At 39.5% G+C, this 288,358-nt stretch overlaps 7 protein-coding genes across 13 annotated transcripts in view; 4 read left to right on the forward strand and 3 right to left on the reverse strand.

The window, feature by feature from the left end:
- Positions 1 to 10,035: 10,035 nt before the first annotated feature.
- LOC124259024 (meiotic recombination protein REC114-like) lies at positions 10,036 to 16,186 on the reverse strand. Of its 3 annotated transcripts, none has more exons than XM_046693100.1 (7): positions 16,081 to 16,186; positions 14,474 to 14,560; positions 14,184 to 14,267; positions 13,967 to 14,050; positions 13,406 to 13,558; positions 12,919 to 13,002; positions 10,036 to 10,274 (listed from the first exon to the last, which is right to left on the reverse strand). In XM_046693100.1, exons 2-7 carry the CDS (start codon positions 14,549 to 14,551, stop codon positions 10,092 to 10,094), a joined length of 666 nt encoding a protein of 221 aa, XP_046549056.1. In that variant the 5' UTR covers positions 14,552 to 14,560; positions 16,081 to 16,186; the 3' UTR covers positions 10,036 to 10,091. The 3 variants fall into 3 exon arrangements, with proteins under 3 accessions (XP_046549056.1, XP_046549053.1, XP_046549055.1); XM_046693097.1 differs by having other exon boundaries at positions 14,474 to 14,650; XM_046693099.1 differs by lacking the exon at positions 16,081 to 16,186 and adding an exon at positions 15,884 to 16,070 and having other exon boundaries at positions 14,474 to 14,650.
- A 229-nt stretch (positions 16,187 to 16,415) lies between these two features.
- Positions 16,416 to 22,785, forward strand: LOC124259023 (mitochondrial fission factor-like). Of its 2 annotated transcripts, none has more exons than XM_046693095.1 (4): positions 16,416 to 16,577; positions 17,235 to 17,442; positions 17,861 to 18,059; positions 18,667 to 22,785. In XM_046693095.1, the coding sequence occupies exons 1-4, from the start codon at positions 16,431 to 16,433 to the stop codon at positions 18,893 to 18,895; spliced, it is 783 nt and encodes a 260-aa protein (XP_046549051.1). In that variant the 5' UTR covers positions 16,416 to 16,430; the 3' UTR covers positions 18,896 to 22,785. The 2 variants fall into 2 exon arrangements, with proteins under 2 accessions (XP_046549051.1, XP_046549052.1); XM_046693096.1 differs by lacking the exon at positions 16,416 to 16,577 and adding an exon at positions 16,715 to 16,735.
- A 6,715-nt stretch (positions 22,786 to 29,500) lies between these two features.
- Positions 29,501 to 126,498, forward strand: LOC124259025 (arf-GAP with SH3 domain, ANK repeat and PH domain-containing protein 2-like). The gene is given in 33 exon segments (XM_046693101.1): positions 29,501 to 29,726; positions 46,769 to 46,841; positions 58,762 to 58,848; positions 72,971 to 73,032; positions 81,221 to 81,345; positions 90,975 to 91,050; positions 92,466 to 92,519; positions 99,760 to 99,845; positions 104,204 to 104,363; positions 104,983 to 105,015; positions 106,417 to 106,596; positions 107,119 to 107,166; positions 107,696 to 107,747; positions 108,125 to 108,173; positions 108,555 to 108,690; positions 108,692 to 108,725; positions 109,406 to 109,539; positions 110,270 to 110,358; positions 110,673 to 110,853; positions 112,250 to 112,341; positions 113,035 to 113,221; positions 113,397 to 113,465; positions 113,870 to 113,917; positions 114,834 to 114,869; positions 117,598 to 117,763; positions 118,789 to 118,842; positions 121,620 to 121,747; positions 121,750 to 121,939; positions 122,518 to 122,560; positions 122,721 to 122,764; positions 123,101 to 123,195; positions 124,360 to 124,491; positions 125,515 to 126,498. Coding segments are annotated over 33 exon segments (3,141 nt in total). The 5' UTR covers positions 29,501 to 29,606; the 3' UTR covers positions 125,593 to 126,498.
- Positions 126,499 to 139,539: 13,041 nt separating this feature from the next.
- LOC124259029 (cAMP-dependent protein kinase inhibitor gamma-like) lies at positions 139,540 to 207,349 on the reverse strand. Its single transcript, XM_046693107.1, has 4 exons — positions 207,227 to 207,349; positions 204,960 to 205,116; positions 143,315 to 143,492; positions 139,540 to 141,917 (listed from the first exon to the last, which is right to left on the reverse strand). Exons 2-4 carry the CDS (start codon positions 204,966 to 204,968, stop codon positions 141,832 to 141,834), a joined length of 273 nt encoding a protein of 90 aa, XP_046549063.1. The 5' UTR covers positions 204,969 to 205,116; positions 207,227 to 207,349; the 3' UTR covers positions 139,540 to 141,831.
- Positions 207,350 to 217,436: 10,087 nt separating this feature from the next.
- On the forward strand, positions 217,437 to 237,088 carry LOC124259018 (serine incorporator 3-like). The gene is made up of 12 exons (XM_046693091.1): positions 217,437 to 217,587; positions 221,583 to 221,747; positions 222,573 to 222,757; positions 225,195 to 225,274; positions 226,419 to 226,556; positions 226,964 to 227,040; positions 227,833 to 227,929; positions 233,549 to 233,635; positions 233,900 to 234,053; positions 234,441 to 234,514; positions 234,738 to 234,885; positions 235,255 to 237,088. The coding sequence occupies exons 1-12, from the start codon at positions 217,567 to 217,569 to the stop codon at positions 235,391 to 235,393; spliced, it is 1,365 nt and encodes a 454-aa protein (XP_046549047.1). The 5' UTR covers positions 217,437 to 217,566; the 3' UTR covers positions 235,394 to 237,088.
- A 10,217-nt stretch (positions 237,089 to 247,305) lies between these two features.
- On the forward strand, positions 247,306 to 280,940 carry LOC124259016 (neural cell adhesion molecule L1-like). 4 transcript variants are annotated; one of them, XM_046693088.1, is made up of 15 exons: positions 255,298 to 255,452; positions 258,941 to 259,046; positions 265,224 to 265,329; positions 265,538 to 265,731; positions 267,332 to 267,523; positions 270,130 to 270,264; positions 271,087 to 271,183; positions 272,273 to 272,460; positions 273,082 to 273,240; positions 273,665 to 273,808; positions 274,031 to 274,345; positions 276,446 to 276,583; positions 277,600 to 277,684; positions 278,179 to 278,270; positions 279,706 to 280,940. In XM_046693088.1, the coding sequence occupies exons 2-15, from the start codon at positions 258,986 to 258,988 to the stop codon at positions 279,729 to 279,731; spliced, it is 1,932 nt and encodes a 643-aa protein (XP_046549044.1). In that variant the 5' UTR covers positions 255,298 to 255,452; positions 258,941 to 258,985; the 3' UTR covers positions 279,732 to 280,940. The 4 variants fall into 4 exon arrangements, with proteins under 4 accessions (XP_046549043.1, XP_046549042.1, XP_046549044.1 ...); XM_046693087.1 differs by lacking the exon at positions 255,298 to 255,452 and adding an exon at positions 247,306 to 247,396 and having other exon boundaries at positions 278,179 to 280,940; XM_046693086.1 differs by lacking the exon at positions 255,298 to 255,452 and adding an exon at positions 254,744 to 254,990 and having other exon boundaries at positions 278,179 to 280,940.
- A 6,629-nt stretch (positions 280,941 to 287,569) lies between these two features.
- LOC124259019 (neural cell adhesion molecule L1-like protein) overlaps positions 287,570 to 288,358 on the reverse strand; it is a 26,316-nt gene continuing 25,527 nt past the window's right edge. The window contains exon 14 of the mRNA XM_046693092.1: positions 287,570 to 288,358. This exon is cut by the window's right edge and continues 825 nt beyond it. The gene's annotated coding sequence lies outside the window, so the exon portion shown is untranslated.

Here is a 288,358-nt window from a genome sequence, read left to right on the forward strand (position 1 = left end):
TTTCTTTTAAAAAGATGGTTTGTGTGAACACAAGTGATATCCCCATACGCTCATGCCACCTCAAACATGTTTCATGAATTTCGTCGCACTTTCAATCAACGTTATTGAAACATGTTTGGTTGTGAATCTTGATATCAACGCGATCAAAAGGAAATGAAAGAAACTCAAGGAACCTACGTGGCCAACTTTTTACACTAAAACTACGAGATATTAATTAAATAATAAATTTCATGAAAACAGATACTGTAAAATGTGTTCTGATACATGTAGTAAAATGTCCATTGTCCATTGGAATACATTAACATAACACACCATATAGCATACACAATAGTCTGTCGTACAGACCCTGAAGCAAATATATCCAAGAAAGCCCACGCAAGTCTAGAAAATGTGGCAAATCTAGATTTCCTCAGCTTCAGATGAAAATGAAGAAAGTCTCAGGGCTCCTTTTCATTATATATATTTTTTAACTATGAACTATTTTTCAGTAAAATATGTTCATTTCAGAGACTAGTTGTTAGTCTACATACCCAACTACTAGTATATAAACTATTAGTGGACGACATACAGAGACGGACATGCACCTATACAATCGCCTTGCCGCACCGCAGCATGTACATGTTGGCTCATACTATTAATATGAACAGCTGACTCCTATAGCGATCGCTGGCTTAAAAAAGAACGCGAAATTGCTTCGTATGGATCGTTTTTATACAGCATGTTGTGACTGACTTGTCTGATCTTGACTGGACTACTGGGTGTTCGTTGTGATGCAGCAAGTGTATGACTGACGTAAATGTAAAGGCACATGGTTCGGTTCCTTTGAGTTACAGCATAAAAGGAAGTTAGGTACACAGAATAGCATGTTTTCTTTATAGCAAGAACCTCCCACAACACGACTTTTGTCGATGAAGTTTGAGGCCCCAGTTACTGTACTGACTATTCATGACATGAATGGTTACTGTTTGTTGGTGTTGTTTTCGAGTTTTTAAATCATTGGTGGGGTTTAAAATCATCAAACGTTCGGTAGACTTCACGGCGGCCACAGTAAACCTTACCGTGCTATATCAACTGTTTTTCTCTTCTTCTTTTTTTCAAATTTGACAGTTGACCCAAATCATGCGCTATGTGTGAACAGAAGCGTGGAGCTGGAAAGTCATTGCATAGTTTCGAGTCAGCCTTGCGTCTCAAAAACCGTGTGCTATTTTGAGGGCGGTGGTTGAAGTTACTTTCCGTAACTCTCCGGAAGACGATATCCATTGACAGTCTCTCGAACGATGTCTCCCGTAACGTCATAACTATACAGTAAATACATAATCGCGATTTGTAACACGTCATATGCTTGTTTTATCTTTGTTGTTTGTTTGTGTGCGTCCGTTGGGTGCGATGCGTGTGTGTGATTTTGCTTAAAGCCGCATACCACAATCATATGGCGTCGCCTTGTAAATAAACCATTAAGTATGGGGTTGAGTGAGTGAGTTTAGTTTTACGCCGCACTCAGCAATATTCCAGCCATATGGCTGCGGTCTGTAAATAATCGAGTCTGGACCAGACAATCCAGTCATCAACAGCATGAGCATCGATCTGCGCAATTGGGAACCGATGACACGTGTCAACCAAGCCAGCGAGCCTGACCACCCGACACCGTTAGTCGCCTCTTAAGACAAGCATGGATTACTGAAGATTCATTCTAACCCGAACCTTCACGGGTCACTATTAAGCATGGTCCATTTAAGGTCCAAATGGATCAAAATCTCCAGTGGTTGTTGTCATGAGCAATGAACCAAGCCGACGGGGCACGTTGACATCGACCAAATCATCGAGCCCGTCCACCCATTGTTCGCCTCTTACCACCAGCACACGTTGATGGGAACTAATTCTGACCCGACATCCCCATTCATGGAGGATGTCATTGTCAATCATAACCGTCATCCAATGTCAGGGTGTTAGTTACAGGAGTCGGCCATCGTACTGCTGTCATGTATACAACCACTCTTCCTACCCCTTGACAGACTGCCCAAGGGCCTCTCTGTCTCTATATAGAGCGCCCCTCATTGTATCTATTGACATAGTCTAGCATGCATAATAAAGACATTTATACACTGGCTGAGGTACTGAAGGCTGTCTTTACATATACCTTATAGGCACGTATTTCAAACATGACACATCGCCGATGTGTACATGTTGTAAAGCAAGAAACAAGGCAGCATGTGTAGAGATGGTTCAAAACATGTGTTTAATGTTTGCGCGCATATGTACATACATGTAATGTTCATGTATTCATATTTATATAAGTATAACGTAGTCATACACACTCAGCGTTGCAAACCCATACATCAATATCTGTCACCGCCAAGAGAAATACAACAAGAAGAAATATCGTAAACAGAACCACGGGAACCAGTCTTCCCAGTTTTTAAAAAATGAAGCATACAGCTCTATGGGTGAAGACCGACGTTACCACGTAAATTCTTACACCGTTAAATACATCGAAACGTCGCTCGAAGCCTTAAACTTTTGTTGTTTTTTTTTATTGTTGCTCGTTTTTTTAATTCTTTTTTATGGGGTGGTTTGGTGTAGGTCTCGAAATGTAAAGAATGGAAATATGTATCTGAAATACAACTTCTCCCTTATGTATACGGTGTTTAGCACCAGTCCCACGGTTCTTGCATAAACGTACCACGGATACATGAGACAAGAAATACCATCATGTGGCAGCAACACTGATATGAAAATACGATCATCAATATACATAAAGTTCACAAAACATGCACTTCATCGTACTCTCAACAAATTTGGTAATGGTAAACAGAGCAGTATCATGCGAAGTGGTTTTTGACGTTGGATGACCACGCCAACCCAGATCGAAATACAAGACTAGTGGTAAGGAAACTACTGTCACCATAGCGCATGCCCCACAGTTCAGGTAAATAACGTCCACTCTCGCGTATGTGCAACAGGTGTAGGACAGAAAGTGTTTGCGCGATTATGTATTACTACCTAATAATGAACAATTCAGCGGATGTCAGCCAATAACATAACGCACACGACTTTGTATAACAAGCTGAACTAGACACTTAGTTGTACGCGGCTTATGTGACCCGTAGTTCGCATGCATGATTAGAGGACGGGAGATGCGACTTGTTTGGAAACACATACGACTGACATCACAAACTGCTTTTTAACTCCAGGGCCTCGTTCTTCAAAAAAATCTTAGCATTACGACTTATAGACGAATCTGATGGATATACGTTTGTGTGTGTCTATGTTGAAAACCTGCTTTGGTATGAAAAACCTGGGCCTCAGTTAACTCGCCTGTACTGAATCTCCAAGGATCTTAGCATTACTGTAAAGATGACTTATAGACGCGAAGCTCTGACACGGACTGGACATACATGTGTGTGTCTATGTTGAAACACCTGGTTACTGGTATGAAGAAACCTGTTTTACAACTTACGGGAACCTAACCCAGATATTTACTCAGATATTTACTCATGAAATAACCTTCAGACTTACACGCCTGTACTGAATCTCCAGATATTTGATGATAAAATAACCTTCAGACTTACACGCCTGTACTGAATCTCCGGATATTTACTGATGAAATAACCTTCAGACTAACACGTCTGTACTGAATCTCCAGATATTTACTGATGAAATAACCTTCAAACACGTCTGTACTGAATCTCCAGATATTTACTGATGAAATAACCTTATACACGTCTGTACTGAATCTTGAATCACACCATACCTATCTGAGTTGAAAAAGCAGTTTATGTTGTTGACTTTATGCGGAGTACAGCTGACTAAAATTAAAAATATTAACGGGTTCAGATTGATCGACAAATTGTTACTGTAACAGTTATATCTGGGCAAATATACTCAGTATCTCTAAATATACATGTAAGTAAGAATTTAAGCGAGGGCATCATCGAGTCTGGTAAAGTTCCTTTATTGTCGATGTTAACTGATAATATTCATATGTATTAATGTGTTCATAAACTGTTGATTATGGGAGCTAATTTTACGATGTGGCAGCTAACTTGATGTTATACACGGTGTTACATTGACATGCTGGTGCAATATGTAATTTGAGTACTTGTTAACGATTACATTTCACAAATATTACACGCCACCTGCTTGTTCAGAACAAGCGTAACTGTACAGCTTCAACAGCTCTGCTACCCCCTGCCGTGATAGTGCTGGAATATTGCTAAAAGCGGCGTTAAGTCATTCATACTCACTCGCCCATCCCACACTCAACATCTCTGCTCCTAGTTATTTGTACAAAGTTAAAATGTCCCAATAGTCTCCACCTTCACATATATTCAATCAACTGACTACCTGATATACATGTATTGAGCAAGTCTTTAATCGATCGCCGCTGCTCTATCTGGCCTTGTCTATGGTCAATTATCAGTAACCGATGAGGAGGTAAACGGGGTATAGATTCGGGTTAGAAGTGGTCTCCAGCAACATTATACTGGTCGTATAAGAAGCGACTCGGTTGTTAAATATCCATCGTAGCCCAAAGAGGAGAACAGTTGTTCGCAAGATCAGTCACTGCATTGTCATTGTCTGTCCAGACTCCATTCTATAAGGGCTACTGTAACGTGACTGGAATATTGACAAGAGTGGCATTAACACGCACTCGCGCACATATATGTTGATGACGCAGGTTTACTTCTAAAATCATGGGATAAAACGTTTTGCTGATTAAAGATTTTGCTTTTTTCTTTGTCAAAGTATGACGATATACAATCAACCACATGCTGTTATATCAACTATTACATCCATGGTTTCTGTTTCAGGACTCTTGACCTTTTCCGGAGATTTAACAGGTTTTGGGTCACAGTATTTTGAAGCCATTATTAGATCAGGTGGAGAAGGAAGATGTATAGTAATCTGTTCCTGGTCAGATGATCAAAATACAAAGTGTGTTATTGTAGGTCTAATTTTTCAAATATGAAGCTGCCAAATATGACTGATATATCACGCGAGATAATAGGTCTCGAGACATTTAAATATGCTAATATGTTTAAGGTTACGACAACTGACGTGTGACAAAAGGAAGAGTGATGTATTAATTCTGATATCCTTTTATAAGACACAAATATGCATGTACGTGTTTGACAAATCGAACCTTAATTTCATCTATCAAACACTTTGGACACGTCACAAGTGGTCCTAAACGCTCTAAGGGTAATATCTCATTCTAATGTGAGAAGACTCCCAGCGACAATCTCAAAGCTTCCAAAATATACATCAGAGACCACATACCGGGATGTGTTCACTGTTTAAAGATATGTATCATATACATTGCAACTTGATCCGTGGTCAAAGCTGTTCGTAACGATTTAGGCTGTACCTTCTTCAATCAGCCTCTCATATCCATTGCTGATGCTCAGACATCGATACCTGTCGTTGTACATCTCCGTCCGAATCAACCCGTTTACCCAGCCACAAAATAACCTGTACATTCAACTCTCTGCTGACGCTGAAAACGTATTATGGTATTGGCAACCGGTTGACTATAACACCGTTCCGGTCGAGCTGCTAAAGGTAGATTTTGTATCACGGGTGTTTACCCTTGAATTTCCCTGTACGGGTGAAGCCACTACGGAACATTAGATCCTATTAGTTGTGAGCAAGGCTCTGTATACAATACTATGTGAAACAGCAATATGTATATGTGTTCATTCACGCGTATAAATCACTCTCAATATCACCGGCGCTAATTCAGCAATGCTCTTTCCGTATTTGGGTCAACACAATCTGCAAAGAGCCTGGATTCAGTGTCAAATCTTAAGCTGTAGATAAAACATAATGGTAACATTTAATAACAAGCGCTTTACCAGCTTATATGCACGAGGCGGATGCACATGGTGTATTATGGTATCATCAAAGTGGTGGAAGTCAGCGTGCGAGAATACAAATACAAAAAAAGGTTTCACAGCTTGATGGCTGGACATTCACTATCTAAAAATAGTACATTTTGTATTTAAAATGCAAGGGAGCGAACGAAAGATATTTCACGCTTCTGTCATCATATATCCCAACTACATTCAAAGCGGCCTGTAAATAATGGAATGTGGGCTGCACAAGCCAGTGATGAAGTACATGGACAATTGTGCACAATGTCAGGGAATGATGGTGTAACTTGTAACCATATCGTACACTTCAACCATCGGCCTGATTCTTATTTTAATAGTGTTCAACGAAATGATTACTCGGCTCCAGGGGATCCCCCTATTTAGAAACTATTTTTCTGTACGTTATATAAATAGTCATGAAGTGATTTGTTCACATTTGTTTTTGATGTGAAAACGATAAACAGACATATAAAAGTATGTTCTCAAATAATGGTTTGTGCAAATGTTTTAAGTGACTGAGGGTTTTGAGAAATACTGTTTCACAAAATTACAGTTTGGGTTTAACATTTAAGCACCGATCAGTCCAGTGGGGATATAATAACAGCAATCAGCCATGAACACACAATCATCCTAGTCACAAACTGTAACCACCCAATCCTTATACTAACATTTTTTATGTTTTTCACATATAGTATGCCCAGAAATTATTGAGAATTTTAGGAATATGTTTAATTGGATTTCTAGTATAAGCAACCTTGACCAGCTATCAAGACTTAGTGCTTGGTTTCATTCAAGAGAGACAACTCCGTTAATCCTTTTTCATTAGTTTGCGAAGAGTTATTCCCATTTGTTTACTTGCTAGCAGACGACATTTTCGGTGATCCTCAGTATGGATAGATTTAGAGAAGAGGAAGTTGATTTTAGAGTATTATAACAAGGCCATCAGATCAGCTAAAGTGATTTCAAGTAGAGCAGGCACCCCTTTGTCCACTGTTTATCGTGTGTTAAAAAAATATTGCAAATGGATATGGCATTGAGCACCAGGGAGGCGCACGTAGGCCCAGAAAATTGACTGTCGGTGACAGGAGTCGGCTTGGTATTCTTGTTTCTAAAAACAAACGAAGGAGTTTAGAAAACTTAAGGCTGGATATGATTGATAGAGGAACTTTGGCTGTCTGTAAGGAGACAATTAGAACTGAGCTGCATGCAATGGGTTGGCAGAAAAATCGAGGAATTCCATCACCGATCATGAAACCTGAACAAAAGGAGCGAAGGTTGAACTGGTGCTTACAGCATAGAAATTTTAACTGGGACAATGTGATTTTCTCAGGTGAAAGTTCTGTGTGGCTGTTTCCTAATACACTGAAATTCTGGACCAAACAAACTGAAAAACCTTTGTATCAGCACCCAAAGTACAGTCCGGAATTTAACGTGTGGGGTGACATATCTGTTAGGGGCAACGCCCCTCTGTGTATTTGAAGGGAATATGAACAGTGAGCGGTACACAGATATTCTCGAGGGACATTTACTTCCATCTGCTCACGTGTTCTATGGAATTTGTTTTGATTTTCCAGCAGGACAACGACCCAAAACATCGTTCAAAGCATTCACAGGCCAGGTTTTGGACCCAAAATATGACATTATTAGATTGGCCAAGATATAGCCCTGACCAAAATTCAATAGAAAATGTTTGGGGACTTATGAAGGAAAGTGTCAATAAGAAAAATCTGACAAATATTGCTGAAATGAAAGAAGAGGTGGTCCGATATTGGGACACCATGGACCACGACTTTCTAACTTCTTTGATCAGTAGTATGCCCCGCCGCATTGAAGCCTGCATTGCTGCCCATGGTGACTTGACACAATACTAACTGTTCACCTGTCTTTGAATCTGGAGTTATGGTTTGCAAATGTTCACATTTTATACGTGAGTAATGAGTGAAAAAAAAAAAAATTTACAATCTTTAAATTCTCAATAATTTCTGGTTGTACTGTACATCACATTGGCATGTGTTGTTCTTGGTTAATAATGCGTGTGTGCGTGCGTGCAGGCATGCGTGTGGTGATGTGAGGAGAAAGGGATTTTAGATAGACTTCGATGTCATTTCATATTATTTTGTGACAGTTTAACAGGGATACCCCACTGAGACACACTATGCCCTCTTAAAGCCGACCAGGTTAGAATTGATCTTCAGCAACCCGTAGTTGAGGTGACTAACGGGATTGGGTAGTCAGGCTCTCTGACTTGGTTGACACATGGCATCGTATCCCAATTGAATAGATCGATGCTCATGATTTTGATCACTGGATTGTCTGGTCTTGACTTGATTATTTACAGACTGCCATTGCTATTATGATTAAAATATAATTGTAAAGCCTCGGGACTATTTTTATGCGGCAAACAGAGCCAGAGAAGGAAGGCCATTCTTTGTAATGTTCTGGTTCCAATATGCCATATGTAACTGTCAGAGAGGGTCTTTAAGGAAATGTAGTTCCACCAGTTTTGTACAATGCAATGTTTCTTTACTGCAGGAGCTCATACGTCAGGAGACTGACTTTAAGTACATACTTGTCACTACACCATACAGTTCTACACATAACGTTTGTATTGAACTTTTCCCATAAGCATTCGACATTTTCAACTATGAGAGCATTGCCGGTCTTTTCACTTCCACTGGGACATTTTCCTTTTTCTATATCATCTCAACATATTATACAAAAAGATACTTTGAATTTGAAGACAAATTGAAATTCCTAAATAATTGTATTGGTGTTCCAGATACATTTTGAATTTTTGCCATCTAATTTCAAAAGGGCATGGTAAATTTAAGTTTCAAAGTAAGTGAGTGAGTTTAGATTTACGCCGCACTCAGCAATATTCCAGCTATATGGCGGCGGTCTGTAAATAATCGAGTCTGAACAAGACTGTTAGTCGCCTCTTACCATAAGCATGGGTTACTGAAGGTTCATTCTAACCCTGAACTTCACGGGTCTTCAAAGTAAGTCATAAGAAAGTTATTGTCTATCTCACAACCCGAACCACATTATTCTCCCTTCTGGCCTTCCCTCAGTACAATGCCTAAAATGAAGCAAGTATTTCTCCGAGTCTCTCTGTCAACTGCGTCTCCTTTTCAATATGAGACCGCCTCCGTGGTGTAGTGGTTAGAGCGTCCGCCCGGAGAGCGGAAGGTCGCGGGTTCGATCCCCGGCCACGTCATACCAAAAGACGTTAAAATATGGTACTTGTTGGTCCCTGCCTGGCGCTCGGCATAAAAGGGGAAAAACAAGGACTGGTCGGCTCGGAGTCAGTATAATGTGTGCGAGTGGGATATTCATGCTTAACTGCTGCATGGTATCTCAGTGAGCTAGCACTATAAAACCAGCTTAAGTCTGGGCTAGTACAAGCAGCCACACATACACACGCATGCACGTCTTCATATGAGCCAAATATTCTCAAGTACGACGTTAAAACCAATTTCACCTCACCTTTCAGTATGAATTTCGAGTTATTTCCTTATATGTGCAGAGCGTAAGGGTTAGCCTAGCCTGTATAGATACGTGTATACGTTTCTAGTTTAATTCCGAGATGACTGATTTACTTTCACTAAATCAGGGATAATCTACAACGCTATATAGTCTCCCTGACTAAATACACAAGCTCAACAAAGACGAAATGTCGCATCATTACATAATAATGGGGTAATGAGGCTATGATGATTCGAAGTTTTTGTCCAGAAGGAAATATTTGATGTATAGACTATGTCGGAAGGGATAGTGTCGCCATAGCTTGCAGCTATTATAGGGCAGGCTACTCTACTCCCGCATACACACACGTCACAGCATGAGCATCGATCTGCGCAATTGGGAACCGATGACATGTGTCAACAATGCCACACCCACACCTACGCCCACGCCTACACACACGTTTGTTGTAGGCGCGATAAAAATCAGGGCGGGTGTTCACATGTTGTGTGTGACCTGGAATTACATGTACAGATGCGGCAGGTACACCAACAACTCATAACATTGCTTTACCTATAGTCTATAGATAAAGGCCTGTTGATAAACCCTTGTTATAGCGTTTACGCAAGATATTTCGACACTTAATCATCTCGACTTCTGCAAAGGTAAATTCCACCATTCATTCACAATATGCTAAATATCAGCCAAACTCGTAATTTATTTAATGACAAGTTTTACCAACAACTGCTCTTATATTCAGGTGACATTTGAGATGTCGTCGGCGATGAGTTTCTGCAATTGTGTGTCGACCTGCTGTACGAATGCCGGAAAGCTAGGGTCTGTGAGACACAGTCGGATCATGGTCTTCATCTCCTCTGGAGGGAAGTCACAATGCTGGTATGCTACAGGCAGTCTCGCCCTCAGATGTCCTGACACCACCTGGAACATGATAAGCACAACCATTTTTTCTTAGATTGTAGTGCTTCGTAACAACCTTTAATATGTTAAAGCTGTTGGGGGTTTTCAAGCCATAATAGAATATATATATACACCTGGAACTTAATTAAGCACCCCCTGATATATTTCATGATAGTAGAGCAACTGTTAACCATCGTTAAACATGAATGATATCTCTGTATTACAACACATCTCTAGTAGTCTAAAAAGGTGTTTCAGTTCCTTTGCACTCACAACGCATCCCTTGTGCACGTGAAGCAGACAACCCACACTTTTCCCAAAATTCAGTTTCTCTGACATGCAATTGATGGGTATAAAAGCAGACAAATTTGTAACTGTCTCCATTAATGAATACTGAAATGGCGAGATGACTTTCTGAAGCACTAAGGTGGCAAATTGTAGGCATGCATGCAACAGGCATGTCCTTCAAAGCTATTGGACGACAACTGGGCTACAGTCACTCGGTCATCAGCCGACTTGTCCTAAACATCAGATGACAGGAGATGTGAGAGATCGTTCAAGGCCTGGACAACCCAGGAAGACAACGGCCCGTGATGATCGCAGCCTGGCACGTCTGGTAAGGCGAGAACCCTTTGCTACAAGTTCGGGTTTGAAGCGCCTGTGGTTACCCTACAGACAATTATCCACCAGAACCGTCAGAAATCGCCTTAGGGCACTTGGTATGAGGTTCAGAAGAGTCATCAAACGTCCTGCTCTGTCTGATCTCCTTAAGAGACGACGTCTGGAGTGGTGTATGGCCCGTCGGCAGTGGAACCTGAGGACATGGAGGAGGGTCCACTGGTCAGATGAGAGCAGGTTCCTCCTCCACGTTACAGATGGTCGAATGAGAGTGTGGGGCATAAAAACACTGCTTACGTGCCCAGGAATATCCACCCTACTGTTCCTTATGGTGGAGGATCGCTTACGATCTGGGTTTGTCTTTCACACGACTGTAAACTTCAAATGGTGACTGTCCGAGGACATCTTAATGGTCAGCAGTACATTCGGGATATTCTCCATCCAGTTGTCGTGCCTCACTTTGACAACCATCCGTTGGCTACTCACCCGATATTCATGGACGACAACGCCAGGCCGCATCGTTCACGTGCTGTGACCGCACATCTCCAGAATGAGGCTATCATGGCATTACCTTGGCCAGCAATGAGCCCCGATTTGAATCCTTTGGAGCACATCTGGGACTTTCTTGGACGCCGTGTGAGGTTGAGAGAACCCCCTCTCCAGAATCTTGCACAGCTGGAAGCTGCTTTGCATGAAGAATGGCGGCAATTGCCACTTGATCGTATCAGAAGGTTTACCAGTAGCATGAGGAGAAGGATTCAAGCTGTCATCCAAGCACGTGGGGGATACACCCGGTACTGATGCCAGACCCATCAGATGTTAGCATGTGACATTCCTTGTGCATCATTTCTTGTAATAGTCAGCCATTGACAATGCTACGACCATACTTGTTCGGTGACTATTTTCATCAAAAATCAATAGTGACCAAATCACATTGGTTACGCTATTAAAACAACACGAATTGGAATCATTGTCTTGTTTTTCATTTGCCAATAGATCGTATGTTTCACAATAGCTAAGGTTCCACTATCTTTGGAATAGTGAGAAAGTTACAGCAAGTTTTGTTTCTCATCATCCAGAAAATAGGGGGGTGCTTAATTAAGTTCCAGGTGTATATATATACTGTACTATTTAAGTAGAATTACTTTATTTTATAAGCTTTTTTTGGAGGGGGGAGAGAGAGGTTTGAAACATTAGGGTTTTCGATATATTTCAAGTCTAATAGTTAAACATTTGGTTATTTTCAGTTGACGAACCTTCGGAAAATTGGCATTCACACTAAGCTTGATGTAAGGTCTTCACATACTACTTTACTTGTATTCTCGAATATTCTTAGGTTTATGATTGTGATTATCCGTTGGACACTAATTAAAATTCTTAGACTAAGATTTGGAATGGGCCCCTCTTCAAGACCCTTGATATCATTTATCAATAATAGCTAATACTGCACAGCTAAGAACAATGCGCCAATGAAACTACTTGCCAAACGATGATGGATAGTGACATGGGAAATATGCACTGTTCGTGTTTAATGGCTGTCTGGGTTGTGGAGTTGTGCTCGTCTTGTGGATATATTTAACCAACATGCAGTGTTATTTGTACAGATAGGCCATGTACCAATGTTGGAGACACAAATTATTGGACATTCGTCAGTCTACGTTTCATTGTAATCTTGACAGGTCCGATTTAAAATTGATCTTCTGCCTCCCATACTTGTAAGAGGCGACCTAAGGGATTGGGTGGTCCGTTACATATATTGCTGCCCTTCTGTCCCTCATAACACGTCTTCTCGGGAATAACTATCTGACGACTTTGGCCGAGAGTAACTTCCAACTTGTAGAATGCACGTCCGGTACCGGTTGCTGTTATTTGTGTTAGTTATTGGCATTTTTTACCAAATCATTTGCCAAGAGTAAATTGAATCTTAAATGTCATCCTTGCCTCATCTTGATACGTCTCCCCGTGTCCGTAACCTCGTAACTCAAATGCATATCACGCGTACTGGTCGTTACAGTCGTTTTTGTGCCCCTGTCTTAGGTTTTCTCACCTGAGCCATTTTACCGAGAGTGACCTCCCCTTGAAGGAGCTCAACCTGTGACACCTGTGGATTGACAGCGTCCTTCGGTTTCTCCTACAGTATACAAAAAGAACATAAAGACGTGTTATCTATGGTCTTCAGTCACATCACAAATATATTAAACCAGAGACCATATAATGATAATAATCTATTATATGGTCTCTGATTAAACATACATAAGATATTCATAATGTATTGTTTTGATGTTTATATTAAAACATGGACTGAGGTCGCATAATATATATTCATATAAGACAAACAGTAACTTGTACACAGTTATCTCAAGCATCCTTTCCAGTGTGAGACATCATGGCAGAACGAAATGAGTGCCTTAGGGACCTTGACCGTCGGTGTCAGTACTAAGCAGAAGCTGGCCTTGATCATTGGCAAATGGCAATCGAAGTATAACTCACGGATGTTTAAAGGATGTGAAGAAGACTGAAAATCTCCTACTCACGTTTGTGCTTGTGACATCCATACTTTTGGTTGTTGGACTATCCATCTTAACAGGGAAGAATTTGGACAGTCTCTCTGCACAAGCAGCACATTGATTTTCGGCTGTTATCCCATCACTTGCATAAAACTTCATTCGAAATCGTCTGGTTTCATTCTATCAGCAGAATAGATTAAATGGATGGTATCAAGATTACGGAGACCTGTATGAAATATATGGTAAAGTGAAATAAAATAGTACTAGAAATATACAGTATCCGCTGTGAGATGTTAAAGATACAAACGTATTCTTTCTTCAACACCAAAGATTCTGTTCGATCTCTTCACAGAGCGCGGTTCAACATTTTACGACGCTTCAGACAACCATGTCGTCTTAGTAGGCAAATGTCAGTGTGTACATTTTTGTCATAAAGTCTATTATAATGTTCAATTGTTCTCTGACGTTTTCATTCCGTCCCATATATTCATAGTTTATCTTAATCGTAATTTTATTGGAATATCATCTATTTACATTTGATTGCTCTGATTAAAAAAGAGACAGGAATTGGAACCAAAAAGGGCTTACTGCCACTTTATACATGAGCAACATGCTGTCCCTCTTCGTCATTCCCCGCATCCAGGCCCGGGCTGTCACCAAACTGTGGCTCTCCTGAATTGCAAGATATCAAGAATTCAAGAATACGGGCGTATGAACAACTAGAATAAAGACAAAAGAAACGATTTATCTGTTTCCAGACTTGTAGATCGACAAAGGATCGCTAAAACTTGGCGTTTGGTCTTACCATAACAGTTGAGCTCCGACACAGGACGAGGTGGCTGGAATCTGTGAGAGTCAATACAAGATCACCGTCGTTGTCATCGTATTGCTGAAAAACGACATAAACATATGTCTCACAGTATGCCATTGAAAGACACATGCAAAGACAATATTACAATCGGATTAATAATAACCACACATTAATAATTTAATATGTCGCTGGACTAATCGCATGTTCTTGACCAAAGATGGCGAGGTGAGTCTCGGGTTATTCTGTATTATTTAGACTGATCCCCTCCTTTGTGAATAGCTCACCTGCCAGTGTCCTTTTCCCACTACACTTGGAGTTGTCAGGTACCTGGCATATTTCTCGATTTTCCACACTTCAGGCATGTCTTTGAGCTTGGTGTAATAATACCAAGATAATACCAGATGCTTTAATTGTTTCTATGATCGTGTCAAGCCACTGAAGATCGGCTATGAGGCCAGTGCCTACATATAAATGGGTTGAAAACAACATCGATATGATACTGATTTGATACATGTGGAATAGACATCATAAATACATAACTCAACCAAACATATTAATTGTTATGCAAGACCTAGCTCTTCAATATACAAAAATATTATAGATGGAACAAACACATACATGTCATTAGCATCAATTGGTAGAACAGTATTGAATTATTGACACTTTTGTTTCTCTTCAGGGCTGTACATAATACTTCGTTTTGGGGGCATCGCGAAATCTGCGTCAGTTGATAGATGAAAAATAAAATATCAATGGAGCGTGTATTACCTTTTTTCATATAGGGAAAGGTAAATCATTTTGGGCAACACACATTCGAAGCAGTTTGTCATATCGGACACTCGACTTCGAGTACTTCTTGGTACCCTACATACGAGAGTATCTCGACTACATGTCAAAACTAGCTTTGTCTGCTGTGTCACACATTAACTTTGAATGCATATTTCTTTGTCCCTGCGTGTGTATTATTAATATTATATTTCAAGACATATCGCCATTAAGTAAGCTAAACTTCTTTTCTGGTAATATAATACTCCTAATCTACACAGTCTGGGATGAATTTCTGCCATCACTAATTCGTTTTAATGATATCATGAAATGAATTAGTCGTATAACTATCGAATCATATGATATCCTAAAATCGAATTTGCGATACCATCAAATGATCTAATTAATGGTCTGTAACAGAACACTGGAAATAAATATTAAAGCGGCGCCTCGTGATTTCTTTTGTTCGTTCTTTTGTTTTCATTTATTCATCGACAATTACACCTGAAATATCAATTAACTGAGGTCACAGGCAAATAATAACGTTGAACGAATTTTTTTTCGGAAAAACAACTGTAAGTTAATATATTCTCTGAGTAATAGAATGAAGAGCTTCGACGAACTTATGATTCTAGGTACAGAGCGGTGAATCTGTATATTATTCCAATGTTTAATGGTCGTGTTTTTATTGATGGATTATTACTGACTTTTTTATCTCTGCTGTGAGCTAAATGTGTATAGGTGTTCATCGAAAGCCGATCGACTTGGCGCTGAGTACAACTGGAATCGACATTTCTTCTAAACAGAATGAAAACACAGTAGCTGTGTACGGCAGTGTGAGGATTTAGGTTTTGACAAAATCTCTCTGATCTTATTACTTTTCCCCATGTGACAAACTATTTACGTTTACAATCAAAATGGGTCATTACATAGATATATTAGATGGACCTATTAGTTGCATCTGCATGTGTGGCCACAATAATGACGGTCTCCCTGGGATCACAGACGAGTCTAGCAGACGATATTCGACTGCACCAAGTGAACTGTCCGTGTAAGCTCACAGCGTGCTACCAACTACACCGACTGACAATGCTGCCTTTGTTACACGGGCGCAATTATGACCTACTGTTCGTGTTCGTATAGGGTATAACGGTAGCTGACTATGACATGCAATGGGAAAAACACAGCAGTTATTCCTGATCTCTAGTTGATGATCTTGACATTGCGTCAGTGAAGTCAATATTTTGTCACATATTCGTAAACACTAATTGTAACTTACAACAACATGCCAAGAAATAGTCACTTAAGATTCAATCATTCAGTACAAATAAGTGTTTTATTAATAATAGCATATTTTTAAAGTCAAGATGTAATATTAAAATATTTGGTGTGGGAATAATATGTACACAATAAGTGAAAAAACCTCGTACATATTCACCAGTTTGTAAGAATGTACATTTTTGACGTCATCATTTTATGTGGTCTTACTTTCAAAATGGCAGCTCCCTGTCCTGTCAAAATGACATAGATTCGAGGCTAGTACTTGTAATCTCTAAAAATATCAACTTCTTGTTGCAAATTAGACCAAATAAAATGGAGCGGGGTGCAGAATCGTCTCCCCGAGTAAGTGTTGTGCACGAAAGATCAAAGTACATTTATATTTTTGTGGAACGATATATCCTCACGCTATCTCATTCTCATGAAGATTCTGTTGCAACCTTTGATCAACATTTGTTCATGTTCAGCACATACTGGTTTTGCGTTCTTCATATTCCATGAATGTGATATAATACCAATACTTGTATTGTATAATAATTGTGATAGTCTTTCCTTGTTTACCAGTTTTATAAACGCGGAACGTAATTTCCTTATTTCGTTTCCTATCTTTTTGTGCGACTTTCAACAACACACTGTTTCATTGAAGTGTGATTATTGTTAAAATGTTCTGAGAATTTGATATCAGGGAAAAACAAATTATTCCTTGAGAAATGGATAGCTAAACTTATCCTTAAGTAACCATTTGGCAGTTATTAGGTAATATACCACATCCTGATACATACAAGGTCTTGTTTCACAAAAACTCATCCTGCTTCTTCTACCTGCACGTATACCAGATTTCAAATCATACAGTGATATAATGTTTAAGGATGTGTTTGGTTGTTGGTTAAAGATCATATATGAAAGCTACAATTTGTCATAAACCTCTTATGATGATCATGATGATAAACACTAAAATTTATTGAGAAATTGTTTTTAAAAGTTGCATTTTTTTTTTTTAAGATGGACAGACCCCATGTTCACAGTCTGCCATCAGACTACAGTGATGTCCAGTCAAACAGCTATGATCCAGAGTTCATCTCAGATATCAGCAACAAGATGCAAGTTCCAGACAGGATAGCTGTAGGAGGAGCGTATAATGGCCACGTGGAACACACTGGGAACACTGGCTCGGAACACATGATGGTGCCAGAAAGGATTGTTCTAGCAGGTAAGACAAAAAAGAAAGAGCTTGTATATATTGTCACATATGTAATATACTATAGCCTCAACTACTCACATTGGCATCAATAGTCTTTGAAATTGATTTAAGATTTCATCATTGAGTATGAGTAGACTGGATCCAGGTAAGAATTGTTCTTGAGGCAAATAACAGGATCAGCTGGTCAGACTCATTGACTTTTGTTATGTTACTTTAATGCAATTACTTACTGGTAGATCAATGCTCATGATGTCCAGATTCATGAATTCACAGACCACCTCATATATGTGGAATAATGTGGTTAAACAACAAAGAAACCATTTTTTCGGTCTTGGTAATGATATGACTGCCAGTGATGTCAGCATATTACACGCTATATTTGTTATTGCTGTCTATCAATAAATTGCTTTTCATATTTGAATGGCAGGAGGAGATACACACATCGGCATGAAGGAGGCACTACGCCCTCTTGTCTTTGATCGTCCTCCTGACAGTGAGAACATGTCATATGTAGGACTGATCACCCCACCCAGAACACTGACACTAGAGGAAAGATTCCCGACAGTAGAGGAAGTGGAAACACGCAGGGTTCATACAGATATGGTAGCCAAGCCAGAAGCCAATGGGTGAGGAGGACTGGGCCATTCATTGATGATAACATTTTCCAATCTTTGTCAGGTGTTGTTAAACCTAATGTCTAAGAATGTATTCTATCAAACACCTCTAGTGATCTCAAAAGATTTGTATTACTTTTCCTATTAGGGAGAAGGTAACTTTGCGATGTTGATGGAATATTGCTAAAAGCGGCGTAAAACTAAACTTACTACTACATGTTGATTTATCGCCAAGAAATTCAGTCAAATTCATCTTATTTTTGTTCAGGGACTATTGTATAGTTCAAGCAGGAACATGTGTTTGACATTATTTGTGATATAGCCCCCTGATACCAAGGGTAATGTTGCCATTATCCTGCAGTATGTATTGCACTCTTCCCTTACATACTACCTTTCCTTTTTCTAGTGAAAACATGCAAAACATGGAAATGCTATCCCATTAGAAAGAGCCAATTCCTGAACAATGTTGAAACTGCTCGCTCTTTCTAAGGGACGGATGTTTCCAATCATGTTTTCACACAAAACAGAAGAGGTGTAACAGAATGTCATGGTGGTCATTATTGCATCAGAACTTGTTTGTATACAGAAACTAACAAAGTCAAATCTGTTTCTATTACAGGATGGGCCCAGTGCCATACACTCCAGGAGTGTCACCCTACGAGTCACTGCTCCTCAATGAAGAAGATGAAGCCACTCTATTACGAACCCAAGTTTCTAAACTGACCCGTCGACTGGCCGTCATGGAGCAGGACAACCAGCGGCGATCTCAGCGTGAACTTTTCCTCTACCCTGCAGTGTTCGGTTATCTCCTGTTTCGAGTATTCTTCTGGTTCATGAGAAATAGATGAAACCAGATACCTCCTCCCAGACAGACTCTAAGATATACTACAGGATGTTAACTTTTTCTCAATTACTTCTTACTGTTTACCTGTGGGAAACATTCTAGTTACTATTCTAGGAGGACCCATATATTAAGGGCCAGATATATTACTCTAGTAATCTTCAGAAAGACTATTTGTGGCATGTGTACACCACTACACACCATATCACTACATGTGTTTGTGAACATGGCAGGTATTCATTTTATCCAGGATATTGCTGTTCATTATCATGCTGTTTTCTGTAGTTTTTCTTTCACATGGACTTTGTGTGTATTTAACCCATGACACTGCTGGTACACTACTGGAACATCAAGCTATGGTTCAGTGGAACCCTGCTAATACAGACTCCTCCAGATACAATAATTTCGCTAAATATCTTGATATCTGGTTCTGACTTGAGTTACCTTTACCATGTTTATGTCTTGTAGAGTCGGACCACTGCATCTGAAACAAACATGGGATGCTGTGCTGTAACTGTGGTCGTCAATCAGCATGGTTGTAGTCATCAGTTAGTGGTTAGCAGCTATAGCATGAATGTATGAAAGTTTGTGATCAGATGTGATCATTATGATGTAAGCATCACATGCAGATTGGAGAGTATGTTGGTTGTGTGGACTAGTTAGCCAGTGATATCTAGATATGACGCCAGTTTGGTCACAAATATAACTGTCCAGATCCAGAAGCAAGATTTTCGGATATGCGAGCAAGTTTATGATGCACACTTTTTGTTTACAATGAGTATTGTTCTGGAGGCTTGGTTTCAAATATCTTATATCCACCTAAGTGGGACTCACTTTTTAAGAATACTGGTCCCTCTTTGAAAATTCAAATCCTAAAACATGTCTTCTTTTTTTAAACATGTTACTGCATTTACTTGGTAATTTTGGCATTGGGGAATATTCTTTACCTGTGAAATTTTCTTCACTAACAGGCTTCTAGACAGCCAGAAATCTACATGATATAGGGAGAGAACTTAAAGTGGAAGGACTAACCTTTTTAGATCCTCAACATGCCACAGACCTTGCTGTGCCGGGTTGTTTCTGTGAATGATTGTATTGTACTTCAGGAATATGGCTCCTCAGACATTGTCAATTCAACATATTGAGTGTATACTTTTGAATAAACAGCTAAGTATTATCTTCCTTGGTTTCACAATGTTTTGGTAAGAACATATACCTGATTGACATGTAGCTAAAGCATGGGTTTGTGATGTCAGATTGTTGAGATTTGTTGTAATTCATCATAGTTTATCATAGTGCTTCTGGATAACACTTCTTTATCTTACAAGTAGCTAAAGATATGTCAACTTGGTTGACCTGTCAATATGCAGTTTTCTTTGGATCATCAGTGAATGATATTGTTGCAGTAGGGATTGCTGGGTACTCAGAGGTAATTTACCTTGAGCAATGATAAACATATTGATTAATTTACTCTTTTACAACCTGTAAGGTTTCATTTTCATGAATTGTGAAATTGAAAATCCTGATAAGCATAACATTATATAGCCTTATCAAATTTATCTTCCATAATGTTTGATTATGTATTACCTACTGATACTGATGTATCTGGGTCTATCATCAGCTGAACCAACGATAACAGATGACTAGCATATTTTTCTAGACATCAGGGGACTACGCACTACCTCACCAACGTCAAAGATTTTGTTACATTATTTATTATCATACACAGACAGAAACACACAAAAAACCCACAGACACCCAAACACAAAAGCCATTAGCCATGGTGAGTGTATATACTGGATGGATAGCATCTTCCCAAGGCAAGGGAGTTAACTGACTGCCTAAACATGCTAAATTTGGATTTCAGGATTTGTGAAACATGTGTCTGCCATATAGCTGGAATTTGCTGAGTGCGACGTAAAACTAAACTCACTCACTGTGAGGCATGTGAAAATATATTTTCCTCACAGTTATTATTATAACCAACACACTCGAGCAATTAGATGCTTTTACGATTATCTCAGAATTATCACATTTTGTGTGAAGCAAATGCAGGTGATATTAAAGATAGAATTTGATTGCTCATTGGGAGAGATGACAAAAGGGAAATAACTTGCAGTAGCTACCGCTGTGTAATTCCAGCTTAGCTTGGCATGACTGGAAACTGCACTTGTACAATCTGTTAACACCCTTGCCTCTGGTAGATAGGTGGATATTGACAAACATTATTTTCTCTGCATGAAGATTACAAGAACAAGTTAGATTCATGTTCATAACAGTTGCTTATTTTGTTTTTTTACTTTGTCAAAATATATTAGAAGAGTTGTAACAGTATTTATTTTTCTACAATTGTTTTGCATTACCTACCTAAACATTGCACTTTGCCTTTAAGAGCTTAACAGTGAGTTTGCTTGTTGCTTGCCACAAAAAAACCCAACTCTCCAACAGCTACGGTTGCATTGATTGAAACAGATGCATGTGTTGCATTAGTAGCATCTCTCAGCTGTTCCTGGGTTCAGATCCATCAGTTATTATCCTCGGTCTGTCAACACTATACACATGGTGGTTACTCTATTTGAAGTGGTAATTCTATGACCTGTATAACTGTTGGCTTTCCAACATTGAAATGACACGCCATAAACAGAAATTACTCAAAAGGTTGACCCAAGTCTTCAAAATCTCTTATTTTACTGATGAGTAACTGTTATAGTGCTAGAACCGACACATCTTGCCAATATTACATAAATGAGATTGTGTTTTCTTCAGAACTGGTCAGGCCAAAGTTCTATTTAAATTGGTTTCAGCCCACTGTTCAATATGTCAACATTGGACAGCATCTGATACCAAACAGCATCATAACTGTGAGACTCCATGCTAATAATCCTGCCTCGGCTAATGTCTTGAAAAATGTGCCACAGCTTCATCATGGATTTTGGATGTAAGTTCTGTGTATTTCTGTTTTGAGTGAGTGGATGGTTTATATGCCTTTTAAACACTTCCTATTATTTCCATTTTGTGACAGTGAACTATTTTGCAAATTTGATACTAGTCATTAGAATGTGTTGAGACGTGTTGATGATTCATCATTCCATAGGTAGTCTTGTCATGTACAGTGAAGCCCCTCTGCTGTAGAAGTATTTTGTTTCAGCATTGCTGTGTTAAGTGCCATGTCCTCAACCACCTGTACATATGAAGACTCAGTATGCATGCTTAATCATATATAGTGTAAAAATCATCTCTGCCATGCTAATTTTACATTTTTGCATTTGTATATCCATTGTAACTCAGTGATATATATATTTGTGTATGATAATTATTTTTTTTAGATGACCATATTTGTAAATGTAATTACAGCATATGTTTCTGCTGATTTGTGCTCCACAGGTAAGACATACATTCATGTTACTGTAGTTGTCTCCCCTTGAGGTAGAGGCAACAGCAACAGATGCACTGATGGCTGTTGCAAATATTTGCTAGAGTTCAACATGGACCAGAAATTCTCTTTGTGCTATAATCATGATAATTGTGGCAATAGTCATTGGGACAGATTATAAATGAACTGCTGCACCATTGCTTGGTGTCTTGGTGTCATGGTTTTGTCCTCAGCATCTTTGTGATATGTCAAAAACATTAAGAGGAGGATAAGTGAAATATTGTGTCATTGTAACATGAAATCCTGAAAACAGATCATACATAATTATTATCAGTTTAGTTACTTAACCATATTGTTTTTAGGACAATAATAGTGAAAGTGTGGCCCTCACTGGATATATTGTACATAGAACATGTACAAGACATAGGAAAACTTACACATTTTCAACACCTGTAGCAGCATTGGTTGATGTGACTGTCTTGTATCTGTTGTTGCCTTCAATAAACCTAACTGGTCTCTGCCTTGCTGCTGGTGTGTCTAGTATTATGCAGGTCAACCCTGTGTCTGGGATACTGCAGGTCAACCATGTTGTGTCTGGGATACTGCAGGTCAACCATGTTGTGTCTGGGATACTGCAGGTCAACCATGTTGTGTCTGGGATACTGCAGGTCAACCATGTTGTGTCTGGAATACTGCAGGTCAACCATGTGTGTGGGATACTGCAGGTCAACCATGTTGTGTCTGGGATACTGCAGGTCAACCATGTTGTGTCCGGAATACTGCAGGTCAACCATGTTGTGTCTGTGATACTGCATGTCAACCATGTTGTGTCTGGGATACTGCAGGTCAACCCTGTTGTGTCTGGGATACTGCAGGTCAACCATGTTGTGTCTGGGATACTGCAGGTCAACCCTGTTGTGTCTGGGATACTGCAGGTCAACCATGTTGTGTCTGGGATACTGCAGGTCAACCATGTTGTGTCTGGAATACTGCAGGTCAACCCTGCTGTGTCTGACAATTGTTTCCTATCATTATCTTACGTGGCCATTGAAGATCCGGGTCTTCAGCAATCCATGCTTGTTGAAAGAGGCGACTGATGGTCGGCCAGGCTCCTTAACTTGGTTCATTGTACCCCACAAATGCATAGATCGATGCCCATGACACCAGTCACTGGTTTGTCTGGCCCTAACTCGAAACATTACCTTACTCCGTGGAGCCATACAAATACCGCTTATATGTATACCTAAAATAACCATAGAAGGAACAGTAAGCCTGAAACATAGAGTAACTTAGCAAAACACTAAGCACACGCCTGTGATACTGGACTCTGTTAATAGGATTAAAGGGGCGGTGGGGTAGTCTAGTGGTTAAAGCGTTGGCTCGTCACGCCTAAGACCCGGGTTCGAATCCCCACATGGGTAGAATGAGTGAAGCCCATTTCTGGTGTCCCCCGCCGTGATATTGCTGGAATATTGCTAAAAGCGGCGTAAAACCAAACTCAGTCAGTCAGTAATAGGATTAAACTGATAATGACAATTGTTTTGCTGTTTCCATCGGTTATTTTAACGAATCTGAAAACATTTACTTTAAGTCAGGAAATAGTTTCCGTTTCCATATTCCGTTAAAATACACAGGAAGGCCTGAAATATGTCATTATGAAAATAGGTCAATTATCGGCTACATGAAACATATCAGGCCCACGGACAATCCCAGCATATTGTAACCGCTCACCTTCCTTACCGCTATAGTAGTTATATTTTATAACATTTCATACAAGTTTTTGTCGCGTCATACATGTATTAAATGTGTGTACAACATGTGTTCTCAAACTAAAAACCCTAGTAATCAAGCACAGCCGGACAAACCCATCCGTCATGCAGTCTTTCTGCCCAACTGGAAACCTGCTCATGTCCCTAAAAGATACGCGTTTTATGCACTGGTATGCACAACAGTTAGGGCAACAAAATGCATAGCCAATGTCCTCATCTCAATTTGTCTCCGCAGATTTAGTTTGTTGATAGCCATTTTCATTCTACATACAGATCAGTTCATGGTTTCGTATTCTTTTCTTCCTTGCGTTAATTTTGATAACAGTCGTGCACGGGGTTTACCCAAACGTCTTTGACGTGTTCAAGTGTATGGTAAAGGACCAGAAACAACTAATTCCTACTTGGGAATTCTAGGCATTCGGAAAGTCCAACCACAGTCTAAGTAAACTTAGGCTCAGTATTATTCGTTACTAGTGTAACGAGTGAGTGAGTGAGTGAGTTGGGTTTTACGCCGCTTTTAGCAATATTCCAGCAATATCACGGCGGGGGACACCAGAAAAATGGGCTTCACACATTGTACCCATGTGGGGAATCGAACTCGGGTCTTCGGCGTGACGAGCGAACGCTTTAACCAACAGGCTGCCCCACTGCCCCAGGGGGAGACAGAAATGGACTAGTGTAACGAATAATACTGAGCCTATAAGTTTACTTAGACTGGTCCAAATATCACTTGAAGTTCTCATGACCATGGTCTAATGTTTTGGGTATAAACAAGAACAGGCCATGTTAAAATGTAATACTATTGACATTGTTGATAATATTAATATCCCAACTGAGTTAGTAGATTGGGCTAGTTGACAGTTCATTCAGCGAGTTTCATTCAAGCCGTTCAAACATCACTCAGTCTGGTAACTCCATACAATAATAAAGGCAGTTCATACCAGTAGTGAGCGAGTTTAGTTTTACGCCACTTTTTGCAATATTCCAGCAATATCACGACGGGGAACACCAAAAATGGGCCTCACACGTTGTACACTATAGGGAATCGAACCTGGGTCTTCGGCATGACGAACGAAGGCTTTATCAACAAGGCTACCCCACCGCCCTTTTTTACCATGATTCGATTCCCCAAATGGGTACAATTCTGGTGTCCCCTGCCGTAATATTGCTGAAAGCGGCATAAAACTGAACTGACTTGAACTCATACCATGCACCCGTGAAGGTCCCGGGTTAGAATGAACCTTCAGTAACCCATGCTTGTCGCAAGAGGCGACTAACGGGATCAGATGGTCAGGTTCGCTGGCTTGGTTGACACATGGCATCGGTTCCCAATTGCGTAGATCGATGCTCATGCTGTTGATGACTGGATTCTCTGGTCCAGATTCGATTATTTACAGACCGCCGCCATAAAACTGCAATATTGCTGAATGCGGCGTAAAACGAAACTCACTCACTCACTCATACCATGAATATACTGAGACATTGTAGGTTATGTATACGTTAGTAATTGGTGCGCACGTGTATAAGGGGCGGGGCGGGAGCACGAGGTGCTCATCGCGGGGGTCTGGAGGATTGGCATGTTTACAAGATATATATTTAGACAGAAGTAGAAATCATTCCACGAACATTGTAAACATCATATGTAACAAAAACCTCTCGTGTCTATGGTGACTTTATTTATCTATAACATAAAATGTTTCATGAAAGCGAGCAAAGAGTAAAGGGGAATTAGTTGGCAAACTGGAACCATGTTCCTCGCTAACACACCAAAACATCGATCTCGATCACACACACGCACACGCACGCACGCACACAGTGAGTGAATGAGTTTAGTTTTACGCCGCACTAGCAATATTCCAGCTATAATTATGGCGGCGGACCACACAATCCAGTGATCAACAGCATGAGCATCGATGAAATGTGTCAACCAAGTCAGCGAGCCTGACCACCCGATCCCGTTAAAAACTAGCCGCCTCTTACCACAAGCATGGGTTACTGTCAAAGGCACATTCTAACCCAGACCTTCACGGGTCACACACACACAGCGCGCTGTGCATTATTAGTTATTTAGCCTTCTTTCCCCATTTGGTAATCCGCCCTAGGTAAATTATGTCTATATTCAAATCTGATCATTTTATTTATCATAACTGAATAGATTGATGCTCATGATATCAGTCACTGGAATGGTAGTGCAGATTCGATGATTTACTGACAGCCTTGATATAGCTCTAACACGGCTGGAACACTGCCAAATGAATGCGGCGTTTAAATAACAAAGAAACAAACACACAAACATGCAAACATTTATTTATGTTCCGTATTGGCCGTGATCCAATTAGATTCCGAGTCTATTCGGAATAATGTATTTTCACGACCTGACCTTATTAAAACGCTCATTTGTAATATTTGGAGAAAAATGGCCATACAGACTGCAAACTAAAACATGATTCGTCTGAAACTAGAGTTACATAATGGATTTATACTTGTTCTGAATGTCCAAATATGCTCTAACACAAACTTACGATTGAGAAACTGTTTATGAATAGATTAGTTGCCAACACCTGCCTCATTTGTCAAGATAAATGTTAATGAATATCACGCACGTACGCACAATTTCCACATATTTACTGTTAATTTTGCTTCGAGGATACGTCTTATACAACTGACACGGCTGGGAGTATGCAGAAATCAAATTGGCAGCTCAAATATCCCTCGTGTCGTTTGACATCTGTTGAGAATGGGAGACAAATTTATTAAACTATTTGCCACACGACTGATGCAACTACTGAATAACGCATCAGGTCTTCTGTTGAGCTGTGGTCGAAGTCAGCAGAGCAGTCTCCAAGAGGTGACACAGACTGCGCCAGTTATGAGAGTCATATGAGTTCAATATATGTTAACACACAAAGTAAGATGGTACTTGGACGTTGCATACGCTTTAATATTGAAACATGACAAAAATATGCACAGTTATATCATGAACACAAGAAAGTTTATTGCATAGTGAAGCTTATTTTACATATCTTTATTGCTTTTTCACGAGAATTGATATCAAGTTAAAAGGGTGATTGACTGAACTCCAGCTTTTATCAAATTTACGAACGCTTCAGGTTGATTCGATTTCGCACTCTGGCTAGTTGGAAGTGGAACAGTTAGTTGGTGCTGCCATGAGAGAGTAATTAGGGACCGTTCATAATTTATGGCTGGGGTGGGGTGGGGTGGGGTGGGGTCATGATGATTCTTATGGAGAAGCATGTACAATGTGAATGACCACACACACACACACACACCCCACCCGACCCGCTAAAATTTCTGTACAAAATAAGTGACCCCCCTTGCATGTCATGTACAAAATTGTATGTAACACCTTTGAGTATATGTAATTTCTGGTCATGACAGAGAGTGGTTGAGTGAGTGAGCGTGTCAGCATAATGTGGGTGTGTGGACCCCATGTACACGACGTTACTGTCGAAGACGGACATGGTGATCCCAAACCAATATTCATATTCAGGGCGAATCGAACCCACGTTCGTTGGGACACTTGCGCGCCTAAGGGGACGTTACAATTCACAACGAATTGTGACAACTTCTACGGCGAGTTGAAGGAGTCTTAAGGTTTTCCGAAGTTGCTGATTGTATGTCAGACCGTATAACAGGTGTTTTGTGTTCTCTGGTTCTGTAGCAAAATGATGTTCAAGCATATCCACAGGAGCAATTCTCATAAACAACAATCTCCTTCGTGATACATTGGAGCTTTTAAATGTTAAAGGGGCCTTAGGCTGGTAACAATAGACTGTCCTAGCAATTATTTTCAAGCCATCCATCGTCCGACTTTTTTGTCTGCAAACTCAAATCACATTATGTGAACTTATGTAGAAGTTTACCGTTAACCAAACTACACATAGATACTGTATCAATGTTACACTACACCCGTCAAGATTCGGGTTACAGATGGTCATCGGGGACCCATGCTTGTCTGAGGCGCCGAACGGGATCGGGTGGGCAGGCTCGCTGTCTTGTCTGAATTCCACACTTTATAGATGCCATTCACCGGAATGGCTGATCCAGACTCCATCATTTACAGACATGGTCATATAGATGAATTGTTTTCATTGGCTTCTCATGCAAATATATATCTGTAGATCTTGTAGGGAGTGACAATAAGCATGGCCATACTGTAAACATTCTATTACAAGTCAAGTGGGCATAACAACTCAAGGGACATGTCTTCAGTCTTGTCAAGGCCATGTTTTCTTACTGTCTTACTGACGAAACGAAAAGAGAGAGGTATGGGTGGAACAGCGAAGAAAAAATTAATGTATATATATATTTCATTATTTTGAAAATTTCAACATATTATTTTCCAACATTGAAAAATAGACTGAGGGGCACCTCTTAAATGAATTTATAATAACTGAAAATATAATAATAGTAATGTGTCCATTCATATAGCGCCAAACTCCACATCAGGTATGCCCATAGTGCTAATAATGTATATCTCATGTTAGCGATACTGTATAAAAAAGGAGAACAGTGCTCGAGCTGTCAGCACTCCAAGAATCCTTCTACGTGGTTTGTGTTAGAAATACGGTTTAATTTAAAAATATTAATATTTTAAAAAAGATCGCATAATACACAACTAATGAAGATTATAAGACATCTTATGTTTGAAACTGACTTGGGTGAATGACACTCTATGTATGTTATAGTTAAAATATTTCAGCTGTTTCATTGTGGACTGTGGAAATGAACTGACGGCAGCGAGCCAAGGGATCAGAGAGCGACAATACACAGTGACTCAACTAATTCTGAGACTGATCACTCGTTTCAACCTGCTCTTACAACAAACGTGTGAATTCCAATCATGTAATGATACGATGTTTTCTTCTGTCTTTCTTTTTTAGAATATGTTTTGGGTCTAAAACTGACGGCAATCTCACAACACACACGCCTCCTTTCGAGTTGTACTTAAGGCAAAATAGCATAAGTAATTTATGTATTTCATTTGCAGTGGCCATCTAATCATGGTACTGACGTCTTGGCAGGAAACGACGGAGTCCACAAACGACGTACTCTAGTTGACGTCATGGTATTGTTCATTGACGTAATAATGACGTTTTCAAACAATCGAAAATATGACATTGTTATAACATTTATATATTTTAATGCCTAAACACCATTGTATATTCGAATGATTGATATGATGTACATAACTAATATCACAGAGCTTCATTATGAACATGAAAAATATTGGCCACTGAACCGGCATTCTTTGTTGGGTGCAACGGGGTTCATTAGAGCGAAGGTAATTATTTCCCAATGAGCTTTCAGTACCTATAAACGTGCTTTGATGCGAATATTAGGTTTTAGTGAATCATCGTTAGCATTACTTATTACAGTTCCTACCGAAGTCCGGTGCAGACAATATTAAACGTTTATTAGCTATCGGGGAAACAGTATGTGTCACACAGCGAGCTATCGCTGAGCGAACTTCCTGTGGTTGATATTTCAGTCAACTGGTAGAAAGGCGATGTAGATCCCAATGATGACTTAAGATTGGATTTTAATTCACGACAATGCAAATAAACGTCGGTGACTTCGTGAAGGAGTCATGGGAGGACTACAAGTCACCCACGACATCCACCTTCACATCGAAAATGGGTCACTGTCGACATACGGTTTCAACATTGGAAGAGGTAAGCTTATTGATGGTGTCACATCTAAACCTGGCCACTGATGTCCTCGTTTTAGGAATCTTTTATGTGACGTTCATTTTGCGGATTATTTGCGTGATGTCATATAATTTTCACAACTGTTTGGAACTCATTGCATATATTTTCTGTTTTGTTTTCGGACCTGTGGCTTTTCCGATTCATCTTCATATTTTGCACCATGAAGAAACACGAGTTACCGCCCCTTAAGGAATACGATATCTGCACTGATGCCTCCCATTGTTTAAGATGCTCGTTTGCATTTCTGTAGCTTAGTGACTTACATTTGTAACGTCTTATTTAATATTATATAAGCAGTCTATTGCCATCCTGGGTTTGACTTTTAACATTTTTTATTATTATAAGAAAAACAGATTCTGATGCCCCACCCCAATCAATCACTGTCAAAAGAGTGAAAATATTTTGTCACATGCTTCTGGAAATAGGTACTACTACTATCACTGGAAATAAGAAGAATGGAAATTTGGAAATGTGAATTATAATAAAACGTTATAAATAAACATGACAAGTGTAGCATTTAATATTTTCTCTGTGTTTCTCAGAAACTGTCTCAACACAAGTTGACTTGCTAAGCATCCTGAATGATATAATCGAGCCATTGTCATAACATAATTACTGGTAGAGCAGTCTTTAAGCATGGTAACTGAGTGATGGAGGCCCATCATTAAATGTGTGGTTGGAAGATCAGAGGGATTTTTGTTGATGTTGACTTCAAAAGTTGAATTACATTTGCCAGACAGAGAGGAATATCTTGACCTGTGTGACAAAGCTGCATTTAAGAGTGTAATACTTACTAACAAGTTATCAAATGGGGCACATAATATAATAAGGCCCCTTATACATGTATATCACCACACTCCATGCCGAGTGGGAATGCTCTAAGCACATACAACATAATGGACATTATAACCCAGGATAATCCAAACTGCCTGTGAGGAGCTAGAAGGTTAATAGTCATATGACTTATTCCACCGGGTACCCATTTTCTGCTGGGTCAACAAAGGCAATTTTTTAACAAACTCACTTGCCTATTGTGAGACCACATGTGTTGCATGTGCTTCATTGTGGGAAGGACAGAAGTCCATCCAAGGACTCTCCTTGATCAACATTGTTTAACTTCAACTAATTTGTGACTGCACTCTATGCACAGGACCACACGCCACCACATACTCAGATGACTGAATTGATTTTTCCATATTGTCAATAAAAGTTTTTTTGGACATAAATGAGAGGAATTCAAACATAATTATAAGGAGAATAAGAGGTACTGTGACCTCAGCTGAAGGTATCTGTTCTAAATTCTAATGCTTCTCTATATTATCTTTATCATTATTCTTATGAGTGTTGAAACAAACAAGTTGTATCCTGTTTTTGGCATGAAATCTTGGCTTACCACTTGATAGAAGAAATTTGTAGTTGACTCACTGATAAAAGAAAAAAAAACAATCCCTGACATGCCTTGGATGTTTGTAACGTCAGCTTGTCTTAATGCATTTGATTTTGGGTGAGTTTCTATTCACATCCTGTTCATGTGACAGTGTTCAAATGAAACTGCTGTATATAAATCCTGTCAGGAGTGAGGAATATGAACTGCAACCTAGAACATGATATGTGGCGTAACACCCTAGTGTTGGGCCTATCAGGTTTCATTGTACACTCATAGCGTGACTTCCAGCCCAGGCCATGTGTCATCACTGTGAGGCTCGTCTATTACCCAAGGTGGCCATTAAGTATCTGTAGATATGTCTTATCAAATAATATATCTTAGTTAGGTGATAATTACTTGATAATTCTATTGAAATATGATAAGATTATTTGCAGTAGGCATTTATTGGTCATAAGATTTGGGGCACATGAGTAAAATGTTACATGTTAAAGAATTTGCATATTTAAGAATTTAGGGGATGTGAGGATGTTAATATATGTATATTTTTACCAAAATTTATACATGTAAAATCTTCATTTTTCTAGGAATTTAGTTTTGGCTGATTTATATGAGAATGGTGAGCAATGGAATTGACAATGAACATTTGAGGGTAAAAGTTTGTCAAAGTATTAATGTGAAAATGTGAAACAAATCTATGTAGGTCCTGTGTGGTCTGTTCACCTCAGTTTGTTTCTAACATTATATCTGGATTTATAACCAATAATTCAAGTTCAAACATCAGTTATGTGTTACATCTTGAGTAAGTATTTACAGTCATTGATTATGGTTTGGACAGACATTTTCAATCATTGATTATGTTCTTGAAAGGCATTTAACATGTTTAAGAGCATTGATTAATTCTCAAATGATGCTAATACACAAATAGACAATTAAGTAATTGATTAATTCTTGAACAGAAATAGAATAATCTATGTCTATTTATTTTTTATCATTTTTCTCTTGAATAGTCTGCCAAAAGGTTCTATTAAAAGTAAAATATGTTAGCATATTTAGCAGGATTTGGGTATGTGTGAAATTACCTAGAAACTGCAGTGGCAGTATCTTGTAACCATGGTAACAAGCATCTATATTCAGCATGATGCAGTATAAAAATGTGATCAGGGACTGTGTGCGTCTACTAACAAAGCTGACAAATGCGTGACTTAAGGGTTACTATGAGCAACTTCCTCCATAGAGTCAGTTTCCTCTCTGAGAGACTGAGTATGCAGCCAGCAGTGACACACATAGCCCTGCTTATGTCCAGCCATGATTAGTCAGTGTATTAGCTGTCAATTTCTCAGCTATGCAAATAATGTGACTGGTATAATTGAGGTGACCTTACACACATGGGGAAGTAGGAACATTGAACATGTTGAACCTCTGACAGTGTGTGCATGGAGTTAATAGGGTCACATATGCACTAGTGAGGTGTCATTACAGGTCCTGACAAATGCAAACTTCTCATAGTTAGTTTGGTTGTGAAAGGTCAACCAGCTGTCTGTCTTGATTACATTTCAAGGAAATACTTCACAAGCATGTTTTGGCATTTGATTTGATCGTGACAGTTAATATGATCATGTGTACAGTAAGGCTGTTAAGCTTCACTCACATAGTCTTTAAATCAAACCGTATCCCTTCATGATTCAATTCCTTATTCGTTATCACTAGAATTGAATATTCATGGATTTTTTAAAAAGGAGTCTTTTTACTTGGGTTTTGATGTTATTAATTAAAAGGAGATATGCAATGTGGAATATATCAAAGTGTTTATGACTGCCTACAGTTTCCTCGAGGGATGTTGGGTAGCCGAGTAGTGTTGGGAATTGGTTAAAATCTCATAATTGATGATTGGTTCATTACAACCGATCAATCATCAAAAATAATTGGTTAGCGTCATTAATGAAATTTGTCAATGCACATAGAAATAAGTGATCTGTTGGTAATATTGCAGGCTTGTGGAAAGACACTCACTCACTCACTCACTCATGCACTAACGCATGCAGGCACTCACTTACTCACTCACTTAGTGTTTCAACATCTTGAAAGAAGATTGCTGATAAACAACTTATATTCAGAGGATTCCTGTTCCTTAGGCTGCTAATACTTGTAGCATTTATTATTCAATGGATTTGTGTTTACTCTCTGATTCAAAACATAAACATTTGAACACACTTAAAGATTGGCTCAGCTTGGGCAAAATGCTATCTCACAAGTGGTGAATCAGGTTAGTCAAACAAGCTTGGATACCAGGGCCAACTGTGGGTTTATGATCTAGTTTGAGTAATGAATTGTCATCCTGCTTGAGTGGTACAGTGGGTCTTCTGTCAGCCATTCGCAGATCCGTCTCAGTGTTCTGCCATTAGTCAATTCATGGACTACGGAAGGCCGTGGTAGATAGCATAAGCAACTGTCCATGTTGTTAGGGTACAGTTAATTAACATCCATAGTTGCAGTACTTGCACTTTGCTGTAAACACCAGTTGTTTTTTAACTATATACATTTGAATTTCACATTGAGCAATTAACACAGTGACCATATTGACTAAACACCAGGATCACTCACTCATGCAATCAGTCTTACTTAACCTGTTCCCACAAGGATACAGCGTGTGAAGCCCATTTCTGGTGTCCTCCTGATATTGCTGGAATATTGCTGAAAGCAGCATCACACCTTATTCACTCACTCACTGACTGACTGACTCACCCAAACCCACTCACTCACTCAATCAGCCATTTGTTCACTCACTCATTCAGTCACTTGTTCACTCACTCGTTCACTCACTCACTCACCCAAACCTACTCTCTCATTCAGTCACTCGTTCACTCACTCTTTAAATATGAATGATATATGTCCACTACAGCCCATGTGAGTCTATACCTGTTGGCAAGTTTACATTACTGCAGTTTCTTAAAAACGATACTTTCTCAGCTCCTTTGTGTTATATTTTATAAGGATACTCTAACAACTATTTTTACTGTATTTTTTTTCTGTAAATTATTTTCATTTCAGAGATGTTAGTCTAAGTCTCACTCTGACATGATAGCTGTCTCACTCTGACATGATAGCTGTCTCACTCTCACATGATAGCTGTCTCATGATCTGACATGTCTCATTCTGACATGATAACTCTGACATGATAGCTGTCTCACTCTGACATGAGCTGTCTCATGACATGACAGCTGTGTCCTCACTGACATGACACATGATGGCGCTGCTCTGACATGATGCTTCTGTCTCACTCTGACATGATAGCTGATAACTCTGACATGATAGCTGTCTCACTCTGACATGATAACTCTGACATGATAGCTGTCTCTCACTCCTGACATGATAGACTGTCTCTGACCGCTCTGACATGATAGCTGTCTCACTCTGACATGACATGATGGCTGTCTCACTGACATGATGGCATGTCTCTCTCATGACATGACAGCTGTCTCCACTCTGACATGACAGCTGACATGACAGCTGTCTCACTCTGACATGATAGCTGTCTCACTCTGACATGATAGCTGTCTCACTCTGACATGATAGCTGTCTCACTCTGACATGATAGCTGTCTCACTCTGACATGACAGCTGACTCTGACATGACGGCTGTCTCCATCTGACGGTAGGCTGTCTCGTGAACTCTACATGATAACTCTGACATGATAGCTGTCTCACTCTGACATGATAACTCTGACATGATAGCTGTCTCACTCTGACATGATAGCTGTCTCACTCTGACATGATAGCTGACAGCTGTCTCACTCTGACATGATAGCTGCTGACATGATAGCTGTCTCACTCTGACATGATAGCTGTCTCACTCATGACATGATAGCTGTCTCACTCTGACATGATAACTCTGACATGATAACTCTGACATGATAGCTGTCATGATAGCTGTCTCTGACATGATAACTCTGACATGATAGCTGTCTCACTCTGACATGATAACTCTGACATGATAACTCTGACATGATAGCTGTCTCACTCTGACATGATAACTCTGACATGATAGCTGTCTCACTCTGACATGACAGCTGTCTCACTCTGACATGATAACTCTGACATGATAGCTGTCTCACTCTGACATGATAGCTGTCTCACTCTGACATGATAGCTGTCTCACTCTGACATGATAGCTGTCTCACTCTGACATGATAGCTGTCTCACTCTGACATGATAGCTGTCTCACTCTGACATGATAGCTGTCTCACTCTGACATGACAGCTGTCTCACTCTGACATGATAACTCTGACATGATAGCTGTCTCACTCTGACATGATAGCTGTCTCACTCTGACATGATAGCTGTCTCACTCTGACATGATAGCTGTCTCTCTGACACTCTGACATGATAGCTGTCTCACTCTGACATGATAGCTGTCTCACTGACATGATAGCTGTCTCACTCTGACATGTCAGCTGTCTCACTCTGACATGATAGCTGTCTCACTCTGACATGATAACTCTGACATGATAGCTGTCTCATTCTGACATGATAACTCTGACATGATAACTCTGACATGATAGCTGTCTCACTCTGACATGATAGCTGTCTCACTCTGACATGATAGCTGTCTCACTCTGACATGATAGCTGTCTCACTCTGACATGATAACTCTGACATGATAGCTGTCTCACTCTGACATGATAGCTGTCTCACTCTGACATGATAGCTGTCTCACTCTGACATGATAGCTGTCTCACTCTGACATGTCTCACTCTGACATGACATGATAGCTGTCTCACTCTGACATGATAACTCTGACATGATAGCTGTCTACTCTCATGACATGATAGCTGTCTCACTCTGACATGATAGCTGTCTCACTCTGACATGATAGCTGTCTCACTCTGACATATAGCTGTCTCACTCTGACATGATAGCTGTCTCACTCTGACATGATAGCTGTCTCACTCTGACATGATAAGCTGTCTCCTCTGATAGCTGTCTCACTCTGACATGCTCAGCTGTCTCACTCTGACATGATAGCTGTCTAACTCTGACATGATAGCTGTCTCTGACATGATAGCTGTCTCATTCTGACATGATAACTCTGACATGATAACTCTGACATGATAGCTGTCTCACTCTGACATGATAGCTGTCTCACTCTGACATGATAACTCTGACATGATAGCTGTCTCACTCTGACATGATAGCTGTCTCACTCTGACATGATAGCTGTCTCACTCTGACATGATAGCTGTCTCATTCTGACATGATAGCTGTCTCACTCTGACATGACAGCTGTCTCACTCTGACATGATAACTCTGACATGATAGCTGTCTCACTCTGACATGATAACTCTGACATGATAGCTGTCTCACTCTGACATGATAGCTGTCTCACTCTGACATGATAGCTGTCTCACTCTGACATGATAGCTGTCTCACTCTGACATGATCAGCTGTCTCACTCTGACATGATAACTCTGACATGATAGCTGTCTCATTCTGACATGATAACTCTGACATGATAGCTGTCTCACTCTGACATGATAGCTGTCTCACTCTGACATGATAGCTGTCTCTCTCTGACATGATAGCTGTCTCACTCTGACATGACAGCTGTCTCACTCTGACATGATAGCTGTCTCACTCTGACATGATAGCTGTCTCACTCTGACATGATAACTCTGACATGATAGCTGTCTCACTCTGACATGATAGCTGTCTCACTCTGACATGATAGCTGTCTCACTCTGACATGACAGCTGTCTCACTCTGACATGATAACTCTGACATGATAGCTGTCTCACTCTGACATGACAGCTGTCTCACTCTGACATGATAACTCTGACATGATAGCTGTCTCACTCTGACATGATAGCTGTCTCACTCTGACATGATAACTCTGACATGATAGCTGTCTCACTCTGACATGATAGCTGTCTCACTCTGACATGATAACTCTGACATGATAGCTGTCTCACTCTGACATGATAGCTGTCTCACTCTGACATGATAGCTGTCTCATTCTGACATGACAGCTGTCTCACTCTGACATGATAACTCTGACATGATAGCTGTCTCACTCTGACATGACAGCTGTCTCACTCTGACATGATAGCTGTCTCACTCTGACATGATAGCTGTCTCACTCTGACATGATAACTCTGACATGATAGCTGTCTCACTCTGACATGATAGCTGTCTCACTCTGACATGATAACTGTCTCACTCTGACATGATAACTCTGACATGATAGCTGATAGCTGTCTCACTCTGACATGATAACTGTCTCCTCTGACATGATAACTCTGACTGACATGATAGCTGTCTCACTCTGACATGATAGCTGTCTCACTCTGACATGATAACTGTCTCACTCTGACATGATAGCTGTCTCACTCTGACATGATAACTGTCTCTGACTCTGACATGATAGCTGTCTCACTCTGACATGATAGCTGTCTCACTCTGACATGCTAACTCTGACATGATAGCTGTCTCACTCTGACATGATAGCTGTCTCACTCTGACATGATAGCTGTCTCACTCTGACATGATAGCTGTCTCACTCTGACATGATAGCTGTCTCACTCTGACATGATAGCTGTCTCACTCTGACATGACAGCTGTGACTGAAGGATCACTTCATATTTAACATGATACTCCTGTTGAAGATTGCTTGGATGGCTGACTATTGTGTCTGATTATTGCTGTGAGACTCTGGGATTTAGGGTATCAGGCAATTTTGACAGTGACACAACCTTAGAGACTATATTTTACACCCTGCTGGGTAAATTCGAGCTGCAAATCGATGACTTTGTCAATCATACCAGCTCCTGGGTCTTCTAAAATGTTTAAAATTTCAAGTGTCTGTCAGTTTGGGGTTGCATGCATCTTCTTCTGACTTAAATTGTTTTGTTGAATGAAAAATTGAAAAGTAAATGAAAGTTGATTGCAAAATGTTTCTTTCTATAGGGAACTGCTTTATGAAAACCATCTTAACACCAATCACATTGTTGTGTAAAATAATGAGTGGATGGTGTGCAGTACTTGAATTAGGCAGGATTCCTTGCCCAAACCATTGTGTTAAATGTCACATGTGTTATATTTGGGATTACACAAATTCTAGTACATTTTTGGGTTGAATCCTGGATGGTACTCAACCCAAAAAGTATTAGAATTTGTATTTTACTAAGAAAGTGTAATCTCAAAAATAACATATGTTACATTTGACCGCTTTCTAAAATGGCATTGTGTAATCATTGTGTTAAAAGTTGAAGTATTTTGATTCAAATGCCACAATAGCAAGTACAAGGACCCAAGGACCCTCTCTAGTTTGAACACTGGGTGTGATGTGGGGGTTGTGAGGTTTGATGTGGAAGGTAAGATAGTCCATGTAGAGACCTTCCTGATTGACAGATAAAGCCTTTCTCATTTCATAAACAGGACTTAGTTTCAGGAAACATGGGCAAGGGCAGTAATTGAGATGTCTGAACATGGGCTGGTGTTGTTTTAGCTGTGACTGGGGAATATTGGATGCCAGTTTGGGAAGGGATTTAAGGTTGGAGGTGGGGGGGAGGGGCTCTCATGTGGCCACCAGAAGGCTTTCAATGAGGGACCTTGTCAAAACACTGATGGAGGTGGAAAAAAATGTGTTAGTTCAATCTTTAGGTTGGTGTGCTCAAAGACAATTAAGATAATCTATTTCATCGATTTAAATTTTTCTTCGTTTTCTTTAAAAAATAGTATATGACAATGAATGTGGCGGTGAACAATGGTGATATTCTTCTAAATATGCTATTAATTGCAGTGTTCACGAATAGCGTCTGACCCTCTGACAAATCCGGCAGATTCGTCAACGGTATGATAGAAGTCTACAACCCGCCGGCCCCAGTGTCTGACTGTATATTTTAGTGACTTTGACTGAAGTTGTTATATGTGACACTTGTTTGCTGTTTGTAAATCTTATGTTTGTTAATAATTTCAGTGCCAATTATAGGAAATGTTAAATGTGAAATGTGTGTTTAATTTTATTCTATGGGTCCTGTGAATGTTCAATTGGTCAGACAGACATCTGAAACTTACAGGACCCAATGTCATGTTACTTTGAAACACCATTCGTGAACACTGTAATTGTACTGCAATTATGAATTATGATTGCTCAATGCCATTTTAGTAAATGGTCAAATGTAACATATGTTATATTTGGGATGACACTTTCTTAGTAAAGTACAAATTCTTGTACTATTTTTGGGTTGAGTCCTATCCGGGATTCGAACCCACACCCTCAGACTCAGGCACCTAATTGCCAGTACACAAATCAGCCGCCTAACATATTAGAATTTGCACTTTACTAAGAAAGTGTAATCCCAAATATAACATATGTTGCATTTGTCAATTGTTCAGTAAACCAATGCTTTTACTTGTTTTCTGGTATTCCAGCTGAGCACAGGTAATACACACAATGACATTTAGAATTTGGTCAAATGTGACATACCTTATATGACTGCAGATAAGCTGAATTTTGAGGATAAAAAAACTCATTCTGTTGAAAGGGGTCGGCTTATCTTAAGGTTACACTTTCGCCAAACTTTTTTCTGGCGGTAAGAAAATGGCAACGTATCGCTTTGAGAGGAACAAACAAGAGAAAACGACTTTGTCAGTGAAGACGTCAAATTTGCAATTAAATATCACTAGACAAGATTATTTACCTTTTCAGTTCTAATTTGTTTTGCTAGGCATTGTATTATATGCAGGGATTAAGATTACCACATTTATTTGTCTTGTAAACAGAGCCGGAAATAGCAATCAGCTGTTGCACATTTCCCCGCTCTCTACTGGATATTTCGTGTAAACATACCCAATTATATCACGGAAATAACTTTTTATGCACTGATTGGAAAAAATAATATCTGTTGCTTTATTTGATATTACACTTTTCAAGGAATGTTCTCGTACTTTTTGGGGTTGAGGCCCATTTGGGATTTGAACCCACTCTCTCAGAGTTGGGCCTGATGTAGTCAGTGATAAACCCACTCAGCACCAGCAACTTACTTCACTGAGAAAGTGTAGTACCAAATATAACATAGGTTACATGATCACAGAGAGGGAGAACAGGAGATATTCTATACCTGTAAACTGGGTTCATTAAACATCAACAATCAGAAATGTTGTTGATAGGGAAAATTATTAACAATTATGAAAATAAACATTGTCATCGATTATATTTTACATTTTCTGTTGTGTTGAAATACAGGTTTAATTTACACACACAATACACAAGTCTGACAAGGTTACATCATTATTCATGGGCGGCTAAATAATGCATATATCACTATTTGTGTTTGTAACCTGTGCACAAATGTGTCACCATTGACCAGTTATGTGAAATATGTTGATTCATTTCTGTTATTTTTTGTTATTTTTGCTTAACTTGCTAAAAGTTACTCTTCCGATATTTATCAATAACCAATCAATGTTTAGTTGATTATTGATCTCTATGATCTATGTTGATAGTCAGCCCTACCTGTAAATCTAAACCATGTAGGATATATGCTATATATACAACATGTATCAATAACCAATCAATGTTTAGTTGATTATTGATCTCTATGATCTATGTTGATAGTCAGCCCTACCTGTAAATCTAAACCATGTAGGATATATGCTATATATACAACATGTATCAATAACCAATCAATGTTTAGTTGATTATTGATCTCTATGATCTATGTTGATAGTCAGCCCTACCTGTAAATCTAAACCATGTAGGATATATGCTATATATACAACATGTATCAATAACCAATCAATGTTTAGTTGATTATTGATCTCTATGATCTATGTTGATAGTCAGCCCTACCTGTAAATCTAAACCATGTAGGATATATGCTATATATACAACATGTATCAATAACCAATCAATGTTTAGTTGATTATTGATCTCTATGATCTATGTTGATAGTCAGCCCTACCTGTAAATCTAAACCATGTAGGATATATGCTATATATACAACATGTATCAATAACCAATCAATGTTTAGTTGATTATTGATCTCTATGATCTATGTTGATAGTCAGCCCTACCTGTAAATCTAAACCATGTAGGATATATGCTATATATACAACATGTATCAATAACCAATCAATGTTTAGTTGATTATTGATCTCTATGATCTATGTTGATAGTCAGCCCTACCTGTAAATCTAAACCATGTAGGATATATGCTATATATACAACATGTATCAATAACCAATCAATGTTTAGTTGATTATTGATCTCTATGATCTATGTTGATAGTCAGCCCTACCTGTAAATCTAAACCATATGATATATGCTATATATACAACATGTATCAATAACCAATCAATGTTTAGTTGATTATTGATCTCTATGATCTATGTTGATAGTCAGCCCTACCTGTAAATCTAAACCATATGATATATGCTATATATACAACATGTATCAATAACCAATCAATGTTTAGTTGATTATTGATCTCTATGATCTATGTTGATAGTCAGCCCTACCTGTAAATCTAAACCATGTAGGATATATGCTATATATACAACATGTATCAATAACCAATCAATGTTTAGTTGATTATTGATCTCTATGATCTATGTTGATAGTCAGCCCTACCTGTAAATCTAAACCATGTAGGATATATGCTATATATACAACATGTATCAATAACCAATCAATGTTTAGTTGATTATTGATCTCTATGATCTATGTTGATAGTCAGCCCTACCTGTAAATCTAAACCATGTAGGATATATGCTTTATATACAACATGTATCAATAACCAATCAATGTTTAGTTGATTATTGATCTCTATGATCTATGTTGATAGTCAGCCCTACCTGTAAATCTAAACCATGTAGGATATATGCTTTATATACAACATCTGAAACAACAATGTCACATCATTACAGCATATAACATCTTAGAGTAACATGTCAACAATGTATAAATTGTATGTACAACAGCTGAGACTAATGTGTCAAGTAGATACAAGCGATATACAATAAATTAGCCCAAGATGTCAGTAATGGATGTATGCAATGTACAAGTACTACAACAGTTGCAACTAACATGTCAAGAAGTGAATACAGGCAATATACAGTGGACTCTGTCAATACCGGCCTCTCTTAACACCGGCACTCTGTCTACATCGGCACAAAGTTTCAGTCCCGCAGAAATGCACGTTATTATCATTTAGAAACTTCTGTAAACATCGGCATCTGTCTATTCAGGATATCGGCATTGTTTTTCAGTCCCAACGAACAAGTTGTTATGAAAACAAATCTGTAAAAACCAGCACATGAAAGAGTGCGTAACCCTTTGATGCAATTAGGTCCAAATGATGTAACAACACAATTCGCTGTGACTTCGAGATTATTCAGAAACGGAAACTGTTAATCAGTATCTTGTTAATCAGTGAGTGGTAATGCAACACTTACCCAGAGTAATTAATACATGTAGTGGGCAGCTTGACTGTATAAACAAGCAAGTGTTTACATTTTGTTGATTCGCTGGGTATTGACTCGAGATTATTCAGAAACGGAAGTGTCAATCAGTTTCTTGTTAATTAGTGAGTGGCACGTGTCACTTACATAGAGGCTAATCGCTTGATGCGTGTATCGTTGAACGCTCTGAACATCAACAATATCACTGTACTCTTGCCGAGTATTTTCACATTTGTAAGAAGCGATTTTATTGATAAAGATTGGTTTCTAACGACGCTTTTCACTACACTCTGCTTATAAGGGTCGCGGATTGGTCAAAATCAGACACTTGACCTAAGCAGCCAATCATATTATGGAAATGGATACCGTTCTCAAAACGAAAAACTTTTAGATTAAGGCGAAAGTTTTGGGGTAAAATAATGCTATTCTGAACATATTAAGAAAGACATCGCTACCATATCGTAAATTATGGAACTTATTGGACATAGCGTGCTAGGTTATGGCCTATGACAAAAATGCTTCATGCATATATTTTCACATTAAGCATCGTGTGAAAGCCGAGATGTAACTTGTCAGTGACTTGACTTACATTGCATGATCGCACAAAAGTATGGAAATAGTAATTTTATATGTACGTTTGACAACTTTATGAATGTTATTGTTGATTTCAATTTATTTAATGATTTCCTCGATGTTTGAAACATCGTTACTTTGCTCTTTGACAATGCTATTGTAGACCCGCCGCGAAGCATAAACAAGAATCGCTGTTTGCAATAACATTGCGAAAAATAGTTTATAATTTTAATTCTGCCGATAATATATGATCAGTTGAAATTCAATTAGAGATTTCAGACATTTTATTTGATTTAAACAACATGAATGTGCATTCAGTCACTGCCTTGTTTCTTATTCAAACATTTTGTTAATGCTAAAGTGACAGTACGACAGCGAACTTCCGTGTGCGCGAGGTCATCGCTTAACCTAGCTAAACCGGCACTCTGTCAAAAACCGCATTTTTACTTGGTCCCGACTGATGCGGTATTGACAGAGTACACTGTACATCTCAGACAAATTTGTAAAAGGGTGGATATTAATTATATACAATATCAAAGACTGTCATGGTTGAACATATACTCATAATACTGTATGTGATATCTGTGATAAACACTACAAAGGTCAGATATAAGGGCTAGACAACATCTGAGGCTGACAAGGGTTGGTGTACATTCACATGCTCTTCACACCACATGTACATCAGTGGTCGTGTCATTGTGAATCTGGGGTTTGGATCTGTGACTGGTGGATCCAGGAACACCTAGGGGAAGATATTGTTGAACTTTTTATCCATTCTTTGTTTTATCCAAAAGGAAAAATGAAAGCAGTGTATCCAACATCAAGTGGTGAAATGTGAGCCTACTTGAAGAATATTTTGGTCTGATTATCTGAATCTTCTAAGATTTTTTCTTTGCGCCCAATAATGTTTACTGTGGCACTTGAAATAGACACAGCCTTAGCACACTTGACCTACATTTCACTGACTTTAATCTTTGATTACTCAGGTTTCAACTTCATCTTCAGAAAAGACTTTTTTATAAGGTGATACATCAAAGCCTGTGGTAAAAAATAACATGACTTTCCTAACCAACAACCCTACATTTCCAAAAAATTTCCCCCCTACAAGCCGACTCTTCTGCCCACTTTAACACTGATGATGAATATGAGACGTGTACATGGACACAGTGCTATGTAAAAGGTTCCCTATCTAATATGATTCATAGTTCACAGTATGGAAAATTTGATCAGTCTGGGATTCTATCATGTCATCTTGTGGCTGAGTTACTGGAGATAGTTGTGTGGCAGATACAATTACTGCTTGACAGTTGACACAATAAGTTGAAACACTTGCTCACAGAGTTGCCACCAAGTCTCATCATCTCTTCTGTGTGATGCTGAACTAGGGCTACAGTAATAACAAGACAAGATTCAATTTCCAGCTGGCTAACTGTAGACAAGCAGACACTGGTTCCACCTTGCCCACATGTCTGAAGGATTGCCAGGAACTTATTTCCTTGTGAATTACATGCTGATAGTAGCTGCATGTCCAGGGGGTAGTGTCAAAAGTAAATAGAGGATTTTCAGATTGTTATGAGACTCATGTTTTGTTATGATAGCACACTCTTTTAGATAAACATTGTTGAGATGTTTACTGGCGGTAATGTGCAATAAGTGACTTAGCTCATTTTCAGAACAAGAAAGTGACATGGTTGGCACTTTACTAGTTTACTCTGGTATGGTACCTTATACATGATATAAGGTGTATAAATCATGGTATAATATGTGATGTATATATTATTGTACAACACGGTGTTACTCAGTCATGTATGGATGAGGAAAAGATATATATTGCATCCTGTGCTATGCACAAGAATGTGCACTGTACCAAATTCTTCACAAGAAGTATAAGGATTCTGTGATTAAAATAAACAGTACATCTTACGGTTCAGTACATGACACATTCATTACTTTTACAGGATCCTAGTTTTGTGGGTCAAAGTGAAATCCTAATACAATACAAAGGGTATACATATTCACAGCTTTTAGGACAAGAAGTCTGATGGTGTGATATACTCTGAGTCGTGTTCTTTGAAATAGTTTGCATGGACCCAAGTCTAGCAGTGGTAGGCAGTGTGTCATCGTATTGCTGATTCATAGTATTGTATGGTCCAGACTTGATTATTACTGTTGTATTTAGGGATGCAAAAATGTTGATCTTTTCATGGACAATTATAAAATATGAAATAATAATGTTCAAAATGTAACTTAATTTACACAATAATGCCACGAAAATAGGTATTGTGATGCGTATCGAATCGTGACATGGGTATTGTGATACCTATCGATTCATGAAACTTATGTATCGTGACATCCCTAGTTGTATTATTGTATAAAGTAGCACGCAGTAATTTTTCAAAGTGGCTGAACAAACTAGTGGTTCACATGTATCCAATCCTCGCCATGATATGTCACTTGCTCAGCTCCAATCTCAATGCATGTGGTTGCATCGACCAAGTACACACGTCAGTATCTTCTTGTGTAGTTCCAATTAATTTGTTTCTTCAGTTAATTGATTAGCTTTGCTATCTATACAATGGTTGATCATGTAATCTCTATTTGATTATATTCCAGTTGAGTTCTTTCATTTTAATTAACTTGTTTGTGTTAATATCATGTCAGGCATAAACAACAGGAGTATGATAACAGAATTCAAGGCTTCTTGAACATAGAGATTTTTTCTGGCTTACATCTTCTTTTTATTCTTGAATATAACGTTTCAGGGCTTGTTCTGGCCCCATCATCAGGTAAAACTGAACAGTGATGATGATGTGTGATGATGATGATGATGATTATGATGATGGGGCCAGAACAAGCCCTGAAACATTGTACTCAAGAATAAAAAGAAGATGTAACCCAGGAAATATCTCTATGTTCATCAAATAGCATCTTCTAAAATGCCAATCAAGCATTCAAGGCTTCTTGATGTTGGAATGCATCCCGATTGGGGATGACTTATGTTGCAGAGCACAGTAAAATGTTGTTTGAGTTTTGCTATCTTTTTTTTTCTTATATTTACATGAAGGATACTGAGAACAGATGTGCTAAATTGATGGTATTCCTCTTCTCAATCAGAACTGTTTGTTAGTCAGACAGTCATCGATTGTCCCCAATAGGTTTAATGGCCAGACTTGTTTCCAATCAAGTGAAGCAACATATGCTTGTCATACAAAGTGAGTTAATCAATAATGGTCCCCCTCTGTGTGTTCAATATGTGATTGTACCCTGACAGAATGGGACATTGATCCTGGTATCTATCACCGGTTTGTCTGGTCTAGACCCAGTTATTTACCAGGGCCCAGTTCCACAAAGCTCTCGTAAGCCTAAGATCTCGTAACTTTCCTCGTAGCATTCCTACCTCCTGTAACTGTGACTAACGATAGTCATAGTGCTAAGAGAGCTTTGTGAACACAGGCCTTACTGGTGTTATTGAGCTGGAACATTGCTGAATACAGTACGAGCAACAATCAGACAAACAAATGATGATTATGTGCGTGAAGTTTAACCGATTCCCAGACTTTATATGTGACTCTGACAATGTATTGTTGTAGACCCTAGATGTGGACCGCAGCGGCTTGACCAAGATGAAGAAGTCTGTGAAGGCCCTGTACAACACAGGATCCAGTAAGTACCACAATATGCTGCCATCATGTAGTGAAGACCTGGCTTGGGTCTGCAGGCTTGCTTCCTATGGGTATTATAATTGGAATGGGATGTGCCAATGAATAATCATCCGTATTACCAGTTTCTTACAAGAACTGTACAATTGTCAGGATATGATAGAATGTGACACTAAGCATATAAGTATTGATGGTCCAATGGTCAATTAGTACTGATCATTTAATCATGATATCCAGTACCGATTAATAATGAATTGTAAGTTTCTATCAGTTTGGAAGCAGTGTTGGCAGAGGGGGTTAGAACTTAGATCTTTTAAGTGCTGCCATCTGGTGCCTGACTCGGAGAGTGTGGGTTCGATTCTAGATGGGATCTAGTACTTAAAAAGCTCAAGAATCTGTTCTTTGTTGAGAAAGATTAAAACATATGTTAAATTTGGATTTATAAGTGATGTTTGTATCAAAGGCAGGTTTGAAAGAGCTTGTTTAATAGCACCTTGCACACATACAGTTTTAGTGATGAAAGGATTTTGTTGAATTGGTCATCTATTTTCTCAGAAGCATGTAAGTGCCTTGAGGCCCTCTCCCCCACTTCTCTCAACCACATCCAGACCACATAGGATCAGACTGGATTGTGCATTTTCAGAATTCACAAGACTGAAAATGTTAACTGTGCATTGTGGTAATGTTGTGCTATTCACAAAAATATGTATTATCAAAACAGTATTTCAAAAGTGGTGTTTATACTATTCATGTTTCTTGGGATAAAACATGCTTTTAGAAAGGAATTTCATTTGTTTTTAGTTGAGCAAATTGAAAACATTTCTTAGCAACTCTCTGTAAGCACTGCATTGTCTCGACCTTGACAGCACAGTGGTGAGAACTTGCAGCTGAGTGCAGTTTAATGGGCTGGCATTCTGTAACTCAATAGGCTAGTTCGAAAATTGTGCGAAGAAAAACAGAATTATGGGAGACTGTGACATCACCAGACGCCATTGTTAGAATGCTGGAGTAGCCCCCTGCGACATATTTGAATTTAGGGGTAGATATCAGAGTTGACAGTTATTGCTCCCTTTAATCGCCTTTTATAGAATACTTGACTGATTTGTGTGTTATACAGGAAATAAACACTGGGAGGTGATATGAACTTGTCATATACGCGAGTGTGATATATCATGGGAAATACACACCAGGGTGATATCTACGTGATAGTTACACTGAACATGCCGAGTGGTGTAACAGATAGAACTTGTTCAGTGACATCTGCGCTCAGCCTGAATGAAAGGCTATCTGGGTTCAATCCCTTTGCCCAAGAAAGTGCATTGTCGAGTAACAAAGTTCAGTATATTGCTATCTGCCCCGTATGTTGGTGCATGCAGAAATTAATTCCAACCAGCAGTGTTGTAAATATGCTGAACACTGGTGATTCTAAAAGTCTCTTTTTTGAGCACATGTGTCGACTATGTAGGTACATGTTACAAAACTAAACACATTCTCCCTCAGATCATCTTTATGGTTAAATGTGCTCTGTGTATCAGAATTCAGTTTCGTTAAACTTAGATCTGAATGCTGGCTACCACCAGACAAAGATTTGAGGACATCCCATTACAGGGCTTGTCAGAAGAATTTCACCAGATCAACTGACCAATGAAATGATGAACAGAAAGTCAACATAATCCAATTAGAAAGCATCTTTGTCATGCCCTAAGGTACTAGTTTCAAAATGGCAAATTATTTTCCAGACTGCAGTGTGGACATTTTTTTCCCGATTCAAAATTTGAAAACAGAACAAAACAAAATTCTGGAATGTTATCCAATGTTGTATGGCAGTATTCCTGTTTCTGCCATTTGAAACTTATCCCATTGAAGCGAGATAACCAATAATTTTCGTTTTAGAACGTCATGTGTTATTTGCGGTTTCATGATAGAAAATACATTTGGACATTCATTTTCATGATGTGATAAGCGATGCTCTCATTGGTCACATGAAAGGGTCTTCTGATGTGGCTTGTAATAGGAAGTCTTCAGATCTTTGTGTAACTCTAGTTGGCACCAACATCTGATTTTAATGAGATTGTGTTAGAATCACCAAACTCCATACTTTAAAAGCATGGTAGGGGGACCTTTTCAGATTAATGTAAGTTCCAATGAGAGAATATTTTGTTGGAACATTCTCATCAATTGGAACAAAAGAGATTTGCTTGTAATTAATAAAGTCTCACTCAAGTGAACACTCTTAGAAAAAGTCAAGTTCATAAACTTCAGATGCCCACGGTTGTAATTCTGTAATAAAGTCTCACTCAAGTGAACACTCTTAGAAAAAGTCAAGTTCATAAACTTCAGATGCCCACGGTTGTCTCAGTTCTGTAACACAGTCTAACCGGTATCAAGCCACACTCTTTTTTCATTACCACACTTTTGTCCACAACAAATAATGTAATGTAATTTGAAAATGACACATTACTGAATCAACACTGGAGCTCCTACACTGGAAGAACAGTGCCTGTGGACAAATGTTGGGCCCACTTGGAACAGATATTATCACTGCACCTGTTTTACCCCAAGTAAGTGATCGTTCACAACCACTGTGACAGTATTGTGTGAGAAGGTAAATGAGGAATAATTATTTCTAAGTAACTTCTCATGCAAACAGCGACATAGTTGCAGGATTGAAGGACTGGTAGGGGAACCATGGGGTTAAGGTAATGATGTATCATGAATTAATGTTTCACAGTTCAGGAAATAATGTCATAATTGTACAACTGTATGAATGTCAGGTTGAGCTGTTGATCAGGTGTGTGCTTCACAGATCCCTAGGGGATTAGTGTGAATTCATGTCAGCCATCAGAGTGGGGTATAACATGCCAGATGAAATGTTATACTCAAGTCAAGGTAGTCATACAAGATCTTGTCTGAAATTCTATCTCCTTATCTCAGATTTGTGGCATCCAGGGAGGGTCATCGCTTTATGGCATAAATTGTCCACTCAGTCTTGCATTTATCACGTCCTTGTCGTAAGACCAGAGTGAATTTTATGGCTAAAGTAGCTGCTGAATATGTCTTCAAGTTCTCACAACTGGCCTCTGGATGACTGGGCCAGACTCTGGTGTTTTACAGGCAGTAGTGACAATAAGATGACTGACCACCATGTCACTACGTGACCTTACAATGTTTAGTTTGATAAATACATGATTCTGATTGGTTAAATTGTGGTATCAATTAAACAGATACTACGCTTGCTATATATGATTAGTGAATCAACGCTGTAAGCAAAAGCAGTCTGTCCTGAGTTTAGGTTATCAGTCTTGGTATTTGAAGGTTCCTATTCCAGTAGAACTACAGTTGGATATAGAATGGTCCACTACTGAGAGAAATGAATTGTTTTCCTTGCAGCATTTGAATTGACTACATTATGTCTGATAATGCCTTCATGGCGGGATGAAAGTTTTTTTACCACACGACTTCAGTTCAGCCCCATCAATATCGTATCTCCCTTAAAGCGGAACAGTGAAATAAGAAGGGCAAGGATTATGTTGAAACCATCTGGTATGTTATACTTTTGAGTCCCGGATTTCTAGGATGGCCTTGTTTGCGTTGCCTAATTGTGTCACAGTTGCTTGTGCTCCATCCTAGATCTGGGTCACAGTGCTGTAAAACTGAAGAAATTCTAAAGTTGTGAAGTTTCCAACACTTAGCAATGGAGATAATCAGAGATTGAAATAAACTGACATTTATCTGGTGTTATTGTATGATGGATAATGTCATTAATGCAATTCATATGCAAATGAGGTTGCTTACAGGAACGAAGCTCTGACCATCACGGCTATGCCTTTTTTCTCACTAAGCTGTTGGTGAATGTTTCTAATATGCTTAAATAGTGGTTTCTCAATGTGTCCCTGAAACTTAGGGACAAACCGGATGATGAGGCATGTGGTGTTACATAACATATAAGGAAGTTTACTAAACAATTATATTCATACATGGCTTTTGAAAATACTTTGAGTGAAATTATACCTTTCAAACTATAACTTGAATGACATATGATAATGAGATCATTACCCTCGTGTATTTTAAATATCATGTTAGGATTCCTTGTGTAAAACAATATTTATATCTAACCAACATGATTAACAAGTTCTATTTATATTACATTGTACACCATCTCCTCAAAAACCACTGAGTGTGTTCAGCTGATAATGATGTGAAATTGTATCCATACAATTCCAGGAATGGTTGCTTTGAGAAGTGTTTTCATATTTCAGACCGAGATTGCATACATCAAGCCCACTGAGAGGGACACTTTGGCTTGTTAGTTAGACATTGTCCATGCATTGTTCTTCGTGATTACATTAAAGGATATGTAGTAGGTTAAATATGTCATTCAGAAGCAGATGACATTTTTTGTGCATGTTTTGATGTCTGCCCATGTCATGACTGATTTGAACGAAATGTACTTTAAAGTATTTAGGTTAAAACCAAGCATGTTTCACTTCACCGCAGTCTGTGATGAATACATGTAAGTTACAAGCTGTAACATGCCTCTTGGGATTACTTTCAGCAGACTATAGTGTCAAAATATGGATTATTATCATCAGTCAACACTTTATGATCACATTTCAACCAGCTAACACATCCAGGTTGAGCTCATTCAATCTCAGTCGTGCTCAGGATTTTAGATTCTCATGACACATTTCCTGTTATGTTCCAAATATTGTATACACCCATCATCATGAGTAAATGTGTAATGGTGTACATGCGGTAAACATGAAAGGCAGTGCAGGAACTTAGGGCTGTAACCAGGCACTTCATTGTGGTATGATACATTAAAATGAATTTGCTATCCTCTAAGGAAACCTTTTAATCATGAAACCCCATTGATGCAGGGGTGGAAATAACTTTAAAATTGCTAGTGTACTCCGGAACAGTGGCACATGTAAAATCACTTGCCCTGATAATTGTCCCACTATAACGGCCGTTTTCTTGTTGATTTTTTAAATAAACAACGTAATTAACATTGGAAAGTCAACTGAACACCGGTACAGTGTGATATACAAATTTGCTTGCCCGACAGAAAAAAACACTGGACTCGGACGTCGGGCAATGGGTTATTTCCACCCCTGTGATATGGGGTGGTGGGGTAGCCTAGTGGTTAAAGTGCTCGCTAGTCACGCTGAAGGCCTGGGTTCGATTCCCCACATAGGTATAATGTGTAAAACCCATTTCTGGTGTCCCCGCCATGATATTGCTGGAATATTGCTAAAAGCAGCATAAAGCCATACTCTAACTCACCATTGATGATACAGGTTTGAATTGAAGAAGGCAGCTAATCGGATTGGGTAGTCAGACTTTCTGACTTGGTTGGTGCATTCCATGGTGTCCCATCTGCTTAGATTGATGCTCATCATGCTCCTGATGTCAATCACTTCACCTGGTCCAGACGCAATGTTTGGGGACTTTTAGAGATTTGTTGTTATGCTCATCTCCAATAAAAACAGTTACTGTTAAATTTGACATGTCATCCTTTTGCTGTAGCTATAATAGTGCACAAGAATACTTGTAAGTTACCATAAACGACTATTAAACGTGATCCAGAATGAACGGAATAAATGATGATGTCCATGACATTAGTTTGTCAGATTTTTATGTTGGAAAAGCAATTATTACCTTAATGAAGAGACTTTTCCAGACTCACCGATGACATAAACCATAATTAGGAGATGTAAAGATAATCATTGTCTGGTCCTGAAATAATGTCATATGAAACCTTCACATATGACGTCAAAGTTACGTTACGAATTGACAATTTGCCAAGCTTGTCAGGTTAATATCGTTAGTTTTGGGCGTTGGTCTGCTGCAATTCAATGTCCCTGGCTCCCTGAAGTGAGTGTTCAACTGTTTGACATGACATGAAAAGACAAACTCCTGACACAGGGTCATCAGCCATGGTGCTGTACCCCGGGAATCAATGGCCATGCTCATCGTGCTAAAATAGGATCCATCTTAATCAACTTCTAGACTTGACCAACTTCTTTCTCTATTGATTTTCTATCTGACTTTATTTTTAGCCACGTCTTACTCCCTGAGAACAGTGACCTGCATTAAAGGGTTTATCCTCCTTGCTTCCCTGTTGACTACCCATTACTACTTCCTGACAGGTTGTCTGCCAAATTTCTACTATCCCTACCAGTTGACAACCCACTTTCTGCTATCCCTACCAGGTGACAACCCACTTTCTGCCATCCCTATAGTTAACAACCCACTTTCTGCCATCCCTATCAGTTGACAACCCACTTTCTGCCATCCCTATCAGTTGACAACCCACTTTCTGCCATCCCTATCAGTTGACAACCCACTTTCTGCCATCCCTATCAGTTGACAACCCTCTTTCTGCCATCCCTATCAGTTGACAATCCACTTTCTGCCATCCATACCAGTTGACTACCCACTTTCTGCCATCCCTACCAGTTGACTACCCACTTTCTGCCATCCCTACTAGTTGACAACCCACTTTCTGCCATCTCTACCAGTTGACTTCCAACTCTCTGCCATCTCTACCAGTTTGCATCCAACTGTCTGCCATCCATACCAGTTGACTACCCACTTTCTGCCATCTCTACCAGTTGACAACCCACTTTCTGCCATTTCTACCAGTTGGCATCCAACTGTCTGCCATCCCTACCAGTTGACTACCCGCTTTCTGCCATCCATACCAGTTGACTACCCGCTTTCTGCCATCCCTACCAGTTGACTACCCACTTTCTGCCATCCCTACCAGTTGACAACCCACTTTCTGCCATTTCTACCAGTTGGCATCCAACTGTCTGTAATCCATACCAGTTGACAACCCGCTTTCTGCCATCCCTACCAGTTGACTACCTGCTTTCTGCCATCTCTACCAGTTGGCTTCCAACTGTCTGCCATCCCTACCAGTTGACAACCCGCTTTCTGCCATCCCGACCAGTTGACAACCCACTTTCTGCCATTTCTACCAGTTGGCATCCAACTGTCTGTAATCCATACCAGTTGACAACCCGCTTTCTGCCATCCCTACCAGTTGACTACCCGCTGTCTGCCATCTCTACCTGTTGGCTTCCAACTGTCTGCCATCCCTACCGGTTGACAACCCGCTTTCTGCCATCCCGACCAGTTGACAACCCACTTTCTGCCATCCTGACCAGTTGATGACCCACTTTCTGCCATCCTTATCAGTTGACAACCCTCTTTCTGCCATCCCTATCAGTTGACAATCCACTTTCTGCCATCCCTATCAGTTGACTACCCACTTTCTGCCATCCATACCAGTTGACTACCCACTTTCTGCCATCCCTAACAGTTGACAACCCACTTTCTGCCTTGTCTTTGTGCTTGAATCCTGGGGGAAGGATTGATGCATGTGCAGAGGAATCCTGGAGGAAGTATAGATGTATGTGGAGATGAATTCTGGGGCAAGGGCAGGTGTATGTGCAGAGGAATGTTGGTGGCAAGGATAGATGTATGTGCAGAGGGATCTTGATAGAGTAGTTTTATGTACAGGCCGATGTACATGGTTCCAAATGGCAGAGATAGGTGTGTAACTGTTAGACACTGGTTAGACACTTGGCTGCATGGCATGTCTTTTCTTCACTCAGGTGTAGGACAGTGTTCACACAATATGAGGTTTGGATTTCTAGATCTGATTACTGGCATTTCAGTCAGCCATTATGTAGATTCACGTTCAATGAGTGTTGAGTTCTGTGATTCATTTGGATGTGATATTCGACAGCTATCCAACTCTGCAACTGCTACTTGTGAGAAAATCCACTTGGGGTTTATTAATCAATTGTTGGTTACAATAGTTTTTCCCCAAGCTATCAATCATTGCATCTAAATGGTCTTCCTGAGTGCCCATTTCTACCAAGATTTCAAGTTAATAAAAACATGAAGCTACTTGTGTTGCATGTTGTCTGGTATTGACAACTGATCCTGAAGATCGAGGTCAGTCCCAGCCTTTCTATCATGGCTACAGGGTAACAAGTCACATTTCCATTACAAGAGAACACAGTATCCAGAGCCATAAAACAGAAACAAAAAGACGTTTGGCATCCAGTGTGTTGGAGGATTATCCTGTAACCACCGGTTGTCTGAGATAGTTTGTTAGGACATAAAGGCAACAGTCAGAACAACCAATAAACCCCACTCCAGACAGAGACTTGACAGACGCAAACAAACTGAAGCCATCTTACCTTAGATTCTCAGAGACGTAGTAGGAAATTAAGATTTGAGGTTTTGCTCAATGTAGTGAATGGGTGTCCTGTGTGAAAAGTTAGGTGTTTCGGTGACATCGATCGAGAGGGATTTCAGCAGATTCTAGCAGAAGGTTAACTCAATAATTCTGACACTCATGTTACAATCTAGACCAGCTGTCCAGCCAAAGCCAACAGATCAATTGGGATTGTCTGGAAAGACATATTTCCTCTTCAGTGGATAGCCTAAAAAAGGTTTTTAGCCACCAAATTTTGAAATTGTTGAAAGTTTTGATAAGTAATTTTTGAAGTGCATTTTGTTAAGTAAGAAACAGAAATGTGTGCTTTAACAACTTCAAAAGTCATAACCATTGGAGTGAAGATACTCCAAATATCAAGACACAATCCTATTGCAATAAAATCAACTAATATTAAAATACACAATTTTTACTTTAATACACCTTTGTGCTTTAAGTCCACTTTTTAAGTGAACATCTATCACCTAAGTTGCTTTTTTACAACGTTTCAATTCTAACTTCCTGCATTGGGATGAAACATTATTAGATGTTGCTCTCTGGTTAAACAACACACAACTAAACTCAAAAACATACACGAAATCACATTTACCGTCCATTGTGCACGTGAAAATAAATGTTTTCATGTCCATGGCTGTATGTCTTCGGGTGCGTTTTGGCGCACTGTTTTCTTTGCTGCATTTATCACACAGTTCTCCTGTCCAACCATTGAAACCAATTGCTTGGTTATTCATCGCTGCAAATTGTTCATTTGATGTGGATGTGTGAGTGAGTGAGTTGGGTTTTATGCCGCTTTTAACAATATTCCAGCAATTCCACGACGGGGACACCAGAAATGGGCTTCACACATTATACCCATGTGAGGAATCGAACCCGGGTCTTCGGCTTGACGAGCATGCGCTTTAACTGCTGGGATAGGCTACCGCCCCATCATTTTATTTGTCTGTATTCATTAGCTTGTAGAGTATTGTTTCTACACTGGAACAATGGGGGTAGCCTGGTTGTTGAAGTGTTTGCTTGAAAAGCAAACTAGCTGGGTTGGATTGAGTGTGTGAAGCCCAGTTCTTCTGGGTCACGCTGTAATATTGCTGAAATGTGATAGACAACCATACTCAACTGCACTGAAAATATTGAAATTATGTCAATAATCATCCTGTCTCCAACTAATAATAAGTGAGTTCATTATCCACTTCCCAGCACTGTGATTCCTATCAACAGACTACATGAACTCTTGTTATTCAATACTCATACCTGACCAGACCAGACAGACCTCTATATATCGCTAGTTGTCCATACTGTTGGGTTACACTTACAGACAGTCATGTCACGATAAACATTATCATAAACACAATCATACATAATGACAGCAACATTAGGGGTCAGGCATTACACAAACTAGTTTTCAGTGACGATTTTCAAACCTTGCTTCTTTCATTAATTATTCCTGCTGTGATGTTGCTGGAATATTGCTAAAAGCGGCGTAAAACCAAACTCAGGCAGTCATAAATTATTAGTGAGTGAGTGAGTGTGTTTTTTAGCTTTTAGCAATATTCCAGCAACATCATGGTGGGGGACACCAGAAATGGGCTTTACACATCATACCTATGTGGGCAATCGAACCTGGGCTTTCGGCATGATGAGCGAACACTTTAACCACTAGGCTACGCCACTGCCCTCATAAGTTCTGTATGATCCATGTAACACAGATACTTGGACCTGCTATAAAATGTTAAGAATTGTTGAAGCTGGTCAGACAGCATTGATGATAAACAGGAAGTTGTCTGCTGTGGCAGACATATTGGTGTCAGCCCTTATACACTGCTTGAGGTCACATGATCAATATTTTACAATTCAAAATAATTCATGAGAGCCCTTGACCTATGCTGGCTGGACAATAAATGTTTCTCTGTGAGTGTCATTATGGTAAGGATTATTGGACGGTAATAGGATAGACCGCTGAGGCTCCATGAAGTATTGATAAGCACTGAGGTAATCGGAGTGTTTGTACGGTATTTCAAAAGCGTCCAGGACTTCAAGTCTGTGCTATGTAATCATTTTGAAAGCATGATATATACTTGTAGTTTGTCATGTTTATGTAAAGCAAAATTGAATAAGGAGGTAATAGGTGAAAAAATGGCCAAATTCTGGAAGTATGAAATCTTTTATTATATGTTTGCCTGTGCAGGGTACTGAGTTCCATAGCATGCAGTCTTGTGCTCATATCATGGGGGGACAGTGGTGTAGTAGTTCAAGTGTTTGCTCGTCACGCCGAAGGCCCAGATTCGATTCTCCACATGGTTACAATATGTGAAGCCCATTTCTGGTGTTCCCCGTCGGGATATTTCTGGAATATTGCTAAAAGCGACCTAAAACCATATTCACTCACTCACATCATGGACAGCTTGTTTGGATCTTGTTGACACTTTGTCAGTGTGTCCCTGACGGTTAGGTTCAAAACATGTAGAGGGCATTGATGCTTTTGTGTGTCACTAGTCTGGTCAAAATATATTTGACTTGATAGAATCTGCATTCTTCTGAAGAGCCTTACACATTAATTTATTGACACACCATGACTATTACCAGTTGCTAATGACTGGTCTCTCTGACATTTGATTCAGATCTATTCCAGTTCAACCAAGGCCAGACAGCAGCTTCTTGTGTCTCTCAGACATTTTCTCATTGACATGTATCCATGGCGATACCACTGTGACATGTGGTGTAACAGAAAAACTGACCTATTTTGTTGCCTCATTAAAAATGGATGTGTACGACATGTTGCATGTTGCTTGGCATGATGGGATATTGATTCTGGTCAACAGAAAGCTGCGGCAGCTTCAATAATTCAACATTCCACCTCTATAACTTCTCACCTTTGTGCATAACACTTTGAACCGTTAGTCTGGCTATAATTACTAATTGTGAATCTCTAAATAGAAGGGCTTAAGACCTACCGGTATTATTTTACGGATAACATTTTCTACAGATGTTTTTTTTTCAGATGTGCAATTTAGTCAAAAGAAAATGAAGAAGTTGGACATATTGGATTAATTTATTAATGTTTTAGGAGACTGAAATATTCCTGTCTGGAGCAACAATGTGCCATGTTACGCTAATCTATGTTATAAGTCCCATACTATTTCAAGAGGCCTTTAGTATACATGACATCAAGACCATTTTGTGGCAAATACCCAGTCTTGGTCAGAGTGTGTCAGTGAGTGTTGAGATTCAGTAACTGCTTTTCTTATCCTATGCATCAGGTCTGCATGAATATGTTACTTGGATTCATCAAACGTTGTTTCTAGACTTCATTCAGCATACTTTCACTTGCCAAGATGGCCACTCGTTAATGTTGTCCCCTTTCTGTCATGTGTTGAATGCTGGCGGTGGTTCTCAGCATGAATTTACACTAAAAAAAAATTTTGAATCTGAAATGCTTCCATTCTGCCACACATTTGTTTTTGTAATGCCCCCATCCCCCACCAATCTTTATCAGTTGTCTGATTCCTGTTTCCCCTGTCAATTGTCTATCTGTCAATGTGGGATGGATGTTTTGGTCAATAATACATCCATGACACTATGGTCGTTTTGTGAAACAGGGCCTGTATTTTCAGACTCTTTGTTTTGAAATGGGTAGTGATCACATTTTTTAACACGATGTTTTATTTTACAGTGCATGTGCAGAATGAAGCATACATGGCAGAGAACCTTGAGAGGCTGGGCAACAATGCCAAAGTGCGGGAAAATGAAGCTGAAATCAGTGAGTAATCTCCCCTTTCCTCCAGCTCCTTTATTGATTGTGTACTTGAGATACAGGCATTACAGTTGTGGGCCATATAATGAACGTTGCTCTTACAGAGCTGAAGATTCTTGTCAGTGCTAATTGCTCAACTGATCAGAACATGTGAAAATGATTTTGGCCTTTGCATCTGATACAATGAATTCTTATTGTTCACGAAGAAATAATAAGAAATTTGTTTTTTCAGTGCTCATTTGCTTGGCAGTTATTCAGACTAGATACATACCATATGTAATCATGCTTTTGAAAAAAAAAACCCCAACCCAATGATATACTAAACAATGCTTTCTCACAGCTCCAGGACATGAACAATAGGGCTATAATTCTTTTTATCTTTTTCTGTTTCTTGAAAAAATGTGTATCTGTACAAAGCATGACTTTCAACTTCCTCTATTCAGTTTATATGAAGGGCCAATGTGTTTCGGTAGTAAATGAAGATGCATAATTCCAGCATCAGTAATATTGATATGTGAGACTGCTGGCTGGTGTCCAAAACAGCAGGCTTCATGTCAAACCATCCATTGCAGCAGCATGAGATCCTGAATGCCAGTGGTGATAGCCAGCCATGTAGTGCCGGGGATCATACTGGGATCATACTGGGGGATCATACTGGGGGATCATACTGGGGGATCATACTGGAGTCGGATGTGGAGTTTGGGGGGTCCAGATCTCGGGGATACTATGCTGACTTTATTTTATCTATAAAACATCTTATGTTTCATCTTGGGTTGGGAAGAAATGGAGAATATTAGGCTAATCTTGTCAAATAACATGCATATCTCATCTGGTGACCTGATAAAGTTAATATTTGCCAGTTTATAGATAAATGTATTTGATCAAATCAGCCAAATGTCTTTTTGTTATGTGTTCGTTCTGCTGACTTGAGTTTGATAACTGTTGTGTCCCTGAGGCAGTAATTCTAACATCAACAAGATAAAGTTCCATTTCAACCAGTGAACTATCAGTTTTATGTTTTAGATAAGTATATTATTTCCACAAAAAAATAAATCTCTGTGTCGCTTTATATCACTGTATGATCTTTAACATTGGTAACACAAATCCTGCGATTAATCTAAATTTGATAACATGCTTAACTCTGACATTTAAAGGAGAATCTTAATCATTTGCTAAACAGATTAATAAATACTAGTTTTTCTCGATTTCTAGCTCACATCAGTTGGATTAGAGAAGAACTTGACACCTGTTGCCTACGGGCTAGTTAAATGTTAAATGGGTAAATAGGTAATGGTTCTTTCAGATGCTCAGACAGGGAAGAAATACACAGATGAATTAAATGCTGTTATGGTTTCTAGGGTAGAATTAGTCCACATTGTCTCAAACTTGTCACTAAAGAGGATTAGGTGGTCAGGCTTTGTGAACCTGCCTGGAACTTCATGACCCACTGGTGTGAATCATGGTCAGGTTCTGGGATTTGCCTGCACTGGGATTTGCCTGCACGTGTCCCAGTGGCCGATGGTGTTAAATTTGTGAACAGGTTGCACATCACATTGGCCTGCTAATGGTGTTGCTTCCAGTCACTGGTTTGGCTGTCCCAGACTTGAGGGTTTCAAGGCCCCAGTAATGTATTTTGCTATGGTTGAGTGTGATGTTAACCAAAATTAACTCACTCACTCCATGATTCACCACTCTTTTCATAATGTAAATGTTTTTCATAACTCTTCACACTTCATACCTGTAATTGCTTCATGGCTGTGTTTATCAACATATTTCATCTGTAGTCAGTCACCTGTGAAGTCCCATAAGAACTATTTAGGTGATAAGTGCTATTTGTAAAGAATATATGTAGTCAATATATAGAAGTTATTATAGATCCAGAGAGCATACAGTGACATTAGTGTTTGACCCCTTTACGAATTAAGGGGTGGGGTTCATATTGAGAATCCTCTAACTTTACCGTGATAGTATTATCATGGAATAATAAATGGAATAATAATTCATACAAAAATTCATGATTAATTATTGTTCCATGATAGTATGCAGGATTATATCTTGGTGGGCTTCATAGGGAGAATCCTCTAACTTTTCTGGGGCAGTTGGGTAGCCTAGTGGTTAAAGCGTTGGCTCGTCACGCCGAAGACCCGGGTTCGAATCCCCACACGGGTACAATGTGTGAAGCCCATTTCTGGTGTCCCCCGCCGTGATGTTGCTGGAATATTGCTAAAAGCGGCGTAAAACCAAACTCAGTCAGTCAGTCTAACTTTTCTGTGATAGTATGCAGGATTATATCTAGGTAAGTGCCATTGGAAATTTATTTTGCTTTAACATCTAACCCATAATAAAATTACATTTTCCTAAAACCCATTTTAATGCCACATACAGTGCAAAAATGTAATACAGAGCATCATACAATGAGGGTACTTTAATAACATGAGTTTTTTTAAATTCCAGTTAGGGAATGTTTACTGACATTTACTGCACATTTAGGGGCAAATACCGGCCTCCGAGCAGGTCGGGTACTTTCTGGCATTCCTTACTTGTAGTATTTCAATCTTGGCAAGGTCTCTTTTACCTTCTCATCTAATTTCAATACACTGATGTGTGTGGGCTTGTTCACAATTTTAGCAATTATGTACCAAATTATCTAACATACGCATTTATATTATAACTTGTGTTTCACTCCTTTCATAAATATGCTGGAAATATTACCTTTATGTTTGTGTAAATTGATCGTATTCGTGTCTACAAAATTGCCTCTGTTCTGTAATGCAATGCTTTTTTCATATGTTCATTCATATCTAACCACAAGCAGGGTTTTACCAGTGTTAATTGAGTGTCAATTGTCACCATCTCCCTGACTGCATGGGTGGCCCAGATGTGTGATGTATTGCAGTGTGGTGTGCAGAGTCGCGTCAGTGTGACGTGACTTGTGATCGTGGATGTGAATCCCTCGTCATCCAGACTATGTGGCTTGGTTTCCCAGCACAATACCTGAGCTTGTGTTTCTTTCCACACTAGGAAATCAGCATCACTTCTGGGTTAAACCCCCCATCGTACCTCACCCCCCAACCCCACCCCTTTTCACTTCATCCTGAGATGCTGTGACTCATGAAATGCTGTTAACCTAAAAAATAATCATGATGAGCTCATTCACTTTCCACATAAAGCATGTTCTACTTAAAAACACAAATATGTTTCAAGAGACCATTCCATGTCTTATTGCTGATATGACTTTCATGGTGACAAAGCATGATTAACTGCTGACAGTATACATACGACCCGTGATGGTCGGGGTTAGAATATTGATCTCAGTAACCCATGCTGCTTGTCGTAAGAGGCGACTAACAGGATCGGGTGATCAGGCTCACTGATTTTGTTGACACATGTCATCATTTCCCGATTGGGCAGATCGATTCTCATGCTGTTGATCACTGGATTGTCTGGTCCAGACTTGATTTTTTACAGACCGCCGCCATATAGCTGGAATATTGCTGACTGCGGCGTAAAACTAAACTAACAGTGTTCACGAATGGTGTTTCAAAGAAACAGGACATTTGGTCCTGGAAGTTTTAGATGTCTGTCTGACACATTGAAAATTCACAGGACCCATAGAATAAAATTAAACACACATTTCAGATTTAACATTTCTTACAATTGTCATTGAAGTTATTAACAAACTTAAGATTTATAAACAGCAAACAAGTGTTACATGTCACATATAACAACTTCAGTCAAAGTCATTGTGAAATATACAGTAAGACACTGGGGCCCCGGCGGGTTGTAGACTTCTATTGGACCGTTGGCAAATCTGCCGGATTTGTCAGAGGGTCAGACGCTATTCGTGAACACTTCACTCACTCACTCACTCACTCACTCACTCACTCACTCTCCTCACTCACTCACTCCTCCTCCTCACTCACTCACCACTCACTCACTCACTCACTCACTCACCTCCTCACTCCTCACTCACTCACACTCACTCACTCACTCACTCCACTCTCCTCACTCACTCACTCACTCACTCACTCACTCACTCACTCACTCACTCACTCCTCACTCACTCACTCACTCACTCACTCACTCACTCACTCACTCACTCAGTATACATACATAATCACCAACAGCTGTTGTGACAGCTTTTCTGACTTATGGTCCTATGACAAGGTGAACTACAGCCCTGTGGCACTGTTCTGATTTGATAATCTGGTGTAGTTTGATGGCAATGTGTTTTGATATTGTAGATGTGTCCTAACTCTTATCCTGATCTACATACTATAGGCGCTCCTGACCATGCAGCCATGAAACTAGTTCCTTCACTGATAAGCAGGGTGTATGTTATCTTGCTATTAACTTCAGCAATATTCACAAATCAATTTTATTCACTGTATTGAATTGAACGATATCCATGGCAGTTTAACTGATTTCCATATTGCAGTCTATGGTGGTGGAGAAACAAGACATGGCTTCGTGACAGTTCGCGATGGTCTTAGAGAACTTCAGGTTGTGGATCTGGAGGAGTATGTGGAGGAATATTTAATGTGGAGTTTGTGTCAGAGTCTATCTCAATAAATCTGGTTGTTTAATTGGGTCTTTTGAACAAATGTAAATCCAATAATGAACTAGAGGAGGAAATCAATTGAATGGTGAGCAGCCACCAGGAATGTTACTGATCCTAGTTTTCCTCTACACATGCTGTGGCTGTTGTGTGCAGAGTGACATGTCTTCAGCCATGCGTCTCAACCTTCCTCATTTCTTTGTATTTATTCTGTGTATCCTCTGCCAGTGTTATATAAGACAAGAAACCATTCCAGTAAGGTACATTACACTTTGTGATTTGAAGAGATGGATCAATAATACATGGGAGTAAATGCTACAATCATATAGTTTCAGCTAATTGTAGAGGTCTAAACAATAACGCCAAGTGAAAAGAAGTCATGAATTTATATGGAAAGAAGAAATTCTCTATCATCTGTTTGCAGGATGCTCCAAAGATAATGAAAATCTTATGACTGACTGACTTACTGACTGAGTTTGGTTTTTACGCCGCTTTTAGCAATATTCGAGCAACATCACGGCAGGGGACACCAGAAATGGGCTTCACCCATTGTGCCCATGTGGGGATTCGAACCCGGGTCTTCGGCGTGACGAGCCAACGCTTTAACCATTAGGCTACCCCACCGCCCCAAAATCTTATGAAAATTAAAGGGGTCTCGATAATGTTATTGCACTGTATAAGTCAAATGCACTAGTCGTTGCAATCTTCTTCAGCAACAATTTCAAAATGAAATACATCAGACTTACCTTAATGACACTTATTATTATATTATTTTCAATGTTACAGTTGATGGTACGAAGTTACCTCTCACCACAGTGACTTAATCAGTGAACAGAAGAATTATGACATACATTCCAAAACCTAATCCCTCTGCTGTATGTTCCTTGTATACTGGACAAAAATAGTTAGGGATATACGTAAATTTTGAAATTATGAATAATGATCTATTTCTTCATTGACACACTGATAAAATATCAATCATAAAAATAGCAATATCCCTAACTTATTTTGTCCAGTATATGTTGTTCTGAACCGCCTAGTCACAACTGTCAGCACAACTGCCCAGATAGCATTCAGACGTTGGCCCAAAGTTGGCAATGTTGGCAAAACCATTGCCAACGATGGGCCAAAGTCTGAATGCTATCTGGGTGGGACACAACTGATTGCACCAGGCAACACAACTATATATAACGAGTATATGGATGGCAGCTTCTTCTTTATTGTATAACACGTTTCTGGGCTACTTCTTGACCCCTTTTCAGGTGATTCATTTTTAATTTTGTTAATTTTTATTATTTTTATTGTAACACAACTGATAACACAACTGGTAACACAACTGACAGTACACCTGAGACAAGGACATGACATATTATTTATTTCTTAAGGAAGTTATAGTGCATAGGGAGAGAGTGAGGCACAGAACCACACATGCACAGAGACACACATAAACACCTCCCCACATACACATTTTGTCAGATAATTGATAAGGTGGTTACAATGCCTATCTTTGTTGTTTTTCTGTCCTAACCTGGTGGTATGAAAGATTGCAAAAAGTCTCAACCATGAGTTTACCTGTCATGAAAAGATTATTACATACATCAGAGATATGGCTTGAATATATTGATGGTAGTATAAAAACTTAGTCATTGGCACCCTTACCAGGTCAGAATAGGTTCCCACCCGTGAAGATTCGGGTTAGAATATTGATCTTCAGTAACCCATGCTTGTCGTGAGAGGCGACTAACGGGATCGGGTGGTCAGGCTCGCTGACTTGGTTGACACATGTCAACGGTTCCCAATTGCGTAGATCGATGCTCATGCTGTTGATCACTGGATTGTCTGGTCCAGACTCGATTATTTACAGACCGCCGCCATATAGCTGGAATATTGCTGAGTGCGGCATCAAACTAAACTCACTCACTCACTCAGAATGGGTTCCCGAGCAATATCCAGAGATGCCAACCCTTACGCTTTGGGCGTAATTATTACGATTTTGACCATTAGATTACACCATTACACTTAATCTGCGAAAATTCCGCTTTTCTACTCGTGTTAAGAAAATCAATAAAGTGGAAAAATTTTCACAGGGAAGTGTTTCGTAACACACCGGTACAGGGGTTCAGAAATGGTCTTACTCCTAGCATCGCGCTCCTTCCAATTAACTTGTAAGGAATTAAAGTATTTTGTGTCACATGGCCAACCATATTCCATGTATGGAGCTTCATAATGATTGGTCACGTGTATTTCTGTCTAGAATCTTTCCTATCCATGTGAATAAACCTTCTTACAAGTAATTTTTATAAAGTTATCACCTTTCACTAAGCATTTGTTTTTTAAGTATTACACTTTTTAGGTCCAAATTACACTTTTTGACCTCCAGTATTACACTTAGGCCCAAAATAGGGTTGGCATCTCTGAACATATCTCTGTTGCAAGAGGTGACGGAATGGATGGGTTAGTCAGTTTTTGTGGATCATTTGATTGCTTGTACTGCTACTCATGATATCAATCACTTGAGCGTCTGGTCCAGACTCAGTTATTTAGAGACACCTGCTATACTGAGTATTGCTGTGTGTGATATTGATATAAACACTTCACCCTGTTTACAGCTGGCAACAGGTTTTGGTGACCTTAGTTTAGATATGAGTCATCACACATAGATGTGAACTCGCATGTATTCCCTTCAGCAGCGGAGGCATTAACCCTATTATAGAATAGATAGTTTACATGTTACTGTGAAAAGTTAAGGTAAAATCATTTGATAGGATGCTACAAAGATCACAAGTAGGAAATCTGGACAAAGATCTCAAGTAGGAAATCTGATGGATGTTATTTGTGTATCACTCGCTTTGTCTAGAACTTATTTTTTTATAAATTTGGCTTGCGACCATAAATATTATACAACAGAAACTTTGAAATGGTCCCTTTTTGAGTCAGCTGGAAAGTGCATATACATGTAGACCAACACATCTGATAGCAGCAGTGTGTTTTAAATTAAATGTCACATTACTCATTCTACTTTCTGAGGAAATTAAAGGATTCTCAGCCAACGTTTGGCACCACCTTTTGCTTAAAGTCAACAGGTCTGTGGGCAAATTAAAAAAGTTGCACTAAGCAGTGATTTTGCTGTAGGCCTTTATTAACACACTACTCAAGTTTCAGCTACCTCTTTCTGAAGACAGCTTCCTGGTAGTGCTGCATTGTGGGAAAAGATTTTATTTGATAGAGGGATTATGACATAATATTGTATTCATATTGTACTTATTAAAGTCTTTTGAGCCTTTGATATGCTGATGCATTAAACACTATCAGCTGTTGTTTGAGGGTGGAGGGCTAGCTTAATTGTTAAAGTGTCCACTCATCCAACTGAAGACCCATGTTAGATTCACTATCTGGGTACAATGAGTGTAGTCCATTTCTGTCTCCCTCTGGGGCAGTGGGGCAGCATAGTGGTTAAAGTGATTGCTCGTCATGCCGAGGACCCATGTTCGATTCCACACATGGGTACAATGTGTGAAGCCCATTTCTGGTGTCCCCTGTCGTGATATTGCTGGAATATTGCTAAAAGCGGTGTAAAACCATACTCACTCACTCTTTCTCTCTTCTCCTTCCTCTCACTCTTTCTTCTCCTTCCACTCACTCACTCACTGTTATTTGACTCTAAACCATGAGTATCATCTCTTTCCTGGTAATCAGTCTGTTTGTCTCCAAGGACAACTGCCAATCAACTAAGATTCCTTTCATGTCTCCCATATTGAAAACAACGCATGATGAATCCTTTCTCTACATGCTCCCTCTGGGCATCCTCAACCCAGATTCATAGGAAGTATGTTAATACTGACGTACCATTGGTCAATACATAATCATCCACACACAGATGTTATCACAGGGGAAGGGTATAAAACCTTGAAATGCGAGATGATATGTTTCAGTCTTACAATCTCAAGTATAAACTAATCATGGTACGCTATAGTGTTTATTTCATTAACTGTTGACCCAGAAACAAAAGGGGAAGATATAAATTCATATTATTGCAGATCACTAGAACCATGGGTTAGAATATTAAAGGAAAAGAAAATGTCCATTTCCCAAATGTTGCTCTTGTGTTTCAAATAATATACACGTAATATTAAATGATCAATTATAACAATTGGTCATTACAAACTTCCATATTTCAGCATACATGAACATACATAAAGCCATATACACAATGTTTCTTTTTTGTGCATTTTCATCTGAAAAACATTAGTATTCTTACCACATGTTAAACAAAGTTTCATTCTTTTATTTTGCAGAAACATTCAGGCAATTTTCAACATTCATGAAAACATATAGACCCGATACACAATGTTTCTTTTATGTACATTTTCATCTGAAAAACATTTGTAGTCTAAACCACTATCTAAACAAAGTGTCATTCTGTTATTTTGCAGAAACCATGCTAATTCACAGTGCGCTTAGGGCTCACAAAATGGGTGCTGTGTTTGTGACTGGTTGAAAATAATGAAATACATATTGTTGTGAATCTGAAGGCACACTGATACCAGTGGACAATACTAAGACTGTAGAAGCTGCATAAATTGATCTGTGAAGGAATTCATGGTATGGGGCTCCACAGCTCTGTGTGTGTCCAGCCCAAGGCAGCTGAGTGAGAGCCTGTCACTGAAGTAGTCAATACCCTTCTCCTGTGGCCTATTTCATGCATGATTTATGGAGATATGTCAGCAGTGGATCGGACCTTAATGAGAGATCCACTGATTGTCTACTGTACTCAGAGATATTTCGAGGCAGAGAATGAGAGTGTGGCACTTTGTAATATTTACCAAACCCTGTAGCGTGTAATTACATTTTGTTTGTGGTCAGTGTTGTAATTGCTATTATTTGGACGGAGGCTCCAGGGAGAAAAGAAAATGTTTCTGTGTGAAGACAGAACTGTAAGCTTACTAATTGTGTTAAATGGCAGGTGGTATATGAAATTAGAATTGCACCAGTATTATTTGATGAAAACAATTTTCACAGTCCATACCCTCGATCCACTAGTGCTTTTGCCATTTGTGATGGCAGTTGACAACAAAACATGTCATGCAGTCCTTGTTCTGAGACCCTCCATTTACGTAAGCTATTCTGGGTATCAATATCTCCTGTATGTTATGTGGGTATCAATATCTCCAGTATGATATGATTATTATACCCTTTATCTTCCAAACCTCTGTCCACAATCTGTATTGTGAGAACTTGTCTCCATCACTTTGTCACCTATGACTTTAATACTGTGAGGTGATGGGTAGCCTAGTGGTTAAAGCGTTTGCTCATCACGCTGAAGATGTTGGTTCAATTACTTGGGTACAATGTGTGAAGCCATTTCTGGTGTCCCCCGCCGTGATATTGCTGTAATATTGCTTAAAGCGGCGTAAAACCATACTCAGTCAGTCAGTCTCCAAATGTCTGTTGCTTGTGACTGTAATTTGGGGGTTTGCTGTTTTTTGTGTCTAGTAGTTTGAATGGTGCTTATAGTGAATATGTAATATCAAATGGATCCACGCCTAAATATTTTATAACAGTAGGGAAGTATTACTTCCTGAATTATCAGTAATGACTTCAGTAGAACTGTCACCATATTGGTTGCAGTAAATGCTCTGTGTTTCCTGGCTGCATGACGGTAAAGTGGAAGAAACATTTCATACTGTAATTAACCATTCAGTTGGGTGATAAAAAACATTTCTCATAAACAAATCCTTCAAGACATATTGCTTTGATGAGATCAAGGCATATCAAATATGTAGGAGATACTTCTCCGGTGAATTGTAGTACTATACTTTGAAGAATATTCTACAGTCTTACCAAGACATCATTCTTAGATATCTTGGCCATTGAAGTTGATTAGCTGGGTTTTCTAGCATGTGACATCAAATGCTAGCTGCAAAATTGCTGATGCAATATCCACTCACTGATATATAATATGTACACTTGTGTTAACATGTTTGATATCACAGGACACTCCAGTGAAATTGTCTATTTAAAGAAATTATAAAAAATATAACATATATTAATCTGAAGGATATATGTGAACAATTTGGACAGATTGCTGAGCAATTTTATAAATTCTCTTCCTTAATAATTATTTATATCATACAGAAATATTATAGTTTATCTTGTAAGTTCTTATTTTTGCCCTATGAAAAAAGGCCTGTCAATGCTTACCAATTTTAAAAGCTATGAATTAATTTCCCTATGCGCTGCTCGGATGTGGTTTGACCACTGTTACCGCCCTGTGAACAGCCCTGTATATTGTTGTTAATAATTAAAGCAGTACATTTTCGCCCTGATTAATTAGCAAGTAGAAGGTGGTTTATGACAAGGAAGTGAAAGAAAGCTATGACTCTAGTATGAGGACAAGGTCACATATGGCTGTGCATTATCAATAGCAGAATTTGTATTCATTGGAAATGGCCAGTGTAAAATGATATCCACATTTTCCTTGCTGCAGTACATTTTTGTGCTTTTGTTGAAAATGTTGGTGTAGCATTGTTTGGGTTCACTGTTCTACTCTTTTTATGGCTGGGAGATTTTGCAGATTGGTGTTGGGTTCATGTATATTTATTGAAAAGATCACAGCTAACAATTTCCGGGTTGTAATCCTCCAGGAATTTTTAACATGTAGATTGTATGAAGTGTATGCTGCAGTAGCAATGTATCTGTGCAGAGAGTGATTGTGTTGACCTCCGTACAGCACACATGCTTGGTTATGTTGGAATAGTAGGTATTCATCTCTGACTACAGTGCTGCTCATGAATTGTGTATGAACACAAAGTGTCAATACATATCATTCATCTCAAGACATTAATATTTAGAAGGAAGTAAGTTTAAATGTATGAATATACTATTTCCACAGTGAGGGCTGTTTGTTGTATTTGTTTATGAAGGTAGCATGGAATTTTTGTTTTCCCAGGGTACAATATCTCTGGTTTCCCACTCCTTGATGTTACAAAGTTTGTGCTTAAAGGCACTATGTCACATCACACTTCTCTAAAGATGAATAATGTATTTATCTCAATAATACTATCAGCCCTCAGGGAAGCTACCATATAATTTGTTTAAAAAAATTATGTAATTAGATTACAATATTAAATTAAATTAAAAAGTTTGAATGAATTAAATGCAACGTTGCATTAAATCAACTCTACCCAGAAGAACATTATTTCAACCCCATAGAGTTATGTCCCTAGGAGCGTTCTTCATGAATATGGCCTTTGCACAACTTGTGATTGTAACCAGTTCGTCAAACACCGACTGACACCGCACGCGACAGTTTTCAGTGTACGGAACAATTGTTTACATTCCATATAAGACAAGTGTTCTCTGTTTGGAAGCTGTTCGCCTTGAAGTTATCTATCTATCTATCTATCTATCTATCTATCGGGTGGTGGGGTAGATTAGTGGTTAAAGCGTTCACTCATCACACCGAAGGCCCGGGTTCAATTCCCCACATGGGCACAATGTGTGAAGTCCATTTCTGGTGTGGTGATATTGCTGGAATATTGCTAAAAGCGGTGTAAAACCCCACTCACTCACTCACTCACTCACTCACTCACTCACTCACTCACTCACTCACTCACTCACTCACTCACTCACTCACTCACTCACTCACTCACTCACTCACTCACTCACTCACTCACTCACTCACTCACTCACTCACTCACTCACTCACTCACTCACTCTACAGAATGGAACCCTCTTGGTGCAGTGGTGGTCAGACTGAATGTCATTTATTGTCATTGTATTCCAGTGGTGGTCAGACTGAATGTCATTTATTGTCATTGTATTCCACAGTTGTCAGGAACATCCATTATAGACCAATGTCATGTTACCTTCTGAGTCTGCCATGGAGTGATCCATCATACTGGGATATATTATCAGTGGGATACTGGTGTCAGGCTGTAGACACGATAATCTTCACCTTCCTCACTGACACACTTTCCAGACTGACCATGTATGAAGGCTAAGTTGGTTTGGCTAGGAATGGTGGTGTTTACTGTACTGGGCCAGTAAGAATAAACATCATCTTGGTTTATTGGTGGTCAGAATGACCTCTTTCCACTCGCATGTTGTACATAGATCAGGCCAAGGTACATTAGATATTTTACTTTTATTACTCGCCCTCGGAAGATACTGTAGTTTAATATTTTTACGGCAATATTACACTAGTGTAATACCCCTAGACACATGACGTCATAATGGTTACATTTTTTATGTCAAAATGCCAATGCCTCTGTGGCAATGGCATGTAGACCTTGCTTGACTTGTGGAAAATTGATATGAGAGTCATCACACTGTAGGCAGTTTCTATCAGTTTATGTTTCTAGAGTAATAAACAGAATACTAAACTCGCTTCCGTGAAATACCATTTTATTACTCATGAAAGATTTAGTATTCAATTCGCTTTCGCTTCGTTTGATACCAAATCATTAACTTATTTAATAAAATTGGTATTACACGGAAGGTCGTTGAGTAACCTCTATTTCTATGATTACTGACCTATAGCACATGTGTTTTCACATTCATGGTCTGATCAGCACAAGTACGTATTGAAGTCAAAATCTTTCAGTGGCAGTTAAAAGTTCTACACAAAGAGGGAAATGTTGTGGATGTCAACATAGTTGTCATGTCCATGTTGATGTTGTATGTGATCATCATGCAACAGAAGTTGACATCCATAGATTCAACTCCCCCTCCTATTTATTAAAGTCTATAGATAAATATATCAACAATTATTGCTTCACAGACTGCTTTAATGTACTCATTAACAGGCCCAGAGTAGACAATATTACTGATCAGTGAGGTCGCTAAGTGTACAAGTGCAACACAAGACCTGCCCGTTTTGTTGTCAACTAATCAAGAACTACCTTCAGATGAAAAACATTGCATCACAAATTTTCTTTCGTTCTTCAGACAGTGAAATATGGTATATGTACAAACGTTCGTGCTTTGTGTGAAACAAATCCTTCAATAGTATATACTAGCACAGATGCTAGTTTGTATGAAAAATATATGAGAAAAAGCCTCATACTTATTTACTGATGTTTTTCCTTGATTTTGATGGCGTACAAAGTAGTCCTCAGCTACACAAGATCTTATTAAAGCATTGTTGTACACTGTTTTTCCAACGCTTGATCGACAAGGCTGATTTCTCTTTAAGTGGTCAGCAAAGCTTTGCAGGAATTTCTCGCCTGCATGTCTGTAGGTGTAGAATAACTAGGTGTAGAATAACTAGGTGTAGAATAACTAGGTGTAGAATAACTTGGTATAGAATAACTAAGTGTAGAATAACTAGGTGTAGAATAACTTGGTGTAGAATAACTTGGTGTAGAATAACTAAGTGTAGAATAACTACATCAACTCAGAGTTACTGATTACATGCCCCTTGACAAATGTTGCGTCCTCCCTCCTGGCTCTGTATCCTCCAAAGAATACCATAACACCTAACTAATAGCCATTAGCGGAACAAAGTCTTGAAAAGTGTTAGCTCTGTTTCTAATTCTTATTCACTCCTGATGTGTTTCTGTCCCTCAGGTGCTGCCTTTATGAAGTTTTCTCATGTCACCAAAGAACTGGCATCCATGATGAAAAATTTGGTGAGTTTGTAAATCTGGGATTGAACTGCATATGATTTTATATCAAACAGTTTCAGATATTGTTATGTATTGAGAAGTTTCTGCAAGGTTATTGGCCTTGTTGCATGTCATTCGACAGAAATGCATACTGATTTCAAGTCCAGCCTGATAGTTTACACCATTGACTTGAGTTTTTTAAAATATCATGGGAATTCACCAAACGTAAGCCAATTTGATGATGCAGGTAATTTCTTGATGACGCAGGTAATGTTTTATTGATCCAGGTAATGTTTTAATGACCCAGGTAATGTCTTGATAACCCAGGTAATGTTTTAATGACCCAGGTAATAATTTAATGACCCAGGTAATAATTTAATGACCCAGGTAATGTCTTGATGACCCAGGTAATGTTTTGATGACACAGGTGATGTCTTGATGACCCAGGTAATGTTTTGATGACACAGGTAATGTCTTGATGACCCAGGTATTGTTTTGATGACACAGGTGATGTCTTGATGACCCAGGTAATGTTTTAATGACACAGGTGATGTCTTGATGATCCAGGTAATGTTTTGATTACACATGTGATGCCTTAGCGACACATGATACCTGGACACTGATGATAAGACAAACATATTTGTATTGCATGAATAGATAAAGGCGTCCATTCTGTGATAAAGTCCTCGTAGTCTTGTGTATGTGTACACACACTGTCCAGCCTAAAGTGATGATACATGTGAGCTGACATGATACACGACAAATCAAAGTGGATTTGCTACAACTTCCTGTTAAGTCACACTCGGCCCCAGCTGCTTCCTGGCATCCAAGTAAAGGGGACGAGTTGTTTTCACTGACTATGTTTCATGTGCTTGCACTCAAACATAGAGGGCGCTGGTGGTCCAACTGTGTGCAATTATACAGTTCAGACTTGTGCCCTTTGTTTGTCAGAAACCAATGGTCTTGGGTTCGAATCCAGTTTCCCCTGATTATAATTCCAGGTTTCACCTGCTTTGTTTAGGCTTTCATCCCACATTATGACAAACTGAGATGATCTGTTCTGTCTGGCATTAAGCCAAACTCTCTCACAAATATAACTAATAACTATAACTGACCGTAGATAAGTCTAATTTTGAGGACCAACTAAGCAGTCCTTAGAAGGGGGTCGGCTTATCTACAGGCTACACTTTCGTCAAACGTTTTTTCTGGTGGAAGGAAAACATTGTATCGCCTCGCGTGAACAAACAAGACCAAACGACTTTGTCAGTGAAGACGTCAAATTTTCAATTAAAAATCACCAAGATTATTTACCTTTTCAGCTCTAATTTGTTTTTGCTGGGCATTGGATTATATGCAGGGATTAAGATTACTGTGTGTATGTGTCTCGTATATAGAGCTGGAAATAACAAGCAGCTCATCTTACATTTCCCAGCCATCTACCGGTGATTTAGTTAACCAATACCCAATGATATAAAAGATGAATTCTATGAAACCTACAGTTTGAAAAGCAGAAAATCTGTTTTCTCTCCTCAGGATAGATGACTACCAGACTCACACATACACCTATCACTGAACATTCCTTAACTGTTGAGAAAAATAAATAACGTGTCAGTCATTTATGCTTGTTTGGGTTTGGTGTGTTTGGATGTAAGGGACCTGTTCCAGCCAGCCAGACATCATCTGTTATAATTAAAGTGATAACACCCACCATAGTTTATAGGCATCCATGATTGCTCATTTCCTTATCCTGACTCATGCTCTTTTTTTGCTTGTCTTCTTCTTCTTGCGAACATAGTGGAACACTTGTATCTCCCTAATTGAAGCTCCCTTCAATTTAAAATCACTAATTAGTATTCACCACGAGTTACCTCCTTTCCACAAGCGGGGAGCGAGAGAGCCACCCTCTACCCATGTGCCTCACTCTCTCCTTCTTAGCCCAGTGAGCTGGGCTGGGCGTGAGCGCCTGTGTCTCCGACACACTATATCCTTTGATTATATTTAGTTAGTTACCTCGTATAGACATCTATAGAGGTTTAGCTAGTATCCTTCAGCGATTATATATTGATATTTAGTCGTTTTCTACAGTTTATTCACGGGGCCGCCCGTGTTTGTTTCAGTGGATTACGTTGATGAAAATTCTGTACTATTGCAGATTCGTTTTTATGCTGCTGCTGATCCACCTTTAATATGATATGCGGTAGCCATGTTTATTATATTCACATTGCAGTTCGCGGTACTAATTTATCAATTCTACCTCTTTATTAATATTTACTTTGCGTTTGCGCGCACAGCAGATAGGTGGCGTATGCAGAGTCTAGTATGACTGATACGGAACCCTCGCCAGTCTACTGCTGTTGGCCGACTCCCCTCCGTGTGGTGTTTCGCTAGAGTGGTGGAGAGGTGTGGGGCGTAGTCCGCCATCTCAAGAAGCATTCTGCTTCCCCAGACATCCCATCGTCGCAGCAGAAGACTAGAGGGTTTTCTACTACATCTCAACAACCCGAGACCGTTCCCATCGAAGTTTGGGCCTGTATGATGATCAGCCGGTCATCATACGGATGTACATCAAAGATTGACCGATGTCGGCACAGATCAGCATGCAGCCTGATGTACCAAGCGCAGATATCGCGATGATCGTCCTGAGGGTCCCATCATTACCAACACTCAGCGCCAGGCGTCGCGCACCCAGGGCAGCGTCGACCTCTGAGGAAAATCAGCGAAGTCTACTAGGACTTTCTCAGCGAGATTGTTCCAGCCGATGACCTGGACCTCTCGATGATCAGCTGATCATCATCCCGGCGTGCATACAAGAAGCGACCGGGGACAGCTACAGCGACATCAGCAGAGATCACCATGCAGCCTGATGCCTCTACACTGATGTCGGACGATTTTTCGGTGGACCCCTCCATTAACACGCCAGATAAAGCACCGGCGACCTGCGTCGCAGACCATCCCAGAAGACATGATCGACAAATTATGAACATCATGGAGGACCAATATCTGCGGTAGCAGGGTCGAGCAACCAGCGAAGGCTCCAAGCGTGAACAACACCCAGAGGCACCCCGTCAGCGTAGCAGCCAGGGCGATGTCACCGCCGGCGAAGGAAGTCCGCGGACCACCTTGGCGAAGGACCTAGATGTACAGCCTTAGCGAAGGCCCTTGGCGGCGGAAAGGACCTAGATGTACAGCCAGCGCGAAGGCGGAAAGAACCTAGATGTACAGCGCGAAGGACTTAGCGAAGGCAGGATCGAATCATCACCTTATGCGGTTTCATCCCTAGATGTGGACTCGGACCATCAGACATCACGGAAGCCCAGCGAAGGTCATATCGTCGTTCCCCGGACGGGACGCAGAGGAAGCCAGCGAAGGCATATGAGACACCTGAATCAGATCATCATCATCTAGAAGGACATCGAGGGACTATACAAGAGCCCAGCGAAACTATCAGCGTTCCCCTCACAAGTCTCGAGAAGATCAACCCATAGACAAGTTGATCATCGATATCAAGTATAAGAACTACAATCGTATATTGGTTCTGTTGAATCCATGGCCGAGGCGTATGTTAAGCTGGCCTAAATAGATCTAGAGCGATCAATTAGACACTTATCACCAGACTTAAGTAACCACGACTTCTGAATATGATAAGATGATCCATGCGACCATACTTAGGCAAAGCTTAGCCCGATCCACATCCTGTTAAACACAGAGGCTGTTCCGCGAAACAAAGCTCATATATATATATATATATATATATATATATATACTAATCGGGCTTTGACTCGACACCTTAGCGATGGTCGCGAAGGCTAAAGTAACTCAAGTCTACTTCACCCAGAAGATCTAGAAGGGATGCCGAGAACTTAGCGAAGTCTCGGCGTTCACGAGGAAGTCTCCTCCAAGGTTTCCATATACTAGCCACTTTCGTCATATATAGCTACTTTCGTCAGTCCGTTCAAGGCGTCGCATAAGTTGATTATCAACTGTATGCCAGATGCCGATCTATAAGCCCTCTGCGAAGATAATTGCTCAGGCTATTTACAACACAGAGCGTCGCTGTATTATTAGTCAGCGACATTTCATAGATCTTCACAGAAATCAACTATTCATTATAAATTGCTAATATACAATCCCGGACGACGATACGATTATCTACATGCGTGACCATTACGCATATCTGCGAACAATTCAATATCGAAATTGAACAGCAGCCTTGTTACAGCGAGTATAACTCTTAATCGTCAAAGTTTCTGAGAAGAAATATGTACAACAAGTTCAGCGTTAATTCTACAATTATGGCGATACATTCATGTATACAGTCTACAAGCTCACAACTTGCAAGTTGTTTATACCCTATATATATAAGGAAGTGAATTATATTCAAAACTGAAATTACTTTCGACAACCAGGAAAATAACCTACCCAGCATAAAATTACAGAAGCGAGATATTTGGCGGAGGTTTCAGCGGTTACCATTAACCCTCGAAACCGTGGTCACTTTCGGATAACCGGGAAGCTACGGTGAAGACCGGCGTTTATGCTAATATCAGCGGCGACAAGAATTTATTCAAGGTGGGTTTTCCGCTACACGGTGACATCACAGCGGGTATTATACAGAATCAAAATGCCTTGTTCTGATTGGACCGCGAGGGACAACGACCTACACAGAGGTCGATCTCTATTCACAGTTCAAGACTTACGTCACAAGTGACAACTATATATCAGTGAGCGAGCAAGCCTCATTACAGTCCAGTTAACCTGAACATTCATGATTAGACTGCCTTTCTTCAAGATAGAGACCTCCCTGTCAAGTTAAGGCGAGGGATCGGCAGTCAGGCGATTTTACATAAAGTTCAGCGAGGACAGACACACCTGGTTGTGCACCTACATCGTCAAAGGACTTATGGCGAATTACCTAGGCGAAGATACAAGTGGATCTAAATCCACAGCGTTTCAGACTACAGCTGAATTTCATCAAGCGACTAACACAACTAGATGGTTAGTAAACCTACTAAACTTCTGTTTGGAGAATAAGCGGAAATTTCCGCCCAACCTGGGGATATGAATATAGTGCTCCAACACCTCACAAGTGAGGTTTATGAACACGCCTGGATGACATACTTGGACCCCATGATACGATGATTCTATCAAGATGGCCAGCAAGAGCACTGTAAATTTATCTCCACCAAACCAAACAGGAGTAAAAAATGCAACAGATTATTTCTCTATCATCAACTACGCAGAGAGAAGTCTCATGTACTATATCTCCATTTGGATCAGAACTGTCATACTACGTGCATATGCGGATGGACCTATTCCGACCCTCCATGAGCTTAATACTCATGATATTATAAGCTAACTTCTACAATTGTTCCACACAAATGTGATTGAAATATTGGAGGGTTTATTTCTGGAGATCGATATGGTGGTTGCAAACCATTATCTGAGAGATATCACCACCGAGGGCGTCTCAGGTATACACCAATTCGATCCCATGGTCCTCGCACAACAGCTGACAGTTCCTCGGAGAAGATAAGTCAATCTAACAGATTTTTACTTATCTTATAACAATACTAAATAGCTTCATGCTATATATAATTTACTTAAGTTCCTTTTATCATCACAGTACTATGATTATTACATCATACAATATATAAGTTAACAACTCTACAGAGTTTGTTATTATATATATTTACCTTAAGTTATTCATATCTTAAGAGTAATATTATGGTTACATGATAAATGCATCAGCTAACAAACTCTACAGAGTTTTTGGCTATTTTATACATAGCTTAAGTTAATTAAGCTAACAAACTCTCTGGAGTTTTACTATTATATAGGTAACTTAAGCTAATTATACCTTAAGCATAGTACTATACTCATATTATTAAAATATATTGGCTAACAAACTCTAAGGAGTTTTGCTATTATATAGGTAGCTTAAGCTTATTCATATCTTAAGCTTAGTACTATGTTTATATCATATAAGTAGATTAGCTAACAAACTCTAAAGAGTTTTTGCTATTTGGCTTAAGTATCATCATATTTCTAAGCAATATGGTTATATTATAACATGTATTAGCTAACAAACTCTACAGAGTTTTAGCTATTATATATGTAACTTAAGCTTATTCATATCTTAAAAGCAGTACTATGTTTATATCATATAGGTATATTAGCTATCAAAACTCTAAAGAGGGTTTTGCTATTATATATTTAAGCTTAAGTTTCATCATATTTTAAGCTTTATAGTTACATTATAACATGTATTAGCTAACAAACTCTCACGGAGTTCTTGCTATTATATATGTAGCTTAAGTTTTCCTTCATAAGCTCAATACTAGGTTTATATCATAGCTAACAAACTCTAAAGGGTTGTTTTAAGCTATTATACAATTAGCTTAAGTTTTCATCATATCTTAAGCAGTATGGTTACATTATAAAGGTATTAGCTAACAAAACTTCGTGAGGTTTTGTTATTATATATATATAGCTTAAGTTTCATCATAACTTAAGCTCAGTACTATAAGCTTAGTACTATGGTTACACTATAAACATATTAGCTAATAAACTCTACAGAGTTTTTTTTTGGCTATTATATATGTAGCTTAAGTTAATAATATCTTAAGCACAATACTATACTCATATTGTAAAATATATTAGCTAACAAACTCTCACGGAGTTCTGCTATTATATATGTTGCTTAAGTTCATTATATCTTAAGCACACTACTATACTCATATTGTAAAATATATTAGCTAACAAACTCTCTGAGAGTTTTGCTATTATATATGTAGCTTAAGTTAATTATATCTTAAGCACACTACTATACTCATATTGTAAAAATATATTAGCTAACAAAACCCTACAGAGTTTTGCTATATATATGTAGCTTAAGTTAATTATATCTTAAGCTCAGTACTATACTAATATTATAAATATATATTAGCTAACAAACTCTACAGAGTTTGGCTATTATATATGTAGCTTAAGTTAATTATAGCTTAAGCACAGTACTATACTCATATTATAAAAATATATTAGCTAACAAACTCTACAGAGTTTGGCTATTATATATGTAGCTTAAGTTAATTATAGCTTAAGCACAGTACTATACTCATATTATAAAATATATTAGCTAACAAACTCTACAGAGTTTTGCTATTATATATGTAGCTAAAGCTTATTCATATCTTAAGCTCAGCATTATATCTATATCATATAAGTATATTAACTAACAAACTCTAAAGAGTTTGCTATTATATAATTAGCTTAAGTTTAATCATATCTTAAGCTTAGTACTATGTTATATCTTAAAGTATTTTAGCTAACAAACTCTAAGGAGTTTATACTAGCATATTAACAAGCTTAAGTCTATTAGTCTTAAGCATTGTATTAATGTTATATATACTTTATCATAATAAGTACATGGTAATAACCTTTTATATGGCAGCTGATAAGTTAGCAGCAGGAATTCATCAATTCAGTGCCTTTATGAAGTTCCCATAGGGTTATTACAATCATCACAGTTCAAATCACTAATTATTAAAAATCCAAAGTATTAGATATTCCCACCTCCGTTCCATTAGGATGCTACAAGCAAAAGAGCATGAGTCAGGATAAGGAAAAATATGTAATTTTTGGAGTAAAATTGATATTTTATACTTATCCTGACTCATGAGGTCAGCCCTCCCATCCTCCCAAATAACACTTTGGATTTCCCTGTAAATTCAAATGTTGGGCTCAGTATATGAGGAGAGAGTGAGGCACATGGGTAGAGGTGAAGCCCTCGTTCAGCTTGTGGAAAGGAGGTAGCTTCGTGGTGAATACTAATTAGTGATTTTTAAATTGAAGGGAGCTTCAATTAGGGAGATACAAGTGTTCCACTATGTTAGCAAGAAGAAGAAGACAAGCAAAAGAGCATGAGTCAGGATAAGTATAAAATATCAATTTTACTCCAAAATTACATTTCATTATATTTTATTTTTTTACTATGAACTTTTTTTTCTGTAAAATATGTTCATTTCAGAGACTAGTTGTCTACAAGTCACTGAGTCTCACCACACATTTAACTGCCTCCATGACCAGTATAGGTTGCTGATGACCTGATATCCTTAGCTGCCCTCTCCCCTGCCCTCTCCCCGGCCCTCTAGATACCTATTGATTGATAGGCTGCATTTGGAGATTTTAAAGTTAACCTTGACCTTTATTCCAGATGCAGTCCCTCCACAACATCATGCTGTTCCCGCTGGACCAGTTCTTGAAGGGCGACCTGAAAGGGGTCAAGGGTGACCTGAAGAAACCATTTGACAAGGCCTGGAAGGAGTATGAGGCCAAGTTGTAAGTATATGTGTGAAATGGAAGTAGATGTTTGAGAGGATAGGCTTCCCGTTCAGATCCTGAGTAATCCACAATACTGGCAAGGGAGTACTGTTTTGGCCCTTCTTATGGGGAGCGTGGGTAATCCACAATATCGGCAGGGGGTGTACTGTTTTGGCCCATTCTGTTCGGTTTCTGGGTAATCCACAATATCGACAGGGGGTGTACTGTTTTGGCCCATTCTGTTCAGATCCTGGGTAATCCACAATATCGACAGGGAGTGTACTGTTTTGGAACTTCCTGTGGGGATCCTTGGTAATCCACAATATCGACAGGGGGTGTACTGTTTTGGCCCATTCTGTTCGGTTTCTGGGTAATCCACAATATCGACAGGGGGTGTACTGTTTTGGCCCATTCTGTTCAGATCCTGGGTAATCCACAATATCAGCAGGGGGATTACTGTTTTGGCCCATTCTGTTCAGATCCTGGGTAATCCACAATATCAGCAGGGGGATTACTGTTTTGGCCCATTCTGTTTGGATTCTGGGTAATCCACAATATCGACAGGGGGTGTACTGTTTTGGCCCATTCTGTTGGTGATCTGGGTAATCCACAATATCGACAGGGGTGTACTGTTTTTGCCCATTCTGTGGGGATCCTGGGTAATCCACAATATCGGCAGGGGGTTACTGTTTTGGCCCTTCCTGTGGGGATCCTGGGTAATCCACAATATCGGCAGGGGGTGTACTGTTTTGGCCCTTCCTGTGTTGATCCTGGGTAATCCACAATATCGGCAGGGGGTGAACTGTTTTGGCCCATTCTGTTCGGATCCTGGGTAATCCACAATATCAGCAGGGGGTGTACTGTTTTGGCCCATTCTGTTGGTGATCCTGGGTAATCCACAATATCGACAGGGGGTGTACTGTTTTGGCCCTTCCTGTTTGGATCCTGGGTAATCCACAATATCAGCAGGGAGTGTACTGTTTTGTCTTTTCCTGTGGGGATCCTTGGTAATCCACAATATCGGCTTGGAGTGTACTGTTTCGGAACTTCCTGTGGTGATCGTGGGTAATCCACAATATCGGCTTGGGGTGTACTGTTTTGGAACTTCCTGTGGTGATCGTGGGTAATCCACAATATCGGCAGGGGGTGTACTGTTTTGGCCCTTCCTGTGGTGATCGTGGGTAATCCACAATATCAGCAGGGAGTGTACTGTTTATGAACTTCCTGTGGGGATCCTTGGTAATCCACAATATCAGCAGGGAGTGTACTGTTTTGGAACTTCCTGTGGTGATCATGGGTAATCCACCATGTCGGTCATGGGTGGTGTCATACCATGATCTTTGGATCATTGCTGATGTTATCAACCAAAGTATAAGCAAACTTTGTATAATGAAGTCATGCATATAAAATGTATGTTTACAATATTTACAAGAGTACTCATGCTGCTGCTATTAGAAGTGACTCAGTAAATATATATTTGTTTGGCCTCTGTTAACTGTGATGGTAGAATAAATCTCGGTCAAATGCTTCATCGTTTACAGGCTGCTTGGATAAGGCTTGATCATTACTGACTGCTGGGTAAACATAGTGGAATGATAAAACTCAGATGACAGTTTAACACCTTTTTATATGTAAATACATTCCAACCCTCTGCCTTTCAAGGGAATATTTGCTACATAGCTTTTATCTCTCTGTAACAAGTTTCCAAGCAATTAACATTATGGCAATAGTTCCCAAGATTGACACTATGTCAATTAAATCAGGAAAGGTGGCCTTTGAAATTACTGTGGTTTGCAATATTATCCCACAAAAGATTGCAATTCCACCATCTGCTGGCATGTTTCCAGGGCTTGAAGTGTGACAAAAACACATTGATGGTAAAGATACTTCTGTTGTTCAGTACCAGTATACTAAATACAGCATAGAAAATCCATAGACTGGTCAAGGTATTCTTCTATGACTGTACCTAGATCCTTATACACCTCTGAAGATCCATGGGTAGTGAAGGTATTCCTCTATGACTGTACCTAGATCCTTATACACCTCAGAAGATCCATGGGTAGTGAAGGTATTCCTCTATGAACATACCTAGATCCTTATACACCTCAGAGGACCCATGGGTAGTGAAGATCTTCCTCTATGAACATACCTAGATCCTTATACACCTAAGAAAAACCATGGGTAGTGAAGATCTTCCTCTATGAACATACCTAGATCCTTATACACCTCAGAAAAACCATGGGTAGTGAAGATATTCCTCTATGAACATACCTAGATCCTTATACACCTCAGAAAAACCATGGGTAGTGAAGATCTTCCTCTATGAACATACCTAGATCCTTATACACCTCAGAAGACCCATGGGTAGTGAAGATCTTCCTCTATGAACATACCTAGATCCTTATACACCTCAGAAAAACCATGGGTAGTGAAGATATTCCTCTATGACTGTACCTAGATCCTTATACACCTCAGAAAACCATGGGTAGTGAAGATCTTCCTCTATGAACATACCTAGATCCTTATACACCACAGAAAAACCATGGGTAGTGAAGATCTTTCTCTATGAACATACCTAGATCCTTATACACCTCAAGACCCATGGGTAGTGAAGATTGAGAGTGAACCTATGTCCTGTGTATACTCTAGGCCCATGCTGTCTTCCTGCCAACCCTGACCACAGGTTGCTCTCATGGCAGTACAGAACAGTCTTCCTTATCATTACGACAATGTCTTTTGAAATTAATACAGACAAAAATCAAACATTAACATGGTGATCAGCTGAAGCACAGAATGGTCGTCATTAGTTGATGCGACGGGAGTGGTGCAACAAGACGTTTACTTAATATTGAAGCTGCAGACATGCACCATTTTGATTATTGATCTCATCGACCTGGCAAGGTTAATTGCCACTACACAGACGCAGAGAATCTAGTCTGCTCACATTGATTCAATGATCATACAGCACAATTCAAGTTCAAACTGCTTTCTGCTCACTTCACGTTTAATTCATTACGGCTCGATGCAGATGATCATAGAGAAGGATTATACAATAGTGATTTGCCAATCACACTGATATTGATTCCAAGCTAGCATATGGAAGAAAAGTGTTATTGTGAGGTAGCACCTCCATAAGCTGTGGGGCTCACCTTGATATGTTACATACGTCCTTGAAGGGAATCTTGGTGCCTCAGGGACTCACTCCTGTGTTGCTTGCATGTTGCGTCACCTATTTGTCCTCACGAAGGGAGAGGGTAGTATCAAGGGTCTCATCTATATATTACATACGTTCATGAAGGGAGAGGGCTGTATCACAGGCTCTCATCTATATATTACATACGTTCATGAAGGGAGAGGGCTGTATCACAGGGTCTCATCTATATATTACATACGTTCATGAAGGGAGAGAGCTGTATCACATGGTCTCATCTATGAAGGAGATGGCTCTCATCTATATATTACACGTTCATGAAGGGAGAGGGTAGTATCACAGGGTCTCATCTATATATTACACACGTTCATGAAGGGAGAGGGCTGTATCACAGGGTCTCATCATATATCATGAAGGGACTGGAGGCTGTATCACAGGCTCTCATCATGAATCACACACGTTCATGAAGGGAGAGGTCGGTATCACAGGGTCTCATCTATATATACTGAACAGCAAAAGAAACGCAAGTATGGCTTTTTGTCAAATCTTTGAATGGAAGACAACCAAAATTATGTGTAATCATTTATTCTATAGAAAACACTGTCAATTTAACAGCTAAAAGTTGCTGTTGACAATGAATTGCAATAAGTTCAAATTGATCACAGTCCGTCAAATGGAGATACCCCTGAACGCGAAAAGTGTCAGTTTCTTTAGTAGCGCTTATAGCTACCTTGGGCTTGCACACAGGCCTTGCAACGTGGCCTCATTGAGTTCACTAGAGTCTGAAAGAATGCTTGAGGCAATTGGTTCCGCTAAAACACCAATCTCTATTCCAATTGTGCAAGTGTGATTGGCTGTCTACCTGCAGCAATCCTCCGTCTAATTTCGTACCAGAATGTTCAATGGGAGTCATATCCGGGGAAAGAGACGGCCATGGAAAAACGTTAATGTTCTTCTGAGCCAGATAATCCATTGACGCACTTGCTGTGTGAGGGTTGTAAACGTCGCTGGCGTTGTTGACGTACCAAAATTTGCCCCACACATGGCCTTCGGCAGTGGATTCCAGCAGCCCGAAGACAACGCCTAATCGTATCGCTTGGCACTGCTCCTCTTGACCCAAGAACTAAGGCTGCTGTTACTGTTGCTGCTTGAGTTCGGTTCCTTAGATGAGTGACCCGGATGAACCGATCTTGTGCATGAGTTGTCACTCGTTGCCGTCCGGTACGGGGACAATTAGCAGCAACACCCGGTTTACTGCTGACATTGAGCAAGTTGTGTAATGGTGGTAAGATGACAGCCCAATTGTCTAGCTACAGTGGTTGCAGAGCTACCTCCCTGCAACTTACCAATGGCCATTCCCCTCTGCTTAGACGTTAGTCTCGGCATCGTTTGTGTGGCGTGTACACCTCCTAGCGTCAATACTGAACTGTTTTTTGACACAAACCTTTATAAAGGATACTTCAGAGTGAAATTAATGCTTTTCATCCAGAACCGTCAATGCACGTGCTAAAATTATGGTTTTCCTGCACAGTTGGTGTGTTTGTGCGAATGGTTAGTATGGACGTCAAATTGCATGACATCATCTCATCTGGGATCATTACGTCACTTTACCATGAACGTTCCATAAACATGAACGCTTACCTTCATGAGATTTCATTTTTTCGAAACTTGCGTTTCTTTTGTTGTTCAGTATATTTCATACGTTCATGAAGGGAGAGGGCGGTATCACAGGGTCTCATGAATGTATTGCGGTATCACAGGGTCTCATGAATGTATTGCATACGTTCATGAAGGGAGAGGCCTGTATAACACGGTTTCATCTATATATTACATACATTCATGAAGGGAGAGGCCTGTATCACACGGTTTCATCTATATATTACATACATTCATGAAGGGAGAGACCTGTATCACACGGTTTCATCTATATATTACATACATTCATGAAGGGAGAGACCTGTATCACACGGTTTCATCTATATATTACATACATTCATGAAGGGAGAGGCCTGTATCACACGGTTTCATCTATATATTACATACATTCATGAAGGGAGAGGCCTGTATCACATGGTTTCATCTATATATTACATACGTTCATGAAGGGAGAGGCCTGTATCTCACGGTTTCATCTATATATTACATACATTCATGAAGGGAGAGGCCTGTACCTCACGGTTTCATCTATATATTACATACATTCATGAAGGGAGAGGCCTGTATCACACGGTTTCATCTATATATTACATACATTCATGAAGGGAGAGGGCTGTATTTCAGGGTCTCATCTATATATTACAGTAGTTACACACATTCATGAAGGGAGAGGCCTGTATCACACGGTTTCATCTATATATTACATACGTTCATGAAGGGAGGGGCCTGTATCACACGATTTCATCTATATATTACATACATTCATGAAGGGAGAGGCCTGTATCTCACGGTTTCATCTATATATTACATACATTCATGAAGGGAGAGGCCTGTATAACACGGTTTCATCTATATATTACATACGTTCATGAAGGGAGAGGCCTGTATCACACGGTTTCATCTATATATTACATACATTCATGAAGGGAGAGGCCTGTATCACACGATTTCATCTATATATTACATACATTCATGAAGGGAGAGGCCTGTATAACACGATTTCATCTATATATTACATACATTCATGAAGGGAGAGGCCTGTATCACACGGTTTCATCTACCGTTATATATTACATACGTTCATGAAGGGAGAGGCCTGTATCACACGATTTCATCTATATATTACATACGTTCATGAAGGGAGAGGCCTGTATCTCACGGTTTCATCTATATATTACATACATTCATGAAGGGAGAGGCCTGTATCACACGGTTTCATCTATATATTACATACATTCATGAAGGGAGAGGCCTGTATCACACGGTTTCATCTATATATTACATACATTCATGAAGGGAGAGGCCTGTATCACACGATTTCATCTATATATTACATACGTTCATGAAGGGAGGGGCCTGTATCACACGGTTTCATCTATATATTACATACATTCATGAAGGGAGAGGGCTGTATCAAACGGTTTCATCTATATATTACATACATTCATGAAGGGAGAGGCCTGTATCTCACGGTTTCATCTATATATTACATACATTCATGAAGGGAGAGGCCTGTATCACACGGTTTCATCTATATATTACATACATTCATGAAGGGAGAGGCCTGTATCACACGGTTTCATCTATATATTACATACATTCATGAAGGGAGGGGCCTGTATCACACGGTTTCATCTATATATTACATACATTCATGAAGGGAGAGGGCTGTATTTCAGGGTCTCATCTATATATTACAGTAGTTACACACAATTCATGAAGGGAGAGGCCTGTATCACAGGGTTTCATCTATATATTACATACATTCATGAAGGGAGAGGCCTGTATCACACGGTTTCATCTATATATTACATACGTTCATGAAGGGAGGGGCCTGTATCACACGATTTCATCTATATATTACATACATTCATGAAGGGAGAGGGCTGTATCAAACGGTTTCATCTATATATTACATACGTTCATGAAGGGAGGGGCCTGTATCACACGATTTCATCTATATATTACATACACACGTTCATGAAGGGAGAGGCCTGTATCACACGGTTTCATCTATATATTACATACATTCATGAAGGGAGAGGCCTGTATCACACGATTTCATCTATATATTACATACATTCATGAAGGGAGAGGCCTGTATAACACGATTTCATCTATATATTACATACATTCATGAAGGGAGAGGCCTGTATCACACGGTTTCATCTATATATTACATACATTCATGAAGGGAGGGGCCTGTATCACAAGATTTCATCTATATATTACATACGTTCATGAAGGGAGAGGCCTGTATCTCACGGTTTCATCTATATATTACATACATTCATGAAGGGAGAGGCCTGTATCACACCGTTTCATCTATATATTACATACATTCATGAAGGGAGAGGCCTGTATCACACGGTTTCATCTATATATTACATACATTCATGAAGGGAGAGGGCTGTATTTCAGGGTCTCATCTATATATTACAGTAGTTACACACATTCATGAAGGGAGAGGGCTGTATTTCAGGGTCTCATGAATATATTGCGCATGTTTATGAAGGGAGAAGGTTCTGTCACAATGACTCATGGTTCAAAGCAAAGGTTGATACAGGCTGAAGAACCTTCTTTCAGTGTCAACCTTGAAAAGCCTTGAAAATCACCAACATGGCATTTGAAGCCTTCGTATTTATACAAATTGATGCACTCCTGTTTATGGAAGTAACGGTATGCATGATTCAGTTTACTGTATTTGTTGGTTGTTGGAAAGTTTGTCATGGTCAGACTGCTGGTTAGGTCTTTCTACTAATATATAGTATACTATATTTAAAAAGATATATTGACATACTAAGGCTAAAAGTCCAACTAGAAATTCTTGACATTGACAGTAAAAAGCCTTTAAAAGCTTTGAATTTTCTGTTCTATGTTCGCATGAACCTTGGATACGTACATCCATAAGGGCAAGAGCTGTATCACCTTTGTCATTTTCATGTATCACAGGGACTCATCTGCTTGTGGCCAGCAGGGGTTAAAAAAACACTTAAAAAGCCACTTGCCCGACTTTAACAAAGTAACTTGTCCTGACTAATTTTCCACTTGCCCTGATTTTATTACATAATTATGATAATGTAAAAGAAGAAATCAACATGGTATTTGACGCTAATGTTTACTGGACTATTTATTGAAAAGTGATAAATAGCAAAGAAAGATAACTCTACTTTATTATCATTGCGAAATGTAATAGCTACATTTTGAGCAGATATGAAATTAAATCCAAGTTTATTTGCGGTTTGAAACCATAAGTGGAAATTATCTAGTAGCCCATGGACAAGTAAGATACCATTATTTGATTGCCCGAAATGAAAACTGACTTGTCCAGGGCGATTTTTGAACCCCTGTGCCAGTAAGCATCGTGTTTCGTCATAAGATTTCCACTTACGATTACAATCACAACTTCTAGTTTTTTCACTGATTCCAATTTCTGAATTGATGGAACTGAAAAAAAGAGAGAGCAATTTTTGCAAAGAGATGAAATCTTATGGAAATTTTCTGTCATAGATCTGGTTATGTAATTTCAGATGTTGCCTCAAACAGTTTTCAAAATGAAATTCTCTATAATACGCCATGTGTGTCAATATCAATTAACTATTGATCATAAAGAACAATCTTGGATGTGATCGTAAATGTATTACCACGTTGTGGTAGAGGGGATTATTCCAGCGAGCAGGCCGTGAATGATGGCGAGACTAGCAGTCAGCAGGCATGTGAAGCTGGTCAGGGGAGTTAAATATGTATGAATGGTTCTATCAGTGAAATGAGGCAGGTGTAGTAGCAGTCTGGTGGTGTTATGTAAGAGTGTAACATGAAGCGCTCTGTAGGCTGCAACCAGCAGTCCAGGAAAGCATCGAGACAATCTGTGGAAAGGTGCATAATCTTGTTGAGACGGGGAAATATTCAGATTAAAACTATTTGGTGGGAGCATTTTAAGAGTGGCTGCATTGTGTGTATTTCCATGTGGGTGGCAGCATTCTGCTTTTAGGTAATTATGTAAAAAAAACTTAAAATGGATGTGTCATTATGATATTAGGTAGTTTGGGAATGCCACAAACTGCTAACTCCTGTAGGTTCAAAGTCTGGTTTGAAATATCACATGTTTAATAAGCATTTGAAATTATTGTCTGTGAATATATTTTTTGTAATAAGGAGAAAGGCCTTTACTGTATGAGAGTGAGTGCTCAGTGCCTAAATCTAATGGCCAGTGAGTGAGTGAGTGAGTTGGATTTAACTCTGCTCTGAACTGTACTACAGTTATATCACAAGGTGTCGGCTTGATGTTGGGGAAGGCCACCAAGCTGATGTAGGTCTTTACCAGTGTGGTGAAACCCAGAAGCATGTGTGTGGTGCTGACAAACCGAGAAACATTAAATGACAAGAGCAGGATTCGATCCCACGATCATAGGTATACAGTGTGGCAAAGGTTTACAAAAACTGAATTGCAGCATCTCACATGACTGTCCATCCCTGTCCCTGGTAGATTGTGTACATTTCCTACAAAACACATGGGGTTTTCGCCTAATAACAAAACAAAAGCACAAGCCAGATTGTGTGAGTGAGTGAGTTTAGTTTTATACCACTTTTAACAATATTCCAGCAATATCACGGTGGGGGACACCAGAAATGGGCTTCACACATTGTACCCATGTGGGGAATCAAACCTGGGTCTTTGGCATGATGAGCAAATGCTTTAACCAGTAGGCTACCCCACCACCCCAAGCCAGGGGATTCCCTTTGAGAAGTGACATAATGTGATTGTGTTGTGTTGTGTAGTTAACTTCCAGGAGAGGTTACTTAGGTTCAAGAATATGATATGTAAATATTTTTGTTTTAGTTCCAAGATTGAGAAGGAGAAAAAACAGCAAGCCAAGGAAGCAGGGATGATCCGGACGGAGGTCTCAGGGGCAGAGGTGTGTGGTCTTATCAAAGGCTTGGTATTTTACAGTTGTCTGTGGGTTTGCTTTATGTCATGTTTGGTATATCTATGGAACAAACTGAGATTGACACATGAGGCTGATTGCATGACGCATTCCTTACCTAACTAGACTGCTCTTCTTGAGCTATGCGGGGGATATTGATGACTTTGTCTTCTTGTTGGTATCAAATTGATCTCATGATCTATTCAAATAGATGGCTATTTTGAACATATTCAAAGAGATCAAAGCAATCACATGATTTTTTCCCAACATTTAACTCGACTGCTACTTTTTAATTTATTCAAAGAGATCAAATCGATCACATGATCTGTTGCTGGCATTCAACTGGAGTGACAGTTAGCTGTCTTGATCTGTTGCCAAATGTGAACCAATAAACCTATTCAGGTCCTTCAAAAGACTTGTTCCCAACTGTACACACCTCCTTTTCTTTAACCTATTCATGGATGATATGCTAGGCCAGTTCTGTTTGTGTACAGAAACACATACAATGACATGTGCAGTGGGTGACTGAACAACCATTAACTTGGTTCTCTTTTCCTGGTTTGGATCCAGGAAGTGTGTTGGTTGCCATTACTTCTTCTATTTTGGGACATTTGATATAGCTGAAATTGTGTGGGATGTAGCCAACAAACAAAAACTAACCAAATAAATGTGTTGGGCAAAATCTTTGAACAGCATTTAAAAGTGATACACATGAAGGTGAGAATTTATTGATGTCAACGTAAGTTTTTTTAAATGGGGAAGTTGACAAGACATCCATAAATTCTCGCATTTATGTGCTAGACACCCAGGGTGCAGATCATTCTAAAATGTAACATTTTGAATGGTCATCCTGATGTATTTAACAATGTTAAGTGATCTCTCTCAAAGCAAATATATTTTTGAAAGAACCTCAGTTTATAAATTTTGTGAAATAATGATTGTTGTTAATTAGACATTTGAAATGCCCCAGTTTAATGTGAAGGCTGAAGAGTGACAGTGCTGTTTTGACCAAAGGTAATCACAAGCAAAAGGTGGCCCTCTGTAGAATAGTTTACACGTAGAGCATCTGTGCTTCATGAAAACAGCCTGATAATGGTTACTGCATACAATTACTCAGACAGTCACCCCAAAATTCAAGACTCAACCTGTGCTACATCAACCATCACCTTTTCCATCTCCTATTTCTATTAGCATTTAGTTTATCATGGTATGGCTTAGATGTCCCTACTGTTCTGTATAGGGGATTCAACGTACATTTGATACCTGTAAATGTTTCACACTGAAATGCAATTGCTTGTACATTAAAAAACTCAGTTTGAAAGCAGTAGTTTGTCTTTTACCTAGTTGAAAAGTTTCCATTGTATTTCTCTTCCTGTGAAAGTTGCATATAACCTTCCTATATGCAGATTGCTGATGAGATGGAGAAAGAGCGGAAGATCTTCCAGCTCCACATGTGCGAGGTAAGTCATTATTACACTCTCAGCTACTGCCCAGGTCTTACTCTTATGCAAAAACACACAATGTATGAACTCAAGATTTTCTTCAGGTTCTGAATTTCCCATCTCCTTTTCAATTTAAATGGAATTATGAGTTTCTTACAAAATTGTTTGTATTCAAAGACTAATCATCAGTTCGGGTTTTATTCTGCTTTGGACAGTATTTCATTTACAGTGGAGCCACATTAAACCAAACTCCATATGAGATCTTCTGCATAAACACATAATTTTTAAACTTATCCTTCTCTCTCTTGATTCTTGCACTTCTCTCTCTTGATTCGACACTGAGTGGAACGATGTAAACTTTTTCCTTAGGCCTCTCTTGTCCATCCGCCCAAGCACTCCATGCTACCCTCACTATAAGACAGCTTCCTAGCTCTCATGCAAAGCATGCGGCATGCACCACTAGGTGCCCACGTGACTATCTCCGAATCATCATTCTCTTTCTTGTCGCACATGAGTGTGGACGTATTGTACTTTGCTCAACGTTTTCACCTTAGTCTACAACATGGGGAAAGTTGACCAGCCAAAGAAGAGGAAAAAATGCTCCCAGTGTAATTAAGTGTTCTCCGTGAGTGATCCACATGGATATTGTATTGACTGTATGGGACAGTGTAAATAGGACTCTCGTTGCGATAAATGCAAGGTTCTTACTTGGTGACTACACTCGGGCTTGCGCTCGTCGTGTTGCTGACAGGGCTCGTTATGCCGCTTCACTTGATGGACCCAGTCCCTCCAAGTAAGGAAGTTTAAGCGTCCTACTTTGTCTGCTCGGCGGTCACAGTCCCCTGATTCGAATGAAAAGGATTTCATGAGAGCATCGTCAGATTCTTACTTATCGGAAGACATTTGGCATTTGTTGGGCCCTAAACATTCCAGCCGGAGTCCTTCGTCTTCGACCACGTCCTGGGTAGTGGTTGTCGAGACTGCCACCACCCCTCAGGAGACTTCTACACAGCGGGACCTTTGAACTACTGCGCTCTGTCTCTCGTTCACCTGACCAGTTATCTCGGCAACCTGGCTTATCTGTTTCGGACAAGAATCAGCTGATCTCTACGCCGGATTACGCTTTGCCTGTCCGCCCCCCTCTACCTCGACTTCCGTGTCCGGACTGTCCACCTTCTGCCCAGAATTAGACCGGCTCTCAGTTACGCCTAAACAGCTTTGCCTGTCTGCTCCCCTCCACCGAACTAGACTGGTCTTCATCGAAGGCCAAACGCTTTGGCATTCTCGATCGATCGTCTTCTAAACAGACCTCACCTAATCAAATTGGCATTCTCTGAATCAGACTTCTAAACAGACTCTCACCTAATCGAACCCCGTCGAATCAGACTTCACCTAATCGAACTTCGTCGAATCAATGTTCAGCGAAATGGATGACTTCACTGAAACGGCATGTAATGAACCGACTTTCACCGATACGGCTTTATTCCAAGCGGTATTCACCGGATCACCGCAAACTCTTCTCCTACAGTCAATCATCTGTGTACTTCCCCGAACTCTGTTGGATCCTACAGTCATGTCTCCTCACTCGTTTGCATTCACGGCTTTCACTGAGTGGTTGGATCGGTTTCGTCAGCATGGGACTTCCTCACTGCTGCCTATTGTTCAAGATCCAGGGATCATCTTCGTTATGATACTTCCCTCCTTGTTCCGATCTCCGCTCGTGCTCCGTTCTTTCCCTTGACATTATGGTTCTAAAGAAGCAATCTACTCAGCCTCTACCTGCTTGGTGGGGCTCCTGCCTCCTTGCGTCTCTCTAGTCTACTCGGATTGTACCAGACTCCTGTGCAGGAAACTACTCCTCCCCCAGATCTGGCTGCGATGTTGAGTGCTATTTACTACTGCTTGGAATCAGCAACAGTCTGCTCCCTCGATAGGGACCGAATGCGCTTTCAACGAACTAGCATTCGTCAACGAACCATGGCTGCATCTACTTAAATGGCATCACCGAACCGAAATTCGCCAGACCGGCTTTCCTCGAACCGGAGATCGTTCAACCAGCATTTATCGAATCAGCAGTCACTGAATTGATGTTTTTCGACTTAACTAGCCGTCCCATGGTTCACTGAACTCATCCAAGTATCATCATTGAACCGATTCGGCAGGCCAGTTCGCGGCGACATCGTCGAACTAATTCTTCTGCACAGAATGGCTCATCTCCTTCGAACCACATCACGAACTGATTCACTACAACATCCCCGTACTAGTTAACCAGATCGATCTGCTCATCAACGAACTAGTCGGGCCAAACCGAGTCGCCGCACAAGAACCGGATCATAGTATCGTTTCAGATCTTACCTCGCCGTGGCAGAACACTTGAACGATCCTGGTCATCGAACCGTGTCAGATCGCAGATTCGCCGAACCATCAGTATTCACCGAATTGCCAGCATTGTCGAACCATGCCGCCTTTAAGGTACAGAAATAATGTTGGTTCAGTCGACACACATGGTCACTTAGTTACAGCTACAGCTATCCGGCGTAAGATCATACTCACTCACTCACTGCTCAATAGCTATCTTGAGCAAGATACCAGATGCTCTACTTACTACATTCAGCTTGACGGATCGGAACTTGTCAACACTGTTTTTTTACATGCTCATCTAGGATCATGACCTTGCATCTAGATACGGTCAATTATACCAGCTGTTAATTAAACTCTACCAGCTTTCAACACGATGTTTATATTCAGGGCATTTGTGATACGCTGTATTCCTCACCATGGAGTGGCATGCTCTAAGCATGACCATTCGACTTGGCTCTCCGGATTACCCTACGGCATGTGAGGCGCTAGAAGATTTTAGTCACATGACTTATCCCACCTGGTACCCCCTTTCTGCTGATTGAACAGATGAAGTAGCTCTGTCAGTAGCGCAGACATCTAGATTACGCCAGCACTTGACGCTCTGACGATCCTGATCTCCCAGACTTAGACTACGTGACCAGAGCTCATATCATTCCAGATTTATCTGCCTTCCGATCTTCACCTTGATGAATGATTTGGTTATGAATCTACCCTTTGGTGTAGATATCAGCTCCACAACCACTCGTCTGTGCATTACTAGACAGGCTTGCTATCCAGGAATTTTTCCGACGCTTCACTGAGTCCTGGTACTACAAACTACTACAGCATTATGGTGTAATCATGGCTTGCTTTGTCATCTTCATCAGCCTTCCCTTTACATCAGCAAGCTTCTGGACAGATGGGTCAAGTTTCTGTGCATGGTACCAGTACTGATGCCAAGTAGCTATCATCCCCTTGCCGAGATGTTATGGAGTTGTACCTCACACGGTTCACCGAAGACCCTGTTGTCCGGATTTTTGTCACTGTTGCATTGTGGGTACCATTTGCAAATGGCGGACTACCTTGTGTTTACCAGAGAATTATGATATTTAGAGTCACTATGAAGTACACTCACATATCTGTCTAGGTCCTACAAGCGGATAACAGTCCCAGCCTTAGTGATGATGAACAGTGTCATTCCCGGTAAGAGTGATTATGTCGGGATTCTTCAGCCAGCCGAGAGAGACAGTTCACCGAGAGTTTATCGGCTTTCAACTTTAGCCCAAGCCCTCAGTTCAGAGGTCACTGCAGTTCTGCTCGCATGGTCCCCAGGCACATATTTTACTGCCTTTGTGTCCCAGATGAACCTTCCCTGACGTCGCCGGGCTTTTGTACCTCCATCATTACAGCAACTTTATGAATGTTTCAGTAGATCGACGATCTCCATGCGTCGAATCTACTAACTTTATCACTCCATCTGGCAGACCAATACTTCATTTGGCGAACCAACGTTCCTGAGATCACCGATTTTACGACCTTCATCACTCCATGCACAGTGTGAACGTTCCTGTAGATTGATTGACAATATCTATGCGACAACCCCACTTCATCGATCCATTGTTTGACACCAGTCAAGGGATGATGTTCGCCCTTCAAGACAGGTGGATGAAGATCTAGCGATGTGTTGCTCCAGTGCTATCTCAGTGGCAGGAGCTACTAGGCTTTCTGACGTCAGATCAAGCCCTAACGTGCAGAATTCAGCTTCGGACGTTACAGCACTTTTTGTGCCCGTACCTTTAGGCCGACAATCCCAAGGAACTGATTCATCTTCCCGAACTCGTCACGCCAAAGACCCGGGTTCGAATCCCCACATGGGTATAATGTGTGAAGCCCATTTCTGGTGTTCATCTGTAATACAGAAGCTGTTGACCACCAGCAAGATCCTACTGCTTTTGGTCGTGCACTAAGACCTGACCAGCGAGAAGTTAGTTGATTGACCTAAGATGCCTGGCAGAGCCAAACCCAGTACCACTTCCCGACCAGGGCAACCTGCTGTTTACCCTCACCTGGAACTACGCCTCTGGTCTCCTCAGACCCTTAATCTACACTTGGCGCATCTCCAGAGATTACTCATAGCTAAGGCTGCTCTCATCAAGTAGCCACAGCTATCACTTCAGTTCATCGTAATTCGACCCGTTCTTTCTACATTAGTGGAAGAAGTTTGAAGGCTGTTGTAACATTAGGGAAATCCATCGCCCAATTTGCCTCTACTCAGGTCGTTTCTGCGTTCCTGCAGCATCTCCGTGCTTCTAGGGAACTCAAGGGTACTACGTTAGCTACCTAACTGGCTGCTATCAACTCGGTTTTGGAGTTTTCATCACTTCTACAACTCACCGATCAGTCCAGGAATTTCAGACTTCTGGCCTGGGAACTGTCCGTTGTCCTTCGTTATGTGACTCTACAGACTTCAAACCTTTAGAAGACAGGGACTTCGAGTGAAGTGACATTCTTCTTCCTGGTAGCATGGCTACTGCTGCTCGTATATCTGAGCTTCACACGCTTGTTGTCAATCATGTGCGGTTCGAGCCGAAGAAGCATGGCAAGTTTTTTTCCTGGGTCTCCACTGGGACTTCATTGTGAAAAACCAACTGCCAGGGCAATCAGACCGGATGTTTACCATACCCCCGTTGTCCATTTTTGGGCCTGATGATACTCAAGATTTGACCCTCTCCTCTGTTAGGGCTCTACACCTTTACCTTGCTGCCTTGCTGGCTACGAAAGCGCCTCTTCATACCCTTGTCGGCTGCTTCAAGAGCTGTGGTTTCCCGAGCCACATTAACTTTCTGAATGCGTGGCGTGATCCTTTAAACCTCCACTTTGCAGGGTTGCCGCCACCAATCTTCATGAGACTCCTGCATTAGCCTCGACGATGGCCTTCCGTAACAACTGCTCCTTGACCGCTCTCATGGAATGTTGCTTCTGGCGTTCAGATACAGTCTTCTCTACACATTAACTGCGAGACTACACTAGTTCTGTCCTGGGACTACACTAGTTCGGACCTCGGCAGCTTACATCAGCCCACCAGTTGAGGGACCGTTCCGCTTACGCGTTACTGCTTCTTTCTACATACGGAACAAAGTTGAACAGGATCTCAATCATTGTTCTCAAGTTATGGGTTTAAGAACTACTTCACTTGGCTTCCATACCAAGGCATCGGAAGATGGCGATGCAGAGGTGTTTGACATTCACGCTTACTGTCCTCTACTCCACGGAGCAATTACGTCATTGAAGTGTGACACTCCCGAATTCCAGTGGATTTCGTTGCATTCCGACTCTGAAGTTGCCGGGCACATCCTTTGACTAAGCTTATGCAAAGGAGTGAGGGTCAATTTGATGCTGTCCCGGAACTGAACATTAAAACTTGCAGTTCCCGAGTTGTGCTTCTCTTTCACACGTCCCTGGTCAGTGTCTGTGGGGGTCTTCTCGAAGCAGGGGCTGGCCCGATTATTGTCAACCAACTTTAATTTACGGGGGTACCTTGAAAATCGTGGCGAAGTGACATCCTTTCTCGCTGAGCTGCGTCCTTCTTCGGAGGTTGCGACCGAACACCACATCGCTCGGGAGCACCCATCTCCCTGGGAGACGTTGTGCTTAGTAAGCCAAGGAGTTCAAGAGAACTCGGCACAAGCATAGGAGTTGCGTGCATGCGTAACAGGCCTCCCTTGTGCATCGCTATCTATGGTCGTTTCCAGTCTACACAGTTCCTGCTGTTGGCACTGTCAAGACACAGGGTATCTGCGTCCCGCCGTCCGACCGTGGGATAAGTGCATACCGTGAGATAGGATAATTTTAAAACTGAAAATTTGAATATAAATTGTAAATTTATATACTCATCCTATCTCACGCGACGGATTCCCGCCCATCCTCCCAGCTATGCAGATTCTCCAAGAGGGATATTATCCAATGGCTCCAAGAAAGAGAATGATGATTCGGAGATAGTCACGTGGGCAGCTAGTGGTGCATGCTGCATGCTTTGCATGAGAGCTAGGAAGCTGTCTTATAATTAGGGTAGCATGGAGTGCTTGGGCGGATGGACAAGAGAGGCCTAAGGAAAAAGTTTACATCGTTCCACTCAGTGTCGAATCAAGAGACAGAAGTGCATACCGTGAGATAGGATAAGTATATAGATATACAATTTATATTAAAATTTTCAATTATATTTGCCATATTGAGCGCTCTTCTCTATTAAGTGCCCCCTGAAAATTTCTGCAATAGACTGTAAGCACTTTTATGGTTGCAACCATAACAGACCAATATAAATTGTGCATTTACTCAGAAAACAGCTGCACACAAGGAATATATGAATGACTACTGTCTTTATCAGCTTTTTTTACACCGTGGGACTTTCATTATGTCAAAAATGGTAATGCCGTTTGTTTATATGTAGATGACAAAAGTTCAAACAAACATTGTTATAAAAGTATAATAAAGGACTTGCTATCCATAAGCTTAAGTCTACATTGTCATAAGTCAACTTCTGAAAAATGCCCATCAGACCATTCGTTCCAGAGATAATCATTAGGATTTCTGTACCAACAAGGTTACAGTATATGTCACAGAGTGTGAGCAGAGAGTATTCGCCACCTGATCCCTACCTTCAACTGATGTCCCATGATTGATTGTGATTGTTGATTGATCAGCTTCTGTGTTCTCCTGCAGTGATTTATTATGAGTGTCCTTAATCCATTGTGGAGAACGATGGTCATATTGAGATATATGTATTTAGGTCAAGTTCTTGGTTATATATTCATTTAATCATTAAATTCATTCATTATTACACAAATATATTCACCTTGACTATATAACCAGTGAGGCCATAAGGAATAAGATATTCATATTTAACGCTATTTTGTTTCAGTATCTTATCAAGATTAACGAGATCCGCACCAAGAAGGGCGTGGACTTGTTACAGTACTTGGTGGAGTTTTACCATGCTCAGGCAAAGTAAGTATAGACAGTTAGGGACTTGTACCATAGTAAAAAACAGTTATGAAGGACTTGTACCATGCTGTAGTAAAGTCAGTGCAGACAATGAAGGTCTTGTACCATGCTGTAGTAAAGTTAGTACAAACAATAAAGGCCTTGCACCATGCTGTAGTAAAGTAAGTGTAGACAGTTAGGGACTTGTACCATGCTGTAGTAAAGTTAGTACAGACAGCATGCCAAAGACCCGGGTTCGAATCCCCACATGGGCACAATGTGTGAAGCCAATTTCTGGTGTCCCCCGTCGTGATGTTGCTGGAATATTGCTAAAAGCAGCGTAAAACCAAACCTCAGTCAGTCAGTAGTACAGACAATGAGGGACTTGTTCCATGCTGTAGTAAAGTTAGTTCAGACAATGAAGGTCTACCATGCTGTAGTAAAGTTAGTACAGACAATGAAGGTCTTGCACCACGCTGTAGTAAAGTAAGTGTAGACAGTTAGGGACTTGTACCATGCTGTAGTAAAGTTAGTACAGACAATGAAGGTCTTGCACCATGCTGTAGTAAAGTAAGTGTAGACAATTAGGGACTTGGACCATGCTGTAGTAAAGTAAGTGTAGACAATGAGGGACTTGTTCCATGCTGTAGTAAAGTTAGTACAGACAATGAAGGTCTTGCACCACGCTGTAGTAAAGTAAGTGTAGACAGTTAGGGACTTGTACCATGCTGTAGTAAAGTTAGTACAGACAATGAAGGTCTTGCACCATGCTGTAGTAAAGTAAGTGTAGACAATTAGGGACTTGTACCATGCTGTAGTAAAGTAAGTGTAGACAATGAGGGACTTGTTCCATGCTGTAGTAAAGTAAGTGTAGACAGGGAGGGACTTGTTCCATGCTGTAGTAAAGTAGGTGTAGACAGTGAGGGACTTGTACCATGCTGTAGTAAAGTCAGTGTAGACAATGAGGGTCTTGTACCATGCTGTAGTAAAGTCAGTGCAGAAGATAAAGGCATTGCACCATGCTGTAGTAAAGTAAGTGTAGACAGTTAAGGACTTGTACCATGCTGTAGTAAAGTTAGTACAGACAATGAAGGTCTTCTACCATGCTGTAGTAAAGTAAGTGTAGACAATGAGGGACTTGTACCATGCTGTAGTAAAGTTAGTACAGACAATGAAGGTCTTGCACCACGCTGTAGTAAAGTAAGTGAAGACAGTTAGGGACTTGTACCATGCTGTAGTAAAGTTAGTACAGACAATGAAGGTCTTGCACCACGCTGTAGTAAAGTAAGTGTAGACAGTTAGGGACTTGTACCATGCTGTAGTAAAGTAAGTGTAGACAATGAGGGACTTGTACCATGCTGTAGTAAAAGTAAGTGTAGACAGTTAGGACTTGTTCCATGCTGTAGTAAGTAAGTAAAGACTTGTACCATGGAGTGGACTTGTGTACCATGCTGTAGTAAAGTAAGTGTAGACAAGGGAGGGACTTGTACCATGCTGTAGTAAAGTAAGTGTAGACAGGGAGGGACTTGTTCCATGCTGTAGTAAAGTAGGTGTAGACAGGGGACTTGTACCATGCTGTAGTAAAGTAAGTGTAGACAATGAAGGTCTTGTACCATGCTGTAGTAAAGTAAGTACAGACAATGAAGGTCTTGTACCATGCTGTAGTAAAAGTTAGTACAATTAGGACAATGAAGGTAAAGTTAGTACAGACCAAGGTCTGTAGTAAAGTAAGTGTAGACAATGAGGGACTTGTACCATGCTGTAGTAAAGTAAGTGTAGACAATGAGGGACTTGTTCCATGCTGTAGTAAAGTAAGTGTAGACAATGAGGGACTTGTTCCATGCTGTAGTAAAGTAGGTGTAGACAGGGAGGGACTTGTACCATGCTGTAGTAAAGTCAGTGCAGACAATGAAGGTCTTGAACCATGCTGTAGTAAAGTAAGTATAGACAGGGAGGAACTTGTTCCATGCTGTAGTAAAGTAGGTAAGCAGGTTAGACAGGGAGGGACTTGTACCATGCTGTAGTAAAGTCAGTGTAGACAATGAAGGTCTTGTACCATGCTGTAGTAAAGTTGATACAGACAATTAAGGTCTTGCACCACGCTGTAGTAAAGTAAGGGTAGACAATGAGGGACTTGTACCATGCTGTAGTAAAGTAAGTGTAGACAATGAGGGACTTGTTCCATGCTGTAGTAAAGTAGGTGGAGACAGGGAGGGACTTGTACCATGCTGTAGTAAAGTCAGTGCAGACAATGAAGGTCTTGTACCATGCTGTAGTAAAAAGTTGATACAGACAATTAAGGTCTTGCACCATGCTGTAGTTGATAAGACAAGGGTAGACAATGAGGGACTTGTACCATGCTGTAGTAAAGTAAGTGTAGACAATGAGGGACTTGTTCCATGCTGTAGTAAAGTAGGTGCTGTGTAGACAATGAGGGACTAAATGCTGTAGTAAAGTGTGCAGACAATGAAGGACTTGTACCATGCTGTAGTAAAGTAAGTGTAGACAATGTAGAGGACTTGTACCATGCTGTAGTAAAGTAAGTGTAGACAGGGAGGGACTTGTACCATGCTGTAGTAAAGTAAGTGTAGACAATGAGGGACTTGTACCATGCTGTAGTAAAGTTGATACAGACAATGAAGGTCTTGCACCACGCTGTAGTAAAGTAAGGGTAGACAATGAGGGACTTGTACCATGCTGTAGTAAAGTAAGTGTAGACAATGAAGGTCTTGTACCATGCTGTAGTAAAGTTGATACAGACAATGAAGGTCTTGCACCATGCTGTAGTAAAGTAAGTGTAGACAATGAGGGACTTGTTCCATGCTGTAGTAAAGTAAGTGTAGACAGGGAGGGACTTGTTCCATGCTGTAGTAAAGTAAGTGTAGACAATGAGGGACTTGTACCATGCTGTAGTAAAGTAGGTGTAGACAATGAGGGACTTGTACCATGCTGTAGTAAAGTCAGTGCAGACAATGAAGGTCTTGCACCATGCTGTAGTAAAGTAAGTGTAGACAATGAGGGACTTGTACCATGCTGTAGTAAAGTTAGTACAGACAATGAAGGTCTTGTACCATGCTGTAGTAAAGTAAGTGTAGACAATGAAGGACTTGTACCATGCTGTAGTAAAGTTAGTACAGACAATGAAGGTCTTGCACCACGCTGTAGTAAAGTAAGTGTAGACAGTGAGGGACTTGTACCATGCTGTAGTAAAGTTAGTGCAGTAGTAAGACAATGAAGGTCTTGTACCATGCTGTAGTAAAGTAAGTGTAGACAGTGAGGACTTGTACCATGCTGTAGTAAAAATGTAAGGGACAGTTAGACAATGAGAAGGACTTGTACCATGCTGTAGTAAAGTAAAGTAAGTGTAGACAGTCAGGGAGGGACTTGTACCATGCTGTAGTAAAGTCTTAAGTGTAGTAAACAAGGAGGGACTTGTACCATGCTTGTACCATGCTGTAGTAAAGTCAGTGTAGACAATGAAGGTCTTGTACCATGCTGTAGTAAAGTAAGTGTAGACAGGGAGGGACTTGTTCCATGCTGTAGTAAAGTAGGTGTAGACAGGGAGGGACTTGTACCATGCTGTAGTAAAGTCAGTGTAGACAATGAAGGTCTTGTACCATGCTGTAGTAAAGTTGATACAGACAATGAAGGTGCACCACAGACAATGAGGGACTTGTACCATGCTGTAGTAAAGTAGGTGTAGTGAAGGGACTTGTACCATGCTGTAGTAAAGTCAGTGAAGACAATGATGAGGGACTTGTACCATGCTGTAGTACTTGTACCATGCTGTAGTAAAGTAAAGTTGATACAGACAATGTAGACAAGGACTTGTACCATGCTGTAGTAAAGTAAGTGTAGACAATGAGAGGACTTGTACCATGCTGTAGTAAAGTAAGTGTAGACAATGATGAGGGACTTGTACCATGCTGTAGTAAAAGTGTGTAGACAATGAGGGACTTGTACCATGCTGTAGTAAAGTAAGTGTAGACAATGAGGGACTTGTTCCATGCTGTAGTAAAGTAGGTGTAGACAATGAGGGACTTGTACCATGCTGTAGTAAAGTCAGTGTAGACAGGGAGGGACTTGTACCATGCTGTAGTAAAGTAGGTGTAGACAGGGAGGGACTTGTTCCATGCTGTAGTAAAGTAAGTGTAGACAATGAAGGTCTTGTACCATGCTGTAGTAAAGTTGATACAGACAATGAAGGTCTTGCACCACGCTGTAGTAAAGTAAGTGCAGACAATGAAGGTCTTGTACCATGCTGTAGTAAAGTCAGTACAGACAATATGAGTGTATGATGCTACACGCCAAGAGATATTTCTGTAATGTTGCTAACTAAGACGCTAATCACCCACACACTTGTTCACCATGCTTGTGTTCAGTTTCTTCCAGGATGGTCTGAAGACCATTAACCACTTCCATGGCTTTATCGAGGAGCTGGTCACACAGCTCAAGAAAATCAAGCAGAGACAAGACAATGAGCGCAAGCAGCTGATAGAGCTACGGGATGCTCTCAAGAGCTCCATGTCATCGTACAAAGAGGTAACCAACGTTACATACTGTTAGCTATGTTCATGTTAGATAATAATTCCTTTTGCTGAAAGTGTTCGGAATGGCTACTCAAGAGAGTGTCTTGTTGAGAAAATTTGATGATCTTGAGGTGATATTTGACAGATCACAAAAATATAAAGTCTTGAGTGAACAGTTTGAGACAGTTTTGAACACTTCTAGAATTCAAATGTCAATTTGGTAATTCTACAACCAAAATTGGTATATTTTAGCAGCACTCTGATTCTGTGATATATGAGAACTCAGTTATTGAGGTAAGATTATGAACAATCTGTATGTAGTACTAAACAGAGAGAAAGGTCTATCATAACCCTTAGACATTATTGTAGACTTAGCGGATCTTGAATTGAAACCTGGGCCCACAGCGGTCTTAGAGCTAACATGATCATATCACCCATAGATTAAACATAGCCTTAGTCCTTTGGCCACATGTAGAACATCGCTAAGGTTCCATTTGCTTTCACAGTTTGACATGTTCAGTCAGGTCAAGTTTCAATAGAGATTCCTAACTTTGCAACAAGTGCAGAATATTTCCACGAGTAACATACTGACACCTAGTGTTGGACTGACCCAAATGTTTCCGTATTTCAAGCATGCTCACCACCGGTTGTCAGGAGGAGGCTGGGTATAAGATGCTCGGATGTTGTCCTCTGTCGCTTAGGGATGAAACAATTCACTAAAGTCATGATATTTCACTATACACTGTAAAGGGAAAAAATGTCACCATCTGAGCATAGCAGAAAAACATTTTTCGGTAGAAATAATATTTTGTGCTGATGTTCACCTCTGAGACTGAGTTACTGACTTGGTATCAGTTTGTGAGAAGATACATGTAACATACAAAATGAAGTTTTTGCTTGTCGTGGGTTTGCATTTGATGTATGGATGCACTGGTGAATTGTTTCAACCTTAGCTTGTGAGACTTTTTGTCTTTAATCTGTATAGTATCTTTTTCTTCGGTATGTACAACATTCAAGAAGCCATTCTTGTGTTAGTGCAAATGAAGTGAAGTGCAGATCTTCTCATGATGTAGTGTTTGCTTGACTTCCACTTTTCTGCTGTCAGAATCTAGATTTTCCTTATGGCATGATAATTCATTCTCATTTTTGAGATTCTGTCAATAAATTGTGCATGATTTGTTTCTGCTTGTCATACTGAATTGTGAGAACATCATTTGTCTGAAGTATATTTCTCCAAACTTGCTGACATGGTTGATTATGTCATTGTATTGCATTTGCGGAGAACGATAATGTCAGTCACTGGATTGTCTGGTCATGAATATTTACAGACTGCCGTCATATAGCTGGAATATTGCTGAGTGATGTGTTACACAACAAAGAAATACGCAATGACAATTTGGAAGGAGACAGACATGCATGTTTCTTATCAGATTCAAAGATTGATATTGTTTTATTGGTGTTAAGTGTGACAGCTGTGTAACAACAAAATGAAACTTTCATGAAATAGGATATTTGTTTGCATCTTTGTTTTTCATAGTAATTGTGTATTGCAAGGTCTTAGTTTGCTAATGAATTTCTTTCTTTCCATCAGTTAAAAATTAATGTTGATGTGTTCAGGTTTTTTTATTAATACAATTTTTAATTTCACTTGAAAATGCCTATCAGGTGTTTTATATGCTAATAGAAGAATTAATTCAAAAGATAAAATGAGTGTTGAACAGTTGGGAGAGAGTATCTGAGCATGTGTTACAGCAAGAAAGGTTGAATTAAGTCAGATTGTCTCAGCAGTGACAATACTGATGTCTGTATTCCAGTAATAACCATTGAAATCCCTCATTTCAGTCTTGACATACAACTGCAACTTCATTCACAGTAAGCATAGGGCATTAAGTTTAACAATCTATTTATCGATATCACCATTCATGTGTTGTTCTGACTGTGTGCTTTTGGCTATGGACTGTTGTTTTGGGGTGTTACTGTGGAAGTCACTGGTTGATACAACTAGCGACAAGTTGGAGTAATTCCTTACAATAATGTGTATCAACCACCTGTTATATACTGTTCAGCCGTCGACGACCAACTCGTCCACGCCCGGCTACAGTCTGCACCAGCTGCAGGGAAACAAGATACATGGCAGTGAGAAGACCGGTTACCTGCTCAAGAAGAGTGAGGGCCGCATGCGTCGAGTGTGGCAGAAGCGCCGCTGTATCATCAAGGAGGGGCTCCTGTACATCAGCCATCATGATGTGAGTGCGGGGATACCGACTGAGGGATAGATAAGGCTTGTGTATCATTCAATATGCATGCATTGCTCTACCATTAGAGTTAAAACACTGAGTTGCCATATCACTGCTGGGTAGAACAGGTCCCCCGTTTGGATAGTTGGAGACAGTTTGTGGATACATTAGGCTTTGATACTTTGTTAATCAAGTCTTTGTCATCCAATTGAATGAGACATTTCTTCATAATGATAAGCATCTGTTTATCTGGTCCAGACTTAAATATTGCTGGGTGCAGCATTTATCCAACGAAATTTCATGCAAACAGAAACTATGTGTTTCACGTCTAAAGCCCAGGAGCAAACAGGTTTGTATAGGTCCCAAGTAATCTGGCTTGTAAGAGAAACTGAACTTGTGTGAGTGGTCAGGCACCCTGACATAGTCAAACTTTGTTTTTCACTTTCTTGAAACATATTGGTTATTTCATGACATGTACTCAATAACAATCAATTGCAGTCAGAATTATAAGAAATGATTTGTCATTTCCAGGAAAATAAAGATCCGGTGAAGTTGAATCTTCTTACCTGCCAAGTAAAGGTAAGCTGCATCTGACATTAGAAAATGTAGAATTGGTTTTAAGCTTTTTGTTCAGAGGGTGGAATCAGTTTCCGTACACTTTTCGATCCAAGTGCATTGAACAGCATTCCATTCGTTATCATACCTTGGTAATATATATGCTTTGACAAAAGAGTTACATAAGTTTGGTTAGGAAGTTACCAACTTTTGGATGCTAAGTTAAACACTTTGGTTACTACCTACATTCCTTTGGACATGCATTGTTAAGATTGCTGTGTCTGTTCAAGAACACTTCATGTGTCTATCTCTTGTCAACTTTAAGACTTGTGGAAATTCTGAAATTATGTATTTTTTTATTCATGTGCAAGGTATGTGTTTTCTTTGGGTATGCAATCGTGACTGGGTTCATACAGGTAATGGTGAGCAAGTGAACATCACTGCACAGACATATTCAGATGGCTGTTTTTCATAGAGATTGAAAATTAAATGTTATGCAGTATTCTCAAGCCTTGTGTGTTTAAGTACTGCATCTGTGATTGTGTGTTGACAGCTTGTTCATGACGACCCGGGGAAGAAGTGTTTTGACCTCGTCTCCTCTTCCAGTGAGTAGAACCCAAGTCTCAGGAATAGTCGGAATAAACCTGTGTCAAAATATTGGGGTGTATATAAACATCACTTCGAGGATGTTTAGGAAAGATTCAATTAGTACCTGACATGGACGTTCATTGATATGCACAAATATCATTTATGGTGCAAGGGGCATAATTTACTCTGATTATCTCCCTTTATTGTCTTACCTGGCATATATTAATTTGTCCATTTATTGTAAATGCAGGATGTTATCAACTGTTTCATTCCTCCCTCTATAGCTGTTCATATCTGTCTTTCAGTATATTCAACATGTGGGTAGACATTCAGTCCTTTGGCCCATTGTGTAGATATGATGTATCACATACATTATGTTCTGCTGCTCTTTCAGATAATCGCACATATCACTTCCAAGCAGATGATGTTAAGGATATGGAGGCGTATGTACAAACTTTTTGTCGGATTGAAAAGCATTATCTCATTAAGCATTAAGAGCTTTTTCATCAGTAGAAGAAATTTATGGTGTTCTGAGGGTTCTTTATGTTTTCTGCATTTGAATTTAATGTATTGGCCTCCTAGAGATTTATCTTAAAGGTAATAACACAACCCGAATCACCTGATCAGTTAACACCAAATCGGATTTCTGCTTGTGCTAGTGTTATGTTAAAATTACCTTTTAAATCTGGATTTGGGTTATCAAGCCGTTATAGATGTTGTACTGATGAAGTAATCTCTACTTCAAACATGTCAACTGTCACCGACTATTCAGCACAGTGGATCATAGAATAATGTCTGAGTCAGCTCTTTCTGTATTATTTCAGCTGGATTTCAGTATTAAACAATGCGAAAGAAGAGGTTTTACTGAAGGCATTCCAGGACAGTAGCAATTCCCCGTCTCTCAATCAGAATGTCCGAGAGCTCACAAACAGTATTATCGACCGAGTCAAGCGACTTCCGGGGGAACAAGTATTGCTGTGATTGTGGAGCACCAGGTATCTCTCTTGTAGCAGTACCAGGCTTAGTACAGTTTTCTAACCATTCAGTTAAGCAGTCAGTGCTATGTGTGAAGCCCATAATTCTTTTGAAAACCCTAACTCTACTGCATCATAGCAAATATTCACACTAAGACTTCTGTACATTTTCCATAGACGTCCTCCCCACTGTCAGCCATCCCATCCACATTTTATGCAAACTATATCTTTTGTTAACATCAGTACTAATTTAGCTTCCAATGGGTGTCAATGATATATCTATCAATATGTTTGTTCTAATTATATGTAAGGTTTATTATATGTACTTGTGAATGCATTTTCTGAATATTGACTCTACCACACCTCCACCTAACCAGATGCGCAGAATATGGCAACTTCTCCAACTTGTTCGTTTATCATCTTGCTTACCTCTTGGGAGGAACTGACACTATCTTGTTAAGGCACAGCATGAGCCATGTTTATATCCATATTGAGGTACCCCATACTCAAATGAATGGCGAGTCCCCCTCACCTATATGCAACATGATCTGCTAAATGTCTTAGTGTGATGTTAGTCAAATTACAGGAGTACTGGCTATGATATAGTAGAGGTAGTATATCAGAATTATACTCTGTGATAACTTATTGCTGGATACTCTCATCTGTACTTATGCTATTAACTGAATTACGGACATTTTCAGACCCGGAATGGCTGTCGACCAACCTTGGGGTGTTGATCTGCCTAGAGTGTTGTGGCATTCACCGCCAGATGGGCGTCCATGTCTCCCGCACACAGAGCATCGTCATAGATGAGCTTGGAACCTCTCAGCTACTGGTAGGATCATATACTAGTCCTTTATACTACTGTAGGGAGCCTGGGGCAGGATAGAACTACAGTCTTGGAGGGTTTTCATCTGTCAGTTACTATGTGTGAGCTGGCTGGTCGTAATGGGTGTATATAAGTCAGCACATAACCACTCAATTGTTTGCTCAACATTCTTGTAAGAAACAAGTTGACTTTCATAAAGCTGTTGAATTGTTGACTTGACTTACCGTTTTGGACCTCTTTGTTCATTTGGTGTTGTTTTCACAAGTCTAGTAGTCTCATTTCAAGTTAACCCAGGACGTAACAGATTTTGAATCAGTTTATGTATTTTGAACTTTAAAACCAATGGGAATTTATGTTCAAGCAATAATTTGAACACATTTGAATGGATTGTTTTCAAATTTGTAATCACCCTCCATATCTATAGGAGAGAACCAGTACAAATTTTTGTTGTTGATAATTCTCATTAATTAAGAATGATCACAAATTACATCTTTTGAACTCTTTGGAGTCCCACGTCAACTTTGTTCAACCAATAACTTTAAATCTATTTGATCATTATTAATATATATGCTGTTCAGTTGAAGTTGGTAGTCACTGGGTATTAGTGAGCCTTGCTCACATTTTTTGCATTGTCTTTTTTAAAGTGTTTGGATCTGTAAACCTTGCATAACAATTCTAAGGCATTTGATTTTATGGGATAAAAACCTCTGTTACTATAACAATTCTTATTTTCCAGCTTGCAAGAGTAGTAGGAAACTCCAACTTCAATGATATTATGGAGGCCACCCTTGACCCCTCTCAAAAGCCAAAACCTTCTAGTCATATGTGAGTACTACTAGTTATTGTTTCATCAAGATGTGATGATCTTGAACCATTTGTCATACATATAATACATACATACACACCATTCATATGCAGCAAGACAGGCAGTTTCACAAAGCAGTAAATTTTTACACTTTCAAGTCATGTAAAGTCAATGTAAAATCCACAACATATTTTCAGAACTGATTTAATGGATTGGTTTAGCAAAACATTCACAATTCATATTGTGAGGTGGAAACTGATAATGATTGCAATAACACTAGGATTATTTTTTATGTCAAATCACTGACTGAGGAAGACCTGATTTGTCTCTCTAGGGATGATAGACGCGACTTCATACGAGCCAAGTACGAGCACCATCGGTATGCAATACTCACGTGTACAGACAAGGACGACCTGAAGCAGGACCTGCGACAGGCCATCTTGTCCAAGGACATCTTGGCCTTGTTGCAGGTCTATGCTGAAGACCTCGATCTCATGGCTGTCCTCCCAGACATGGTGAGTGTCGTCTGGTTGGTACTGGTTTGTGTGTTGATGTGTAAATGACTGGCTGGTCTCATTGCTTTCCATCCATTCATTGGCCAAGAAAACATTTGTCATCTTTAGATGTTAGTTGCTTGTGTTGAAGGTCAGTGTTAAATCACTGTCAAGGGCCCCATTCCTTGAAGTTATCTTAGTGCTCTTATTGTCAAAAGTCTATGCCGAAGTATGGGAGTTTTGAGTGTTTGGTGGAAAGGACTGACTGACTGAGTTTAGTTTTACGCTGCTTTTAGCAATATTCCAGCAATATCACGGCGGGGGACACCAGAAATGGGCTTCACACATTGTGCCCATGTGGGGAATCGAACCCGGGTCTTTGGCGTGACGAGCCAACGCTTTAACCACTAAGCTACCCCACCACCCCTTGGTGGAAAGGAGCTAGCATGAGGTCATACTGAACAAAAACTGGTGGTTGGAACACAGAGATTAGACTGAACATTGTGGGAAGATGTTTATGAGATCAATTTGTGGGTATGCTAGAGATGGGTTTGTTCTACAGACAAACTTGGTGTTAAAATCCCCTGTACATTTTTCAGAGAAGAGTAAAATATAGACTGTTTACATGAATGGTGGCTGAGCGGGTTAGACGGCTGACTTTGTGTACTGGCGATTAGGTGCCTGACTCTAAGGGGGTGGGTTCGAATCCCAGATGGGATTCAACACAACAACAGTACTAGAATCTGTACTTTACTAAGAAAGTGTAATCCCAAATATGACATATGTTATATTTGACCACTTTCTAAATGGCGGACCGCCTCCGTGGTGTAGTGGTTAGAGCGTCCGCCCGGAGAGTGGAAGTGTCGCGGGTTCGATCCCCGATCGCGTCATACCAAAAGACGTTAAAATATGGTACTTGTTGGTCCCTGCCTGACGCTTCGGCATTAATGGGTACAACAAGGATTGGTCGGCTCGGAGTCAGTATAATGTGTCTGAGTGGGGTATTCATGCTTCACTGCGGCTTGGTATCTCAGTGGGCCAGCACTATAAAACCAGCTTCAGTCTGGGCTAGTACAAGCAGCCACACATACACATACACACGCATGCACGTCGTCATATGAGCGAAATATTCTCAAGCACGACGTTAAACCCAATTTCACCTCACCTCACCTTCTAAATGGCACTGTGTAATCAAAATGAATGAGAGTTAACACCTGGGGCCCACGATGTAACCGCTGTTTTGTTTTCCCCTGACATTCCCCTTTGTATCCACCACTAAGTGTCTTACATTAATTGTTGTTTTGTGTGGTCTGCCCTTCATGCCTTTAAGGTTGTGATGTAACCGACTGTGCTGTAAGACATGATTTAGTCACAGTGTGTCAAGACCTTGTGTGTGACGGCCATGTTTGTGTTGCAGGAGAATGATGAGACAGCACTACATCTGGCAATAATAGAGGAGGATGGATCATCCCTGCCCATTGTAGACTTCATTATACAGAATAGTGCAATGTAAGTGTATAGGTATTGAGTCAGTGTCTCTATCTCTCATTCTTCCTCTTTCCTTCCCACCAGTCCCCAGTTCAGAGGCAGAGGCTGACGGAGGCGCTCTGGTTTGAGAATAACTGTAAATGTCGACTGCTCCTTGTTTGACAGAGGCGCTCTGGTTTGAGAATAACTGTAAATGTCGACTGCTCCTTGTTTTGTTTGACAGAGGCTCTGGTTTGAGAATAACTGTAAATGTCAACTGCTCCTTGTTTGACAGAGGCGCTCTGGTTTGAGAATATCTGTAAATGTCAACTGCTCCTTGTTTGACAGAGGCGCTCTGGTTTGAGAATAACTGTAAATGTCAACTGCTCCTTGTTTGACAGAGACGCTCTGGTTTGAGAATAACTGTAAATGTCAACTGCTCCTGCTCAACTGTGACAGCTGCTTGACGGAGACGCTCTGGTTTGAGAATAACTGTAAATGTCAACTGCTCCTTGTTTGACAGAGGCGCTCTGGTTTGAGAATATCTGTAAATGTCAACAGCTCCTTGTTTGACAGAGGTGCTCTGGTTTGAGAATAACTGTAAATGTCAACTGCTCCTTGTTTGACAGAGGCGCTCTGGTTTGAGAATAACTGTAAATGACGACTGCTCCTTGTTTGACGGAGACGCTCTGGTTTGAGAATACCTGTAAATGTTGACCACTCCTTGTTTGACAGAGGCTCTCTGGAGAAGCGGACTCGTGGGGGAAACACAGCTCTGCATCTCTGTGCTGAACTTGACAGAACAGAATGTCTCAAGCTTCTGCTGAGGACTCGACCAGACCTTGCTAATATTGAGAACAAATCTGGCAAAACAGCGATGGACCTAGCTAAGGAACACAACAACCACCACTGTGCTGAACTGGTAGGGAGATAAGATGTGTTTATAAAGTGTAAAACAAGTCAAATACATGTTTCATGGAATGAAATCTTTTAATATTGTCATTTTTGGCCTAACTGTAGTTGTTCATTATGTATTTACAAAGCAGTATACAGGTTACATTTAGTTGTTGTTGATAATTGTGAGTCTTGTTTTGCAGCTGAAGTCAGCCCTGACAGCCAAAAAGGACCAATTTCTTTATGTCAATGTGGACTGGGACCTAATGAATGTGAGGCTAAGATATTATTCCTAATTTACTTTATTTGTCAACAACCATACTAGAAAACAATCATTGACTTTTAGATAGGTGTAGTGCTAACATCACTTCATTCACATCAAAGGCCTGGGTTTGATACCACTCATGGATCCATTTTTGTCCACTACTGTGATGCTGGAATATTGCTAAAAGTGGAGTAAAGTATACTTTCTAGTAAGCAGTAATTTCACTTGTTCAACCATATATTGCTAATAATGGCCTAAGACTGTTCACACTCCCTCACTAAGGCAGACAGTCAGTGATATTACTGAAACACCTGTACAAGTGGTATCTTTTTACGGTTATGAAAGACTTGACCTTTATCAGCCTAATACTTTACCTTTATCAGCCTAATGACAGCCTGTGTTTGCTTGCAGGAGGAGCGGCTGTATGACTATGGGGACTACAGTGATGATGACTTGGATGTAAGTAGCTGGCAAAGATTCACCTTGAAGTCAGTCTTACATTAATGTCTCCCTTCATCAAAATATTATAAGGGAAATAATGTTGATTATTATGAATGTGATTAAAACATTCTTATTTGCTAATTCTTTCCATGTGGACAAAAAAGTTATAATTATATTTTCTCAGAGGAAGAAGAATTTGATTTTAGTGAATGTTTAGTAAAAGCAATTGTTTTAATGAGTAACTGATGAAACTCTATAGTTGTGTATTCTTGGAACAAGAAGAGTACAAAATGCCCCCTGAAATAATAAAGTCCTTGGTACCAATATGTACAAAATGGTTTCAGGGGAGTCTGTTCTTTTTAGGTTTAGTTGCCCTTAATTGATGGTTAAATATTACTAAGGGTTTTCATTACAAGAAATCACAATTGATATTGGTGAATAATTCTTCATCTCATTTGACTTTGATAATGTTAAATGTTAGCCCTGCTTCTTTGGCACATACCTTACACTCTAGAAGATGATACACTCTGTGCAGGGTGGTCAGTCTGTTAAAGGTTTCTAGATTTTGTTACAGTTTTATTGTGAATGTTGTAGCAACTGAAATTAATTCTGTGAGATCCAGATCTGACATATATTTTACCCTTGTAGTTTAGTACATTGATTCTGAACATTCCAGATGTTTTATCAAATTGCCAGATGTTTTACTTGTACCTGTTGGACGTGTACGGTCTCAATAGTTTTTTTCTGATTTGTAGTTTGAGACCAAGGAATTTGATATTTTAGTCTGCTAAAACTTTGACAGCAATAGAAGCTGATATTCAGTCTGATACTTTGGATGCTAAAAAAATTAGGTTTTGGAATTTAAATTGAATGTACAATGACTTGTGATTGAATTTTAACAAAGCCTCCATCAACAATGAACTTGACGTTTCAGAAAAGCTCAATACAGAGTAATTCTCATTATATTCTGGTAAGCTGAATGGGAAGCTGTTTTACTGTTTTGTGTTGAAATTGTTGGAGATTGTGGAATGTTTACATGGTACAGTTTGGGATGCTATCAGTCTTGGCATTTTGTTTTGTTTTGTTTATTATTCAGACATTGTTGTTACAAGTTGTGTTGTTTACAGGGACCACTTTGTATGCATGTTTCTTCTTGGATATGTCTATCACTGCACATAGAAATAATCTGCAGTATCTGTTACGCAAGTGTGCACATTCTTGAAGAGGGCCAGACACTGGGAAGAATGTACCTGTTGTGTCTGATGCAGCAGACGGTGACTTAGAGAAGTGTTGTCAGTTCAATGTGTTAGTAAGGGGGAGTTTTAGTCCCCACCCTCAATCTACCCAGGTTACTGACCCCAACTGACCTTTCCACCCAATAGTCCATCCGTCCTCTCCTTCCTCATCCATTGCTGCACTCCCCATCCTGATTATTGTTCATTCACCCCATCTCCCCTTTCAGATTTCTCTCCCCATCCACCCTCCTGGTTCATCTACCCTCCACTTCTGAACTCTCCTAATCCAAAATATCTTACTTTTCCTGTCTACCCCCTCTCCAGTCTTCCAATCCACCACAATCTATCCTCCCACTACAATCTACCCACCTTCTCCCATCTTCCCACTCACTCCCATCCACCAACGAACTCCTATCTACCCACCCACTCCCCCCTCTTATCTACCTACCATCCACTCACCAATGCCCATCTACCCACCTACTCCCATCTCACACCCATCTACCCTCACGCTCCTATCTACCCTCCCACTGCCATCTACCCTCACGCTCCTATCTACCCACCCACTTCCATCTCACTCTTATCTACCTACCATCCACTCACCCACGCCCATCCAGCCACTCATTCCCATCCACCCTCCTCTCCCATCTGTCCACCCACATCCACCTTCCCTTATGCTTCCTATCAAATCTCCCATACCTCATCAACCTTTCAGTCCACCCACCCCAACTCACACATCACCCCCCATCCTTTCACTCCCATTTGGACAGTGGTTTCACTTGACCCTGACATGATCTGCTGATGTTTGTATCATCACAAACTCATGACTGTGTGGTGTTCTTGCACTGGTTAGAACTGGTACTGACTGGTCAACAAGATGGATACCCGTCCACCAGTGACTGTTGCTGCAACATGCCCTCTATCAGCCGTCAGCACAGCATGAAATCATCTACTTATATTCAAGTTCATCTGCTCAATTTGTGGTGTTGTGTTTTTCGTATTGCACAAGTTATTTTTGTATTGCTTTACAGTAATTTTGGTTGGTTCTACTGCATACATTTCAAACAGCAAACTGTGTGTGTACAGGCATATAGTGTTCTGGCCAGCTTGGTGCCTAGGAAGCTTGCAAGTCACAAAAGGTGACTGAATGGATCAGTTTGTCAGATTTACTGATAATATGTATCACTGGATTGTCTGCTCCATCCTATATAATTCACCTGTATGTGTGTGCAAGTCCTGGCACACCCCGTATCGGCAACTGTCAATGTCAGACATTGATGCACATGTTTGTTTGGGCAAGCTCTCCTGTCATGTGCTGTTACTCTTCATGTCTACTGCAGTTCATCTCACTGCCATGTTTGTCTCATAGGTCATGTAATTTGTTGACAGCATCTCTTGTCACTGTATAACCTTACCACACACATTGTTGACAGTTTGTTATGTTTCATATTGACACGACCCATGAAGGCCCAGGTTAGAATATTGATCTTCAGTAACCCATGCTTGTCGTAAGAGGCAACTAACAGGATTCTGTGGTCATGCTCCCTGACTTGGTTGATACATGTCATATGTTCCCATTTGCATAGGTCGATGCTCATGCTGTTGATCACTGGATTGTCTGGTCCAGACTTGATTATTTACAGACCGCCGCCATATAGCTGGAATATTGCTGAGTGCGGCGTAAAACTAAACTCACTTACTCATATTGACACAGGTGTGACAAGTGTGCAGATTATTGACAGACTGACATCATATAGCTGGAATATTGCTGAGTTTAGAGAGAGTTACCACACAAGCAAACTTACAGGATGATTATAGCTATTCTCTTCTTGCACCGTGGGGTTATTCCAGAAATCTTTTTTTGTCCCGAACACCTAACATGACACCATACAGCAGCATAAGGATGAGCTGATTTATGAACCCAGAATAGGTTCTCCGTGAGACAGGTGGCATTGAGTGGTTACAGTGTATAGACAGGGCCCTGTAAACAAGGTGATCATAACTCTCGTACAGTAAACTATGGCTATGACCAAATTAAAGGACCACTAATTTCAGTTCATTGTATATACATTTCGACTAAAACATACAGCAACTGACTGGGACAAAAACACAGTTTGTTATCTAAACATAACTTATTGTACTTTCCAGAATCTTAAGACATTCATAGTTCTGCAGTTGCTGCCTGTCTGATTGTGTATTGTGGCCCGACCCTGCTGTCTGCCACTGGTGTATCTGCTCCAGAAATATGTATTTGTAAACCACCACGATGTTGTTGGAACACTGTCGACTCACTGATTTATGAGATAGATATTCAAGGCTTCACTGTGACATTTTGTAAATGGAAGTAGATGGCTTGTATTTTCACTGGTAACTCACATTATGCCAAATAACACTGAATGTGAGCTGCATTCAAAGATTGGTGTCCACATTGGTTTTCTAATGGAATTAAGTACCTCACTCTTTCAGGGAACACCGGACAAGCAGAAACCAAGGTCAAGGCCGCCTAGTCTTATTGTCCTTCCAGACACAGGACTGTTTGGAAGCAAAGATGGCCACTCATCTCGAGACCGGTTAGACTCTGAGAGCGGCAAGTTGCCTCCTCCGCCACCACCGGCTGTCAACAAACCAAAGAGTGAGTCTGGCCTACATCTACATGTCTATATGCCTTCAGTTATAGGAAACTGTATGACCAGTTTATGTGTAAAGCCCCTGCCGTTGTTGGCCCTATTTTTTTTTTATCACCTTCAGGAGTAAGTCAACAGCAGAATACTTACTCCTGTCTCTGGGATGTCATGTAGAAGAGAAAACACTCGCAACATTTACACATTATTGTTTGTTGCGCATAAGCTAATTGGTGTCTCATTCATTTGTGGAACCACAAATTGTGTCCCTTGGCTTTGCAAGGATCTGCTGATTGACTTTGAATCCTACATTTACCCCATTTGTAAATGTATGTCTGTCAATGTCAAATTCGTTCTGCTGGGTTTCACTAACTTGGTAGCTGACTACAATCTATCATGAAACTGAAAACCTGTACAATGTGGTATTTAAACCGACTAAGGGGATTGAAAATAGTTGTTGTGTGACCAGTTTTCTGATTCACAAGATTTTGCTGTATGTCATTCAAGTTGTTGGTTTCCTTCAAAGGCATATTGCTGGGATACTACTAAACATAGCTTGAGGCCTTACTCAAACAATTCAGTTGAGAAGTTGTTTCAGAAATTAACATAACTGGAACATGTTTAGTTCAATGCAGAGACATCTGTACATCAGGCATAAGCACATGGCTCGTGCCCGAAAGAATGCCTTGTCTTGGAATTCAGCAATGTGATCTTATAGAATCGCATGTAACTGTTGTGCAGCAATACTTGTCCATCATCCTTTGTGTCAACCAAAGTAGTTTTAGTCATCATGTTGTTATCAGTGTTTTAGATATCACCTCTTGTTCCCATGCGATGTTGGTATATCGACATACGTTATACTACAGTTACTATCCCATTGTATTCCCAACTGCTGATGTTATATCTACATATATTACACTGCAGTTACTATAATCTTATATTCCCTTCTGCAGTTGGTATATATATATACATGCGTTGAATTGTTGTCCCTGTATTGTAAGGCACAGAAACATTGCTTACTCTCTATTTATTGTAGAGTATATCACTATGCCTAGTAAATATCGCCACAATAACAACAAGGTCAAGTCAGGTAAGTGATCTAGGCATGACCTTGACCCTTACTGACCTAGGCATGACCTTGACCTGTATTGACAAGGCATGACCTTGACCTGCCATGCTCCATGTATACTTCACCACTTTTTGTCTGATTTTGAAGCATCTTGTTAGAAGAAGCTTTCAGTGTTAGGCATGATCTGAAAGGAAATATTAAATTCAAGTTTGTAAAAATGCAAATTTACAATTCTCCTGATTGTTTTGAATGTTAATGATTTTGTTACTGAAGAGTCATTGCACAAACGTTGCTGTGATTGCCTGAAAACCATAAGGCATGATCTGGTAGCGACACAGCATTGTCACACCCCAGCTGAGCATGAACCGTCCTGTGATCCTTAACATCCATTTTCCCCATATCATGCCATGATGTATTAACATACGTTTAGTCACAATGCCTTTATGTTGTGTACACTTTCCTTAGAGAATTCTCCTACCGGCAATTTGAGCCCGTGGTCAAGCCATTGCACTGACATCGTTCACCAATAATCCTGCTCCTTCTTTTGTGGTGTTTAGTACAGAAAGCGCATGTTTGTATGATGACTATGTATGTTGTAACTGATTCACTTGGATAATCACGAGGTGGTCAAATCAGTCCTTAAAGGAAAGCTATACATTATATGGATTTTGTGGTCAACTCTCCAGACCTTAGATCTGTGATTGTTTCAAGACAGCAGCTGCTGAACACCTTTGCCATCGCTGGATCACACTGAACTAGGTTGTTGCTGTGGTTGCATGACTCCAGTGTCATGTTGTTGTTGCATGACAGAGCTTCTCTTTAAAGCAGGCAGGATATTATCTATGTGCATCATGTGGATGATCTAGACATTAACAGGTTGTATAGATGGGTGTTGTCAGTCCCAGCTAGGTCATGATGTGTTGTTACCAACATCTGCCGTCCACTTATCACTATACTAACCTTTCTATTATGGCTGCCAGAAGTGTTCCGGTTCCATGGTAAGTACTCGCTAACACTCTACCTGCATGCTAGTCACTCCCGGCATTCGAGTTGCTAGGCAACCATTCGAATATGGATGTTGTGAAGTTTTGTTTCCTGAACCATTTTCATTCTTCTGAACGGATACGGATTAAATGATATGTTTGTTTGTATCTAGAACTGTGTTTGTTCTACTGAGTGGATACGGTTGTGGTGATGTGTTCGTGTGTATCGAGAACTGTCTTCATTCTAATGAGTGGATACTGTGTAATGATGTTTGTCTGTCAACAATTGTTTTGTTCTTCCAAGTGGATGTGTTTGTAATGATGTGTTCGTCTGTATCGGGAACTGTTTTCGTTCCTCTAAGAAGATATGGCTTTAATGATGTGTTATTATGAAGAGTTTGTTTGTATCTTTAACTGTTTGGTTTCACACAAGTGAACATGGTGGCTGTGATATGTTTGTTTTCATTTGACTATTTTAGTTCTGCCAAGTTAATGTGGTTCTTGGTTCTGTTTAGTTATACGCTCTGCTGTCTACTGTCCTTAGTGTTCATGACTGTCCAAACCTGATTCTTATCATGTGTTTTCCTATATCCGTTGGTTGTGGTCTTTTTGATTGGGTGTTCCCTCATGACATGGAATTACCTGGCTCAATTACAAACATGCATACAATATAAGAAGTCCATTCCCTCCCAGAGAAAATACTGGAATATTGCTGGGATATTGCTGAAAGGAGCATAACACACCATCCTCACTCTCACTTGAATATTATCAAATCTATATGTGAATATAGACAGCATATCAATATTCCACAATATATCATAATAAATCACAACCCAGCTTTTGGTCCCAATTATCACAAAGTTAACCTGAAATATGTATCTTAGCCGAAGGAAGACTGAGCCAGTATCAGTGAGAGTCTGCCCTAAGTTGGTTCAGCCTTGTTTCAGTTTCTTTGTAGAGATTGTCTTGTATGCGGTTATGCTAAATTTTGAATTTTTGTGTTTTATTTGTTTTCTATGTACAAGTTATGTTTTATGAAAATATGCAAATATCTTGTTTTGTGCCTGTCTTCTTGTTTTAGTTTCATGATTTTGTCACTGTCTGGAATGTCAAGTGTGTGCATGTGTGTGCATGTGTGTGTGTGCATGTGTGCATGCGTGTGTGTGTAGTACGTGTGTGTGTACATGTGTTGATGTGTGTGTGAATTGTGTTAGTGGGCACAGGAATCTAGATAATTAGAAAGCGCTTACAGTTTAATTATTTCAACCTTGAGATTCCTGTGCGCTAGGTCACCGTAGTGTAGAGCACTGTTGGAGCATATGTGTTGATGAAGGAGCTATACAGTTGGGCTGCATGATGCTCATTGTTGTGAGAAATGCTGTAGTCACTGCAAGTGCCCTGGGCACTGTTCCACGAAGTGCTAAGATTGGTTGGCTGGTTGGTTGGTTGGTTGGTTACTGCCGCCCTAGGTGTTTTAAACATTCAGAAAAGGTGGTACTTGTTTACACAATGTTAGTGTTTAAATTTGACATCAAGTATCAACCGGGAGAGATGCAGCCTAACATTTTATCCTAAACGGTTGCTAGACAAGGGAATATACAGCGCTAAAGGAATGACTCTGCCTCAGCGGATATGTTCATCTTGGGCGCTTACATCTATTGCAAAATATGATGAGATCAATGTGGTAAGAACTTGCTAGGTATAAACGATGGTGCAAAGTAGTAACCAGCTAGTGTAATGTTATATGAATAGAAACGGTAGTGGTTGTAAGTTTAACAGTACTGTCGTCCTACCAAAATTTTGTGTCTGCTTTAGTTCCTGGACTGAATGCTCCAAACAGCCAGGGAGGTCGAATCAGAACGGAACAAGCACCTCGTCTTCTTCCTCCTCGACTACTCCACCCATACAGCAGTCACATGACCCGCCGCAGCCTCAAAGTCGGCCCAGCCTGCCACCGCTGCCGCCCCGGAGTAAGAAGCCTCCGCCTCCCCCTTCCCCAACGTCACCAGCTCCAGGTCACGTGAGGAACCGGTCAGAGCCAGATGCATCCTATCTTGTACACAAACGTACGGCCTCTGACCCTCCTCCAAGACCAGCCCCTCCCGACTTCAGGAACACCATCAATATCCCTGCAGGTGAGCAATGAGGGTCCTCGTCAGGGAGCTAGTGTTTCCAGTATTTCCAGATATTCCTGACTATAGGTGGGATGGTTCTGTTGTTAGGTATACAACATGATGATTAGAAGAATTGGTTGATTAACATTAGTGCTTGTTCAGTAATTTGTTGGTTGTTGTTTTCCATGATGTAAGGAATTGTTGATTTCTGGTATCTATTGATGGCAACTTTGCTTCAAGTCTTGGTAGCCATTTTGAACATTGTCAGTCTTTGTTGCTGTTGTGGGTGGTGGGGTAGCCTAGTGGTTAAAGCGTTGGCTCGTCATGCCGAAGACCCAGGTTCGATTCCCCACATGGGCACAATGTGTGAAGCCCATTTCTGATGTCCCCCGCCGTGATATTGCTGGAATATTGCTAAAGGCGGCGTAAAACTAAACTCAGTCAGTCAGTTTGTTGCTGTTGTCAGTGTTGGAAACTTGGCCTATCTTCAGTCCAGGCTAGGGGTTTAGAAGCAGACCTAACCACCCTTGATACAAGTTGATCCCATTTGCATCCATATTATCATCAATATAGCACCATATGAACATTATTTGGTACAGGTGCCAAGTTGGTGCTGCCCATGCAGACAGATGGTGACAAGAGGTGAGTCACACTAGTAAAAATATTAGCAACAACAATTAACATTACACTTGGGCTCAATAGCTTTACAAACTTAAAACATCAACCCTTAACTGGATTCTGAGTTTTCAAAATCTCATAAAATTTCATGTGGGTAATTTCAACCTGTTTTCTACTTTTACAGTGGACCTTCCAAACCACTGAATCGACAGAGAGGTAAGCAGAGAGGTAATCCTTCATGATTTTTGAACGACATCTTGACATGGCTCTTGACACTGGACGGACAGTGGGCATTCTGAATAGCTCTTGGGGCAGATGGGTCTATGTTGGGCAGTGGCTGCGCACAGTATGCTCATACATGTGAATGAGGAAGGTTGTTTCTAATTATGTAACTGCATTACATTAAAATAAACTGGTAGTTGATGAACTTTCGCTTTGATAAAATTGAGTTTGTTAGGTCCAAGGTCCACTCGATTTCTCAGCATTTCTACCAGACACTGATTTTCTGTTGAAGGTGACTTGTTTCTCAGGATGATGAATGATGATGAACATGAATCATTGTAGATGAGGCACGATTCGGTAGAAGCCACTCAATTGATCCACCTGAGACTGAGAGTAGGGATGCTGCACCACCACCTGTTCCTAATCCAAGACTCAAGGTAAGTCCTATCTGTCCCCAACCCCAGACTCAAGGTAAGTCCAGATCTGTCCCCAACCCCAGACTCAAGGTAAGTCCAATCTGTCCCCAACCCCAGACTCAAGGTAAGTCCAATCTGTCCCCAACCCCAGACTCAAGGTAAGTCCAATCTGTCCCAACCCCAGACTCAAGGTAAGTCCAATCTGTCCCCAACCCCAGACTCAAGGTAAGTCCAATCTGTCCCCAACCCCAGACTCAAGGTAAATCCAATCTGTCCCAACCCCAGACTCAAGGGTCCCTAGAAAGGTAAGTCTGTCCAACCCCAGACTCAAGGTAAGTCCAACCTGTCCCCAACCCCAGACTCAAGGTAAGTCCAATCTGTCCCAACCCCAGACCCAGACTCCAAGGTAAGTCCAACCTGTCCCCAACCCCAGACTCAAGGTAAGTCCAATCTGTCCCCAACCCCAGACTCAAGGTAAGTCCAATCTGTCCCAACCCCAGACTCAAGGTAATTCCAACCTGTCCCCCAGACTCAAGGTAAGTCCAATCTGTCCCAACCCCAGACTCAAGGTGAGTCCAATCTGTCCCCAACCAAAGACTGTAGGTATGTTCAACATGTTCAACATTTTTCTCATTTAGTGCAGCCCATTTCCATGAAGATAATTGGGAACATGATGGCATATAATGAGGAGTGTATTGACATTTTATAAAGGAAATTATGGTTTTACATTTATCAACAAGGCTACTGTTTATGACTGCGGGGCAGTTAGAGACAAGTGTGTGGCCACCTTGTGGCGCAGAGTGTGTGATCCTTGGCCATGCGAGGATCGTCAGGTCTCTTGTCAAATCATGTTGACTTAGTCTGGATCTGTGATCACTTATCTGTGTGATGTTAGTTTCAAACAGTTTCAAGCCCTGGGTCCTTATTCTCGAAACGTTCATAGCCCAAAAGAATTCTTAACTTTGATCGTAGCCAATGTGTTAAGACTGTGCTTAAGAAGTTTGTAGGGCTACAAACGTTTCGAGAATAGCTCGCCTGGTCTCTACTTCACTCAAGGTAACAGCACACTTGACTTGATTAAAAGGGAATTAGACTCTTTGTTTGTTGCTGTAATACCTTTTATGTATTCTGCAGTTGTCTCCCTTGATGAATGTTCCTTTCATAGACAATGTTGCTATGTTGCAGACACGGAAGTCCTCCATTGGCCGCAGACGATGTCGGGCTCTGTATGACTGTGATGCTGACAATGATGATGAACTGACCTTCAAAGAAGGGGAGATAATCTTGGTGTTGAAGGAGGAAGAGGAAGAGTGGTGGGTAAGTATGGGGTCATGGTGCAGAATTTTGAACTTTTTCATTCAAGAATATCAAGGTATTATGTAATGATATTTAATGATAATTACTGGAGACACCAGTGGTTGATATTTCGAGTTTACACACCAGTACCAGCAGTAGTTTATGACAATAAGTAATCTCTCATGACAAGAATAGAGTTGACTGGACGTAGAACCTCGATCCTGGAGATGGTACTGTTCGACCTTGCCAGGAATTTAGGCTAAAAAACAAGGACTAGTTGTCTCAGACTCAGTATTCTTTGGTAAACTCTAGAATGGTGTCACAGTAGGCTTGCACTAAAAAATGTCCTGCATCTGTACTAGTACAAACACAGACATATACGCACACAAACACACACGCACACATGCACGCACACACCCACGCACACACACCACGAACCACACACTCTTTCTTTTACCATGAGTGTGAAGCCAATTTCACCTGATCTCAAAGCTTGATCCGGACAGGTTATCAAGTGACCTACTACAGCAGACAATGTAACATTTGAGGATTTGGCAGAATTGGGTGCCAAGTATATAATATACCAAAAAATATCAATACTATACAAAATTTGTATACCGCCCTATATGATTTATGAACTACATAATACTTGTAATAGGATCTGTCGATTGAGGATCAAATGCTTATGGATACACCGTGCTTCATCATGCTCTGATATCGCAGAGTGCAGCTCAGACAGAGAATCTGATTGGCCATGCCAAGACTTATACTGACTGATGTGATGGTTTATTGCTGAGAGAAAAACACTCAAATATCCTCACAAAATATTGTTTGTCTACTTTACACTAAAAATACTAGAAGCTGGGTGCTTAATATTGACTGCTTCCAGAAAATGTTATATGACAGTAAACTTTAGTATTTAGTGAGGGAGAGGAAATTTGGTATATAATCATCATGGTGTTGCTTTAAGATTCATTTTAAACTAGTCATGTTTTTCACTTTAGTTGAACACTGTTTGTTTAAAACGTATTTTGCTGATTCCAGGAAGGAGAGGTTGAAGGCCACCCTGGGCGGCGAGGACTGTTTCCAGTTAGCTTTGTGAACATGATTCCGGAGGGATGACGTTAGCTGACAACTAGGCTCCAATATGCACATACACATGCAATACAGCACCCCCTACTGCCAGACACAGATCAGGGCAGATAACTCCCACAGCTTATCTACACAACTAGGAACAGTTATTTGGAAGTTTAGTGGGGAGTTGCAGTGTTAGTATTGAGGTACAGTATTGTGGTAGGATACATGAAACATGTAACCTTTGCAAATAAATCTGATATTGTAGCATTATGCAGAGCCATTGTGTAACAGGATACTGAAACACTGTATTCAACTTTTCATGGACCTAAATCTTTGCTAGGATGTAAATAGTTTGAAATAGAAAGTTTCACCCTTGTGTGTTTTGATTTGAAATCCCACAATATAAGCTGATAGTAGAGTTTATAGCCTTATCAACAGGTGATGAGGTATTTAATGTCAAGAGCCTTGATTTATCATCAAAGTCATTCTTCCAAATTGTTCAGTTTGTAAGTAGTTATAAATGGTGTGTGTAAAACATACGACTGAATGAGATTTGTGGCAGAGAGATTAGTGATGTCATCTTATTGTGACATCATGGTAACTGATGAAGTCACAATGGTCTGCTCAGTGTGAGTTCTGTGTAGTAAATAAATTATGTGAGCCAATTTGGCCATTTGAAGGATCACTTATTTAATTACCCCGGTAGATATATCTTGGAACTGAAGTTAAATCCGCCAAAAGCATACCATCAAACAATATTAATCTTCAGCTCATGCAGAAACTATCTGATGCTTACAGAAGTGTGATGCACTTTCTGTGATGCCATCAAGGTTGAATATAGTGTCTTCAGATATCTTGCAGTGTAATGAGTGTGTTGGATATGATGATGATGATGATGATGATTTAGATAATTGTTAAGTGACTGTGTTTTGTTATGGTTAGTCTTATTGGTAGGTAAGTTATGTTGATTAAGTGGAATAATAACCAACATGGGTTTTTTTTGGTATTTTTTTCAACGTTACTGAAAGAACGGAACATTCCTTAAAAATCTCTATCCCTGTTGTCAAAGATAACCCGCACACATTCATCACAAATGTAAAAGCAGTGTCCTGGTTAGCAGCATCTTTCAAGACATTCAGTCCACAGTATGTGTGAATAAACCAAAGATGTAGAAACGTAGCTCTTGTGATGACTCAAGGTAGAATGTGTCTGGACGAGAATTCTTGTCTTTAATACAGTTAAGACGTACAGTCCTTTATACTTGTCTGTTCAGCAGATGTCTAATATACGCAAGATGTCTAGTTATGCTTCAAGATAGTGAAACAATTACCTGAATTTTTTCTGTGAAATGATTTGTATTTGAAGCGTAGGTTCTTGTTTGCTGAGGAAGTGTTAGTCAATGGGCTGTAACAATACGTATTGGTCTTGAAAGCACAGTGTAATACGATGCATGAAAAGTCGCTGCACTTTGGTCATGTTTGGGTGGTGTATTGAATAACTAAAGATCTAAAACAAATAACCAAAGTAAAAATGTAGTTCCCATTGTATATTCAGAAAGTGATATATTTTTTTTAATGGATTTGAATTCCACTTGATATAATGACACTTCAAGGGTAGACACATTGTTCACATCGGACTTGTCAGCAGATTATATTTGACTAGTGGTCATGTAAAATAACTGGTATTGAGAAAAAGCAACTTGTCCATTTAGATTATTACTTGTCTTGGACTAACAAACAAGTAGTTGTGTCTATCCTTGATGTATTGTGTTTTACAATGCATAACCTTATAGTACATATTGTCAGAAAGTATTACAGTCTGGTCATTGTTACAGCCCTGTTAAAAAGCAGTTGAAATTGAGTGGAACAAACTATTTCATTGTTTGTATGAACAACGCAAGATAAAACTAGTAATGTGTGATGGTGCTATTGTAGACTAGTTGTATGTATGCTAGTATCTCATTTACCTTGGAGGATGTAGCTGAAACAAATATTTGTGACCTGACATGAAATTCAGACTCAAACAGTACATGCCACTACAATATTTAACATGGAAATCATTTTTAGTATACCAGTGAATGTTACCACTATGTTTTATACAGTAGTTGATTACATTTTACCATGTACGAATTAACAGTAATATTTATAGTAAAGTTTACTTTTGTAGCATGAATTTATAATGAAATTGTAACTTGAATACATGTATTACTGAGATCACAGTTACAGTCTGTGTTTCATAGTGTTAATATGTATTGTATATAAACTCTTATTGCATAGTAGAGTGGTGTTTTCAGCAATGACAGCGATTTTGTAAGCAGCTTGAGTGTGTATAGGGCTTGGTGGCATTTGTGTACTACCAGAGACAGAGCATAGAGTTAGTTCATACCATTGTCAGTGCTTCAGGGCCTGTATTTACTGTGTCCTTCATCACCTGGAAATACACTGGGCCAAAGTGCAACATAGTACAGATGACATTTGTCACATTTGGTCAGCTAATGAAGAGTTTTGAGTGTAATTCACAAAGGTCAAATGAATATATAATGACATAAATTTGACACAATAACAAGTTAGACACATTGGTATTTGTGTGATGAAAACTTAGCGTTCCTTGATCTTGGTAGTGTTTCTCAAGAACCAGACCCTTGTTGAATTTGTTGGTTAATACCTTTTATAGCATCACAATTGGCTGGTGTATTTGTGAGTGATGGAGGAACGTAGTTTAAACAAGCCGGTGAGGTATTGGCAATGAGTCCATATATCATGACTGTGATACAGAGTACACAGAAACCTTGTTAGCTCAGAGTTGGGGCAGGATGTACATCAGGGGCAGGGGCCCAGTCATCCCAATCAGGGGGCAGGGGGCCCAGTCATCCATGGTACTGCTATTTGCATACTTTCAAATCCCAGATTCACCCCGATGTTGTTTCCAGGTTGTCAGCACCATGTGCGGTAGATGTCGAAGACCTGTATCACTTGTAAGCTCTCCTCCCACATCATTCTGACATGCTGTAATGTAAATGAAAAATTGTAGAAGGGGTGTAACCAGACTTATTCTTTGAGGGCAAACACTGTACTGACAGTACACCTTAAGATGATATGGGTTCTGGGGACCCATCAAGTTACTTGGTCGTGGGGTTGCCTAGTAGTTAGCTTATTAGGCTAAAAGCCTGTATTGACTTCTCTCATGTAGAAAAACTAATATCTGGCGTTCCCCCATCGAGATATTGCTGGAATGGAGCTAAAAGAGGTGTAAACCTATTTTCCATAAGTCACTGTTTCATAAATGATTCTGAGTTAACAAGGCCTCTGTGTATTTAAAAGTTAAATATGTGGAAAAGTTTTTCGATTTCAGTTTATTTTTGCTTTCAACGACTCATCTATTCTCCGAGTAGTGCTTATAACTGTACAGACATGGTATTGTGTTTATACTGTATATAGCCATCATACCCACATGAAATAACACATATCTCTCTTTATAACTCTTGCTTTATCTGCTCAGTAGAGCAGTCATATCACTCTGTATCACCATCTTGGATAATACGTATATCATGAAATCCCTTATGAAGTATTAGAAATACCTATGGTAGACACTGATGTGTACAGCATTACAATGATTGGTTTCTGATGATCATATTACTGGTAGTTCATGAACATTGTTTTGATAGTGTTTGACAATTCCTGCAAGGTCTTTCCATCGATTATTGATATCAGGGGAAATGTTTTTACAAGTGTTTTGATTCTTCCTAATTACTGGCAGTGCTGGAGCGCAGTCATTACCATCCTCAGTCATCCAGGGAAGGATATCTGCGTTTTATAGATATATACCCTGGACCTATTGTTGCCATAGTGACATCAGCATCTTCTGAACGGTCTCTTGGCACTGAATTTCTTCCATTCATGCAGCACTGGGGTAGCTCTGTGGTTGAATAGTTTGCTCCTTATGGTGAAGATCTGGGTTCGATTCCCACATGAGTACAGTGTGTGAAGACACTCATTGGTGCCCCTTGCCATGATACAGCTTGAATATTGCTAAAAGTAGCATAAAACCATACTCATTCACTCACTCTCCCATTATGTTTTGGGGGCGGTGGGGTAGCCTAGTGCTTAAAGCGTTAGCTCGTCACGCCGAAGACCCGGGTTCGAATCCCCACATGGGTACATTGTGTGAAGCCCATTTCTGGTGATCCGTGAAGTTGCTGGAATATTGCTAAAAGTGGCGTAAAACCAAAACTCAGTCAGTCAGTCAGCCATTATGTTTGGACGGCTATATTTAGAGTTATTTCATTTAGAGTTCAGAACACAGCCATGGTAGCGATTGAGTCAAGGGTATATATCATAGTAGCTTGAAGATGGGTGATGAAGTGCTGCAGTATACCAAGTAGTTTGTTGTAATATCTAGCCCTGGCATGCCTTGGTGTTCATACTATGATAACTGTATGTGTCTGATGTAAGACAATGCCTCGTATACAGCAATCACCATGTGTGTTCAGCTTTCTGTTCTACCAGTGGGTCGTGTATGCATGTTCAGGGAAGTGATCAGAAAACATCTCCTCATGAGAGGATATATACTATCTACTGTAACTTGTTCTGTATGGGTCTTTATCAGAAGCCTTTGTGTGGATCTCCAGTCAGTAGCTTTGCTTTGTCCCTACAGAAAAATAGCATACATTGCCACTCAGTGTATGTTGAACTACATGCACTATTTTTGGTTGGTAGAAGGGACTGGGGTATACAACACAGCATTAAGGAAGAGACACGGTCATGATGATGATGGTGGTCATGATGATGTTTTCTCAACTCCCTGTGGAGTATCAACCTGAGCTGCATATGAGGGTGAACAGTGACATATTTCAAACAAGGTAACCTTGATAAACCAGATCAGTAAGTATTTGGAAGGGGGTGAGGTAGGGAACATTGAGAAGTACCAATACGGTAGATGAGCCTGATGGCTAAGTACTTTCAGGTGGATACGGGAAGGACATGGGGCATACATTTACACAATGTTAGAGGGTTGCAGGGAAGATCTGTCTGATGGCTGAGTGTCTATCTGCTGCTGGGGAGAATTTGTTGTACATTGTTGCTCTGTGAATGTGGTGTTGCTGTCGCGTGTGATGTTGCTCAAGTTGTTCCAGTGCTAGTCTTCATCTTTTCAGATGTTTGTGTACAGCTGTCTACTTCTCAAGTGCTAGTATTGAATTCCAGCAATGCTACTTGCAATAACAGATTTCCTCTTCTTTTTAACATTACATCATGACAGCCATTTTGTGCTCGTTTATATAAACATATATTTTGTTTTTTTATTTTCTGTATGAAGTGTGGAATATTACCATGGTGGAAAGGATGAAAGTTAACTGACTAACTGCTTAAAACAAAACTGCAGGCTAATAAGTGCAATACGTTTTTTTCAAATATTCGATTTCATTCATAAAATTGTATTTGGCATAATATGTGCACAATCATTGCAATAGCATTCAATGTTTTATGTCCGCAGTACTGAAATAACTGCTTCCATGCACCCAAAAACAGGTGATCATTTAGCTTTTAAATTCATCCATGGTTACACTCATTGTACATTACTTGATATTGCTGCAGTTTCCTGAAGCCATTATGGCTTCTGTTCAAAGAGTTGGCCTTGGTAAGCATGAAAACAGCATTGAACTTGAATGTTACTTGTTTGTCTACTTTAATTAATCATTAATTGGTACATTGAAGCAGAGTCTCATTATGTTCCAATCAACGGCTAGACTGAACTTGTCTGCAGATGATAAGCCTCTCTTCATGTGACCTGGTGAAAGCCTTCATTTACACTTGGGGTATTCCACTAACAGCATTCAGGTTTAATATAAATACACCTTCTTTCTTTACAGAGCAGGATTATGAACAAACTCTTCTAGTAGTTGCTTATGTTACTATATAATCCCACCTCAGTTCTGACAGCACTTCAGATTGCGTAAGCATAGAAAGTAGATGGCAACATATTTGTTATTCTCTTTCAGGAAATCCTGTTCCACAAAACACTTGCAGTACATAGCATTGTAGCGCTATGCATCAGTTTTTGAACACCTGTACATACTGCATCACTGTTAGAACACATATGCATGCTGCATCAGTGTTTGAACACCTGTGCATGCTGCATCACTGTTTGAACACATATGCATGCTACATCAGTGTTTGAACACCCTACATGCAGCATCACTGTTAGAACACATATGCATGCTGCATCAGTTTGAACACCTGTGCATGCTGCATCACTGTTTGAACACCTGTGCATGCTGCATCACTGTTTGAACACCTGTGCATGCTGCATCACTGTTAGAACACCTTACATGCTGCATCACTGTTAGAACACATATGCATGCTACATCAGTGTTTGAACACCCTACATGCGGCATCACTGTTAGAACACATGCATGCTGCATCAGTGTTAGAACACATATGCATGCTGCATCAGTGTTAGAACACATATACATGCTGCATCAGTTTTTGAACACCATGCTGCATCAGTGTTAGAACACCTGTACATGCTACATCACTGTTTGAACACCTTGCATGCTGCATCACTGTTAGAACACATATACATGCTGCATCAGTTTTTGAACACCTGTGCATGCTGCATCAGCGTTAGAACACCTGTACATGCTGCATCACTGTTTGAACACCATGCATGCTGCATCAGTTTTTGAACACCTGTGCATGCTGCATCAGTTTTTGAACACCATGCATGCTGCATCAGTGTTAGAACACCTGTGCATGCTGCATCAGTTTTTGAACACCTGTGCATGCTGCATCAGTTTTAAAACACATATGCATGCTGCATCAGTGTTTGAACACCCCTACATGCTGCATCAGTGTTAGAACACCTCTACATGCTGCATCAGTGTTAGAACATGGCTTTGGTGCAAGGTAATTGTTAAAACACCTTTTCTACGCCATAGTTCAGGCCCTGTGACAAGTGCTGAGATTGTTTTGTGGAATAGGACCAGTGACAGTCGTGAGTTTGGAATGAAGGTTTTCAATTTATGAGGATATTCAGTATGTTATTGTTACTATAATTGAACATGGTCATGTATACTGTATGATATTAGCGAGTTGACCATAATTTCTTTCCATTTAAGTGCTAACACGCATATACATTCAGTGTTTGTATTTCACTGCAGCTGTGAACAAACAATTATGTGCTATTTTTCTCTGGTTACATGTTCATATGTAGAGTATATTGTTGACAGTTGTTACTATGGTTACCTGGCGACCTGCGAGATTCCATGTGAAAGTTATATTGTCCGAGGATTTCTGGAATAGTTGTAGACATGAACGTCAATGACTAATATATTGTCACTTGAATGAATAAATTATATTTCTACTGTTGGTTAATAAGGAGAATGTATTTCTGTTTCAAGCTTTTAACCCTTCATAACGAATCCATGAATCATTGAAAGGGTTTTTCTGTGAAGTTATATTTGAACTGCTTCATGCTGTGTATTTCCCTAACTTTGTATTTCCCTAATAATACTTGAAAAGACCAGTTTATGGTAGAATTTACTGACGTCCTGATTTTAGTACATTGACTTCCAACAAGGACATAATTGATCACAGGTTTCAATTGGGTAGTTTCTAAAGGCCATTTCTGTTGGTTAGATATGGACAAAGCTATGGAAACTGGGATGACAACAGATTGACCTGATAGCTGGCTTTGGAGTATTCAGCTGCATGAATTTGCATGGTTTACAATTCAATACCATTTTGATGACAGTACAATATTTCTAAAGTCATTATTGGCCATAAATATGAAGGTATGGATATGATTTAGGAAGTACTTACAATTGTTGGTATAAGATGCACTTGTCATGAAGAAAACGCTATTAAAGGGTTATGACCCTGCTACTGCATTTGGTTATATTGCATTAGCTTCTGTTGCTTGTAGGGGCGGTGGGGTAGCCTAGTGGTTAAAGCGTTGGCTCGTCACGCCGAAGGCCCAGGTTCGATTCCCCACATGGGCACAATGTGTTAAGCCCATTTCTGGTGTACCCCACACCGTGATATTGCTGGAATATTGCTAAAAGCGGCGTAAAACTAAACTCAGTCAGTATGTTGCTTGTACAACTACTAACAACTCCAGTTCAATTCAGGATGGAAGAGGTGGACCAAGATTGATTACATCATGTTTGATGATTGTGATATTGTTGATATTTTAGTGATGAGGACATTCTAAGATGGCTGATGTTTGATGTTGTGCAATGCTATGTGATGGTACTCAGGGGAAGGAGGGCCTCTGAGAGGTGGTGGTGGTCGCATCTCAACATTTCACATCATAGACCAGTAGGAGTTTTGAAAAGACGTGTATGATCATGACAATGATGTTATAATTTTTCATGGTAAGAAAACATCCAACTTCCACAGTCCCTCTTTCCTCCTAAGTGCAGAATGCTTGAAGCTGTTGGTGTTTTTTTGTACAGAAAGGCCAAGTTTTGGCCTACTGTGCATTATATCGTCAGTCACGCCATGACACAACTTATCGTTACTGCACAATGTAAATAAATAGGTCAAGGTCGTCTGACACCACAAGCACAAAGGTCAAGGCCATTTGTATCGAATGTCTGTTATTGTGCCAGAATAGACTGCTATTTAGAGGTATTTTAGCTTAGAATCAACCAATAAACTGCCTGACACACAAGTGTTTTTGGTTTTCTTTTTGTTTGAATGATAATGGATCTCCTGTTCATGTACTAGCTTTTTCTAATGAACATGGAAGCGACCACGAAAGTTGATCCGACATGTAAAGAAAACCTTTGCTAAAGGTTGAAGGTGTTTTGTTACTTCACCTCACTACAACCACATTATTCCGCAAAGTAGTGGGGAAAGACATTATGTTGATGTATGGGTGTTAAGACATTTAAGATCAAGATTGCTTTGTGAAGTGGACTGTAGTGCACACCATGGTGGTTACCAGGACTATAAAGGATCATTTGTGTAAGGCCCACGTATAATGGATTGCAATTTTAGAAGTAAGATTCCAAATTTCTATGATTTGGGATAAATTGCAGCAAAATTACCATATTTAGTTGGGTAACTGAGCTGCAGGAGTCTCCCTGTGAGAGCTTTATTGGGCACACTATTTCTTATCATTGGACAGGGGCTGTTTGTGGTTAAAGTGTTTGCTAGTCATGCCAAAGATCCGGGTTTGATTCCCCACATTGGAACAGTGTGTGAAGCCCAACTACCAGCAATGTGGACTGCTAGATAATTACACATAAATACACATTGAGTCCCAAAACAAACAGTATGGATTTTGAATTACATAAATCATCCTGACTGTCCCTGTTGATTCTCATAATGTCAACCACGGTCTGGTCCAGATTCCAATGTTTGGATGGAAACAGCAAACAAGTGTGGCTGGACATAGGAAGTATGTTCACATCACTAAATGGTCAGGATATAGCTAAAGCAGTGTAAAACCAAACTCACCATCTCAAGTCACAAATTCAAAGACCACAAAACAAACAGATTTTGTGAAAAAATTTAATTTTGAGCTATGAAAATGTCAAAACATTACAGTGTAAGCTCTGACCTAAACGGAACAATTAAACCAACCTGGTAATGCTACAGCGGCAGAATGTCTCGGTACATGACTAGCCAGCAGTCCGCCTTCAGCAAGGGAAATGTGGGGAGGTACAGAGACACGCTTGCTCCAAACTTAACATCGTGAAACCTGTTATTCCATTTGAAACTCGAGGAAAACATCCCCACTTGGATTAATGGGTACATAGTAACACCTGGTATATTATGAGGACATACCAAACAATAAGCATCTAGAAAAGTATTTTCTAGATTATTTAGTTCTCACTGTACATAGTGCTTCAGGATTTTATGTGCGTCAGGGTAGCAATGTTCTTGCATTAGTCATGAGTTAGTGCTCAGAAAACCTCTGTCAAAAACTGTCAAAGTGACAATGAGCACCTGGGATACATAAATCACCAATTATTGTTTGTCGGTTGTCCAAACTGAAGATTTTTCCTGTGTTCACCCCTGTTCCTCCACTGTTAACTGTAGACCATCATAGGGCTGAAGCAGCTTCAGTCCTGGAAGGTTTCATGTCCCAGCTCATGCCCTCCAGTTAATGCTGAATATGACTAGGTACAAAGTTAGAAGTTGAGATTCATGTCTAAAAGTCTATATGTAGAACCATTACTGAAATCAATGCTTCAGGAACTAGTCAGGCAGGAAATATATGTGTCTGGTTCCATTCATTTCCATCAAAGCATGAACCAAACTACTTGAAAACCTGTTTCTGTCAGCAGAGCAATGATGCAGCAGATTACATGGGATCATTAGAAACAGTGTGACGTGACAAGCAATATTCAACCAACCATGCCTAGTTGACGGTCAAGTCTCAGGCATTAATTTGATTCAGTTAAGTATTCAAAATCATGATGCTCACAAATTGAAGAGATAACGCTTAAGCTGATGCATGACAAACCTTCTACAAAGCAAATAGGTGAAGCCAGCTAACTTGGAAATGGAAGAAGAATGAATATGTTTGAGAAAATGTGTGGTTGCTATCTCCAAAACAACAAAAGCTTTATACAGATGAAACAAGTACAAAAATATGAAGTGTACATGATGCTTTCAATCATTATGGCTTTATAAAACCCTGAGCACAAAAAAGCAACAGAACATGACAAAACCATAGACACATCTACACCTGTAATAGATTCACCCCAAGTGAGAAAATATTAAAAATATCAATATTAACCATGTTCCCTTATGTCATGAAACAAACAATACACGGTACACAGAAGAACATGATAAAAAATCTGTTAAAAAAAGTTACCAACTGGATATCAAATACACATAAACAATGGCTTAACATGACATCATGAAATTTGAGGAAATCTCACTGTGGATTTGTTACCTATTATTTTTTACTCGGAACAGAACACTCGGTTCTAAATAAAATATAGCTATTATAAAATAGTTGTCAAATCTACAGTGAGACTAACTCCTATTTAGAACTCAGTAGGTATATCTGGCAATTGAACATACAATTTAACCTTTCTTGGCCTATCTGACAACTAGAAGAATGATAATTATTCAAACTAATCGTGCATCTGAAGCAACAAAGGCCATATTATATGGTTATGACATAAATCAATCAAAACAAAGTCCATAACAAAATACTTCAGAACACAGAACAGTATTCCAAATGGTAAAAATTGTAAGAATAACACACACCTGGCTATACTACAAGTATTATGTTACAAATCACATGAACATGGGGAAATAAACAGCTATAACAAGACTCGCATACATACCAGCCTATTTTATGAATGTACAAACCTTGTCGACACCCACTGAGGTCATTTATCAACTACAAAATCTGGAATCATGACATCATAAAAGGAACTAAACATTATGACATTTTGGTTTATTTAAAACAGAAACGGATGCAACAAACAAGTAAGAAACAACAGCACAGAGTGTCTTTGACATGTCTTCCTGTCACTCTAAACTCCATGTATACAGCGTGCATTTGAGGATGGTGTGCTTCTACTATATTGCTTATCTCCCTCAATACAAGAGCCAGACCAGCCATGTACTTCATCCTGTTATTGTCATAGGGGCTGGAGGTAGGATAGGGTTTACTATGACATGGACATAGATGACGCAAGGTCTGCTGATAGCAAACATCCAGAAGTCATATCCCTCAGCTGACAGGATCGGATTTTCCCAAATTATGATCCTGGGCCTAGATTTTCGAAGCTCTCTTAGCGTTAAGATAGTCGTAAGTGCCATACACTAAGAAAGTCATAAGTGCCATACATTAACATTAACTTACAACTATCTTAGCTCTAAGAGAGCTTCGAAATTCTAGGCCCTTGTCACTAACTGTGTTCCTAGGTTTGACTAAACAGGAAAACACCTGAAACCTGTATCACTTTGGGCTGTCTTCCCACGTGAAACAGACTCACTGTGATACAAAGGACGTACAGTTCAATAATCGTAATATTGAGCTCTCTAGTTTTGTTCTGATGAATCAGTTTCTTGAACAAAAACCTAAGAATTAATGACAATTCAAATGTGCAGATACTGTAAATCTGGACAGTTTTGCATGAAATGATGATGAAGAATTGCCTTATCCGCAAAGATTTGTAAAACATTTTTGGTGAAATAACTGAAGATCAAGGTTTTACTTTTGTAGTGTTATTTTTCAGGAATAGGAAGCTGTGTGATGGACAGTTAACCAAGAGTCAGGGAGTTATCAACTATGGATGCATGTGTTGTACATGACACAGAAGGTTGGAGTAGCACGTTCGATGATGATTGGGAGATTTAATGTGTGCATTCTGACATGATCCATTCTTCGCACACGGGCCCACTAGGCCATTAAGTGTTTGATCGAAAGAGGGGTGATAAGGGCCAAATGATAGGGCAACCTGAAAGGGGCGTTTGGATTGTATATTTAGTTTATAGTTTGAATTCTAAATGTGAAAATTTGCCAGAAGTGGTGGGGGAGGAGAATGTTCAGCACGTAATGGTAACATGTTTTTCTGACAGTTGGCTTACATAGCGGGTGTAGGTCTGGACTACTCAGTGTTATGTAAGCAGATGTGAACATTCTTGATTAAACTGGATGCCGAGTGACAATGTGTAATTAATAAACAAAGATGTATGACATTACATATTTCATCATTACAGGATGGTTGGATAATGTGTACAAGTGACAAATGAAATGTACATTCCTCAATGCAATGTTTCCAGGCCCCGATTTCTCGAAACAAACTGAAGTTTTTACTCAAATTTCAAACTGAGTTGGACAATTTAAAACAGATGAATTTTTAACTCATCTGCATTTTTTAAATAAAAAGCCCAAACAACTTAAGTAATCTATCCACCAACCTCAAATTGTCTACTATGTTTGAGCTTAATATTGATTTTAGTTCATTCTGGGAAATGCATTTTCTCAAATTTGAGTAAAAACTCTAACTTAAGTAGAAACTCAGACTTAAGTTTGTTTCGAGAAATTGGGCCAGGTCTGCAGTATACAGAAACGTGAAATGCTTCTGCATTTCTTACTTTAAGTGCATTATGAGCGTGACTGGTGTGAGGTGATAAGTTCAGATCCACAATTTGCTCAATTAGAAACTATGATCATAAAACAGATTTATGTTCACAGCTTCATCACAATGGATATCTGGCAGATTGACAGGAGATAACATGGTCAACAATTAGAAGGTCAACAGCTACGACTACAGGCTGAATGGTTGTCTGTCTGTTCCAACAAAACATTGAATGTCAACTGCTGGGACATCAGATTAAGACTTGTGACTACAGTCATAGGGACATCAACCTGAATGGTTCACTGTTAGGACATCAGCCTGAATGATCCACTGTTAGGACATCAGCCTGAAAGGTTCACTGTTGGGACATCAGCCTGAATGATCCACTGTTGGGACATCAGACTGAATGTTCCACTGTTGGGATATCAGACTCACTGTTGGGACATCAGCCTGAATGGTTCACTGTTGGGACATCAGCCTGAATGGTTCACTGTTGGGACATCAGCCTGAAAGGTTTACTGTTGGGACATCAGACTGAAAGGTTCACTGTTTAGACATCAGACTGAAAGGTTCACTGTTGGGACATCAGCCTGAAAGGTTTACTGTTGGAACATCAGACTGAAAGGTTTACTGTTGGGACATCAGACTGAAAGGTCCACTGTTGGGACATCAGCCTGAATGGTCCATTGTTGGGACATCAGCCTGAATGGTCCACTGTTGGGACATCAGCCTGAATGGTCCACTGTTGGAATATTAGACTGAAAGGTCCACTGTTGGGACATCAGCCTCAATGGTCCACTGTTGGGACATCAGCCTGAATGGTCCACTGTTGGTATATTAGACAACATTAGGGCAACAAAAAGCCAGTATAGCTTTGATACAGCAATGTCGTCATCATCTTTAGTGTCTTCATCAAGACATGCAACATGGCACCAGCCTGAAAACCTGAGTTTGTTTAATGTTACATGTATCCTGAGTACAAGGAGAACATCAGACTAATTAAAGGTTTGCTTAATATGTTATCACTGTTCAAGCTGGTAGATATTTGTGATCAAGTGGCATCCTGTAGGCGTCCGAGTCCAGGGGAAGACTTGCTAATTTGTGTCTGTGGTGGACTTGGTTTTTGTTTCTGAACAATGATGACCATTCATTTTCATGAATCTGAGTATAAGTGGCATCAACAGATCATATCTGGGCTATCAGATCCTGTGACAGTTCATAGTGAACAACATAACAGTGAAGCTTCTCCCTGAAGGCTTATCATCTGCTAACACTGAATAGTCCCTCCATTATCAGCATACATATATATTCAATATTACCAGGGGTAAGAATGAACATGCAACACTTCCCAAGTTAAGCCAACATGATAGACACAATTAGTGGGATCACCCACACCAAGTTTCATTTCATTGTCCTGTTGTTTTGGAGATATTAAAAATATGAAACATTAACAAGTGACAACAGCCCAGCCATAATTTGACCAGGTGAGCTAACACATCTACACACAGATATTAGTACACCATGCTTATCTCAGCAATATTACAGTTTCAGTCAACTGAGTATAGATTCTTTCCATAGTACAGATGACATGATCAATTCAACTGTCTTGCTGAAACACTTCCTGTTCTGGTGATGTTAACATGAGGAATATACATACTGCTCCACACCTATCACCACTTTGACATATATCACTACAGCAAGCCATTAGATGAGCACCTGTCTGTATCACAGCAAGTCAGAGCTATTCTACCTGCACATCAATACTTCTCTTACCTACACTACATATTTCAAATGATTTCAAGTACATTATGTTCCTCCGTTATTTACCTGGTTACAATGTCAATATGTACTCACCTGTAAAATCACTGACATTAAACCATCAGCCTGAATACTGTCCATGTGTCCTTTAGAATCAATAATGATATGATTGTGATCACTGCTGCTGATGGCTGTGCAGGATGTAACTGACAACAGTGACAAGTTACACTGGAGGGGAGATATCAACAACATATCATAATAGAGGGCACGCTTTTACAAATGTAACCAACCCCAAACTCAGGGAATATAAGTCTATTTATGCCTCTTTTATGATGACAATGCTTTGTTTGACAATATATTTCATGTACTAAACTTAGTAGCTGACAAAACTAATTATTTTTATTTTTTGATAGAATGTTTTTCAAGGAATTGCTGTGTTATGGAATATAGCACTTAACATTTGCAAGACTTTTCAGTTGGGGAATGAATGTGATAGATTGCTTGGGTCTGTTAGACTAATAGTATTTGATAGTGTCATGCTACTGAGGCTAATTATAGCTAGCCTCATTTCAAAATAAACACAAGTGCAGGTGCACACTTATAGATGATATATAACTTACAGGTGCACACTCATAGATGATATATCACTTACAGGTGCACACTCATAGATGATATATCACTTACAGGTGCACACTCATAGATGATATATCACTTACAGGTGCACACTCATAGATGATATATCACTTACAGGTGCACACTCATAGATGATATATCACTTACAGGTGCACACTCATAGATGATACTACTCTCAGGCATACACTCCTAACTGCTGTAATCATCACAAGTGCACACTGCTAGATCATATACAAATCAAAGGCGTAGTTATGATATATACAGTCACATGCCAACCTCTTGCTATTTGCCTTGTTGAACTTACAACAAAATGGAACTTTAAAGCCTTCGAAAACACATATTTTGACATATCCTTTCAGTAGATATTCGCAAACAGAAGAAAAAAGCAAACTATTTATTCCTCAAATGGCAGAAATTAAACTCTCCCATGCTTGCTCGGTTAGCTTGATTAAAAAAATACACTACCCTCTTCCTCGGTCTTTGAGCACAATCCAATGAATTGAACTGAAAATGAGATTTCTGACTTCCATATATATATCTGGATAGCAATGGGAAACATGGACGAATTCAAACTTGAAGCAGCAATCCTATTAGTTGAGACAACTGTCAGTCAAAGTTGACACAAATTTCTGCACCAACCACATATGTACAAAGAAGTCCATACCAGCTATTTACAAGAAGTAAATGGAGTCTGTTCCATGTATATTTCTTAGCACTGAAGAGCATCATCCTATGTGTCCAGCGATACAATACACGCTGTCCTTCCATCTGTTTGTGTCAGTGTGACCGGTTGGACATGGAAAATGACAATGTATGTACATGTTGCGTTGCTCCAACTGCTAAGATGCAGTGGCGCCCTCTGTGCTGCTACTTGCTGATGCCTGTGGACTGGCCCCCGATGTACTGGCTTGAGGCTGACTTCCATCTGAAATAAGTAAGTAATGACATCTTCTGTACAAAAAAAATCTGGAACTACCATACTGTGAAATACAAGATTCCAGTTTACCTGTTTAGTACAGTAAAGTATTCTGTAGCCCCTGGTTTGTTTTCAATGTGCAACTAATATACTGTCAATTACCTGCATGCTCTATTTTTTTGCTTATTGTGTTCAGGAAACGTGATTATAAAATGCAATCTCTGATTGAGATGCTTACCAAATAAGTTGTGTGACTATACTGATTTTTTTTTCAAACCTATATCAACCAAATGATTTGGGGTGTCTTAACTTCGAAATCCGGGGCATCACACAAAGTGTGAAGTGGTTACTATGACTGTAAAGTAGCGAAGTCATGTGTCAATGCAGAAAAATAAATAGTACAAGGTCTTCAAAGTAATGAACAAAAAGAGGCAACACAAGATGATATATCCCCAATCTGGCACAATTTGGAAATGGAGTATGACTACTTACACCCCAGATGGATACCTTGACTGACTGATTTTGGTTTTACACCACTTTTAGCAATATTCCAGCAACATCACGGCGGGGGACACCAGAAATGGGCTTCACACATTGTACCCATGTGGGGATTCGAACCCGGGTCTTCGGCGTGACGAGCCAACGCTTTAACCATTAGGCTACCCCACGCCCCAGTTCAGTGAAGAAAATAATAAAGCTATTCAGTATTTTAAATATCCAAAATCACCAAAAGGCACAGTTCACCTCTAGGCTGATCTGTTTAGCAAATTTTATCATGAAATAGTTAACAGTCCAACTTGGTATCATGAAAACATAAACAATGATAAAAACACAAAATCCCAAACAATCAAAAGCCACCAGTTCACCACAAGACTGACTTATATAGCAAGTTTCAACAAGAAATAGTCTTTGGTTTAGGAGCTACTCTCTAGGAAATGGGATGATGGACACACGGACAGACATACAAGCAGACAGACTCACAGACAAACATGCTGATCACTATATCCACCTGTTATTCAAACTGGGGGTATAAAAATGATGAAATATTTTTTTCTAGCAAGAATATTCCATGCCAATATCTTTAAACACTCAGAATTTGAGTTCTTATGCACCACAGTCTGTATATACTGCAAACTGATCATCCACATCATGACAACATGTAATGCTACAAACTTTACAGTCCTTCACATTATCATGTGTCCATGGGACATCTTTCATTGGTTGGTTTCAAGCATCTGGTGCAACTTACAATACATATCTTCCCACATGGGTACAATGTGTGAACCCTATTTCTCTGTCCCCTGCCGTGATATTGCTGGAATATTGCTAAAAGCGGGTGTAAAACTAAACTCACTACACTACATAGCAGGACAAAATGTAACACTTCCAAACTCAGGGTGACAGACCTTCACATTTTAATTTGTCCATCTCAAATGTGACATCTGTAGCCCCGACTGCAGTGTTGGGGTCATTCTGTATGTCAGGGACGGCGTTCCTTCGGCCTGTCCTGCCGGTGGAAGCGAAGTCCTCTAGGGCGGAAGTACACTCTACTTCTGTCATTACCTCGTCCTGTTGTCCCTCACTCTGCAAAAAACACAATTACAGTTACCTACACAATACCACACACACAAAAACACACAGAAAAGCTGCCCGGTAAAGGACAATCACTGTTAACTGCATACAGTATCTGTTTCCTACATAATACAATAACAACTTATTATGTAACTCCATAGGGCCCAAAGCATGCACACACTCACAGTTACCTACACAATACCATAGAAACTGTAGCTTACAGACCAAGCCATGTACTGTTTCCTATACTCTTAGAAACTACACCTTACAGACCAAGGCAAGCACACAGTCACTGTTTCCTATACACTTAGAAACTGCTCCTTACAGACCAAGCCAAGGTCGCAATAACTGTTTCCTATACACTTAGAAACTACTCCTTACAGACCAAGGCAAGCACACAATAACTGTTTCCTATACACTTAGAATCTGCTCCTTACATACCAAGGCAAGCACACAATAACTGTTTCCTATACGCTTAGAAACTGCTTCTTACAGACCAAGGCAAGGTCACAGTCACTGTTTCCTATACACTTAGAAACTGCTCCTTACAGACCAAGGCAAGCACACAATAACTGTTTCCTATACACTTAGAAACTGCTCCTTACAGACCAAGCCAAACACACAATAACTGTTTATTACAGAGTGTTTCTTGCACAATATAATGTAAAACTACTCTGCCCCAACCAAGTAGCTGCTTACACATACGTTCAAAGTGGTGATTAGTTATTTTCAAGGTTTTTCGATATATATCATAACAAGGTCATGTAACTTAATTAAATGAGTAACTTCTATTCCTCAGGGTAAAATGCAAGTCAAATCTGCATAGGTATTTGCACAAAGAGTATAGGTCTACATGTACTGAGAAAACACTTTTTACAGAAAGGTGCTTATTTCTCTTTTGCCCAATGTCATTAAAAGAACCTGATGATTTTGTATTCCATGCCACAACCATAGACGTCCATGGACATATCAATTAAAAGCATGAAACCTAAGCATTTATTGATTCACCAAGAACATATATTTCAAGTGGCAGGTTACATGCCACAGGACTTCAAACATTGTTAGTACACACACAATAGACAAGGTAAAACATGCCACAACCAATACCTGGCATACTTGATTAGGTGACTCACTTTAGGAAGAACTTTTTCATCTTGAAACATATTGTCCTAATTGAATCAATTTCTATCAAGTTTCAGACTTGTCCATAACGAAGCCATTTTGAAAATGCACCAATTTAAAGACACATCTTATTTTGATGAAGTAGAACAACATTTAAAAAATCAATTATGAAAATTTATGAAGGTAAATCACAAAGTAATTCCCCAAACCCTCTTATAACACTGAAAGGATTTCACTGTAATCTTGAACTGTCCTTTGTCACAACACTGCAAAAAACAATATCCAGTTTCTGTTTCCTTACCATTATTCATTAAGCCCCAGGCCATGCAGCTAAAAAATCAATAACAATAATTACAGAGACAAAGATTTGTCTATAAAATGGTTGTTCAACTCCCACACAGCCATGCTATCACGCTGAACACCCTGACACAGGAAACAGACAGCACACAGCAACATGATCTGTTAACCAGCATAATGTAACTATTAGCTGAGGTATGTCACCAGAAACCTGATTCCGCTATTCTTTGGTTTCATGCTTTATATTGCTATCTATGAACAAAATCAACAGAGCAGTAAATGCTACATTCATGTGATGATACATAGTTGTACATAGAACAATAATAAAACTGTATTCAAACACACGGCAAAACAGGAAACTGAAGATTGATTACAGGATATTTGTACTGGTTTTCAGACACTGATGGGTGGCAAGTGCATCTTGTAGAAGACACCACATAGCAGCCAGTTCTCTATACATCTGGTAGAGGACAACATATAGCAGCCAGTTTTCTATACATCTTGTAGAAGACACCACATAGCAGCCAGTTTTCTATACATCTGGTAGAAGACACCATATAGCAGCCAGTTCTCTATGTATCTAGTAGAAGACAACATATAGCACCCAGTACTCTATGCATCTGGTAGAAGACAACATATAGCACCCAGTTTTCTATACATCTTGTAAAAGACACCACATAGCAGCCAGTTTTCTATACATCTGGTAGAAGACAACATATAGCACCCAGTTCTCTATGCATCTGGTAGAAGACAACATATAGCACCCAGTTCTCTATGCATCTGGTAGAGGACAACATATAGCACCCAGTTCTCTATGCATCTGGTAGAAGACAACATATAGCAGCCAGTTCTCTATGCATCTGGTAGAAGACAACATATAGCAGCCAGTTCTCTATGCATCTGGTAGAAGACAACATATAGCACCCAGTTCTCTATGCATCTGGTAGAAGACAACATATAGCACCCAGTTCTCTATGCATCTGGTAGAAGACAACATATAGCACCCAGTTCTCTATACATCTTGTGAAAGAAAGCCACACCACAAAGCAGCCATCCAGTTTTCTATACATCTTGAAGAACACAACAAAAGACACAACACATAGCAGCCAGTCTTCATATAGTTCTCTACATCTGGTAGAAGACAACATATAGCACCCAGTTCTCTATGCATCTGGTAGAAGATAGACAACATATAGCACCCAGTTCTCTATGCATCTGGTAGAAGACAACATATAGCACCCAGTTCTCTATGCATCTGGTAGAAGACAACATATAGCACCCAGTTCTCTATACATCTTGTAAAAGACACCACATAGCAGCCAGTTTTCTATACATCTTGTAAAAGACACCACATAGCAGCCAGTTTTCTATACATCTGGTAGAAGACAACATATAGCACCCAGTTCTCTATGCATCTGGTAGAAGACAACATATAGCACCCAGTTCTCTATGCATCTGGTAGAAGACAACATATAGCACCCAGTTCTCTATGCATCTGGTAGAAGACAACATATAGCACCCAGTTCTCTATACATCTTGTAAAAGACACCACATAGCAGCCAGTTTTCTATACATCTTGTAAAAGACACCACATAGCAGCCAGTTTTCTATACATCTGGTAGAAGACAACATATAGCACCCAGTTCTCTATGCATCTGGTAGAAGACAACATATAGCACCCAGTTCTCTATGCATCTGGTAGAAGACAACATATAGCACCCAGTTCTCTATGCATCTGGTAAAAGACAACAAATAGCAGCCAGTTCTCTATACATCTGGTAGAAGACAACATATAGCACCCAGTTCTCTATGCATCTGGTAGAAGACAACATATAGCAGACAGTTCTCTATGCATCTGGTAGAAGACAACATATAGCACCCAGTTCTCTATGCATCTGGTAAAAGACGACAAACAGCATCCAGTTCTCTATGCATCTTGTAGAAGACAACACATAGCAGCCAGTTTTCTATACATCTGGTAGAAGACAACATATAGCACCCAGTTCTCTATGCATCTGGTAAAAGACGACAAACAGCATCCAGTTCACTATATATCTTGAAGGACACAACACATAGCACCCTGTTCCCTATACATCTGGTAGAAGACAACATATAGCACCCACGTTCAAATACATCTTCTAGGACACATAATACAAGTCTGATCATCCAGTCCTGCTTATCACCAGTAACAAGCATTGGATGCTGAAGACCAGTTCTTTGTGGATATTCACAGGGGTAAGCAGCTGTCTCACAAAAGATTATACAGATGCTACACTAGGAGATCCTGACAATCCAGACAGATGTGCCATTCTTTCTACTTTCACTACCTGATCTGATGAAGAAACACAATACTATCAATATACTTTATTCCATATTAGAGACGGTGTCTGCAAGAGCCAACAATGCTAATGATTGGTGATTTAAACAGGAGAATATTGCAACACTACAGGTAACATGAACTATCACTCTGTGAACCGCTATTACACAAACAATACTGAGTATAACCATCAATAGATATGAAGCAGATGACAGCCATATTTATTTCCTAATCAAACGATGGCCTTGGTATCTGACAAGATGGAGCTGAACCGTTGCAAGCTGGGCGTAGTGTAATTATCACAAGAGGAAAGTGGCGTGCTACTGTCACACCAATCAAGTTCATAACTGCACATGAAATACAACCAAGCCAAAGCCAGTGGTGTCATGATCATAACAGCCTGAGTACATTCTACTCAAACACACAACCATGATTAAATTCAGCATTATTCAAGACATTATCAATAGGTTGCCAACAAACAGTCATATGTACTAACTTGTTATTTTACTGAAAAAATCAAAGAAAAAGGGTCACAAATAGAACCCTTCAAGTCCTCACCATCTCCTGTTATCATCATGATCATAGCATATATCACTCCGCAACAAGCAGTCCTGTCAATAATGAAGATTACAACTTTAGGAATAACAGCTTCTTGTTTAATGCACAGATTGGCATTGTGGTGGATTCTTACTCCATTGTCAAGCATCCTGTCAATGACACCTCCAATCGGTACTCCTGCTGGGTAAAGATTTAATGGGGCTGATGAAGTGGTGACCATTCCAAACCTTTGTTTAGGTACCAGCTAGTCTTTGGAGGCTAAAAGTAATTAAAGACAAGACACATTCTTAAATTGCTCTCTTACATCTGCTATGCTTACTTAACATTCCATTTGAAAGTGGGCGATATATTTAGAATCCATACAAAAACACTGTCTGGCTACACTCAGCTTAGGCTGTACAGCCCCTAGCAAAATTAAGCATTTGGGAAGAAACTGAAACTACTCGAACATGTAGAAGGTAAATTTAATTCTCAACAAAAGCATGGCCTATCCATGTCACTACTGTAGCTGATATTCACTGGCTTGATATGGCTCGTATTACTTTTGCAGTTTCAAATGTACTTTTATAGCTACCTGTTTTCTAGTTTTTTTTCATTCACCTGATGAATGAGTAATAATATACTCCGAAACGTTGTGTTCCTCAAAATAAAAAGGTTGACATCCTTTATTTTCATCTTTACAGAGGAGTTGATTACATTGAGTTGGGTCCTAACGTCTGGATTGTCCCCAGTAACACCACAACGTTAACTAAGTGGTCAGACATACAGGTACACAGTGTATACTGCACTAGTTGGTGCTTGACCCGTGAAGGTCCGGGTTAGAATTGGTCTTCAGCAACCCATGCTTGTCGTAAGAGGCAACCAGGCTCACTGGCTTGGTTGACACGTCATCGTATCCCAATTGTGTAGATCGATGGTCATGCTGTTGATCACTGGATTGTTTGGTCAAGACTGGAATAATTAGCTGGAATATTTGAGTGCGGCGTTAACAACAAACCAACAACTTCCTAATTGGTTCTTACAAGAACTATACATAGAAATGGTGATAACAGTCAATAAACAACACAATATAGTACAGTATCGTCTCGTGAATTTGTTGATACAGTGTAGATTTTCATGGCTGTATTCTGTTACAAATGATACCAGTTTTTAGAGTACTATAAATAGTAGATTGCCATCCATCCAGGAGTAGCTCCATGAAACACTCAACAGTTTATCGATATATCCTGTGATCTTTTTATTTTCAGTCAGAGCAAGCAGAAACCTTCTGAACACGCAAACCTAACTAATTACTTTGTTGGAACATGATGTTGCTTTTTTCTTTCAAATGCCATTAGCAAAATGACCCAGTCTGATGTTGACACAAAGTAGAAAATCACAAGGATGTGTATTCCTGTATCGTAACTTGTCATCTTGGTACAACTACAGGTACAATAGAAGTTTTGGTAGAAAGTAGGATAAACATAGACATGCTGTGTAGAATATGGGTTGATTGTGGAGTTATACATCATCTTAACAAGGATTAACAGACAGAAATTGAGTAGAAACTAACTTCAGTTTTGAAAATGTCCTACAATAGTATGGGAATTGCAACTTCTGTCTTTGGAGATGTAGACTGACTGACTGACTGAGTTTGGTTTTACACCGCTTTTAGCAATATTCCCGCAACATCACGGCAGGGGACACCAGAAATGGGCTTCACACATTGTACCCATGTGGGGATTCGAACCCGGGTCTTCGGCGTGACGAGCCAACGCTTTGACCACTAGGCTACCCCACCGCCCCTGGAGATGCAGAAAGAATTGAAACTAACTGACTAGTCTCAGTATCTTCAAAACATTAAGTGAGTCGTATGGCTGGAAAAGTTTGGGCATGTCTTTATACTGAATACAAGCATGTGACCTTTAATTTTACTCTCTCCACTTTTGTAATAAATATGTTTTCCTTTACTAATTTAAATGAGACTTTTTATTTATTATCATGGACTGCTGTTGAATGGGAATTAGTTCACTTTTTTGCAGGTGTATAGATGACGGCCACTTTGGCTATCTTTAGGCGCACTAGCTAGAAATAGAATGAAATCGTTCAGGTTTATCAGAGTGGTATACAGATCACTGAACTCATATCTCATGTTTGGAAAGTGCTAGATGCTGTTATTTGCATTGTGAATAAACACACTTTCATGGGCAATAAAATGTGATATCATGTGTAAACAGAATTGTCACGTGTCTTCCCAGCAGCTATTGAATTTGAGTTATCTGAAGATGACAGAGCCCCACCACTGTCACAAATTGATGAAATATATTTGCTTAAACAGACTGACATGAAAATTACAAATAGTCATGGTCGTGCTGTGGTGATTAATTGAAATAAGCCACATGATCATACATTGGATCGGGAAGATAACGGAACTGACCAAGCAAACACACACATATCTGCTCCAGCATTTCAAAGCAATGAAATTTAAGCATGTTACACGGGCCACTGCAAAATAAGAAGAAGGGACCTGTACTGATTTACTAGGGAATATATGAAAACCAAACTGATCAATTATTGCATGCCTTATTGTGTTATCACAACACCAATATGAGTGAGTGAGTGAGTGAGTTTAGTTTTACACCGCACTCATCAATATTCCAGTGATCAACAGCATGAGCATCGAGCTATGCAACTGGGATATGATGACATCTGTCAAACAAGTCAGTGAGCCTGAACACCCGATCTCGTTTGTCGCCTCTTACGACAAGCATGGGTTACTGAAGATCATTTCTAACCCGGATCTTCACCGGTCATATGTATAACGAAGCCTGACCCTTTATCTAACACATGACAAGGCCATAGCACCAAACCAATGCTGCTAGATCCAGAGAAAAGCAACATCTTGATGGCCATACCCACAGGAGGGCGAGAAACACATGGTAATTTTCAGCCAATTGTAAAGAAAACGTGAATACTATTTGGATATATGCAATATCAGCAAACAACTCTGATTTAGATATTGGTGCAGATATTGCAACCAGAAATTATGCAAACAACAAAACTGTCATGTACAAAAGAGGCATTTATTTAGCTTTCTCAGAGGCTAACATTCAACCTGAAGTCTGCACATGCAAACACACAACGATCACAATGTGCTGGACATACAAATCACACATTAGCAGAACTCATAAGTATCCTAGTAAACCCACTGTTGGTTATAGTATAAGCCAAAAGTACCTGATATTGTGGAGTGATTGAGTTTTGCCCAGTTACTCAGGTTCTAAATCACTATTAATAAACCATCTTCCATGTAAACTTACACTAATTATCACTGTATGACTGCATGAGATCTTGTCCCATCATGAGCTCACCACACTAATTGTGCGGTGATATACAGCAATGGCTTGTGTATTCAATGACACATAGGAAGTCCATCAATCATCAGGCAGACACAGACAGTGGTGCTGGTGACAACATATTTCTCAACAAACCCATTATTAAGCTAGGAATAATGATTTTCAAGCTTATTGTAAGTCACCTTTTACCTCAGCTCATAACAATATGGTCCAGATTTATTGTATGTATGTGCTGAAGCGTTCTTGATATCAATCAATACATTGAGTTTGTGACCAGCTGCTATAAGGTTTGGATATATTTGAAAGCATAAGCCCATCAAGATTAGGTGGATCTATAAGTTTGTTGCTAAACACTGGGGCGGTAGCCTAGTGGTTAAAGCGTTCGCTCGTCACGCCGAACACCCGGGTTCAATTCCAAAAATGGATGCAAGCATACACAGTCATGGGTGCAAGCATACATGTACACAGTCATGGGTGCAAGCATACACAGTCATGGGTGCAAGCATACACAATCATGGGTGCAAGCATACACAGTCATGGGTGCAAGCATACACAATCATGGGTGCAAGCATACATGTACAATATAGGTGCAAGCATACATGTACACAACCATGGGTGCAAGCATACAGTCATGTGTGCAAGCATACAGTCATGGTGCAAGCATACACAACCATGGGTGCAAGCATACATGTACACAACAAGTCATGGGTGCAAGCATACACAATCATGGATGCAAGCATACAGTCAATGCAAGCACTTCAATGCAAGCATACATGTCATGCATGCAAGCATACACAATCATGGGTGCAAGCATACACAATCATGGGTGCAAGCATACACAGTCATGCATGCAAGCAAACACAATCATGGGTGCAAGCATACACCATCATGGGTGCAAGCATACACATTGATGGAAGCAAGCATACACAAGTGTTTGCCACTTAAATATGGCAATGTCCCCCGCCGCTAAAGAAGAATGAAATATTTATAACATATTTACTACTTTTTATTTTTTGGTCACATACAAGAAATGACTGGTGTCTGCATAATCAATGTAGGCTGTCGACATAATTGAAGACATTGGGTGCAATGTTTTATGAGATATCGCGTTTACATAAGTTTGAAAAAGTGGTCAAAATGTCGTGGTGACCCTGAAGATAAGGTCAAGGTCACCCAAATCAAATGGTGTCTGCGTAATCCCCAAATGTAGGCTGTCACCAAATTTGAAGATATTGGGTACAACAGTTCATGAGATATCGCGTTAACAAGAGTTTGATAAGTGGTCAAAGTGTCGTGGTGTCCTTGAAGATAAGGTCAAGTTCACCCAAATCAAATGGTGTCTGCGTAATCCCCCGATGTAGGCTGTCACCATATTTGAAGACATTGGGTACAATAGTTCATGAGATATCGCATTAACAAGAGTTTGAACAGTGGTCAAAGTGTTGTGGCGACCTTGAAAATAAGGTCAATTTCACCAAAGTTGACTGGTGTCTTCCTAATCCCCCAATGTAGGCTGTCACCAAATTTGAAGACATTGGGTACAACGGTTCATGAATCGCATTAACAAGAATCAGGGACGTACGTACGGATGCCGCTCAATACATAGTCCCCCGTTCCGCAACAATAATGATGGATGCAAGCATACACAATCATGGGTGCAAGCATACACAATCAACCAGATCATGGAGTCTGATCACCTGATTCTGTTGGCTGTCTCATACAACCAGCCTACGCTGCTAGGGACCTACACTAAACAGGAATAACCACCTGGCTAAACAAGTCCTGGTGCTAATATCACAGATGCCATATCTGAAGGGAAGACTTTGTGAAATGTATTAACACAGCTACTGGCAGCTCTGCTGTAAAGATTTGAGCCACAAACAAGAATAAAACATCAGGTGATTCAAACAAAACATTTCACAACCAACATAAAGAAAAGTCTGAGCAAATGTGTAGTTAAGTTCAGTCAAGCTTGGAGTTGACAGCACTTTGAGATCTACTGAACTGCAGGAGAGTCATGCCGAGCAACAAGTTCATGCAGCCTGGTAGAGTCATGCAGAGCAACAAGTTCATGCAGCCTGGTAGAGTCATGCAGAGCAACAAGTTCATGCAGCCTGGTAGAGTCATGCAGAGCAACAAGTTCATGCAGTCTGGTAGAGTCATGCAGAGCAACAAGTTCATCCAGCCTGGTAGAGTCATGCAGAGCAACAAGTTCATGCAGCCTGGTAGAGTCATGCAGAGCAACAAGTTCATGCAGCCTGGTAGAGTCATGCAGAGCAACAAGTTCATGCAGCCTGGTAGAGTCATGCAGAGCAACAAGTTCATGCAGCCTGGTAGAGTCATGCAGAGCAACAAGTTCATGCAGCCTGGTAGAGTCATGCCAGAGCAACAAGTTCATACAGCCTGGTAGAGTCATGCAGAGCAACAAGTTCATGCAGTCTGGTAGAGTCATGCAGAGCAACAAGTTCATGCAGCCTGGTAGAGTCATGCAGAGCAACAAGTTCATGCAGCCTGGTAGAGTCATGCAGAGCAACAAGTTCATGCAGCCTGGTAGAGTCATGCAGAGCAACAAGTTCATGCAGCCTGGTAGAGTCATGCAGAGCAACAAGTTCATGCAGCCTGGTAGAGTCATGCAGAGCAACAAGTTCATACAGCCTGGTAGAGTCATGCCAGAGCAACAAATTCATGCAGTCTGGAGTCATGCAGAGCAACAAATTCATGCAGTCTGGTGGAGTCATGCTGAGCAACAAGTTCATACAGCCTGGTAGAGTCATGCAGAGCAACAAGTTCATACAGCCTGGTAGAGTCATGCAGAGCAACAAATTCATGCAGTCTGGTAGAGTCATGCCGAGCAACAAGTTCATACAGCCTGGTAGAGTCATGCAGAGCAACAAGTTCATGCAGCCTGGTAGAGTCATGCAGAGCAACAAGTTCATGCAGCCTGGTAGAGTCATGCAGAGCAACAAGTTCATGCAGCCTGGTAGAGTCATGCAGAGCAACAAATTCATACAGCCTGGTAGAGTCGTGCAGAGCAACAAGTTCATGCAGCCTGGTAGAGTCATGCAGAGCAACAAGTTCATGCAGTCTGGTAGAGTCATGCAGAGCAACAAGTTCATGCAGCCTGGTAGAGTCATGCAGAGCAACAAATTCATGCAGCCTGGTAGAGTCATGCAGAGCAACAAGTTCATGCAGCCTGGTAGAGTCATGCAGAGCAACAAATTCATGCAGCCTGGTAGAGTCATGCAGAGCAACAAGTTCATGCAGTCTGGTAGAGTAATGCAGAGCAACAAGTACATGCAGTCAGGTAAAGGAATGCAGGGCAATAAGTTCACGATCCGTATTACTGGTTACGAAGCCTCCAAATCAGAAAGGTGTGCACATACTGGGGCTGACCACCTATTAACTGACTCTGCCTGATTACACACTGTTGGTCCCAAGAGGGGTAAAAGTATCTCAATGGGAATGGTTTGATAGTGGGGCCTGGCAACAACTATTTAGGGATATGCACAAAACAATCTGATCATGCAAACACTGAAGTTGACTGAAGAAAACCACACAAAGCAGCAAGAAATGTGAACAAAAGCAACTTGCAGTGGAGTTTTGATATTAAACAATGTATCCCATAACTAACCAAGGGTCTAGGCAGAGTCCTAAGCCAGACCCACCAAGCTACGACTCGTCACCTGTCCAAACCCTACCACATTTCATGTAGAAGTAAACTCATAACAAACAGTTCCTGATCAACCTGGCAGTTGATCTTAATTGCTACCATGACAACAGTGACTATAAGACAGATTACCTTCAACTTTTTAATCGAAATTAAGAATTGTAATTCCTCCAAGGCATTTTCTTAATCTACTCCCCAGTTCTCTTCTATATGGTAGATATGAGTTGATCATATTTCCACCTGTTTCTTAACAGTAAATACTTGCAAATAAGCCATAAAACTGACAATGCTTTCAGCAACTGAACATATCAGGAACACTAATCAGACATCATCCCTTTCTGTCATGTCCATCAGCACTACAACTGTGTAAACTAAACAGTTATCTACAGCTCACCAGCCTCACAAGGCAATGTACTTGTGGTAACGGAAATGAATTTCAGGAAACAATCCTTCATCATCTTGTTCTTAACTGAAGATGATTGTTCCCCTGGACCCATCCCCTGGGTGAGAGATACAGGTTCTAGGGGGAAACAAACTCCTCACAACATTAACATCTCATAAAAATGTCTCTTCTGAAGAAAAACCAATACGTAATACCGTGTTATACCTCATTAAGATGTTCATAGTGATTTAAGGTGTTATGTGTGAGCATTTCTTGCTCACAAACAGCCCATAATACTGATTTATTCTGATGTTTTTGTATTGCTTCTTTGTTTGTTCAACAGAGAGGGCACGGTCTCACAGCTTGTTTAACAATCATAGTGGTCCCCCCTCATGTGGTAATCAAATGCAGAGTCAGTGTTTCGTTGGAGGGGTTTTACACAGCTCTTCACATATCCTTGTGCAGAATCTGCATTCCTTATACAGGTCATATCATCTGAATTCATCCCAACCCCCACAAGAACTCCCTGTCATCTAAGATGAAGAAGATGCAGATTTAACATATCTACTTACGTTCAACTATTTGTTCTATTTGTGTATTCATTGCTGTACTGAATAAACCAGACTATCCAGTGATCAATATTGTCAGCAATGATCCACATTAGGATACCATGACATGCAATTAGTAAAGATACCGAGCCTGACTACCCGATCTGTTTGGTCACTTCTCGTCACTTGCATAGAACTCAAGTACGAAGTATGAACCCGAATGGTAAACAGATGTTATGGATGTAAGGGCATCTAATGTTAAGATGACCGATTTCAGTTTGATGTCACTTTGAACATTTTTTCAGAGTTGACATTACGTGTCAGGTCAATGTGTAAGAAAAGCCTGAAGTGAGGTAGGTTGCAGGTGTTTACCTCTTTGGTGAAAGCCACAAGGATAGTGCTGACAGATCAAGGATAGTGCTGACAGATCAAGGATAGTGCTGACAGATCTAGAAATGTAATCGTGAAAAGCAGGACTTGAACCTATGAGCATCATACTTGTCAGGCATGCCTAGGAGAGGAAATCTGAACAAAACTGCAAGAAATGTGACACGACTGGGCCACCCATTAGTGCTGGTATTGGCATACAAGCTGCGATACGATACATCACGATACCGAAAGTCTCGTCACGATGATATATTGCCAAAGTATTGTGCAATGAAGCAGCAATATGATACGAATCCTGACATAAGGGTGGCGATACATTACGTGTCACGATACTAAAACCTGTAATTCTAACACTAACTATATAACACCTTAAGATCAAAACAAAACCGGTTATAAAGTATTTCGTCAAATTCCACCAGCATCGTTCAATGGTCATTCGGAAAGGAGATACTTTAAGTTTATACACGGACTTTGTGAATGTTGATAACATGCGAGTGCTATGTCTGACACAGTTCTTGATGCAAGAATTTCGGAGAAAATGTTTACTTACTAAAATAAGTAAGCATATATTTTAATCATCAAACAAAAGTAAGTCTTTTTTCTTGACAGATATCGCGATTCGGCAATATTCAAAGTTAAATATCTATGTATTGTGGCTCATTTGAAGTATCTTATCGGGATATACAACAATGTAAAAGTTTGTATCGATTCACTGTATCGGTTGCCCATGGACGATGCATCGACGCATACCGATGAATCGTCAGACCACTACCACCCATACCTCTGCAATGTATGCCATATGAATCTTTAAGAAAATGATGGATTACCTCCATGACATAATGATGCATTCATTACATGATATCAGACAAACTAGAATAGATCACCATCCTTGTGATGATACCTTGCAATGCCACCAATTACAATTTTAGAAGAATGTTTTTCTTAACCCATAATTTCATGTTCAATCATCCAGGTTCTTAGAAAACAAGTAATGATCCAAATCTGCTGCTCTCAACAAACAGCCAGTGCACAGACACACACATTAGCACATTTCATTTCACACTGACAGTGAGAAACTAGAAATGCTTAAAAAAAAGCTGATAATGTTCATGTTTTCCAATATTCAACAACATTAGATAGTTTCCATGTTCCATTTCTTAGTTTGAAGTACAATTATTGATTAACACACTAAGGAAACAAATCTCAAGAGACAGCAATCATTCAGACAAACCACTTATAACTGCCTGAAGCATGACATATATATCTCAGCCAAAGTGACAAGGAAGTATGTCACCTGGACAAGCAAGTCTTTATTGGATCATTCACTTTGTTGTACCAAAGAAGCATCACAGTACTTCCATATTGATTTTTCCATAGCATACCACTCTATAACCTATCAGGCTTAAAGCATTAGTGTTTCTATGCACAATCAACACACAGTAACCCTCCGAACTTTTGTAGTCATGACAAACCACCTACATCCCTACTATCATATATATCACAACCTACAGTTACCACTCACATCGCCTTCCTCAATGCACTGAACACCAACACTTCCATCAGGAACTCTGATGTTACTATGACAACTGCTACCAGTATCACACAACCAACATTTCCTCTATCCCTACCGTCATCAATGCACTAAACACCAATATCAGGAACTCTGATGTTACTGTGACAACATCCACCAGTATCACACAACCAACATTTCCTCCATTTCTACTGTCATCAATGAACTGAACAACAATATCAGGAACTCTGATGTTACTATGACAACTGCTACCAGTATCACACAACCAACATTTCCTCCATTTCTACTGTCATCAATGCTCTAAACACCAATATCAGGAACTCTGATGTTACTGTGACAACATCCGACAGTATCACACAACCAACATTTCCTCCATTTCTACTGTCATCAATGCACTGAACAACAATATCAGGAACTCTGATGTTACTGTGACAACATCCGACAGTATCACACAACCAACATTTCCTCCATCACTACCATCATTGATGAAACCACCTACATCACCATCAGGAACTCTATCTGATGTTACCCTGACAACTGCTACCGGTATCACACAACCCACATTTCCTCCACAACTACCATCATCAATGCACTGAACAACAATATCAGGAACTCTGATGTTACTATGACAACTTCAATTAACATCACAAAACCCACATTTCTTCCACCACCACCAGTGTATGAAATAAGCCAAAACCCCAGCCAGACCCCAGGGCTGGTAACACCCATGTTTACAATCAGTCACATCCATGTCAGCAGAACAACCCACATATTTACAATCAGTCACATCCATGTCAGCAGGACAACCCACATATTTACAATCAGTCACATCCATGTCAGCAGGACAATCACCAACTTTTTACAATCAGTCACACCCATGTCAGCAGGACAACCACCATATTTACAATCAGTCACATCCATGTCAGCAGGACAACCACCATATTTACAATCAGTCACACCCATGTCAGCAGGACAACCCCATATTTACAATCAGTCACATCCATGTCAGCAGGACAACCACCATATTTACAATCAGTCACATCCATGTCAGCAGGACAACCATATTTACAATCAGTCACATCCATGTCAGCAGGACAACCACCATATTTACAATCAGTCACATCCATGTCAGCAGGACAACCGCCATATTTACAAGTCAGTCACATCCATGTCATGCAGGACAACCACCATATTTACAATCAGTCACACCCATGTCAGCAGGACAACCACCATATTTACAATCAGTCACATCCATGTCAGCAGGATACAACCCATATGTTACAATCAGTCACATCCATGTCAGCAGGACAACCCCATATTTACAATCAGTCACACCCATGTCAGCAGGACAACCACCATATATTTACAATCAGTCACACCCATGTCAGCAGGACAACCACCATATTTACAATCAGTCACATCCATGTCAGCAGGACAACCCCCATATTTACAATCAGTCACACCCATGTCAGCAGGACAACCACCATATTTACAATCAGTCACACCCATGTCAGCAGGACAACCACCATATTTACAATCAGTCACACCCATGTCAGCAGGACAACCCCCATATTTACAATCAGTCAAATCCATGTCAGCAGGACAACCCCCATATTTACAATCAGTCACACCCATGTCAGCAGGACAACCCCATATTTACAATCAGTCACATCCATGTCAGCAGGACAACCACCATATTTACAATCAGTCACATCCATGTCAGCAGGACAACCACCATATTTACAATCAGTCACATCCATGTCAGCAGGACAACCACCATATTTACAATCAGTCACATCCATGTCAGCAGGACAACCACCATATTTACAATCAGTCACATCCATGTCAGCAGGACAACCACCATATTTACAATCAGTCACACCCATGTCAGCAGGACAACCCCCATATTTACAATCAGTCACACCCATGTCAGCAGGACAACCACCATATTTACAATCAGTCACACCCATGTCAGCAGGACAACCCCCATATTTACAATCAGTCACACCCATGTCAGCAGGACAACCACCATATTTACAATCAGTCACATCCATGTCAGCAGGACAACCACCATATTTACAATCAGTCACACCCATGTCAGCAGGACAACCACCATATTTACAATCAGTCACATCCATGTCAGCAGGACAACCCCCATATTTACAATCAGTCACATCCATGTCAGCAGGACAACCCCCATATTTACAATCAGTCACACCCTGGGGAGTGTGTCCTCCTGTATCACCCTGTCCTACCTACTCCATCACTACCTTAACACAGTTGTATTTGTACACACAAGGACACAACAGGAATTGATCCAAATCAAAATCATCATAAAATGATCCAGAATATTTTCTGTGAACTTAATAGTAACAAATTGACACTTAAAGTTTGATATAGGTCAAAGACATCATGTGTTGAATCTTGAAAGCAGGCTGACAGTTTAACAGCAAAGCATGATAAAATATAGCTCACCTGTCAATTCTAGAGGAATTTCATGCTGCCATAACCTGATTGAAACATGACACTGGCGACCATCTAGGACCGTGAGTATCCAGTCTGATGAGGTACAAGCCAGGAAGGAGTGAATATTGGTAATCTGATCATTATATGCTTGGAGCAAGTTGAGACTGTGACACCAGCAATACAAGCCAACAATTGTTCAAAATATTGTCAATGTGTTCAGCCAGCTAATCTACACTGGGTGTAAAAATAGACTCGTTCTGAAAATAGACTGCTGCAGCCAATAACCACTGTGCAGAGAGTTGGTTGGTGGTGTAATTTCTCCATGATAAAACTGAAAGCTGCTATTTCTGTCTGTTTGTGTCCATGGTGGGAGCAGCAATGTCTCAGAGGTTGAATATTGATGAGTTCAGATTTCCACATAATGACACAGTAACAGTCTGGAACCAACAACGTAGGCATCTCTGACACAAAATAAATGGTACTGCTTGATATAAATCAGCTCTGGGAAAAGGACTGTAGAAATTACCACAAACCAGAATACCCTCTTCAAGCCATGTTTTCACCTTACACACCCAGACAGTTTAATTTAGAAGTCCCGAGAGCCTTGAGGCAGTGTTTTGGCACTGCAGTATATCCAAACTGAATGTATGAGTTACCATAACTGCATGTTGTATTTCAACAGGGATTTACCTTGAGTCCTGTATCTGAGGGTCCCTGGGACTTATACTCATAATTTTCAGGGGTCCTGGACTACAAAATGGGGATCCCAGACACTTAAATACTATTATGATATTGTTTTTGTATTGTGTATCATGATTCTCACATTAATTGTTACTGTAATTGAATTGCATAACCCAGCTAGTAATAAACTCAGTGATAACTTATTGTTACTTGATTGGAATTTTTACAAAAAGTATTTGGACTTTTTCTGCATTCCTGTGCTAATAAATTTTGTTGCATCCATTGTCAATTTTTATGCGTATAGGATGCAGGAATTCGCGTTCCTGAATTCAACAATATGGAAGTTGCCTTAAATCAAGCCAAATTACAATGACATGATGCATAAAACTATGTCTACTGGCTAGTATATTCTGAGTGAGTGAGTGAGTTTGGGTTTTACAACGCTTTTAGCAATATTCCAGCAAATATCATGGCGGGGACACCAGAAATGGACTTCAAACATTGTGCCCATGTGGGGAATCGAACCCGGGCCTTCGGCATGACGAGCGAAGGCTTTAACCACTAGGCTACCCCACGGCCCCTAGTATATTTAGGTGAGGTGAGGTGAAAGTGGGTATAACGTCGTGCTTGAGAATATTTCACTCATATGACGACGTGCATGCGTGTGTATGTGTATGTGCGGCTGCTTGTACTAGCCCAGACTTAAGCTGGTTTTATAGTGCTAGCCCACTGAGATACCATGCCGCAGTGAAGCATGAATACCCCAATCAGACACATTATACTGACTCCGAGCCGACCAGTCCTTGTTGTACCAATTAATGCCGAGCGCCAGGCAGGGACCATCAAGTAACATATTTTAACGTCTTTTGGTATGACGCGGTCGGGGATCGAACCCGCGACCTTCCGCTCTCCGGGCGGACGCTCTAACCACTACACCACGGAGGCGGTCTAGTATATTTAGAGCATTTAATATTTTTAATAGATATTTATATGATCTTTATCATCAGATCTAGCTGTTACAATGAAAAAACATAGTGGTGCAAATGTTTTTGTGCTTATAAGGAATATCAATGTCAACAACCAAGCAATAGACATTTTCCTATTAGAGTCCTAATGTTTCTACTGAAGTACTTACGAGATGAAACATGATTCATATTTGAGTTCCCCATGACATGAAATTAAAATAATGTAATTATCCTTATGAACAAATGAATGCTAACAATTAGCATAAAGGCTTATATTGCATCCTTTTTATGCTGAAAAGGGCTAATAATATATCAATATATAAATAAAATGTAAATAAGCTCAACTCTGTGTAAACTTTTCATTATTGTATCTTTCATGAACAATTTGACCTTAACATATCATGCATGAAAATGACACTAATCTACAGAAAAAGTCTGACATTTGTTGAAATTTGTTTGAAATATTAATCAACAGAAATCCATTTGCAGCAACAGGAATGTGTTTTTTGACATGACATTGTTGAGTGACTAGATAATAACCATCCAATTAAATTACAGAAGGGAAAGATACTATCAGTGTTATACTCCAGCCCTTAGATTGTTGAGACATCTGTCTTTTATTATACATGACATGCATATGAAATTAACAAAGCAAAGTCTGAAAGTGATCCTCCCCAAGCACTTAGGTAGTTGCTGGAGCCCTGTTTTCTGTACCGATATATAGACATCATTCACCATTATGCTAGTATGCTATCAGATGTATAACTTATGCATTTACATATTTCCCTCAGTTTTGTACTTGCGTTCACAATTTTTGAATGCTTTGATCCAATCAACAATGTTACAAAGCAGTAATGTCACAGAATTAAGAGCATTGCAGCATTACTCCCTTTCTGCTATCAATACATTCTAAAATGGGAAAAAGCTAAATAATTAAATAACCACATATCCTTTGATGATATTGCTTTTAGACCATACATGATAACAGGCACAAATTGTCTTGCCACATTAATGCCAACTTCAATTGCACTCATGGGATAGCTCCACAGTGAGTCTAATGTCCTTGTGTTGTATTAACATGAAATACCTTGCCACACCTGTAACGCTCTAAATGATGCCATCCCAAGCTTTCATAGGCAACTGTGGAATTAGCCACGTATCCAGCATGCAAACATTTAAACTTCAAATCACATACGAGTGAGGAGTGAGTGAGTGAGTTTGGTTTTACACCGCTTTTAGCAATATTCCAGCAACATCACAGCGGGGGACACCAGAAATGGGCTTCACACAATGTACCCATGTAGGGATTCGAACCTGGATCCTCGGCGTGACGAGCCAACGCTTTAACCACTAGGCTACCCCATCGCCCCAAATCACATACGAGACACTCACTTGGATCTATGACCATGCTTATGAAATCACCACTTATGGCGCCAACATTGGCATCATTACTACACATTAAATTGGCACATACTATATCATGAAACATAATGGGGAGGCTAAAGTCTTTGCTTATCACATGGTAGGTCTGGGACGGATTCCCCACCTGGGTACAATGTGCAAAGCCCATTTCTGGTGTGATGTATCTCCATCATATTTCTAGAATGTTAAAATATGAAACACTCAATGACATTGGCCAGACTAGAAGGTACTGGGCTATATTGTATCATGACCATAATTTGGTAATAGTAATCATTATCTCTGTATTCATTTGACTGTTGTTTAATGAAGCTCTCAGTAAACTTACAGGTACATAAGGACAGCCTGACTCTGGACCAGATGATCCAGTGATTAACCAAACAGTGTCCTAGGGTACAATGACAACTGCAATCAAGTCGGTCACTAAGTCTGACCACTAACTCCACATAGCCTTTTGAAATGGCAAACATAGGTCGTCGGGAACCAATTCTGAACCTAAGTCCCCATGGGGAGACATCACCTACTATGTATACAGTTATATATAGCATGATCAACACCTTAGGGGGCAATGTGCAAACTTTGTGCCACCCATTTACAGACAGAATATTCAGGGGCCAAATATCCAAGAGCTGTCAAACTGAAGTTAAGGCCACCGATTTCCAATATAAGTTACCAATTACAACCTGCTCTGTCCCAAAGCACAAAGCATTATGGCACTACAGTTTCATATGTCTGTGTTAAACTACAGTTACAACAATCGTACCACTCGGAACATTCTGGGGATCAGGGCCCTGTTCTCCTTCCAAATTCTCACAGACACCAAACTTAAAAACATGGGTAATTTGAAAAGGATTGCAGAAACATGGTCATTAATCAGTCAAAAGTCCTACACAACCTTCAACGTCAGCGCCAAGGGCATTGGTATATGTTGAGGTTTTGTGGTTTCTCACACAGTGAGCTGTACAAGTTCAGAAGTTTGGCAGCATCAGTGACTTGAGATAACTCACTGATACTTGAAGTGTTACTTTTGAAATGAGATAACAACTGTGGTTGTAAAACACTTCAAGATAAAATACATCATGACGTCAGCCCATTTATAATGACTCAAAAACAGTACTATACTACTGGGTAAAGGACTGCTGGTGCCTTTGATCTTACAACAAATCATCTTAGAACAACATGGACTGCAGTACTTGAGATAGGTTACAATATGTACTTTTGCTGCATCTGTTTTGTTTGAAGTTCATAAATATACTTCTTGATAAATTAATACAGTATTAAATCATTAATCAGCACATGGACTGGTGCACCTTCATTGTATCTGTCTGCGTCTTGTCTCTAAAGACCATATTCAGATGCATTGCACAAACACATTGGCAGATCAAATTCCAGCAATATTCCAGCGATATCAAGGAAGGGGACACCAGAAATGGGCTTCACACAATGTACCCATGAGGGGAATGGACTCCGGGTCTTCAGCGTGACGAACGGACGCTTTAACCATTAGGCTACCTCACCGCCCCGTATCCATTGAGAATGTCTTCAGTGTATTGCAGTATTATCACTGACTGTTTGATTAGCAAGGCAGTGGTTGACACCATGAGCAACAATCCTCACAATACCACTCAATTAGCTAGCAACTCATCGTAAATCTTAGATCCGTAACTAAGTTAGCTCTTACAATAAGCACAGGACACTGGCAACTATTCTGCCCCCGCAATGCCAACCATGTCAATACAATTATAACAAAAGACTAAACCAGTCACTGGAATAAACTCAGGTATAGAATTCGCTCATAAACCTCTGTGGGAGGCCTGCAAATGTTTCCTAAGTGGTCATAAGCCTCCCTATATCACTTGAACTGATTAGAAACATCAACAGCTACCCGTCAACTACCTTTCCCACTCTGCTGGTCAACACTTATTCTGTTGTTATTTACTGGAGTGTAAAATGTAATCCAAATCAGTTGGAAAAATCCAGGTAGCTCTGTTGTTTATATATCATAAATTGTTCAACCAGCGATTCTATTTTCGATTTATCTGTGTGTTATTCTCAGGCCATGGAAATTACTGATAAGAGTTTATGGCATATATATACATATAATATAAAACCAAACACTTTCATTCAGTCTACATAGCTGGAAGTTGTTCAGGCAGAGTCTTATCTCACCAGATGCTAGCACACAAGTCTCTGCAATAACAGCTGACATAAGTCCACATGAGCAGTCACAGCTATTCACCATTGTTCAAATATCACTACAACACAACTGGTTGTTAAAAAAAGAAAGGGTATGTTAATATTTTTTGTAGGCAAATATAAAAGACATATCCTCCTCAGTTCTAACCAATCTTATATATCAGTTATGTTACACCTTGCTCTTTGCATCGATACTGGCAGCGTAAATATATATCTTGATTCTTACAAGTCTCAGTACAAGTTTTCCAAATATCCCTGTTTTATTAACACACACTCCTCCAGCAATAGTATAATCCCCTGCCATTACACCAACAAGGAACAAAGGAAGATAAGAAGAGTGTATAAAGTATAAAAGCTATACATGAAAAAAAAGATCTGATTGGATGGGGTGCAAATTGTTCACTTTGGGGCAAACATCTTACTGAACATTGTATATGAAACAAAGATTTACTGGTCCATCTATTTTGAGATTATGCAGATACATTACTGTAATGGTTCTTATGGAGGACATTGCCACTTTCCATAACTCAGTAACTACTAGTATCTCAGGCAGTATTACTTGCTCAAGAAAATGTGCAATTGTTTATTTAATGTTTTGCATTGTACGGACCAATTACCAACGCAAAAAAATATTTTTGGAAATCTTCATGAACTAAGATTTGAAATTTTAGCTTTCCGATTATGAGCTCGTGAATGTTTTGTAATAAGCATGTAATAAATTACTGGCTGCTGAATGTTTCAGTTTGAAGATTATGGTCTTGGTGCAGCATGAAGCAAGGAATCGATGAACTGACAATGACATGTTATTTTGAGATGTGACAAGCAGTAAAGTACAGATCACAGAAACTCGAAACAAATCAATATCACTCTGGTAATGACAGCAATTTTGTCATTAACTCCTGTGTTTATCTTGATTTGAGATGTAGGTGATAATATATAGATGGGTCGACTCAACACTGTGGGATATGACCAACACGCTTTCAGGAAATTTTAAGGATAAATTTTTCATGAGTGGATTTGACAGTGAAGAAAATGGCTGTGCTGAGATCACTGTAATATAGGTGTGCGATTTGGATGGATGGACTTGACAGGGAAGGAGTTATTTGCTGTAAGATGTGTGGGTGAAACATAGATGGGTGCGTTTGATAGTGCTGAAGATGAGAGAAATGAAGCGGCTGAGACTTGGATGGGTGGAGTTGACAGTCAAAAAGAAGATGATTGCTGTGATGCATCAGATACAGATGGTAGGGTTCGCAGTGATGGAGATGATTGAGCTGTAGGGATGAGATCGGCATCAGATACAGATGGTAGGGTTCGCAGTGATGGAGATGATGAGGAGGGATGATTGAGATGGAGATGATTGAGCTGTAGGGATGAGATCGGCATCAGATACAGATGGTAGGGTTCGCAGTGATGGAGATGATTGAGCTGTAGGGATGAGATCGGCATCAGATACAGATGGTAGGGTTCGCAGTGATGGAGATGATTGAGCTGTAGGGATGAGATCGGCATCAGATACAGATGGTAGGGTTCGCAGTGATGGAGATGATTGAGCTGTAGGGATGAGATCGGCATCAGATACAGATGGTAGGGTTCGCAGTGATGGAGATGATTGAGCTGTAGGGATGAGATCGGGCATCAGATACAGATGGTAGGGTTCGCAGTGATGGAGATGATTGAGCTGTAGGGATGAGATCGGCATCAGATACAGATGGTAGGGTTCGCAGTGATGGAGATGATTGAGCTGTAGGGATGAGATCGGCATCAGATACAGATGGTAGGGTTGATGCAGTGAAGATGATTGAGATGTAAGGATGAGATGGATTGACCAGTACAGATGGTATTGCCATGAGATAGATGGAGATGATTGAGCTATAGGGATGAGATCGGAGAGATACAGATGTAGGGTTTGGCAGTGATGGAGATGATTGAGCTGTAGGGATGAGATCGGCATCAGATACAGGATGGTAGGGTTCGCAGTGATGGAGATTGATTGAGCTGGAGGGATTGCCAGATGATGGTATAGCAGTGATGGAGATGATTGAGCTGTAGGGATGAGATACATCAGATACAGATGGTAGGGTTGGCAGTGATGGAGATGATTGAGCTGTAGGGATGAGATCGGCATCAGATACAGATGGTAGGGTGGAGCAGTGATGGAGATGATTGAGCTGTAGGGATGAGGTGGCATCAGATACAGATGGTAGGGTTCGCAGTGATGGGATGATTGAGGAGATGATCGGCATCAGATACAGATGGTTGAGCGAGTGATAGGATGAGATACAGGAGGCATCAGATACAGATGGTAGGGTGACGCAGTGATGGAGATTATTGAGCATGTAGGGATGAGCCGGTACAGATGGTAGGATGATATGATTGATGAGATACAGATGGTATGTGGGTGTAGGGATGAGATGAAGCATCAGCAGTGATGGAGGTGATTGCTGATTGAGCTGTAGGGATGAGAGATCGGCATCAGATACAGATGGTAGGGTGACCAGTGATGGAGATGATTGAGCTGTGATGATGAGATAGGATGATAGGGTTAGCAGGATGGAGATATTGAGCTGGTATGAGATGGGTTTGGCAGTGATGGAGATGATTGTTAGGAGCTGTGGGATGAGATCGGGCATCAGATACAGATGGTAGGGTTGACCAGTGGAGATTATTGCCATGATTGAGATGTAGGGATGAGATACTGGCATGTGGGTTTGGCACAGATACAGAGGTGTTGCTGATGGAGATGATATAGGCATCAGATACAGGAGGTGGTGAGGGAGATGAGATTATTGCATCATACAGATAGAACAGTGAAGGAGATGATTGAGCTGTGGGTGAGATCGGCATCAGATACAGATAGTAGTAACAGTGATGGAGATGATTGAGCTGTAGGGAGATGATTGGCATCAGATACAGATGGTAGGGTTCCAGATGATGGAGATGATTGAGCTGTGGATTGATACAGTGGAGAAGGAGATATTGAGCTGAGATAGGATGAGATCGGCATCAGATACTGATAGTAGAGTTGAACAGTGAAGGAGATGATTGCTGTAGGGATGAGCGCATCAGAGGCATCAGTAGATACAAGGATGATTGCTGGTGGATTGACCAGATGGAGATTAGTGAACAGTGATAGGATTGATATAGGGTGAGATATACAGATAGTAGTGGGGTTTACTGGCAGTGATGGCTGTGATGGAGGTGATTGCTGTGCGATATAGGCACCAGATACAGGAGGGTGGATTGACCAGTGGAGATTATTGCCATAGGATAGGTGATATAGGACTGAAATACTGGTATGTGGGTTTGACTGTGAAGGAGGTGATGCTGTGAGATAACTGATATAGGAATGAGACAATAAGGGTGGACTTGACTGTGAAGCCAATGACTGCTGTGAGATAAGTGATATATAGGATTTGAGATACTGTATATCCATAAATATAAGTGGAAATGATTGCCATGGGTGTGACGAATATGGCTGGGCACTGAGTGGAGATGATTGCCAGGAAACTGTAACCTGAGGGGAATCAACTCTAGGTTTTGGGTTTCACAAACTCAAGCACCTACTATAAGGAAAGGGATACAACAGGTTTCTGATCTATACCCTTGCACCTCAAAATCATTAACAAACAAGTAAGAAAGCAATATGACATGATATGACACCAGAGAATTTCCTCAATACAACACTTCCAGCTTAAGTGTCAGCAACACAGGGGCAAAACAAGTACAAGCAAAGATCGATAGGAACTGGCCTGATTAGGCGGACATCCCTCTTCCACTTGGAAATTGACAAACACTGTTCTCAGGTAATTAATTTACTTGAAAGCTTGGCGATTGATGTCACCTACTGTGTATCTACTGGTATGGTGAGTCCTAATGGGAGATTCAAGTGTATGTCATTAATGAGGCGACTTGTCTCGCCTTGGCCATCTGATTCTGCCTGCCAGCATCTGCTGCCATAACACAGGTCATAGGAGCAGGAGGGAATTGATCAGGATCCCTGTGATTGGACTGTGTTCACACAGAGGAAGTGTGAGTTTTCTCATGCAAAAAATATGTCAAGCTTTTCATCACTGCGGTAACATAGACCTTACATCGTAGTAAATCTAACATTACAAAAAACAAACGGTCGACACACTTCACAATGCTTCCTTTGACTGAGGAAATTGCATATTAAAAATTAAAGTTGCTCGGATCAAAAGGAACATTAACCTGACCTTTGCAGAAAGAGGCATTTTAAACTGGTATAAAAATACATTTTAGAAGTCTTGCCAGAAAGGGCTATCTATTTAAGTGTTTTGTTACTCCAATCTCTGACAGCGAAAGACTCAATAATTGAAGGTGTTCTTAGAAAACCTTCAAAAACCATGCTATATTATTTTACACCTTCACAGCAGTTAACAACATCACCTAGGAAACACTACTTATCAAAGTATCTTCCATGTGTTAAGTTGTAGCTGCATGGTTGTGCATGTAGTAAGTCTTGCATGAGGCAACAGGTGAATACCAGCCGTTATCAGCACTCTTTCAGCAACATGACTGGTTACATTACATGATTCTGCCAGGACAGCTATAAACGCTATGAATTTCATGTGTAATACTGCTGTGCTCCACACTGCCATGTGGCTTCTGAAAGAATAAGTGACCCTCCCTATCTTAGAAATATATATGAGCTCAGCATGTTCGAAATCTGACTCATTGTTATCGCGATGATATTAGTAAATGGGTCACTTGGGTTTTATTGTATGAAATCAATCTCATGCTCTGTAACTTCACTCTGCATTGGCATTCCAATCTTGCACAGCAATTTGTGTCCATACTAAGAATTTCAATGCAGAACACAATCTCACTGACTTTTCAAGAATCCTTTTGACAGATAAATTAAATAGTCTTTTTAATACCAACAATACAGCTTAAGTACATTTTTGTGTTGAAGCATATTCTTGTATGGGTCATAGGGTAGCCAGGTAGTTAGAGTGTTCACCTGTCACACTGAAGGCCTGGGTTTTGTTCTCTACGTGCGAGACTGCCTCCGTGGTGTAGTGGTTAGGTCGCAGGTTCGATCCCCGATCGCGTCAAACCAAAAGACGTTAAAATATGGTACTTGTTGGTCCCTGCCTGGCGTTCGGCATTAATGGGTACAATAAAGACTGGTCGGATCGGAGTCAGTATAATGTGTCTGAGTGGGGTATTCATGCTTCACTGCGGCTTGGTATCTCAGTGGGCTAGCACTATATAACCAGCTTCAGTCTGGGCTAGTACAAGCAGCCGCACATACACATACACATGCATGCACGTCGTCATATGAGCGAAATATTCTCAAGTATGATGTTAAACTCAATTTTACCTCACCTCACCTCTACGTGCGAATAATGTGTATTAGCCCATTCTAGGGGTCCCAATAGTCATACTGAAGGAAGTGGCATAAAAGTATAATTAGTCACTCTGTTACACAACAAATATGCTGATAAAAGAACACGGCTTAACAGTCAGAATAGCAGTCTATAATCCAAGCATCTAACTGCTAATGAGAAATATTTACTATCAGTGAAATACCAGGAATAGTTCCAATCAGCGAAATATTAACAACAGACAAAATGATAAGAACATTACATGTGAAGTTGAAACAGACAGACATGTTTACTGTTCAAGTAGCCAAACACAACCTACACAAGATTGATTTGGTGAAACCAAACAAAATTACACTAGCAAACATTCACACTGTTCAACACTTGTCATTTCAATTCAAACTGTTTGCCAGAAAAATCAACATGTGCAAAGAAATTCTATTTGATTATAGAAAAGACATGTCCATCTATTGACAAGCGTGGATGCAGGCTCGATGCTGTGAAACATGTTTGAACTATCAGACGATGTATAAACTGTCTCTCCTCCAACCTGACCAGTCCAGAACCTGACTCAGGCGATGCATGGTATACACACAACATTCCCAGCATGCTTTCACTGAGTTTACTCTACACTATCTACATTGGGAAATCTGGAGGCCTGGCATGATCATGAACGTCACATGTCTCTGTGTAACAAGCTACACATGAAGCAGGCAGATATGCACCCACACAGCTTCTCAGTTTACTGTTCCACTTCACATACACACCAAACATACATACCGGTACATCTTTTCCACTAAAATTTCTAACATAGTTAAGTGACAGGTTGAATTTTTCTTACATCAGGAAACTGCCAAAATCTGTACCTCCTACGTACTTCACAGTTTGCTTCTCCATGGCATGTTCAGATCAGAAATGACATCAACGCTTTTGATATAGTCTTTCAGATTATATTGGGAAACAAACAAATAGTTCCCAAGATAGATCAGGGAAGGCAATCAAGCAGACAACAGCAATATTTATTGTCCTATTATGTTATGCAAGTGGTGCATAACTGGGGTGCGATGGAAGTAATCTGGGAGCAAATCAATGGCCATGGAAACACATAGCAGCATTGTCTGTCAGGGAATAACAGCAGTCAAGCTACATAACCCTCTCCCTGGTAACACCATAGTTCAGGGGTGGACACCATGAGCCATAGCAAACCTGTCCGCAACTCATTTTGGATTAGTGCCTAAATTTTGGGAGAAAACAACTAGTCCCTCAACATTTACACAAGTCTTAAACAAGTCGCCCAGTGGCCATATCTATCAATGCAGTCCAGTCAGGGTGGAAGTGTCTGAACTAAAGTTGCCAGGGCCTCAATCCACAAAACGTTTGTAGTGCTATGACATTCATAAGCCTATGATAAACTATAGAGTTATGACAGGTTGTAATGTTATGAACGCATTGTGGACCGTGGCCCAAGGCTTCATGTTAAGAACAACAGATAATGGTCCACGAAGGACCTGTGTAATCACCAATATGGAGTATGAGTTGTCTGCAGAAGTTACCTGTAAGACACTTACACAACTCGTCTGGTGCTGCTGTCCATCTTGGCAATTTGTCCTTACTTTTCATATCGATATAAAAGGTCTCCAATTACTGTATGGTGTTCAGTGTTGCTAGATTATGGCTCTACAACTTGAGACAACAGAGTGGTATGTGTAATACATCATCACTGTTGGCATGAAAACAATATCAACATTATTCAAGCGGTAACATTTCATCTAAGATTCTCCATATTTTCACTTTGAGACACATTGTGATTACTTTACTTCTAGTTGAGATGTCAGGTCCACAAAATAAGTCCCATCTTAATGGTAGAAATGGAAATGTCCGTTTTGTCCTTCTCAAATGTTGCCAGTCCAGAACTAGCTGACTTAATGTTAATTTTAACACTATCGGTATTTACCATGAGGTTTATGTAAGTAATAATGGTCCTAAGTGAATAATAAATTCAACTTTCCTAACAGTATGCATGAAAGTCCTCCAGAGACTGTTCCATATTTTGATTGGGCCCCTATGAATTCCCCCGAGATGATGGAACACTTTGCCATATTGTCTTGGATACGTACCCATCTTTCAGCTCTATCCTAACCCATATTTTGGCTAGATGTGTAAAGTTGGTTATCTAGTGGTTTAAAGCCCACATGCAGAGTACACAAACAACTTCAGGAGCAGCTTGACCTGCCAAGTCTCCCAGAAGAAGTTGTCACCAGGGAAAGAAATGGTGCCTCAGAAGAATGTTAATCATGTTTCTTTTTCACCATACCTGAAGAAAATAATAATGGCTCATGTTGTATGTGATCACACAGGGCCATCACTGGCAAAAGTGCAAACAGCATGTCAGACTTTCACTATGTTCCTGCTGAAAAACAAATTTAAAACATTATATGGTTCCTGGTGCAAAAAAACTTTAAAACATTATATGGTTCCAAATGAAAGATACGTGTAAAACTAAGAAAATTATTTTAGTGTCTAGGCATTTGTGAGAGACCTCCAAAACCTTAAACCTGTTGTAGGCATGAGCTTGTGGTGAAAGAATATCTGTAAGTGAAACTACTTACAGCATGTACTTGTTTCTACCATCTTTGTTTAACACAATTTGAAACATTCATATTGGTTATCAATTTCACATGCTTCAATTCTGAAGATAGTAATTACTAAGGACATAAAGTGTTCAAACCTAGGCCATAATACATGTTTCCTGATGAAATTACCATTGGGGTAAAGTAAAACTTCTCACATAACATTGAATAATGTAACAGATAATAACACTGAGTGTATACAGAACACTACACTCCACTGCACTGGAGCCATACTGGCAAAATGAGTTATCAAATGAGCAGGTACGATGGACACAGCATGGAAGCCAGTGTGCAGCCAGGTTTGTTGGAGGCAAACATCAGAGAAGTTCTAGCTGTATGAAAAAGAGAAAATTCAAATGATACCTTTACCACAATGTAATCAGGTGAATCCCTACCAGTGTTTGATCTGTGCAGATGAACCCCTACACACTGCATGGGTTTATCATGCTAAACAGTCATATCATCAGCGCAGTGGTAAAACACTGCCCATCAGCAGCCTACACTTCATTACAGAAGCATTATCATTACATGCACTCTCCCACTGTCAGTCTTTGGAAACTGATGGAAGCCTGTCTCACAGTCCTTCAACAATAATATTTTCCCGTCCACCAAGCCCTAACTATTATGGAAATGCTCTAAATGATGCAAGTCTTGATTTTGTCCTCTGGTGCAGGTTCTGAACGCTCGAATGTCATTAGGGCTGAGGGCCCTTTCCTATACTCAAGACAAGCTTAAGGCACTCTCCTGATATATAGATATGAAATGTTACCAATATATGTAACGGTGGCTTGAGAACTTGTGACTACACCATCCATAAATTGCATTTACAGTTTCTTTTACATATCAGGTCATGTCCTTATATTGAACAGGTTATTGACACAACGACTGTATATGCTGACTTAAAGAACCACTAAACTTTGTTTTTTGTTACTCTTTTAACCATTACATATGAAAGATTTGTGGTTAGTCTTATGCGGAACACCAAATTTATTCTTTAAAAACTTGTGGTTAATTAATACCGAGCGATTAAAAGTGGCCAAAAAGTCGCCTGTCTCCCTCTCGCCCGCCAACGAAACCACAGACAGGTTACGTAACTCTGTCGCCAGAGCACTGCAGTGACGTCATATGAGGAACGATTTTCAGTTAGTTGTATAGAAAATGTGTAGCACGCTCATCATTCTGATGATTTCGACATCAACGACGACATGCCGAATCGTTGCTTTCGTGAATTGCTCCTAGAGGGTCGGGCGATGGTGTCCCCATGCACAGATTTCCACAGGACCCCACAGTTAGGTGCTAAATGGGTTATGTTTGTGAGTCTTGGCTTGGCGTTGTGGAAGCCTGAAGCGATATCTTACTTGTGTTCAGATCGGCTTCCACGGAAGTTAAAGAATCAAAACTACTTACTAATTCTAGTAAAATATGCATATGATTGATGACCATAAAGATTTTCTATGACACAACTTGTAACATAGCGATTTCTTCCTCGGAAGTGAGTTTGTGGTCGAAGTAACAATAATATTGTAAGTAGTATTATATTCACACCCACCTGGCTGCCGCGAGAGAAATTGTTATGTTATACGCTATGTCATGCAAAATCCTATTGGCCATCAATAAAATACATATTTTACTACCAGTAGAAAGTAGTTTTGATTTTGTAACTCCGTGAAAACAAACCTAAATACCATTTATCCTCAGACTGGCGGATGTTCCCGACAGGGCGCCGCCATTTTAAAAATAAAAAAAATCTGTTAGAATTAATGAGATTAGTTTGTTTTCATCAAGTTAGAAAATCAAAACTACTTTCTACTCAGTAGTTAAATATGTATTGGAATCATAACCAAAGCGGATTTTGCATGACACAACTTATAACATAACGATTTCTTCCACGGAAGCGAGGTGGGGGTCGAAGTCACAATACTGCGCGACAAATTCCTTCTACATTCCCATGGTTAATGTCCATCACCAGTATGTAGATACTAGTTAGTAATGCGTCTGTATATTTGGTCTTATAATCCTAATTAGTTTATTATCATACTTGTATGCATTTTGAAACTAAATAAAAAGCGGACGATCTGCTGATACTCATAGTGAATTCATAACAGAACTGTAATATCTAGACATTTGATAGTTTGCCAATGTGAATCATAATTCGCACACACACCCTAGTGCATGTTATCTGTCTCATTACACTTCACGGCGAAAACAATGATTCTGTTGAATGCTACGACAAATGAATAAAAACAAAATGCAAATATTAAAATTAAAACAGATTAAAGTTATAGGAACAATATCAGGCTATTACCTTGTTCGAGGAATGTATCCATCAATATCCACAAAACTGTTCCAAATGATATGTCTTTTAACAGTTTAATATCACGAAAAAAAGTGATAAATCTTTTCAGGTATTGGTGTATAGTCTCATTGGTCACCCAAGATAGCACACCTGGCAACTAATTGCATAATGTCCGCCTTTCTTTAAAACAGTAATTCAGTTAGCCAATAATGGGCAATCAATCAATGTATTGCCGGTTAATCCTTTGAAAGAAGGACGTTGTTTTTTACGCGAACACCGACACGACAGAGTGTATTCAGTATAGATTAGTAAATCTACATACATAAACACTACCTTTTGACAATTCCGCTGTGTAAGATAAAAGTAATTAATCAATCAGCATGTTATCGGTTAATCCTTTGTTAATCGATGTTTATAATGTTGAATAATTACTCCAGACACAAGAAATGCCAAATGGGAACCTTTGTCGGGTAATCTAAGTGTGTTACCAATAATTATACCTGTTATAAATTCATTAACTGACCATCAAGTGAATGATGACAAATAACATGTGTAGGTTTATACCACCTAACACAGGTAACAACAAGGGAGTATTAATTGCTGTATTGCATGTGAAAACTTATGGGCCGACACTGTTTTGAGAATACAAACAGATTTTTACATGACATGATTAATTATCGAGATAAAATAGGATCAATTTGGATCAGTCATTATACAATAAGGGCCTAACGACACCAATCGATTTTGACAGAATCGTCTATGAAAACAAGTTGTAACTCGGAAACTAGGCAAAGCAGGAGACAAAATTAAATGACAGTAGATTGTGAGAACATATAGCTTTAATTTTCCACAACAGTTGTCACGATTTCAGGTTTATACAAGCCTGTAAACAAGATAATTTAACCCCTAAAATGTAGATGAATTCTGCATCGGCCCCCAAAGCTATTCCTCATATGATGTCACAGATGTGCGCCGCTCTGATTGGTTGAAATTTTGTTCGCGGGTTAGAATTGTGCACTGTTGTCAAAAAGGTCGATTTAAGTCAATTAAATGTCGAAATGAGTAGTTTTAATGACGGGGTTTCATTTATAACGATGCCAGTTAGTGATTTATGTATTTGTACCCCCTAGGGTTTATGTGACCTTTAAGCCTATTGTTCAAGCAGTTCCTCATCATGCCCAAAGACTGACTAGGGTACGACGTGTGGACCTCATATTCCTAAATGCAGCATAAAAGCATGCTCACTCACTCATTCAATGGTTTAGTACCATAAAAGATAGATCCACAAAGCCTTCATACAACTCAAGACATCTAATTACTAAGTGGGTCCTGAAATGTCATACTGCAGTCATAGGCTTTAGCGACAGGTAGTAGCATCTATTCTGAGCCCTCTTCAGCTCTGCCTTCCTTCTGGTCCTATCCTAACACAGAAATGAGGATTCTATAAAGCAAACTGCTGGCAACCACGTTTTCCATAAGGACTCGGAAGTGCTTGTTTTGTCTGCACTTCAAAGACATGGTGTTATTGACAGAGCATGTCCACTCTATTAAAGCATCACAACTGAAAAATGCAAGTTAAGATAGAAGAGACTTGACTCCACATCACTACCTCAGTTCTACCTAAGCACATTTCTGGTGTCCCCCGCCGTGATATTGCTGGAATATTGCAAAATAGCAGTGTAAAAACAAACTCACTCACTCATTCACTACATAAGCAAGCTAAGCATCATGGGAAGCTTTGTGCACAAAAACAAGAGCCTATAAATTCTGTCTCACAAATATACCATTTGCTAAAGTTAGTTCTGGTTCTTTTGCATCAATATTGTAACAGACAAGTTCAAACATCGTACATAATTCAAGTCTTAGTCAAAACATTTTACGTCAGTACTCTTTCTAAGCATCAAATAATCAACACATCAATAACGAGGCACTAGTTAATGAGTATTTATCAGTTCTCTTGCCTGCCAAGTTCACATATTTAGACTTAACGATTTAACGGTGTGAACTAATTGATCTACAGTTGATGTATAACTTCCTGCCAGCAAAACTTAATTACACATTGGTATGCATCTGGAAGAACACCAACAATCTGTAAGGTAGCACCTGTCGTGATTCAATACTATGCACAATTCTTTTTCAATTTAAAATTTTCAGTGTGAACAGTAGAGGACATCACGTGTATGCAAGACTGTCTCCCGATACACGTACAAGTGAGTACCTGAGAGGGGGTCACTCATTCGCGTGACTGCCTGACCACTGACAGGGACATTCTGCATTTCACACAAAAACATTTCTAAAAGTGTTATTTATGAAAATAATGGAAAGAATTTGGAACAGTCATTGATAGTTGTTCAGGTTACTGAACAAAAATGTGTCAAATTTAATGATTTTTAACAGCGACTTTCGTCTATGTGCATGTTTTTCAGAAACTAAAATTTAGTTATTTTTGAAAGCTCATTCATCATCTATTCCAAATATATTGATATTTTGAGGCACAGGAACACACATCTGTTTGTTCTGGTGAATGCTACATCTCTCCAGCATCATAACCATGTCACAGCCATCATGGCTTGTCAAAACATAAAAAATCAGAACAGACACATGAAGAAGTGTAACTTGTTCATTGTGTAATCACGTTGTGAAGTCTATTTCAAATTGGAATGATGAAACATTTTTAATTTTCATCATACCAAAAAATCTTTCAATGGAAAGATCAAAACCACATAAATAAAATCATATCTGATTCTGTTTCCAATCTGATTCATGTACAATTTCAACTCACTGTATATTTTATATGAAATGTATTAAATGATGGGAGGTTTGAACCATGTTTCGGAACGGGATAGCTTAACGATGAAAAGGACTATTTTGTCAAGACTGCCTTCTCATGTTTTCTCTTTCCCACCCAAATTATGTCCTCCAATCTGCCTTGTCTGCGGTGTCATGTCATGCCTGCAGGCAATAACACAGAATCTAGTTTAATGAGAAACTTGGAGATGATGGAAATTGCTGTTAGTGTCATATTCAATCTTGCTGCAGGAAACCAAACCTTTAGGACATAAAAACTCAGAATTCACTGTGAGACCCATTTTCTGAGCAACACTACATCTGATCTGCACTTTCAGGTACAAGACTGTTGTCTTTATTATGCTGTGAATTAGTTCTATAGTCCTCTGTATCTTATCCATTCTAACACATGCCTACCGCAGATTCTTATAGCAATCACAACACCCTCACCAGGCCACAACTCCATCTTTATCTAGCTTCCATCTTTTCATCCAACAAGCTAGCTTAATCTGCTGTGCTCCAATTACTAGGATTATTAATCCTATTTCATTGTTATCTTTTACATGAAACCGTATCCACTGCCTATATATAAGTCAACATGAACCTATCACACTCACTCACCAGATGAAAAGGCAAGAAACAGCCTTGAAAAGGTCTCGAGAAATATTCATAAAGTTATCGTTCATAAATGTGACAGTGTTACTTGTCTTAAATCAGCATTAAAACATACATTGACATTTAACGTTTGGTATTAACATTGACATTTAGAATTCACATTTTTTGGTCAATAAAAATAAATAAAATAAAGAGTTTTCCCCTTACATTTCACCATCAATCTCAACACCACATACATAAAAGCCAAACTTGTGTGAATTAGCCAATGAAATCAGAACTGTTTTTTCTTCTGTATATACAATGGGACAAGTTCTGTCAGTGCACTGGTATCAAATATCCACAGCAAGAAAGCCTTTGATGGCTAAATTGGATTGCAGTGTTTTCAACTGTGGACAAATCAATATGTATGTAAGAGTGATATTGATTCAGAATTACTTGACTTTTGTCAGTTGTGTGTGGTTCTTTGTGTGGGGCAAGTCAAATCAAAAGCTTTGAGCTTACACTGTTATGCCGAACAAGCCAACTCTAGGTACAACTCTGTTTTCATGTAGGAACCTGACTCCAGGGCTTTGTGATATACACAGGGACAATAACCAACGTTTGCTGTCATTCCACAAAGAGTAGAACACTTACTCAGTGCCTCAAGGAAATTACGGTTTTACCGTTACAGATCAATCCCTAAGCAGAAATACTGTAATTCTAGCTGAAGCCATTGATGTCTATACAGAAGTAGTAACTCAAGATCTTCAGTCAGCATCTCCAACCTTCTGCATCTAGGTCACCTTACCAACAAATTAGAGTCATCTAAGCAATAGACCGGTGCTAAATTCAGCATCTCAATGAATCTTAACAATGAATTATTATCAATAGCATATATGAAGTATGTGTGTTAAACATAGGTTGAACCAATATGCTGCAAATTTACTGAAACTGTCTGAAATTCCAGGTGGTCCCAGGAGTCCTTGAACTTTGCATCCATGGTCATTGACTCAGAGAACCCTCTCAGACCCTTTTAGTTTCATCTTTAAAGCAATGACAAGAATTCTTTCACCTTCATGTATAATGTCATAAATTGAAAAGAATCAAATACCAGTGTTCAAAACTAAGCAGAATTTTTTCGAACACCAAAGAAGACCTCTAGGATCTCCCATTATTCTGAAAACAATAACGCAGTATGGAACTATTATGTGATTATATACTGTATTAGATACAGCACCTTTCAGATATAAGACATATTGATAAATCAGTGATGTAAGGTTGTCAATTTGTCAAGAGACATTACAAGACATTACAGGTTGCCCTGCTGGGCACTTGTCACTAAGGAAATATACAACAAGGACTGGTTAACTCAGTATCCATTTTAAACAGTGTAGCATGATATCTCAATTGGCTCAAACTACAGTACAAGCAGCCATTAACACACACGTGCATGCACGTCCGCATATAAGTGCAGTAACCTTGAACATGACTTAAAATCTCATTCTGCCTCACGTCGACCCTCAACAACACAAGTCACTACAACCTTCACACCAGCTGCAACATGCAAATGCAATCTGCATCATCACTCCAGGGTTGTTTCAACCTCAGCAGCTGCATTCAACTGATCAACCCTAACTTCTCTATCAACTAACTGTAGAGTGTAGTTAATTCTAAAACACTGGTAGCTCCTTTCATTATATTTCACAACAAGCTTCACCTCAGTTTGGTAATTATACTGCAGAATGATGATCAGTATTGTTCATGAGGGTCGTTCATTTGTGCAGATTACATTATGTATAATGACAGACAAGACCTTCTCCTCATTCAACAATAACTGCTTATCTATAAGGTCAGATTTCTAGAACTATCTTAAAACATATTTTTATAAAGGTCAGTATGCCAAAATATTATTATCAGAAACTAAATTAAGAAAAACAATACCAGCTGACAGACTTCACAGACTTAGCCTTGGGTCTTTCTTCTAACTGAACTGTGGAACTCTATCACTAACTGGTACACAATTCCAACAAGAGGATTGGGGAGATTAGGCTCACCTTTCAGGTATTATCTATAACACAATAATGTGAGCCCAATAAAAGTGCACAAGTATTAAGTATGGTTTTACACAGCTTTTAGAAATATTTCAGCAATACCAAGGCAGGGAACAAGAAAACTGGGCTTCATCCACTTAAAGAAATGAAACCATGCAACAGAGATAACAATTCGAGAATCTGGGCTTCAAACCCACAACCCCATTTGTATAAGCAGTCAAGTCTGAACCGGACAAACCAGTGACTGATGTTAAGACCAGCAACTCAAGCTGTGATATGAACTGATGACATGCAGCTGACTAGGTCAAGGTCATCCAGTCCACTATGCGTTCCCTTACAAGCATAGATTGCAGGGGACCAATTTAACCTGGAATCACCAAAGGCATACTAGGAAGTAATGATACACTTAGTTTAAAATTTTCTTACATCTTGAGTTTGATGCTAATCAACTCAAAAACTAAGAATGTGAATCAATAACAATTTACTTTCTGCCTCATAAAGACACATTAGATATTCTCTAGGCCATTGTTATATGAACAACAATATGTAAGTCTTCCTTTTGATCCTTACTATAGACAATACAATATGTGTGGTGGTGGTGAGGTAGTGGAGTGGTTACAGAAGTTCAAGCATAGGAATGTGGGGACCCGTTTGAACACCAAATCCCTGTATGGGTGCTAATAGTCAAAACTCTGCAAAGCATGCTTTAGACAACTGAGCCATTTGTCTGCTCATCTGGAGTAACAGCAGAAATGATTAAGTTTCAAGCTACAAGACACAAACGAAAGCTCACACAACTTAAACAACTTATTGTTAAATGCAATACAATTGTTTGTTACAAAGCAATTAAACCTCAAATTTCAATACCGCACTGGGGGTACTCATGTGGAAAATTCAGAGGAAATCATGATGGAGTGGTGTGACAAACACTCCAATGCACTGATAGTCTACGGTTGGGAGAATCAATACCCTACCTCCACTGTCAGTACATGCATTGTTAACACAGGTGACATGTGGGCATTTCTCTTGATCATCACACACATTACCCTGTCATCAAAAGGGGAACAAAACCTGCCATGATTGATTATGTATTATTATAGTGACATTTGGAGTCAGACATGCTACTGATATATCTGTTTCCCATGTCACTGTTGGAACCAGTTAGACTCGACATTTACTAAATATATGCATACACTGACTGGCAACAGCAGACGATTTCTAGCTGACAAGATTGATCAATGCTTTGCATTTCTCAATTGTCTGACAGAAAACAACATTGATAACAAGATATTAATAGTTGATTTACTAGCTTCTATGGTCATGCATTTCTCAATTGTCTGCCAGAAAACAACATTGATAACAAGACTAATAGTTGATTTACTAGCTTCTATGGTCATGCATTTCTCAATTGTCTGCCAGAAAACAACATTGATAACAAGACTAATAGTTGATTTACTAGCTTCTATGGTCATTTGCATTTCTGCCAGTTGAAACAATTGTCTGCCAGAAAATTCAACTATGGTGATCAATTGTCTGCCAGAAAACAACAAGACTAATAGTTGATTTACTAGCTTCTATGGTCATGCATTTCTCAATTGTCTGCCAGAAAACAACATTGATAACAAGACTAATAGTTGATTCACTAGCTTCTATGGTCATGCTTCTCAATTGTCTGCCAGAAAACAACATTGATCTAATAGTTGATTCACTAGCTTCATTTCTGCATTGTCAATTGTCTGAAAACAACATTGATAACAAGACTAATAGTTGATTCACTAGCTTCTATGGTCATGCATTTCTCAATTGTCTGCCAGAAAACAACATTGATAACAAGACTAATAGTTGATTCACTAGCTTCTATGGTCATGCATTTCTCAATTGTCTGCCAGAAAACAACATTGATAACAAGACTAATAGTTGATTCACTAGCTTCTATGGTCATGCATTTCTCAATTGTCTGCCAGAAAACAACATTGATAACAAGACTAATAGTTGATTTACTAGCTTCTATAGTCATGCATTTCTCAATTGTCTGCCAGAAAACAACATTGATAACAAGACTAATAGTTGATTCACTAGCTTCTATGGTCATGCATTTCTCAATTGTCTGCCAGAAAACAACATTGATAACAAAACTAATAGTTGATTCACTAGCTTCTATAGTTATGCATTTCTCAATTGTCTGACAGAAAACAACATTGATAACAAGACTAATAGTTGATTCACTAGCTTCTATAGTCCTATAAATATTAAAACCAACTTTGGATCATTCCAACTAGAAAGTTCAACTATCCCTGACTATGATGTCAACTATAGCCTATGGACATCCCGACTAATTTCCCCACTGTTAATATCCCATCCGGTTTCATTTAGGAAGAGTGTGATGGAAGGTGTCTGTGATATTGTCCTTGTGAGTCATGTCTGCCTGTACAGTGCTGTTGATTAATATGTGACACTGTAGTAGTTGCCATGGACACTATAACTGCTTACTCGCTTATAAACCAAAATCAAAGATGAAGACATATATTTCCATTGATTAAATTATCCCATGCAATCAATAAATCAGAATAGTCAATACAGGTTGGAAACCTGGTAGAATTAGTGAGTGAATGAGAGAGTGAGTTAAAAGGCTTCATAAAGTTGCAGGCACTGCTGCTGAATTGTCATAATTGTTACTTCTTAGGTAGTAAATGCCTAGATTTCAGTTATAGAATGGAGTGTCTGTGTGCATGTGTTTGTGTGTGTGTGTGTGTGTGTGCGTGCGTCCGTGCACGTGTGCATGCATGCATACGCCTATGAGCAAATGTGAGTGAGCTAACACCACACAGCAATATTCCAGCTGTATGACAGTTGTGAATAATCAAGTCTTGACAAGACGATCCAGTGAGTGACATGAGCATCGATCCTTGCAACCGGGAATGCCGACATACAATCAACTAAGTGACAGATGTGGGCGGAAAGCCAGAAGTCATGCAGGTACGAGTGGCTCGCTACTTTCATTTTACCAGTCACCTGCCAAATTACAAATCGGTGCATCTGGTGTTTTAACCAGCCCACAGAAGTCTGACATGCCTAAGTGATGCACCTCAGCATACTGAATTCAACTGCCAGTGACGGGAACATCTACACACCATTGGTACTCACTCACAAAACTGTACAACTATGTGTATGTATGTTCTATTTGCAAAATAATAAAGAAATCAGCCAAGTTTTCTGCAAGAGCAATCAACACATGGTAACCTGCTACATTCTACTGCCCTGAATTGTCACCTGCCACAGTCCTGTGGACCAGTGTTACTTTTGAAGCTGTTTCGGCATTATCCAATTCAATATGAACAATATCTTGTGGAAAGTTGATTGGTTTCATTTAAGGTAGACTTTCGCTGTAAATGGCCTACTTGTAGTACCAGCTAACCTTGGCAAACAGCAGATATGTATCTCAGCCAACTCATGGGTCACCAATGTTCACAATACTTACACAATACTAATCCACAAATGTACAGCAATACATTCAGACAAAGAATTATAGGTCCAGCTGCAGGCTGATTAACTATTGTTAAGATTTCATTTACGTTCTAAGCTGACTACAAAAAGCAGTGCTGAAAGGTTTTTCTACAGACATGTTTTCAACAATGGCAGCAGACAAAGAGAACAAACCCACATATTGTTGTTATGACATACTATGGTGTTCCCATGACAAGCAGACAATACACAACAAACAGCCCTGACAGGTGTGAATAATCAGTTACCTGTATCCTATTGAGAGAGAACAGACAGAGTAGATGAACTCACAAGTCATTCTCTAGGATGGGCATTAGCACTAGCAGGTATCCAGTGTACACTTGTTAGCCTTTTTACGAGTCACAACTGTAAATAAGTTTTACAAGTTGTACATTCATGACATTTACACCTGTAGCAGCAACACAAGGAACGTCTCTAGAAAATTCAACACCGTCATATGTCATATATACACTAGCAAATATATACTCTACACTACCATATATACACTATATGATGTCATATATACACTACCATATATATACTCTACACTACCATAAATACACTATATGATGTCATAGATACACAAGCAAATATATACTCTACACTACCATACATACACTCTATGACGTCATATATACTCTAGCAAATATATATACTTTACACTACCATATATACACTCTGTGATGTCATATATACACTACCATATATATACTCTACACTACCATATATACACTCTGTGATGTCATATATACACTAGCAAATATATACTCTACACTACCATATATACACTCTATGATGTCATATATACTCTAGCAAATATATATACTTTACACTACCATATATACACTGTGATGTCATATATACACTACCATATATATACTCTACACTACCATATATACACTCTGTGATGTCATCTATACACTAGCAAATATATACTCTACACTACCATAAATACGCTCTATGATGTCATATATACACTAGCAAATATATACTCTACACTACCATAAATACACTCTATGATGTCATATATACACTAGCAAATATATACTCTACACTACCATATATACACTATATGTCATAGATACACTAGCAAATATATATACTTTACACTACCATATATACACTCTGTGATGTCCAATATACACTACCATATATATACTCTACACTACCATATATACACTCTGTGATGTCATATATACACTAGCAAATATATACTCTACACTACCATATATACACTATATGATGTCATATATACACTACCATATATATACTCTACACTACTATAAATACACTCTATGATGTGATATATACACTAGCAAATATATACTCTACACTACCATATATACACTATATGATGTCATATATACACTACCATATATATACTCTACACTACCATAAATACACTATATGATGTCATAGATACACTAGCATATATATATACTCTACACTACCATACATACACTCTATGATGTAATATACTATGATGTAATATATACACTACCATATATATACTAAACTATGATGTAATATATACACTACCATATATATAACCATATATAAACTCTATGATGTAATATATACACTGGGGGTGGTGGGGTAGCCTAGTGGTTAAAGTGTTCACCCATCATGCCGAAGGCCTGGGTTCGATTCCCCACATGGGTTACAATGTGTGAAGCCCTTTTCTGGTGTCCCCTACCGTGATACTGCTGGAATATTGCTAAAAACGGCATAAAATAACACTCACCATCACCATCATATATACACTAACATATATATACTCAACGATGTATATGCTCTGCACTACCATATTTACACTACCAAAATACATATATTCTACACTGTCATATGAACACTACCATATATACACTATTATATCATCAATGCATATACATATTATTAATACCTATACATAACACTGCAATAAGACACTTTATACTGCCAAAGATATACAGTTTACACTGCCATGATATTGACTGCCATATGTATACGGTCATGTCATAGTCATATACACTTTACAATGCCATGACTGCCATGATATAGCTAATATAACAACATCAGCATCAATTCAGCTTTGTCGCTGAAGCCTAGAACTTTCAATAATTACATAATGAAATCCAATAACTATTGCAACGGTGCATGACATCAGAATCAATCCATTGATTTGGGCTGGATAAACATTGTTACTATCTGCATATGCTTCTGCAAGGTGATCTTACACTCGCAACTCCCATATTTTAACATAGACCTAGAACAGTTTCACGCTAGTATCTTCTTGAGGAACCATGGTCCAGCTCTTCAGTATAAATTTCTCTTGTGGCAAACATAGGGTGTTCATTCATGGTTTCATTCTCACGACAACCTCTTACTTGTATTACTTCCTGTCAGGTCAAAATGGATTCACACTATTGTTTTAACTGATGATTTGGTAACATTATCATTTTACCACTTCCATAATTCTGAGGTTCAAAAAGGCTAAGTTCTGCTGAAGGGGTCGTTATTGACACGTACTACAGATATATACACCAGGTACGTTTCTGTATAAAGAAATGTGCCTTAGACAAAGTCAAAATGGGTCCATATTCCTCAACCCAAAACCGAAACAGTATGTAGGTGTTCCTCTTCACCTAACTGTGAGTGGTATGAGCATCATGAAAGATTTGTTACTGTGTATGATCGTATCTTATATAACATAATCAAATGCACAAACAGTATGACAGTGGGGATAAAGAAAACAGCACAATGCGGAATGGACTCGTCCTAGGGTATGTTTCTGTATTCTGATTTTGGCTTAGGTATGTTGTTTACAATTTCACGTTTCCTAACATTCAACTGTTAAGGTAAAAGCAGCCTTGGTCAAATTAATGAAAACTAACTTTATCCAAACCAGTGTCTTCATTCAAGGGTGACATCTTAAACTAATGATAATTGCTTGTTTTCTAATTCAAATAAACAATTCTTGCAAGGGAAGTCTGCAAAGTGAAATAACTGACCACCTGAGGCAGCAAGTGACCTCTTGGTGACCTCTGGAAACGTGATGAAAACATTTTCATTACTGTATATTACCGTAGAGAAGCCGACCCCATAGATAAGCCAACCCCCAAACTTCACCCTTAAAATCAGTGTCAAAATGATATGTTTTGTACATAAGCCGATCCCCCCACGTGACGGATGGGGTCCTAATTGCTCAAACACTGACCACAGACAACGGGCAGTTACTGTATAACTTTGGTCCACATTATTCAAAGAATTCACAATCATATTGCGTCTACTCATGCATCAAAATGAAGTGTAGTTGACAGAAAATGGATAATATATTTTGTTTTGCTAAATATCATACTTATTATAACTGGACGATCACATGTCAACAAACTCGCTAGCGTATTTTACCCTATTCAACAATCATGAACTGATTACCGCCTCGTCTTCCATGGACTGCTAGTTTACAGTAACATCGGTAAATATGTGTGAATTTAAATGGCGTGCTTATATTATCCCATTCCATGTGCGTACAACTTCCACTTACCACGTTCAACACTATAAGTATAACCTATAACCTTAGTGTTGATTATATATATGTTACATTTATGGAGCAAAAACTGTAATTAAAATTACACAATGCTAGGATATATTTCTTTGGGTTAAATAATAGTACTCTGTATTATATTTTACTGATGACTGCATCAGAATTCATCCTGTTATATTATTGTGCATGTTTGAACTTGATCTCCGGGAAACGCGTGCATAGCTGATTGCAATTTCCGGCTCAAATACACATGGTAATCTTAATCTTAATTAATTTATAGAGCAAAAACTATAATTAAAATTACACAATGCTAGGATATATTTCTTTGGGTTAAATAATAGTATTCTGTATTATATTTTACTGATGACTGCATCAGAATTCATCCTGTTATATTATTGTGCATGTTTAAACTTGATCGCCGGGAAACATGTGCACAGGTGATTGCTATTTCCGGCTCAAATACACACGGTAATCTTAATCCCTGCAAGTAATACAATGCCCAGCAAAAACAACTTAGAACTTAAAAGGTAAATAATCTTGTCTAGTGCATTCTCTTCCCACAGAGGTTACTCCTGTCATATCTTCCTACGTAACCTCTGTTCTAATACGGCCATATTTCCCGGTTCTCGTAAAATCCCCTAGCGGCAAAAGATCGCAACACGAATTATCTCCCTTCTTTCTATCCAATCAGAACACGTGTTACATCGACTTAGATTCAACTTGACTAACACAAGCAAATGTGGGGCCACAAATATCCCCCCATCTGCCGGGGACTTGTGTTGATGTTACACACAAGACGTTTAATGGCTAGCTTGTCCGTTGTCAATGAGGGCGATGGAGACGCCACTGATCCGCCATAACATGTCTGAGTTCTGTCTAGAAGAAACGTTTGCACATCGCGCAGGGGAAGAAGTTTAGTTTTCTCGAAGCATACGGAAATTACCGAGGCCTTGCGAATGATCACTTTTGAAACAACGCCACTGATTGCACAACTAAATCTGATTGCCTCCAATCACGAGTCTTGAACGCTCACACCATGAATGGGCCGTATTAGAACAGAGGTTACGTAGGAAGATATGACAGGAGTAACCTCTGTGGGAAGAGAATGTGTCTAGTGATGTTTAATTGCAAATTTGACGTCTCTACTGACAAAGTCGTCTTCTGTTGTTTGTTCACGCGAAGTGTTACAATGTAGTTTACTTACCCCTGGAAAAAAGTTTGACGAAAGCTTAACCCATACATAAGCCGACCCCCTTTTGGTCCTCAAAATTTGGCTTATCTAGGGTAATATACGGTAGTATGATTAACATGATCAGCACGTAGATCATGATTATTTGTAGAGATGAACTGACACTTGCACTTGCATTTGACCAGTCACCTTACCTGTGTTGAGATGACACAGTGATGCCTTTAACAAACTAATTTAACAAACTAAGTCTTGTATATTCAAGCTAAAAGCTGAGTTCATTATTGATCATATTGTTGTATACATTTGTAAAGTATTATCTTGTCTGTGTTTTCCAAATGAGATGCTTCATTGTTTATCAAGCCAACAAATAACCCAGGTACCATTAAAAAGATGAGCTCAGAAATAGATTTGTCATGTGAGTGGGATACTACCAAACCTAAAAAGATGAGGTCAGAAATAGATTTGTCATGTGAGTGACATACAACAAACCATAAAATACCATACCATACCATACCATATATCTGTCAACTAACAAGATAAACAGATTGGGAACATGTCATTGGAAACATTACTCTTGAACAGATCAGTGAAAAAGTATTTTTGTTATGTTACAAAATACCAATTATATATCTTTTAGCTATATAATTATAAACATGAAGTGCATGTTGAAATCTTTTGGAACTTAGCATGTGTGAAATTGAATCTTGTGATAACTAAACTTGTCTTCAATGAGTCACTACAGCTTACAAACTATCACTTCAAGATATATTATTCTTTTGTTTGTAATGTTTACCAATATGGTAAAAGCAAACAGTTTTGACGTTTAGTATGTTTTTAGATTGTTTGTTAGTTTATTCAGAAGAACTATATCATACACTGGTTCACTGCAATGAAAAAAGTATTGATTTCACGAAACTAACATTATAAAAAAGAGTTTCGTGTTATAGTTAACCTATAGATAATATATCCCCTCCATCATGTTACAAGTGACTTCTAGACCAATATAAATACTGCATCAAAGAGAGGCAGACTTTCATTTTCTATATTCTGCCCAGCCAGGGTTATTGATACGACAATTTTTCGATAGCTTTCCACTTGCATGATCAGTTGGTGATTTTCTTATTACTGCCCGATTGAAAATCCCTTATGATACCCAGCCCAGTAATAGTGGTGGAATACTAGCCATATCGACATAAGAGGTCGCTAATGTTGCATGTTTGTCATTTATCACTATAGCCTGCTCACTACTGAGGGGAAAAGGGCTTCTTAGTGATTGATCTTTGGAAAATGAATTTTTATTGGCTAGATTATCAGGGTAGGGGGTTGGTTAATGACATGATTATAACAAGTTTTGACATGTGTGACGCACACCAGAGAGCTATCTTGATATGAAAATTCATGACAGGTAGAATATGATAAGAACAGTATTACACTTGATTATAGACAAAGTTCATGGAATATCTGATCAAATATTTTTTTATCAATGAGTAAAATTCACGAAATGTAAAACCTCAGTTAGGATTTGGGTCAGTGCAGGTGCTCAGTACATCATGCTTAGTAAGTTGTAGGATCCAAAAGAATAAAAGCGATGAGTCTGTCCATATTCATAAGAAATCTCTGGTTAAAGCAGAGTCGATTGTAGACGTCTGATTGTACCATATCATGAGCATGCGTTTATGAAAAAGGGAATTGGTGATCAGGCTTAACAACTTGGCAGCAAATTGTGCCTCTTTTGTACACGAACTGCTTTGGAAATATATCAGGGTATCCATGACAAAGATTTCTGTTGACAGCAATGAAAACAGCAAACAAACAAAACAAAAAGTCACACAAAAAGTGTGATCTTTGCTTTAAGGCTGATTTGTTTCCTTTTCCATAACACAGATGTACAATAGCTGTAGCACTAAAGTTGCTCTGGGAAGCAGGTCGAAGTTAACTCTTTGTCTTGCATAACAAGGAAGAAAACATTTGGTTTTGAACAGATGATGGCTATAGTGAAAATCTCATTAAACTTTCAGCAATATTCCTTGAATATTTCAGCTGGAAACACAGGCTTCACACATCCTTCCATTTTGAAAAAGAATAATGGAATATTTAGTAAGAAGATTTTCAACATGGCTGCCATTGTGGTGACATAAAAAGCTGAACTCAAACCTCTTGACATTAATGAAGGATTATGATTGGTGAGAACATAAGCATGTTTCTGAGGAGACTAAATGACACACTACAAACATGAAACAACCAGGCCATGAAGTAATCAATTAACTGACTTTCAGTCAAATTACTAAGATGGGCTAAAAACAAGATTGAAATTAATTACAAAAGACAAATTGTCAGGTTCATGAAAAACTCTAAGTGAGGTTAGTACACGTTACTGAAATCTTCCATGTAATTGATGACTGATCTTAGGAACAACAAACCAAGTGCCAGATATCGCTTATCAGGAATAAGACAGTAGGCAGAAAAAATGGCATGAAGCTTTTCATGAAAAAGCTCCTTCTGTACATGTTGCAGTTCATGCTGCCTGCATTCAACACTCTTCAAAACACCTACACTGACCTTGAACTTTTCAACCTTCCTACCTGCCAAAACTGATGTCTATATATAGATTATTTGTAAAGACCTAAACATTACATCACAATCTTACAAATATTTGCTGACAGGAAACACCACAAAAATGTGAAACAGAGTAAATATTTATTTACTTTCTAGTTACTCTTTTCGGTCACACCTTTCATCAAACTACCAATTTCCAAATGTCATTGAGAGCCATGACATGTATTTGACCTCCGTGAGCAACATAACACCCTCCCAGTGTGTATAACATGTGGAATGACTGACCTAAGATACAACCATGACCTGGCAGTGCACTCTGGCTCCCAGCAGCAGGAAGCATCTTCTGCATTCTTGATCTGGCCCAATACAGGGGGGCATTCAGTAGAAAAGATAAACATTGTGTAACTTATGATCATAACATCTCAATAATTTAAGGAACTCAGGCTATGTCTGTGAGAGATTCTAAACAACTACCTCATTATACATAAATGTTACAATGGTATGTGATACCACATGTACCAGAAAAATTCTAATATGACAATAAGAGTGAAACATTTCCTCAATACTTACAATGATCAGTTCCTGGTATTACAATGAATTTCCATGAATAATAGTTCAGCTGTGCCTTTACAGGATTGTATCTACTGTAGTGTCATGACACAGAGAATATACTTCCCTATATCAGTGGCGTAATAGCTACTTGACCTTCCATGCTCGAGACATGCATTCAATAAAACTTGCATGAGATTACTTTGGCCCAACAGTATTTCAGTTACATCACGGTATATCACCTAAATGTAAAAGGGAGTGTTTGAGTATGGTTTTACATCGCTTGTAGCCATATTCCAGCAATATCGTGGCGGAAGACACCAGAAATGGGCTTCACACATTGAACCCATGTGGGGAATCGAACCCAGGTCTTCAGCATGACGAGCGAACGCTTTAACATCAAGGCTACCCCACCGCAAACTAAATGTAAGAAGAACCCCTCAATGATTCAGGTCTTGTATGGTCTAAAACATAGGTTTCTGGCATACTAATGGAAACCCTCTAAATAAGAAGAAACAAGAGAAAATTATGCACAATAATACCACGGACCCATATGCTACTATATATCTACCTATGCAAAATGTTCTTTTGAATTTGAGAAACAGATATGTTTGTCTCACAAACCTGTGTGTTGATATATCTAGTATATAACTCTACCTTTCTCTCAAATCTTATCAGCACTGCAATGAACAAGAAGAATGTGGTTTACACATAGTAACAAAAACAGAAAGTGAACCCAGATGTTGGCGAGAAGAGCAAACACCTTAACTGTTATGCCATACTCCACTGCTCATTCTCATGAGAAAGTATGTGAAGCACTGATCTTGCTGATAGCATAGCAATATTCAAACCTCCCTTCAAATGTGTTGCATCTTAAAGGAATTCTTAGAACAGTTTCTGTTATCATGTGTGCACAGTTTTTACATTTAATGCTGTTCTTTTTCATAGTCTATGGCATAGATTTTTTTATATTGTCTTTCAATCAAAATGAGTGATGAAATGCTATTATCATAAACTGAAATAAGAAAAGCTGTAGTGTGTCTATTCAAAACACACTTGGTTCATATGCTCATCTGCTTATAACATTGCATCAACCATCACTCCAGCAGTATGATGTCCTCTCATCATTCATTATGATATACATAATACTTATACAATATAAACTGAAAGAGGAAAGAGCAGCCTAGTGATAACTTGTGTCGTTAGATGTGACAGAATCCTTGTTCTGATTATGATTCAATAATGGTGAGCACCATATACCCATGACCTTGCTTTTCATGAAGTTGGAAAAATCACATCAAGGGTTTTTGGTCAAAGTGTACCCAACTCCCTCACATTGGGGAAAAAACGTTGCCAAAATGAAACAACATTCAGCTATACCCTCGAATGCCTCAATCTGTTATTAAAATATAAATTGACAATGAAATTTAATTTGCAGTTGAAGTAGAAAGAAAAATCACCAGCTCAAAAATAATAAGTAATGTGTTTTCCCACGGGTAATGGTTACAGTTACAATTGCTTGGCTACTGTTCTTTCTTTCTGAATGTGTCCAAGCTGCATGATCACACACAAGGCGGCATGTACTGCCAGGTTTCTGTGTAGGGGATTACTGGTAATCCTCTCTGTGTTCCTGTATGTATAGTAGGTAACACCACTGCCTCGGCAAAAGCCAGCACAAAGAGGCTTACATAGAAGTCATAGGTAACAGGTTTAACTTGCAATCTTGCCCATGTAACTTGGAAATATATTCGATACGTAAAACTGACACACAATCTGTCTAGTTTCCACAAATATTATTTTCAAATATTTACAAAACATATGAAGCAATAGTTTCATCATTAGTCAAACAGTAAACCAGCATTCAGTGATTTTCAACCACAGGTGAGAAAAATTATATTAGAGAACAAAACTCAGATTGTACTGCATAATGCTATGGCCTAGAAGTGGATGCAGAGAAATTGTGAATTATATTAACAAATTCCCCACAGCTGTCTCAATCAATATTTCAATCCCCAGTTAGTTTCTTGTATTGTAAGGACCCAGTTAGAGACAGCACTAACAAGGCATTCCCACTGTCTCATGCTGTAATGATAGTCTCAGGCCAGCACTGCATCATCAGGCTTGATGTAGCAGCCACAAATGGTGGTTGCCAGATTTCATTCCATGGTTACTACTACATTCCAGCAATTACTTCTACACTTAATACTTGTAAACAACAGTAACTTCAGATTCACTGCCAAATATAATCTTGCTTCTGTTTCAATGCAAATACAGAACTCTGAAAGAAAGACCTGAGAGTTGATGTAATACAAATACATGTTATATAATGTATGTTCAAAAGCATAGACATATGCTCAGTAGCATGACAAAATTCATTTCTCCATATCGATCGAACACTGCATTACATACATTGTAATACATCTGGTAACCTGATATTCCACAGCAAATATCAAACACAATACATACCTCAGCAGGGACGGAACTGCTTACTGGCTGGACTTCACCTGGTTACTGGTGGCCTTCAAATGCACATTTAGTCAGTGTTACCTGACACTGTTTCCACTCACATATCAATAGTAATTCTGGGACACTCCAGACCAGAACACTGATATCCAAACACAATCTTTCACTGAATAATACGTATCCACGTCTTCACCTATCAAGGATGATTCATAGATTTTGCACACAGACTGCTAGAGACTAAATATTGGAGATTGGTATACTAACGACCTGGTAGATTAGAGATTGTATGATCTAAACACACAATCTCTGCTGTACAGATGGATTTCAACTATACAGATCCAACTATTTAACATTTTATAACATATACAAATTACAAAAGGTAAGTCCAATCACGACTTTCACCATGAAAGTGACTTAACCAATCTTTAACACATAAACTCAAAGAGTGTAGTCCTTGTATTCAAGTCCCTGTGATCATGGAGAAGCCGAGCTGAGTGACTAGTGGCCTCAAGCAAGGCAGAAGTGGATATCACAGGCTTAAACAGCAGTCCCGATCTCCACTGCAGTCATGACAATACATGTAAACTAATCTTCCCTTTGAGTACCAGTGGCCTGGCATATAGGTGTTTAGAACTGCAGGCACTCATACAGATCTGGCTTGACTGGACTAAATAATTCACGACAATGATGAATGCTTTGTCATTAATTGGCCAAGGCGACTGACTACCTGCTGATACTCAACACATGGGTTAGGCCTGCAGAAACATAGGTCTTCTATTTACTGGCTAACCTAAATGGGATATATTTTCCTTATTAGTCAAGTCATAAAATGATTACTGCAATGCCTCATAAACATATTCTATATAGTATATGTTTCGTTAGATTAGAGATTGTATGATCTCTAATGCTATGTAGAACTGAGCTTTAGTGAGTGAGTGAGTTAGATTTAAGATGCTTGGAACAGTATTTCAATTACATCACGGCATGTCAACTTAATATGGAATGATGTAGATGTCAGATGTTTGCCAGTTTAGTGAATCTCACAAACACACCTACAGTGCTGAAAAAACACACGAAAAATAATTATGTTGAACCTGGACTTATGACAACCGGGCCATCTGGGCCCTTGTTTTAGGTTTGAGTGAGTGAGTTTAGTTTTTTGCAACATTTAGCAATATTCCAGCAATATCACGGCGGGGGACACCAGAAATGGGCTTCACACATTGTGCCCATGTGGGGAATCGAACCCAGGTCCTCAGTGTGATGAGCGAACGCCTTAACCACTATGCTACCCCACTGCCCCATTTAGGTTTGAAATGTCCCTTGTGCTTAACATGACTTCCACATAACAATTGCTGACTTTCATCAGGAGGATTCATCAACATAATTCATATTTAATTCACATGATGCACACAATAACCAATATTACTTACTTATGCTCAACAAGTATCCTTCATCAGTCACAGTACGACTAAATATTGAATGTTCAGCTGCATATTTCTAGAAGACACATGGGTACATGCCTGTCAAAATGCCAACATTTATATTTGCTGAAGCACAATGTGGTCTTCAATTTCTATTTTGGTTTTGCACTTTTCAAAATGGGTGAATGGATTATTTACACATGGCACAAAATCGCACTGAGATCACATAAAGCATTCAGACCCTGAACATACTAAACTGAACATGTGCAGATACACATATGGTACAAAAGTGGAACTTGTAAATCTTCTGATAATAGATCCACATTCTGTTATATAATCAATCAAAGTAGTATATTCCTACACAACAAGGTTAATCAAAATAAGAAACATAAGTCAGATTCATAATTCAACACAAAAATAGAAAAACATCACATTCATAAGTTATGATATTGTTTCCTGCAAATTCACTAAAGGGCTAAATGACAATAGGTTCCAAGTTCAGTCATGTTTTTTAAAGTTGAGTTATACATTCTTAACTTTCATATATCCGCATATTTCTGAAACAAGTCCCTATGATACAAGCAAGGATTAAACCTTTGTGGAAAAGGGGGTTTGGTTGAGTTAAAAGATACTTGATTAAAACTTTGCACGACAGTTTGAATTTGTTAGACAAACATAAGTTAATTAATTGCTGTTTTTGTTAAATGGTGTCATAATTAGTATTCCTCAAGGGGCGGTGGGGTAGCCTAATGGTTAAAGCATTCGCTCGTTACGCCAAAGATCGATATTGCTGGAATATTGCTAAAATCTGTCTAAAACCATACTCACTCACTCACTACTCACTCACTCACTAGTTTTCCTCAAAAAGCAGTGATGTGTACCCTGCATCCTTCCACCTGGATCTGTGTATTGGACAGACATCTTTCAATCGGGACTCAAATATACGTACACTGAAAAGTTGGAGACTGTACAAAATGTGTACAAATAAAAAAGTTTCCAAAGTTTCATGATCATTCCCCATGTTGTCACATACACAACTCTGATACTTCTAGGGCTGTCATTGATTGGAAATATTTAGCACATGTATTGATATGCTGACTAAAAAATGTCAAAATAAATTGATATATTGATAAATATTATAATTATTTCAAGTGTGAGTGAATAATAGACCAAATCTAATCACGTGAAACTGCAATTAACTTGATGCTATATGAACATGGATGATCCATTAAATGTCGAAAGTCTCCCTCCTCAGTTGCCCATCTATACATGTAAATGTTTCTGACTATGAATTATTAATATAATATCAATATTAATAAATTTGCATCCACTCTGAAATTATTTAAAAAACAGCAACCAATAAATTGATATTACAACATAAATGTATCTCTAGTTCCCATGGTTACCCGAAGGCCTGCATTAATTATATATTTGGTAAAGGTCACATGCAAAAATGCTTATTACATTAAGGGTTGCCATAACCACTCAACTGTCTATCGCTTTACAAATAAGAGGACCTAGTAATCAATTGAGCTGGCTTCATTGCAATAGGATTAATTCAGATCGTTGGCTAAAATTGGAAAAAGGTGGGACACTTTCTATATTTGGCTCTGCTTGACACTGGTGGGGCTTAGTACACATTTAGGGTCCACAACATCTAAGCAGCCCATCTACAGTAACTGATAAAGACCATGCCACCAAATTGAATTTATAGTGGTCAAAGTACTGATTCTCTGTAAATACCCTAACAGGGTCGAGCATTGCAGGAAGATTAAAGGGCTATTGCCAAGCATGCATATAGAGCCAATAACATTAGCCACCAAGACATCAATAAAGGTCAGGGAGGCAATTATAGCCAATTATTAGTCAGATTCAGATTAAAAATGGTCCATAATATTATACTATTCAAGACCAAAATACCCATCCAAGACAATTGTTACATCTCACTTTCCATCACATTTTTAAAAAGAAGAAGAAATCTTACCTAATTAGTGTTAATTAGATGCATAACTAACTTTGTTGAATTCACCATGTTGATTCAGCATAAAACGTTCCACTAAAATAAGTGGAACACTTGAAACTGTCAAGGGCTTTACAAGTGCCTTCTCAGAAGGAGAACATTTTCAACGACACAACTCATGCTAAATACCAATTTATTGATAATGAGACATTACTGAGAACAACAATGATTTGACAGGATTTAGAAAGTGAATCCTAATATGAAGAATGGTCACTGACAAGTTCTCTTCATTTGCTGACTGTCCAACGAAACGACGACATTCCAAAACAATTAACGCTCAAACAATACATAATTACATGCTTTAAACAGCATTGACAAACTGTGAAAAATACTCGAGTACATGTAGACTGGCACAACAGTTCAAGTTCACACCTACTGTATATCTGAGGATTTCTTTGCACCAACATTCCAATCGGTATTTTTTATTTTTGTACTTGGGACTAAAGTCATACATCGTCATCACAGTGTAACAAACACCATCCTGTCTCCTTTATCTCATTTCAGAATAGTGGCTTACATAATATTTCTAGTTTTTGGAATTTCTCAACAGATCCCTTTAAAGTTCTTGTCTTAGACTAGTGGGATGGTGTCTGCAGTCCTTGCCAGAACAGTGTGGAATGGTTGAGTTAACTTTGAGCATTTGCCACAGTCAGCAATAGTCCAGTTATATCATAGCAAAGGCGGATCCAGAGGGGGGTGCAGGGTGCACCCCCTTTGTCCTGAAAGTTCATGAAATGACCATTGCACCCTCCCTTTTCTCAATAGTGTGCATCCCCCCTTTCTCAAAAAGCTGTATCCGCCCCTGCATAGAAACCTGTGAATAATCTACTCTGGGGCAGGTAGACCAGTGCTTGACTAAAGTGACTCAACCTGAAGATTACAGTGAGAGGTACTGGAGACCTGCGCAGGAGGTACTAGAGACCTGATTACAGCGCAGGAGAAACTAGAATCAGAGCATGTCTCAGTGACTCAACCTGATGATTACAGTGAGAGGTACTGGAGACCTGCGCAGGAGAAACTAGAATCAGAGCATGTCTCAGTGACTCAACCTGATGATTACAGTGAGAGGTGCTGGAGACCTGCGCAGGAGAAACTAGAATCAGAGCATGTCTCAGTGACTCAACCTGATGATTACAGTGAGAGGTGCTGGAGACCTGCGCAGGAGAAACTAGAATCCGAGCATGCCCAGTGACTCAACCTGATGATTACCAGGCCTACCAAAGAAAACTTTCCCACTGTGCAGAAAAACGCAGAAAAGCCCACATTAATCGTGGAAATAGCAACATAAACATAATACCTCGCTACTGAAACAGTAAAAACGGCAACTTTAAATCGCTAACACCGTATCATAAAACGAGGAGCCCGCAACTTCGATTTTGCGCATGCCACATGGAAGAGGAAGTCTCTACCGCATGTTGACATTTTCCACCTTGGACAAAAGTTACATTCCTTTTTAAGTATTTCTGTTGTGTTATTTGGCATTTATCATCAGGATACTTGTGTGCACACCTTTTTAGTTTACTTTCCATTCATATGAAACGATTGACAGCAATTATTTCGACATATTTAATACTTCTTCTACGCGAGGCGATTCACGGTTGCTCGGATATTGGAAAGGAGCCCGGATCGTAATGCGCGTGTGCAGTAGAGGTCAAAGTTCGCTGATATAAAAATGTTGCAGTTTCATAGTTTTTCGTTGCCGTTTTTACTGTTTCAGTAGCGAGGTAATGTGTTTATGTTGCTATTTCCACGATTAATGTGGGCTTTTCTGCGTTTTTCTGCACAGTGGGAAAGTTTTCTTTGGTAGGCCTGATTACAGTGAGAGGTGCTGGAGACCTGCGCAGGAGAAACTAGAATCAGAGCATGTCTCAGTGACTCAACCTGATGATTACAGTGAGAGGTGCTGGAGACCTGCGCAGGAGAAACTAGAATCAGAGCATGTCTCAGTGACTCAACCTGATGATTACAGTGAGAGGTGCTGGAGACCTGCGCAGGAGAAACTAGAATCAGAGCATGTCTCAGTGACTGAATGGTCGCAGCATTACACAATTTCCACTTTACTGATAACCACAAGTATTGATGCAATGCTGACTCACAGGTTCATGATCAGGGCTGATAGGTATTCTAACCCAGGATCTACCACAGGATCCTGTCATGACTAAGGAATACAATTCTAGACATCAAAGTGCAATGTCATAGATATTCCTCAATAGTCACCAGCACGATGCAAGAAAAGAACAAATGTATGAGCATAAAGTTTCAAAGCTACAAAGGTACAAGCTACTACTCTACTCTACATAGCCATGTAGTTCTTTTTCATCTCATATCACCATAGTTACAAACACTTGGGTTATAGTGGAACTTTCCACTTCTTGAACAAACCAGGATATCAACATTAATGTGAAGTCTTATCTTTAGTAGTTAGTGGTTTCTGAGGGGCGGATGTTTATGGCTGACAACACACAATGAATATCAGACAAAACAGGCCATCACATAATCTTAGTTGACTTTCAGTCAGGTGAGCTAAAGATAATCTGCATGTTATGGCTAAACAAAAACAAGAATGATCATAACAAACCTGCCTTGGACACCTTATACATGTCATATGAAACATGGCCTACAGGCCTGAGTCTTTGTTTTCTCGTCAAGCAACACAATGACATCAATCTATCAATGATTTTTTGTACCTTTGCATGATAAAAGCTGCTATCTCCATATCACTTGACAGATAATATAAAACCTGTTTACTGCTGCTGCAAAACAACTGATAAACCTAACCTTTCTCATGATCAAGCATTTGTACACAAATATCAATCACATATTGTCAAGATTTCTCACAGCTAATGGAGAACACAGAAAATAAACAATTCGCAGCAAACTGCATAAAAATGTACCATGAATACCAGGCGGAATAAGAGTGTGTTAAATGAGACATACATTTCTAAAGCAGATAAAGACAAATGTCTTGACGATCAATAAAGATTGAAGATAAACATATATCCCATGAATACACAATGCCATATAGAAAGTGGTAAAATGTAACACGTTATATTTGGGATTACACTTTCTCAGTAAAGTACAGATTCTAGTACTTTTATCAGGTTGAGTCCCATCTGGGATTTGAACCCACCCCCTCCGAGTCAGGCACCTAATCGCCAGCACACAAAGTCAGCCGCCTAACCCACCTCAACCGAAAACAAGTATTATAGGCATGAACTACTAGAATGTGTACTTTACTGAGAAAGTGTAATCCCAAATATAAGTTGTGTTATATATCCAATGAAACAATGTTTATCCAATAAAACTGACATCTTTTCCCCCTATGTCATCTAACTATAAAAAGTAGTTTCCGAGGCAAAAACTTGTACAATATATTTTTTACTATCGGTCTAACATCTTTATTTTAATTACATCTGCTGACTTTTTGCAAAGGTGTATACAATGTACATGGTTGTTAGTATGTACCATTCACATAGCAATGTTTAAATGAGAAATGAATTGATTTTAGGGCTAATAGATACTGGGCGTACATAAGATTCTCCAGACTGTAGTTTACCAAATACTTCCTACATATTGTTGAGAAGTTCACCCTGCATGTATGGTAATATAATCAGCGAATCTTTACCATCGACAAGTCACATTCAACACTGACTGACTGACTGAGTTTGGTTTTACGCCGCTTTTAGCAATATTCCAGCAACATCACGGCGGGGGACACCAGAAATGGGCTTCACACATTGTACCCATGTGGGGATTCGAACCCAGGTTTTTGGTGGCGAAGAGCGCTTTAACCACTAGGCTACCCCACCGCCCCTCACATTCAACAAATGTCTTCTTTTCAAACTTAGTTGGTACAACATCTTTCTTCAGTTTTGCACTTGCATTTTCATAAGTAAGTTTCTTTAGTTTATCTGGATCTCTCTAAATGCAAGGAACACAACTTATAGCTGAATCCTAAAATTCCTCCTCACTAAATCAGTTTTGTGCTTGGAAGTCTGAAGAAATGACACTTTGTAGTTGGTACTGTTTTGGATGGTGTGGGACACCCCCACAAAAACAATATCCCCTCTCATGTCTACTACACACCGAAAATAATGGAAACATCACTTCATTGTTATGTGGATGAATGCACTGTAAACAAAAGAAAAGTGCAGATGTCTTTCCACTATGACGTCACAGTCCGAGCTCTGCCGATGCTGGGATTACGATATGCATATGTCCAGGTTGTGGGATTAGAGCAGTTGTTTTGTGCTTTTCAGACAGCAATAAAATCACTTATGAATTTTCCTTATGTGTAAATAAGTATACTTTGACCATTTAACATATGTTAAGAAGTTTATATTCAATATATCTCCTTTAAGTGGACTTATACAGCCTTCCACAACATTTCAGTTCAATCATGTAAGTCAACTTCATCCAGGCTGAAAGCCGAAAGAGCTCAGACTTCAATATTTACGCCACTGCCGAACCCCAAATGTATATATATATGGCAGACAAACAAAGATTACAATCAGGGCAATTCAAAGGATTGTTCCATGGTGGATACAATATATCATGAGACTGCTATATCCATACCCTCCAGCCCTCAAACATTCAACTCAATGATAATGTTTGTCCAGTGACATTTCTAAGTCTTCATGAGACTGAACTGCCTTTATACAAAGCTAGCAAAATGTATTTGAAGCCCATCAACATAGACATTCAGTCATCAAAACAACAACATAACTTATTTGCTTTTGCTATAGTTGGACCTAACCTGTTCTGTATACAACAGAGTGCTCGATATTACTAGACAGCCAGCATGGTATTTTTGGTTACAATCTGTACTTTATCATACAATGCAATTTGCCAAAACAGGACATAAGAGGACTGGAATTTAAGACCTGTCTAGACAGAAGTCCATAAAAGACAAAATTCCAGTTATGCCAAGAGTTACCTCTCTTGGCATCTCACACAACAGATCATTCATGGCATCAGTCTAATGTTTTTACACACATTATTTATTGATAAAAACAATTACTGGACATGCAAGTGAGACTTGTGAAAACAAAGTGAGGACTGTTAAATGTCAATCGCATAATAAATCTGATTCAGACAGATGATACTACCATGGTAAGTGATAAATGAACATTAGTACAGTTCTCTGCTGCCTAAAATGCTAGAGGCAAACTGCTTGGTTTGACATCCTTATTACTTAAACATTCTCGTCAAGTAATTCTCTGAATGTCGTTTGATCTTTTTTCAAACTACAAATAGAGCAAGTTGTGAGGATAAAATGTCAACCATTAAAGAACAGTTGTGTTTGCAGACAGCTTCACAAAGATGAAGCTATTATTTTTAAGGCTTGTGCATCACAATATACACTGAAGCGGAATGTTACACCAGTAGTTGTAAGTAAAATCATGACGCTGGAATTGTTTTAGGCACTGTCAAAGAGCTTGATAATAACCAACACCATCAAATTACGTACATTTAGCAAATTATCGACATAACTGATGCACAACAAATCACACTTTTCATCCTATTGAAATGGATTCAAGTATGTAACAAGCGAGTTCAATTTAGGATTGAGTTCTATATGAATGTTAACACATTAGTCATGAATGAATATTGAAAGATGAAATCAACAAAGCTTACAAACAAAATGGTAGTCATGCTCCTTTACTTCTTTGATCACATGGCTACTGTTCAAGAAAGACAAAAGGTTAATTAAAAACATCCACAGATCCATCTCGCCTACAGATAAACCATTTGTCATTTGGCAATGTCAACTTTAAGCATGGTGTTTTATTCGAAGTAATGCACAACTCCTAAATACTGTCAGTATTGGCAACCTTCGGGTATCTATTGTATCGAGTACAAAGCCATGGTCCAGTTTCAGAAGTTAGGAATGGCACACAGGGTCTTGTTTGCTGTTATCTATGGACACCTAAAATCACTAATTCTTTACATTACGTTTGGTCAACAAGGTTAACTTTCATAATGAATATTCAATACTGATCTACAATACTGAGAAATCTTACCCCATAAAAGTCATAAAAGGCAGTAAAAAAAGACAATATTAAAAATTCGACACTTTTAGAAGTATTTAGAGTCAACATGCATTTCTATCAGTATGTACACAAGAGTACATGTTGTTTCCATGAACATGTTAGCTTCTTGTTGAGTGGGTTTCAGATGAAACAACAAACTATGTACCATGACAAAGAGAATTCATCAAGAGACAATAAACGGACAAATAAATCTCATTCCCAGTGCAGGAATAGAATAAGGGCCATTATAGCAAAATCAATTTTCCAGTAATAGGGTTTATTTTTTGATAAGCATGGAATTAAAAATGTTATAAATCACTTAAAATGAGTGACTCCTTGATATGTTGAGTAAATGTCTGTGCATGTGTGATGGAAGCGATGAGGATGAAAGACATCTGGAGTTTGTTATAGAAGAATTATTGCTGTGTTTATATATTTGAAGTTGCCAATTATATAATGGTTCTACGATCCTCCCTTTCCTGGTTTGGTGGATAATGGAGTAGGCCAAGTTGTGATCAAAGAAATAGTTGTCGAGATACCATGCAATTAACATCATCGAACATCCTGCAATCTGCTTAACACCAAAAACACAACGACTGACTCAAGCTGACAACACTTGTCAGAAATTTGGCATTATAAGAATACCTTTTCCATCTGATCACGCACCGGTTGATCTTTCAACTAGCTACTCGGTGCCAAAGCTTTCAGTGATTATCTTCGGTGAAATATACAAGTGAAAGTGGCTCCTCTCAAGTGACAGTGCTGCTACCTATTGTTATAAGGATATATTTCTGAAGCATACCTGTAACAAGAGAAGGATATTCAGTTTCAACAGTAGATTATCATACGTGAAAGATATTGATAACATTATAAACACTGAAACAACATTTTATTGCAGTACACTGTTCACATGCAACTGACTTTTGTGAATGAACTATTCTTGTAATAACACAAACACAATTCTTAGATAACAAAGGAATTAATAATACAGCAACATTATCTATTGTCTAAACTACAGACTATGGCATTCATCATTCACATACTGATGTACATAAAACACATATACATATTTACAAATTACAGTTAATTGATTTGAGTCAATATGAAAATATGTATTAATTAGAAGTGAACTTAAATGAGTTTGATCATGGATATTACCAATCATGTTCTCTTTCTTGACAAAGGGAATATTCTTTCCCTTGGAAACACAATGCATCTGATGCACATATATCTAGCTATTGTTTCACTATGCAGTTATCATTATTACCTTCTGACATATCACATGCAACATTCATGAATAATGCACATGAATACTTCACTTTGTACAGTATCATACATAAGTCATACAGACTGCTAGAAGTTAACCTCTCCCACCATGTATGTTTCAAGTAGCACTTCTCAAATCAATTAAAACTTATCTGGTTTTTTTTTCATAATTTCAAGTTCAACTAACATATTTGATAAAATATATCTAGAAAATATATGAAATGTTGTGTGGGCAAAATAAAAAACCCTATTATGTCAGTAGCAGAAATCTGCTGCAGCATGTTTTCGACATAACCAAAGTATCCCTTGTCATTACAACTTCAGATAATTTAAATGTAATTTTTGTTTTATGACAGTGCTGCAATACCCCAGCTGTGCTGTGTTTGCTTCTGGAACTAAACTAGTTTCAATGGCATTAAAAAATAGTCAATAGTTTTAAAAATGTCAATATATGTGCAACAGAATCAACATGATCTACTGAAAATATAATGTTTTGTGTAGGTCTGGGTTAAAAACAATTTAATACAACAGTTCAACAGTGCCTCATATCTTTTGAACAAATGTTCCAACTAGTACTAATACTAAACAACTAGTACTAATCAAACTGAATCAATAACTTGGTAGGGTAATAGGATTTAAGCTGTTTCCAAACCTTAGACTATTTACAAAAATATTTCTAGTATGCAGAAAATATTATTCCAGATAAATGCATTATACTATGGTACGCTTTTAGCAATATTGATTGATTATGGGCTTAAAATTGTGCCCATGTGGGGAATATTAAGCCAACGCTTTAACCACTGGGCTACCCCCACAGCCCCCCAATATGCAAATGACTATACTGTAGTGCTGTACGCTACAACCCATGCAAGTCAATTGCAAATATATGGATTGGTCATTCATAAATTAAAGGGTAGTCTTTGAAATAAATGGGGTTTCATCTGGAGTCCCTTTGATTTGAGTCTTTTAATTTAAAACATAAAGGATAAGGCAAGGTTCCCATGAATTTTCTACTTAATTTACAAACACTGATAGTGAATCTAGATAAGTTATGTCTACAAAAAGTAGAGTGGGTGGTTTAATTAGATTGGATGTAATCAGAAACTGATTAATGATGCAACGAGATGCAACATATGTAATTGATTATTTAGCAATGACCTGACCTGACTGTGGTATGGTAAACAACACAGTGGAATACTCCCAAGATGTTAAAATACCTATAGAACAAAAATACCTATAGAACAAAAATACCTGTCAATATCAACAACACGTTAGGATTCGTAAGTACCCAATATTCAATAAGGGAGCAGACCATAGGGAACTTTAAGCATGTGCTATGCAATTCTAGTTCCCCCTTGTTAGCTATTGATGAGACTGAGAGCATACACGTCAAAGATAACAAAGTTTAGAGCCATATTTTACCGTATTTATCATCTATAAGTATTTCAAAGTGGGGATATTTATATTCTGTGCGTAATATATAAACGCATAAAATATTTATTTTATCTTAACCAGTCGAACAGTTCTTGACAAGTTCATTGAAACATTAATTTAGGTTTAGTTTCACATATCAGTGCTAAGATTGATGTTTTCATACTATCACAGTAACAATGGATATGTACATAATACGATGTCCAAAAACTTACCTAGATTAAGTAGCTCCAATTATCCAGAATCAGTGATATGAAATGAACACTTATCAGCCTTCACCTGTCATAAAAGCAGACGCTTTTCGCATCTCTCGCAGACTCACACTTGCCGGAAGTTGCTTATGTTTCAACGCCCCCTGGTGCTTGCATTACAGAGTGTGGGGAAACTACTCTACTGGAAAGCTGAAGATTGGCTACTACATGAGAACAAAGCATCCAGGTTCAAATGAATTTTTTCACTTTGAACATTACATTATTTTTTCTAATAAAGCATAGAAAGACAATTAAAATGCGTAATGCCAAAAAGTGAACGACTGGATAGTTTTGAACATAAAAGTATAAAAATATTATCAAAGTTTAGTTAAAGGATTGAGCAGTTACACATACAATGGAATCACCACTGGAGTCTGCCTTGTGTCTGTGGTCAGGTTTTATCTCACCTTTTAAATGCAGTTATTTAATCAAATTTACACAAAGAACGAATACTAGAAATACACTTTGAATAGGTGACCGTCTGGAGTGAGTGAGTTGAGGTTTATATATCGCATTTACCTCTTTTTAAAAGAAATGAAAAACAGGTACTTACAATGTGTACATCTTCTGTCAGTATCAATATATATTAAAAACCCACCAGAATAACAAGTTCCGATTCCACTGGTCATGAAACAATGTCTTGTAACGGAAGGGATTTTGCACTTTTCTCTCCCAAAATATAATATTCAGCTTGACCTATCACAGTGTATAAAATAGCTTTGAAATGTGGCCTTTCCAAGGACAAAAAAGTGACCAGTCCAAAAAAAATAAAACAATAAAAACACCAACAAAGTTTAAACCATGTTAAGTTTATATTTTTCAAATATTTCCCCCGACCAAAGGATGGCCTTACTTATTTAAGAGACCTTCCTTCACACAAATAGACCGTCAAGGACGGTGGGACGGTTGTATACACTGCCGATCTCAACGGGCGGGAGATGTTGGTAAATCTTGACATGAACTGGGGACTTAGATGTTTCATTAACGTGAATCTTGACATGTAGTAGGGAGGTAGATGTTTCATTTATGTGAATCTTGACATGTAGTAGGGACGTAGATGTTTCATTTATGTGAATCTTGACTTGTAGTAGGGATGTAGATGTTTCTTTTATGTGAATCTTGACATGTAGTAGGGATGTAGATGTTTCATTTATGTGTATCTTGACATGTAGTAGGGAGGTCGATGTTTCATTTATGTGAATCTTGACATGTAGTAGGGATGTAGATGTTTCATTTATGTGAATCTTGACTTGCAGTAGGGATGTAGATGTTTCATTTATGTGAATCTTGACATGTAGTAGGGATGTAGATGTTTCATTTATGTGTATCTTGACATGTAGTAGGGAGGTCGATGTTTCATTTATGTGAATCTTGACATGTAGTAGGGATGTAGATGTTTCATTTATGTGAATCTTGACATGTAGTAGAGATGTAGATGTTTCATTCATGTGTATCTTGACATGTAGTAGGGATGTAGATGTTTCATTTATGTGTATCTTGACATGTAGTAGGGAGGTTGATGTTTCATTTATGTGAAACCTGATATGTACTAGGGAGGTAGATGTTTCATTTATCGGAATCTTGACATGTAGTAGGGATGTAGATGTTTCATTTATGTGAATCTTGACATGTAGTAGGGATGTAGATGTTCCATTTATCGGAATCTTGACATGTAGTAGGGATGTAGATGTTTCATTTATCGGAATCTTGACATGTAGTAGGGATGTAGATGTTCCATTTATGTGAATCTTGACATGTAGTAGGGATGTAGATGTTTCATTTATGTGAATCTTCACATGTAGTAGGGATGTAGATGTTTCATTTATGTGAAACCTGATATGTAGTAGGGACGTAGATGTTTCATTTATCGGAATCTTGACATGTAGTAGGGATGTAGATGTTTCATTTATGTGAAACCTGATATGTACTTGAGATGTAGATGTTTCATTTATGGGAATCTTGACATGTAGTAGGGAGGTAGATGTTTCATTTATGTGAATCTTGACATGTAGTACGGATGTAGATGTTTCTTTATGTGAAACCTGATATGTAGTAGGGAGGTAGATGTTTCATTTATGTAGATGTTTCATTTATGTGAATCTTGTATGTAGTAGGGATGTAGATGTTTCATTTATGTGAATCTTGACATGTAGTAGGGACGTAGATGTTTCATTTATGTGAATCTTGACTTGTAGTAGGGATGTAGATGTTTCTTTTATGTGAATCTTCACATGTAGTAGGGGCGTAGATGTTTCATTTATGTGAATCTTGACATGTAGTAGGGATGTAGATGTTTCATTTATGTGAATCTTGACATGTGGTAGGGAGGTAGATGTTCCATTTATGTGAATCTTGACATGTAGTAGGGACGTAGATGTTTCATTTATGTGAATCTTGACTTGTAGTAGGGATGTAGATGTTTCTTTTATGTGAATCTTCACATGTAGTAGGGGCGTAGATGTTTCATTTATGTGAATCTTGACATGTAGTAGGGATGTAGATGTTTCATTTATGTGAATCTTGACATGTAGTAGGGATGTAGATGTTTCATTTATGTGAAACCTGATATGTACTTGAGATGTAGATGTTTCATTTATGGGAATCTTGACATGTAGTAGGGAGGTAGGTGTTTCATTTATGTGAATCTTGACATGTAGTACGGATGTAGATGTTTCTTTATGTGAAACCTGATATGTAGTAGGGAGGTAGATTTTTCATTTATGTGAATCTTGATATGTAGTAGGGATGTAGATGTTTCATTTATGTGTATCTTGACATGTAGTAGGGACATAAGATGTTTCATTTATGGGAATCTTGACATGTAGTGGGGAGGTAGATGTTATATTTATGTGAATCTTGACATGCAATGGGGAAGTTGATGTTTCATTTATGTGAATCTTTACATGTAGTAGGGAAGTAGATGTTTCATTAACGTTAATCTTGACATGTAGTAGGAAAGTAGAAGGTTCATTGATGGGAAACTTGAGATGTAGTAGGGATGTAGATGTTTCTTTATGTGAAACCTGATATGTAGTAGGGAGGTAGATTTTTCATTTATGTGAATCTTGATATGTAGTAGGGAGGTAGATTTTTCATTTATGTGAATCTTGATATGTAGTAGGGATGTAGATGTTTCATGTGAAACCCGATATGTAGTAGGGAGGTAGATTTTTCATTTATGTGAATCTTGATATGTAGTAGGGAGGTAGGTGTTTCATTTATGTGAATCTTAACATGTAGTACGGATGTACATGTTTCTTTATGTGAAACCTGATATGTAGTAGGGAGGTAGATTTTTCATTTATGTGAATCTTGATATGTAGTAGGGATGTAGATGTTTCATTTATGTGTATCTTGACATGTAGTAGGGACATAAGATGTTTCATTTATGGGAATCTTGACATGTAGTGGGGAGGTAGATGTTATATTTATGTGAATCTTGACATGCAATGGGGAAGTTGATGTTTCATTTATGTGAATCTTTACATGTAGTAGGGAAGTAGATGTTTCATTAACGTTAATCTTGACATGTAGTAGGAAAGTAGAAGGTTCATTGATGGGAAACTTGAGATGTAGTAGGGATGTAGATGTTTCATTTATGTGAATCTTGACATGTAGTAGGGATGTAGATGTTTCATTTATGTGTATCTGGACATGTAGTAGGGACATAAGATGTTTCATTTATGTGAATCTTGACATGTAGTAGGGATGTAGATGTTTCATTTATGTGTATCTTGACATGTAGTAGGGAGGTCGATGTTTCATTTATGTGAAACCTTATATGTACTATGAAAGTAGATGTTTCATTTATGGGAATCTTGACATGTAGTAGGGACGTAGGTGTTTCATTTATGTGAATCTTGACATGTAGTAGGGATGTAGATGTTTCATTTATGTGTATCTGGACATGTAGTAGGGACATAAGATGTTTCATTTATGTGAATCTTGACATGTAGTAGGGATGTAGATGTTTCATTTATGTGTATCTGGACATGTAGTAGGGACATAAGATGTTTCATTTATGGGAATCTTGACATGTGGTAGGGATGTAGATATTTCATTAACGTTAATCTTGACATGTACTGGGGAGGTAGATGTTTCATTTATGTGAATCTTGACATGTAGTAGGAAAGTAGATGTTTCATTTATGGGAAAATTGAGATGTAGTATGGAGGTAGATGTTTCATTTATGTGAATCTTGACATGTACCGGGGAAGTAGATGTTTCATTCATGTGAATTTTGACATGTAGTAGGGACGTAGATGATTCATTAACGTTAATCTTGACATGTAGTGGGGAGGTAGTTGTTTCATTTATGTGAATCTTGACATGTACTAGGGATGTAGATGTTTCATTTATGTGAATCTTGATATGTAGTTGGGAGGTAGATGTTTCATTTATGTGTATCTTGACATGTAGTAGGGACATAAGATGTTTCATTTATGTGAATCTTGACATGTAGTGGGGAGGTATATGTTATATTTATGTGAATCTTGACATGGAATGGGGAAGTAGATGTTTCATTTATGTGAATCTTTACATGTAGTAGGGACGTAGATGTTTCATTAACGTTAATCTTGACATGTAGTAGGAAAGTACATGTTTCATTTATGGGAAACTTGAGATGTAGTAGGGAGGTAGATGTTTCATTTATGTGAATCTTGACATGTAGTACGGACGTAGATGTTTCATTTATGTGAATCTTGATGTGTAGTTTGGAGGTAGATGTTTCATTTATGTGAATCTTGACATGCACCGGGGAAGTAGATGTTTCATTCATGTGAATTTTGACATGTAGTAGGGACGTAGATGATTCATTAACGTTAATCTTGACATGCACTAGGGAGGTAGATGTCTCATTTATGGGAATCTTGACATGTAGTAGGGATGTAGATGTTTCATTAACGTTAATCTTGACATGTGCTAGGGAGGTAGATGTTTTATTTAGGTGAATCTTGACATGTAGTAGGAAAGTAGATGTTTCATTTATTGGAAAATTGAGATGTAGTATGGGGGTAGATGTTTCATTTATGTGAATCTTGACATGCACCGGGGAAGTAGATGTTTCATTCATGTGAATTTTGACATGTAGTAGGGACGTAGATGATTCATTAACGTTAATCTTGACATGTACTAGGGAGGTAGATGTTTCATTTATGTGAATCTTGACATGTAGTAAGGATGTAGATGTTTCATTTATGTGAAACTTAACATGTAGTAGGGACGTAGATGTTTCATTTATGTGAAACCTGATATGTACTAGGGAGGTAGATGTTTCATTTATGGGAATCTTGACATGTAGTAGGGATGTAGATGTTTCATTTATGTGAATCTTGACATGTAGTAGGGACGTAGATGTTTCATTTATGTGAAACCTGATATGTACTTGGGATGTAAATGATACATTTATGTGAATCTTGACATGTAGTAGGGATGTAGATGTTTCATTTATGTGTATCTTGACATGTAGTAGGGAGGTCGATGTTTCATTTATGTGAAACCTTATATGTACTATGAAAGTAGATGTTTCATTTATGGGAATCTTGACATGTAGTAGGGACGTAGGTGTTTCATTTATGTGAATCTTGACATGTAGTAGGGACGTAGATGTTTCATTTATGTGAAACCTGACATGTAGTAGGGAAGTAGATGTTTCATTTATGTGAATCTTGACATGTAGTAGGGAGGTAGATGTTATATTTATGTGAATCTTGACATGCAACGGGGAAGTAGATGTATCATTTATGTGAATCTTGACATGTAGTAGGGACGTAGATGTTTTATGAACGTTAATCTTGACATGTACTGGGGAGGTAGATGTTTCATTTATGTGAATCTTGACATGTAATAGGGAAGTAGATGTTTCATTTATAGGAAAATTGTGATGTAGTAGGGAGGTAAATGTTTCATTTATGTGAATCTGGACATGTAGTAGGGAGGTAGATGTTTCATTTATGTGAATCTTGACATGTAGTACGGACGTAGATGTTACATTTATGTGAATCTTGACATGTAGTAGGGACCCAGCAAATTATTGCAATTCACTCGTATTCTCCTTTAAGGATTCAAAGTGAACTTTCCGATTCCGAAGTCATAATTTCTGTCCCGAAGGACTCTATACTTTCGCTTCCAGTCAGTGTTCAAAATCAGAGCATTGGAAAGAAAAGAACTAGGGGTGTATATAATTAATGGCGATTCTGACCCCCCTGAACCCCTTGGTCCATACGCCTGTGTACTTCAGTGACATACTTGGTCATGGTATGAGCTGTGCTTGGGGGTTTTTACAGGAGCTTCAATTTGATTGGCGTGAAAGAGGCCTAGATGACATAAATCGTCACCAGAATGCCATTCCCGACAGACTATAGAACCGTTCTTCAGGTGTTAAATTTGGTTTAATGTCTCAAAGAAATACTTGGGACAACTGACAGTCCTTCCGCATTGGATTCAGCTAATCCAAATCCAACCGCTTCATCATTGCGTTGTGAATCATCCTAACTCACTACCAGAGTATCAGACACTGTGCCATTCAGTAGGCCCTCGTTATCTATTGGAAAGGGACTCTAGTTCTTCCTCGGTTGATATACACATAGTTGCATGCATGGTTTGTGTCCCACATTGACGTGTCCAGGTTTACCCTCCGTGGACTCCCGGTTTGATTTCATCCCAGATGCCCACTAATATATTATTGGTCGTTCTTATAGTCACTGGATTTAGTGGACTCGATTGTGTACATTTGCAGGATAATGAGTCCATTTTATCCACGATCTCGAGAATAGAAATTAATCAACTTTGGTGGTTACTAATATTTTCGAGAATATATCTCCACTTAACATTTGAACGCACTCCCGGCGTATGTAGGGGTGCTGATATCTGATAACTTTTCAAGGTTGGTCAGATCCATACTCGTGGGGTACCAGAGGAGTAAGGGACTGGTAGACTATTATAATGAGTGTGTGTGTGCGTCCGTGCGTGCGTGCGTGCGTGCGTGCGTGCGACATGGGACATGATGAAAGGGACATTTTGGGAGAGGTGTTTTATTCCATTAGAAACCTCCATTTGGCCAAAGGTCAAAGGGAGATAACCCAATCACCCATGTCAGATAACCTCCATTTGGCCAAAGGTCAAAGGGAGATAACCCAATCACACATGTCCGATACTCGTCTTGGTAATTTGTAGTGAGCGGAATTTGTGATGTGTTCACATGGATGTGGTTTCATTGGCTTCGCACTGGCAATTTGTGTGATTCGGATGCTCACACCGTAGTCCTTCCCGAAATGCTACATCGACAAGATTCCATTTAACCGTCGCGCTGTTCGTGGTGAAAGGGACATAACTGTAAACCCGGTTTACTATTTGGTGAGTGGAGTTATCCCCCTTTGAAAAGGGACATCATTCTGTATTTATTTTCACAATTAACTCCCTTTCACAGAGTGCTCACGTTGTGCTTGTCATTTTTTTTAGCGAAACAGTGTGCGGAGTTCAGTTAAGGGAGTGAACTCCCGTTAATCACGATTACCTCCCTTTGACCATAGTCGAACATATTGCCGACGAACACAGACTTGTGACGGACTGTATTACTAAGCAAGACCACCAGCATCGATATCGCACGAATGACCCAGGAACCAGTCTAATTTGCGCTTGTCTTTGCGATGTATGTTTCAGAAGTCAAATCCTTTTTAGCAGAAAACAATCATATAAAGGATCTGGAATATTCAAATGTGGGTTATAATATTCACGTAGATATAACTGAATCAGCATCGTGGCAGCTGTGATACCAGAAGAGTAACGACGAGCAGACCCGTGAAAATTCGGGTTAGAACTGATCTTCAGTAACCCATGCTTGTCGTAAGAGGCGACTAACGGGATCGGTTGGTCAGGCTCGTTCACTTGGTTGACACATATGCCATCGTTTCCCAGTTGCGTATATCGATGCTCATACTGTTGATCACTGGATTGTCTGTTCCAGACTCGATTATTTACAGACCGCCACCATATAGCTGGAATATTGCTGAGTGCGGCGTAAAACCAAAGTCACTCATTCACGCTAAGCAGGGTAAAGGAGCTTGTTCCGTCAAAGGTGAAGGTAGACAACTCTGTCACCCATTTTAAACAGTTACTCAACTCGATGTTTTGTAGTTACCGGAATAATTGCTGCGTTGACGTGATTGTGGTTTCATTTCGTGCTTGGCACTGACGATTTTCATTCAGTTAGACAAGACTCTTTGGATTTGAGGAGTCGAAGGGACATAACTGTACACTGAATGTACTTATCTCCCTTTGATTTATTTATTACGTGGTTAACTCCATTCAACTGAGGGTCACGCTGTGCGCGAGGTTTTAAACGAGACACTGTGAAGAGTTGAGGCATAGTAGTCAACTCAGGCACAAACATGATTACCTCCCCGCTACCATCAATGACACTACTTTTGCGATATTAACATAATTTCTTCTGCAAAATCCATTTAAGAAGAAAAAGAATCGCATATAGGACAAAATACCATACATTCAAATCCAGTTAAAGGTTGTATACGGGAGGGTAGTTTGAGTAGGTGGGCTTCTCTCAAAACCGAATGCTTTTTTGGCATTTCTCAATCTTTAATGCATTATTATATACTCATGCCAATAATGGTTGTCACTCCCTTCATTTTTTTTAATTGGAGGGGTGGGGTGTGTGAGGTATGTGGGGGTTGGGGTGAGGAGGGGGGTGACAACCATTATTGGCATGAGTATATAATTATTAAACAACAACCTTATTTCTAGACAACCAAAAATAACATATGACACATCATGTTCTGTTGTTGCCTGCTATAATTGCGACGTGGCATGGGGATGGCTCAATATGAAAATATTGTGCAATCTAGTTGGCTTCCTCATATACACCATTCCAGATAGTGCCATCCTCACGCTCGGTTCGCGATTCTTCCATTGCTGACAGCATCTCGCGTGACTTGTCCTGAAGAAAGTATGACAGTTGGACAGCTATCATCAGTATATGCTCACACACAACCAATGAAGTCATATTTCAAAATGGCATTAAGATGCAATCCTGCTTTGTCATCAGTGTTTGCCTGCAGGTACTCCAGAGACTGAACAACCACGGGAAATACGTTACTGAATATTGTTAGAGTATCTGCCCTGCTGGTCCACATCGTCCCGCATAACCTGACGATCTTTGTCTTCCTCTGCAAGGTATCTTTGACATTAGGAGAATTGTCAAGTCCTTCTTGAAAAGCATCCATTCGTTTGGCCGAGTAGTGGAACACACACTCAACCTCTTGAACTATTGCCTTCATTGTGCGCACACATGCTTCTCTACAACATGGAACTACTGACAAGTTCAAACTGTGCCTTACAATGGACGTACAGAGCATATTGCACATGATGCTTCAGTTATGATCCACATATAATCATGAAGGTAACAAAACATTCGTGGAGATGAACATACATGTCGATGGAAAAACAATCATCACTGAAAGAGTGAGTGAGTGAGTGAGTTTGGCTTTACCCCGCTTCTATTCCAGCAATATCACAGCTTTGGACACCAGAAATGTGCTTCACACATTGTACCCATGTGGGGAATCGAACCCTGGCCTTCGGCGTAACGAGCGAACGTTTTAGCCCCAAGGCTACCTCACCGCCCCTATCATTGAAAGAGTGAGTGAGTGAGTATGGTTTTAGCAATATTCCAGCAATATCACGGCGGGGGACACCAGAAATGGGCTTCACACATTGAACCCATGTGGGGAATCGAACCAGGGTATTCGGTGTGACGAGCAAACGCTTTAACCACTAGACTACCCCACCGCCTCTATCACTGAAAGACTGACACCTTTCAAATGTATCATATGAAGAATAACAAGTTTCCTGTACATGGTTACTGTATTGGTAATGCTTTGTTATCAAAGAATACTGTAGTCTCTATGATTCATAGAGAGATAACCATCCCTTAAATTGTTCTGAAAAAGTGTTTGTGGGTATTTTTGGCAAGAATTAGAAAAACTAACTTCTTTTAGCAGAAATCATGTGTAAGCACGGGCTTTTTTCATAATGATAGAGTTACGCCACTGGTGATTGCCTGTTTCACAAAATGTTTTTCGATATAGCAAATTATTCTAATTTCAAATTTACCGCGCTTGAGTAACAGGAAGTGATCATCACATGACGTTGACGTCATAGTCCGTCGGCCATTTTATTTCGCAAGTAAACACTGGTTGAAATCGGAATAACCTTTGAGTCAGACTCACGTTGAAGTTTGTTGTTTCTTTGACGTTTTACACAGTCATATTACAGGCAACTGACTGAAGATGGGTTGTATTATTGGCAGCGTAAGTAATTAGAAATTTTGACTGAAATCGCAAGGATTGTATTTACAAAGGACTGAATTAATAACATAAACAAAGTAAAAATGACAATTCATGACCAGTACTAAGAAACCTCAGTATGACTGTCTGCTTTCACATTTGGCATTATAATCTTATGTATCACTTTGAAAGTTCTTATGCTAGTCCCACTGGAAACTGTCTTGTTGCTTTAGATAAGAACGTGTTATCAGCTGGATTTTACGAATAATATAGGTGCGTGTTGGCGGAAGTGAAGCATATTGTTCCGTATAACTGCCACCATTGTTGGATGACAATACCTAAGTCTAAACACAGCTTACTTGTCACAATATTTTCGTGATTGCCTACATTATATGTGTTCTGAAAGTTTTATCACATAACTGCTTAACTTGATTATCGTATAAATCCCGGTCATGGCCACATTTACAGTCGTATTCTATTATTTCTAATAGCATTCAAATCCTATTCTTAGTGATAGCAACTCATTAATCTACCCAGTGTAAGCTTACAATTCTGAAAATTCTGTAATATCCAGAGTACTTAAATCGATTATGGTAAGAGTTCCGACCATAACCCACGCTCGAAATATATTCTATTTATTATGATTATTTCAAGGGTTTGGGTTTAGATTTAGCGTTATGTTACTAGGTTTAGTGTTAGGGTAGGTTTTCCATAAAAAAACATCTATTCTTACTCTAAATCTTAGACAGAGAATGATAAAAACGGGGGTTATGGGCGGGAATCTTTCCAGCTAGCAGAATTGTGTTTCCTGGTGATTAGTTTTAATAGGAATAATGCCATTCGTTGGTTTCACATTACTTTTCAACTCGCTGAGCGCATGTGCAGAGCGTGTGAAAAATATCCACTGGCATGCTTCCGGTTTGTTCGTAAGTTAATTGATAGTGTAAATGCACGCTAAATAAAAGTTGTTATGAAAATTATTTACGTTGTGACAACTGTTCATAGCTGAGTACATACTTCCATTTTCCTCTGCTTTTCAATAATTGATGGCCTATTTTGGTTGCAACTCCATCAGATATGTGTTTGTTTAGTTGTGAGAAGGGGATGTGCAGGGAGGACGGTGGTGGTGAGATGTCTTTATACAGGAGCTTGTTAACATAACTGAAGCTATTTATTCAACTAATCCCGGCCTCTGTTTCATAAATCAACTGGGATCAGTTGTATTCGACATAAAACTATATAATTTGTTTTGATTTTTGTTTTCTTTGGAGTGTTTATGCTATCGATAAAAATACGACCAAACTGGAAGCATGCCAGTGGATAGTTTTCACACGCTCTGCGCATGCACACAGCGAGTTGAAAAGTAATGTGAAACCAACGAATGAATGGTCAGAGATTCAAATACACTCGTGTTAGTTTACATAACAGCTCTCATGGGTCCAATTGAGTGTTTTTCTGACGATCTTGCGGGCTTGTTTTGGAGATTTTACTTCTACTTTCCAACATTTTGAGGAAATATAATTATAAATTGCTACGGGTTTCAAAACAATATATTATTATGTATAAGTAATCAACTTCAGTCTTTAACATTGGGCTTACATTTGACATCTGTGGGTATATTTTAGTCTGATGTTTCTTGCGTCCTTCATAATTTTTTTCAGCATATTCATTTTAAAATCCCAGCAGGGATATGGCAGCAGGATTATATGAATGTTCAGTTTGGGAAATATTTTACTGTCATTTTTGAAGATCTGTTCTAGGAAATTATATATCTGACATAACCATTTTTGTATTAGCATGTTCATATTCCATAAAACAAAACCCATTTGTGATTCATAAACGTTATTCAGAAATGTTCTTTTGTGATTATTAAACGAATATGTATTCAGAAATGTTCTTTTGGAAATATATGGATTATTAGCCTGTTAGAATATGTTATTTCGCCATCGCCGAAGTGGGTTAACCACATGGGCACAATGTGTTAAGCCCATTTCTGTGTCCCACCTTCATATTGCTTGAATGTCAAACTAAACTCAGTCAGTCAGTCAGTGTATCAGAGAGGTTGTTAATTCCTTAAAAGAAATAGATAAAAACAAACCATAACAGCAATACAGTATACTTTGGTGATATTTAGTACCATTGGCATCAAACAGGACCAGAGTTATTGTTCTTGTTTGAAGTTGTTCTGATGTTCATACACCAATATGAAAAACATCCGGCTTGTCCTGGAATAACACAAGTTGGTCACACATATTGGATTCTTATTACTAGTACAGTCATCCCTCGCAATAACGCTTTTCGCGATACCGCGGATTCGGTTAAACCGCGGGGTAATCCGTGGCTCCCATAAAAAAAGTTGCCCAGTGATCACACATATTCACGTCATCGAAAATAGCACATCAACAAATCCGCTCTTGAGCTCTGATTAATCACGTTATAAAGTAGTGAAATTCAGTGCGGATTGCAATTAACAGTGTTTATCGTACATATTCATGGTTTTTCAGATGCTTAAAACATGCAGGGTCTTTTTCAATAATAATTGATGAACAGCGAAACATGTTGATTATCAGCCGAGTACTTACAACGTTTCTTATGATGCAACACACTCGCGTAATTGCGCGGGTAAACACCGCCATCCGAGAATGTATGATGTCAGAAAACACATTTTATTTGATTAAATTCAATCCCATTTTCATTCATTAAAACTGTCTACAATAACAACGGAGAAACCGTGAGTGAAATGGCATTACCTCATTCCATACAACACCCGCTTACCACATTCGTGAGGGTCCGTTTTTCGCGCCTACTGCGAAAACACCAATTTCACATTTTTCTCAGCAATCACGAACAGATTACAGCCTTGTCATCCATTGACCCCAAGACCCGCGTTATTGACTTATTGAAGTCATATTTGACAATTAATTGCCAACATTTTGTTTTTACAATCAAAGTGGCACGTACCGCAGGAAGTCAGCGGTGACTTGTCAAACTGTCTCCTACGTAAAATGTATCCAGCCAGGTAACCCAAAGTGCTTAGCAATGCTTATTATTATGTTAAATATGATTGTAGAAAACATGCATTATACTTATACCATAGCAATATATAAGATCTCTGTTAGAATAACTGCTTGACATATAAATTATTCTGATAATGGAATAGAAATTCTTTGATGTTATATTTTCGGATCGTTTTTAACTGAATCACCGGTACATTGGACCAAAACATCGATGTGTGCCCAGCTGATTGCTATTTCCGGCTTAGTTGAATAACAGGTAGCATGACAGGAACAACAATTGAATTATCATGTCTTGTGATGTTTGATTGCAAGTTTCATGTTCATACATCTATTTTTGATTCACACATATTTTGGTTTTTTTTCACCTCCAACAATACGATATAGTTTTGACTGGGCACAATACACGAAATAGCAGTTTTGTTATGTCCATGGAAAATACGATTTTACTTGGCCTTTGTTCCGCGTTATGTAATCGTTACTTATAACGCGGGTGTCTAATAATGCGGGGGGACATCCATGGACCCCAAGACCCGCGTTATGGCGAGGGATGCCTGTACTTGAAATGAAAAAGGTGTCACATTGCATGTTGGTTGAAAAGTGTATTGCCATGTTATCATTCCAAACCATAAGGTAATGTTTGAATACCATGAATATATTATATTTTCATCGGCCCATCCCACAAAAAAAAATGTTTCTCACCGATGGATGTAAATATTCATGAAGAAAAGTTTTCCTCAAATGTTGTACATCCTTAATCCTCTGAATACTGATTACTGCAGGTGGACACACATTTAGAGTCAGTATTGCTCATGAGTTTTGAGTGTGGTAATACTGGTATACACATCACCCATTGTTGTTAGAAATCCTTAAGTTAAATTATTCAACATGGTTATGATAAGTTAAAGAACTAAGTATTTTCAAGAGAAAATAATTTTGGTGTTTTGTAAAGTGCTAAAATGTTGAATATTTTCAGAGATGTGTTTTCACTGGGGATTGTTTCAGCTTGCCTGCTGTTTTGGTAGTGCAGCATGCAGTCTCTGCTGTGCGTGCTGTCCTTCCACCAAGAATTCGACAGTTACTCGAATTGCCTATGCCTTTTTGCTGCTCATCGGGACTGTGGTAGCAGCCATTATGTTGACACCAGGGATTCGAGAACAACTGGACAAGGTGTGTATTGAGTCTTTATTAAACATGGTGTGATAAAACATACAGTATATTGAGGTATATAATTGTTTTGGAGAGTGAGCATGAATGCATTATGAGGGTGCATGAATATCCCACTTGTCAAAGTAAGATGTCCTTGAATGCAGAGTTGTGTCCCCTTAGACATGGTATTAGAACATGTTCCAACAAACTCATTCAGGCTAAATAACCTTGTCAAGTTGTAACTATAGCACCCAAGGACCTATCTTGAGTGTGTTTGTTTTCAACAGTTGTATACCATATATACAGATACAAACTGATGCATGTACCCATACTGCCATGCATGGTTTCATAGCAGTTCATTTTGTATTGATTGTCATCCAAAACGTGTTCAAACTGTGTTTCAAATTTGGTAAATACTATATGCCCTATCCAGGTAAATCAAGTCACGAGGCATGCCCTTACGTATAATCGATAGATGCCTTCATCATTTTCATGCATTAGTTTCTTGCCAGATCTGTGCCATGGGTCAGGATATATATACCATGTAGTGATGTATATGATCGTTACGATGAGAACATGATTTGACGACTCTCTGCTTCAGTTGTGGAGCATCAGGATACTGGATCATGTTGATAGGTAGTTTGATCAGTAGGCCTTTGCATTCTGGATGTGATATATGTACTGAAATGGGCAGATGTTCTGGACAATATACATCCTAAAGTGAGCAGAGTTTCTTGAAGATGTACATGAAATTGAATGGCTTCTACTTTGTAAATTTCAGTCTTCTTTCTGTTACTACTCTATCACCTATGTTATACCAATGGGCTTGCCTTTCTTCTCATTCAGATACCAATGTTATGTAACCCCAAACTGGGGTACCAAATTGGCTCTGGCAAAGTGTGTGATGAAGTTGTGGGGTACCTGGCTGTCTACAGAGTATGCTTTTCTATGGCTGCCTTCTTCTTCCTCTTCATGCTAATTATGATAAAAGTCAGCTCCTCAAAGGACCCAAGATCTGGCTTACAGAATGGGTAAGTTCTTGTTGTGTAGTGAAATTAACCCAGCAGTAGACAGGCTTATTTCATGTATTTGGCACTAGGATAGTGCCTTGGGGTAGTTTTGGAATTCTTAGAAAATACGCCTAGCTAATTGTTGTATGCCATGCATGTTGTAAGACCACAGTTTTATGGGGACTGTATGCAAACAATAGATCCTAGGTGAGTGTGGTGGGGGTAGTTCTTGATGACTGACTGCAGGGAAAGCTATAATTTTTGCTTGTACCTGACCATGGAATGTATCCAATGCCATGTGATCTTTTCATGTGAAGTTAAAGCTTTTCCACTGGAAGAGGAAATTTCTTTGTGGCCTCGAACCTGATATTCAGAAGCTCATTAACTACACCTTTATAAATGTTTCATGCGACTGTGAGACTGATCGACTAATCATAGATTCTTGAGGAAATATCTGGAAATTGACTAGCATAAATAAAATGCTAATGCATTGTTTCTGAACTCAGCGTTTTTGCAAATGTTGGAAGGGGTGAAAGCATGCCTGTGATCGAATATTTTCTCTGTCTGTTGACTCAGTCTGTGTATAGACTGACAGAGAGCAACATCCTACAGCAATATATATTATTTCAGCATCTATTTGACACATCTTTATGATCCCTTTTGAATGATGAGATAATTACTGTAATCAATGATCATGATGATGAACACTTTTCATCAGCTCAGGTTCATAGACATCTTGGGAAATTTCCACCATTACATTGACTGTGTTAGTCATTGTGATGTCCTGTTCTCTACATAGATGTACAATGAGACTTTGTCACTTTCACAGACTTATTGAATATGATGGGGGTGATTGGGAAACCATGTTGTGTAGCATTGTTGTTCTAAAGACAGGTCAGGGATTTACCATGAGTCCTGTATTTGAGGGTGCCTGGGACTCATGCTTATACACTTCAGGGGTCTTGGACAACAAAATGGGGATTCCCAGACACTTAAATATTATTATTGATACTGTTATTGTATTGGGTATCATGATCATCACATTAATTGTTACAGTAATGAAATTGCAAATGATCCCATAACTCAGCTAGTAGCAAACTCAGTGATAACTTCTTGTTACTTGATTGGAATTTTTACAAAAGTATTTGGCCTTTTTCTGTGTCCCTGTGGATGCCCTAATAAATTTCGTTTGCGTTCATTGTCAATTTTTGTGTTTATAGGACACAGGAATTCGTGTCCTGTAAATCCCTGCAGGTGTTAACTTCATGAGTGCAAATGTGGGAATATTCTTGGCATGCCCAGGATAGTGCTGGTGTCATTGCACCTTGCTCATATGGGCTGCTGATGTCATACTTGTGACAAACACCTGAACATGATAAATAGAGATTATTAACTGAGTGTTTCCGTATCATTAATATCATATATTAGGAATAAAAATTGCATTATGCGAGCCTTTGATGATGATATTTATGATACGGAAACACACACGAGGTTAATCATCTCTTTTTCATATAATGTCATTCTTAAAATTACTCTTAAAGAAGAAGCAAATCGTATGTATTTAAATGAAAAGAATCGAGCATTCGCGTAAGAATACTTAGCGGTACACCAAGGTGAAGGTCGTTCATGATGGCGGCATATGGTTGTGACTAGTCGCTAGTGCAGTGCAAACATAACTCATGCTTAAAATAAGATCTTTCTGTCTAAAATGAACAACAAAATCAGGCAGGGTTTTCTTGGGAGTGTTTCAATTTTCACTGTGGGTAATCACCTCATCAATATCAGTTGATACCTGACGGAATCAGTTCATCGTCTGTATTGTGATCGATAAATCGAAATCCTTGGTTGGTACCTTTCTTAGACGATTGCCTTTCAATTGTGCCTCATAATCCGTACCTTCAATTTGAACGAAGTACTCCGTTTCATGTTTTCCAAAGACTGCAGTAACGACTCCAGAACCTCGATCTGTCATCAATTCTTACAGAATCACCAAGTTTGAGAATGGGGGCAGCCATGTTTGTTTACAAACAATGTAAACTCTCGGCGACATCATCAATGAAATGTTAAAACATTTTAGGATTCGCATGGCGTGTATGAATTTTGCGAAAGTAGTTCGTGGATTGACGTAACTTGCATAGTTGTCAGATTTTGATACCAAGTTTATCAGATTGCTTTATTGCACCGATAACACCCTCCATTATATGATAAAATCCATTATCAGCTAGCTACTTCTGGATCATATTTACATAGAACTGCATAAATAAGCTACTAGTAGTAGTTTTGATAGATTTAATTATTTAGTGTTGAATTGAAATTGAAACTGCATAAAACTAGCTTCAACATGATCAGACAGTGAGATATCTGTTGTAAACAAGTAACTTGAAGTTATTCCCATAGCATTAAGAAATTTCTCTTCAACATGTGCTTCATTTATCAAGACTTTTTATTTTGTTTTCAGGTTCTGGTTCTTTAAGATCCTGATCATCATTGGTATTTGTGTTGGAGCCTTCTTCATTCCACAAGGAGCCTTCGGCCAAGGTTTGTTTTAATATTAATTACATCAGCATTATTATTATTATACGGATATTTATAAAGTGCTATCCCATCTACATGCATGCTCAAAGCACTTTGTTTTTCCTCGATCATTGGATGTCAGTCTCAACGGTACATCATATTTTCAATCTCAACTCCCTGGGGATCATACAACTCGTGCAGCCACTAGGCGCGCCAAGTTAATGTGGCTTTCCAATCCTTATGAGGTACCCATTCACAGCTAGGTGGACTGGGACACACTCGCATATGGTGCTGCTGTTGTACAGTGAAAAATATGGAGATGATGAATTTGTATGTACATTTTTGGCAATGTTTGTTATAACCACTGTGTGATGAATGTGGTTGTTTGTTATCATCAGTCATAGATACTGTGTGTACGTGACATTGTCTGTTGTGTCTTGTTTGATGGGTGAGGTCTTTGTACTCAGTGAAGCGCTTCATGTTAATTGATTCAATCACTGTCATGGGCCTACTGAACTGTGACACAAAGATTGTGATTAAAGCATCTTGTAATTGCAGTTACCTTTAAATAACCTGTACATGCTATAGGTTCCTCACTATTCAGAAATATACAGAATCAGCTTATAGTCTTTAGGCCATACAGTTTATACATTAATTCTATTAACAAACATTGGGTTACTTGTTATTCTAAAAACTGTCAAAAGTGCACCAACTTAACCCACATTTTATTGTTGTGCCCTTGGTGTTATGGCTACCAAGCTGTACCTTTTTTTTCTTCTATGATTTTCATATATTTGTGTTCAAGAACGAAGCATATCAATTCTACGCAATTTGTATAAGTCTTGTTATTGTTATAATCAAGGCGGTTAACCCTTTTGATATTGTTTCATTATTCTTCATTTCAATCATGTTCATGGTGTTAATGTGCATTAACCAGCGAGATTTCAGTTAGGTTCATTATGAATAAAGCGCATGGAAGAATACATTTATTTACATAATTTCTCCAAACACCTTCCCATTTTGGTTGTATTGCAGATCACATTGTTAACAAGTCTACTGTTAATCCCGGAAGTCCAATGATAATCTGATAATTCCAGAAGAGTTATTTACATGCTGGCGAGGTACAGTTCAAGGTATTTGTTAACATGAAACGTGATGATCATTTCAGCATGGATGGTGATTGGGATGATTGGAGCCTTCATCTTCATTATCATCCAGCTGATTCTGCTGGTGGACTTTGCTCATGGCTGGGCTGAGAGCTGGGTTGGCAAGTGGGAGGAAACCGGCTCCAGATGCTACTACATCGGTGAGATGTCCTCCCTGTCTCATGAGGAGGGTTTGGTATTATGCAGCATGGAGCCTACTAATTAATGATATTGGTTAAATCTCTGACTGCTCTTGGACACTTTTCTGTGCAGCTTTCTCATGTGTTCACTCCAGATACTATTGCTTTTGTATTCTTGTAGATAGTCTATGAATCATCAGTTCTCATCAGTATTAACAGATTATGAAAGTAATAAAATGTGTCTGTACTACATTTACATAAGAAGCTAAATGTTGGATTGTAAATTAGCCTTCTTTTTTGTTTGTGTGCGTGTTGTCTGTGTTGGTAGTGACTTGCATTCTTATTATTCGTGAAAGGTTTGGTCTTATTGCTTAACCATCCTTACTGACGTTGTTGACCATGATTTAATACAAATTTTTGTGTTCCAGGTCTGCTGTTCTTCACAGGGTTTTTCTACTGTGTTGCCATAGCCTTGGTGGCAGTTTTCTTCGTATTCTATGCCAGTGTAAGTCTCACACGCCATACAGCGTCAACAGATGGCAGTTTCATTACAACTTCAGTAATCTTTGTATAATTCACTATGATGCTGTTTTTGACAGCGTTTTTATACTAGTATATGTCTTTGTGATGTTAGCAGTGGACCCAATTTGAACAGTCAAATGATAAATACTGAATGCTCTTGAATGACGATGTGAGATTTGTCCAAAAACTGGAAACAGGATAATTGTGGTTAAGTTGTCCTGTAGTTAGAATGCTGACCATAAACAACGTAAACACTGTCAGTATAAATCCTCCGTCACTAAGTAGCATTGTATTCTGTATTGGCATAATACCCAGTGAAGATCTGGTATAAACTCGTCTTCAACTTTACATGCTTGTGAGAGGTGACAATGTATTTGGCTTGTCCAGGCTTGCTAACTATTTAAAAGTATTTTTTTCATATCCCAACTGCAATCAAACAAAATGCTGTACACAAGTTAAATCAACTACGCAAGACACATTCCTATTGACATTCTAAGACGGGTCATGCAAGTTACATAAGTAAAATAAACTACGTAAGATGCATTCCTATTGACATTCTAGGATGAGTCATACAAGTTATGGGGCGGTGGGGTAGCCTTGTGGTGAAAGCGTTAGCTCGTCACGCCTAAGACCCGGGTTCGATCCCCCACATGAGTACAATGTGTGAAGCCCATTTCTAATATTGCTAAAAGCAGCGTAAAACCAAGCTCACTTACTTATACAAGTTACATAAGTTAAATCAACTATGTAAGATGCATTCCTATTGACATTCTAGGACGAGTCCTGCAAGTTACACAAGTTCTTCCTGTCATTCAACCTGGTCCTGTGTGTGCTCATCAGCATCCTTGCTGTGCTGCCCAAGATCCAGGACTGTAAGTAACATACTCATCACTTCTGTGTCACAGTTTCAGCTAGTCATGACTGATGTGACCCAGATACCAGTACAAGCAGTAATAGTCTAAGACCCATACTGTTTGAGGCAGGTCATATTTAACAGGATTAGGATCACATCCTTTGTTTAACCATTTGGCAACAAGCAGATGCCATGTAGAGCTTACAATTTGATGTAGTGTATCATTGCCTATGTCTTTTCACTTTTTACGTGTGAGAAAGCAGTTAGAGGTGAAGGTCATCAGGGTAACAATGAGATAGATATTGAAAGTTAGCTTTTCTGGACCAAGAATGGTAACAGTAAATTAAATATGGTTGGTTTATTGATACAAAAATTGATCTAGTAAGAATTATTTAGGATGAAATGCAGAGTTTTACTGTCTGTAAAAATGAGTGCGTACTGGCTTTTGTTTTCATGTATATTGATGGTTATGATGACCTGCAAAGTTATGCATATTGCATTGAAATACACAGGAGTCATCAGGGTGCTGAGTTTAGCAATGTGACACAACTCATAATTATCCCCCGCAACGCATTTTGTGGGGGTATTAAAATGGAGTACGTCCGCCCATCTGTGCACATTTGTCTTTTCCGGAGCAGAACTCTAAAACCGTTTCACTATTTCTTCACCAAACTTGGCACATAGATAGATCTGGTGGTGTACTGGTGCCTTTTGGTAGTTTTGGAATTCTGAATAAAATATTTTTGTTGTTTCCTTGGCAACAAGGTTTGACTTAGCCTGAAATTGGTGGTAGTGCACTTTTCCGGAGCAGAACTCTAAAACCGTTCAATGTTTCTTCACCAAACTTGGCACATACATAGATCTGGTGGTGTACTGGTGCCTTTTGGTAGTTTTGGATTTCTGAATAAAATATCTTTGGCATTTCCATGGCAACAAGTTTGACATAGACTGAAATTGGTGATAGTGCTTCTTTCTGGAGCAGAACTTTAAAAACCTTTCAATACTCTCCTTCCACTTTTCTATATACACACCTAAATATTTGACATAATCATAACTCATAGACATAATCATGAAGAGTATTTTGCCATTGCGGGGGATATTGATGACTTTATCTTCTTGTTCATATTTAATGTTGGACAACTGTGTCATTGAGTTTTTATTCATGGCTGTCTGGAAATAATTAAGTAGTCATTAACAACAGCACTGACACAATTACATATTCTCTGAATTGAACCGTATCCCTTCATGTATTCAATTTGCAATTGTTATGGTTAATAATTTGCCGTGACAAAAGGTTTAAGAGTCCCCTTTGAACCAGCAAAATAGAACACAGACAAGTCTAAAATATTCAATAATATATTGAGCAAACTATGAACAAGCTACAATGAATGACAATACAGATATCTAGTACAATGCCATTGAATCACAAATCTAAAATATTGGGTCACAAATATAAAATATTAACTCACCAGAGTCTTGACATTCACGGTAATACCCAGGAAGGTCCGAGTTAGAATTTACCTTCAGTAACTCATGCTTGTCCTAAGAGGCGACTAACGGGATCGGGTGGTCAGGCTCGCTGACTTGGTTGACACATGTTATTGGTTGCCAATTGTGCAAATCGATGCTCATGCTGTTGATCACTGGATTGTCTGGTCCAGACTTTATTATTTACAGACCGCCGCCATATAGCTGGAATATTGCTGAGTGCGGAGTAAAACTAAACTCACTCACTCACTCATTCACGGTGAGAACAGATATGCAGATTGAAGGTTGTTTACAATGACAGTAGTTGAATAGTCAAGCACGATCTTGAAATGTTGACAGACAGACTTGACGACGGCAGGCAGATGTATCAGCTCGATGACGGCAGACAGATGTGTATAACTTCGTCGCACAACACAACAACCAGCCTTTATATAGCTCTTACACAGTTCTCGAGCATACTACTACTAGCAAAGCTAGGCAGCATCATTATCCACTCAGAATGTTGAAGAACACACGGCATGATGAAAGCCGTAAATATACAAGATTGCCAAGGGAGGCAACTCTAAATAGCTATCAAAAAGGCGTGCCGCTAAAAATACTATTGCCATTGAACATATATTGAACCACAAAAGAAATGTTGCATTGATAGGGGTTTCTTAAAGCACACACTTTAATTCACTCTTATTAACAATCAAAATGGAAGACTGAGTTCAAACTTGACAATTATGGTTAACACATTTTTGGGAAACACATTTAGAGTTCACACAAACAAAATCACCAAAAATGGTACCATTAAGATACCCCAAAGTCAGTATCGTGTGGCCTATATGGGCATCGATGAAATCGTTGCATCGTCTGTACATGGAATGAATAAGCCGGTCGATGAAGGTCATACGCACTTGGGTCAATACTCTGCGAAATGCCTGATTGAGTCCAGTCGTAGTTGTCAGCCTTGGTTGGAGGCCATTCAGTCTTCTTTGAATCTCGTCCCTAAGATGTTCTTCTGGACTTAAATTCGGAGTGAGTGCAAGATTTTGTAGGGTTTGGATGCCATGCTATCTTAGGAAGTCCAATGTTGCTCTGGCAGTGTGGGCACGAGCGTTGTCTTGCTGGAAGATGTGATTTCTGTAACGTCCAAAATGTGGTACAACGTTGGGTCTTATGACTTAATCAATATAGCGAGCAGCTATCATGTCATTTCCTCATCCTGATCCAAGATTCTGGAACACCACGGTATTAACTAACTGGTTCATGATGCTTGGACTACCACACAAGTCTCTTTCAACAATACACTCATTGGAAAACATTTCACCGCGCCCTCGTCATACTCTCACTCTGCCATCAACTGTCGAAACACAAAATCGGCTTTCATGAGATAACAGCACAATTCTCCATTGTCGATAACGCCAATTTCGATGCTGAGTTGCCTTGCCCATTTTGGTCGGTTTTGGCGGTGATGAGTGGTGAGGACAGGACTACGATATGATCTGTGACAGTAGAGGTTTCTTTCGTGCAAACGCCCACGCACTGTATCAGCACTGATGGGTCTGTTGTGAGGTTTCCGTCGCTTTGGGGAAGCGATCCTGCAGATGGTGGCGCACATGACGTTGTGATGGTACTGAAGGTCGCCCACTGCGTGGACTGTCTTGAATGCTGTTAGTGACCTGATATCACTCCTGCTGACCTAACATGAACATTAAAATGATTGGCTACCCTCCGTGCAGTCTGGACAACTTGCAACTGTCCCACGGTTTGATTCCTCTGATCTCTTGTAAGACGTGGCATGGTGGTTGTGTCAAAACAAAAATGATTTCAGGTGAGTTTTGTACTCGCTTTCATTGGTAGGGTTGTCATGACATGCACGTGCATTTTCAATGTCACGAATGTGACCTTTTACCATGTCTGCCTTTTTCTGTGCGTTTGGTCGATAGGCTCTTTCATCAAAAACACACTGATGTTGGTAATAACTGTCAATTTGGATTGAAAAACATGTTAACAAAACAGTACAATCATAATAAAAACACCACCTTGCAAGAACAAAATTTTGCATTTGGTTTTGAAAAGTGACGTTTCTTTTGCGGTTAAGTATATATGATATGCGAGATGTGAGCCACAACCCACACTCTAAACTTTAAACATTGTGACCCATTATAACTATCACTTAATCAATGTTAACACAAATTGCAAAAACACACTCTCATAACACAATCACTAAAATCAAATATTTGTGATTTTTTTAAAAAGAATGTCCTTACTTAAATTTGTGTATATTTTATCCCCCCAAGATGTGCAAAATGGAATATTTCCAACCCATGCAGGATAATAGTCAATAGTTATTTTGCCAGTAATTAACACTTTCAACATTGTGAAAACATGCCATAGAACTATTTGTTATTGTTTCACTAAATATAATGAATAATACATTAACTGATGACTTATTATTTTATTCATTTCCCAATATTTGTGTTTGTTACCCCCTATTTGTGATATGTATCATGTTGGCCTTATAGTTGAATTGTTGCAGCCCTAATTATTCCATTACAAACCCTTGCAATCTATGCCTGTGTCAAATATATGAATTGGCGAAAAACCCTCTTAGTGTGGTTAACCAATGGCAGTATTTCTGCTACCAGAGGTGTTAACAAAGGGAACTAGTCTCGGATTAAATTTGGGCAAGAAAAATATAAAATCTAATGCTCCCTACTCAGTAATTATTTGAATTAACCGTATTACTGGTGAGCCTATTATTTTGAAAGGAAGTTTTTCTTGTGGTGGATCTAGGAATTGTCAATGTGTTTACTTCATTTCAATAATAATAATAATAATAATAGTCTTAAATGTGAAACTGAGAGCTTCCTTTTTGCTGCTGATAATTGCCAAAATGTGATTCTAAAAATATCAATATGAAATGTCGACTATGTAATGAATTTTCAGAGACTGTCCAACATCTTATCAGTGGATGCCCTTCCTTGGCACAAACAGCATATCTTAAACGACATGATGGCATGGCTCGTTGCTTTTACTACCGTCTCCGCCATGTATGTGGCTTTGACTCTGAGGTCCATCCATGGCACGACCCTGAACATGTCCAGGGCGTCATGGAAAATGATGCTTTCAAACTTCTGTGGAATAGGCCTATATACAGCCTCAGAAGAATTCCTGCCAACAAACCTGATCTTGTCCTTTTTGATAAAGCAAATGAATTTATTTATATCATTGAATTTTCTGTCCCTTTTGACGGCAATGTGATTGGCAAGATTCGGGAAAAGCATGATAAATATGCGGACCTCGCCTTTGAAATGTCTCGCTTGCATCTCAAGTACATTGTTGTCTGGCTCCCCATTGTTCTCGGTGCCCTTGGTTTGGACCTCCTGACCTCTTGGCGCAGATAAGGAGAGTGCCCGGGTTCTCCACCGAGAGCACAGCCCTTCTGACACTCTGGGTAATGCAGAAGGCTGCAGTGTTGGGGAGCCTTCATATTCTCCAGAAAGTTCTTGGTGGGTTCGACTAGGCAGCGTTTCCTGGGAGAAGTCCCATTCACTGTCTGGGCTGGGTGTAGAGGGGGCGAGGGGCCCTGAGCTGATGATAAGCCTTACCAGCCTGACTGTGCCAGGATCACCCGAACCCTCTTTGCTGCATTTTCATCTCTAATCTGTAAAACATAATAATAAGTGCATTTATAATGCGCTAAACTCCATCCACTAGGTATACTCATAGCGCTAACAATCACAGCACAGCTTATTATTACCCCCGATAACCCAAGCTGCCTGTGAGGCGCTACAAGGTTATTAGTCACATGACTTATCCCACCAGGTACCCATTTTCTGCTGGGTGAACAGAGGCAATTTTTAACAAACTCACTTGCCCAATGTGTTGCATGGGCTTCGTTTTGGGGCAGGACTGAAGTCCTAGAAACTCTCAGGAGTCAAGCTGCCAAACACGGTCACTCATCTAACCGTGCCCAATGTTACGTAACTTCAACTGATTTGTGACCTGAGCTCTATATGCACAGGACCACACACCACCACATGCAATGACTTCAATACAAAAGGGATTAAGTTCTGGGAAATTCAATGGTAGAAATGTTAATTATTCATTTTGCAGGCACTTGTTGTTTTGATATGTGCAGTGTCAATCTGTTCTGTTTCAGACCAACCCCGCTCTGGCCTCCTGCAGTCATCCGTCATCTCTTTGTACACGATGTACCTCACCTGGTCAGCCATGACCAACAGCCCAGGTAAATACTGCATGTCCACAGTTACCCTGCCATCCTATGTGTTGTTATAAGATCCCTAACAGTACAGTAGTTGCTTTAACCTGAGACATGTCATTGGTTAATTTAAATCCCATGATTCAGATTCAGATATTCAAAATTTAATGCTTGGAGTGATACTCAATAGCAAAAATAACTTTGCCACATGTTGACATATTTTGTTTAAAGATACGTTTTGTCATGTTAATAGAAAAAGTATCTGATGTGATGTATGTTTTATCTATGTAGACAAGAAGTGCAACCCCAGTTTGAGCTCCCTGGTCAACTTCAATGGCACTCTACCCCACACTGATCCCAACAACGGAAGCTTTGACAAGGGAGTGTTTGACTGGCAGGGTATCTTGGCTCTCGTTATCTGGGTTTTTGCTGTTCTCTATGCCAGGTAATTATGCATATAAATATGATGATGACAACAAATTGTTACATTTGTATTAATAATATTCTTGTTTTGTGTTGGAGTATCAGAACTGAATGTTGCATAACCATTTCACATAAAGTGTGTGTATCCAGTAGGGATTGGGGAAGTGTTTGGAAGTAACCTATGGTTGTACCTGTTGTAAGAGGCAAGCCTTGATGACTTGTTCATTGCATGTCGTCATGTCCAGACTAAGAGGGACTTATGGTCAACCACTGGTTTGTATGATCAAGAGCTGATACTTACAGGCTGCAGGGATATTGATGTTACATTGCTGACTGTGACGTAAAACAGCATTAGCTGGTTTACTTGAAGTGTGTACGATGGTATTGATGCCTCTCCTGCTGCTTGTAGTGTCAGGACCTCCTCCAACAGCCAGGTGGGGAAGCTGACCATGTCGGAGAAAACCATTCTGCAATCAGACAATGGTAAATAGCTGACTTACTTCCTTGACATCCCAGTATACTTGGAATCCAGTCTCTCATGACATGTTGAACCAACCTTATATTGACAGTTGTAATTTGAGTTACTTCCCTTAAATGGCCTTAAAAAGTGATAAGTACAATGTTTGTTTAAGGTATTTGTTATACATGACCTTTTTGTACTAGTTTTGACTGGCTTGAATAGTAAAAGGTTTCTTTGCTGTGCCAGGTTCGACTGACTCAACTGCTGATGAGGAGAAAGGCTCTAAGAGTTGGGACAATGAGGAAGATACTGTCGCATACAGCTACTCCTTCTTCCACCTGATGATGTGCCTCGGCGCCCTCTATGTGATGATGACCCTCACCAACTGGTTTGAGTAAGACTCTTTAAGCTTATAGTATTGAAACAGTTGTGATGCTTATCTTTGATTATCCAGAATCGTTATGTGTGTGAACTGTGCTTATTCATGTTCATGTTGTAAACACATGTCTATTAAGTTTTGTTCATGACAGTGTCAATTAAATTATTACTCCACTTTTGTGCCATCACAAATAAACCCAGAAAGTTTGGTACAAAAAGGGCCCAGTATTTTTGGAAAACATCTTTTACAACTGAAAGTAGTCTTACATGTTAATAGTATCATTTGAAAATGAAGATTGTATGCTGTTTTGAAATCATTCCCACGACTGAAATTGTAAGATTCCTAGTTGATGGTTCACCCTTATGATTCTGTATTGCTTTCTAGGCCTAGCTCGGACTTCAAGACTCTGAATGCGAACATGGCCTCTGTGTGGGTGAAGATGGCCTCCAGCTGGGTGTGCATCCTCATCTATGTCTGGACCCTCGTCGCCCCCTGTATCCTCCCCAATAGGGACTTCAGTTGAACAACTCACACGGCAATCCTTGTAATCTGATCCAAGATATTTTAAGTCGGCAGTTGTAATATCTATCACAATTCTCAATAGTGTCTGTAGTTGAGAATGACTACTTTGTTTTATTACATGGTTTCTAAAACCTGTTGATAGTTTAGGATCATTGTTATTTATCAGCAATGTCAAGTAAAGTTGATATTTAATATTTTGAAAAACTTGTAATATTACAGAAAATGTAATGTAAATGTAGGTCTTGACATTACCATATAGTTCATATGAACATCAGTTTAATGACAACATTGCTTCAGTCAGTGTCAGTATGTCGGCCATGCTGTGAACTGTTTTGACTTGTATCTAACTATTTAACAGCTACGTGTTACGCAAGTGTTTGCCTTGCAATTGTTCCTATTACTCCTTAGGAGGTAATTAAGATCAAGTATGACAAGATGTCAGGAAAGACTATGGTCAGTAGAAGACTATATTGGATCTCAATCAGCGTTTTTGTGTAACCATGGTAACAAGGATTGGACATAGTCAAGACCATGCATCTGTAACAAGTTTTGATTTATTCCTTGCTTTGAAATAATTATTTCTTCACGTACCATATTTTTTTTCTTTAATAGATTGTGATAATCAACTGCTGTACATTTATTTAATTGCTTTTTACACTAGTTATATGACATATATATCATTTGTCCAATGGAGACTGTTGGAAGAGAAAAGTGTTGCATTGAGGCATACAATGACCTGTTAAAACATAACCTGTCATGTTCATTGACATGATTCTGTCACATGTGACTGACAAATAGACGTGGTAGGGAATGTTTTGACCTATGGAAAAGAAGACTAGTTGTAAATATGAAAATTCTTTTGTCATAATATTTTGTTTAATGTTGTTCTAGTTGCACCTTTTGTTTGGATATGAACACATGTATGCAGACAATATTATTCCAGTGAAAACTTCCAATTGAATCGTATCCCCTCCCAGAGCTGTGTCACTATGGTACAAACATCAAAATTTTACACGTTTGTAAAGTGTTTTCATGTTTATTATGCACGGTAAACAAACACCCACAATGCAACTGATCTGATGTACGTTCCAGCGATAAGCCAGTTTCAAGTTAAAGAGTTAAACTGAAGGCTCAAATGTGTAGTCTTATCCTTTAGTATTTTGTATCCTTTTAGTTGTGAACTAAGAAATCAGAAGGTAAGTACCGAGTGCGTTATTTATATGACTGTTCAGTCCTGTTGTAAATGTCACAAGTATGTTATGATATTTGAGTTTTTGAACATAATGCTATGTTTGTGTACATTAACATATATTGTATGTTATGTATTGTGCTGATTGAACGTGGTGCATTGTTTGTAAAAAGTGAAGTGATTCTCAAAACTCACTAAGATATTTTATACATAAAGCACAAGTAATGCAGTCCATGCACAGTCTAATTTCTGATTTCTTAACGTCTATCTGATGTTGATAGCACAGTAAATGCGAACTCTCATGAAAGCTGGTAACAGCTCATATTATTTTACAGTTTGAAATATATTGTTTGAACGCAAGATGTAGGAGAAAAAGGATTTATTATAATGATCTAAATGTAATTGTATTGGTTTGAGTACTTCATATCACATACTGAAGTTGTTGTAAAGTGATGTCACATTTTGTGATCTTTTGTGATTTCTGAATAAACTGTGTATGAAAATATCCTCAGTGGTTTTCATTGTTGCTCTTGATATGATAGAAAACATTATGTTATGAGGATTATGGACATGTGACATGTGTTTGATATTCTTGGGTAGAGTTCTCCAGTATTCAGTGCTTGTCATAATGAGGATTGGGTGAACACAATATGTGTGATCCTTTAAGTGTGTCATCATAATGAGTGTGGCCTCCTCTCACCTTCCATCTTCGGGATCATCCGTTGCCTATCAACCCAGCTAGCACTACCTTCACTTGCCTGGTTCTGATTACCAGGCCCCCATGAAACATGATGCTATCATCTTGACTGTAGCACAACACATTGTTCAGTTGTTATGGGGCATTGGGTGCTGTTTGGTCAAACTTGATTATTTACAGACCAGTCATATCCCTGGAATATAACAGGAAACAACAGAACAACATGAATCTGTAACCTGGTCCACTATCATGCTTGCAAGTTTCTTTTTGCTTGTGCTTTTAACCAATAGTTTCCCTGGCATAGACTTGATATGACCAAGATGTAGTTGCTAGATCATTGCAGTGAGAAACATTTACTCATGCAAGTCCGTTTTCGCATTCTTGTCCTAAAGGAGAAGTGCTATATGGTGAATTGAACTGTACTGGGTTTCCTATCAATTTTCAGTAAGGTCACTACAGTTACTATACAATCACACCCTCCATGATAAATCATGGAAATAGGGAGACGCGTCTTTTCCGTAACGCGTAGGTCATAGTGACCTCGACCAAGGCCAAAAACGAAACATGAAGGGACAACTAAAGCCCCTTGCACCTAATTCAAGTCTGAGCTTCAGTTCAATGAACCTTTCCCCATTGTCAGAGGCTACCAGTATACTGAATACCTGTTGATTTCCACCCAGAAGTCTGTACGCTAAGCTATGAATACACGATGGGAGGCGCCCCAATTTACACTTATCGGAGGGGCAAGTCCGTGGTTAGTGGGTTAGATTGCCGACGGTGTGTGCTGGTGATTAGGTGTCCGACTCTGAGGATGTGGGTTCGAATTCCGGATGGGACTCAACCCAACAAACGTACTAGAATCTGTACTTTACCGAGAAAGTGTAATTCCAAATATAACACGTGTTTACATTTGACCACTTTCTAAATGGCATTGGACCCGGAAGATCCGGGTTAGACTTGATCTTCAGTAACCCATGCTTGTCGTAAAAGGCGACTAACGAGATCGGGTGGTCAGGCTTGTTGACTTGGTTGACACATGTCATCGTATCCCAATTGCCTACAACGATGCTCATGATGTTGATCACTGGATTGTCTGGTCCTGACTCGATTATTTACAGAGCGCAGCCATATAGCTGGAATGTTGCTGAGTGCGGCGTTAAACAACAAACCAACTAAATGGCATTGTGTAGTCATGCACTAAATCGGCTGTATAATGCACTCCGACTATGAGTAAGACATTATCACAGTGAGCCATGACTGTGCAGGAACCTATCAAGCTGTCGTGAGCAGCGGAAGGTAACAGGTTATGCATAGAAGGAAACAGGTTATGTTAAAAAATTCAAAAGCGAAAGTGTACAAACAGTCGTTTGCAAGTTTAACTATGATACAAACGATGAGCGTGTACATAGCTGTAAAGGTTAATTAATATATTTGCTCTATCAATATGTTGCTTTTGAAATGGTGGAAAACATTATGTTATGAGGATCATGGACATGTGTTTGATATTCTTGGGTAGAGTTCTCCAGTATTCAGTGCTTGTCATAATGAGAATTGGGTGGACACTAGAGCTGTGTATCGTGGCCAAAGTGGCGAGACGATATATCCCGATAGTAGTTTAATGAGGCGAGACGATATATCATGAAAGTATTGGCAAGGAACCTGCGAGACGATTATCATCACGATACAGTGATGGCGATACGATACTTATCCCGATACTTTACAATCCTAAAAACAGGACATATATGATAGATAAAATGACTGAATCTTCATTTGTTATTCAGCACAACATGTGTTACATTCACACACACTTAAAAGGCTGTTCATGTAATAAGTTTCAGCATTTAATGCTTAAAGGTCACATGCAACCAAAAAATCAAACATAATTAAAACACAATTATCACTTATTCATGACATATAATATACATTGCTGGTTATGAAAAAACATATAAACAAAATTATAAGCGTACAATCGCAAATCAAAATTGCAATATTGTGTACTTGGGTTTACTTCCCAAGAAACGAAGCAGCCGGGATACCGAACCCAGTCAGAGCGGGTGGGTGTGCACTCAAGTGTAACGGCTAGTTCATTTGCAGATGCCCTCACGGCTGATTGTGTGTGTATATGTAGAGATGTTGGGTTTTGTAAATACATGCTCATTTTTTGTGTATAACATTTTGCAATCAACAGACATCATAACATGTCATGTGTTCAACTATCACACCTGCCTGTCTGTGTAATTACATAATGTGACAGAGACCGAACTCGGGCCATAAATCAATGCATTTTGTTTATGGTGTATAGCCTGATTGGTGTTAAGTTCAAATTGCATGTGGTCAGTGATAGCAGCTGTGTATTGAATATTGTCATTAGCAGACAGGCAGGCAGACACACAGGTGTCAATAAAACAAGACATTGAGTTTAGTCTGTGACAACGACATATCTATATCACAGTTAGAAATTCTGTCAACGCTAAATAATGGCATTGCTTTTAAGTATCGAACTGAGAAAGTGACTCGGCAAGAAGAACGTGTGGTGAAATAGACAAATGAAATTATATAAACAGTTAATTTACTGTCATAACATATAAAAAGCTCGCGCCTGTGAGATATCAACAAAACATTAGAAAAATAGCTCACACCAAAGCCTTCACAGAGTATTCACCGGACAACCGCTTCCAAGCTGCGCGAACCTACTTCACCGCGCACGTGCTATAAGCGCAGCCCAGCTGTTGAAACCCGTATTCCCCAGAAAAGTCTGGGGAAAATTAGTGAAACGTTTGAACTCCGATTTCGCGCGTTTTTTTTCATCGCGTTATTTTTCAACTTTATAAGTTGAATTTGCATTTTTGACGATTTGTTTCGGTAAGTCCATACCGAAGGTATCAGAATCTGCAAAGTTGTGTTTTACGTTGCATGTGACCTTTAATGACCAAGATGTAGTTGCTAGATCACTGCAGTGAGAAACATTTACTCATGCAAGTCCGTTTTCGCATTCTTGTCCTAAAGGAGAAGTGCTATATGGTGAATTGAACTGTACTGGGTTTCCTATCAATTTTCAGTAAGGTCACTACAGTTACTATACAATCACACCCTCCATGATAAATCATGGAAATAGGGAGACGCGTCTTTTCCGTAAGGCGTAGGTCATAGTGACCTCGACCAAAAACGAAACATGAAGGGACAACTAAAGCCCCTTGCACCTAATTCAAGTCTGAGCTTCAGTTCAATGAACCTTTCCCCATTGTCAGAGGCTACCAGTATACTGAATACCTGTTGATTTCCACCCAGAAGTCTGTACTAAGCTATGAATACACGATGGGAGGCGCCCCAATTTACACTTATCAGAGGGGCAAGTCCCTGGTTAGTGGGTTAGATGGCCGACGGTGTGTGCTGGTGATTAGGTGCCCGACTCTGAGGGTGTGGGTTCGAATTCCGGATGGGACTCAACCCAACAAACGTACTAGAATCTGTACTTTACCGAGAAAGTGTAATTCCAAATATAACACGTGTTTACATTTGACCGCTTTCTAAATGGCATTGGATCCAGGAGATCCGGGTTAGACTTGATCTTCAGTAACCCACGCTTGTCGTAAAAGGCGACTAACGGGATCGGTTTGTCAGGCTCGTTGATTTGGTTGACACATGTCATCGTATCCCAATTGCCTACAACGATGTTCATAAGGTTGATCACTGGATTGTCTGGTCCAGACTCGATTAGTTATAGCTGGAATGTTGCTGAGTGCGGCGTTAAACAACAAACCAACTAAATGGCATTGTGTAGTCATGCACTAAATCGGCTGTATAATGCACTCCGACTATGAGTAAGACATTATCACAGTGAGCCATGACTGTGCAGGAACCTATCAAGCTGTCGTGAGCAGCGGAAGGAAACAGGTTATGCTTAGTAGGAAACAGGTTATGTTTAAAAATTCAAAAGCGAAAGTGTACAAACAGTGGTTTGCAAGTTTAACTATGATACAAACGATGAGCGTCTACATAGCTGTAAAGCTTAATATATTTGCTCTATCAATAGGAACTGTGGACGCTCAATAGCATGTTTACACATTTTTGTGTTGCTTTTGAAATGGTGGTAACGCATCTTTGCTGAGTGTGCATTGCACCATATCTCAAAAAGCTATTTTGTCAAGAGTGTCGCTTCCATTGTGCTAGCTATGAGAATCTGGCAGTGGCAGTATATTACATTAGGTTATTTGTGTACATTCAAGGCCCTAGAAGTAGTTATTTCAGTTACACCCATTACTTTATTCGATCTTATCTGATTTGAAAGAAACCTGTTTTGCATTGCTGGCTAGTTATGAGGACAGATGGGTTTTCAACTGTGCGCAACTGGGTTGGGAGTGAAGAATATTTCACCACCCGATTTCAGCTACTACTACTACTACTACTACTACTACAATTACTACTACTACTACAATTACTACTACTACTACTACTTACTACTACTACTACTACTACTACTACTACTACTACTACTACTACTACTGGGGTGTCCACTACTACTACTACTAATGCTAAAAGCTGCTACTGCTGCTGCTTCTTCTACAAGCACTGGGACTATTACTTGGGGTAGCCTAGTGGTTAAAGCGTTCACACGTCACCCTACAAAGACCCGGGTTCGATTCTACTCACATGGTGTGCCAATGTGTGAAGAGTATTTTAACCCTTTCTGGGGTCCCCGCCGTGATATTGCTGGATTATTGCAAAGTAAAAGCGGCGTAAAACCAAACTCATATATCACTCACTCAGCTCAAAATCATACTACTACTACTACCACTCCTCCTCCTCCTATTACTACTACTGCCACCACTCCTACTACCATACTACTACTACTGAAGATACTACTACTACAACATACTGCTACTACTACTACTACTACTACTGCTACTACTACTACTACTACTACTACTACTACTACTACTACTACTACTACTACTACTGAACATTTGTAATGTGCCAAATTTCCACACCTCACCTGTCAATGAGTTTCGTTTTAGGCCTTTTTAGCAATATTCCAGCAACATCACTGCGGGCCCATTGCTTTAAGCTCAGAGCGTACAATTATGACCACGGGTGACCATTATCTCCCAAGGGAGCTTACTCATCGTGAAACACTGTAGGGTGGGATATGCTTAACATGCAACATGCAAATTGAACGCATATACAGCCGTTTGTGTTTGTTTTCGTGCTGTTGATGTTGTTGAAAATTTATCACCAAATGATTTAATTAAACGTTTTATCGTGCCACAGGATTTTCTCCTCGATCACTTTATCGTCTGGATCGTTTACAGGCCGCCGTCTCAGGGGTATTGCCGTGAGACGTCAGTCAACAAACACTCCATTTTTATGCAGAATGTGGCAAGGGCGGGCTACCGGTACGACATGGCATTCTTCCTACCTCCGTTACCACCTGGGATCATCACAGACTTTAGTTGTAATTTTCCACGCTATTTTACCTTTTAGTCTCTATGGAATCTCACGCCGAAGACACGTGTTCGATTCCTCACATATGGGTACAATGTGTGAAGCCCATTTCTGGTGTCCCCCGCCGTGATATTGCTAAAAACTCACCCACTCACTGTGGGATCTTTTTTTTCTAATCGGGACTGGTTTGATATTTACGTGTTAAGGGTCTTCTACATCAGATACCATTAAATCGTCAAGATAGGCTTGTGTGCTACTAGTCTTCGTCAGTCCATATTTCTTTATACCAGTATCGTTGTCATACAACATGACCATTGCTATAATAGCGTATAGAGTCCGTTAGATCGCGTGCTGCAAGATATACACACAGAAAACACCAACCTGTATTTGATTTCACTTGTAAGCACTCAGCACTGATCAGTGATAGCATCTACTTCATGCCTAGTTTCACGTATATTCAGAACACCTCCCCGTGACGTCTACATGGACAGCTACGTATAAGGTACATTTATATGGAACGTCTTTGAAGGTCACTACGTCCCTCGGATAGGACCCCCTCAAACCTCATACTGAATGAATACAAACTGATAGGACTAGAGCTAGGAGTGAGACTGGGTGTGGGACTGGGTGTGTCACTGGGTGTGAGACTGGGTGTGTCAGTGGGTGTCAGACTGGGTGTGAGACTGGGTGTGAGACTGGGTGTGTCACTGGGTGTGAGACTGGAATTGTGTCAGTTGGGGTGTCAGACTGGGTGTGAGACTGGTGTCAGTGGGTGTCACTGGGTATCAGACTGACTGGTGGGTGTCAGACTGGGTGTCACTGGTGTGTGTAAAGTGGAGACAGACTGTGTCAGTGGGGGATCAGACTGGGTGTCAGGGGTGTCACTGGGTATCAGACTGGTGTGTCAGTGGGTGTCAGTGGGGATCAGACTGGTGTCAGTGGTGTCAGTGGGGATCAGACTGGGTCAGTGGGTGTCACTGGGTATCAGACTGGGTGTCAGTGGGTATCAGACTGGGTGTCACTCAGTATTGTGGACTGGATGTCAGTGGGTGTCACTGGGTGTCAGACTGGGTGTCAGTGTGTCACTCAGACTGGTATCAGACTGGTATCAGACTTGTGGTGTCAGTGGGGATCAGACTGGGTGTCAGTGGGTGTCACTGGGTATCAGACTGGGTGTCAGTGGGTGTCACTGGGTATCAGACTGGATGTCAGTGGGTGTCACTGGGTATCAGACTGGATGTCAGTGGGTGTCACTGGGTATCAGACTGGGTGTCTGGGTGTCAGTGGGTGTCAGACTGGTGTCAGTGGGGTCATGGGATCAGACTGTATCAGTGGGGGTATCAGACTGGGTGTCAGTGGGTGTCACTGGGTATCAGACTGGATGTCAGTGGGTGTCACTGGGTGTCAGACTGGGTGTCAGTGGGTGTCAGTGGGTATCAGACTGGTATTAGTGGTGTCAGTGGGGTCAGACTGGGTGTCAGTGGGTGGGTATCAGTGGGTGTCAGTGGGTATCAGACTGGGTGTCAGACTGGGTGTCAGTGGGTGTAAGACTGGGTGTCAGACTGGGTGTCAGTGGGTATCAGACTGGGTGTCAGTGGGTGTCAGACTGGGTGTCAGGTGGGTATCAGACTGGGTGTCAGTGGGTATCAGAGGTGGGTCATCAGACTGGGTGTCAGTGGGTATCAGACTGGTGTCAGTGGGTGTCAGTTGGTCAGACTGGGTGTCAGACTGGGTATCAGTGGGTATCAGACTGGGTGTCAGACTGGGTGTCAGTGGGTGTCAGACTGGTGTCAGACTGGGTGTCAGTGGGTATCAGACTGGGTGTCAGTGGGTATCAGACTGGGTGTCAGTGGGTATCAGACTGGGTGTCAGTGGGTGTCAGACTGGGTGTCAGTGGGTGTCAGACTGGGTGTCAGTTGGTATCAGACTGGTGTCAGACTGGGTGTCAGTGGGTATCAGACTGGGTGACGGTGGGTGTCAGTGGGTGTCAGACTGGGTGTCACTGGGTATCAGACTGGGTGTCAGTGGGTGTCACTGGGTATCAGACTGGGTATCACTGGGTGTCAGTGGGTGTCAGACTGGGTGTGACACTGGGTGTCAGTGGGTATCAGACTGTCACTGTCTCTGGGTATCAGACTGGGTGTCAGACGGTGAGTGGGTATCCAGCCATGGGTGTCACCATCGAAGGGTCGGCACATGAAGTGCTCTGATAAACGTAGAGACTTCATCAGCGACTCCATCCATTACCATTAGTCCCTGGTACAGCGACACCCGACCACCTGGGCCCCCAAGGCATGTATTTACACTAGCTACTTTACTGTACACAGACACTTTAGCTAATCCACACAAACAGTTTAACTGTACACATGCACTTTAGCTATTGTACACAGGTAGTTTAGTTGTTGTACATAACACTTGCTATTGTACACACACACCTTGGTTATTGTACACATACACTTTAGCTATTGTACACAGACACACCTTGGTTATTGTACACATACACTCTAGTTATTGTACACAGGCGCTCTAGCCATTGTACACAGGCACTCTTGCTATTGTACACAGACATTTTAGCTATTGAACACCGACACTTTAGTTGCTGTACACAGACGCTCTAGCTATTGTACAGAGACATTTTAGCTATTGTACACCGACTCTCCAGCTATTGGACACCGACACTTTAGCAATTGAACACAGACTCTTTAGCTATTGTACACCGACTCTCCAGCTATTGGACACCGACACTTTAGCTATTGTACACCGACATTTTAGCTATTGTACACAGGCACACTAGCTGTTGTACACCGACGCTCTAGCTGTTGTACACAGGCACTCCAGCTATTGGACACCGACACTTTAGCTATTGGACACGGGCACTCTAGCTGTTGTACACCGACACTTTAGCTATTGGACACCGACACACTAGCTGTAGGACACCGACACTTTAGCTATTGGACACCGACACACTAGCTGTTGGACACCGACACTTTAGCTGTTGGACACCGACACTCTAGCTGTTGTACACCGACACTTTAGCTATTGGACACCGACACTCTAGCTGTTGTACACCGACACTTTAGCTGTTGGACACCGACACTCTAGCTGTAGGACACCGACACTTTAACTATTGTACACAGACACACTAGCTGTTGTACACCGACACTTAAGCTGTTGTACACCGACACACTAGCTGTTGGACACCGACACTTTAGCTATTGGACACCGACACTCTAGCTGTAGGACACCGACACTTTAGCTATTGTACACCGACACACTAGCTGTTGTACACCGACACACTAGCTGTTGGACACAGACGCTCTAGCTGTTGTACACAGACACTTTAGCTATTGGACACAGGCGCTCTAGCTGTTGTACACAGACACTTTAGCTATTGGACACAGACACACTAGCTGTTGTACACAGACACTTTAGCTATTGTACACAGGCGCTCTAGCTGTTGTACACCGACACTTTAGCTGTTGTACACCGACACTCTAGCTGTTGTACACAGACACACTAGCTGTTGTACAAAGACACTCTAGCTGTTGTACACCGACGCTTTAGCTGTTGTACACCGACACTTTAGCTGTTGGACACCGACCCTCTAGCTGTAGGACACCGACACTTTAGCTATTGGACACGGGCACTCTAGCTGTTGTACACCGACACTCTAGCTGTTGTACACAGACACTCTAGCTGTAGGACACCGACACTCTAGCTGTAGGACACCGACAAACTAGCTGTAGGACACCGACACACTAGCTGTTGTACACCGACACTCTAGCTTTTGTACACAGACACTTTAGCTATTGGACACAGACGCTCTAGCTGTTGTACACCGACTCTCCAGCTATTAGACACCGACACTCTAGCTGTTAGACACCGACACTCCAGCTGTTAGACACCGACGCTCTAGCTGTTGTACACCGACTCTCCAGCTATTAGACACCGACGCTCTAGCTGTTGTACACCGACTCTCCAGCTATTGGACACCGACTCTCCAGCTATTGGACACCGACTCTCCAGCTATTGGACACCGACTCTCCAGCTATTGGATACCGACTCTCCAGCTATTGGACACCGACTCTCCAGCTATTGGATACCGACTCTCCAGCTATTGGATACCGACTCTCCAGCTGTTGGATACCGACTCTCCAGCTATTAGACACCGACTCTCCAGCTATTGGACACCGACGCTCTAGCTGTTGTACACCTACACGTTTGTTGTCCTACACAGACGCAATGATACACGCATAAATGCCAGTCCACCCACACATCAATGATTGTGCTCACACACGTCAGTCATTATACACTAAAACACATTAGTTGTCGGGAGTTCTCATATAAACATAGTTCATTATGCTGCAGCAATTATTTCAGCATTACACTTTCATAGTCAGTATTGTCTACACAGCTAGAGAACGTAACTGCTTGAATAATAACCAGCTCGCCATTGTTGTCCCTTTGACGACTATATTTGTCCAACACACGTTCATTTTGAAAAGCAGCAGGAAATATCTGAAGTATGAATTCACTTTCAAGCCTACTGCTACTCCCACACAGATGACCCCGTGTTACGTGAACCGGATTGCCGTTGCACGGATACCCAAATACTATAAATATACATACTGCTTGTATAGAGGGGTATCCCATCTAGAACCCATCGGTCTATACAGGTAAGATGCCTCTGTTACTTCCATATAACGATACATATAACCCTGTGCGTTACTTTAAGTGTTCATGTTTGGTTCAGTTCCACATTAAACGTATTTTAGTTACCGTGCCAACCTGATACTTCAGGTAAACTTGAAGTGATGCAGGTCAGACCAAGCGTTGCACATCATCACCTGTTACCGTTCTCATCACTTCAGATATATGGAGCTTCTAGTTTGTTGTTCTGTAGCTTTATTTCAGTATCACATGCTTATGTATATGGGTATAATGTCAATTAAATTTCACTTTCAACGTGACCGCCTCCGTGGTGTAGTGATTAGAGCGTCCGCCCGGAGTGCGGAAGGTCGCGGGTTCGATCCCTGACCGCGTCATACCAAAAGACGTTAAAATATGGTACTTGTTGGTCCCTGCCTGGCGCTCGGCATTAATGGGTACAACAACAAGGACTGGTCGGCTCGGAGTCAGTATAATGTGTCTGAGTGGGGTATTCATGCTTCACTGCGGCATGGTATCTCAGTGGGCCAGCACTATAAAACCAGCTTCAGTCTGGGCTTGTACAAGCAGCCGCACATACACATACACACGCATGCACGTCGTCATATGAGCGAAATATTCTCAAGCACGACGTTAAACCCAATTCCACCACCACCACTTTCAACTTTGACTGCTGTTTATAACAAGTCTTCATACTGACATGATTCCATTTTGGCCCTTTGCATTTACGTGTTTTGCCACACTTGCGTTACAGGGTTCTGATGATACCGAGACCTTGGATATATATTTCGTTTCCTGGAGCTCAGAATGTAACATGAAGCCACGCTGAAATCAGCAATTGCAAAATGACCATGGGGAAGGGAACTCCATATTTGTTTCCCTCAATATTGTTGTGATGTTTTCTAGTGATATGTTGAGAGCGCTTCTATGATACATATTTGGTGCATGTTGCATATCGTAAAATATGCTCATGTTGAACCTTGAATCAGAAAATAGAGATTCAGCAATAGATAATTAGGGATTGGGCAAGTGTGATGTCAGGGCGAACATATGTCTTTCCCAGGTCGTCAGCATACTTTTAATGCAGTGCAGGATGAATCACCGTTCTTTCCTCTCGTTCATTGAAGGGAGTGTTAGGCATCGACCACGTTGATCCACAATACCCAGGGATGCTGACTGGCCAACGTGTTGAGTAAGACGCAGATGACGGTAATGTGCAGGAAGTCCGGTTCAAAACGTGCCCCAGTCGCCAGCTCACAATACGGCAGAAGTCACGTATTGAAACACTATCTGTCTTCTCACATAAACGTTAAACGTTTCAATAGTCATGAGAGGTACACAGTACTGTTCCCATTTTATCATAAGCATGCATTTCTAAATCATTTTCAAATGGATATGAAGCCAGGTAGTCGCTGGATTAACACTTAGTTTCTGAAAATATATATACAGTCAGACCTCGTTAATACGAACACTTTGGTTTTTAAAAAACCCCGTTCTGATAGTGAAACGTTCGTACTGCTGAAACCACAGTATATGCACCGAGTTACTTCCCCTTGATATCTTTCCTTACTATCGATACGTGAAGAAATCAAAACAAAACATCAAAGACAATCACTGGATTTATTACACATTGTTTCACTCACACATTTTACTTACAAAAGTAGTCTTTAATGGTGGGTATTTCTGACAGAATCAAGTGACACCATTTAAACTGAAAAGGAGCCCAGTGTGCTCGGGGATTCAGAACCTGAGGAAATCTAGACTTGCGTCATGTAGGGATTTTGCATTGCAGAAAGGGCTGGGCGCAAGGGAAAATATAGACTAAGGCTTAGTCTCTGAATATATATAATTTTGATAGTAACAAACAAGCCCATTTATATTGAAAAGGAGCCCTAGGGAGACCAGAGATTCAGACTTGCTTCGTTTAGGGCTTTAGCACTGCAGAGAGGGTTAGGCAGTAGGGAAATTAATGTGGTTCAGGGACTGAGACAGACTAGGGAAAATATTGCGATTCAAGGACTGTGAGTTAAGATTAGGTGGTTGTAAATATGCAGGTGTTTTCTGCTCCACCAGTGCACTCGTCAGAAACATGTGAAAACGAGAGTTCATTTCAACAATGCTGGTAATTAAGGTAGACGACAAAATAGGGACTTATGTCGGACATGATGCCTGTCACTGCTGTCATGTACCAATACTACATGTATATCATACACCGTTGTGAAAGCCTTGAATGTTGGGGCATTGCTCAAACAACCTTTGCGCCAGAGTCGTATGGAATGCTTTGAAAACCTCATAAGAACAGTATGTTAACAACAGACTCGGACAACACGTTGTTGTTTTCGGGCTGAATTAAGTGTGTTTGAAAAGTAAATCGGTGAAAGAGTAATATACTATGGACATTACGAGCAGGTTTGCGCAAGTGATTAAGATCTGTTTAAGAGTGGAACTTTTGTAAGTGCATGTCAGGTAGTACTTAACAATGGCCTTGGTTTTCGCATCATTGTTTAGTATCAGCCGTGTCATAGCTGCAGGATTCGGTTCCACCCGTAATGAAAATCTGAGATGGCATAAAGCGAATGGCTTTTTTATCTTCCATTGGTTAAACAATATGACATGTTTATGAAAATGTAGTACCTAATATATATCCTTAATCATTTATCTATAAATATTTATTTTATCACTGAGGATTCGACTTCGACCAAATTGATAGTTTTTAAAAATTACCCTTTCAAGTAGAAACAAATCCTATGTCCCACGAGTTTTGTGACGGCTCCGCTCCGAAACTGTTGTACAACACCATCTGTGTCAGGTAGGGCATTAAAATGCTGTAACAAGAATTTTCATTTGAGCTGCGAAAACGGTAACACGATGGACGTAGCACTAGGTAAATGTAAAACGGTACACGATGGGGCGTAGCACTAGGTAAATGTAAAACGGTAACACGATGGGACGCAGCACTAGGTAAATGTAAAACGGTAACACGATGGACGTAGCACTAGGTAAATGTAAAACGGTAACACGATGGGACGCAGCACTAGGTAAATGTAAAACGGTAACACGATGGACGTAGCACTAGGTAAATGTAAAACGGTAACACGATGGGACGCATCACTAGGTAAATGTAAAACGGTAACACGATGGGACGCATCACTAGGTAAATGTAAAACGGTACACGATGGGACGCAGCACTAGATAAATCTAAAAGGGTAACACGATGGGACGCAGCACTAGGTAAATGTAAAACGGCAACACGATGGGACGCAGCACTAGGGTAACACGATGGGACGCAGCACTAGGTAAATGTAAAACGGTAACACGATGGGACGCAGCACTAGGTAAATGTAAAACGGTACGCGATGGGACGCAGCACTAGGTAAATGTAAAACGGTACGCGATGGGACGCAGCACTAGGTAAATGTAAAACGGTACACGATGGGACGCAGCACTAGGTAAATGTAAAACGGTACGCGATGGGACGCAGCACTAGGTAAATGTAAAACGGTACACGATGGGACGCAGCACTAGGTAAATGTAAAACGGTACACGATGGGACGCAGCACTAGGTAAATGTAAAACGGTACACGATGGGACGCAGCACTAGGTAAATGTAAAACGGTAACACGATGGGACGCAGCACTAGGTAAATGTAAAACGGTAACACGATGGGACGCAGCACTAGGTAAATGTAAAACGGTACGATGGGACGCAGCACTAGGTAAATGTAAAACGGTAACACGATGGGACGCAGCACTAGGTAAATGTAAAACGGTACACGATGGGACGCAGCACTAGGTAAATGTAAAACGGTAATACGATGGGACGCAGCACTAGGTAAATGTAAAACGGTACACGATGGGACGCAGCACTAGGTAAATGTAAAACGGTACACGATGGGACGCAGCACTAGGTAAATGTAAAACGGTACACGATGGGACGCAGCACTAGGGTAAATGTAAAAGGTAAATGTAAAACGGTAATACGATGGGACGCAGCACTAGGTAAATGCACATCGGTACACGATGGGACGTAGCACCAGGTAAATGTAAAACGGTAACACGATGGGACGCATCACTAGGTAAATGTAAAACGGTAACACGATGGACGCAGCACTAGGTAAATGTAAAACGGTAACACGATGGGACGCAGCACTCGGTAAATGTAAAACAAGGCAGAGAGTTCAATTATTCACAACCAGTTCTGTGACTCCTGTTGTGATAAAATTAATCCACATATTGTCGCTATTGTTTTTACTTAACTGCACCGCCATATAGCTTGACTATTGCTGCGTGCGGCGTAAAACTAAACTCACTCACTACATAACTGCAGCTGACAACCCATGAGACAGTGATTTTTCATAGCTGTAGCGAACATATTAACCCAGTAACATGCATTTCACACACCGTCAGCAACATTGCAATGTACACGATGACTCACATTATAGCGGCCAGACCGAGGTGACTACATGCATGTCACAGACATGTCCTACCCTTCCAAAGTTAGGACATTTAGATCGATCATTCTACTCTGCAGATACGTTTTAGGAGCTCAATGTAAAACCGGATTTTATTTTAGTACATTGTCTACATTAGCTGACAGTTGTATTTATTGAATGTTAAAGCAATATCGTCTCGTTCTACCCACGATTTTAAATTCGTTAAACCATAATACGAGGATAAACTATCCATGGTTCAAAGATGTTATGCACGGACCATTGATCTGCACTGTTATGACGTAATGTAGAAACCCATCGTCAACTAACGCTGCTGATACAGCATCTTTTATTCAGAACTGCTCTATTTATTCTCAACAAAGTGTTCCTCTGAGTGATAATGTTATCTCAAGTGACTTATCATGTCGCGGAAATATGTCAAACCTGTTTATTCAACACAATCCGGTTTAACAGCAGTTACTGGTGGGAACCCTTACATAAGCAAAAACACACATTACTCTGTAAGCTAGTAAGTCTCATAGCAACTAGTGGGACAGCGTGACACATGAGTGAGAAAATGGAGACACTTAATGGGTATGCGTGTAAAGGTTTTCATGCCGTGAAACTATACCAGCTTCGTGTGGTCTGAACAGGTCCTGGCATATACACACAATCTATTTTTTTGTATTTAAACCGTGTTAAATATTGGTCTCAACTGTCGGTTATGCCCTTCACCTCGTTATAGGGACATATTACGTACTACCAATTGCGCTTGGGTTTGGCGCAGTAGAGATCGCAACCCAGTCAAGAATTCTGGGATATCATCCGGGTAGTCGCGGGGGGAAAACAGAACAAAAGCAACAACCAGTCCCGGGGAATTGCTTTAGATCAGTGTCTCTTTAAGGGGTAAAATTAACTGGGTTACAAAATTGGAGGAGTTGATTTGTAAACTTGGCCTGAAGCCATCAATGTGTTACCCAAGTTGTAAAAAGATCAAGTTTCCTTCCCGGAGTTCATGCTACGTGTTAACATAGGAAACTGTCACAGCCAGGCAGGGCTGACAAAATGCAATTTCTAGTGGTTCTAAAACATAAGCGAACAGGTCTTGTAAATGTGTCTTTGGGGTCGAAAATCACATTAATAAGATGCCACTGGAACAATATGTAATGCTACGTAAGCGAGAAATTTATGATATGTGGACCACATTACTGTATATTGGTTGATGGTACAGTCCATCCTGAATAAAGACTGATCGTTGTACGATTATTCACCAAAACCATACATTTATGTGATAATAGCCTGTGGGAAACGATAAATGACTAAATATAGAATTGGAGAAATATCGTATACATGTATATGGTTTATTCAACTGTTGGTTTGATTGATTTAAACATATTTATTCAAGAGAATGGATTGGGTACAAGTTATGCCAATTTAGTGAAACCCTCTCCTATTTACAGTGCTTACATGCAAAAGGGAAACAAACTATATGTACAGGGATAGAAAGATATATACAAAATGATATATACAATACAATGAATACATGAATTATTTAGATCATACACATTATATCCAATCACTGAACCTTTTGGAATTTGATATATATTTTTGAACTTCTTTAAAAATGTGAATATTGTCACTATACGGAAGATAAATGACTAAATATAGAATTGGAGAAATGTCGTATATAGGGTTTATTCAACTGTTGGTTGGTTGGTTGGTTGTTGTTTTACACCGCTCTCAGCAATATACCAGCTATATGGCGGCGATCTGTAAACAATCGAGTCTGGACCAGACAATCCGGTGATTAACATCATGAACAACCATCTACGCAGTTGGGATACGATGACAAACTTTCAGCTGTTTATGGGCATCAAATATACATGTTTGTTATTTAAAACATAAAGTGTAATAATAGTAAAAATGGTACACGGCTAACTCTAACAAGTAATTTTACTTTCTCTTTACCTGAAACATCTGCTGGCTTATAAGAAAAAATATTTAATTTGTTGAATGCTCAAAGTAAAACCAACCTTTGTTGGAGGCACACGTCTGGTACAGGGTCGCAGTGTAATAATATATATATATTTTAACAAAAAAGGACTTATAATATTTAAGTGGACAACTACTAAACCATTATCTATACCAAATGGCAATAAATTTGCTTTGATACATTACTGAGGCTGCGTGCTTTAAACCGAATCGTGTTAAATCTGCGTAACTAAGGAGATTGTGTACGTTATTGTAAGTGATATTATCTTTATTAGGAAAATATCGTTTCAGATGCGAGCCCCCAAAACATCTCCGAGGCCTAGTATTTTTTGTTCTCCCTATCACTGTACTTTATCGTCAGTTAATAGCTGTAATATATCTTCCGACAAAACGAAAACAATACATTCTTTACAAAAGAACTGCCTGGTTATGCATTTCCTTTCGAACAATCAAATTTACAGAAGCTAAGATCGAATGATTCCAAAATCCAAAGTATTGACGCTTCACTTACGCGGAAAACTGGTGTTATCACTGATTTTCAGTAATACATTTTCATACTATATTTAAAGCTATTATTACCTTTGCATCAAAATGTAATCCCTGCATGATTTCAGCTTATTCAAATTGTGTTTTCTAAAACATCAACTACTCATACCAGCAGCAGCAGCAGCAGCAGCAACAGCAACAGCTGCGGCATTAGCAGTTATATACCGACGTAACAACATCTCGGGCTACTCCCAGTTGTCGGTTTTACATGATATATAGGTGCACACATTTGATCATCCTGGGGTAAAAACAAACAAATCTACCAGCCTGTCCTGACTAAGACTATATCAGGTGTCCACAATGTATGTGCCCTTCAGGAAATATTTCCTGGTTTACAGTTTAAATATCATTAAGTCAAAGCGAACGACTCTTGAATCACACAGTGTTCGCGGTGTAGTGACGTCATGACCGTCTATTGACCAGCCGCACATTAGCCCGGCAGTTTGCACAATATGACTCGCTAAACGGCATAGATTCGATCTGAATTATTCAAAAAGGTATCTAGGTTAGCGTGATCTGGACAATTCATTTAGTTTAGTCTCTGAAGCATATCTCTTGAGCTGATAACATGTGACCATTTGATATCAAAGACCACGGAATTCTTTAACGGAATACACTACCCGTGCACTGAAAAGGTACGTATGGTTGTAATAACTCTTAAATGGCCTTACGGTCATATACAAATAGCATGCCAACTCTTATTCAATAGCTTTGTCTGTTTACAATTGAAGTAATGCACCTTGAAAGCACCTTATTCCAAACACGTTTCATAATACTAGTATGTAAAATATAACGACCTTCTTTGTTTAGTGTATGATATTTTCTGGTCAATGGTTATTCATATTTATTCGTTTCGGCAGCATACATAAACGGATATGGATACACCCTAAAATTAAACTAAACATTGAAAAGTTTTTACCGCATTTCAAAACGTAACCAGTTTTCCACTGCAAGGCCACCCGCCATGGTAAGCACGCTCATGGCTTTCGCTTCACACACCGAGTGGGCGGCTCACTCATAGCCTGTTGAATGTGTAGAGCAGGTATGGAAGAAACTCTGCCTCACGGGGCCTACCTGTAGTCGATTTCTGTATACAGGTAGGTAACAAGGTAGGGTCACATCTCATGACATAACTGACATGGTATAGTTTGTCATGGTCATGCTGGTTTCACGATATGGGCGTGTCGTTTTGTTGCTATACATAGTGACCTTACCTTTGTGTTGTAACAACTACAGCATATTATTACCTGACGAAGTATATCGTTTGTATACAAACGTATTATGATATGCATTTTTATTTATTTTTATGCATTAAACAATGCATCACAAGAGAGAGAGGTGTGACGTAGTATAGCAAGTACTGTTAGGCTAGACTGTGAACTGCTATCGTTACATGATACCTGCGACTGCAAGCACATATCTGTAATAGACAAAGCCCAGTACGACACCATCGACAGGTTGACACCTCGTATGCAGCCTTGTCAAACAGTTTTGTGTATTTGAAAAATATCACTATGACCTGTTTCTTATGTGTATTAATCAGATCCTGAAAATACACATCATATTAGCCTTCACACATTCGTTATTTTCACCCAGCTCATACATCCTGAATCTGAAATATCTACCATATGACCTTGACCTCACGTTGCTAAATGTCTACGATGCCACCGATACCTGCTTCGAAACTGGAACACCGTATGTGACTCCAGATAGTTGTACGTTCGCAGTCACTTCGATGGCGGAGCAGTTTGATTGACGAGAAATATCTATTTCGATCGAAAGGCAGACAGAGAGACCTGCACGAAATAGATTCATATGCAGAATAACATTGACCTGCGGAGTATACGACGACAAATGCATAACATTAAAAATATAAGTTTAAAACAATCTGAACATGTTGATATACCTTAAGACGAAAATTTAAACTGTAATAAATATTCTGAAAATATATATGAATTAATGTAAATGTTATATTGACATAGATAGATAGAAGGATGGATGGATGCATATATAGATCTATAGATAGAAAGACAAAAGTACTAAGAAAAGCATATAGTGAAATAAGGGAAATAGGTTTCTGCAACTGACAGAGAACATGGAATGTGATACATGGTAGTGATGCCTAGTGGCATGGATCATTACAATAATATTGTTTTAGTCCTCAGTCAAGTTGTCCTACCTTATTATAGATTGACAACTAGTCTCTGAAATCAACATATTTTACAGAAAAAGGCTCATAGTGAAAAAAATCAAAATATAATACAAAGGAGCCCTGAGACTTTCTTCATTTCCTGAAGCTGTGGAAATCTAGACTTGCCACATTTTCTAAACTTGCGTGGGATTTCTTGGATATATTTGCTTCAGGGTCTGTATGACAGACTAACCTTATTTACTAATGAAGAGTTAATTACTGAATCTTTGTTGATTACTATGTCTGGTATTGCAGTGTATGTTTCATTTGAAAAGGCCTCCTAATATTTAAGTAGACATAATTTATACCAAATAGCAATGAATTCCCTTTGATTCATTGCTGCTGCACGCTTGTTTGCAGATGATACATCAATGGGATTTTCATCTATCAATCACAGACTTATGCAAGAGACACTCAATAAGAACCTACAATATTTATCGTGCTGGGCAAAACGTTGGCTTGTGATATACAATCCCAACAAAACAGAAGCTATACTTTTCAGTCTTAAGAATAATAATACAATTCTAAATTTAGAATTTGAAACTCAGTGTGTACGTTTGGAAAAATCTCATAAACATCTTGGAGTAACATTTTCTTCTGATTGTAAATGGAACACACATATTGATAACATTGTAAAAACAACGTCCTTGATGGTTTCATCAATGAGAAAATTAAAGTGTATGTTAAACAGAGACACTCTTAATAAGATTTATATTGCATTCATAAGACCACATCTTGAATATGCTTGTGAATTGTGGGATGGTTGTTCGGTAGATTTAACCGATAAAATTGAAAAAGTCCAGTTTGAGGCCGCCCGGATAGTTACTGGTTTACCAAAATATGCTACTAGAGATACTCTGATATATGAAACAGGTTGGCAAATGTTAAAAGAAAGAAGAAGATGTCGTAAACTGTCTTTATTCTATAATAAATGCTCCATCCTACCTTTGTGATCTTATGCCTCAAACTGTTGAATCTAGGACAAATTATAATCTTAGAAACATTCGTGATCTTTCCCTGTACTATTCCTGCACAAATCTCTACAGTCAATCATTTTTCCCATCATCTGCACAACTTTGGAATAATCTCCTTTATATGTTAGAGAATCAGTTCCCTTAAAAAGTTTTAAATCGCAGATAAGCTCGCGTAAGTCAAAAGCACCCGGATATTTCTCATTTGGTAATAGAAAACTCAATGTAATTCATACCCAGCTAAGATATTCAAATAGTAGATTAAATGGTGATCTATATAGGGTCGGTCTCATAGAGAACCCCCGAATGTAATTGTAAATTTACCTGTGAAAATTCTCAACATTATTTTATGGAATGTTCTTTGTATTCTGTTATCAGACAGGAAATGTTTCAAAATATTAGCAGAATTTGTAACATTAAAAGCACCAACAAACCTAGACGTACTATTAAATGGCAGTGCAGATCTTCCGTATAGTGACAATATTCAAATTTTTAAAGAAGTTCAAAAATATATATCAAATTCCAAAAGGTTCAGTGATTGGATATAATGTGTATGATCTAAATAATTCATGTATTCATTGTATTGTATATATCATTTTGTATATATCTTTCTATCCCTGTACATATAGTTTGTTTCACTTTTGCATGTAAGCACTGTAAATAGGAGAGGGTTTCACTAAGTTGGCATAACTTGTACCCAATCCATTCTCTTGAATAAATATGTTTAAATCAAAATCAATTCATTGCTGAGGCTACCAAACTAAGAAGGATAGCGTATACTGGCTATTGTCAATGATATTATCTTTATTGATAAATCTTATTTTCAAGTGCGATCCCACCGAAGTGTTGTTACTGTATGAGTTAGCAGTAAAACATATTATTTTCATTTTTGTTTTTCAATATGAGTAGTATACTTTGTAAATAAAATTATATGATAAGATCTTTAGACCACACGTACAGTCCGTTTGATTTCATTTGAGACCGATGAAATGCTCACTAACACAAAATCTAATAATTGCAACAAAACAAAATTTGGCAGTCACATTAAATCGACAGACCAACTCTGATAATTTGTGAGCAATTCATCGGTCTCAAATGAAATCAAACGGACTGTATATATTAAGATATATAGTAAGTGGTGCTACACATTATCCTTTAGTTGCATACCTGTACATGCCTTACATGCATTCATTGTGGTGTATCAGGAAACATTGTCATAGTTTGTCTATATACAACACATATGGCAATCGATAGATCTTATTGTGTATGTATCATGTATGATTGTTTGTTTGTCCATTGTTCTATTTCAGAGGGGCGGTGGGGTAACAATGCTCATTTGACGACCCGGGTTCGAATGAATATTGTTTGTTATAAATATCTACATGCGGCGTAAAACCCAACTATGTCCAATGTTCTATTTCAGACTCCACGTGTGGGACACTCTTTGTGGGTGGGGTCAAGAGATACAATGACTCCCGTCGTCTTCGTCGTCTGTTTGCTAGCCTCACTGTCCAGTGTCACGTCTCAGAGTAAGATATAGTTTAAGTTCTTTAATTAATTTAATGTGTGCACTTATCAAAATAAACGATATAAGTTGATAGGTTCGTGGATGCAAATATTACTCATATACACGTACCTAGTTGAGTAATTCGAAACACCCTTCACCATCTTCCCAAACGCAATCTCAAAATGATGTTCCTTTGTGCAATTGTTAGCGGGAAGAAAACTCATGAAGTAAAAATAACAGAACAAATATAATTAAAACACAAAGCAAGAAATAATAATAAATAGCCTAAAAATGTAGATTGACGGAAATAAATGAGAACAAGTCATGAAACTGGTTAGGATCTGGAATATTAACACCACACATATCTAGCATAGAATTGCACAGTGTCATGCAAGGCTGTCGTGGGAGCAACGACTGGTAGGTCACACCGGTTGGTGAATGTAGCCATGTTGTACGTGAGTAAACACTGGACAAGGCACTGCCGACAACCCATCCTCATTGTCCCCTGGACCGATCCACCTGTATGACTAGCCCACACCTGCTGTAATAGACGACAGTGGTCTGGCGTCAGCAAACACCACTCGGTGCATAGACATTTTGTTATTTAATTTCGGTATTCTACTCACCTTTGTTGAATACATAAAATGTCAACACCTGAGAATTACCTCGATTACCCTGCCAAACAGATTCCGCTGGGCGTAAAGGGCAGTGTACTGGTGGAAATTATATGAGTGGATAAGTGAAGATCAGTGAAGACTGTTCTCCCAACGATTGTTAGGAGGTCTGGTCCTACCGGTACTTATTCAATTCATACGCTTTGTATAAAAATATGTTTGGTTTCACTGGGGATCCCTATAAAGAGAAACATTTGACAGAACGCCCGTTCATTGACTCAAACATATTCATGTCATTTCTCCTTTATAAGCGGTGTCTAATAGGGTTCTTGTACACCCAAAGGGAGGTTATATAGCTTGCCTAACACTATGTCATCGCAGCTGTATTGTCTATCCATCAGGCTTTCTATCTATCTATTTCGTCTTGTATGTGTGCATACACCTGTATGTCTGTTAACGCTTATATCTTTGTGTACCTATATTTCGGTCTGCAATTACTTGTCTGCACCTGTCCATGGAACCACACCTTCGTCTCTGTGATTTCTACACCTGTGTGTCAGTCTACACCTGGATACCAGTATATACATGGGTGTCTGTCAATACCTGTCCATGGAGTCTACACCTGGATACCTTATACATGGGTGTCTGTCAATCTGTGTATACTCTGGTGTATCTGCAGCTGCTTATATACACCTGTGTGTCAGTCTACACCTGGATACCAGTATATACATGGGTGTCTGTCTATTAGTGTTGGGAATTGGTTAAAATATCATAATTGATGATTGGTTCATTACAACCGATCAATCATCGAAAATAATTGGTTAGCATAATTTATGAAATTTGTTAAGGCACATAAAAATAAGGAAAAAAACATGAAGTTCTTTTGGGGCTTTTTGGCAAAATTTCACATCTTTAAAGAATGACTAGTATGTTAGGAACATAAATTTCTTGGAATCTTTAAGATAAATTCAATCATGACTTGAAACGAGCTTGTAGTGCTTACAAAATGGAACAGACAAAACCAACCTTGTGAAAAATATTGTTAATGAAAACAAGTGTTCCAAAATTGGTTGTGTTCGATTATGAGAAATTACGATCGATTGCTTGGTCGTTTAGTCACTACGACCGATCTTCGATTATTTCAATTAATCGGACCACCACTACTGTCAATACCTGTAGGTCTTACCGTATATGGTTCTACACCTTCGTCTCTATATTTTGCTACATCTGTGTGTCAGTCTACACATGAATACCGGTATTTTCATGGATGGAAGCCTTTCTGTACCTGTACGCCTGTATACGGTAGTGTATCTGCACCTGGTTGTCATCTGACATTTGTCTAGGGATCTTCACATTAAGATAAAAACAGACACACAGGCGAAGACAGGCATGCAGCACGTGACCATACGTGACCAAACACACATGTGTAGATAGACAAACAGGTGTAGACAGACAAACAGGTGTAGACAGACACACGTGTATACATACACACGTGACCATACAGACAGGTGTAGATAGACAAACAGGTGTAGACAGACAAACAGGTGTAGACGGGCACACGTGTATAAATACACACGTGACCATACACATGTGTAGACAGACAAACAGGTGTAGATAGACACACGTGTATACATACACGTGGCCATACACAAAAGTGTAGATATGCAAACAGGTGTAGACAGGCACACGTGTATATATACACGTGACCATACATACAGGTGTAGACAGGCACACGTGTTTACATACAGACGTGACCATACACACATGTGTAGATAGACAAGCAGGTGTAGAGGCACACGTGTATACATACACACGCGACCATAGACACATGTATAGATAGACAAACAAGTGTAGCTAGGCACACCTGCATACATACACACACCTGTATAGATTTTACACACAGATGTAGATAGACACACGTGTATATATACACACGACCATACACATGTGTAGACAAACAGGGCTAGCCAGACACAGGTGTACACACACACATACACGTGACCATACACACTTGTGTAGACAGAGAAACAGATGTAGACAGACACAGGTGCGCGCGCGCACACACTCACACACACGCACACACACAAGTGGCTATACAACAGATGCAAGACACACACACACATGGGTACATGTAGAAATGACACAGACAATTGTAGGCAGAAATACACCTGAAACATCACAGACAGTTCCTGTGTTCTAAGGTATGTCATGATGTTTTACCTCTCTGTCATTATTAAGTTGGTTTTTTCATAGACATCCCCCACACATAATCACACCTGAAGCCAAGACGTTGGGCAAGGTAGAGTCTTGTCTTCCTGGTTTTTCCTTGTTTTTATTAATGATTTGATATGTGAACTTAGAGATTTGAACAATGGCATTTGTGTAAGTGGCATTAATATCCCATGTATTCTATTGGCTGACGACACAACACTTGCTTCCACCTCTCCAAAAGGTCTTCAATCATCACTTGATACTGTTTATAGCTATGCTTGTAAGTGGCGTCTAACGTATAACGGTTCTAAAAGCACTTGTGTCATTTTCTGCAAATATAAGAAACGTCTGGGTAATTATTCTTTCAAATTTGGTGATTCAGACATACCAACAAGTGATTGTGTTAAGTATGGAGGCATTTTACTTTCGTCTGATCTATCCCTAAAATCTAGAGTATATTCATACTGCCAGAAAGCACGGCAATCTGTAAATTCTCTAAAAAGTCTTGGTTTAAACGGTAAAGATCTCCACCCTACTTCTTCTGTTAAAATATGGAAAAGAATGATACTTCCAACGAGCTTTTACGGTTGTGAACTTTTACCCATTCTTCGAGGTAAAGATTATGACTTGGTAGAAAGTACACAGAGATATTTTGCCAGATGCATTCAGGGTTTCGGTAAGCGCTTTTCCTCTGCTTCAGTGCTAGGTAACCTTGGATTGTGGAGCATGGATGGTTATATAGATAAATGTAGACTATTATTTCTCGGCAAGCTGTGCAACAGCAAGTGTAACTCTTCATTTAAGGATATTTTCTGTGTACATTTAGCCACCTTTCAAAACAGAACAGCTGTCTTACACAGCATATGTGACACACTTATTCAAACCAGTTTAAAATACAATCTCTTCAATTATCTTAGTGACTATCTCGATTTTGGAAGGTTTCCATGTAAATCGTCATGGCGAAGAATAACTATTAATTGCATAAATAAATCTGAAACTGAACGATGGGTTTCTCAAGTGTGTGTAAGGCACGATATGAATAGATATCAGCTTGACCCACAACTTCTTTGGTGTACATAGATTGTATTGTTTGATGTATTTCTACCCACAGTTTAAAGATATATTACAGTTTTGTGTACAAATCAGCTCAAGGGGAAAATTCTCAAAACATTGTGAACTCTGCAAAAGATATTGTAATGATTATGACTGCCCTGTAATTCTACACTGTGAACACTATATGTTCAACAGGAATAATTTCTTTTCAAAGCTTATAGATCTCTTTGATGTGGATGTTTATGTACAAATAGAATTATTATCTGAAGATGAAATGTTATCACTATTTTCTGGGGGTGAACTACTAGTTACTAACGATGTTGATGAAATGTCATGGAGATGTATGATTGTCCTCTTCTGTAAATACCTATATTCCTTGCTTCCCTCACTAAACTGTGCATTCTAGACCTTTCATTTTTCTTTGTACATATACATTGTATATGACTATATGAATGTGTTGTGAATATATTGCTGTGATTATGTTGCTGTAAATATTTCATGTACATTTTTATAATGATCTTCGGAATATAATCTGGAGGAAATAAAGAGATTCATTCATTCATTCATAAAAATAAGGAAAAAACATGAAGTTCTTTTGGGGCTTTTTGGCAAAATTTCACATCTTTAAAGGATGACTAGTATGTTAGGAACATAAATTTCTTTAAGATAAATTCAATCATGACTTGAAACGAGCTTGTAGTGCTTACAATATGTAACAGACAAATCCAACCTTGTGAAAAATATTGTTAATGAAAACAAGTGTTCCAAAATTGGTTGTGTTCGATTATGAGAAAATACGATCGATTGCTTGGTCGTTTAGTCACTACGACCGATTATTTCAATTAATCGGACCACCACTACTGTCAATACCTGTAGGCCTGAATATTTCGGTGTCTTACTGTATATGGTTCTACACCTTCGTCTCTATATTTTGCTACATCTGTGTGTCAGTCTACACATGAATACCGGTATTTTCATGGACGGAAGCCTTTCTGTACCTGTACGCCTGTATACGGTAGTGTATCTGCACCTGGTTGTCATCTGACATTTGTCTAGGGATCTTCACATTAAGATAAAAACAGACACACAGGCGAAGACAGGCATGCAGCACGTGACCATACGTGACCAAACACACATGTGTAGATAGACAAACAGGTGTAGACAGACAAACAGGTGTAGACAGACACACGTGTATACATACACACGTGACCATACAGACAGGTGTAGATAGAAAAACAGGTGTAGACAGACAAACAGGTGTAGACAGGCACACGTGTATAAATACACACGTGACCATACACACATGTGTAGACAGACAAATAGGTGTAGATAGACACACGTGTATACATACACACGTGGCCATACACAAAAGTGTAGATATGCAAACAGGTGTAGACAGGCACACGTGTATATATACACACGTGACCATACATACAGGTGTAGACAGGCACACGTGTTTACATACAGACGTGACCATACACACATGTGTAGATAGACAAACATGTGTAGACAGACAAACAGGTGTAGACAGACACACGTGTATACATACACACGTGACCATACAGACAGGTGTAGATAGAAAAACAGGTGTAGACAGACAAACAGGTGTAGACAGGCACACGTGTATAAATACACACGTGACCATACACACATGTGTAGACAGACAAATAGGTGTAGATAGACACACGTGTATACATACACACGTGGCCATACACAAAAGTGTAGATATGCAAACAGGTGTAGACAGGCACACGTGTATATATACACACGTGACCATACATACAGGTGTAGACAGGCACACGTGTTTACATACAGACGTGACCATACACACATGTGTAGATAGACAAGCAGGTGTAGACAGGCACACGTGTATACATACACACGCGACCATAGACACATGTATAGATAGACAAACAAGTGTAGCTAGACACACCTGCATACATACACACCTGTATAGATAGACACACAGATGTAGATAGACACACGTGTATATATACACACGTGACCATACACACATGTGTAGACAAACAAGGCTAGCCAGACACAGGTGTACACACACACATACACGTGACCATACACACTTGTGTAGACAGAGAAACAGATGTAGACAGACACAGGTGCGCGCGCGCACAAACACACACACGCACACACACAAGTGGCTATACAACAGATGCAAGACACACACACACATGGGTACATGTAGAAATGACACACACAATTGTAGGCAGAAATACACCTGAAACATCACAGACAGTTCCTGCGTTCTAAGATATGTCATGATGTTTTACCTCTCTGTGATTATTAAGTTGTTTTTTTCATAGACATCCCCCCACACATAATCACACCTGAAGCCAAGACGAAAGAGTACCTCAAAGGCAAGTCGAAGGTTGTTCTCCACTGCACAGCATCGGGAAACCCCGCTGTCACGTAAGCAAAATAACCCATATCATAGGCTATGGATTATAAAAGAAAAATAATCTCTGAATACAAGTATTTAAATACTTTTAGTTGTCATTAATGGTTATGTGGCGATATCATTCGTGACCCACTCATATTGTGAGTCGAGGTCAGGGCGAATTTTTGACGAATGGTAACCAATGGTGGCGATATGACCTGAACATCTTTCTATTTTCAGATACAAATGGTACTTCGACGGAACGAAGATCACATCTACTAACTATGTGAAAGTAGACAGTACAACCGGTAACCTGACTATACCCAGCTTCTCAAACAGAGAACAGGGGGAGTATCAGTGTGGAGTGGAAAATAATGTTGGGCCGGGTGTGTACCCATTAGCCATGTCACCCGTTACCACCCTAAAGGAAATTGGTGAGTTATTCCCCTTTGATTATCGAGCACATTACCGCCTTTCATGCCTGAAGCTGTGGATATAGCTGAACACACCGGTACAAAACTATAACATCTTAAAGACTCCATGAAGTGTATGTTTTGTATTAGTCAGTCTCACAGTCCCTGAACCACATTATTTTCCCTACTGCCTAGCCCTCCCTGCAATGCTAAAGCCACAAATAAAGCAAGTCTAGATTTCTCCAGGTTCAGGAATGGGACTGGGACTCCTTTTCAATTTAAATCGGTATATTTGTTACTGTACAAATTATCTATATTCAGGGACTGGGCATTAGTCTATCTTTGTATGGGTGATGTGCATTGCTGCATGAAATCGTAGCAAATTTATGGAGTCATCGGGTGATAAGGGCATGGCAGATGAAACTCATATATGTTTTCAGATTGATTTCAATCATCCCTTAGTTATTGCAAGTGAGGAAACAGTGAATAGGAATTTCGACTGGCTAACGGCATCGTCCATTAGTTATTGCAAGTGAGGAAACAGTGAATAGGATTTTCGACTGACTAACGGCATCGTCCATTAGTTACTGCAAGTGAGGAAACAGTGAATAGGATTTTCGACTGACTAACGGCATCGTTCATTAGTTATTGCAAGTGAGGAAACAGTGAATAGGATTTTCGACTGGCTAACGGCATCATCCAGTAGTTACTGCAAGTGAGGAAACAGTGAATAGGATTTTCGACTGACGACCATGAAGAACTACTGCTGAACTGTATTGATTCTGTTTTGTGAGGATTAAAAGCGACCTTCCATCCCATGAACCAGTTTGAGCAATTTCCTAAGTCATTGTTTAAGCAAGCGACAGCTGTATTGGGATCATCAATGGTTTTATATAAAGAAGTGTCATCTGCAAATAGTCGAATATTACTGTCAATATCATCTACAATATCATTTATGTATATTATGAACATCACAGGTCCCAGTACGGAACCCTGAGATACACCAATTAGTACTGCTCTAAGATTAGAAGTGAGCCTTCTGATTACTACTCGCTTGTAACTTCAGGTAACATTCAAACGATTTTAGCAGATTGTCTTGAATGTCTTGATTTTAGTATTTTGTTCCTATATGGCAAACGTGGTCGTAACGTCGCTAAAAACCGTTTTTACTTCATCCAAAGCTTTGTCTGTAAATTGTATACATATGTTGAAGCGCTAGGGGTGAATCCAGAAGATTTTACTATTTGTTATTTTCTCTCAAATAGTTATATACGTATTTCAAGAAACATTTTAAAAATATTTTCGCGGTACAGATGGTTAATACTACAGTTCTGTAGTTGGAAGTATCGACTGCTGTAATGACAAATAGGGAAATTTAATTAAAAGTGGGGCTAGTGAAAAGCGCAGATTTTCAACATTTTATTACCGATTTTACCATGGCCTGTTGCTCTTGTAGTATTAACTGATAACATAATACGTCATACTTCCCCAGGACCCATATGAATATCAGGTACGACAGCGCCCTTTATTACAATACACAATCCTATGATTTTGCTGTGAAAGACCCATCCCTTCAATGAGCATTTCCTGTTTGACCTAATCATACTATTGTCGTTTATAGTTCTAAAAGGTTGGGCTGACAGCGGCGCTAAGCCAAAACCCGTCAATGGGTCTGAGGGTGGATACGCTCGTCTCGAGTGTGGTGATGCTCCTGCGAGCGATCCTCCAGCACGCTTCACGTGGTTCCTTCAAGGAGTCGAAGGCACCCAGGAACAAGTTAAAGAAACCAACAGAATCTATATTGACGATAAAGGTAATGCTGTATCATTTTGATTCTTGTGATTATATAGACCCCGGTATTATTTGCCACACATTGTTTATAACAATGATTCAGACACCTCATGGTCCCGATGGCCAAAGCGTTCGTAACTTTACGACCTGTCGTAACTCTAAAGTTTATCATAGGCTTATGAATGCCGTAGCGCTACGAACGTTTTGTGGATCGGGACCCTGACGTGTACTTTGCAGGAAGAAAGTTTGTATCACTTTGATGACTCCAACAAGCACGGCCATAGTGGTGACAGACCAAGGATCACATGGTGACAGACCAAGGATAACATGGTGACAGACCAAGGATCACATGGTGACAGACCAAGGATCACATGGTGACAGACCAAGGATAACATGGTGACAGACCAAGGATCACATGGAGACAGACCAAAGATCACATAGTGACAGACCAAGGGTCACATGGTGACAGATCAAGGATGACACGGTGATAGACCAAGGATCACATGGAAGCAGACCAAGAATAACATGTTTACAGATCACGGATCACATGGTGACAGACCAAGGATAACATGGTGACAGACCAAGGATCACATGGAGACAGACCAAGGATCACATAGTGACAGACCAAGGGTCACATGGTAACAGATCAATGATAACATTGTGACAGACCAAGGATCACATGGTGACAGACCAAGGATAACATGGTGACAGACCAAGGATCACATGGTGACAGACCAAGGGTCACATTGTGACAGACCAAGGATCACATGGTGACAAACCAAGGATCACATAGTGACAGATCACGGATCACATAGTGACAGACCACGGATCACATTGTGACAGATCAAGGATAACATGGTGACAGATCAAGGATCACATGGAGACAGACCAAGGATCACATGGAGACAGACCAAGGATCACATGGAGACAGACCAAGGATCACATAGTAACAGACCAAGGGTCACATGGTGATAGATCAAGGATAACATTGTGACAGACCAAGGATAACATGGTGACAGACCAAGGGTCACATGGTGACAGACCAAGGATCACATGGAGACAGACCAAGGATCACATGGTGACAGACCAAGGATCACATGGTGACAGATCAAGGATAACATGGAGACAGACCAAGGATCACATGGTGACAGACCAAGGATAACATGGAGACAGACCAAGGAAAACATGGTGACAGACCAAGGATCACATGGAGACAGACCAAGGATCACATGGTGACAGACCAAGGATCACATGGAGACAGACCAAGGATCACATGGTGACAGACCAAGGATAACATGGTGACAGACCAAGGATCACATGGTGACAGATCAAGGATAACATGGAGACAGACCAAGGATCACATGGTGACAGACCAAGGATAACATGGTGACAGACCAAGGATAACATGGTGACAGACCAAGGATCACATGGAGACAGACCAAGGATCACATGGAGACAGACCAAGGATCACATGGAGACAGACTAAGGATCACATGGAGACAGACCAAGGATAACATGGTGACTGACCAAGGATCACATTTAGACAGACCAAGGATTATACATGGTGACAGACCAAGGGCTCACGTAAGCTTCAGCTGAGGACACAGGACAAACAAAGTACCAACATGACCAAGGATTCATAGATTTGACAGATCACGGATCACATAGTGACACTTGACCACGGATCACATTGGTGACAGAGTCGAAGGATAACATGGTCAGAGACCTAAGGATCACATGGCGACAGACTAAGGATCACATGGAGACAGACCAAGGATAACATGGTGACAGATCAAGGATCACATTTACACAGACCAAGGATAACATGGTGACAGACCAAGGATCACATGGTGACAGATCAAGGATAACATGGTGACAGACCAAGGATCACATGGTGACAGATCAAGGATAACATGGTGACAGACCAAGGATCACATGGTGACAGACCACGGATCACATGGTAACAGATCAAGGATCACATGGAGACGGACAACGGATCGCATGTGGTTCAAATCAGGACAATCTTCTAGCAGACTCACCATGGCTCCAAATCATAATCAACATGCCCTTTCCAGCATTATACTTGCTTCAGCTAAGGACACAAAGGCAAGCTCTCGTAATCATCTTCAGCTAAGGACAAGAACAAATATTCTGCGATCGATTTTCTCGATAAGAATCAGAGCTTCCTAATCATCATTTACCACTATGAATATCATAATCTTTAAAAAGGATGATACTAATCATCATTTACGATGTATACAAGAATAATATCATAATCTTTTAATTCAAAGGGATGAGTTTCCTAATCATCATTTACCATATATACAAGAATAATATCATAATCTTTTAATTCAAAGGGATGAGTTTCCTAATCATCATTTACCATGTATACAAGAATAATATCATAATCCTTTTAATTCAAAGGGATGAGTTTCCTAATCATCATTTACCATGTATACAAGAATAATATCATAATCCTTTTAATTCAAAGGGATGAGTTTCCTAATCATCATTTACCATGTATACAAGAATGATATCATAATCCTTTTAATTCAAAGGGATGAGCTTCCTAATCATCATTTACAATATTTAGTAAAATAATGACTGTCATAATCTCTTGATTTAAAGGGACGCTGCATTTCATCTTCTTGGAAGTGGCAGACCAGACAGCTGTTGACATATACAAGTGCGCCATGTATAATGACAATCCTGACAACATCCAGCTGGGTAGTCCAAAGAAGCTGACAGTTAAACCGGCAGATGGTGAGGATTGTTCGTTAAATCTGTCTCTTGTGAATCCGTCAGTCTATTCGATGTATAGAAATAAGTAACATTTCACAAAGCATGTGAAAACACATCAGACGAAGTTACTGATTTAAAGACAGCAGTATACATGTTGCAGTTGTTGTTGGTAAGTGTTGTAATTGTTTTTGTTTGTTTGTTGTTTCACGCCGCACGCAGCAATATTCCAATTATATGATTGCGGTCTGTAAACGAGACGGGTCTGGACCTGACAATCCGGTGATCAACAGCAATTGGGATATGATGACATGTGTGAACCAACCAAGTCAAATCTGACCATCCGATCCCGTTAATCGCCTCTCAAACATAGCAGGGGTTCAAAATTTTCAAAAGTAACTTGTCCTTACTATTTTTCCACTTGTCCTGATTTTATGAAATAATAATAATGATGTAATTATGAAAGAATAAATCAACATGGTATTTGATGTTAATGTTTACTGGACTATTTATTGAAAAGTGATAAATAGCAAAGAAAGAAAACTCTACTTCATTATCATTGCGAAATTTAATAGCTACATTTTGAGCAGATATGAAATTAAATCCAAGTTTATTTGCAGTTTGAAACCATAAGTGGAAATTATCTAGTAGCCCACGGACAAGTAAGATACCATTATTTTATTGCCCGAAATGAAAACTGACTTGTCCCGGGCGTCGGGATTTTTGAACCCCTGCATAGGTTACTGACCCTGGGTTAATTATACGCAATACAAAATGTACATAACTGAGAGACATTGTGGAGAATTATTCCTATATGCTGTTCTACGAAATCGCTTTTTATTACAGTCAAACCTCAAGTGCCTCCAAAGCCTGTCTATAGGACCGTCAATCCCCAGTTTCTCATAGGCCAGGATGCTGAGCTGGAGTGTGTTTTCAGCGGACAGTAGGTGTCAGCAATTCCGTAACATTAGAACAATGTGCTGTGGATATATGACTGAGCTAAGTAAAAGGAATTTCACGCATACTGTGTCCTGCTCTATAGGGCTGGCATAGCTCCCATACATAATTATACATTGCGTTGAGGAACTAGGTCTTAGAACATAGTAAACTAGCAAATATGATAGGAATAAAAGAATGACATCTTAAGAAGATTTCAAGAAGCTATACACATCTGAAGAAACAAGATTTCCGTCGTCAGGGACCACGGCATCTACCTCCACCCCCATCCCAGCGTATGCCCAACCACCTGTGCTACACACAAATCGTGTTCCCCTAACCTCCATTTTTCTTCTGTTATATTATTATGTGGACACATTGTGCATCGTTCTTCTTTGATAAGCATAAATATAAAATATGTAAAATAATTAGGTTGATTGGAAAGTTCCATACCTCACACAGAAAGAAGCATGAACTATTTCGTTGTAGACATTACATGATGTTAGGTACACGTATATCCTCAGGTCAGGGGAGCAAACTATTTGGCCGGGAAACGGACACACCTGAGAAAAGTACACTGATTAAGTACAAATTGTACAGTCATGTACTGGTATTATAATCCGTCATTTATTCGTCCATTGATCATCGAATGTACATGATCAAAGTTATTTAGCCTAATAATATACAAGAAAAGTGAGGCAACATCACCTATGCTGATCGGGAAAGGGGAATGGTTTAAAGTTGGCTTGGTGATAAATGCATCACATCAACCCTCATTTGTTGATTTATTTTTAAAAAAATCATACAATTGCATGGATAACATCTTCTTGTTTATTGTTTAGAACGGCGTTTGCATGTAGATTCTTACATCGTTTTAGCTTGGACTACTACTTTGAAACGTCGCTCTCATATGTGGAAAGGTTTTCCATAAAGTCGTATACTTCGTTTTTATGAAGAGCCGTATGCTCACCAACTTCTAGATCAAACAATTGGTGGATTTACGCCTATGTTTATAATGATCTGAAATAAAGTTATGATCAAGCTGTGCTTGTACGACGAAGTATCATGTGTTTTTACTGCTTTCCTGTATGTGAAGCCCCATCCCGTCTGTCCAGTGGCTGGGTTTGCGGAAAGAACTTATCACAGCCAACAAGAAGTACAGACTTGACAAGAACAACATGAAACTGCAGATCATTAATATAACAGAGAATGATGAAGGCATTTATACATGCACTGCGACCAGCTCTACTACGGTCGAAGACAACATCTTCCTGGACGTTACATGTAGGTTGTCATGAGCTATTCCTCAACACCAATCTGGTGGACCCATTAGATTAGTATTGTCATCGAAAAGTGATCAGTGGTAGATTAGGCGTTGGCGATGGTTCCAACACAGATGTGATAGACCTGTATAGGATGCTCTATGATTGTAGGGTTTAATACGTGTGGACGGAGCGTTGATGTCGGTATGAGAGGCCTTGTTATAAAGTATACCAGGATGGTGGGGTTAAGTGCTTGTGGGGCGGAGGTGCTGTCAGGAGATGGGCGGTGGCTGTGATAGTGGGGGTGTCGGTAAGGGTACTAAAGTACTTCTTTAGGGGGTGGGGACTGATAGGTGCCTGTTGTTTTACTGCAACGTTTGATGGGGATGCTGGTAGGGATGTTGAGGCAGATGTGGGTGCCTGTCGACTTCGTAGAGGTGTGTGTGGGCATTTTGATGAGAATGCTGTTGAAGATGATTGTTGGAATTATTGTGAGGACTGTGGTAATATGATTTCTTTAGAGAGTTTTTCATGGGATGTTGTTGGGTAATTCATGGTGTTATGTTTTGAGGATTGTTTGTAGGGATGCAATGAGGATGGTAGGAATGTGAAGCATATTTAATTATCATATATCGTGTTGCAGCTGGTCCTATCTGGGAACAGAGTCTTCACAACCAGACCATTCCTGAGGGTCGAGATGCCATCTTCACTTGCAAGGCCCGTTCGGCTCGTTCCGAAGATGAGTTGAATGCCCCTGTGTGGTACAAGAATGGGGTTGAGATCAACATTAACAATCTTCCAGGTACAGCCTATTCTCTGTTGTATGCAATATCTTTCTAGGTATTTTACTACAAATGTTCGTGCCAGTGCTGTACGAAGTAGGAAGTAATAACCGAAACATAGACACTCGGAAATACGAACCACTTTGTAAGGTCATTATTGCCGTTTTGACTGTGACCCCCTGTTAACGTACTACTGTACTGTTGATAATGATGTTGTTGATATATAATGTATGTATAGCTGTAATAGAATATGGATGAGCCAGAACACGCTTTAGCAATGCATTGTCTGCATTAGAATAGGGTCCCCCATCCTAACAGTAGCAAGCCTTATCGAGTCGAGGGTAAGGCCATGGATGTAAAGACTAAAACATTGAGATAGCGGATGAAAAACTCATCATCCACGTATAGTGCTAAGTTAAAGCATGAACTTTGCAATTCCCGTAGGTACTGGAAAGATGGAGTTCAGCGACCGTTACCGTGTAATGACCGTCAGAGGCCTGACCAAGCCAGGCGACATCATGTGCCTCCAGTGTCGGGTTACCAACTCAATTGGCTCTGAGTTCGCGAACGGTTGTCTCAATGTCATAGGTTAGTCAGCTCAACCTTCATACCATGATCGTGGAAGAATCGAGATTTCATACGTAACTACCACTATATATACCTAACGGATTATAAATTAAACTTTCTTTACCAATCAATATGAGCCTGACCCGTACACAATACAGTCAATGGACTTTGTTTGTATCAGTACATTGTGTTCGTAAAACAATGTTTCAATGTAAGGAATATTATAATATTATGCTTTTCCAGAACCCATCATAGTGACTACCCAGCCTTCACTTAGGCAGGGCATCAAGAAAGGTGATCTGGTGAACCTGACTGTGAGGGGAACCACAGACCCGGGCATGACCCTCAGGTACAGATGGGAATTCAAGAATAAAACCTATTACACAGAACTTCCTCCATACGTGACCTACGACGACGTCTCAGATAAAGCCTACATCAACACTACGAGTCTGAGCGATGAGGAGTACAAACAGATTGAAGGAAATTATAGCCGAGTGCTGTACCACAGCTTTGAAACCCACCCTGTAGTCATTGAAGTTGTCCTAGAGGATTGGATAGGTATGTGACTCTGTCTGTTTGTTTCATTTAAACATAAGACAAAGTTAAGCATTAAACATTGATGAATCCTAACACTAAGATCTTTTTCTAACATTTTAACTTGTGTAATACAGGGATTATTGTTCGAAAAGCGCGGTGACCTGGTAAGAAGAAAATAAAGTTAAAATGTTTGAAACATTAGTTTGAGTGTAGTGCGGTGTAAAACAATACCTTCACACGCGCTATCTGAGTGTGGCGTAAAACAGCATGTTTCGACTCACTATTTGACTGTGGTGTAAAACAGCATGTTTCGACTCACTATTTGACTGTGGTGTAAAACAACAAGTTCCAACGTACTATTAGAGTGTGGCGTAAAACCGCATGTTTCGACTCACTATTTGACTGTGTGTAAAACAGCATGTTTCGACTCACTATTAGAGTGTAGTGTAAAACAACATGTAGTGCATTTCTGACCCTTTATTCACTATCATCACATTGTTAATACAAGAACCTGTATCGAAACGTCGTGCTCTAGATATATACTTGGTCTATCTGACTTCCAACTTCTAAAAATGCCACTCAAAGAAGTTATTAGAGAGTAGTGTAATAAAACATGTTGCGACTCACTATTAGAGAGTAGTGTAAAACAACATGTTGCGACACACTATTAGAGAGTAGTGTAATACAACATGTTGCGACACACTATTAGAGTGTGGTGTAAAACAGCATGTTGCGACTCACTATTAGAGAGTAGTGTAAAACTACATGTAAAGCGACTCACTATTAGAGTGCAGTGTAAAACAGCATGTTGCGACTCACTATTAGATAGTAGTGTAAAACTACATGTTGCGACTCACTATTTGACTGTAGTGTAAAACAGCATGTTGCGACTCACTATTAGAGAGTAGTGTAAAACTACATGTTGCGACTCACTATTTGACTGTAGTGTAAAACAGCATGTTTCGACTCTATTAGAGTGTGGTGTAAAACAGCATGTTGCGACTCACTATTAGATAGTAGTGTAAAACTACATGTAAAGCGACTCACTATTAGAGTGCAGTGTAAAACAGCATGTTTCGACTCACTATTAGAGTGTAGTGTAAAACTACATGTTGCGACTCACTTTTTGACTGTAGTGTAAAACAGCATGTTGCGACTCACTATTAGAGAGTAGTGTAAAACTACATGTTGCGACTCACTATTTGACTGTAGTGTAAAACAGCATGTTGCGACTCACTATTTGACTGTAGTGTAAAACAGCATGTTGCGACTCACTATTAGAGTGTGGTGTAAAACAGCATCTTGCGACTCACTATTAGAGGGTGGTGTAAAACAGCATCTTGCGACTCACTATTAGAGAGTAGTGTAAAACTACATGTTGCGACTCACTATTTGACTGTAGTGTAAAACAGCATGTTGCGACTCACTATTAGAGAGTAGTGTAAAACAACATGTTTCGACTCACTATTAAAGAGTAGTGTAAAACTACATGTTGCGACTCACTATTTGACTGTAGTGTAAAGCTACATGTTGCGACACACTATTAGAGAGTAGTGTAAAACAACATGTTTCGACTCACTATTAGAGAGTAGTGTAAAACAACATGTTGCGACTCACTATTTGACTGTAGTGTAAAACAAACGCACTATTAGAGCGTGGTGTAAAACAGCATGTTGCGACTCACTATTAGAGTGTGGTGTAAAACAACATGTTTCGACTCACTATTAGAGAGTGGTGTAAAACAGCATGTTTCGACGCACTATTAGAGAGTAGTGTAAAACAGCATGTTGCGACTCACTATTTGACTGTAGTGTAAAACGACATGTTTCGACGCACTATTAGAATGTTGTGTAAAACGACATTTTCCCGTTTCGAGTGTGGTGTAAACAAAGTTTCAACGTACTATTAGAGTGTCGTGTAAAAAAGCATGTTTCGACGCGCACTATTAGAGAGTGATGTAATGCAACATTTTCCCTCTCACTGTTTGAGTACTGTGTAAGACGACACTTTCTCACTGACCATATGAGTGTGGTGTAAAACAAAAGTTTCCCACTCTTAACAGCGTTGTACAAAATCCCAGTTTCACAATCACTACTCTTACTATGTGTGCTGGATTTCCAGTTGCACCTGTAGTGGTTCGTCAGGCTGGGGTGCCGATCTGGCTCATCATCCTGCTGATACTTCTCATCCTCCTCATCATCTTCATCATCATCTGCTGCTGCTGCTATCAGAAGAGGAAGGATCGGGGAGCGTACAAAGGTACACCATTTCACTGCCTCACATGTCTAACAGTGCATCCCGCCGCAACTATTTTCAGGCTATTGGTTGGATCAGTTGAAAAGCGTTCACCCGCCACAATGAAAAAAACCCGGGTTCAATTCCCAACATTAATATACTATGATAAACCCATCTATGGTGTTCTTCGCCACGACATGTTTGTATGAAAGGAAACAGCAAGACGATTTCTTGTCTCTGTATAAATCTTAGGCAGACTAGCAAGACATTTACGGTTATTTTCAGAACAGTCAAAACAAAGTATTTGTCTTGAAAGAATGTAACATAAATATGATACACTCATATGATTATTTACTGCTGCACTTAAAATAACGCATTCTATTGGTATTGTTTTGTATCCAATGAGGATATCATCATGTTTCATATGACTGGTGATAGAGCTGTGACTTAGCTGGGCTTTACAGTTGAAATTATGTTTTGTGTTGTGCGAGACGTTTTTTCTTTTCTTGCAACGTTCCCTTTTGTATGCCAGCGTATACCTGCAGCTCATAGTTCCCTTTTGTACGCAAGCGTATACCTGCAGCTCATAGTTCCCTGTGTATGCAAGCGTATACCTGCAGCTCATAGTTCCCTTTAGTATGCAAGCGTATACCTGCAGCTCATAGTTCCCTTTTGTATGCAAGCGTATACCTGCAGCTCATAGTTCCCTTTGTGTATGCAAGCGCTCATAGTTCCCTGTGTATGCAAGCTATATGCAGCTCATTCCCTTTAGTATGCAAGTGTATACCTGCAGCTCATAGTTCCCTTTTGTATGCAAGCGTATACCTGCAGCTCATAGTTCCCTTTGTATGCAAGCGTATACCTGCAGCTCATAGTTCCCTTTGTATGCAAGCGTATACCTGCAGCTCATAGTTCCCTTTTGTATGCAAGCGTATACCTGCAGCTCATAGTTCCCTTTGTATGCAAGCGTATACCTGCAGCTCATAGTTCACCTCATGTAGCTGTTCTATAAAGTTTGTATTGTGTGTCGCTATTTTCAGTGTACGACACCGAGGTGAACACTGTGTATTTAAGCCCGGACAAGGATATAGAGGATCATAAATTCCAGAACGTCACGAGCATAGAGTGAGTATCTACCTTCCTAACAGAAAGTACCCATTGTCCGAATTAAGTGAGGATCCAGTTTGTGTACTAATCGTGTGTCGGTGTCATCGCCGATTTTCGTTGAACCATTTAAATAATTATGAAACAACAACGAAAATTCCGCAGCCTGTGCGTAAGATGAATCGATCAACCTTCATCATCTGTTACTGTTATGAGAATAATTGTCCACAATTTCTCTCGCTTGTGTACCTTTCGTATACATGTAATACCTTTTGTCAGCAACCCATGTTTGCCGTAAGAGGCGACTAACGGGATCGGGTGGTCAGACCCGCTGACTCTGTTGACACGTGTCATCGTATCCTAACTGCTGTTGATCACTGGATTGTCTGGTTCACACTCGAGTATTTGCAGACCTCTGCCATATAGCTGGAATATTGCTGTGTTCGGCGTTAAACAAACAATCAGACAAAGCAAAATAATCTTCCATCCTCGTGTAGAAAGATCTTCTCTTGCAGCCCTGAAGAAGACGAGTCCGTTAAGAAAACTCTCAACCCCAACTATGAACTGAGCGATGACGACATGGACTCACTAGACGGATACGCCGGAGGTAAATCCAACGCCGCGTATTTCAGCGATGACGCCTCATTTGTAGGACAGTATGCCACTAGAGCGAGTCAGGATTTCTGAGGACATTGTATTGATATATCAACATATTAACAAACATATCAACGTTTTAAGCAGGTCAACGAAACGGGTCGATGCGGTCGATGTGGAAATTTCACTTCGAGTTTTGGGTTGCCAAATGAACCTATGACACAAACGTATTTGGCGATCAAATTAACTTAATATTTATGTATTCGGACACCAAATCGACATATTTAGATACCTTATCACTTCGTATTCTAAAGTTTCGGCAATAACTCAGTTTCATTATCAGTTTTTGCTACAAACATGACTATATACATTTAAATGTGTGTCTATGACCTTAGTCAGTGTTACACACTGCATCTCAAACTTCACTCATTTGTTTGGCTATATTTTGCAAACGTACACATCATGCAAAATATAGGTTAAGCATATTCATTACTTTCAACAGATATTGAAGTCGGGAAAATCGTCTCGTTGCTTTTCATATGTAGATTAACAAGTCCATTATTTTTGTCTGTTTCTTTACACAAAGCGCAGCATTTAAAAGTGACAAGAACCTATAACAGCCATGAGAAATATCTGCTAAAAGCACGTCATAAGTAACACCATGTTTGTTTTCATCAACACTGACGTTCCTATAGTCTGTACATGTCTCTGAGACGTCCAACACTGTTCACCACTTCCACTCATACATTCGTACCATCGTACATCCACATCGACATCCACATCGACATCTACATCGACATCCACATCGACATCCCATCAACACATATGTCGACGTTTTTCATTACGTATGCTGTGAACGAGATACATAATATGCTGTATATTATGAATAATGTTTGAAATAATATTTTCAGCATTTGCTTCAACACCATCGGACATGACACCAGCAGTACATGGGGGAGAATACACCGCTTAACTCGTACAAAACAATGTTGTGACAGTCCGCAAAAATAGGCATTTTTATAAATGATTGTTATTGTAACATTGTCATATTGGCTTGAAAACCGTTATTACAGCATAAATCACAGATGCACAACAGAATGCGTTTTCCTTTCAACAACATCAAACTTCAAACATTAGTGTCCTTCTTGCCCAAAACGTTTTTCGAAAACGATATTGAAAAAAGATATTCCTACAAGTGTTCTATTTTCCATTTAGTTTATATTTTTCTTACTCATAACTGGCACGCATATTAGTATTGTTCTTGATTTAACTCGTATGCGATGGCTGTGCTTTTCTTGCCGATATCCCTTAAACTAAGATAAGAAACATACATAGGCAGGGCAGACACATGTAGTGAAGTAAATTGAATAAATGTACAAAATCTGAACTCGCATTATATATACATATATTAGATTTCCAACACAAGTGTATATATTTTATTTCATCAGGCCGCAGGTCAACTAGCTCCAAGTAGTGTACACGCCTTGGAACAGAAATGCAGGCAGCAGGTTTGTCCACACTTTATGGACTGTCCACACGTGTTGGACGTAATACGTGGTATTCAGGGAAGAATGTTTAAATGAATATTCGGGAAGTGGTGGTCAATTTCCATCCATCACAAAAATTGTCCAACGTCTGAATATTCAGGTGCGAAGTTATTTCCGATGTTTGGTTACTCTATATTACTAGAACATATTATGCAAAATAATACAATATTTTTGTTAATATAATGTAACATTTAAAATGTGTCACATATTTATAAAATAGATTGTTGTCTTGTTTTCCATAATGTGCCTGTGAACCCAGTGCCTATGATTCTGTCCAATGAATGCTTTAGATATTGTCTTTTGAGTTTCAACGTATTCCAAAGAAGACAATTAGTTCAGGACTAAAAGATCCGGTTTCAGCGACCCGCACTTGTCGTAAGAGTCGACTGACGAGATCAGATGGTCAGGTTCGTTGACTAGGTTGATCGACTAGATGACTAGATGTTCTTGATGCCAATCACTGGATTGCCTGGTGGATACTGAAGTATTTACAGACGGCCGTGATGTACCTGGACGGTCGTGTGCTGAGTGCTGCAGTTAGGCAACAGACACACTAATCAGTGTATAATTTGTGTGAGAATACCCCTCTTTGGAATACTTTCCTGGCTCATTGTGTGTGTGGTGTTACACAAGAACCAAACACAACACTGGATATAGTTAGTAAGGGTGTATTAGTTAGTCTCTGACACCTTGCTTATCGGCGCAGTATGCTGTTTGGGATGCACACCTATAGGTAGATGATACTGCTGTTCTTAGGATATTAGACTTCCATTTTTCACAATACCCCGTATTATTGATTGTCTAATATAATCATTTGTGTCTCTACAACACAGTTATGCTTTGTTGTGCTTACACTGCCACCATGTTAACGATTTGCCCTCCATGTATATATGTCTATAGTACATGTGCGAAAGGTGTTAACTATATGGTGACGATATGAACGTTTTGTTGATGTTATATTTTCATTTTTCCATCATCATTGTGCAATGCTTCATAGGCTTGAATTACTCAGTATTACTTAATAGGTTAGTTCATTGTCATGACGAACTTGTCCGATAAATCGATTAGATTACGTCAAATGTGTTTTTCTATAGTGACACTTCTGTCACGTTTCTCGAATAAAATATTTTACAATGGCTACTGAGTTTATTCTCAATGATAAAAAGTATGATTGTGATTGTTCGCGAACTTATTCTAGGAATAAAAGTGAAATGAAAAATGGACTCACTTACATTATTTACTTAATAATAATAGCATATGTATACCCATGCTTAAGCATGCTCAAAGCGCACAAAATAAAATGCAGTTAAGGCAAAGAGCTACAGTTGAAAGGTTATCAAGGCTATCTTGAACATGTCTGTTTTAAGATTAGATCTAAAGGTTTGAAGGTCGCAACAGTCTTTGAGACTCTGCGGGAGGCTGTTCCAGGCCATTGATCCTGCATGGACAAGGGACCTGCTTCCATACTGCACTGTCTTTACTATTTTACGGAAGAACAAGCAAGTTCTTATCCTGTGAGCGGAGAGATCGGGAAGGCGTGCACACACTTATAAGATTGGATAGATAAGAAGGACCTTCTGTACCGGGTGCAGTTCCAGTGAGACAACGGAAAACAAGGCATACGAGTTTAAACTTGATCCGGAACTTGACTGGAAGCCAGTGAAGAGTGTACGGTATAGGAGAATGTGTTCATATTTTCATTGTTTGTGGAGGAATGAGGAACTCGAAGATCATATAGAGAACGATGTTAATAGTGCAATTGATGAATTTGTATCTGTCATTCTTGGAACTGCTGATTGTATGAAAAAGCCTCTTGGAAACAAAAATGACTTCATTAATTCATTCTAAAATCATCACTGTAAATCTGCTAAAAGAGAAGCAAGACGTTCTTTGAGAAGATAAACATAAATCAAACGAAACAAGAAGCATGTATTGCAAACTAAGGAATGATTATAAAATATAATTATGTAGAAAGTCCAAGGCCATGGTTAAGCTCAAAAGGAGAAACAGAATAAATGCAACTTTATCGGGCCCAAAATCATTTTGGAAAGAGCTCCGATCTATCTCTGGAGGAAATAAGACACAACCTCAGATCAGTAAAGACATATGGCTTGATCATTTTAACATGTTTTTTAATAGAACTGTGCCCAGTGATACAGTAACTCTGGACTGTCAAGATGTTAAGGATTGTGTTGATGATATTGATGCAACTATTCTTGAATGCGATTTCACTGATTCTGAAATTATATTAGCCTTAGATCATTTAAAAAGTTATATCTCCAGGTAATGACTGTATAATTGTAGAAATGTTTATATGTTCTACACATATTATTTTACCATTTCTCAGAAAACATTTTAATTCATTGTTTCAAAAACGTGTTTTCCCTGAAAATTGGACTAAAGCAATTATAATTCCTATACATTAAAATGGTGAACGAGGTAATCCCGATAATTACAGAGGGATTTCCCTTTAAAGTGTACTCAGCAAAATATATACACAGATTCTTCGTACCAGACTTACAACCTTGGCTACGATAAGAGATAAAATACCTGAATTTCAAGCATGTTTGAGAAAAGAGTATTCTACAACTGATTACGTTTTCACCTTAAATGCAATAACTCAGAAATGCTTATCAAGAAAAAAGAAGAAATTATATGTCGCCTTCGTAGATTTTAGGAGAGTAGATTATTGCTATCTGCAATAAAAAGTATATATGTATCCGTTAAAGCATGTGTAAGATGCAACGATAATGTTCACACAGATTATTTTGATTGCCCATTCGGTCTAAGACAAGGGTGTATTTTAAGTCCACTTCTTTGTTCCTTTTTTATTGGTGAACTGTGTACTGATATTGAAGAAAGTGGTAAATTCGGTGTACAGCTGTTTCCTGATTTGTTTAGAGATATTGTTATTGCTTTTTGCAGATGATGTCAATCTCATATCTGACGTAGCTTCAGGACTACAAAAACAATTGAATATTTTAGAATCATATTCTGATAAATGGGGACTTGAAGTCGACCTCGAGAAAACCAATATTATTGTTTTTAGAAGGGGTGGGCGATTATCAGCTGAAGAAAAATGGTATTATAAAGCCTTTGTTATTGATGTTGTGAATTCATATAGATATCTTGGTATAATATTTACATCCACGTTTAAAATGAATAAATGTACTGACGATCTAGCACTGAGGGTAAAAAGAGCATTATTACAAATATTATGTAACTTAAAGATTGATGTGATTGATCCTAAGGTATTCTTTAAAATATTTGATTCACAAATTCAATCAATTTTACTTTATGGTGCGGAAGTATGGGGGATTAGCCGCTATGAGAATATTGAAAAAATTCATTTGCTTGCATGAAGGAGATTTCTAAATGTAGGATTACAAACGCCTAATGTTATAGTATATGGTAAATGTGGACGATATCCTTTGTATATAAATGCGTTATGTCGAGTTATTAAATATTGGTTAAAACTTACAGAAATACACTCTGGTAGAATATCCAAACAATCATATGACATGTCAGTATATTTAGATATTTAGATAACATTGGGAAAAATCATTTTGCTTCTGATATTCGTAATATACTTTTTTCACATGGATTTGGCTTTGTATGGTTAGAACAAAGTGTAGGCAATAAAGTTGATTTTCTTAGATGTTTTAAAGATGTATGTGTAAATATGTTTTACCAATCTTGGCACTGTACTCTCGACAACAGTTCACGCTACAATTTGTATAGAGAATTTAAGAGTTTACTAGAACCTGAAAAATACTTAAGTGTTACACATGTAAACAAATATCGTGATATTCATATAAAATTCCGAGCAGGCCTATTACGATTAAAAATAAATGAAGGAAGATGGTTAAATATTGATGTATCTCTACGCACTTGTCCTTACGATATTTTTCACATGTTTACAACCGAATTCCCAATATATTTATATTCAAAAGCCTGTTAACTTCCGCTTCAAATGAAGCATTATTAAATTTATGTAATTCATATATACTGCTTATAAAAGGAGACAGACTTTGTTAAACTCTTAATTGTTTTACATCATATTTCCAATATATTTTGATTGTATATATGTTATATGTAAAAGGGCATATATGCATAATAAAGATCTTTGACTTTGAAATACCAGACAGACAGGCCGGGGAAACACAAAATAGCAAAACAATGACAATACAAACCAGGCCTGTTCTGAACAATGGTTAAATGGATAAGTGAGTGGAGTGAGTGAGTTAACGTTTATACTCACAGCGGCAGTATTTCAGGCATATTGTGACTAAAAATAGTTATAGATTTATGATAAACTAGAATATCACAGTATCAAGAATTAAAACTAGCATCTACCTCTAAAATTGGATTTCAAATTAGGACAATGCAATATAAAAACGGACTGAGTATCGCCAGCAACTGAAGGTAGATCACCATGCTAGGGACCATGGGGACTTACAATACTTTAGTTACCTGCATGGACCCTAGCTGGATTTACACCATCCCTTCAACCGCTGGCGATTGTAATGAATTTTTAGCCATCACTTAAAACAACAAACATACTACGATTAATAGCTTGGTAGAGCTCAATATAATTTTAAAGTTTTGGGACTTACAATGTACGAACCCTCTCAGGAGGCCAATAATTTTACAATAATTTAACCCCCTTCGAGGATACAGCCACTAACGATCTCGGTTGCTAATTTACTCTACCGATCATAAAATACCATTTAATATGTACAGTCCCATCATTCAGAATATATGTAATAATTCAATTTCTTGTTAAAAACAAGTATTAAAATGAACTTTTAAGTGGGTATAACGTCTCTGTGTCCATGTGTGTGTTACTGACGAAAATAGTTAATGCAAGGGAAACCAACGTGAACATCATCAGAGAGACCTATGATTGAAGCTACAGACCCTAGAACGACTAAGCGAGCGAGTATAGCTTTACCCTGCTTTCAGCAATAAGCCGGCAAAATCACCGAGTAGAGGGGGGACAGCTAAAATGTGCTTAACACATTGTACCTAGTAGGGAATCAACCAGTGTCTTCAGCGTGGAAAGTGACCACTTTAACCATTAGGCTACCCCACCGCCCTTGTATGACTGTTTGAAAGTGATATAGTAAATAATAAATTGAGAAGGAGGGAGTGTGTTTGTAATTAGCCCGTTTTATAAATATTCATTATTATCAGTCATTACCAAATATCCCACCACTAATGAGGTTTTGGAAAGATAATGTTTTACAAACGGTGTGGCATGTATCTATCTCTACCCCCAGTGTTAGGAACCGTCCAACACACGGACATCTCAGTTAATGTCTGATAAGATCAAGCTTCAGCATTGAAAGGTACGGTGTGGTAGCCTAGTGGTTGGAGCGTTCGCTCGTCACACGGAAGGCCCGGGTTCGATTCCCCAAATGGGTACAAATGGGCCCATTTCTAGTGTCTCCCGCCGTAACATTGCTTGACTATTGCTAAAAGCGGCGTAAACACCAACTCACTCACTCACTCAACTGTTACAACTAACAACAAAGATCACTTTGTTTAAAGAAGAATGTTGAGAGTTTTGCTAGGGCTTGACTACAGTGTCTACAGTAGGGAGTAGATCAATCGGTTTGTGCCAAACAGCAGTTGTTGCAGAAAGGTGGAGGCGATTCTGTGGGCTGGTTTGATGATATCTAATCTAATGAGATCGTTGTTCATGCGATCCTATATTGGACCAACATAACCTCTCGCCCTGACATTGCATTGCTAAAGTGGACCAATATAACCCCACGCTCCGACACTGCATGGCTACATTGGACCAATATAACCTCACACTCTGACAGTGCATGGTTACAGTGGACCAACATAACCTCACCCTCCGACACTGCATGGCTACAGTGGACCAACATAACCTCACCCTCCGACACTGCATGGCTACAGTGGACCAACATAACCTCACACTCTGACACTGCATTGCTACATTGGACCAACATAACCTCACCCTCCGACACTGCATGGGTACAGTGGACCAACATAACCTCACACTCTGACACTGCATGGCTACATTGGATCAACATAACCTAACACTCTGACACTGCATGGCTACAGTGGACCAACATAACACCACACTCTGACACTGCATAGCTACATTGGACCAACATAACCTCACGCTCTGATACTGCATGGCTACAGTGGACCAACATAACCTCACACTCTGACACTGCGTGGCTACAGTGGACCAACATAACCTCACACTCTGACACTGCATGGCTACAGTGAACCAACATAACCTCACCCTCCGACACTGCATGGCTACAGTGGACCAACATAACCTCACACTCTGACACTGCATGGCTACAGAGGACCAACATAACCTCACCCTCCGACACTGCATGGCTATAGTGGACCAACATAACCTCACACTCTGACACTCCATGGCTACAGAGGACCAACATAAACTCACCATCCGACACTGCATGGCTACATTGGACCAACATAACCTCACACTCTGACACTGCATGGCTACTGTGAACCAACATAACCTCACCCTCCGACACTGCATGGCTACAGTGGACCAACATAACCTCAGACTCTGACAGTGCATGGATACAGTGGACCAACATAACCTCACCCTCCGACACTGCATGGCTATAGTGGACCAACATAACCTCACCCTCCGACACTGCGTGGCTATAGTGGACCAACATACTTTCACACCCTGACACTGCACGGTTACATTGGACCAACATAACCTCACCGTCAGACACTGCATGGCTACAGTGGACCAACATAACCTCACACTCTGACACTCCATGGCTACAGAGGACCAACATAAACTCACCATCCGACACTGCATGGCTACAGTGGACCAACATAACCTCACCCTCCGACACTGCTTGGACCAACATACCTTCACACCCTGACACTGCATGGCTACAGTGGACCAACATAACCTCACCCTCCGACACTGCTTGGACCAACATAACCTCACCCTCCGACACTGCTCGGACCAACATAACCTCACCCTCCGACACTGCATGGCTACATTCGACCAACATAACCTCACCCTCCGACACTGCTTGCACCAACATAACTTCACACCCTGACACTGCATGGCTACATTGGACCAACATAACCTCACCCTCCGACACTGCTTGGACCAACATTACCTCACTCTCCGACACTGCATGGCTACATTGGACCAACATACCTTCACACCCTGACACTACATGACCACGATGATGGACCAGCTTAATCCACACTCTCAGAGTCAGGCACCTAATCGCCAGGACACAAAATCAGCGATCTAACCCACTCAGCCACTACAGCTTCCACAAAATGGAAGTCTGATACCTGGTAGCCAAGATCACGTACTTTGTGTACCCCTGTGACAAATGGAAATTGCTTCCATGACCGGAATGATCAATACACGATGCCTTATAGAAAATGATCAAATGCAACATATGGTATATTTTGTTACTTTTCTCAGTGAACTACTTTGTGCAATTCCAAATTTAACATATGTTGCATTTGACCATTTCTAAAATGCATTGTGGATTTATAAGTGGCCAGGCGTACGCTGTTTTCGTAATCAACGTGTGAATATTTAAATTTGGTTACATCGGTTTCTTATAAACGTGTTCCGTCGAATTTAGAAAGGAACCCAAACCCCACTAGCCTCAAGAAACATTTTGCAGTTATCTCTTCACTTGTAGAAAGTAAGCGAATTGGAAATTCTCGGCCCAATCGCCCGTAATTACTAACGATGAAAAACAAATTTTGAACAACAAATTTTATTGAAGAAAGTCTCTGAAACACAAGTTCTAACTGAGAATACTGTACAATCACTGTGGCAATGCAATTAAAACTGTCATTAAGCTTTATGAAAAAGGAATTAAATCAAAGAAATTAACAATATACATTTGAAATGAGGAAATAACATCATATAACGTTCATCCTAACTGAAAAACTCGAGAGCGTAATCAGTCTCGCTTTTCGTCCGAAACAGATCCTGCCCTACTAAACACTTCTGACACAATAATAACGATGGATGTTGAACAAACCAATGATTGGTGTGGTAAACAATTATTCACGTCTCTATAGTACAGGGTCAGACAAGCCACCTTCGCTTGTCTGTTCTTTATCCAGCCACTAAAGAATGTTCCAGTCATATAGCGGCGGTCTTTAATAGTCCACTCTAGACCAGACAATCCTGTGACTGACATCATGAGCATCAATTTACAACTCCGTTTGTCGCCTCTTATGACAAGCATGGGTTACCGAGGGTCGGGTCCCACCTGGATCTTCACCGGTCAACCACGCCAACAAGCATAACCACCCAACTGTTTAAATGTACACGATAGGAGGAAAAAAACATCATGCTATTGCGTAGCATCGCTAATACTGTTAAAAAGCAACATGTTACATAAAGCAAATTTCTCTCAATGTCCACGATAAATGCGGAAATAGTATCTGTAAGTAAAACATGTCTCTCTATGAAGTATGAATACTTCCTGCATGCTCTTCAATACACAAGCAACTGGGAACTGTGGCTCCCATGAGGGAG

This window comes from Haliotis rubra, unplaced genomic scaffold (assembly GCF_003918875.1).
Source record: "Haliotis rubra isolate DU_JTF1 unplaced genomic scaffold, ASM391887v1 Scf707, whole genome shotgun sequence".
Taxonomy (NCBI): Eukaryota; Metazoa; Mollusca; class Gastropoda; order Lepetellida; family Haliotidae; genus Haliotis; species Haliotis rubra.

What these genes read in the sequence shown, in the direction of transcription:
- LOC124259023 (XM_046693095.1), top strand. Translation starts at nt 16,431, where the DNA reads ATGTGGTCTTACTTTCAAAATGGCAGCTCCCTGTCCTGTCAAAATGAC. An exon ending in GTGCAGAATCGTCTCCCCGA is followed by an intron (nt 16,578 to 17,234) that starts GTAAGTGTTGTG and finishes TTTTTTTTTAAG; the next exon opens with ATGGACAGACCCCATGTTCA. An exon ending in AGAAAGGATTGTTCTAGCAG is followed by an intron (nt 17,443 to 17,860) that starts GTAAGACAAAAA and finishes TTTGAATGGCAG; the next exon opens with GAGGAGATACACACATCGGC.
- LOC124259018 (XM_046693091.1), top strand. Translation starts at nt 217,567, where the DNA reads ATGGGTTGTATTATTGGCAGC. An exon ending in AGCCATGACCAACAGCCCAG is followed by an intron (nt 233,636 to 233,899) that starts GTAAATACTGCA and finishes TTATCTATGTAG; the next exon opens with ACAAGAAGTGCAACCCCAGT. An exon ending in ACCCTCACCAACTGGTTTGA is followed by an intron (nt 234,886 to 235,254) that starts GTAAGACTCTTT and finishes ATTGCTTTCTAG; the next exon opens with GCCTAGCTCGGACTTCAAGA.
- LOC124259016 (XM_046693087.1), top strand. Translation starts at nt 258,986, where the DNA reads ATGACTCCCGTCGTCTTCGTCGTCTGTTTGCTAGCCTCACTGTCCAGT. An exon ending in AATCTATATTGACGATAAAG is followed by an intron (nt 267,524 to 270,129) that starts GTAATGCTGTAT and finishes CTTGATTTAAAG; the next exon opens with GGACGCTGCATTTCATCTTC. An exon ending in CATCTTCCTGGACGTTACAT is followed by an intron (nt 272,461 to 273,081) that starts GTAGGTTGTCAT and finishes ATCGTGTTGCAG; the next exon opens with CTGGTCCTATCTGGGAACAG.
- LOC124259029 (XM_046693107.1), bottom strand. An exon ending in GGACAAATTAAAATGTGAAG is followed by an intron (nt 141,918 to 143,314) that starts GTCTGTCACCCT and finishes TACTTATTTCAG; the next exon opens with ATGGAAGTCAGCCTCAAGCC.
- LOC124259024 (XM_046693100.1), bottom strand. Translation starts at nt 14,551, where the DNA reads ATGCCTGAAGTGTGGAAAATCGAGAAATATGCCAGGTACCTGACAACT. An exon ending in GTCGGAGCTCAACTGTTATG is followed by an intron (nt 14,051 to 14,183) that starts GTAAGACCAAAC and finishes CTTGCAATTCAG; the next exon opens with GAGAGCCACAGTTTGGTGAC. An exon ending in TGGATGTCACAAGCACAAAC is followed by an intron (nt 13,003 to 13,405) that starts GTGAGTAGGAGA and finishes TGTATACTGTAG; the next exon opens with GAGAAACCGAAGGACGCTGT.